Source organism: Colius striatus, chromosome 12 (assembly GCF_028858725.1).
Source record: "Colius striatus isolate bColStr4 chromosome 12, bColStr4.1.hap1, whole genome shotgun sequence".
NCBI lineage: Eukaryota > Metazoa > Chordata > Aves > Coliiformes > Coliidae > Colius > Colius striatus.
This window is the reverse complement of record NC_084770.1, coordinates 13,801,514-14,042,572: the sequence shown is the minus strand read 5'-3', so window position 1 is coordinate 14,042,572 and position 241,059 is coordinate 13,801,514. Positions and strand designations below refer to the sequence as shown.

General features: G+C 40.5%; 3 protein-coding genes across 9 annotated transcripts; 1 reads left to right on the top strand and 2 right to left on the bottom strand.

The window, feature by feature from the left end:
* Positions 1–19,504: 19,504 nt before the first annotated feature.
* Positions 19,505–36,726, top strand: LOC104551335 (guanylate cyclase soluble subunit beta-2). Its single transcript, XM_062006047.1, is given in 18 exon segments — positions 19,505–19,648; positions 20,327–20,408; positions 20,411–20,469; positions 21,170–21,243; positions 22,100–22,194; positions 22,388–22,548; positions 22,985–23,084; positions 24,207–24,430; positions 24,518–24,623; positions 25,972–26,075; positions 27,528–27,744; positions 29,902–30,222; positions 30,920–31,068; positions 33,270–33,416; positions 33,693–33,847; positions 35,371–35,585; positions 35,674–35,796; positions 36,563–36,726. Coding segments are annotated over 18 exon segments (2,640 nt in total).
* Positions 36,727–41,954: 5,228 nt separating this feature from the next.
* CCDC195 (coiled-coil domain containing 195) lies at positions 41,955–47,995 on the bottom strand. Its single transcript, XM_062006046.1, has 3 exons — positions 47,848–47,995; positions 45,503–45,764; positions 41,955–42,087 (listed from the first exon to the last, which is right to left on the bottom strand). Exons 1-3 carry the CDS (start codon positions 47,993–47,995, stop codon positions 41,955–41,957), a joined length of 543 nt encoding a protein of 180 aa, XP_061862030.1.
* A 10,627-nt stretch (positions 47,996–58,622) lies between these two features.
* On the bottom strand, positions 58,623–215,309 carry DOCK10 (dedicator of cytokinesis 10). 7 transcript variants are annotated; one of them, XM_062005368.1, is made up of 56 exons: positions 215,199–215,309; positions 155,959–156,078; positions 147,890–147,979; positions 138,237–138,319; positions 133,427–133,499; positions 132,976–133,113; positions 132,573–132,707; positions 127,872–128,055; positions 126,401–126,486; positions 124,174–124,257; positions 122,903–123,058; positions 121,267–121,488; positions 120,317–120,439; positions 119,625–119,707; positions 113,478–113,600; positions 112,321–112,400; positions 109,178–109,365; positions 108,553–108,618; positions 107,601–107,693; positions 105,740–105,863; positions 105,467–105,588; positions 104,711–104,797; positions 104,049–104,141; positions 102,188–102,306; positions 99,379–99,448; positions 96,158–96,271; positions 94,928–94,999; positions 94,149–94,295; positions 92,152–92,235; positions 89,557–89,653; positions 89,252–89,296; positions 88,399–88,574; positions 88,150–88,266; positions 87,565–87,676; positions 86,744–86,865; positions 86,544–86,658; positions 86,310–86,376; positions 85,477–85,524; positions 84,703–84,804; positions 82,605–82,729; positions 81,826–81,938; positions 80,970–81,107; positions 79,708–79,890; positions 79,032–79,142; positions 77,426–77,641; positions 76,720–76,777; positions 76,289–76,387; positions 74,439–74,545; positions 73,698–73,820; positions 72,689–72,802; positions 66,713–66,859; positions 65,997–66,207; positions 63,605–63,795; positions 62,862–62,962; positions 62,402–62,540; positions 58,623–59,305 (listed from the first exon to the last, which is right to left on the bottom strand). In XM_062005368.1, the coding sequence occupies exons 1-56, from the start codon at positions 215,307–215,309 to the stop codon at positions 59,186–59,188; spliced, it is 6,567 nt and encodes a 2,188-aa protein (XP_061861352.1). In that variant the 3' UTR covers positions 58,623–59,185. The 7 variants fall into 7 exon arrangements, with proteins under 7 accessions (XP_061861352.1, XP_061861353.1, XP_061861348.1 ...); XM_062005369.1 differs by lacking the exon at positions 215,199–215,309 and adding an exon at positions 209,664–209,804; XM_062005364.1 differs by lacking the exon at positions 215,199–215,309 and adding an exon at positions 187,906–188,070.
* Positions 215,310–241,059: the final 25,750 nt, after the last annotated feature.

Sequence of the window (241,059 nt, the reverse complement as noted above, 5' to 3'; positions counted from 1 at the left end):
TGCCGCTAGTAGGCGTATCCCTCCGCGGCGCCTCGCGGCCCGGCCTGATGTAAGGGCGGTTGTTATTGTTTTGTGTTTTCGTCGCAGTGCATGTCTGAGAAATTAGGGTGGCACCTGAGGCAGCGCTCATGTGAGCCCAGAGTTTCCCCATTCAGGACAGGGCAGTTGCTTTAAAAGTGTTTCACAAAAGGGTAAGTAAGTTAGTGGCAGGGTAGTACCTGTGCAAGGCTTCTGGGCTAGAAAACAAGCTAGGTCCCAGGAGGCCAACCGAAAAGTTACTGGCTAGAATTGAAATCTGGGTCAAAACCCAGATCCCCCAGAGGAAGTACATGGCATAGCTGGGAAAAGAATTTCTTCTAGGTGACCTAAACTGGACTTTGAATACCAGGGCATCTTGTAATGTGTATTTTGCGTCCAGTTCCGCTTGCCTCTATCATTATTGTTTCCCCACAGGTTTCCTGTGTAGCACGTGCCCTCAGGGAACAGAAGCAACATACCTGCTCTGAGCTAGTTTACCTTCTGTAGCAAAAATTTCACCATTTTCATCCCTTTGAATTTGTTACAACCACTGCCCATTGGGACTATGCGTGTTCGGAGATGACATTTTTTAATCTGATCAGAATTAACTATCCATGCCTAGAGATGTTATATAATAGCAATACAGTAAACAATGATTGCAACATGACTGCAATATGAACCAGTCTTTTTAAAACTCAGTATAGTCAAAAAACAGATGAAGCAAAGATGAGATTAGAAGGGAAAGACGTGCCTTCCACATTGTTTCAATACCATCTCAGTCTTGTTTCACCTCCCAAGTGCTTCCTTTGTCAAATCAGGATAACCTCTTCTGTTAATATGGGTTTTTTTTCCTATTCCTTAACAGCTAAGATCAAGTAATTTGAAATTATTTAGTTTTGGCTTTTGTGACAACAGTTTCCAAAACTGAAAAGTAAAATTGTACTGAAACACAGAATCTCCGTTTAGAAAATATTACAAGCATTTTTCAACATATTTTGTGCTGTTTTCAAAACCCAAACCTTTCCCCACAAACAGTTTTTGAGGAACTGACATTTCTTCTTTCAAGAAAGAAGAAAAAACCCCTAGTTTTACTGTCTCTATTATTGCAAAATGCTGTAGGTTAACTTCTCTAATTATTGCTTTTATGCTTCCCCTGATACTGGCTTTATGCCTCTGGCAGCCCCGGACCACCAGACTCGTGTTGTCTCTTCATGTAAGTTGCTACCAATGCATACTTCTATCTAAAAGTTGGAAAAGTGCTGGCTCACCCTTAGACACTGTTCAGTCCAGCACAGTACACTCAACAAAAAGTAAAATTACTCTCCAAGTGATCTCAATTCTCCTGTCAAGCAGATTTATTTTACAATGTGAGCTTATAGCATGAGTATACTACTAATTCCATTACTAAAAGTCAAATTTGACATCTGAGCCTTTTTTTTGTGCACATTTGTGAGCCAATGGGGATATCTGCTATATAAAAACCCACCTGTAGCTCCCCCTTTCATGGCTGAGGTCTGTCTTGTTACAATCCAAGGTGGAGACAATTGCTATTTTTTTAGTGCAATTTTTCTATTCCATGCATAACGTAAAAAAAGTATTTTTTGCTAAAAATCAGCCTTTGAGCTTCCACAAAGAACTAATTTAGAGGTTTGTGAAGTGCTTATAATGTTAATCCTAGGTGGGTCCAAGCCAGAAGGAAGACAAGAAGGTGGAGAAGGATAGATTAGCATAGGAACAATTATCTACCCTATAGCTTAACTGGGTCATCTCAGCTATCTCACATATCTATCATATGTATCTTCTGTTAGTCTGGCAGTGAAGTAACAGTTCTTGTGCAGGAGAGTGGTCACCCTTGTTGGAAAGTTCACATCTGTGTGTTGCAGCAGCCTTAAACGCTTCTTACACCAACCACAACAAGGTGCAGGGGTGTGAAGGCCCCCAAAATAACTTATGCTGTGCAGAGAAGGGCTCAGCATTATCCAAAGCAGTCATTTGCTGGTATTTTTTTTTCTGAGGTCTGATTAGTTCTCATTTTAGATACTGATGATATTACTAAGTAATAGTGGAAGTGGTTCAGGTGTCTGCTAATTCGTACAGAGTATTTCCAAGTGAATGATACGCCACCATCTTTCTGTCAGCACAAGAAGGATGACTTTTTCATTGACCTGTGTACATTGAAGGTGGCAACAAATCTTTAGTTATTTAAACATTGTGTTCATCATCTGATTTAGCAACTTAATCATTTGAAGGGCAGCAGAAATGTTATGAGAATGTGAAGAGCACAGTACATTAGAATCAATCCAAATTCACATTTTTATAATCAGCCCTTTAAAAGCAGAACATGACTCGTGTTTAACTTACAAAAAACATTCTCTGTATGCCTATGGGTATATGATTTCTTGCTTTCAAATGGTGACTTTTCTTTTGTAAGTCTTGATTGTGCTCCAGCAAAGCCAGGAACCAAGATTTTATTTTTTTAAAGTAAATATCACTTTGAGGAATCATAAATATGTGTTTTCAGGTTCTTCCTTATATATTTCCTCACCTCTGCAGCCATCAGTGCTTTTTGACCATTGAAATACCCAAGGATAAAGACAAATAAAAGTACTTCTGTGGCAGGAGGAAGAAGAATGACCACATCCTGAGCTGCAGAGCACCTAAATGCCTGACTACAAACACAGAGGTAAGCATTTCAGGGCTTGACCTCACTGTAAGGTCCTGCTGCAGAGAAAAAGAAACAAAATGGCATTTGCATATTGTGGTGGGAAGACCAGTGAGTTCTTTACTTTTAAAGGGCAGAATCAAGGGGAGGGCTTCTTTTTCATCTTCTTTTTTTTTTTCCAGTAAGTGCCTGCATCACTTTGCAACTGATGGTTGCTTTCAGATTTGCATGAATTATATGTGACACAGTAACCATATGTATAAGACAGTTCTTTCACTTTCCCATGTTATATGTAATAAATATTTTTATAAACAAAATAAACAAATCGTTCTTGTCACCACAATTTCTACAACTTGAGGGGAAAAAGAAATGTATTTTTTGTAACAACACAGAGAAATGCACCAGCAAAACAAGCACCCAGTGAATGAACCAGAGGGTGTTTTGGAATAGATCGTACTGAGGATTCTGCCAAAAGTAGTTCTCCCCAAAGCATATCTCCCAAATCACTGAAAGAATCACAAAGCTTAGGAAAAACAGATAAACATACACTTTTAATGCCTAAATCCCTCCCCTGCAAAAATCAAAACAGTAACTGAATGATTTATGTAGAAGTTACATAGATGATGGTAGGGACAACAGGGTCCTGTGAAAACATGATAAATACCCAGAAACATGATTTACAAGGGCACTACTATATTTCTCTTCAAAGAAACAGAACAATTTTAAGGCATGCGGTTTCACATCTACTTTGAGACTTTCTCTTTTCTTTTGTGCATGTTCTGGATGAAGAAAAAGCTTATTTTTATTTTCCTCCATCACTGCTTCAGAGAGAGGTATAATTCAACTTGATAAACATCTACCAGCTTATTGGGTGGATCTGTAATTTTACAGTGTGGTTTTTTTTCCTCTCCTAGCTGCCTTCCATGGAAATAATGTAGAGACTGTTTTATTTTCTTTAAAAAGGAGCACAGGTGGGTTTTATTGTTTGGTTGGTTTGGCAGGGGTTGACATGGTGGGGGCAGTGGGGGTGTCTGAGAGGCTTGGGAGTGCCGTGAAAGACCGCGGAGTGGCGAGGCAAGAAGGAGAACCGGCCGTGTAAAGTTTGTTGCTTGTTCTCTCATGGAAGCTTGTTGCTTAGAACATTTGACTGGGCTGTGTTTAAATTTAATTTTTGCAGCATTTAAATGCCACCACAAATAGAGTAAATGCTAAAAGGTGACAGTCTAAACAGCCCAACAATTTCAGAATTAAAACAGACTAAAGTACTTTCAAATATTCTTGCAAGCATCTCAACCCTATTTGTTCTATCACTGACCTGACTTAAAATCCTTGCTGATGGTCACAGCATAAGCCCTGCTCTCCCTTAGATCTCTCTGTATCTCCTTCCATCCACCAGCCAACACAACAGCAGACTCTACCACCAACTTGTTGCACAAGATCTGCCCCTAGTGCCGGCAGACTCAGAGCAGGCTGTTTACAGGCAGCGTGCTGAGGACTGGCAGGAGAGATGATGAGGTTGCTGCAATGAGTGCATCATGTAGTGGCACATTTTAAAAACAGGTCTAACCAGACAATGCACATAATAACCAAAATTAATGCTGTCCAACCAGCACCAGCTTCCCTTTCAGTACCTGACCCACTTCAAATAATAGATGGAATAATAATGAGGTCCTTAACAGACTAAGTCTCAGTACAAGTGTTAACTCACATCTCTGTTGCATGCCTTTGACAGTTGTCTTGCACAATATGGCTGGAAAATACACCAGCAAACTGATGGCCTGTAATTCACCAGCACCACAGCTCCTCTAGTGACAGCAAATGCTGTAACTACTGTACTGTCGGCTTGGTCTCTGTCAAACAAGGACTATAGCAGTACAGTGTAACCACTACAGTGTCCTCACTACACTCCTCTTGCTAGAAGAGAGGATGCTGTCACATTGAGAAAAGGCAGACTTATGTTACTGCCCCGTTTTCCAGCTGTGAGAGCACAGCCTCACTGTTAAGTGGAGAGTTTTTACACGCTGTCAGCAGTGGGACACGAGATTTGGTTGGAGCAAATTTTCTGTGCAACACTTAACCAAAAAATGTAAAAATTCATGCTACAGCAACCAACAGTGAAAGTTTCAACGGTGTGGTTAGACAAATAGTTCAGGTTCGGCAATGTTTCCTACCGCATCACAACATCATCTGCTCTTAGATGTGAGCATTTGTCTGAAGATGACCTGAAAGAGCCAGATGTTTCAAAACCCTCAAGACAAATCTTCAGAAAAAAAGAGAAAAAGTTTCCCTTACAAACCACAGAAGAAAATATTATGCACAAACTCAAGTGAAAGTTGAAAGTCTGTGCCAGTACCATCATACTCCACAAACACCTACCAAAAGGTTAGGGGTAATCTGATTTGGTGTATAAAGCGATTTGAGTAATGCCATTTGAATTAAGTAGGAAAAGACAGCTCAATAAAATGTTTGGAAAGTGAAGCAAGATAAAAACATGCAACACCAAAGGTAATTGTTCTTTAAAACTTTTTCTCTACAGGTGCAACAGATGCTTCATTATTTAACCTGTCAGATGAAGCTCAGTAACATGCTAAACACCAAGTCAGAGGCCAAAAGGGGTGAGTTTTGTCAGGACTAGCTAATGACACTGTCTTTGAAAACAGAAGCTCCAGATTTATTGAGTCACTCATTTCAGCAGTAATAGCATCAGCAGCTCTTGGTACTGTGGGCAGATGCAGGTGGGTCATGTAGCTGTTTGGTAGCATTCGGCCCCTGCTTTGCCGTGGCACACGTGGTGCTGGTGGAGAACGTGTGCTCTGAGATGGCTGGACAAATTTTTATTCTTATGACATCTAGTTTCTCGGTACCAGTTCAGTTTCTTTGAGACTGGAGGAAGTTGCTTTGAAAGTTGAGGGGAAACATGTTTCAAAGTTTTCACAGTTCCACTCACCAGAGATGATTTGTGGCGGTTACTGACTTTCATGCCTCAGCTATTTTGACGTTTCCTGTTAGCTAAGTGACAGAGAACTGTTTGCCTTGCATACATAAAATGCCTGTACATTTGTCACCTTTCCACACTCAGGTGAAAAGCTCTAGGTTTCCCTCATGGGAATTTCCTCCTCCTAAGATATATGCCTTTGTTTTAGAAGTTTCTTCTGCACAGGATAAATCTCTAGCCAGCTATAGTTTGCATCTTTCCAGGTCCTTTATGCTGCCATAGAAAGCCTTGTGCAGCAAAGTGATCTTCAGTCGCGGGTCAGGTATTTACTGGAGAAGCAGCTGTGCCAGTTTAAGATGTGACTGGCATCCAGGTGTTTGTCATCACTCTGCAGCAGCTGTACAGTCAGCCCTATTGCACAGTGTAAAAGACTGTATAAAAAAATTGGTATTTACATTCCATCAGAAAGTCAGGTGGGTAAACTCACATCACTGCTACCAGCACTTACTAGCCTGCTGCCTTTGCGCTGAAACATATGAGGAGTGCCCAGATGATTTATTCTGGCATCTGAGCTGTACCAGGAAGAGGGCAATTTCCAGTTTACAGGTGGGAATGAATGTCTTCAAGTGCCACAAAGCCATTTCTACAAGGGCCACGTGACTGAAGCCTCAGAAAACTGTCATTATTTTGAGAGGCTGCTGGTAAACATCCTCTTCCAGACCTGGCTCTGCAGGTTAAAGATGCCAGGCATCTGGAATGGATATTCCCAGAAATCAGGGCTCTTCCCGTAGCTCCATAAATTGGAATTGTGGTGGTGTTGTTTTCCTAAGACAAAGCATATTGGTTAGTGGAAGCCTGTCTTTGTCAGCTATTTGATCTAACCCAGTGGAACTTGCCTGAAGCAGAGCAGCATGCATTTAATCCCCTGGATGCACCTTTTTGGCAGAGTTGTGCCAGTGGTAACTCCTGGCTGTGGTGAAAATGCAAAACTGGAGACAGAGGGAGCAAGACTTTCATCAACAAAAGGTGTGAAATGGTAGTGGTACATGACCACCATGGAGTTAAGCACATTGGGTAGTACAATTGTGTGTTTTTTAAGTTCTGGGTAAAAAACATGAAACATCCATGAAAAACTGTTGTTTAGCCACTAAACAGCTCTCAACTCACAGGGCTGAGTTCAATGCAAAAAGCAATCTTTCAATAAGTGTTCTACCATGACAATAAATTCAGACAAGATGACTTTTTAAACCATAAGATTATTGCTACTATCTTTACTACACTGTTGTCTAAGGGCCAACAAACAGAACTCGTATCCAGCACCAGACAAGCACAAAAAACAGTCTCCCATGGAAAAGCTCGCAAATGATGTAGAGGAGGCAGGCTATGGGGAAAGTGTGGTGGGAAGGAAGATGGGTTTCCAGGAATGGGATTGTGGTTCAGGGACTTTCAGTGTGAAAGGAAGCCTAAAGCAAATGAGAAAAAAACTTGGCATGCTACATATCTTAAGTCTGCTGTGAACATGTGTCTCTTGCAGAGTGTGCTGAACCTGTGCTGAACAGCCATGACATGGATGTAAGGTCAGGATAAGCTTGTGATAACAGTAAGTTATTTGCTTTACCTTCAGGAAATACCTGAATAAATAATATCCTGGTGAGAGGTCATGGTATGTGAATCCTTGGTGGCAGTGTCCCACTCCCATGAAATGGCTGCAGTTTCTCAAGACATTCAAAGACCAAAATGCAGGAAAAACATGATCATAATGGGTGGAGAGCTGCATACACTAGAACAAAAATCTCTATGCAAGACTAATTTCCCAGGATGGATGTATCAGATGTAGGTCAAAATCTTCATAATATAAATGTAGTGTATATTTACAACTCTTCATTCTTACTCATGTACTTTACACAAGCCTGCTGTGCTGAAAAAAAATAAAGAAAGATATTTGAACACAGTAATTGCTTTTCCAGGTGATACTCAGGTTGGCAATCACATTTCATAGTTTCTCTTCCTGACTCAAATTCTTTCTAGGGATTGAAATCAGTTGTGGCCAGATCTCAAGGCTCATTTGGCTCCTGGCTAGGGGATGTTTTATTCATGTAATTATAAAAATCACTTTGATTTAAAATGCTGTTAGAGAGTCTACAGATTCTGCTCATATAGTATAAGCCAAGCAGTATTCCTTGAATGAGCTACATTGCAGTTACCACTCTTGAAAATCATTTTCTAATGCACATAGCCATGATATTCCTTAATTTGAGAAAACAGGAAGTCTGACGCCACTATAAAGAAAATGTAAATCTGCAAAACACTTCTGTTTCTGTAGGGAGAGAGAATACTAGTACTAAATTTAAGACAGACAATAAGAAGTATTTCTGGAATATAATTTTTATCTTCTCAGTTTGATGGGATGCTGCCATGTCCAGCTAAGAGTGGAGGAATGAACAAAACCCTGCACATTGCTTAACTACAATCTCCCTCACCTACTTCTCTGATTCTTCTAATTGAGACGTTGTAACAATTAGGGGCAGACACATGCTATCATCAGAAACCTTTTTCAACCAATAATATGGATTCAGTTATATGCTTCATTATTTTCTATTGCTTTCAGAACTGTAATATAAATAAATAGGAGGAGAAAACACAAAGCAATCACAATATTCTGGCATTTTCAAAATGGTACCATTTAATTTTTTGTCCAGTGTTACTTAACATTTCCTTCAATTTAAAGGCCTTTGTAAAGGCTATTTCTGTTTCCAGTGTGCAGGACAGCTGTATATAGACACTTATATCGGAAACACTTCCCATCTCTTTGTCCATGAGGAGAGTTTTATTGTTGAAGCTCCAGCCCCTGCACCCTGAGTCCCTGAGCCAATGTTCCAGAGGTGCAGCAGCAGAGCTGGTCCCCTCCCAGGAGGGCTGTTAGAGGAGTACCAGATGGCAGCACCCATGATTGCTGCCTCTCCTGAAACCCACCTTCTCCTGGAGCCTTGAGTCCTCCCAGCCAGGTGCAAGGGAAGCTGGCGACCCCTGTGTGGAGGGGTCCAGCTCCCCCATCTCTCAGCAGCAGGGTAGCAGAGGAAAGGTCACCTCCATGCAAGGCCAAGGTATGCCAATGCCTCATGAGTCTGCTACTGCCTCTGAGCTCTCAGGGGTCCGGCTAAGACCAGGCTCACCTACAAGTCTGGTAGTCAGGTCTCTGACCTGACCATTTCTGAGCATAGGCAGAGACAGATCCAGGCACTAAGTGCTTTCCAGGTGCACACAGGTATTAGGCAGGGTTTCCTTTTTTTTTGTTCATTTTCTAGAACATAATCTTTGATCTACTCACCCAGAGTGCCCTCCAAGAAAGCCAGTGTCCTTTTGCGACATTGGCATTGATCCATCTGCTTTTAAGAAGGCTCTTAATTAATTTGCAAATGTTCAGGTTCACCTTAGCTAAAGACCTTTGAAGAATTCTCCTCAAAGATTTCCAGTTTTATTTATTTTCTAAACCAAGTAGGCATCTTAGCAGAACGGGAGTTTAATAAATTTGTGCATTAATGAAAACAGTGTGGGATGAATCTTGCTTGCCTCTAGTACTGGTTTGTTTGGGAAAAATAAAAGCAGGTAAAATCTAGGATGGTCCTGAGGTGGTTTAGAAATAACAGGAGCAACTCTTCTGCTATTTTAGCCATTTCGTTGTCGAAATGCTGTTGCAGTTTAGCAACTCCTAGACATCAGGCAACAGTTCAGCAAACCTGGCTTAGTTTGCAGATTTCTTAAAACCAGGAATGCCAAAGTATTTTCTTTTCCTGTCAAATTAGGCAAAGTCAGCCAAATGCAAAGGTGTAAATCCTGTCCTCTTGGGCAGTCAGTGCCTGTAGTTGTTCTCAGAACCTGGCAGAGATTGAAGTTGCCTGCTATTAGCAACTAGAAAATGCATGAGGCAGAATGTCAGCTCTTAAATTAAACAAACAAAAATCCTTTTCTAGTTAAATTTTAAAGACACGTATATTTCTTTCACACCTAGTGCTCAATACATAGTCAAGTTTAAGTGAGAGGCTGGAAAAATCCCAAAGATATATATACTTAGATTGATAAAAGAATGACTACGTTTTTGAATGCATCCCAAAGATCTGTGAAGACATCTCTTGCTCCATCTCTGGGCCAGACAGACTATTAGGAGTTGGGAATACTTTTTGATCAGACTGGAAAGTTCTAAAGATCATTTCAGCAGCTGTATCAATCAGCCTAATTCTGGCTCAGCTGCTGTAGGAGAAACATGTCTAAAGAATTTTGCAATTAGTTAAAAGGGTGGCTCATTTAATTGTAGATTTTCACTCAGGGAGAGTGGCATGGGTTGTTTGTTGGGTTGTTTTGTTGGGTTTCTTTTTTATTTAGTGCTCCTTTCACATTTCAGAACTGCCCTGACATGTCCCAATGAAGAGTCAGACATCCAAAAAAGCCGTTATTCAAATAAATCTGTTGCCCTTACTGACACGTTCTAAACACTCCTTCACTGTAAGAGAACAACACATTTATAAATGGATTTCTGAAAGGGAGAGAAATGATTAAAAGTGACTTGTTTGTGGAAGCTTTGTTTAATGTATAGCTGGTACATCATATCCAGGAGCTGTGGTGTTCTTTACCACATAAACTCAGATCTCAGTAAATAGACTATCAGGCTGTTTAAAGTGTGACATATGGTGGTTATTAACAAGAAAACATATATAGATACCCATAAAATGCTATGATATTCCAGAGTTGGTTTTAAGTATTTGCAGGAAAGCATCCAGAAAGAAGAGAAGCACCAAAGTCCAGCTCTGCATACCTTCTGCCCAACTCCTAAAAGACACATTAGGAAGCCAGTGTGTTCTGAAGAGGGCAAAATAGCTGAAAAAAACCCCAACAACAAAAAAGAGATGAAATAGGTGCATGTTTTTTCCATAGGGAAAATTAATTTTCTAGTCATATCTCTCCAGAGTCCAAGCCATTCACATTCTCTGTGTCCTCTTTTACTTTCCCTTGCTTTCCTAGATATGCACCACCAAAAAAAGAAATCTAGGCCAGCCTTCCCTACATAGAAATTTGTACCAACAAGTCCTTTGCTCTGCCAAGCTCTTTCCACATGTGTCAGCATTAGCTTATGACATTATTTTCAGGATTTTCACTTCTGATTGAAGCTCTTTGCATTGATGTCTGACTTTCTCCTCCTGTGCACATCTGCCCAGCCATCAAGGTCTTTGGAAGTGCCACAGTGCTGAATACAAACCAGGGCAAGGCAGGAGGCTCTCATCACTGCTAAGACATTACTTGTACCAGATGTCTCTCTTTTAGAATATTCTTATATATATATATATATATATACACACACACAGACACACACATATATACACAAGCATATATATATGTTTATCCTCAACAGAGAGTTCTAGTTTGCTTACCAACAAAACATAGCTTAAGATTTAGCTCCTCATTCATAGGAGCATACATATTACTGACATATATCTTAAGGAGGCCTTCTTAACTTGAAACTTCAACATTTAATTAAAAATTACTATGCCTTTCAGGCCTGCTTGCATATGAGAGCCATTGGAGCTCAGGTGCTGCATGTGGCAAGGGGGTGCTAAGCTGGCTGTCAGATGCACATGGCGCTTGATCAGACTCACGGCTGACAGGAGCTCCATCCAAGGTCTCATTTCTGCATCCATAAGGACAAAAGACATCTATCTACTTTGGGTTGGCAAAAATGCAACCGTTAGATCAGGTTTTTTACAGGCAGTGTTTTCGCCTTGATATTAAGCGATGGGTGGAATGCAGAGGATTCTGCTCTGTGTTTTAATGAAGAGCTGTGGCAATGACAGAAACTGTCATTCAAGGATTTCCCAGCCCTATGAGAAGTACTCGGCTTGAAGGACTGTGCATCCAAACACAGATTACCCAATGAAATCTATTACTTTCCTAGTGCTCATCACTCCTAGTTCTATGAGTCAAGTGCTCAGTTTGGTAATCCTGTGTCTTAATTACATTTTGGTGACATGAGTGGACTCTTCAGGATTACTTTGACCACAAAGTGCTGCGTTGCTAGATGGCTGTTCAAACAGCTCTGCCTCATTTTCCCTTTGTTTAAGCGTTGTGCAAGGAAATATTTCCAGTGCACAGGAAGATTAAGGGGTCATAGGAACAATCCTGGACATGAGAGACAGATTTTTAGATAGTTATGCCATAAGCAGTATGTGTCATAAGAGCTCAAAGCCCAAGCCGCGTGCATTACAGCAGTGACCTTGTTGCTTAGGCCCAGGCACTGTTTTTGCATCAGGACATTCCACTTCTATTCCCAATTCTTACCCCAAAGCGTGGGAGCCAAAGCATATAACTGGGGATATTTGCCTATATTAGAAAAGCAACCTCAAAAGGTAGTCTAGTACTACTTACTCAATTAAGAATTCTCTCACTTTAGGTGTAGAAGCAGGCAATGATATATTCTCTTTAACTCCTATACTTACAAGTGAGGCAAGAGAAGACGTATTGCCCCAGAAGCGCCAGCAAGTTACATGTGTGGAATTGCATTACAATTGTCATTAGCTGGATGTTGCCGCAGAGCACAACGAGGAATGAAGCTGTTGGCCTTAGGAGCAGTAGATGGAAAGCTGGTAAGCACCAGAAGCCAATGTAACTTAGAGCCTGTCACCTCAACAGCCAGTCGTTTGAAAGACTTGTTGCTATAGATTTAGGTTGGCTTTAGCTGTTATATTCCTTCCTTGCATCTCTGCTTTTAGCTGTAGTTAGGATTATAGTAACTAGCCTATACATGTTAGTGGACAGCAGGATTGCTGTTGTTTTTAACATGTTACACCATCAGGCGAGCTGTTGGGACAGAACAGCTGGACAAGTTGGAGCTAGCCTCCTCCCAATTAGTTGCTTGGTGGTTCTGCTTCTTGGTTAGAAACTCACATCTCTCCAATTTTACATTTGTATTTGCTCATTTCAGCTAACAAAAAAAAGGTCCACTGTATAGATCTAGTGGCCAGCAGCTCTGCAGTTATATGCTGGATCATCTTCCCTATACCCTGTTGCATCTTGCACTGCTTTTCTCTTTTCCCTTAGAAAAATGTGGACAGCACCATTCACCTGCATGATGAGTATCACTTATACGTGGCTTTGAAGAGGTGGTACCGCTTTCTCTGGTAATTGATGCTTACTTCATACAGTGTATAGGCCCATCAAGCAAAAAGAAATTAACATTTTAAAACTAATTTACAAATTAATTTTAATCTATTGCTCACAAGCACTGTTACTGGCAAAGGACTGTGAGGATGCCTGGTCCCTTGGGCTCCTCACCAGCCTTGGCAGCCTTTTCTAGCAGCTTGCACATACTCTACATCACATGCTGTGATGGCTATACTGTGTGGCACAGATCTTCCCAGTCAAGTTTTATTTGGAGCTGGTTTGTTTGCATTGCAGTATTTCAGAAATACAGAGCTTTTCCTTTCCCAGAAGGCTATTCTGTCTAAGTAGGAAAAAGAAGGGGGAAAAGGAGAAACAAGCCAAGCAGCAACAAAGGAGATGAGAAAAGCCCCAGCACACCCCTTGGGGGGCTGCTGGCACTCCTATGTGTGCCACAGAGAGGACAAATTACTCCAACAGCAGTGTGATCTTGCACACTTGGAAACAGTTCAATTAACATAAACAAATTACAGTGGGCTTGCTGGCCACACAAACAAAATACAGTGTGTTTGCTGTCTCCATATTGTTCCATGCAGCCAAAGTTAGCATTGCACCTCTGAGCTCTAATTCTTACTACAGTACAGCTCCTGTTTCACAGGTGCATATACACATCATCCCACGTGACTAATTCCACAGCCATAGCCCTCACTAGCTCTTGTCCCCTGCCCTCAAGAAAGACCAGGACTTGGATTTCCCTTGCTTTCAGCAGTGAATTCAGCAGTCTTGGTTAGGAAAGAGAGGAGCAACTTTGGCACACACACAAAGCAGTAAGGAGTTTGCTGCAGTTGCAAACAATTTTTTAAGAGGCTGTTGACATATCCAGATTTGGGCAGCTTTCTGCTCCATCCATTGTGAGGACAATGCCAGTTTCCAACAGTATGACAAATCTACGCTGGAGCCTGGGACACATGTGCACTAACTGGCCCGTTCTGATCTTACTAGTGTCCTAGAGCTGAGCTTAAGCGATTTATTCTGCTTCTTGAACAGCTTTTCCTGTCTTTGTCTAGTTCTTTGTAGCTATAACTAAACTGCTTCATCACCTGGGGCACGACTAGTTCAAGCGAACTAGAGTGGGGTGCAGATACGTGTTCTTATTCTAAACAAAATAGCCTCTCAACAAAATAATTCATGTTAAAAAAAGAGAGGGATGTTTATTCCCTAGCCTCACTCAAATACACACTATCTAAAACCATTTTTGAAGAAACCAAGATGGTCCAAATCAAGAATGAAACATACTGCGTTTGGCAAAACAAATTATCAGAGACAAAAAATCAGTCTCAAGGGGAATTGCTGGAGATCTCAAATATAAGTAGTTCCACATTTAATACTGAAAACATCAAAATCTCAGCAGTATTACATCTAGTATTCATATCAACCAAGCTCAAATCCAAAACTAGAACAAAGAGTGCTATTGTCTCTGAATTAGCCTGTTAAGAGTTACTGGATAGCAACAGTAGGGTATAAACAGACCAATGCAGTGCACTTCATCAGCTAGCCTGGGCTAGGAACACCTTTATTATTTTTCCTTTTTTTCCTATGGCTGGTTTATAGAAAGGTACTTTCTGTTCCTCGGGCTTCCTGTAATCAGCCACAGCAGGAGTCAGATCAAGAATTCAAACTTTGTGGTGAATCTTTAAAAATATTAGCTTTTGTAGTTATATCATTCTGATTTTTGGGGAGGGACTTTCCTATATTACAATATAAATGCATTGTATAGAGATACACAGGGAAGACAGAATGCACAATAAACATCACAAAGTGCATCAGAAGGATTGTTCCTCAGATTTTCTTGGTAATGCAGAACTCAGTGCAGAACTTTGCTGTGCTCTGCACATCATCTCAACAGACTGCGCCTTTCAAGTTTGTTCATCGTGGATTGGATGGAGGGGGTGGTTTCAGGCTGAAAGGAAAGTTATGGAGATTTTTTAGCAATTCTGTGAAGGGATTTAGCCAGGGTGACAGCCACTCCCCCATCACATGATACAGATGCCCTCGTCCCTACCCAGCCCTCCAAGGACAAATGGCTGGTGAGTCAGGTGCTGGTTAGATCACCACCAACACCTACAGTTTCGAAAGAAGAGATCAAAAAGGAGATTATAGTTGTAGGTGGAGACGCACTAAACACAAGTCTACCTTCAATTACCTCTTACTGTTTGCTATCAGCTGGTCTGTATCTGAGTTTCTTATCCCATCAATCCACCCTACCATGGACAGGTGGGCCGGTTTAATTCTTCAGTTAAGCCCTTACCCCTTGTAGAGCCCATTACAAAAGGTAAAGGAGCTGTAACCACCAGCCAGCACCTTCCTTACCCTTGTTGATGGCATTTCTCCCTGAGCAAGAATAGAAGCCTTCATCCCACTGTGCCTCTAAAGACTAATGGGCGCACACTGGGCACGAAGGCAAGCACTTCATTCTTTCAGTCTTCCTTTTCCTTCCACTTCACTATAATCTAAGTTTCTTCCTTAGAATGTACGTTCTTTTAACTTGGCAGCCATCCTTGCTTGGACATTTAAAACCTCTGGTTAACAGCCCTTCTACTTGACAAATCTACTGAGTTTCCTTAGAGCTCCTCACTGGCCTCTCTCAGCCCTTTGGACCTCTCTATTTTCCACCTAGATTTTCCATGACAGGTTGCTACTCCCTAATTACTTACAAACTTTACTTCTCTTGCTTAAGCAAGTTTTTTTGATACCTTCTCCTTTTCCCAAAGTGCATTGTGGTCAAAGCCCAGGTCCAGTTCTTCTTGGGAAACACGGGAGCTGTAGTCTCTGGAAACTGAGGCTCTGCTGGGCTTGTGCCCCTCCTGAAACTGTAGGACAGTTTGTCCCTATCAACAACAACAACAAAAAGGATGTTAGACTTCACCTTTGCACAGAATGGATCCAATTATTTTTCAGTCAAAGATATCACATGGGATATGGCTCACAGGTTCAGTTCAAACAGGGAAAGCCAGGGTAAACATGTATTTGCTACTAATGGTATGAGAAATCTAAGCACACTGTATAATTAGTACTATTGCAAAACATTACTTGGAGGAGTAAAAGCAGCAAAGAAGCTGAATGTTACAACTAAAGCACCATGAGAGCATCTGTGGTAGGTGGTTTGGTGGGAAACGGCAGCCAAGGAGAGAATTCACTAGAAAAAAAGAACTGTTTGGTTTTAACAATGCTGGATGTAATGGAGGCTTGACAGACAAGAGGAAAGTAAACCCATCAGTATATTCAGTAAGATTTGTGATTTAATAGTTATAGGTCTAATTAAGACCTGCAGCCACAGAAATCCTGAGTCCACCTCTTTTTAAAAACCAAACCCCAGGTATTTAATATGCCACAATAGAGGACAGATGGATTATCGCTTCCAAAAGCAAAGCAGCAATTTCTCACGATATTAAAGCCAGATAAATTTAGTGCCAGCATTTACCAGTTACTGGTTTGACATTATTGGAGATGTTATGCTGAGTTGCTTTGGGTTCTTGGAGTTTTTTGAGTTACATAGCAGATGATAGGTGACACGAGTAATAGCTGAAAGGCTCTCTTTTTAACGAACAGAGAAGGGATGCTGGTGGGAAGGAAGAGAAATATACCATACACCCCTCAGATACAGCCTTGTTTAACAGTATAGCCTGCACAGACTGATGTTACACTATTTCTTTCTTTAACACAGACACCTTAAAATTTATAGATACTTTTCAAAAAGGAAGATGACACCAGAAAGCGACCAAACAGCTCCATATGCTAATGTGTTCGAGCTATGTGGCTCAGAGTACAATGCAGATGTAATAGCACAGCATCAAAGATTGATGAGCCTTAGCTTTTACCCATTTTTGCATTATTCTTGGCTCCATTCTTCCAGTCTCCTGGATAACTGTGCTGTCTGTGAGCTGCAGCAGAACCTAGCCCAGGCCAGGCAACTGAGACAAATGATTCTTTGTGGCTCGTTGCAGTGATGTTAAAGCTAAAACAAATGTCATTAACTAGCAATCAGAGGCAAAAGTACAAGTAATGAACTACTTTCTATTTAGAAACAAAGATGTTAGATGCTAGCTCTTAAATGTAAGTAGTGATACAAGAAGCAGGCTAAAGAAAATGTACAGAGAAACATGTATAAAGAATCAGAAAGTTTCACACACCAGTTGTAGCCACAGGGCCTATCTCTCCTTTGCATGACACCTGTTTTCAGTTATGGAGCCCTGACTTCCTCAGTACAGGAGTGCCCAGAAAGGGAAGCACCAGGGAGGGTCATGCACAGGGAGAGGGGAACTCCATGGCAGCACATGTGGAAATCTGGGGAGGAGGGAACAATGCCAAAGGGCATCCAGCTCATGGAACAAATCATTAATTTCTTCAGTTCCCTCCCCGTCAGTGTGGTGAAGGGCACTTGTGAATAGGTTTTAAACCCAAGACAGTTTTGTATAGCTAAATAATTGCCCTAGCCTTCCACCTGTAGCTCAGCAAACAGATAACAAGAGGAGTTGGGGTTTTGGAAGCTTGTCTTGAGGGTAAAGCCTGCACAAATATAATTTCACTGTTGTTGAGTTAGTCTACATTAGCAACATTTAAATTTTGCCCAGAGTCTTTAATAAAAATTCAAATATAACTGTTGGGGTTTTAAAATACATAATTCAAAAACTAGAGCCATCCAAACTATGCAGGGCAGCACATCTTCTGAGTCTGAGTTTATTTTTATTCCTAATCTAGACTCTACATCAGCTGTCCTCATGGTTTGGTAGCGTGAAGTACTGGAAGCCTACCAACACATATATATATAAAACTTCCTTTTGGGTTCCCATTGGTAGAAGAACAGATTCTTTTCCTCTTTGAGTCACTAAAAAGTCACTGTGCAGCCTAATTCAAGACAAATGTGAACACATGATATCTGAACAATGGATGCATGGCTACGTTTGAAGGAAGTATGCTAAAAAGGACGGGGTCCTAGGGGTCTTCAGTAGCAGAGAGTGCTGGCAACCACTTGGAGAAAGGATTCTGTTACTGCTGAGGTATTTTGGGCTCCAGACTGCAATGTTTAGAATGTGCTCTGCTCAGACAGTTATGGGAGCAGCCCCTCCACCATGGCAACTAACATATGGCTTTGCATTGTTGCTAATAATCATAACAAAAAGAAATAGAAATAAAAAGGAGGATGCCCTTGTGTATACAGATGATGAAAGTCTATGACTGCATTCTCCAAGGCTGTGACCAGAGGTTATAAATTGCTGTATTGCATATTTTCACTTCTTGTCTAATTGAAAAAACAGCATATCCAGTTTTTGCAGCTAGCCCGTTTATTGTGCTGAACTGCCTGAAGCTCAAGGATGCTGTTTAGTACTAGCTGGGTACAAGCACAACAAAAGGCCAGGGGAAATTGTCTCTCAATATAACTATTTTTGTCAGGTATGGATGAGTATCCTTTTGTTTTTGCAAGGCCACAGCACCCCATTTCTAAATTAATGGTTCTTTTGACAAGAAGGCAGAAGAAATATAAGACACACTTTCTCACCAACTGTCAGGAAGGTTGTGGAATTTTACAGAGCCAGCAGCACAGTCCTTAGGCTGCTGCTTGGTTCCAGACACATCACTTTCAGGAAATTATAGGGGACCAATGCACTTGATCAGTAGTTGACTCCATCCTCAGCACTGCACACCGAGCTGGCTATGGGAGGAAGGACAGGCTGTGCAGAGGGGATGACCTTTCATACACACTTTAACCAAGGTTATCCTCTGCCCTCACAACGAGGCTCAGCTCACAGGATGGAGACCAGGAGAATACCAGTGCACAGTTCTGTCTGAACTGATTGTTATCCGTCCTGTGTGTTCTGGGAAGTAAGAAACTAAAAACAACCTGCTCCAGTCTCTCCTTTACATACCCAAATACACCTGCTCCACTGCCCCTGCAGCAGGTGGCAATTTGTGTCAATGCCAGACCATTGAAACAGGTCCAGCATAGACCTGAACATGCTGCACCAAGAGAGAACATAATCACTGGAGCACAACAACAGATTGGGAAGGGGAGTATTGTTGTCTTCATTTCACACAGAGTGGGCTGAGATACAGAAACACGTAGGGTGTTCTGCCTTTGATTAAAGACCGGAGTTTATACATAGAAATAGCTGCTGATCAAATTCTAGGAAGCACTGATTACATTGTGCAGAGGAATAAAGACAGTTTTAAAAGAGTCATATCAGAAGCAGATTTTACATCTTTCCCTCTTGCTTTATGTTCTCTTACTTGAAGGCTTCTGTTTATGCAGCTAGACATGACAGAGGTGGCCAAGGGTACATCGTGGGCTGTGGATGGCAAAGGGTGAGCAGCCCAATGGCCGGCACAGAGGCAATCCTGACTTAAAGATTCTTTATCCATTCATATTGCATTCACATCAACAGCAGAATTAGACAAAAAAAAAGCAGTACCCTCCTAGTAAGCTGCATTTATATTGATGGCACTGACAAACTCCTAAACCGATTCATTTTAATTACTTTGCAGGCTGCAATAAAGCAGCGAGCCCGTCTGTGCAACAGACAGGCTATTTTTAAGGTAACTAAAATAAGGGTGTCTTCACCATTTTTGAGGAGAGACGTATGTCTGCGGGGACAGCAGCTCCGCCACAAACGGCTCCGGCGGGGAGAGGCCCCCCTCTATGGGCCGCAGGGTGGGCTGCAGGGCGGGTGCGGGACGGGGCTGCGGGAATGGGGCCAGAGGAGCTGGCGGCTTTGGGGATAGTGACTGCGGACCTGGGAGCTGCGGGGCTGAGGTTGCGGGTCTGCTGGGATGATGACTGCAGAAACGAAGTCTGCGGGGCTGGGGGCTACAGATCTGCAGGAATGGAGGCTGTGGGGCTGCAGGAAGGGGGTCTATGGGGCTATGAGGCTGAGGGCTGCAGATCTGTTGTCTACAGGGCTGGTGGCTGCAGAGCTGGGGACGGCAGGGCTGAGCACTGCGGGTCTTTGGGGGTAGGAACTGAAGGAATAGGGTCTGCAATGCTAGAGTTGCACCATGAGTCCAACCATTAACCTCACACTGCTAAGCCCAACACTAAACCATGTCCCTCAGCACCTCATCTATGTGTCTTAAATATCTCCAGGGATGGTGACTCCGCTACCTCCCTGGGCAGCCTGTGCCAAGGTCTGACAACCCTTTCAGTGGAAAAAGTTCTTCCTAGTCTCCAATCTAAACCTTCCCTGGTGCAACTTGAGGCCATTTCTTCTTGTCCTTTCATTCATTACTGGGGAGAAGACACTGACCTGCACCTCACTACAATCTCCTTTCAGGTAGCTGTAGAGGGTGATGATGTCTCCCCTCAAACTCCTCTCCTCCATACTAAATACCCCCAGCTCCCTCAACCGGTCCTCGTAACACTTGTGCTCCAGACCCCTCCCCAGCCTTATTGCCCGTCTCTGGACACGCTCCAGCACTTCAGTGTCTTCCTTGTAGCGAGGGGCTCACCGACACGCTCTTCGGCATCACGCAGTATTCTGGCAACTGCAGAAAACGCACGTTTTCTACTGAAGAGCGGGCCGGGCGGGCGAGGGCAGCTCCCGGTGCGCCGGCACCGCGGCGAGCGCAGCGGGGCCGGGCCTGGCCGTGCCACCGCCCCCGGGCCGGCAGCGGGGCGGGCGCGGCGGGAGCGGGAGCCCGGGGCGGCGGCACGATGGTGAGCGGCGCGGCGGAGCGGGGCGGGACGGGGCGCCCGGGGGCGGGACGCGGGGACCCGCCGGGTCAGGACGGCGCCGGGCAGCCCCCGCAGCGCCGGGAGGGCAGCGCCGGGCCGGGCCGGGCGGACGGCTCGTCTCGGGGACCGACAGACAGCTCCTGGCCCGAGAGCCTCCTGCCAGCCGCGCCGGGGGCAGGATGCTGACCCGCGTTGCTTTGGGGAACATGGTCCCCGCCATCCTCGGGCTGTCGCAGCTGTGGTAGTGCTACTTGTGGTTATCCTTTCTACATTTCCCCCGCCTCATCTCCGGTGTACGGTTTGTCGGTATCAACGCAAAAAAATACCAGTCATGTCAAAGCCAAACTTACCTCCTGATGCTGCAGCCGTGCATGGCTGCTGTTGCAGCCGCCGCAGGGGACGTGCTCCAGGCTGCATGCGACGCACGACACATCCCTGACCCGCTGTCCTCGGGTCCTCATCTATAAAACAGGATGGAATGTGTTTGCTCTGTTTTGCCGAATGCCTGTGAAATGCTCAGGTAAAGGCTGTGCTGTTTACAGAAAGACGTAAGGGCTGCCAAACATTATGACTTAATGTTTTGCAATATAATATTAGCAATGGAATCTGAAATACAAAAAGGTGGCACATTTGGGCTGCATTTTGAAAATGTATGTTTTTTTCAATATATTTGCTTTTGCAGTATGGATTCATAAACACATGCCTGAAGTCTTTGGTGGTTGAGAAGTATGGTGAAGAAACGTGGGAAAAATTAAGGTAATGTGTTCCAAATAAACACAGTGTATTGAAAGAAAAGCTCAGGAATTTAGCTGCAGAGGACTGTAATTTCTCACTGGTAAATGGCAGCTGATTTTTATCTCGAATAACTGTTAGGAGTAACTTATCAGGGCAAAAGCACAAGTTTCTTACCTTGTAACACTTCATACTCTGATACTAAATCGTCCCAATTAATTTTTTATATCAGATAATTAAGGATGACAGTCTTAGAGACAATTGTGCAACCAACTCGCTAGCTCACTGTGACAATATCAAGAAGTAATTACACCGAAAAGATGTCGTCCTTGATGCGAAAGCAGTTTAATTCTAGTACTTTCAGAAAAGCAGCTACATATACCACCTCTTCTGTTTTTTCCTTTACTTTATGAACTATACAGTATTTTCCAAGATATAAAGATATAGAAATGATACTTAGATACAGCCATTAAAGACAATGTAAAAAATAACAATGTTTTTGTCAAGTCTATGAAGACCCAAGGGCTTTATATTGTGGCCATACTGAACAACAAGCCAGTAGACCAGAAGACAAACCAAGACTCCACTTGCTCTAGCACCCCACAGTATGGTGCCCTAATCCTAGAAAGAGTTTACCATGAAACCATAACATGAAACAGCAGAAATGGAGAGGAGGACACTGCCATTTGGCTGTGTTAAAGCAACACTCAGAGCAGCAGTTTTAAACCATTAGGGGAAGTAGTGTTTTCCAGTGTAATGTTTGAAGGAGGTGAAGGAGTAGGTTAACAGCAAACAGTGCTTAATGAGTGCCAGTTGAGTCACCCAAGGATGTTATGTTTACAGCACTGCTGAGACACAAATATTGTCTTCTCTGTTGCAGACTGCAGGCTGGAGTCCAAGACTCTTTCTTGACTTTTGAGGTTTACAAAGATGAGATCACAATGCAGCTCATTGACAAAGCCTGCAAAATGTTAGGTATGTGTCAAGGTGTCTCAAAAATAAACCATCCTGGGTCAAGCCTGAGACTGCAGCCCAGCTTTTAATCCCCTGTGCTCTTTGGAATGCCCTCCTTGTGTTGAAAATTTTCTGCTTCACTCTTAATCCACCTGACAGCATGTCAAGAACTTCTAAGCCTTTCTTCTTCATTAAGATATCTTTATTTTGTCAGGTATTCCTGCTGACATGGTCCTGAGAGAGTTTGGAGAGTATTTCTTTGAGTTCTGTAAACGCTCAGGCTATGACCACATGCTGAGGACACTGGGTGGAAATCTCTACGAGTTCATAGAAAACCTGGATGCATTGCATAGCTACCTGTCCCTTTCTTACCAGGTGAGTAAGGTATGGAGTGGACTCTGCCAGAGTCTGCAACACAAGGAACAGCATCTCATAGGTGTGAATGGATGATGAAAGATACTATAACAGGTATTTAACACGATGCTGCTCTAACAGGCATATAACTCTAACTTATATGTGCTATAACACATCAACTGTGTTCTGAAACTGATTACTTCAAAATGCTAGGACAATATTTTGAAATACTTTTTTTTCTGAATAGTCCTCAGCATTAGATATTATTTAGCACATTGGCTCTAATGTGTGGTAGATTTTCCTTCCCAGGTGAGCATATTTAGTTTTCTGTTTCTCAGCTTATTCATATTACTGCCTATTTTATTAAGACACGAGATGCTTTGGTATAAGTGGAATTCACCAGTAGCCTTTACTAGAAAAAGAGAATGAGCTTTTGGTTTTGTTTGTTTTTCCTCAGGAGATGAATGCACCATCTTTTAGAGTAGAAAAGAATGAAGATGGGTCAATGCATTTACATTACTACTCCGACAGAAGAGGTCTCTGCCATATTGTGCCAGGTAATCTGATAAAATGCAGAGTGCAATACATGTGCAAAGAAATCACATATTTGCAGTTATACTTTGCTCAGATTTCAGAATCTTTTTTTCCAATGAGGACTGACAGTGGAACTGAAGCCTGGTAGAATTTAGTCACCAGACAGCTGACCTCAGGGTTTCCCTACTACCTGATCACTCTTAGCTACCAGTAACTTCCATCAAGATTCATACTATGACCATGCAGGCCACAGGTGTCCGTTTCTGTTATTGAACTACAAAATTCCCTTCCCGGAAGAAAAGTTCATGGTGTGTATTGTCTCTAACTGTTCATTACTTCTCAGTGATTTGTGGTCCTTAAATTACAGCAAAGTTGAAATGATACCTGATTTGAAGATGTCCATCCATGCTGTAATACTCCTGTAATACTGCTGTGTACATGCTATTTGTAAAACTATTATTCAACCCTACTTAAAGAATGTGTTACTAGTATTTATAGGAATCCTCACAGTTGTACTTGTACAAGGGTTAGACAGCTGTAAATCTGTAAGAGATTATCACATTCCTTTCTTTCATAGATGGTGATGAATTTAGGAATTTATCAAAACTTCCACCTTCGTCAAAACTTATTTCATATTCCCATCAAAGCACAGAACTATTTGGAATTTCAGACAGAGCTCTTCATGTCCTTGTCCAGTATTTAGCCTAACAGCTAAGCAGAAATGAGAGGACTGATTGTGCATTTACAGGAAAGAGATTTCCTTCCTTTAAAAAGTAAATATTCTGCAACAACTAAAATAGATTGTTATAGCAGAATCTCCATAGACTCCCTGCAGTTTTTGGCTTGATGGAAATTCGTATAATTGCTGTGTATGACTGTTTGGACACATCCTGCTGAGCTTCTTCTAGTGAAAATGAACATTTATGATCAGACAAGACAAAAGAAACAGTAACTTTAAAGCTTATGTCCTATGCACATATTCTTAGCATGTCAACAATAGTAGGAATGACATAGGCTGCTTTCTTATTCCAGAGTCCTTTAGAAAAGTGATTTCTGAAACACTGAAATTCCACTGTGGGCCCTCTAAAACGGAAAATGGAAAGGGTTTGTTCTTGGCAATATTTTGTCTTTTTTTTCTCCTTCAGGAATCATCAGTGCAGCAGCCCTGGATTTTTTTAACATTGAGATTTCAATGAAAATAATCAATCAAACAGAAGAAGAAGAAGAAAGAACTGGGAAAAAAGAACATACCATTTTTCTCGTCACTCAAAACCCTGTATTTTCATACAAGGAAAGAGATGAATTTTCTTCCTCATCTCAATGTCTTGCTGACACTGAAAAACAAATTGAGAACCAACTGAATAAAGAGGTATTTTAATATGAATTATTGATATGTTATTAAAATATGATTAAAATGAAAACATCCTTGAATTTCCCTTTGGATTAATTTCAACAGGACCTTGAAAAAGCCAAGAATACAATTAGAGACAGAGCAAGCTCTGTTTGTCCTGTGAAGAAAAGTCACTGGAAAACAATAAGAGGAATAATCACATTAGGAAAAGGTGAGAGATTGTTCAGAGGGAGCTTGTCATCATTTCTGAGTCTCTTCAGTAAGAAAGTCAATAAGCCTCCCTCTCCACCCACCCATCCATTTTGAAGTTACCATTCATATTTTGTCTGCATCTTTTCAAAATGTTTGGTTAGACATTGATAATCAAAGAAGAATTGCAGATAATAAGTATGTTTAGTGATGACAGATGCTTAAATAGAGTATGACCTGTCACTCTTACCTCTTCAACAGTTTTCTTCTGAAAAGTATGCTTCTGTAAAATGTCATTGTGTGGTACATTTGATATTTCCTTCTCATGGCACTTGGTCTAAGATGATGAATTTAAAACAGTGTTTTGTATCTTGGTAGCTGCTACTCCATTCCAAAGTTATCAACTGTAAATGGTGAAAACCAAACTATACTCTCTGCTACCAAAAATCTACTGCTAATCTAGTAAACTCTGTTTGTACCTTTAGATATTATGTTTATCAAACAGAAGGATTTGTTCAGTTAGGATCTTCTGATTCTCCAAGAGGAATGAGAATCCAGCTCAGTATTGTCAAGCTGTCTGGATTCTGTGAGGAGAGAAAAATTGAACCTGATATGACGTGGTGCAATGCCACATGATACTGAGTAGGAAGTTAATAGATATTCAAAATAAGACTATTTTATAACAATGAAATCCTTTAACAATAAATTCAAAAGCTATCAAGAGCCAGACTTTGAAAAATAAAAAATTGACTTCCCTTGAAGCAGTAAGAGGTCTAAAGGTTGAATCCGTTCATTGGCAAGCACAACTTGCTCTGTACATTTGCGACCATTCTGAAAAAACTAAGTAAACTAAAAGTAAGTAAGATAGACATCAAACAGAAATTTAGTCTTTGTGCTACGGACTAGAGTTTTTTGTATAGGAGACTGAAACACAGATCATGCTGAGTTTTTTCTCCGTAAGTGTTCCTTAGTAACTAGCAAAGCATGTAAAATCCACTTCTGTGTACAGTTTTTTTTGGTGGGCTATAGCTGTGTCATATTGCTGTGGCATCTGCAAATTCATAGAGCAGCAACATCTACAATTTTTCATTGATTCTTATTGTTTCCACACAATTTCATGCACCCAATAGTCTGTGCTTTTTGTGTGGTTAAGTTTTAAACTCTCAGCCTACTCACATTAGTTGCTAATCAAATGTGTATCAGCCTGCAGAGCATTTAGCACAGATGTGCACACATTTCTGGACCCACACACTATTTACTTTGGTTTTACTCATTATGATATAGGGTCTTGTCTCAATAAGTTCTAGATGGCAATGCTGAGTGGTTATGAGGTGCAACCTAATTAAAAACTTCATATTTATCTGCCACAGGTAAGCTCCTGAGAGGATTTGATCCTGTTTATCCCAAGAGCCTCTGGATTGACACGAAAACATTTTGCAATGGACTTCCATTTCATATGGTTTTTGACAAAGAGGTAGGACAAGCATGTGGTAAGGACCTTTAGTGGCATAAGCCATGGAGTAATTTTCTTCTGGTTTGACTGTCCAACATCCCACTGCTGCTTGTGCTCTGTATGTAGTGCACATTCCTTTTCAGGAGTTGCAGAAGTGCTCTGTACAGAGACATGCAATAAATGGCACTTATAACAACTGGATCTGGATCATTTCAGATAGGAATCTCCTTTGGATGTATTGAGATTACTATGTCTGAAGCAGCTGCAGATATGCCAACCAGGTTTATTGCAGCAGTCTATCTGTAACCAATGGGCCAGAGACATGAGCTGTCCTTTAAACTGGCTTTATACTTAGCTAGTCACTCTCTCTTCTCAGTTACTATCTATCCAAGGGCACTTTTGCAAGCTTTGCTGACAACTGAGGCTCTGCATGCTTCCTGAGTTTACTCCCACACGCTTCTGCCAGGAAAACATAGCTACTAAATTGGGTAGCATTCAACTCCATCTAGTAGGAACTGGACCCAAAAATCTCTTTATCTTCCGGGAGAGGATTGAGTCTTGTCCCCAGTACACTTGTACTCTACAGCCAAAGAATTCTCCTTCCCTCGGCAGGGACTGCTTGATTGGTTTCCATCTACCCTGGGTTCTCACCAAGCTACAATTCCTCTTGCTCCCACTTCCATGCAGACAATATTAGCTTAGACAGGAGCAAAGAAAGGAGAAGCTGAGACTAGGATGGCAGAAGAAAGCTGAATACAGCCTCTCAGGAAATAGGCTTTGTATCATGCTGATAGAGATTCCAGAGCACATTGTCTGCTTTATACTACTGTCCACGTTAGCCAAAGTTCAGAGTTTTAAACCTTTCAAGGCATCCAGTCTGCATAATTTGATAAAATTACTAGTGTGGAAAAAAACAGGGCAAGTCCTGCACCCATTATTGGTAGCTAGGTCAGAGCTTCAATAACTCTGCTGACAAGCAGTGGACACTTCTGCAGGAGTTAAGAGCTCATATATAGTCATCAGGCTGAAAGAATGACCAGACACAGCAATAGTGAAAAGAATGTAAACCAAGTCATCCATTAGAAAGTATTTGACAAGATGTTTTATGCCACAGTTATTTTCTTTTTGGAATGCAGGATGTGCTCTAATATCTCTTGCAGCTACCTGTAAGGCTCTTTGTTAGGCCTACACAAATGCAAGCAAGGATAATAGCAGATTGTTTTGTTTTGAACAATTGATAGGGCAGAATATTTGGATAATAGCATTCCTTTCTGGGAGCACTGTCTTGCTATGAAGGACACTTTCAGAGCTCTGCAGTAGCACACTAATAAGAGAGAAACATTGCTCAGAAATAAGCCATGTAGTGTAGTAAGGCTAAGTCTGTGTACATGTATAAAGAGTGCTCAGCTATAGCTTGGCCTGAGCCCAAAGAGGATATGAATTATAACACATTGTCTGAATTTTCCTTTTCAGCTCAGAGTGAAGCAAGCTGGGGTGAGCATTCAAAAGATTGTACCTGGCCTTCAGACCATGGGCACCTGCTTGGATCACTATTTCAGTATTGTTCACCCAGAAGTACCCTTCACCATCTCCAGCATTCAGAAATTCATCAACAGCCAATTTGTTTTCCAGACTAGAAGAGAGATGATGCCAGAGTCATGGAAACAACGACCAATGCTAGAGCTGAGAGGTACTTCACTGTTTTCAATAGCATAAATGTTCATGTTAAATTAGGAATTAGACTGGAGTTGAACTAATGCCATTCTCTGGACTCCTGGCTTCACAAGTCCTATAAATGGCCTTGTCTTTGTTCTGTGAGGAGAGGATTAGATGGTTCTGTTTAGAGAAATAGTACTTTAAGGTGCTTGTAGTCAAATTCTGCTATTACCTCACCAGGTTTTGAAAGCTTTAAGTCAGAATTAACAACTGTGTTCCCATTTGAAAGGCTCAGAAAGACAGTGTTTTTCTAATTCTACAAACCCCACATCTTTGCAGTTTCTGGAGTAACAGTGTCAAGGCCAAGGGAGGATTAGATTGTTTTCTGAACCACCTCTAATCTCAAGTTATTCACAGAGTTGCAAAATTGGCTCAATACCACCTGAGTTTGGAAAGGACCTCTGGAGATAGTCTGGTCTATCCCCACTTAGAACGAGGTCAACTAGAGCATGTTACTCAGCCATGTCTAGTTAAGTTTTGAATATATTCAAGGAAGAACTTTTTCACTGAGAAGATTATTAAGCATTGGAACAAGCTGCCCAGGGAGGTGGTGGAGTCACCATCCCTAGAGATATTTCAAAGACATGCAGAAGAGATGCTGAGGGACATAGTTTGGTGATGGGCTTGACAGCGTGAGGTTAGTGGTTGGACTTGATGATCTTAAAGGTCTTTTCCAAGCAAAATTATTCTATGATTCATTCCTACAATAATAGATCACAGACATGGTTCCTGCCAGTGCCTGGCTCCCATCTGCCAGGCAAGGGGTGGGAAGGGGCAGAGAATGAGTGAAGGTCTTAGAGACAAAGTCCCGATAACGTTGCTACAGCTGGAGGAAAGAAACGGCTTCCCCTGTGCCTCCACACATTTTGATTCCTAAAATGTTAATACTTGATTCATGCTTAATTTATGCCTTTGAGGGGAGTTATTTGCTACTGGCTGGGTTTCAAATGTAGATAAAAATAAATTAGTTCTGCTTTTACTTTTTGTAGTTGCATTTTCATGTTCTGATTTTTGCCTCCAACCTCCCCTCACTCCCAGTGTTACATAAGAGTTTCCCAGTTAAAATTATTGTAGGCAAGAAAATACATTTAATTTGCTTTATTTTTACTGATAGGAATGAGTAAAGAATTATTCTTTGCTTTGTGTAATTAACTGTAATGACTTCTAGTTTAAGTGTTCTGTGATCTCAATTTTGCTTCTCTGAACTATATTATATGACCTAGTTTTCCTTTCTCTCCTTTTGCCTTTACATCAAATCTGGTATTGCTGAGATTCAGAAGAAAACCAAGAATTTAGGGAGACATTGATAAAAGTAATGTTACCAAAACAAGGAGCTTTAACTAGTCATAGGCACAATTCTACTTCCTCTTATGCTGTCAGGGTTAATTTACATAGTATCTCTGATGTTCCAATCCTGTTAGTTTTCAAGCTGTTCATGCAGTTGCCCTGGGGATGGGATGAGAGTGAAAGAAAGAAATAGGAACTCCTAGATTGCTGTTCAGGAACTTGGGAAGCAAATAAAGAATATTAATGAAATATTAAAAAATCAAACCCATGACCAAATCTAAACAAAGAAAACTCAAACTCAATCCCCAGTCAAAAATCCCTTCTAACTTTCAGGCAGTTTTGTACCTGCTGGTTTAGGTCATCGTAGTGACTGAAAGGTCCAGCTTGCAGGGAAGATTCTGTTGATTTCACTGAGGCCACATATTACCCACTGTGAAATTAAACTTTAAATGTTTCACATAATCATTGTGAGTCTTAGTTCCCCTGTGCATGATGCCGATTGGCTTCAGAAACAGCCCAAGAAGTAGTAGCAGAGGAGAGGAGAGATGCTACGAGCACTGTGGTTCCTCATGAAGAGGAGGGGCCTGGGGCACGGTTGGGCTCTGCCTACCAGTTGCAATGTGTAACTGACTGCTTTCTGGGTCCTGATTATTTTTTGTTTTCCTGGTATACCTCCTCCACACAAGTCCACCTTTAATTCTAGGAAACAGTAATGCCTGGGGTGACCCAGATCCTAAAACCCCCACTGTCTTTAGAGCTCATCTCCTAAAACTAACATCAGTAATACTAAGCATCACATGAATGTCCAAGGTGCTGAAAACTTACCAATGCTTGTTTCAAACAGGTCAGATGATGTGGATGGAGTCCCTGCAGTGCATGCTCTATCTCTGCTCACCTTTGCTTCGCACTTTGCATGAACTGGAGGAGCGACAGATGCATATTGCAGACATTGCGCCTCATGATGTGACCAGGGATTTGATTCTGCTCAATCAGCAGCGACTGGCAGAGATGGAACTCTCTAACCAGCTGGAGAGGAAGAAGGAAGAACTGCGGATACTGTCAAAACATCTGGAGGAAGAGAAGAAAAAGACTGAAGCTTTGCTCTATGCCATGCTTCCTCAGCATGTGGCCAACCAGCTGAAAGAAGGGAAGCGAGTTGAGGCAGGTGAATGAACAGGATGCATTTGTGATGCATGATTCGTGCACCAGGTGATGGTGATAGAGGGACTGGGGTGCTGGGACAGCTCCCTTGCCACCATCACGTAGTACATTCTCTACTTGGTGGCATTCCTGGGTAGGAGGATGACCACAGACCCTTAATCTTGCTGATGATAGGAATTAGACTGTTCTTTCAAGCAAAGCTTGAGATGCAGTTTGCCAAAATTGTTCCTTAGAAGGTGAGAGGTGGCAGCAGCTGCCCATTCAGGGAATAAAAGTCAGTGTTTCAACACTGATTATGGTTTTAACGTGGGTATATAGGGAAATGAGGGCTTAAAAATGAAAGGAATAAAAAATTTGTTCTTTCCTAGAAAATTCTCTTAGTTCCTCTATGCTATCTATAAACATCACGATTCCCAGTGTTATTAACAATAGCAAACAAGAATATGCCTACATTCCTTTTAGTAAGCACATATATGAACTTAGGGGTAAAGAGGACAAAGGGATTTATTCAGATATTTGCATTGTTTGTGATGTGCTATGGTCAACATCTCTCATATCAGCACCTGCATTTGGGCATTACAACTGGTAGATCATATGTCCAAAAAGAATGCTGGGAAAGTAATCTTTGCAAAGAGATCTCAAGCAGATGTCACGATTGTCCAGCCTTTACAAGTACTTACTAGTGGTCTTTCTGCTCACAGGAGAGTTCAAGGAGTGTACTATATTGTTCAGCGATGTTGTGACCTTTACCAACATTTGTGCCCAGTGTGAGCCTATTCAGATAGTTCTCATGTTAAATTCAATGTACCTGCGCTTTGACAGACTGACCACGGTGCATGATGTGTACAAGGTATGTCCTGATCGATAAAGGCTGTAGAAATAGTCTGAAAAAAGGAATTTGTTGTTGTTGTTTTGAGTTTTTTCTTTGTTTTTAAATCCACTTAAATCCTCTTTCACCCAGCATGATCTTTGATAAACCATAAAGGATTGCACATTTGTAGTGGCCACACAGAGAAACTGAAAACCAGGCAAATGTAAGATCTGTTAAGGGTTAGCGTCGCTTTCCACAATGCTAACAACAGAATGGCTGTTTTGTCCATAATCTCTCTCTCCTTCTTCTCCCAAATGCCTATCTAATATGGCAGGATATCCTAGTTTATGGACTAATGTGAATAATTTTACTGGTTCTTTTAGTCCAACCTGTTGTAAATGCGTCACCATGTCATTAATGTCTCCTTTAGTGGGAAATAACATTATAAACAATATCTAGATATTTCCTAGACTTTGGTTTGCTTCGTGGAGATCTTAGGCAATAATCCAGATTACCTGCTGCCCTCAAAAAGCATTAATTAGATCTAGATTGTAATGTAGGTGTTGTCTTGAAACTGTGCTGAAAGCATCAGAACCTTGGCTGACATGTAATAATAGCGTTATTAACATCTCTAGAGCTACCCAGATTTGATGAGCTAAGAGCAAGTCTGTCCCCAGCACATTAAATATTTAGGAGGGCAGAAATAGTAAAGGGTGAAATCCAAATCTCATTCATTCCTCGCTCAGGCAAGGGATGCAGTTCAGCCCCCAGTAGATTGTACTGGGAAATCAGAAGCATTTCTGCCTTGGCAAGGAAACTGTATTCAATAATTGAAGCATCCAGGATATGGCCCACAGATTTTAGGACAAATTAGCATCATATTCTATCTAAATCATCCATCATGAGTAAATTATCTGTCACTATAATAATCTCCTTCTGATGCCTGTATATAACTCCTATTAATATTGAAGGAGGTTACTGGGGCACAGAGAGAGAGGATGAGATTACTCTTTCAGGAAATTGAGAAAATATTGAAATTGATCAAAGAAATTTAGCCCAGGCTTGTAAACATTTGAAGCCATAAATAAATCTTGTTAAATTAAATCTCCTACCACAGCAGAAAAATAATTAGGGTATCTGTCTGCATTAGTAGCTTTTTACAGATGTTTTTAATTTGTTACAGAAAATTACTGGCATTACTATGGGTTTGGCTATCTGACAGGAGGCACGTACAGGAATGTATTTTTCGAGACTAATGTGCTGAACAGTTTTAAGTCATTATGTTAATGAACAAACCCAAAGATGAAATTATGTTCCCACTCTCCTATTGGTTTTCATTATTAAGAAATCCAATTAATCTAGTTTAATCTCATCTTTTATTTACTGAAGGCAAATGTAACAATGAAGTCTCACAAGAGCAGTTTAGAAAATTTCCTTACTGTGTGACAGTGTTTTGCAGTAAATTTTAAACGTTTGAGAATTCTCTGTTTCAAATAGGTCTGTTCTATTGCCAGTGAAATCTCCGGTGTGGAGACAAACCCCAAAGCATTTCTCAGGTGCCTTATCATGCACTTTAAGGAGACTGGATGCCTGAAGGAGGACAAACACTTGGCATTTGTCTTACAGGCTGCAGCGTGTTGTGGGAAAGCAGGTGATTGTAAGGAAGGATGCTCCCAAACTGCTTAATTCACATTTGCGTTATCTGACGTCCTGGAGATTGGAGGTTTCTTAATTTCATGTGAACAGTGTAATAATAACAACCAGTGAACAGATTCCTTTACTTTATTGTGATTTTTTAAAAAAAGAACTGTCTTTTGAGAAAGCAATCTGCTTTTACCAGCAGTTGTGAATTGGAGTTAATTAATAGCATTCAGCTAACAGATAACCTCCTGGCTCGGGAGTCTGTGCCTGGGGATAGCTCTTTGCATATAGGTCTGCCCTGGGCAAGAGGAATGCAATAAGCCTGATGCTTTCACAGAAACATTTGCTCCTTAGGGTCTCCCTTGTCTAAAATGGGTCAAGTAAGCAGGAGCAGAATGCACTGAAATTTGTATTGTGGGGTCAAGAAAAGGATCCCCATCTCAAGGAAACTCACATGTGCTAGAGATTTTTAGTGAATGGAAGTATCTTTTAGAAGAAAAGGAGAGTTGGTGCAGGTAGGAAGAGCCCCAAACAGCAAAGCACTAACATGAGCAAAGTATCATATGGCATGCTCATATGCTTGTCCCTCTCAATTATAGGTGGAGACAATTGGAGATGCCTATATGGTGGTAGGTGGGGTCCCTGTGCCTGTACCCACTCATGCTGAACGAGTTGCCAACTTTGCCTTGGGGATGATAATGGCAGCTAAAGGAGTACAGAACCCAGTTTCTGGGAATCCTATCCAAGTAAGTCGGTAATGCAAAGATGCATGTGCATCTCTCTGTTGCTTGGGTTTGGTTCTGGTTAACTTACTGCAGCAGGACATCAAAGAGTTTCTTCTGACTCCTCTGTGACTTTTGGCAAGGCCCAGACAGGTACATTTTTGCACAAAGAGCCTTTCCCTGTGGATATTTGATATTTTACTAGTGTGTTAGGATGAACTTTTAGGCGGCTAGATAGCATTAAGAAAGATGTTAAATAACAAATGACATTTTTGTGGGGTGTTTTATGTCTTTGTAAAGATTAGAGTTGGGATCCATACAGGTCCTGTCTTGGCTGGAGTTGTTGGAGAAAAGATGCCTCGTTACTGCTTGTTTGGAGACACGGTGAATATTGCTTCCCGGATGGAGAGTCATGGTGTCCCAAGTAAAATTCATCTCAGCTCCAGTGCTTATCAGTGAGTAACTATGATGGAAACTTTGACTGTTAAAAGCTGTGCTAAAAAAACATGGCCTCGACAGCTAGAGCTGTCAATGTAGATGGTGCTGTCTTTAGTCACTAATTTATGCAGCTTACTTATAAAGAAAAATCACTGCTTGCACAGAGTTTTATTCATTCTGATTGTTTCAAGTGCACTTGTTTATGACAGACAGAAGTTTGAAAGTCCTGATCCTAGAGCAAAATATGGGGAAAAAGTGATTGCGATAGCTGTTTTGGAAGTACTGCTGGAGTCATGTAGATGCTAGAAAGATGCTCAGAACGTTTATTTTTACATCCTGGCTAACAAAGGTTTTAAAATCTCTCTGTTTGAGCACAATAATTTGTGGTGAAACAGTTTTATTTCCACTTACTGAGGATTAACTACCTATACCACTGTTCTATTCGTGCAGCACATAATTTACTTTCCTAAAACTCATGTCACTGAAAATTAAATACTGCATTTTAAAGATTTTTTTGTATGCATAAAATATGTATGCAAGAGGTGGAAGTGAAGACAAGCTACAAAGGAGGAGTACAAAAATATTGTCTGGGCAAACAAGAATGTTCTTAGGAAAGTGAAAGCTCAACTAGCATTGAAGTGGGCAAGGAAGCTTCAAAGACAGTAAGAGCAGCTGCTTCTGTGTTAGCAGAAAAGTATAAATGGAAACATGGACCTGCTGCAGATGGTAATTTAGTGACAGTGTCCTGAGTTACTCAAGGCTTCTCTTGCCTCAGTCTTCACCAGCAAGGTCTTCAAAGTTCCTGCACCTAGACTCAGGGTTCAAGGAGTAGGTGAAGTACCGGTGTTGGAAGAAGATGAGAGCAGGGGTCTTTTGATAAATCTCAATCTGTTGAAGTGTGTGGGAGCAAATGGTTTGCCTCCAATGGTAATGAGAGAGGTAGGTGAGGGCATTACAGTGCTGCTGACTGTTATCTTTGGAAAGTCATGGAGATCAGCATTGTACCAAGTGAAGAAAGTAATTTGTTAATGCTTATATTGAAAAATGGCAAGGAGCACAGGCTGTGAAACTATAGGCTGATCAGCCTCATGTCAGTCCCATTTAAAATCAAGTCCTTTTGAAAGCCATTTTTGGATGCATGTAGAAGAAAATTGGAAATAGCCAGTCTGGATTTACCAGGAGTAAATCATGCTTGACAAACCTGTCTGCCTTCATTGAGCAAATAACTGAAGATGATTCTGTCTAACTGATACTGGCTGCCTTAGTTCTTAATTTCTGTTTACTGGTCAGTAAAAGCTTTCTAAAGACTATTTGACTATGCAATCCATCAGTTTTTGATCAGACTATATGGGTAAAGCTATAAAAGCACAGGAGGCTTAAATAAACAGTTGAAACAAGCCCTCAGCTGTTGAAGGATCAACCCTGTTTGTCCTGGACCATTCTGATTTGATTACCTATATTACTATAGCTCTTCCAAAATGTCAGGGTCGTTTTTGCTAATCCTGAATTTTCATGCGTCATTTTTCTTCTGATATTTTAGATGCCTAAGGTACAAGAATTTTGAGATGACTGAAAGAGGAGAAATAGAAGTAAAAGGCAAAGGGAAAATGCACACATACTTCCTCATTAGAAATACAACTGCAACTGAGAATGAGATTATGGGAAGGCCAGTGAAAGACTTAGATTCTGGCCATGAATCTGTTCAGTCCTTTCACGAAGGCAGGATTGAAGCAATACCAGGTTGTTATCAGCCAGGTAGAGTCAAGTCAACATATCTTTCCCTCCTTGAACAAATGAATGTTGATATAACTCAATTAAATATCCTTTTCTGTTTTTCTTTTAGTTGCTCAGACCCAGCCAGAAAAGGATCAGACCCCAGCCATTACAATGAAGTATGCTGATGGCCTCACAGATGCACAAAACAGCCTCAAAAGAAGAAATCAAGCGAAAATTGCAGATTTAACAGGTAGTTATTTAGTTATCATCTAGCAAAGACAACAGAACTAGGAAGTAACTGAGGCTTAATCTTGCAGCTTCATTATATTCTCCTTCTGAACAACCATTGTTTTATTCAAGCCAGAAATTCATGCCAACATTTCCATGTTGGTGAAGCCAGCCATTCTTCATAATGTTTAGGGCCAAATATTCACCTTCAGAGCAATCCCAGGTGTTAATTGGGCGTTAGGGAGAGGAAGCTGCATAGCTGTCAAACCTCAGAGTCCTTCTGGCAGTGCAAACAGAACAGATATGTGTTAGCTCTTCACATGGACAGACTCAATGTTAATGTATACACCATCTCCTACGAAAGCTGTCCCTGTTTGTAGTTGTGGGGAAGCCCTCATTGACTCAAGCCTGAGAAAGAGACACCTCACTGGCTGCGCAGCCTGGCAGTCCTCAAGCCAGTCCCCTGCAGGAGTCAGAGGATTTATAGCCATGACCATGCTTTGCGGCCAAAGTTGTCCCTTTGAAGTACCTGGTACTGAAAGAGACATATTGGATTTGATGCTGTAACGGCCTGACCTAATGCAGCAACTCTTGTAGTTCTATTTATGTGTTTTTTTGGATTTTATATAGACTAATCAATGATATGTTGTCACTGATTATTAGGAAATATTTAACTCCCTTCCCTCCCACCTGCTTAGACACAGTAGTTAATTTAGTATATGATGTTCTGACAAACAGAAACCTTTACGGTCATTAAAAACTCACGCTGAAGGAGTGTTTCCTTTCAGGCAAAACTTACGATTCCAAAAGTGATGGGAGTCTCCATGGCAACCAGCATGCAGATGATGGTCCTTGTCCTCTAAACCAGGGAAGAGTCAGGGGAAGAGTCAAACCTGTGACTGAAGAGCCACAGATTAGAAACGTTCGCTCTAATTTTTGTACTTTACTCTAAGTTTCTTACTTTTTACATTAAACAGAGCAATCTTATGATTTCGTGCATTTTGCTGTTGTGGGACTGATTTTGTATACTGAGTGGCACATGATTTTTAAAAAAAAATATTAAAAAGCAAGAAAAAATAAGAAAAAAAGATATTTCATCACAGTTTTGAGCAAAAAGAAGCCAACAGAGGATTTTTTCGTTTAATCAAACTACACATGCCATATAATACTCCCACTGGAGAAAGAAACCACCACAAGATGCTTTGAAGATGTATTTTTCATCCTTGGCCATGTCTTTGAACATCACTATGTGAAAAATCGCTTTTTGGTATCTCATGCAGCAGTTGAGAAAGAGGTGACTCATCCTGCTAGAAATGTTCCTACTCAAACAAGCACTCGCCATAAAAGAAATATTCCCTGAAGTGACCATCTGTCCTGACTTCAGCACAGCCAACAACTTTGCTGTGCAAGAGTAGCAGAGTTTGATCTACATTTTAACTGCGATGACAGTTTCATCTCTTAACAGGTCTTTTGTTGGGTAAAGGCTTTATGCAGTAAAACTGCAGAATAAATCTAACACAACCTGTATTTTTCCATCCTGAAGAGAAAATGTTGTGTACTTTATAGCACTCAGCAGTAAAAGGAAAAAAACAGTGAAATTTAAACCAGCTGTCCATGCTGTGCTTACGTGATCGTAGAAGGACAGAGTGGAGCTACACAGTACTGAATTCACCACAACACTGAAGAAGTACTCAAGGCCTGTGAATTATTTGATGCCTTCAAACAAGTTGCAAGGTTTTTTTCTCACTTTCTCACCCCAGCTAAACAAAAATAAAGTTTCAGGACTACAGAGAGAGCCTGTCAGTGCTGGAATTATTAATGTCATTGAAAGTAACAGTGCTAAAGATCAACATCACTTACCTGGTGTCACAGGCTCCTCAGCTGAATTAATTCCATGCTGATATATTCTTAGATTACACCTGATCAGAAATGGCAGAGAAAAACTGAAGTTTAGCTGTCAGGCATTTAGGATGTAGGAGTGAAAACAGAATGACTACAAAATTTGTGGACAAGTCAGCACATCATAAATTGTGCTCTCACTCCTACAAAAGGAGCTTGGAGTAGGTGGAATGTGCTGGTACTGGTGACTGACAGGAAATGTGCCTCACACATGAATTTACTACCTTTGGGCATGGATTTGTTGTCTAAGGATGCAAGCATGAGAACCAACTGAACTTCTAACAGGGACCCACTGGAGAGGATGATAATGTTACTCCCCTTTTGCAGTCTGAAGCATCACATTTCCACCTCTGTGTCTGCAGCAAGAGTGAGGCTCTTTGAACACCAGACAGAGAGGTAAGACTGATGAAAGGCATCTTCTCTCTATAGCATAATGATGAAATTTCATCTAGTTAGATTTTCTTATTAAATCTATGAGACAGTAGCTCTCTTTTCTGGGTGCTCTACAGCTTTTGTCTGTGATGGCAGCTAGTGCAGACCAGTAGAGGAGGATGTGTAGAGTGAAGCTGTCAGTGCTGTTGTCCACACTATGTGTGTTTCAGATGAGTTACTTATGTAGTCCTATGCACTGATAGCGTTAGCTTTGGAGGTACCCGATAAACACATCTCCGACTTAGTTTCATCCAGAAGAGATCCACTGGTGAGCTTTGAGACCACTCTACAATGTGAAACAAAGCATAGTAAGTGGATTTCACCAGGACGTTCACTCAGGAGGGCACTCCTGGCTCTGACCAAAATGGTGACGTAGATGCAGCCATTAACATTAGCACTTCCCAGGTGCAGCTGAGCAGCACCTTTCTGGGAGTTTTATGAATGCCAGTGTTTATTTATTGTTTTTAATATATATAATATGTAAGGAATTTGCTATCTAGGCACTGTCTATTATTTTGTCAAGGGCAAGATTGACTGTAGGTTGAAGGTGCATCTAAGGATTGTTATTAAGTTGGGTATCAGGATTTTAAATGTTTGACTATGTGCTAGCTGCAGACATGCAATGTCTAAACTTTCACCTTTGTCCTTTGTAACTCCTCCCCACTGGCCCAGTGCTCATGGCTTGGCATTTCTGTATCATGACCATACCTTTAAAAAGACTTTCTTAAAGAAAGATAATACCTGATTTCTCTCTCCCTTACAATGATATCTACGGGAAGTAGTGGTTAAATCGGCACTATCTCTCTGGTTTAAGTTGAGAATCAACCCTGACAACACTTTTTGTCTCTAACCTAGAGACACGTTTCACTCCTCTTGACTAGTCATGCTGATGGAAGGGAGTACACACCATTTAACAAATGCCAGTGGTGGACCTCATCATTATCGGCATTCACTATGGAGATATAAAGCCACTTAGCCCCAAGCACAAGTGTGTCACAGGAGTGTACATTTCTCTGGGGCCAGTGCTAGTGCAGGAGGGAACCTCTTGCTGTCTCAGCTGCTCTTGTCCTGTACCTGCGTGGCTGAAACACCACATAACAGCTCTCTGAAAGGAAGAATTTACAGTTGGAAGTTGTCCATCAAGCCTGGCCAACAGTGAATAGGGTGCAATGCACGTTCCAAGGTTTAGTATAGATATATTCCAAAGTGGCTTTAGGCAGAAGCCCAGAGCTCCTCTGAACCTATATGGATCCTCTTGGGAAAAAGAAAGAAAAGGACCATGGCTTAATTACTGCCTGTGTATCTCTGTCCAAATTTTAACACTTGCTCTGCTTATATCTGCCTTTTTTTTTCACTGAACAACCTATCAATGTTTGATAGTGGAACATTTTAATTGCTAATAAGTGCTCCATGGTAAGTTACATCATGCTGTACTGTGGTAAAACTGGTGTGCTCAGCGGTTTCTATGTGGCCTCTTCTACAATCTGGTTCTCCTGGAGATACAGAGCTAGGTCAAATCTGCACAACTGCTTTTAAAAATTAATGTTCCTGTGCATATTCCTGTGTTCTTAAATCTGTGGGCACTGCTAAAGACTGCAAAAGTATAATTCAAAAATAAATCTTTCTGTTAATATACTGTCATTTGTCAATGACTACTTTGATTCCTTTCTCCCTTTTCCCTTCCACCTTTTTTGTACTTTTCTCCTGTAAGTATACAAAAGTTTAAGACAATTACACCTCTAATAATGTCCAGCGAGTTTAATTTCTTGACCATACACAAAGTTAGACACATTAGTTTGACATCAGAATCAGCAGCCCAATATAACTAACATTGGCATATGCTTACCAATATGTAGTCTCAGTGTCAGTGACTTGTCAACATCGAATTGACGCAAAAACGGTGGGAGAAGAGAATTTCCACTGCTGTTTCATGGATGCTGAGGCTAGGAAACTTAAAAGTTTCCTTTTAAGACTTTTGAAAGCTGTCTAAAAGTGTATAGGTTCCCAAATCCCATTAAATCTGGTGTTCAAACATAAATTGTCCAAAGCTTGCATACCTTAAAGGTCTAAGGCCAGACTTTCAAAGACATTTGTTATTGCTTTGCCAGGTGAAGTCAACTGGATTTAGGTACTTAAATGAACACATATGCAGTTTCTAGTTTCTGACAATGAAGCTTTCTTTAAAACACTTTAAAAGCACTGCCCTGTAAATGCTTTATAAAAGGAGCTGCTCAATAAACTTTCCAAACTGTAGCTTCATTTGTCCCAAATCATTGATTCATTACTTCTTACATTACAATACAGCCCTGTATGGACCCAAACTGAACAGAAAAATCCGCAAATAAAATAGCAGAGAACCTGAAATTCTTACTTCATTGGTGAGGATCTATTAAAAATGTACTTGAATATACAAAACATGCTGAATTTTAAAATGAAGGAAAAGGAGCACAGATTTTTATACAAGTATACAACATGACAGAAAATGCAGAAGGGATTTTTCTCCACCCGATCTCTGCTTTCACTTTTGAAATCTCAAGAGTTTAAGAGGAGACAAGAAGATGAAAGTCTTTCTTAAAGTTACGGGAACAAACATCTACTCTTCATGCATTCTCTGCACAACAGTCAGTGCTGCCTGTACATAAAGGAATGCCAATATGCAGTATTTTGGTTCCATAAATACTTGCAATCAGAATAAACATGTGGGACACTATCTTTGCTCATAGGACTAGAACTAACAAGCACTCTTCATTTTTTACAAGCTGTTTGTAGTTCTTTCTCACATTTATTTTGCTCCTGTTTGCTGAATTTCTGCTAATGATTTTTTAACCAAGCTGCTCTGTGAAGCCATTCTTGAAAAACACTCACAATTATTTCTGTTTTGTCTTAGTGTACAGCCTTAAGTCCCTGGTTGGATCAACACACCATGTCAGAAACAGATTTGTAGTCATGTTTCATATTGATTAGTACTTGCTCTCCCCCACACTCCCTTAGAGGTGAACACCAACTAGATATAAACAGTCACACCCAAAAATCACACATAATCACAGAATGATAGGAGTTAGAAGGGACCTCTGGAGATCATCTAGTCCAATCCTCCTGCCAAAGCAGGTCCATCTAGATCAGATCACACAGGAATGTGTCGAGGTGGATTTTGAAGACCTCCAGAGAAGGAGACTCCACACCCTCCCTGGGCAGCCTGTGCCAGGGCTCCCTCACCTCAACAGTAAAACAGTTTTTCCTTATGTTTAAATGGAACTTTTTGTGTTACAGGTTTTTTTCCATTACCCCTTTTCCTGTCACTGGATACAACAGAAAAAAGTGTCATTACCAAGCCTTGCAGAAATTCAGAGTGACATTAACTGGCTCTGTAATGCCCTCTTAACTCTGCTGTATTAGTACTGTGAAGTTTAAAGTTTTTCAGAGCAAACCTCCCAAGCTCTTTAATAGCTCTTTTTTTGTCATTTGCATCGAATACCTTTCTGGCAAGGGAATCAGCAAACGCAAGTGGTGACATGGGTTCCGCTTTTTGGGACAAACACATCCAAACCAGCTTCAACACCGTTTGCAGCAGTCCTAAGGCAAGAGATCCTCGAGATATGTTGTGCAGAAGCAACTTTGTGGAGATACCTTCGCTATCGTGTGGCTTCATCATAGTGTATGGGCTTCCAGACGGCTTTGTTGTGGCTTCCATTTCCATGCTGAACACTGGGCCAGTGACCTGAAACACAGGCTGGGTGACTGTCTGCAGGCATCTTGCCAAAGTGTTTTGCAGGAAAGGAATCTGACACACAGCTGTCATTCAAGTCCAATTTATCTCGAGAATCAACAGGCCTTTAAAAATTCAGCGTCTCACATATCCTTTTCAGCGATGGTGGTTGCCTGCTTTGTGCTCTGATTTCGTGGGCTTTGAAGGGAACTGTGCATTTCAGCATATGCTGACGTGTCCATTGGTAAGAGGAAACTAACGGCCTTTACTTTACCCCTGGACAAAGATGAGAAAGCTTTATGAGGATTACAAGTGTATGAAATGTGCAAAGAAAGTAAAAAACCCACCAAACCAAACACCCAGAAAACAAAAGGAAAATGCTTCCAGTGCTTCCAGGATGCATGGAGGCAGGATTTGATGCCCTGCTGGGACAGGGTTCACATGGTCTTCCCAGAGGACCAAGCATGGTGTTGTCTGCCTGTCTGTCCATCTGCTGGAAGCATCTCCCTGTTTCCATTGAGATTCCCATCTCTGTCAGCACCTGATGGGGCCATAGAAAGCTATGCACATACAGAACCCTTAGGGTGCACATGCACCCACGTGGACCTAGGATCCTTCAGAAGCTTCATGTTTATATGCATCAGTACCCAGATATGGTCAGAGGGTGTTGCAGCAGTGGCTTCCAAGTGGTGAATGTGTGCATGGTAAACTACACCCGCTCTGAAAGCAGAGGGAGAAACATATTCCTTCATGTGTCCCAAAACTGCTTGGTTTTGGGACATGTCGATTAGGTTTTACAGAGCTTTGGTTTTCATTCTGACTGTCCTCTGCACTTGCTGTCAGCTCTGAGGAGCATGAGAAAGGAAAACCATAAAACTATGAAAGTATTTATTGATGATTACTAAAGGGTGCCCTGTAGGGCAGAGGTCTTCTGTGATTTCCTTGCCTCTTCGCACCTGCCACTTGGACCTGTCCCACTGGAAGTTAAAACCATTGAGCCTGAACACCTCAATGGTGACATTCACACCAAACAGGCCTTTTGTAATTTTTGCTCTAGTAGTCTTGTAAACAGTTCTCAGCTTCTCTTATCCTGCCTAATGTATTCAAATATTTAGCCTTTTTAAAAAAAACAGTACAAAACCCCTTAGGAACCATGTAGTGTAAATCATGCTTTAGCATTTATATGAATGAAGATGTTGTAGACAGGCAAGTTATCAATGATTTTTTTAGCAAGGCACTTATTACCTGGGTGCAACTACACTCTAGATATATCCAAAGTGATACTTTCACAGAGCTAATTATTGAGCATCACATATAGGATTATAGCTTTGGAGCAAAATGTTTAGAGCAAAACTACAATAAACAAAGAATAGGAAAACCTGACATAGACCAGCATGCTGGGAAGCAAGTGTGTCATCACTGTAAAAAAAATTAAACCTAATTAGCTTGCTGAACTCATTTAAAAGCCTACTAAGGTTGCTATGTTAGACCTTTATTGTATATAATGGAAACAACTACCCTTATGACCAGAAAACATTATAAGCCTTTTTTGGTATAAGAAACACAAAGCTTCATGCTTTCAGATCTCACTCAGTCTACTGAGAGGATTAGGTAAAAAACTCTTTCCATAGGCATTTCTTCTCCTAAAGCAGCCAACACTGAATGGTCACGAGTCATGGTGCTTGCTGCCCTTCAGGGACGACAAGGCAGCTCTAAAGACAGCAATAAAATAATCAGCACTGTTCCTTTGGCCGCTGGGTAATCGGCGCTTTGAAACCTGTTGGTCCCAAGGCATTAGTTGTAATAGATCTGTGTTGCTATTTTAATTGCTTTGAAAGCTCTCTTTCCCCTTATGAGAATGCAGCAGCCATTGCCATTCCTGTGCCTGCACACTGACCCTGTGTTTCCTCACAAGGCAAACCTCTCGTAAGAGTTTATGTGCACCGAGTCTTCAGTTTCCCTGAACCCAGTGGAGCATATGCTGAAATCCAGAGTTGCAGGGTCAGGGTGCTTTTGCAAACGATACGAAATCCCTGCCAGGGATTAATTTTAGGTGTTTAAATCTTGTAAACCATCTGAACCTCAAGTGTCCTTACAAGAAAATCTAGGTGCCTAGGAAAACTTTACCATGTTGTCCCCTTCAGCCTCTCAGTGAGGAGCTGGGCTCGTCACTGCCTTAGCGTGAGGAGTGCGAAGGGCTGTGCGATGCTCTGCTCTGAGCTTGTGGTGTTAGTTTTCTTCCTAGTAGCTTCTCCAGGGCTGTATTTTGGGTTTATGCTAAAGAGAATGCTGATAACACAGGGATGTTTTGGTTATTGCTGAGCAGTGCTTGCACACCATCAAGGCTGTTTCTGCTTCTCACCCTGCCCTGCTAGTGAGTAGGCTGGGCTTGGGGGGAGGCCAGTGTGTGCATAAGAAGCTGTGAGGGAGCATGGCCAGGACAGCTGCCTGGAACTAGCCAGAGGGCTATTTCATGCCCAGTATATGAATCTGGGGGGTTGGCTGGGAGGGGCGAATTGCTGGCTGGGCATCAGTCTGTGGGAGATGACTAATTGCATTGGTCAGCATTTGCCTTTTCCTTGGGTTTTGTTTCTCCCAATTACTATTATCATTCTTTCTTTCTTCTTACTGGTATTATATTTTATTTTAGTTCAGTTATTATACTTGTTCTTATCTTACCTCACGAGTTCTCATTGTCTTTTCTGATTCCCTTCCCCATCCCACTGGAGCTGTGGGGAGGGGAAGGGAGCAAGCAGCTGTGTGGGGCTTCATTGCCAGATAGGCTTGGCCCGTGACAGGGTGGTAGAGAGCAAAAGCTGACAGGATGTGCCATGCAGCCGAGTACATCAGCACAGGAGGCGCAACTCACTGCAGCCCCTGAGCTGAGGCCTCTGGAGTCCTGCCCTGGGAGGGACATGTGAGGGCAGGCAGACCTATGGGCTTCTCCCTGTTCGAACTACATACTTTGAGGCCATTTGATTTTTTGAGCATGGCATAATCAGCACTAAAACCAGCAATCTATATAGATTCTACATGCTGTATATATTAGTACCAGGAAGTGAGTGGGGCCACTGTATATCACAGTCTAACTACTGATGCTTCTGCCTCTGCTGCCTTATGTTGGAAACCTTCTCATCAATGAGCGGAGACACTCAGGGCTTCTTCAGCAGCCATTTCACTTAATTTAAAAGCTGTCTTGAGAATATTTTTCTGAAAGCTGAAAGCATTCATTGCAAAGCTTCAATTACAGGGGAAATATGACACAGTACATCTAAATCCATGAACCATATACTACTCACACTTTCAAAAGCAAAGTTCAGAGTTCCTTGATATTACCATGCTTTTTGTTCAAAGTTTAAAAATCCTTTTCAAGTTTAGATTGTAAAACACATCAATCTGCAAAACTCTGCCTGGCTTTAAAAGAGAGAAGATTTTAACTCCCTTCCCTCTCCCTTCAGCCCCTCTTTTCTATAGTAAATTTAACCTGATAACAGTGTCAATCTTCATGCATTGCAAGGAGGAGCAGAACAACTTACCCAAAAGAGGTCTCTTCTCTGCCCATTGCCCATATACATTCAACCAGAGATTTGCTGATAACGAGCTAAACCCCAAACCAATGTCCATATATGCTATGAGGTGAAACCTGTAGCCAGCCCAGGCAAGTGATGCTGTGAAGGCAAACTGAACCTACCTGCACTTACAGACATGCTCCTGAAACAGCTTCATTTTGCTGGGATGACTGTAGGACAGAGAGCTATCCGGTGTTTCCCCAAGCCCTTTCCCCTGCCCAGGGGTGAGCTGTGCCATGGGCCAAGGGCCTGGTGACTGGGCACTGCCCGGTGCAGCCACAGGCCCATTGCCCGGGGGGCTCTTGGTGGCCCGGCGAGCCCTCGCGCTGCACCGAGCAGGTGCTGGCCAAGCGGTGCAGTAACGCCGCACTGTCATGCTGCTGTCTGAGGAGCAGAGACACAAGCACAGTCAAGAACAACAATAATGAGAAGCCAGATAGCCACGATGTATTTTTAATTACTTTCTTTTGGCTCAAGAAGGCTGAAAGGTAGAAGCAGCCAAACAGCCTCTTTGGATTCCATCCTTTCCCCTAGAAGGCAGCTGGAGACCAAACGCCACAAGGATGGAAAGCACTTTGCTTACCTTTCAGGCTTATGGAAAGCACTTTGCTTACCTTTCAGGCTTGCCAAAAGCCCAGTCAGCTAAACATGAGCCAGCAGCGTGCCCTCGTGGCCAAGAAGGCATCCTGGGGTGTGTTAAGAAGAGGGGGGGCAGCAGGTCGAGGGAGTTTCTCCTCCCCCTCTACTCTGCCCTAGTGAGGCCTCATCTGGAGTCCTGTGTCCAGTTCTGGGCTCCCCAGTTCAAGACTGACAGAGAACTTCTGGAGAGAGTCCAGTGGAGGGCCACCAAGATGATCAAGGGACTGGAACATCTTTCTGACAAGGAAGGGTTAAAGGGCCTGGGGCTGTTTAGCCTGGAGACTGAGGGGGAATCTCATCAACACTTACAAATACCTGAAGGGTGGATGTCAAGAGGATTGGGTGATACCTTTTTCTGTAGTGTCCAGCGACAGGACAAGGGATAATGGACAAAAGCTGAAGCATAAAAAGTTCCACTTAAACACAAGGAAAAACTTCTTTGCTGTTCAGGTGAGGGAGCCCTGGCACGGGCTGCCCAGAGAGGGTGTGGAGTTTCCTTCTCTGGAGGTTTTAAAAACCTGTCAGGATGTGTTCCTGAGCCCCCTGATTGAGGAGGCTGGACTGGATGATCTCTAAAGGTCCCTTCCAACCCCCACCATTCTATGATTCCCAAGCAGATGACATGCTTAGCCAACAGCAGCCCCAGGTTAAGAGGTTGTCAGGTTTGTAGCCTGACCACTGGGCTCATTGGACTTGGCAGCACTCATCTATCTTCATGCACATCCACTAATACTGTTCAGCCTCTCATCTCATTTGTTTTCATGGATTTGTCTCTGACAAAACTTGTGGGTGTTTTTCTCCACAGCCTGGACCTCTCCAGGAAGCTGGTTGAGAGCTGAGGCTGTCAGCCACCACACCTGCGGAGCATAGGGACTGTAATGGCAGCTGCAACTTGTAACACACACCACACTGCTGCCAAAAAGTTTCGTTAGTGCAGCAGTTTTCCAGTGGACTGGACGTGACAGACACCAGACACAGAGGTAGCAACAGACATCAAGCACATATGATCTCTAACAGCCTGACTATGCCAATAGTGGCATCCAATTCTACATAACTACTTAGCAAACAACATTTAGCTCTAATTCCTGCTTCATTAAGTGCTACAGAAGTCCCAGCCAGACTTCTGCAACTATTTCCATTTTTTTCTTCTGATAAAGCTATGAGGAGAGTGTGTTTGTATCTATTCCCTCTCTCCTTCAGCCCAAACCAGCTGCATTACCTGCAAGAAGTAACTACACATCTTGCACGATATATGCAACTCATCACTATTTGTTACTGTTCTTAGTTTTTCTCATCTTTTTACTAAGGCAAGAGAGGCTATGGAACAATTACAACTGTGGGTCCTTTTCTGTCTGGAACAGACAGGGAACAGGCATGGGCAAAGTAGTCCATGCCCATGAAAACTCAGAGCAGTAAGTCAGATGCTGCTTAAACAAACTGAGCTCTTTGAGTTGAGCTCTGTGCTTAATCAGCAGCAAAATACTCCACTAAGCTCAGCTTGGGGGGTGCAAGTACCCCCTAAAAAGATCACAGAGTTTAACACCCAGTTAAAGGGGGTTTGGGTGTGGGCACTGAAGGAGGCCAGAGTGCTGAGTTAACTAGACAGAGAGCTAGTGGCTCATCTCCCATTCCCCGCAGACATATAATGGCCAAGCTGGGAGATCCTGCACCAGCAGCACGATTGCCATGGACAGCCCTGGCTCTTCAGTACCTGTCTGCTCCTTTGGTGCCAGAGCAGGACTAGCCACGATGCTTCCACGCAGGGCTGCTGCAGAGCCAGTTGGTCCTTTCCCAGCACTGGTGAGGCTCCTCATGTCGCCGTTCCCACCTCCTCTTGCTGCATCTCTCTCCTGTAGCACTGTTCTCTGCTCACAGACCTGCAGCTCTCCCCTCAGGGCCCTGTTTTCCCTCTCCAGCTTGTTGATTTGGGAGCGCATGGTGCGGACGAGCTGCAGGAGGTGTGTGTTCCCCTCCATGGCCCACGCTGGACTGTAGGGGCTGCCTGTCGCCTGCCAAGCAGCTCCTGAGGCTGACAGCAGACCCTGTCCTTAAAAGCCTCCAGATAACAGCAGTTCCTCGCCGCTGGCAGGGCTCGGGCCAGCTCCCACCACCAGCAGGGACAGACAGAGATGTCAAGTTACTAAGAGAGGGCCAATGATTTATTCATTCAGGGGCTCGTTTTTCAGAGCAGAGCTGGCCTCTGACACACTGCACAAATCACTGTCAACACAGTAACGCTGCATCATCGCAGAGCCCTCCTGCCCCCTCGCTTGCCTCAAGCTTTGGGTTTCTACGAAAGGACCAAGGAGGATGGAGCCCATTTCCTTTACCCCAAAAGGTCAGTGATTGCCTCCTTTGCTGTGTAGCAATTCATCTTTCCCCTGACACTCGGTGAATTACTCATTTTCACTCTGTGCTGCTGGAAAAGGATTAGCAATTTCTCAGGGAAATTGAATTTCCAAAGGAAAGCTGATACATTGCAAGACCCCCAGTATTAACACCACCTGCCAATAGCTCTGATGGCTGAGCACATAAACTAAAGCTCTCCTGAAAGGCTGCAGCAGAGCCCACTGCCCCTTACTGGGAGCCCAGGGAGGCTTGCTGGAGTAGACTGCCTGCACCAGCAAAAGTGTAAGGAGAGACAGACCAAGCATGCATTAGGAAGGGAAACACAATCCTCTGTGCTGCTCTCATCACCTAGTCCCTAAAATGATCTTTCTGCTGGCAGTAAAATGTGAAAACCTGTGGAAAACCAGCTGACTTCAAAACACAGAGCTAAGAATACCAGAAAGCTCGAGAAAATAATTTAACCCAACTTTTGCTTTGAGATCATTCACTTTCCAGTAGCTCTGCAGCGATTCAGACATACATGAAAAGAAAACCACCCTCTGGCTATGCACATTTCATTCTTTTGCTGCCTGAGCCTGGGGGAAGAAGGGAAAGCTGGTGTGAGATGCTCAAAGCAAGAGATGACTAGGTTTTATTTTTTCTAGACGGTGTTAGAGGAGGGTTATTGTGAGGAAGTCATTGGGTGTGCCAGGAGGTGATGCCACCTAGCAGCTACTGGGAAGTAACCTCACACTGCCAAGCCCACCACCAAAACATGACTCTCAGCACATCCTCCTTGGGCAGCCTGTGCCAGTGTCTGACAACCCTCTTGGTGGAAAAAGTCTTTCCTAATCTTCAATCTAAACCTCCCCTGGCACAGCTTGTGGCCATTTCCTCTTGTCCTATCATTCATTACTTGTGAGAAGAGATTGACCCCTACCTCACTACAACCTCCTTTCAGGTAGAGAGGGATCATGTCTCCCCTCAGCTTTCTCTTCTCCAGGCTAAACACCCCCAGCTCCCTCAGCCACTCCTCATCAGACTTGTTCTAAATGAGAAAGGAGTGTGCAAACCTAGGCTCAGACATGGGCTTGAGCCCAGGCTTAAATGATGGTGCAAATGCCTCTGTGGGGAACAGTGTGTGGAGAGGAAAACTGATGGACCTAAAATGCAAGTCCTCTCCATTTTGGAGTCATCCATGAACTTAAAACATAGCAGCAACCCTACAATGCTGGGTCCAAATTTATGTTTCTCTAGCAAGTGGATCAAGTACTGGAGCAGTGACAAGACTCTATAATATGTAATTATAATATGTTGCTGCTGGTCGCACAACTGGCAGGTTCAGATGGACAGGGCACACAGGCCAGCTCAGCAGTTAGCCTGCCCTGATTGCAACTGAAGACATCTGCTCCATGGGAACCAGGCTGGAGCAGGCATGGACCTTTTGTTGTACCAGAGGCTTCTGCATAAATGGTTTTTTCTTGTAACCTCATCCTGCTGCTCAGGCTGCAATTCCTGCCCAGGAGTCGATGGGTGGGAGTGGGGTGTGGGGGCAGACCAGTCAGGATGATGAATACCTGGCAAAGCTGAAATTGCCACTGGGCTGGTCAGTATGTTCTCTGTAAGCAGACAGAGCTCCATGCACACATCTTCTAAATTTCTCATAGGCTGCAGCTTTTGCCTGGCTGTATATTCAGTGTACCCTCCTGCTCCAAACACCTACAGCTGTGTGGTTTTCTCTGTGAAACACTTCAAGTTGGTTCACAGAAAGGGCAGAGTTTCTCACACCTGAGCTGCTTTGGCAAGCTGTGCTTGGTAGGACATGGACTTGGGTAAAACTGTATTCACCTTCAGTCATATCCAAAGCACTTCATGAGGAACAATAACCAAATGCAGAGCTGGAGTTTCTGGCAGCTGCTGGAGTCAGTCCCACAGCAATACCCGTGTGTGGCTGCCGGAGCATGTGCTGTGTTTCAGTGGACTGTATGAACTGCATACCAAGTAATGGTGCAACAGGAAGCCTGTGAGCAAAATGCAGAAAAGCCTTGCAGAACAGCTTCATCCAAACCTGGGAGGAGCTCAGCTCTTTATTCTGCCACTACTTAATATTCTGCAGCTCCCCTTGCCCCTGCCCTGCCTGGCAACACAGGATGCTTATGCCTGTATGCAGCTTCTGCAAGGAGTCCCTAGGGAAGGGGCCGTGCTGTGAGCAGAGAAGGTATGTTGTGAAACCTGCTGTCAGCAGAAAATGGTACCTGCACAGCTACTGCCACTGCTGAACAGTTTTTTTCCTAGCTATCTTACTTGTCAACGCTACTCTCTTGCTCCCCTGAAGCTTAGAGAGATTAAAAACCAAAAAGGACTCATTGCTACTCTAGTAAAAGACTTTTTTTTTTTTCTATTTTGCAAATCACAACATTTTTCCTTAAAAATCCCTCAGCAGTGAGTGTGTGGCTGTTTCCTGCAACACACTGCAGCTGGAGGGGTGTCATGTCTCCCAGGGGCACAGGAGCCCCTGTGTATAAGCACAGAGTCTCCCCTCCCTGGGGCTAAACTCAACTGGCAGAGCACAAGAAGTGGGCTTCAGCATCCCATGAATGTGCACAAAAGCAGCACTGTAATGCCTGCACCAGCACAGCAGGCACTGCTGACTGAGCTGAGGCTTCCCCTTCCCACCACGTGTGCTGGTCAAATTGTCTGGGCTGCCATAGATTGCAGTTTTCAGGAAATGAAAGCCAAGAACCAAGACTGAACAGGCTAGAGTTGGAAAGTCTCTTTCTGTTACTACTCAGCAACAAACATCCTCCCTCTCACTCCCCTTTTTGCCAGCCATCATACTCCTCCTAACCTCTAGATTTCCACCCTCATGGCACTGCTCCTTCTCTGCTGCACCTGCTCCCTCTTCCCCCTTCTCCATCTGGTACAAGGCACCATATTCCCCTGCTGCCCTGGCACTCTGCCCAAGGGCCAGCAACAGTGCAGCACATCTCCTGCCCGGCTGGGATGGGCTGGGGGAGCAGCACAGCCACTTGCCCACCCCATGGGTACCTCACAGAAAGCCTGGGGAAGAGAGCAACTCGCAGCTCCACAACCCTGCACTTAGCATGAAGCCCAGACCCCCAGCAAGGTGCCAGTCTTCAGGAGAGGTTTGCTATTAGCAGCCATCAATGTCAGCAGTGATGGAGTTAGTCATCCTGCAAAAAAATAACAAAGCAAAAATGTAAGAGCAACACTGGTCTGAGTCAATGACAGATTCTTCCCATTGCTACTGTGCAAGTGCATCACAATGCCTCAAGTCCTTGCTTGTTTTCTGACATTGACAATATTTTATGCTTCATTGTGGTGCAGAAGAGACTAACTCTCTTCTGAATCTGTGCAACTTAAGGAAGAAAAAAAAGGAATATTTGAAAGGATTTAAAAAGGAATACAAAAATAAATGTTTTTTAGTGTGTTGATTCTGTTTTTACACTTTCAATCATTTTGCTCTTGTACATCTGAAGGGACTGAATAGGTGTAATGTCAGAATTTAAGCCCACCTTGGCCTTCTTGTCTAATTCTCAGTGGCTGCCCCATTTTAATCAAGAGGTGATTTCTATTTTTTCCTGTTTTCTACTTTTATTTCTCCACTTTCACTCTTCTCAAAGTTTAGACATTTAGACCTTTAGATATCTAAATTATCCCCACGCTTTACTTAGCCGGTCCTTCTGCTTGAAGCTCAGCAGAAGGTTTGAGATTGATGCTGTACTCAAAAGTAGTTTTTTCCAAGGACTTGAATAATAGCTCAGCTATGGTGGGACATGTGATGGTCTACAAAGCCCTTGCTCACAGACTTTGCAGCACAAATCAAAAAAGTTCTAATAATTAGACAAAGCAGCTCAGCCTCCAAAGCCTGCTGATCACATCTGTATTTAACACAATTTCAAAGGTGCCCTGGCCATGCACTCCCTGGGAAGGACACTGCTCTTGGCCTCATATCCCCAGCTCACGTGCCTCCACCAAGAGCTACATCCCCGTGGAGTAACCTCAGGCCAGCCTCAGCTCCTGATTGGGGCTGAGTTTTCATGGCAAAGGCAGGCCCAAGAACTCGTAACAATTTCCACAGCAGTGCCTCAGGCTTTCATGGCAGCATTTGGCTGATTATTCACTGGCTAAATTCGTTGTGGGGCTGTTTTGGAGTGCTCCAGCTTTAGCCATGGGAATACCTCCCCCTCCTCCAAGGTGGTATCATGCTGCAGCTGAGCACACGAACTCCGAGGCCCGTTTTGGTGCACTCCCACAGCTACAAACACTGAAAAAATTCCATATTTATTCTGAAAACTTTGAATTTTAGCTCCAAGCTATGGCACAGTTGAAATCTGCTAGTCCTAAGCTCCTTCTGAAGGTCAAGTGCAAGGTATGCCACTGTTGGGGCACCGGTGTGAGTGGGGTGCCAGAGCTACCACACCAGCAGGCAGCTGGCAGCCCACCCTGCTTCAGGGTAGTCCTCAGAACTGGAGCCCACCTGTGCTGTGAAGGAAAGCCCTTTTTCACCTGTGCAAAGGGGCAGAGACAGTGCCTTTGCACACCCAGCTCTGTGAGGGCACAGCAGCAGCATCCATAAAGGTGCCCAAGCCAAGGGTCAGTCACTGCTGTGCCTTCCAGCACACCGGTGGCTGCAGCAGCCGTCTGGGAGCCATAAGTCTGGTACTCACGTCTGCTCAGATCTGAACTGCACCTGGCACAGGGCTCTTCTGGACAAAGCTTTTCCTGAGCGGGCTTGGGCAGAGAGTCCCCAGCAGGATGAAAATTACCCAGCAGGCTGGCAGGACGAGCCCCAGAGTGACTGCAAGCCTGCATCCATGCTCTTCTCTTGACACTGAAGTGGGGAGAAGTGATGTGTCAGCAAACTGAGTGGGAGAGGGACATGGACTGCCTTTGGGGCCCTGACCCAGGCTGCTTTTGGAACACAGACCCCGAGCTGCCTTCAGGGCACTGACATGGCCCCACAGCGTGTGGGGAGGAAGCAGGGAGCAGCAAGGGCAGACCCTGTGGAACTCTTCACCAGCATCACGTGTAGCTGGGCATGAGAGAGTATGAAGCTAGTTGCTTTTTATGCTTGAATGAGATCTTGCCTTCCACTCATGATTAATTAAAGGTTCCCTTTTACCCATGTCTGAGCCGTGACTTTGGCTCATGCTGGGTGCAGTGAGGCAGTTGTGGGGAGCGAGCTGCACAGCCTCTCAGAAAGAAAACAAGATGGCAAATATCAATTAATGTTTAGAGCATTCTCAGGTTTCACAATCTAATTAGGTAACAATGGCACAAAGACTGTTATTTGATTAGACTATTTAACAGATAATTGTTTGATCTGTTAACATCCATTAAGCATTCTTTTTCTTTTGCAAGGACCATTTTCCTGTCTCTTGCCTTAATCCCCACACTTATACAGAAAATCCCCCCAAAGCCTTGTTAAAAGAAATCCCCACGTGCACCCCACTGGCTCCAGTGCCTGCCGGGAGCCAAGTACCTGTGCAACATGCTGAACCTCTAGCTTGCTGTACACAGACCAATAATCTTATTAGTGTTGCTTTGATTTGGAGTATTTGAGGTTTCTGAAAGGGGTCTGGTTTCCAGCAGGGGATGCTCGATGCCTTCAAAACCCGAGGTTAAACCTGAACTTAGAAAATAGACTCTGAGTTACATGAGTCACATATGAAATCCTTGGCTATGGTTTAGGACTGGGCTGGCACCGAAGTGAGGCTACAGAAACGTTTCAAACTTTTCAGAGAGCACTTCAGGCCTCCACATTGTATTTCCAAGCCTCTGGGTCTCTCTCTCTTTAAATGTATCCTCAAGTTAGCCTGAAATAGTCACAATTAATCTGTTTTATGCCGGCTCCCTGCAAGCACAACATATGCTACAGAGTACAAAACCGTGCCTCATGCAAGAAAATCTATATGCTCTGCTGGAGATTTTCCTAGTTAGGAAGCTCATAGTTACCTGCATAGTGCTTGCAATAGCTTTCAAATTAAAACAAGCCATCACTCATGGGAGAGAGCCTCATGACTATGGAGCAGCTCCAAGCAGAACATCCATCCTAAAATCCAAAAGAATAATTATTTCTTACTCAGTTTTCTCAGACAAAACATACGACACAAAATGTTTGTAAGGATATTTGTAGCTCTGTAGCTATAAGATTTCAAACCAAATGTCACCTGAACAAATACATCTCAAACGTGACTCAGAGCTATAGCAAATACCATGTGGTGTTTGCAGGACACGAGAACATATTGGAGGGCAAGTAACATCCCTTAGTGGGCAAGTAACACCCTCACAGCTGTTGTTCAACAAAAGTGAATTATTACAGCTCACTGAAACAGCATATGGGGAGCTCAGCTTAAAAAGCACATAGAAAACACATCTTCTGTAAAGCTGGGGGTAGTTAATCAGATGAAAGGGAAATGTGCATTTCTCTGTGACTGCTCAGGGGGAAAGGTTTGTGCTGAGAACGTCAAGATACTTGCTTTAGTGAGTAATTAAAAATCATGTGAACAATCTAGACAGAAAAGTCAGTAATTAGGACTGCAGTTTTGCTTTACTGAGAATTCTCAATAAATACCTGTACACAGTCAACTTAATGAAGTTTAACAAGCAACCACACACATGTCCCAGGGGGACCGTGACTCCTGGCCTGAAGGACACTCGCTACTCTAACTCGCATCTCCCTGGGCCCCAGGGATGCTCTCGAGGCTGTGGGACATGAGTGGCTGCCCAAGATTGATCTCAAACCTCTGTTAGGCATGACCTTCCTGCTGGGGCAGCAGCACCTCCTGCAGAGCCACAAGTCAGAACTGCTTAGGTGCCAACATTTTTGAATCTTGAGGCTATGTATGTAAAAGAGACATATGGTCTAACTAGAAGGCTCTCCCAAATTGGTTTTTAACCATTCTGCCTTAAAACACTCCTTTGCTCTGATAATCTAGTCACTGTGACAACCTTCCTCTAACCCTGCTGCTTTCACTGCACTTTTTTATTTTTTCCTATCACCAGATACTCCAACATGTGCCTGGGGGGTAGGAAAGTTACTTGATATTTTCCATAGCTAATATTTCACCAAGGAACAGTGCTGGACTTCTCTTGAAAAGAATAATAATGTTCTCATTTCCTCCCTGAGCTGCCCTGTGAGTCGATGGCCACCCAGAGCTGCTCTCTGCAGACTGCAAGCAAAAATGTGCTGGAAGGTCCCAGTGCAGGGGGGAACCACGGGCACCTGGGCTGGGGCTGTGTGCCCTGCCCACAAGCCCACCTTGCCATGGAGGCTGCCTGGACCCCATCAGGCAGGGCTGGACCTTGGCCTCTCACTGCCCCTGCTCCAATAGAGGCTTTGAGTGTTTTCCATCTGATGTACCTATGTTGGGTCTCCAGGGATGGGCAACAAAGCCGGTGAAGGGTCTAGAGCACAAGTCTGATGAGAAGCAGCTGAGGGAGCTGGAGGTGTTTATTCTGGAAAAAAGGAAGCTAAGGGGAGATATCACTCTCTACAAATACCTCAAAGGAAGTTGAATGAGGATGAATCCCTGTTCAGATCAACATTACATGGCCAATGTAACATCTCTCCAGTGAATGTTAAGATATAATTACCCTGTAAGGAATGACTCCTATTAAACATTTAATACATCTCCCCCTAATTGAAATTTAAGCCTTTGGTTGTGGTTGAGTGTCACTAAAGATGTGATTAAACATCAAATATGTATAATGCTTATCTCTTTTTTGGGTGTTGGGATAGCTTCCACTAAGCAGCAAATAGTCTCTTTTGCACTCTAAAAGGTTCTTAAAGTACCTTGATTTGAGCCTGATGCTGGAAAACCTCTTTCCTCAGACAAAGGGGGATCTTTCAGTAGCTTTGTGGTGAGAGCCTCCTCAAGCTCAGCATTACCCACAGTCTTTCTGCCCCTTGTATCCTGCTCCCTCACAGGGCTTTGTGCTGCTACAAGCCTTCCCCACTAAGAGGAACAGGCTATTGAGAAAACAATCCAGGGATTTCCTTACCTCTGCTTTACAGACCACAGCTTGGCTTCAGACCAGCCTGACGTCAGCTTGCAATGTTCCCTCAGTGCAAACCCTGCTTTTGCAATCCAGCCATTCCCAAAGCCACCCAACAGATTTAGTTGCACAGTTCTTGTGAACGTTAATTAGAAACAGTCTGTCTCCAAATCAGCTTGATGGGTTCTGAAGTTTCCATCCATAAACACAAATCATAGTAAATGCAAAATTAGTCCAGTGAGACCAACAAACCAAGGGACAAGTGAGATCAGTGCTCATTTACCTCCTCTGTACTGCAGACTCCTGCTGTCGCCATTGAGGACTAGTTCCTCCCATATATATATAAACAGGCAGGTAACTTCATCTACCACTATGTACACAGTATGAAGCAGGTTAAAATTTGGGCAAAAAAACATTTCCTTCAGCAGACTATTGGTTTCAAATAGTACAGCATCCAAAGAACAGAGCTGGGCTTTCCAAGGTGAGGATGAGGAAGGCTCCTGGCTCTCCATTCAGCCACTCCATCAATCACAGGATGGGAAGAGATGGAAAGGACCTCTAGAGCTCATCTAGCCCAACCTCCCTGCTAAAGTAGATTCCCCTTAATCAGGGAGCACAGGAACATGTCCAAGTGGGTTTTGAAAACCTTCAGAGGAGCCTCCACACCCTGCCTGGGCAGCTTGTGCCAAGGCTTCCTCACCTGAATAGCAAAGAAGTTTCTCCTCATGTCCCAGGGGAACTTTCTGTGTTCCAGTTTGTGCCCATTACCCCTTATCCTGTCACTGGGCACCACTGGTCCCATCCTCTTGACACTCACCCTTTAGGTATCGGTAAGTGTTGATAAGGTCCTCTCTGAGTCTTCTCCAGGTTAAACAGGTCCAGGTCTCTCAGCCTTTCCTTGTAAGAGAGATGTTCCAGTCCCCTGATCATCTTGGTGGCCCTCTACTGGACTCTCTCCAGAAGTCCTCTGTCAGTCTTGAGCTGGGGAGCCCAGAACTAGACACAGGACTCCAGATGAGGCCTCACTAGGGCAGAGTAGAGGAGGAGCAGAACCTCCCTTGACCTGCTGCCCACACTCTTGATGCACTCCAGCATGCCACTGGCCTTGGCCAGGAGGGCACATTGCTGGCTCATGGTTAGTTTGTTGCACACCAGGACTCCAGGTCACTCCCAGCCTTCTGAAGCTGCTGTCCAGTGCACAGACAAGAGCTCCGGCTGCTATTGAGGCGCAGGCGTGGGCTTACACTGCCCCAGCACTGGAGCACGGCCCATACAACCGCTCCCCTCCATCCCATCCCCACCAGGTAAGAACACTGTGGGTTTCAACCCTTCTCAAAGATTTCTTCTGAAAAATCCCAGGTCTGCCAATAGCAAGACACAGCAGCAAGTGCTGGCAGGGTGTGCAGCACCTGCAAGCAGGCAAAGATTAGATAATGGCAATTTTATCTTGTATATACCAATGGAGTGAATTTGGAGACTGCCCCTGGTTCCTGCCTGCAGGACCAGGCTACGACTGGAGCTGAGACTCATCAGTTGTGAACTGGAGGTGCCACAGGAAAAGATACAGGGAAAGGAGACAGTATGGCAGAATGAGGCAACACACTGGGAAAACGTATCCCCATGTAGCAGGACATGACACTGGCCTCTGACCTGAACGCTCATGAGGCTCTGGAGGCCAGAGCTTCTCCAGGGAAAATGAGCCACAGCTTAACAGAACTGTGAGGACTGCATGTGTAGAAAGGAGAGATCCTAACACAACCAGTGGGGATCCCGGAAAGTTGGGGTTTTCTACTGGCATAGCAATGGACATGAAGGAGTCTCTGAGGGATGAGGTTAAAGGCAACTCACAAGAGCTGACAGGACTGCTCCACCTCATCCCAGCATGACTCAGAAACTGAAACAAACATCTCACTAGAGGCACACAGCTTCCCAGTGGTCTCCAGGCAAAATCTGGAACTCTAAACTTGAAAGGAAGAACAGAGCTTTCCTTGGCCTCAAGCAGAATGACTATACCGAGCCCATGTTTCCCAAGGTGTTCTCAAATCAGTGTCCATGGAGAAAGTCTGATGCCCCATTCTGCAGATGGTCGTAGTGAGTGTCCCTATCAGCAACGGCAACACAAGAGCAGCTTGGGTGCAGGAGACACCCCGATCTCCATCGCCCTGGAAAGTGCTGACAGGGGAATGAACCACTGCACAGACGTTCAAAGAGAAGATTTTATGGATGCTTTTGTACACATACACAAATATTTGAATGTAACGGTAACTGAAATGTTATCCATGTTCTTAGTACTGTCATCAGTAACTAAAAAGAAATGTTTTTAAATTTTGTAAAAATGACATATTTTACACATCTTCTATTTACAACTGCAATATACTTAAATGTTATAAAACATCCACTCTGACCTTTAAAATATATGTATACTAGGACTTAGTATTAGATATATTATAATTTATAGCAAACTTAGGGTTTGCTGTGTACCTATCTCTTCAATGGGAATTTCATAATCAGCCTGGCTTAATAAAGGCTGCTCAAAACAAAAGAAAAGGACAATAACAAAAAGATAGGGAATGTGCAAATATGGGGGCAGGCGAAAAAAATAACAGTAAAAAAAAAATCAAACTGACAGCTTTAAAAAAACACAGTGAAGACTTCCAATAAATTAAAATCATGACCCCCAAAACCTGGCATTGTCCGTAATCAGATTAACTTTCAGTACTATTAATCTAAAAGGAAAAAAAAAACGAACAAAGGAAGAAAAAAAACCACTCCAGCCACTCCAGGTCTTTTCAATCTCTGTATTCCCCACACTGCAGTCAAGCCTCAGGATTTGCCAGGGTGGCTACTGCTGGCACAGACGAGCTGGTTCTACTGATGACTCGTGAGTAAGTGCGCTCCATTCCTTGCTGTTTTGCTGAGTCCTCCTTGTATGCAATCTTCTCATAAAGAAAGGAAGAAAAGGCAACAGTGAGAGAGATACAAATAGTTTGGCTGAAGTGTTTGTTGTATAGCCAAGGATTTCCCAGTTTTCATTTATTACACAATGCTGCTAAGGATCTAACAGAGGGAAAGGACTTTTGCCTGGAGACCCAGAAGTGAGTGGAGGCTGCAGTGAGAGGGAGAATGTATTCTGAACTGAGTGATAAATGGGGCTGGGGGTTGCTTCACAGGGTTCCCTGTGTTACTCTAACAACTCTCACACAAACACAACTGACAAGTCACTTAGATTTTCTAACCTCAGTAGACACCTGCACTAACACCTACTGACTGTGGCACAGGCTGGCCCCAGCTCTGCCCACACAAGCATCCAGGGCATGCAGCCTCCCCACTGAGCTTCACACACAGAGTAGCTGAAAAGATATGCCCATTAACAGGGCCTGGACCAATTGCCAGGTTGAGGCTGCAGGCAGAGCTGTGCTCCTGGGGAGGAGCAGTGGCAAAAGCTTGCTCTGCCCTGTGCTATATCCAGGCTTTAGCAAGAGGAAAGATATTTTTCTGTTTTCTGAAGAAGTTCTTTTTAGCCTTGGTAACAGCTATTCTTCCTACTTCTATAAATCCAGACTGAACACTTGCCCTTCTCCCTGGGGCTTGGGGCAGCTGCTGTTGCAGTGGGCTGTACCAGCCCTTCTGAACACCCGACACCTGGGCTTGCCCACTGCTCCACAGCGCAGCCTCTGCCTGCATTCTACCTGTGGGCATCAGCACCAAGGTGGGCAGAGCTGTGAGATGGGCACCATGCTCACAGGACAGGAGGGGCCTTGGCCTAATTCATACCTTTCTGTGTCATTGTCCTTGGCCACTCTTGTTACTACTGGCCCATGCTTTTGCATTGCGAGGCTCTTGTCAAGCTGCCTCACTGACCTCTGCAAGTTCACAGTTAGGATCCTAAAGAACGTGTGTCTCAACAATGCTCATAGCCAATACATCACACATATACCTTGCCTTTTTTCTGTGTTTGCTTTTGGTTTGGTGTTTTTTTTAATTCCCTGAGCAAGGGAGTCATTAGACATGGAACAAACATACCAAGTAGAAAAATCAGCAAGTGAGGAAAGTACACGACACTAAAAGAAAAAATAGATGTAAGAAAAATGAACATACCACTTTTGGCTATAGTATTGAGGGAAATGTTAGACAAGGAAGAAGAGAAGCTGTATAAGCAAGGACCATGACAGAGCTGTCAGAAAAGAAAAACAGAACAAAACAAAAAAAAAGAGAAAAACATATGGTGATGAAAGAGTCACTGTCAGTGGGTGAGCAAACAAAACCCTCTTGAATACGACAATGGGAAAGATGGCAAAGCATACCAGTGTAAAGCACACAGCAGAGTCACAAGAGAGCCTCAAGCTTTCTGACTGCAAGTTAAGTATTTCAGCTACAGTTTACAGCATGTGATTTCTCCGAGGCAACATTATGCTCAGAAGTAAAGAGTTCATGCATTCATTGAAATTTTTCCCCCAAAGCCATGCTGTCTGGAGAACTGGGCTGCTGATTATAAGGCTGCCCACAGGGCTGCAAGTGGGAGACTGGTTTTCAGTGTAGACTGTCAAATTCAGATGATTTTGGTTAAATAAAGGATGATTTTTACTTTTGTTGGATGAACTCGTAACTTTACATATTAACATTGTTATGTGCAAGTAATTTTGTATTATTTAGTCTTTTCATTTACATGAAGAAAACTCAGAGCTCACTGATGTAAATACAGGTGTGAGTATTTAACAGAATTCAACAAATATATTCTCAATGTGGAAACTGATGGGCTGCTCATGCCTCATTTAAGTTGCCCATACATTGTACATTCTTGTGGGGAACAGTAGTTCACACAAGATATATAGTACTGCCTATGCACATTGACTAGATGGCCAAAATAACTTCCATGGTAGAGGCATGAACACTGAGACACAAATGATACCCTTAATACCTACATCCTTAACAGAACAAAGAGTGATAAATGTTAATTATGATGCAATTACTGGAATACTTCAGGTTCTCAAATCTTTATGCATGTAAGCAGGAAAGAAGCACAAGTGACAACAGTAACCACTGAGCTCAATCCCACCTGGCATGCACTGAGTCCTCAAGGCAGTTACACAGCTTTACACCCTGTGAAAAACCAGCTCAGTTCCACAGTAATACAATGGGCCAAAATTTCTGGTAAATCCTCATTGTCCTCACAGGTGAAGATGAGTAACACAGCATGGTCTAATGTGGTACCAATCAGACACTTCTGTGAGGTGTCACCACTGACACAGATGGTTAAAAAAGTAACTGCACACAAACAGTGCTTATGTGTACTATAGGCACATGGAAATGCAGTGCAACTGCTAGAGAATATGTATTTCTCAGATGCAATCTAAAGTGGCCTGCACACAAGCATGCAGAGAAGTAATTAAGTGTGATTTCATTTGTATGAAGAATCACTCAACGTTTAAATTAAAAGATAAAAAAATATCTGCACAGACTCAGCAATGGAATAGCTGCAAGTGTGCACTCAAGTCTGGCTCAGGATTTTGGGATGCATTGTGTACAATGTAGCCATGCATGCTCATCCTTCTGAAGGTGCTCACAGACAAAATCCATGCCATGTATTTTGACAGTGCACTTATACATTTTCTTTTTTTTAAAGAAAGAATTCTTGGCTCTGAAAGCTGAATAGGAATAGAAACTATAACAATACCTCCTCCAGTTATAAGCTAGGTCTTAAAAACCATTTACACTTTTAGTTAAATATATCACAGTAGGATAAAGGAAGCAAAACATAAAATACTAGTTTGATTATCTTTGAACACCTCTAGACCTCGGTGTTCACTTAGCCTCACAAACACTCAGCTTTCCAATATGCAGCAAGACAAGTAGAAGACAAATCTTTGTTGATCAATGAGATTCATTAGATATAGTACAACTGGATTAAAAAAAAGTAAAGGGAAAAGAAGAGTAAACTATGTTTCTCAGTGACTGTTTTCCTACACAGACTTCATTTGTCACAATTAACCACCCCCATTCAGCCCAACCAGCACTAAAATAGATGATCTTACCTGTTCATTCATAACTGCAGAGAGCTCGCTGAGCATATCCTTATAATGAGACTTCATTTCTCCCTGATATTCAAATTGGTCCTCCTTAATAAGGCGTTCATTGACATCAAGAGCATGTCCACATGCTTCTGCGAATTGCCTACATGCACAAAACCACAACGAACAACCAGACAATGCTTTGTAGTGTTGAAAATAGACTGTCTATATACACACACACTACTGTACCTCTCCCCTCCCTTGCAAATTACACCTTGTTAGAAATGAATTTCAGAACTCATCTGCATATCCAGAGGAACAAAGGCTATGAGGACAGCCCAAAACTTCAATCAATGTTTTCCTGGGAATGATTTGTAAGAGATGGTAAAGGCAGATGTAAATTACTCTGGCTCAGTTCAGACTGATTTCAAGTCACACCTACTCATACTATACAGAGAGTAGAAAGTCTAAACAAGATGTTTACCTGAAGATTTCCTTCAGAAGCTTAACTTGATTATCAGGATATCTCTTAGCATTTGTCTCTTCAAGAAAAGCTCGAGCATAGGCCATTGGTCCAGCATTTACCTGGTGGAAAAATACACAGTTTAAGTGCAGAGAACAAGCAGTTTAGTGCCATTTTCTTTTATGCTCCAAGGCTTGAGGAGTGGCGTCAGGCAATCACGCCTGCGTGAAAAACATCACCCCACTCCTCTTGTCACCTGGATGAAATCTGAAGAGTTTTATTGAAGAAAAGGAAGCTGGTCAGCTTTGCACAAACTGCAAATCTCTGCTGGCCCTTGAAAGTCCACAGCTAGTTAACTGTCTAGAAAGCTCTATGGTTGAAGACATTTTAACGAGGGCACCAGAAATACACATTTTCAAAGTAGGAAATGACAAACCCAGTCCTAACAAAATTCCCTTAAGAACAGCTGCATCCTTGGCTGTGTGATGGGCTGTATCCTCATTATGGTCTTGTTTGAAAGGTTTATTTGTTTCAAGCAGATTTGACTGAAATATTTGTATTTGCACACAAATCCAGCAGTCATCATTGTCAGTGGAAACCTTTCTATTCTCTTACATTTTTAAAGCAAGATTCAACAGCACTGCAATACGAGATATGACCAGAAATACAAACTAGACAAAATGTGTCTGGGACAATGAAAATCAGAAGAAAAATGTAGGCATATATAATAAAAAAAAGGTAAAAAAAAGGCAAATTGTGCTTACCTTGACACTGACACTTCCTTGGAGTTTGAGCTGCAGTCGGATCATGTCCACTTCTTCCATTGTGCAAAGCTGATTGAGCTCTGAGACTTTTTTGGACATCTCATCAATTGCTACTTCGATAGGGTTCAGCTCTGTGCTTGTTTGGCTTATGACTTGAATACGCTTCTTCACGTAGGGAAACAAGTGACTGGCTACTCGAAAGCAAGAAATTTATCAGAGACACTCACAAGAGAGTATTTAAGTGAAACAATTAAGTCAAATTAGAAACTTTTAACTCTGTCAATCTCTTTATCAGTCCACACAAGTGAAGTTTTATTCATTAAAGGTACAAAAGTGACACAGTAGGTCCAAACTGAATTTTGATGTCCCTGGCACGGGAATAGTGTTCCCTTTTGGATTCACCACTGGTTGCCACTGAGCTCTGTCACATCCATGTGGTGAAAAGCTCCCACCGCTCAGGTTTTAAGATCCACAAATTTCTTCTTCCGAGTTAAAGCACCAAATGCTAAGCCTGTACCAACTCCAAACCATTCAAACCATCCCATCAAATATTTCAAGTTAAGGGCAAGAGCCTCTAGTTTAGCTGAATTGGGTATTGCTCACCCACAGATGAACTGCTATTAAAACATCATCCTTAAAGAAGTGAGGAGTTATTTTAGTATTTAATATAAATACTTCTGTGGGAGCTGAGAGAGGAACAATTCATCATTAAAACCCCTTTCTTCCAGTCAAGACCTTTCAGGGATCCTGGGGAGTCTGGCAAAGGAGTGCTTATGGCACACTAAATCTTATCTCAGCCAAATATTTTTTCCCAATTGCCCCACATACTTTGGAAGGCTCCCAAACTCCATGTACACCCTGACCTAAATGAGCTCTCGGTTAAAGGATGGCTGTCTCCTTGGAGCGCAGGAAACCCAGGACTTCCAGAGCTGGAAGCAAAAGTCACAACCAGGCATGGCAGAGAGCTAGCAATCCACAGATCACAGCCAGACTGCTCTTGGCCAATGCAGACAGCAGGCTGTGAGACAGAGATGCTCAGCAGGTACCATTCCAGCTGCCAAGTACCTCTGTGCAAGTCCAGTTGACTTCCACTGCTCCCTCAGTCATACCAGTAAGCCTTGCTTTCTTCTTACACTAAAACCATTTCTTTTTATGTAGGAAGCAAATGAAAATGTATTGCTTCATTACAGGTGGGTTGGGGGAGGAAGATGTTTCCTATAGAGAGAAGCACTGAAGTGAGGCAGGTGTCACAGGGAAAAGCAGAAAAGAGATCACCAAATTCCCACCTAATGTGAAGCTGGAGCCAGGCTGAGAGTGGTGGGAGCTGACCACAGAATGTAATAACCTAGGGAAAATGTTCTGCTGCAAAAACAACCCTCTTTGGTTTTGCCAAGCATACTGTATCAGCTGCACCTTCAAGTTGGTGAATTTACTTGCTTCAGTACAGATCTCAAAACACCCACTGCTGCTCAAGCATTTAAACTAACCACAGACAAGCTACTCCTTTCCTCTTACAAGCAAAGCTGTGTCACATATCAAGATGCTCTCAGACATCAGTGCCTCCTTCCTGGACTTGCCAGAACAAAACTTTAAGGCAACTACACCTGTAATATAAGCAGCTTTCTTCACTTTGCCCTTCGGGGAAAGTAGGTGCACTGAAGTCAGCAGGGAACTGGACTTTGTGTCACTCAGGAGCCTTTGCTATGAACACCAGACTCTATGCCCATGTCTGCACAGGAGAACACCACTTTCATCTCAGAGATTCTCATACTCTCAGCCAAAATTCAGACAGGGCAAGTTTCGGTAACAATTTCACACAGGATGTCTCTTTAAAAAGATATTTCAATCATGATAAGAAACTAAGCATTTTCTGCCTAATATGGCTCAGTAAGAACAGACATATCTAGTTCTCCCAATATTCCTGTCTTAAAACACTGTGCCCAATGAGATGAAATCCTACCTCTCACTTAAAAAAATTCTATATAATGTATCTTATTCCCATTTACAACAAAGGTTGTTTTACTCTTCTTAGCAGAATAGGCACCCTACTTTGCCTTTTCTTTGGCCTGTTTTTCAGTGAAAGAACAATGGTTCTGAGTGCTAAGCTGCCTCCAGCAGAACCTCTCCCAGCTTACATCAGTGCAGGAACGATAAATAAGTCAACAATAAGGAAAAAAGCCACATCTGATGACTCCACAAATGAAAATAACTTTCCCTAGGAGAGTCAGTGGGATTGTAAAGAAAGCACATACTTTGCCAAAGGACATACTGAAAAGATTACTTATCATTCTGCACCACACTGTGCCCACTGACTGCAGAAAACCTGGCGGGTGAAACGCTCCGCGGGCTGTCGGTGGTGCAGTGGGGTGTGGGAGGATGGGGGCAAACGTACTTGTCAGGATGGTGCGCCTCTTGCACTGCTCTTCCACCCCTCCGTGCTTTTTTCCTGAGAGCGTGAACGGCGTTTCGAAGACAAAGCGGTTGATGTTGTGATGCATTTCAAAGTCGGTCTTTCGATCTTCGGCTTCCTTCTCTTCAAAGAAAGGCGTGACGTATGTCACCTGGATATAGGCGTATTTTGGATCCAGGTCCTTGGGGTTCACCTGTGTAACAGTGGCAAACACCAGAAAATTCTGCTGCGACAAGCTTTCAAGGCATTCATTGTATTGCTGATGCTTTTATCTATCATAGCAATAGTGACTAAAACTGACACTTCCAAACGTAATATTATGACCATAGATTAATGCAGAGATATTTAACCAAGAGGCCCCTAAGAACAATGGGATTTTTTAATATAGCCATTGGCAAAAGTGCATGAGAGCAAAAATGACCTGTGTCTGCATTGCAGTAAACACCTGCATGCTTTCTGCAGGCTTGTGCTGAAATATCCCCTCTTCCCACTGACTGTGATGCCTTGCTATAATGCTGATGCTCCCATACAACACCTGTGACACTATGAGGTCGGGATCTTTTCTTTTTCTGGTTGTAAGACTTTGTCATAGTTGTTTGCACACAAACTCAGTTCACATTTATTTGAAACACAGCTCTCAAAACATAGACTGTGTACCCGGTTGTCCTCCTTGTGCAAAAAATGCACATCTTTTGTACCTTGTTGGAATCCTGGATGATCTTCACATTATCTACTCCAAACTTGTCTGCATACAGTTTCATCAGCCTTTGAGAGATCTCAGATAAGCCAGTTAATTTGGGTTCTTTATAGATATACTCTTTACCTTCCTCTTCTTCAAAAAAACCCTGTTTGGAAAGAAATGGGAGGAGAGACTAAGCAAGGTGCTTACATCAGGAATCAAGGTTGCTGCATATACTCATCAGAGCATCTGGTACATCATTTCTAGCGCCAAGTTAAAAGCTTACTGCTCTCCACTCCTAGCAGACACATATCTAGAGGTCTGTGTTTACACTGTCCTGGTACCTCCAAAGTTACCCAGGCAATAACTCATACGCATTTACTCATGTAAGAGACCTAGTTGTCTAAAGAGTTAAAGTGCTTTCTCGAGAATGCTGATATGTGTATGATGAAAAAACCCTAACAAATTGAAAATTGGACATGAAAGTCTTTAAATTTTAATAATTTGGTGAAGGGAACTACTTCAGAAGTGCTATTCTAATGGAACACGAGTGTGACAGGAGTTTGCTGGATGTCTTGCCCAGCTGGAGTGCGTGCAGCATGCCACCTCCAGCAGATCCCGTCTGGGAGCCACGTGTGCAGGCAAAGGCTGGGCACCGCATGAGGCACTGCTGCCAGTGGCGATGTGCAGGGCCACAGCATGGGGAGCACCTGGGAGCTGGGCTGTATCGTGTCACAGTAGCTGGAGAGGAGCTTTGGTGGCATCTTGAAAGGCCATATGGAATTGCAGTATTTTCAGAGGCAAGTAGTAAACGATTTACAATTGAAAACAAAAGAAAAAAAAAAGACAGTCAGACTGTGGTTCTGTGCCAAAAAGCCCCATCCTGTTAAAGTCATTCAGTTATTACAATGGATGGACTTGGCAGAGCTTTAATAAAAGTCTCCACTGAGGAACTGAACAAGAACCCATCAGGCTTCAGGGAGAAATGTGGACTTCCAAAAATCAACACAACATTGCACCAGGTGCAGGTGAGACTCTCCACTGCTACGTGATGAACACGTACATCAACGCTCTGGGAGAAGCTCTCCCAGCTGAGTGGAAAGCAGCAGATGTCCCATTAACAAGGACTGGATTTATCCCAGCCCTATAAGCAGTACCAGCCTTACTGGATTTCATCTGCTGCTGCTAAAATCTGGCAGTGTTAACCATTGCAGCTGCACCCAAAGCCTCTTCCTTTTGCCTTAACGCAGAGTGACCCAGCAGAAAATACCTGAAGCTGCAGGGATAAAGGGGAAAGGCAGATAGCATCAGTGATGTCAGGCCCAGGGCCCTTAAACTTAACATGATGCAGCTTGGACAGCTAATTCTACAATATGCATAGGCAACTTTCCAGCTGTTGAAAAATAGAGAAGCACAAACAAATGAAGTCAAGAGATACCCTCAAAATCTCTTTGAAGGTACTCAAGTGAAATTCAGCCTTTTCATGTTGAAGAATATTTCAACTTTGGCTACTGAAATTACTAGGCAAAATCTTCACCAAAAATATACAGAATTAAAATACATTAAAATACAAACTTCAATGTTTGTTTAGGAAAAAACCTCAATCCCTAAGCTTTATTTCAATAGGAATTCACAAATACATGCATCTCTGGCTTCTCCTTCAGCAAGGACAAGGGGCAAAAAAATTGTCTTTTAATTTGGCAAGTGCCAAGAGCACTGTGGGCATTACTGGAAACCAATGACTAATAGCAACAACAGCAGCTTGCCTGGTAGTGTCTTAATCAGTCTTCTGTGACCTTCTAACATGGCACAATTTTTAACAATGTTATCAATTAAACTCCATAGGCATATGAAGAATTTGACAGGTAATTAGAAAACAAATCTAAAACTCAAAAACTGACACCTTGTAAACATTTACTGAGATGGGGAGGCAACTGCCTTTCAGTTGATCTCACTGAGAAAGTATCTGCAAGATCATAACCTGGTTTCTGATCTTGTTTCCACTAAAGCAAAACTGCTTTTTTCTGGGAAAACCTCATTAGTATACTTAACCATACTTAAACACGCTACTCAGGATTGCTTCTTTTCCAACATCTGTTTTCTGTTACTAGTCAGTATTTTCAACAAAAAACCCCATGTTTTCCAAGTTAATCACATAGCAAGCTATAATGTAGTTTATGCTCTTAAACACTGACTCTGTGTGTTTGCATGCTGGAACGCAGTGTTTATACTCAAGTGCCAAATCTCTGCTGATGCTGTATGTGCATGGTACACTGATATCTGTATCAATGGTTTTGCTTAAAAAAAATAATCTTAAACAACTAACAGATTTAGTCTTGTCTCTAATGCAAGAGGCATCATTTCAGTACATATTCCCTACAGTATTTCGGCTGACAAGTGACATGCAGAAGTTAATTGTGAGCTATAAATAATTGTGTCTGCCATATGCTATATGTCTGGCAAAGACTACTGAAAGTAAGATTAAATACTTTTCAAGAGCCAAATATCCTCCAATTTTGGGACTGTAAAATATTAAGCAGCCAAGGTTATATAATCTAGGGGATATGCATTGATAACTTTCATACTGGCTGATTTTGTCCTGCAAGGACAATGCAGCCTTACAAGTAAAAATTATTACACAGAGCAGCTGAACATAATGGAAGGGAGACTACCTCCTAGGCAATAGGTTATTGGTTTCCACTGAGCTCTGATGTGTCGAGAGTCAAATTCTGACCCAAGATTATCACTGTAAGAGTGCTGAAAAAGCCCTTCTTCCTTCCCATAAGCCCTCAGACACAGCCCTTGGAGCTCACAGCAAATCAGACTCTTCTCTGCTTTTTGCTGGAAGAAAACACACCACTCCCACTGATAATGTGCTGAGGTAAAGCCTTCTGCTTTACCTGCCAAGATTTAGCATCTAATGGATCCTTGCCTGTATCAAGTAAGCATCTCCTCCTGCAGTAGGTGAGCATGTTGTACTGTTTGGTAAGGAGCCTACAGCTGTTTTATCACATTCAGAAAAAGGGACACATCTGCTCTTCAAACATAAACCTGCATTCAGCTTACCACTGTGAAAATCTGCCCTTCAACCTCTATGGCTTCTTGCACAGGTAGGAGAGCAAAACCTCAGCTCTACCGTTACCTAACACTGCTCTGAAAACAAGTCTTGATTGTCTTTACTTATCAGCACAACGTGAGATTTCAGATGTTCAAGATAATTAATAGCTTTTTTGAGGTTTTATTTCAAGAAATATATTGACTTCTCAAAGCATCCATATATGAATAAAATCCTAAGTGCTGTGTGGCCACTTGGTGGTGCAACGAGATATTGTCACCAGAGGCCCTGAACAGAACTAGCAGCCTGAACAGCAGCTGCCATGAGATGGGCTCTCCAGTGAAAACAACACACTATATCTTCCCTAACGACTACATTCATTCAAACCATGCTTCCAGAGGGTCTCTGCAGTAATACAGTGACCAAATCCTGTCTCTGCCTTTTCATGAGGAACAGTTTTCAGGTGCAGCTGCATATTTTTCCCTAAGAACCCCCAAAATCCTCCCGTGTCCTTCAATTTGCTTTCTCTACAGTTCTGGTTTCAGTCAAGGAACAGCAGTGTTCCATTTTCACAGACTATATATGTACATGCTTATCATTACTACAACTGATAAAAATGTTTAATGAATAAATGCATGTGTAATGCATTTTTCATAAGTGTGTGCTTACATATGCATCTACCCACAGGTATTTTACAGAACAATGCATGTGTGAGGCTGAAAAGGAATCCCATACCTGCATGCTGAGTTTCCTTCTGTGGCATTTCCTTTGTAGTGGCCCAAGCAGAGCAATTCATATTGCTTTACACTGGTTTGACTGTGTAATACTATTAAAACCTGCAACCACTAGCTTTTGGGAGGAAGTGTGTAAAGTCTGCCAGAAGCACAAAAAAAGGGAATTGCTTTTAATGTCTGAAATAGACTGGGCACTGAGACTGCTTTCAGCACAGAGGCCTGCAATACTCTTGGCACCAGAAGGACCAAACGGCCCCATACCTTTCCATTTGCACAGCCAAAATGGAAACAAGTGGCACACAGGAAAAAAGGACTGACAGAAATACAGAAAGGAAACCTTCCAAAGGGAAAAAAACATGCAAGCGCAACTGGTCTATGGGAACAGACTGTTCTCTCTGTCTCTCCTTCCAGGTCCAGCTTTGCTTGTAGCTCCCACACCTGCTGGTAAGTCCTCCTTAATCAGTTCTGCGCACCCACTCCCATTTCCCTAGGTAAATGAGGCACAAGTAACACTGATAGGAATTATCTACCTTTAATTATTTGCACTGTGCCATACTTTTTTGTTACTATGACTCTGCAAGGGGTAATACAGAGCAGTCCTGCTTGCTACCACACAACATCTCTCCTGGAAAAGGAAAGGAGAGAAGTTGTGCTTGTTTGCATTTTGAGCTCAGTGTCCGGGGCACCAGGGAACTGAGTAATACACAGCTATGAGAAAGCCATATGCTTTAGAGCACTAAAGCTGTTTAAATGAAGTTGCCCTTGTGGCACTGGCAGCTGAAAAGCCATTTCACTGAGATTTTAACCCACTTCAGCAGAACTGCTGCAGCTAAATTATCCCTTTACAAGGAGCTGCCTCTGGGAGAGCCCCTGCAAGAAGCAGCAAGTAGCAGAGTCTTGTTTCCTCCTCTGCTGCACTCATTTTGAGAAGGGTCAGGCATAAGCAAAACTCTACCCTTTCTCAGGTGCAGCTTGCTTTCTGTTTGGATCTGGCAAGTTCAGCTTTGCTAATCTGTACAAAGAGCCAGGACTTGCCATTTCCCCCTGACTTCCAATTTGCTTGCTCCTACAAGGGCCTAACCAGGAATAGGGCTGCATCCTGCCCAGGGTGCTCCGGTGACTATGCCACGATCACAGACTGATGCAACAGCCATCCTCTATGGGCTGCTGCACAGGCCAGGAAAACAGGCTTGCATTCAAACAGCATTAATGCTACACCAAATTTTTTGTCAGAGGAAGAAGGAGTCCAGTCCTGTTCCCAGTGAAGTGGAGAAAAACTTCCACTGAGATGCAGCACTGGGCCCCACGGTGCACACACAACATGGTAACAGATATAGTTTGGTCATTTAGGTAACTGAACAGACAAAAGTTAGTGTGCAGGATGCAACAATGAACGAAATGACATTATTTCATCTGCCATGAACCAAAGAACTGAGAGCACAGGAAAATTAATGTTAAGTAACAGTACAGGGAAGGATGGAGGATGTGTGAGGAGAATTAAACAAAACATGCAAAAGAACTAGACTTACCACAGCCTTGAATAAGATCAAAAGGAGAAAAGAGCAAATTTCTGCATTAAAATCTAATTAGCAAACAGAATGATTCACATCAATCTGTTGTTTACACACTGTATTATTTTTGAGTAAAGGAAATTGTAGGTTTGCCAAAACCAGGTCTTAAAGGAACATGCTGGATTTATACACTGGTTTGTTGTGGAAGAAAGCACAAAATAATGCTTTGAGGGTGCTGAAGCACAGCAGAGGGAACTACTCTACAGTGTATTGCACAGAGTCAGAGGTGGCCTGAAAGCAGAAGTCAGAGTCAATGAGAAACACAATGATTCATCTACTGCATACTGCTCTGCTTTAAGCTCTATTAGAGGAGAGCACCATTTAGCAAATGTCTTACCCAGTTTTATTTACTTTTTACTCTGAAAAAACCTGCCCTGCCTCAATTTCAGTTTTGCTTCATGAACTCAAGAACTAAAGCCAATGTACAAATCCGTTCTCCATTACAACAGTTTACATAGATGCAACTGAGTGCTCTCTCTGACAAGGAAAATCCTGCTTGGAGCCTGAACCACGAGGCACTTTCCACCCCCTGATTCACTGCCAAGTGTTTCCTCATTTTACCTTTCCCGAGATATACTAGGATTGGAAGTACATGGCTGAAAACTGTGAAGATGGAAGGATGCAAGTTGCCTTACCTGCCCATAAAACGCAACACGGTAATATCGCCCGAAGAGACGTTTCTCAGAGTTGACGACTTCTGCGACCTTCAGGTACGAGCGGTGGATGTCGTAGTACAAATCAGATAGTCTCTACATTAAGAAGCAGGGAGAGGGAGGGGAAGTGAGACCATGCAAGTACTTTGGGAAATGCCACTACAGCTCTGCACAGGCATGGCTTACCTTAAGTGGTCTCCCAAACCTTTGCAAAAATGGCTGTACACACTAAGGGAATAGTGTATCCTTGTTAGCAGTCACTAAGGATTCATTTCAAGGTTTCTGTCATCATCTGAGCAGTTTTGTGGCAGTGGTCACACAGGCAGACAAACATCCCACCACCAGACAGTGCTAGGGACTACTAAGAGGTCAGAGAACTCAAATGTCCTACATGTAGAAGAGAGCAGGCTGCCAGCAACTCCAGTCAGGTCCCAACCCCATGCAATGATACACTATCCACAATTACAATTAAAAGACACTTTCTTGGGACAGTGTACCAAAATTTCAGTTAAAATCTGAGGACCTGCTTCATCAGCATAGAGCTTATTGCGACCTACTGCTTTTCATTTAAAACCAGAAAAATCGGTGAGATTGTCATCTGGTTATCCCCTAAGTGTTGAAATCTCCAATTAAATGAGACAGGAAGAAACCCTGCAATTGTGAAATCACACAATTTATCATCAGCTGCTAAACAAATACAATACAAACATGCTTTTGGTTTGAAAACACAGGTAAATGTTCACATCCAACTGGCTAATACAAGAGGTTTTAAAAAAAATTAGTTCATTTATTGTTGTGTTGATGGTGAAAAGAGGAAGGTAAGACATCAGAGTTTTTTATTTACTAACAACACAAAGCATTAAAGTGAAAATGACAGACAAGAAGAAAAAAATCCCATCCCTTTTAAACAAAGCACTTCCCCCTCTCCCCTTAAAAATATTGATCTTTACTATTTTCTTAAAAAAACCCCAACCCAAACAAACCAACTTACTTTGAAGTCCCTCTGCTTCTCAAAAACAGCAATGATAGGCTTGTTAACCTCAGCAATAAGCTCATATCTCTCAGACTTCCACAGGTATTCAACACACAACTCCAGCTGCTCCACAAGAATATTCTGCAATTCCACAAATACAACTAGCTCAGTGACTTGACAGCTGGTGGCATTTAATTAATATCAATGCAGCAAAAGCATACACCCACCATTTCAGTTTTATTTTCTGTCTTCCACATTGTTTACTTCAATGACACAATATTTAATAGGTATTGGTGACCTAGCTCTTCTTCAGGTAAGAAACCTGAGATTATGGTAACATGAAAATGCTTAAAACCTGACAGTCATTCAGAAGAGGAGGTTTGCTTCATGGGCTTCCCCCTGCCCTAACTTCCAGCTCTGGTACTTAATGTCCTGGGTTAGCTAAACACCTGTCCCTGCTGTGTCACAGAACCACAAAATCATTAGAGTTGGAAAAGACCTTTAAGATCACCAAGTCCAAATACTAACCTCACACTTCCAGGCCCATCACTAAACAAAACTGTATCCCTCAGCACCTCATCTATGCATCTTTTGAACATTTAAAACAGGAGCTGTGACATTTCACTCAAAAGCTGAGTGCCTTCTCACACTGTGTGAAGTACACTCTCATTATCATTTGTTGTAACATGCACAGGCATCCATTAGAAATAACACTCTCTGTGACTATGGAACAAGCACATAAATGATTATGCTGCTGACCTCATTATAGGGAGTATCTTGCATCCCAGAGTCCTCTTTCATAGCACCTTCTTCTTTAATGTTGGGGGTAATGCTCAGGAAAGCAGGCCATCCCATGGAAAATAAGCCTTCAAGTGCAAGTCATAACAGTGTCAACTAATGATCAAACAACCAGATAACTAAAAAAGTTATTTGATACCATTAAAACAGAGCTGATTTTATTTGACTGGATTACTTTTTGTTTTCACAGTCCAAGTGATGAGAAGCACAAATGGAAATGACTGAATTGATGAGACTATAACACATTTTCTCTATGATATAAATCCACTACTCCAGGCAAAGAGTAACCACAACATTTTGCTGATGCAATCTTATTCCTCTCTGGCATTTCTGCTCCTCAGCTGTACAGTGCTGGCAGGCTTTGCAAAACTACATGTGCAACACTCTTTTACACAGGAATTGCCTTCGCAAGCTGAGGCAGGACAATTTAAACTCACGAAGGCTGCACTGTGAGTGCTGCTCTGACCTACAGGCACTGAATGTGACATGCTGGGACCTGTAATTGTCCCACTTCTCATGTTTCCCGGGTAAGACTGGCACACTTGCCCTGGGCTTACTGCAGCCCATGGGGAGATGACTGTTCTGGAACATGTGACACCTTTGCTGGGGCTGGAGATGCTCTGGCAGCAGCTCTCCTTCTCCTGCCCAGGGTCAGTAGTGTGACTGCAGCCCTCATCAAGGAACTCTTTGATAGAAAACTCAGGCTGGTGGCAGAACCTGCCTATGGGAAGGCTCACAAGGATTAAGACTGAGTTTATGCCTAGTACTTGCTAAGCTGGGGCCTTAGCAAAATGATTGCAGAAGGAACGACTTACACAGGCATTGCACATCACAGATCAGGCAGAGTTTGACCCACAAAGATTTTACTTTTCCTCCTGAATGGGGAAGGTCAATCTGCCAGTGCAGGTGATGAACTCCTGACACAGTTTGTGTTCAATTTACAAGTAAGAAAATGCTACTAAGGCACAATTAAGAAGCTAACCTTTACACACTGAGACAGAGGGGCTCCATCTCCTCTGTCAAGTTTTGAAAATCATTAAACAAAGGTTTAAAATGACCCACAAGTTCTTCACCCACTGCGATCTTTGTCATTCAAAGTATTTTACCACTAGTGAAGCAACTTTGAAATACTGCTCTTCATACAGAAAACATCCATCTGAAAGGATGTATTTTTTAATCTCATACACAGACATTTTCAAGTGTATTGGAGAATGATGTTTTTTCCAAAACTAAGTTTTAATTCCTCAGATATTTGCCCTTATCCACAGAAATTGCTCTCTGGGAAAACTGCTAAAATATCTTGTGCTAGGAATTGCTTTGAAATACACGTTTTGTAAACTAAATAAATAACCATTGGCACAGAAGCATTTAAAAAGATAAGCCTGCACTTTTTTTTCTCTAATAAGCAACACAGATGAAAAAAAAAAAGATTATCTATACTAAGTTACATATGGATAACCAGATATTAGTTCCATCCCCCTTCCCTCCCAGCTATGGATAGTGAAGGAATTGGACATGGATTTCTGTGCTAAACACCAATTGACCTAAGAGGGCTTTCTGTTGCCAGTGAAGAGCAAATTTCTCTCTTGGTGAAAAAGCTCTTATCTGTACACATTCTGCAAACCAGCCAGAGAGTACCAGGAAAGTAACATACAACACTTCCAACATTATTTGCTTGCTATTACAGCCATCAACATGCACTAAAAATATTTTTGCTATGGTAAATATTTTTCCAGGTCAGTTGGAGAACAGTAATTTGATTCCCTAATTATGTTATCTGACCCATAAACAAGCACGGTTAGAGCACTCACTTCCTCCATTGTGAGTTGTTAGTAACACATTACTATCAGAGACTTGACCATCTTCCAGGAGCATACGTGAGGTACAAATCTTTTCCATTTTCCAGTAACCTATGATAGTGTAAGATGGTATTAGTATACTGCTATTGGTATGTGTTAATACATGCATATTTAATAATGAAAGACTAACAAGTGAAGCATTCTCTTTTAGCACTAGATTACTAAACATTTAAGTAAGCCTTTTTACACAAAACACACACTTGCACTGTTCCAGTGGTAAGACTGGCATTTATGATACGATTTTAAAAGTAACACATTTATGAAGAATTCAAGCAGCTTTAAGAATATTTTATATATATGAAATAAAAACAGGACAGCCAAGAAATTATTTTCAACAATACTGTTTATAGATATACAATTGGTTTTGAATATGTTGATCTTACCCTTTCTTTTCAGGTACTCCGCAATGAGAGCAGCAATATGAATATAGCACATAGCAGCCTGTAGTGAAAGACCAAGATACATATCTACATTAAAGTACACTGTATGAATTACAGCATACATGTAGTAAGCAGCACATACTTTCATTGCTGTCAAGTCATGCTGCAGAAAAAGGAAGACAAAATTAATGTAACCATTTAAGAAAATAAAGGATTAAATGATGAAATCTTTCTCGAGTGATAATTTCACTAGGAACCTCGGGTGAAAGCATAGATTTGCTCAAGAAAACCATGCCAACTACTTGGAAAATAAGATACTCCTGAATAATGCACTGGATTTTTGCATCACCAATTTAGTCTGTGATGAAAAGGAAAAAAGAAGAAAATCCCTTAAGTTATGCACTGCTCATAACCTCATCTACACTACAGCTACTGGTTCTGTTAGGGTTAAGCAGCAGAGATGTTAACCTGACACTGACCAGAGCTTCCTCATCAGACATTTTCAAGTCTTGTTCAAGCACGTATCAAGTACAATGAGCACATCACATCTCAAGGTGTTTTTCAAACCTGTCTTTCTCAGTTTTAAAGTAGAGGAGAGACACTGTATGATTCCATTAAACTGCTACTGTTGTCTGTCTTTCAGAGTCCTTTTCATCAGAACATCTCAGCCTAAAGACAAATGCATTTCCCATTAATTTCTTGCCATTACCTCTGATAAATCTCCGTTTCTTGCATGAATCTTGGCCATGCTTTCAAGCCATGTCCTACGTAATTCAGGTGTGCTGGCATATGAATTTGCTAGGCTGTACTGCAGGTCCACAAGCATCTCGGGGTCTTTCTCATGCTCCTTCATCTGAGCTGTAGCCATCAAAACTGTTCTGATGCGTTTGGTCAGATCCTTCACCTCTGCTGGGAAATTAACGTTCTTTGGGAAAGATAAGCAACACATCACTAAAACCATCCAAAGAGTCACATTCAGCACCTCTGAATGACATACTGTCCTGCTTATGGAAGACCTTCCTTTTCCCTAATTCAGTAGGCTTTGAAGCAGAGACACAGTCTCACAGTATGTACACATTGTACACAAATCCTTGACTGTTTTTTACCGAAGTGTCACAGCATCTACTAGATATCCCAGTCACTCGGCAATGCCACCGTCTGTGTGCAACAACTCTGCGGAAGTCATCAGACTGAAACATTTGTTCCTCAGTTGTTTGCTGGATCCAGAACTGAATTCTTGTATGCTTTCAGCTGATGAAGAGCACCATGTGCTGCAGATAGTGCTACTTAACTACACTCACAGTGTGTCCCACTGCAGTGAATGAAGCACAAGTCTGGCTCCTGCCCTCCTCGTACCATGCAAGATTAAAACAGACTCCTTCTATTACTCATATCAGCTGCTCTCAACACATTTAACTCAGCTCTGTAGTTTCTGTTTTTCAGATGGGCAATGAAATATATTTCTATTTTCAGACTTTTTTACCCTTGTTCCCTCTGTTTAAAAGTAAAAACACTCAGAAAAGTAAAATAAAATGAAATGTTCTCTTTGTTACATGTCACAGAGATGAGCACGCTACAGAAGCAATGTGACTGACTGCAGTGCTGGCAAACTAAAGCTGGACTTGCAAAACAAATACAATTGCAACAGCATCTTATATAATAAGACACCATATTACTTATGCTAATAATCAACTGATTTTCTTATAATAACTTTATTATTAACCTCAGTGGAGATGTCCTAAAATCACCTTCAGAGAAGAAAAATCTCCTCCAAAGTATAAAATTCAAAATGCATGTTGACAAATATCTGGACAGGAGTTGTAAAAATTAAAATCTGGAACCCTCTTCCAGCACCTTTTGTATAGACAATGAGCATAACAGCAATGGTAACTAATCTAAGAGTTAGATAAGTAGCAAGCTGTTACAAAACCCAACTGTTGTGTATGTTTTTGCTACACATTGACTGAATGGACTAAAGAAAGAGTTTGTAGACTAAAAATTGTTTGTCAACTACAATTTTGTTAGTTACAATGCATGATATTCTCTGACATCAGGCAAATGAACAAAATAAGCAGTGAAAAATAACTGAATTTTCAAATAAAACATGCTGTTTTCTGGTTTAACAATTATTTTCAGTTATTGAGCTTCTGAGTCACAAACATTTTGATGAATTCCAGACTGCCTTCAAAAGGCGCACTATGAATGCATAAGGCTTTGTTTAATAAAAGCCAGCAATCTTATTCACCCAAATGCTTGCTCCTCTGAAACTACTGACCTTTGGCAAGAGGTAGTGATTGACAAAAAATGCTTCTTACTTTCATCTGCTTATCTCCATTTGCAAAATTATTAATGATGGCAAGCGAATGTTGGAAACGAGACCCGCCAATCCCCGCGTCCGCTATCAGCTGACTCACTGCTTTGATGAGCTGTATTGGGGAGCAAACACAGGGTGCAATTAGCAAAGACAATCAAAGTTTCTGAATAGTTTTTAATCTCTATTTTAGCATGACTTGGTGTACCAGGCTAGCAAAGTGCACTTTTATTCTTGCCTTAAGATAACCATATATCAATGCAAGGACTGTGGGTGATCTTTCCAATGTTTGTAATTGCTCACATTTTGCAGTGTAAGTGCACTGTCACGAGACTTTACATTTATTTTACTAGACTATCAGATTCAGTTGCTTCTTCAGCTATGTTCTCACTGCTGCAAGCAATGCACGTTAATCAAGAATAGCCATTTATCTGGCTATTTATTGGCTATGCAGTTACATGCACAGCTGTTGTCTCTCCCTGGAACAGAGTTGAGCAGCCCAGGAATAGCAGAGAATTCAGCTCAGTATCTTCAGACTTGGCAGGAAAATCAAGCTGCCACAGAGAATTGTCTGTCTGGGAAATCCAGAAGAATTTCAGTGCTACAATGCATAAACATGATAATGATAAAAAAACCCAGCGTGCATCAGGTAAATACTGATGATCTCACACTTCACTTACCTGTAGATGGGATCTGACTATTGATTTCTGCTTGTTGAATTCAAAGTTCTTTCTCATGAAAAAATAAAGAAGAGCAGATGCCTCTGTCTGAGTTGAACGTGACCTATGGTTACAACACTTCAGGATTTCATAGCACAGTGAACCGCAGAGATCTGCTTGTCCTTGGAAGAATGCTGATGGGAACTGTTGAAAAAAAGACGTGAATATGTTTAGCACTGCTCTCAGATCTTGACACAGTTATTCTGAGTCAACACTTTTTTCTTTTAAGCTTTCAGTATAAACAACTCTCCTGTATTCATTCTCACCAAGGCTTAGCAAAAAAATTAGCCACTGACTAAGCACAATCCCATGAGCAAATTAAGATTAAGTAAAAACTGCACGTAGGTTTTCACACAAACACTGTATGCAATGCATCAGTCAAACTGTCCTCCAGGAGGTCCAGATAGCAGCTGGCACACAGCAAGCACAGAAGCAAAGCAGCCTATCTGCAGGGAATGCAGAAGTGTGGGGTTCTGCATTACTATAAAAGCTGCTCAGGAGAAAAACATACTTTGAGTAGCAAAGTTAGTGAACTTCTGGTGGTCAAAGATCTGAACAAAAGAGAGTGAAGGATGGCTCCCCAAACCATATCTGCAATTTTTTAGCAAGGTGCATATAACAGAGGACAGACTGAGGAGAGGTGGAAGGTGTACATATTTGCTACAGGTCTCAAGTATTGCCAAAGAGGTCCTGCAGCAGAAACCAGGATTCATCTTTGTTCCCACACAACTATGAAGAGGGAAATCAATCCTGAGATCTACAGGATGAAAAGTGTGATCCTGGATGTTTATTCATCCTCCTCTTTGCACAGAGCAGTTCTGTTCCTGCCTCTGGTATGTAACTTGAAGCTGTCTGTGGATGTTTCACTTGCTATTTCCCCCTTGTCCTCAAGCTGTGGAAGAATGATTTCCTCCTCCTTTCCCCTAAAACAACCAGAAGGAGACCACGTGTTTTAAACTGATCTATGGTGTTGCATTTTATGGACATGTCTGGGAGATCAGAACAGTCTTTCTTCTTCTTACTTCCCCATAGCAATTGTTATCTGTGTCCTACATTCTGGTCAGTTTTAAGAGGATCTCATCTGAGTTCGAAATTGTGCAGCCTTTGCTCTGGCTTGGCACAAAGTGACTAATTAATACAGTGAAGTTCAGAACTCTTTCAAAGAACCCAACTGTCCTCAAGATGCACTTGAGGTCAGACTAACAGAATGAAACCATAGTTACCTTGCCTACAAACAGCCGTAGGGCAGCAAAGACGTGCTTGAGAGCTGCTGCTGACTGGTTGATTTGCAAAAAGAGCATGTGTGTGTCAAAGACTTTCTTCATCAGTGCATTCTGGCAATCAGATTGCTGGAGCTGCCTCTGAAAAGTTCACAGAAAGACAGAACATTTGGATTATTAAAGTGAATAAAGAGCAGAAGAATCTGCAGGACTTTACATCAGAGTGTTCCTAGGGAGATGCTTTTTTCAATGTAGAATTGCAGCAGATGTTCCCAGCTTGCTGCAGGCTCTTTTTACTCATAGTTTTTCAAGGACAGCACTTTCCTATGTCTGTACTCCTTCTTGGATGGTATACACTAGATTTAAGGGCTATGGAGGAAGAGACATTACCTCTAAAAGGAGCTGCCTACTGTATTGTAGTTGTGAGACTCTCAGCAAGTCATCTGGGACAGTATTTGTAGAACAGCTTTTAAAGAGGAGAAGATCAAGCTGCTGACTTGAGATACAGATGATAAGCAATTTGGAAATCTTTTGTCTAAAATCTAGTGGGATAGGCATGATTCAGGTAAGGTGATGTCATAGCAGATGCACAACACACTCATGCAGAGCAGGGTTGTGTATAGCCCTGGATACATAGGATGCTCTTCTTCCACATCTTTCTAGTTTGTACCTTTTAGCTTGGGTACTACAAAGCAATTCCTTCATCAAATACCTTCACTGAGGACTGGCACATCTTATTCCCCTATCCTGCTGTCTCAAGCATTTCAAGTTATCTGTGTGCCTGCTGCCCCAGGCCTTTCTTCTGCCACATATACCACATAGCAGCAGTTCAAGCAGAAAATGAAAGAGCAAAACATACCTGGTGATTCAGAGTGTAAAGACACAACAAGTCAAGGATTGTAAGGGAAACTTCTGTAGCAATGTTTGCCTCTGTGTCTACATACTGTACAATGTCTGTTTCATTGGAGTTGCCTGCAACATAGAAAAAGCAAGAGGACAATCAATCATCTGAGTGTGGTTAAAGATGATTCAATTCTGCAATCTGGTCATTAAGTCTCTGCATGGTAAAGATGGGGCCCTAACTGTACATTTAACCAAAAGGGCATTGTGAAGAAAACTCCTCTCAGGAGATGAAAGAGGAGGGAATTTCAATCAACTTCTACCAGCTGCACCAGCGATGTAAGTAAATTCTTTCATTGTTTCTGTTCATCCTCAAAGGAGGAGTGAAAGCTAATTGAGAACTGAGATAGATGACTTAGATCTCATAATTTAAAGAACCTTCTGTCATGAAAGGTCAGTTTTATTGCTAGATCTAACAGAAGTAATATTTCAGACAGTGTATGTACAGCAAAGTACATATCCAAAAGATGCTGGGAATGGGAGAGTAAGTTGTCATTAAGAATACTTAAATATGTCAGGTTAATATAATTAATTTTGTTTCTAAATGAACTTAGACCAAATTTAAGCTCACATTTCTTAGTCTCCTGGAAAAAAAGCAAAAAGCAGAGTCAGCAGCTCTATTTATATTTAGGCTCTTCAGGCCATTTTTCACTATTACTCATGACAACAGATTTAATTGTATAGAGCCTGATCTAAATCCCATAGAATTCCAGAGAGAAGTAAATGTTTTGTACTTACTGGCAGTGCTGCTGTCTATCATCTGCAAGAGTTTGGGATTAGAAAGTGCATTTTTGCCACGGATTATCGGTAATGTTTGAGATCTGTGATGCTTGTGGCCATCATGACTAGAAGTAGAATGCATCCTAAAGTTAAAAAGTACTATTAATAAACAGAAACAAACAAGAAACCATTATGTCTATACAGAATTTTTCCATGTCAGTTGGAATTTTAGGCCAAGTTAAACAAACTGATGAAAATTTTTTAAAAGAAACAAAGATAAAGAAGAAAGGCAGTGAGGTGGTCAAAACAAACAGATGTGCTGTGATTTCTTGAGATCACAGGAGAAAAAACACTCACTGAACACTGAAAAAAGCATCAGCTGTAATAGTGGCTGATATTTAGAAAACTGCCTTTGGGTGAAGAGAAAATGAGGTGACTTCTGCCAACTCAGAACACAAGAAAAATGTATCCTGCTCGTGAAAGAATTGACAGCTTCTATAAGGGGAAGAAAACAATGACAAACTGACAGTGACAGTAAAAATATACATGTGCATATGTGAGTTCTTTTAACCCTCTTTGATGCTGACAAAAACAATCTTAACTTATGATGAGAAGTATAGAACTAAAATAAGTATGCTTATCATAATTTTGTAACCACTACAGAACTCAACAAGATTTAATGTTTCTCAAAATTCAAGTCCCTTGTCAAAATATACTTTTATTTACTGTCTTTAAAACATGTAGCTACTTAATTTTTCATAATTTAAAAATATTCTAGGACACAACTGCTTCCTGCACCTTGCTAAACCCTCTTTCATATATAAATTTAGAAAATTAACATTTCAGATTTTACAAAAGTTCTCACACAGGTACAGAACTGATGGACAGACTTATGCCAATCAATGTGATAAACTCTTCCATTAATGGCCACAGTGGCAGGATTTGGGTGCACATCCTGGCAAACTAATGGATCTAGAACAGGTGGAAATCTGATCTGAAAGATTTTTGTGGGTTTTTTGGGGAGGAGGTTGTGGGTGGAATAGGGCAGAGCAGAAGGTCTGGTTTCATACGAACAAGTGTAAGTTAGAGCTCATCAACAGCAATACTTTAACTCTCATCACCAAAACGTATCTTGTGTTCCAACAGACCAAACAGGCATTTGGACAACAAATTCTGATCTGTGAGAGGGTAAAGTATGAAGGCCCCAGAGACAGCAAAAATGTGACTTATTTTCTGGATTGCCACCATGTTTGTTTCTCTGCAATTGTGCAACAAAACACCAGTGTCCTAAAGGCTGCTTGCCAGTTCCAGTTGGGGTAATGAACTCAGTGCTGCTTCTTGAAAACTGCCAATAGAGGAACAAAGACTTGTGGCAGAGACAGCATTTCCCCCCTTTTTTCTATTCCAAGATGCATGCTTATAATGGGGAATATCAAAATGAAAAGTCACTGATCAAAGCTCATGAGGAAGGATGACTTTCTCACCATTCTCTTAGATACCATGATTAAATCTTGCAATGTTTAGAGTAGGAAGATGGAAGAAAGGCAGAATAGCGAAGAAATGTTCTCTAGCTGGCAATGTGGACATAGCAGGATATTACGTAGCATAGTAGGACTATGTGCACTTAGCAAGATGGAAGTAAAAAGATGGGTGTGGAGCAAACCTATTCTTAAGTTTTGCATTGCTAGATACTTTCTCCCCCAAAACCCTGCATTACTGAGGAGAAATTAATCCCCTGATACTGTAAGTACATCCATAGATATTTATCCTTAAAGCAGTAAGATTGCAGACCTATGAATTCCTTTGGATTGGGAAAAACTGGATTATCTTTCCAATAAGGATCTGAAATGAGAATAACAGCTACTGTTTCTGCAATACTTCGAAATATTGACAGTAACTAAGGATGCTTCTGAAGATAACATTTCAAACAATGGCTTACATCAACTTGAAGTTAAAGGGACCCAACTCTTCTGTTGTTTACAGCTTTGGGGTCTCTGAAGTGTGTTACATCTTGTGTCAACCTCTTTTCAAGCAACACTGTGACAACGTAGGAGAGTGGGAGGATGACAGCAAAGGTTGGGGTTTTACAGGAGTTAATAATACAATATGTCATTACCATTGGGAGAGCAGACCTGATGCCTGTCCAGAGGAGTTTGAACCTTTAAGAGTTCCATTATTTTGGGTGGCCTGAACAAACTTAAAAGCAGCAGCAATTTTCCTGTTAAGAGAAAATAGCAGTTAATCTGTTATGGAATGTGACACCAATTTTGCTATGCCTCTGAAGAATAAATAGAAGCCTGACAAAACCTGCCATGAAGCATGAACTGGTTTATCTGGTGACCTTTCATTTTTTCCACTGTATGACGTATAGACAAGTTCACAGCGGTAACATTCAATTAAAATTGAAACATTAGCTGAGGCAAAGTGTGCACTTCACGTTTCACAGTTGCAACACAATCTCGTGCTTCTTCAGAGAATAGGCAGAGTCAGAATGGGTTTTCTTTTTTACTTGTGGTGGAACATTTATCCATGTTCATTAAAACTATTCTTTTCATTTCATGTATGGAAAATACAGCACTCAAGTTCCTGTGTTTGGCATATGCACAGAGATATGGTTGAGACTAGCCCAGAATTCTGGGTTATAAATGCAGTAGTGGTTATCACAGAACCACACACAATTCACCTATTACACTAAGTGTGTACTCAGATGCCTAGAACATCCTAATAAAATTGTTTGCATAAAAGACATAATGAAGTTCACATTGGCTTCAGTCTGTCAGACATGCTTGCAGGAAAAAAAATGATAGATACCCTGTTAACTTCATTTAAGCCCATTGTAATGCAGCAGTATTGAAATACCATAACGCACAGTCTATAACTAGAGAATTACCTCACAATGTTGCGTTTTCCTAGATATCTGAAGTTTTGCAGACAGACCCTGAAAGACAAAACAACACATTCAATGTCTATAATGGTTTCTTAATGATGAAAACCAATTCTGAGTCTTAGTGCCTTGAACAGACCTAATGCACATGCATCTGCTACTAAGCAAACAGAATAGAATGCAGCAGTTGGCAGACTAGGGTTGCACAAGATATGGCATCGGTTTCCACACCCTTGCTCTCTTTCTCTGTGGTTGAAGATTCCTGCTTGGTGAAGAGGCAAAGGCAAAAGCTGAAGACTTGTCTGAAGAAAGATTGCCTCTTCACCAGCTGAAGTTAAACTTTGACTTATGAGATGATGAGCAAACCTCTTCACCAGTTGAAGTTAAACTTTGACTTATGAGATGATGAGCAAATTCTGAAAAGAGCTAACTGCATCAATACTGCATAGATTTCAGTGAGGAAATCACCTTGGAGACGTGAAAAGCAGGGAATCCTACAATACACGGCTTTTCTTACAGTTTGAAGTTTTGGGGAGCTAAAATTTTTCATCTTCTTGAAGGAAGAACAGAATCTCAACTCCAAAAGGGGAACCTACTATGAAAATCTCTTTCAAGAGGAACACCCAAAGCATTATGCCTCCAGTTCAATGTGTTAGAAGATACAGATTTTATTAGTAATGTCTCAAGAGGGCTTCAGAAAATTATGGTAAAATAATCTAAGATACAAGAGCTACCTCAGCCTATTCCATCAGGGGCACAAATCCAAAGAGAAATTAGTTGCAGTCACTTTAGAACATTACCATTTAACATAAAATTAACCAACCACAAAGTGAACTTACTCTAAAATGCTGAAAAAGTCTGATATTTCTGAGAATGGTGCTCGTAACCAGTAGGAAATCAGTGCATCTAAACAGAGATATTAAAATATATTACTTATCTGTTACAGGGCATTAAACTTGACCCAAAGCCTGTAAAATACACTGATAATTATTCTAATTTAATGCTTGTTTGGATTCAGTATTCCCAATATTTTACAACAACATAAGTTAGGTAACGGGTGAACATTTTCTTACCTTCTGAAATGGTTTTCATAATGTGAAGGAAACACATAAGAAGGCTTCTAGTTTCAGCTTGATCCAACTTGTCAAAACGAAGAGTTGAGCCAATTAAAGACAAAGGTCTCGTGATCTGTTGAATTGGCAGCAAAGGGCCTTGTTAAGTATAATGACAGGTTTACATCCCTAGTAATCGATTTTAACATTTGCACATGTACCTTTTCACACGTGTCAGTTCTCTCACTGTTTTTTTCATTGGTACTTGGGTTAGATTCAAGACTTGCTAAGGAAGCTCTGGAGTCAGCATGGTTTGCTGCAGAGATAGCTATTGATGAAAAAGCTGTAAATGAAAGTCATAGCAAACATGCTAAACGAAAACATTTATGGATACAAAAACCAACAAGAAAAATGGAAAACTTAAAATGTGTCACACGCTAGATTGACATCTGTGCTTTGAACTTCCAACAACAAAGGTATTGATGGATATGTTTAGTACTGAAAACATGCAACACGTCAAAGTGATTCAGTTTGCCCTTTTTCATGGCATGAAAATGGCCTGTTCCGTTCTTTAAGGCCTGACCTAAAGCCACAAAAATCAGAGGAAAGATGCCCATGCACTTCCCTGAATTCTGAGATGAGGTTTGGATTAAGTGAACAAAGTTAATTTGTGTTTCTATCCTTCCATTAAGCCTGGAAAAACTAAGAATACTTGCCTAAAAGAGACTTCAGGAGTTTTCAGGAGAAACCTTGGAACTGTTCTTAGTTCAGGTAGAGACTACAAGAATGAACTCAAGCATTGGGATTTGTGAGCCTGAATACTGGCATCATTCCAAAGAAGGAGAGTAAGTGAAGCAGAGGAAGAACAGTGACTTCACAAGAGAAATAACATCCAAAAGGATGAGAAACATTGCATATTATGTTTCCTTGAATATCATATGAAATGGGTTAATGATATCCTCCATGAGTACTAAGCAGAAAGCACGATGGATTGAGATACAAAGAAATCTACCTGTACATGTATTCAATCTGTCACTTATACCTGCTATAGAGTTCAGAACATCTTTGGAAAAGGATGTGTCCACAGAGTTTGCATGTTTCATTGCTGTCTGGCTCTGAAATCCTCCAGCTGTGCTCAAGTCATCCCGAGATCCCTGTATTTGAAAGAAACAGAACAAACTCCAGCAAATGGTATCACTCAACTTTCATAATGGCACCACACCTGATAGGCTTTTTTTAGATACTGAGCTTGAAAACCTTTCAGTTCTTCAGACATGACAGCCATAAAAGCTCAAGACTTGCCATAGTGTGCTGAAGAGTTGCCTGCAGCAGGAAACCCTCTCATAACTGAAGTTGTAAAGGACAGATTAAGTATAGCTATGCTTGCTTCTTAAACACTGGCACAGCACTGGGAAAGGAGCATTAACTGCTGGTAGCAATCATCAGATAAAAAAGGCTCATTTGCTGGAAGGACTGAAGGAAGTAATACCCCTGCAGATGTCTGCTTCTAGTTTTTAAAGCAGTAACTAATTTGTGGCCAGCATGGACTTGAAACTCTTCCTACTAGATTGACTGGGTCAGACTGTAGTTTGATTGTTTTAGTGTTCAGAAAAATCACATGAATTACCTGATTTGAGGTATTGATGTTGAAAAGGAACATATCCTTCATGTAAATCCTTGGCATATTGTCCAAAAGCATTCCATAGAGTGGCATGTAAAGGTTTGCTATTTGTGCCTGTTTTGCCTAGAAAATAAAAGATTCAAGATAATTCTGAAGGAACTAATTAACACATACTGGTGGCTAAGGAAGTTTCAGACATGTTTAGCTACTGTAGGAACAAGCAAGTGAAACAGAGAAACCAAACAGTTCCTTTACCGGGTCTGTGTATCGATCATCAAACGAATGCTTTGCCATTAAGTTCTTCAGCACAGCCAAAGCTAAGTGCCTAATATCCTGGTCTTGTTGCAAGGCAAACCCAACCTCCCGCAGCAGGACTCCAATTAGAAAATGTTTACGGCAAAATTCATTGGTCAATGTGTACTCTGGAATATCTTAGAACAGAATGGACAAGAATGCTTACATTAATAGATGGGATACATAACCCTACCTCCTCATTTCCCAACGTTTCAATAACTGTTATTGATTTAATCCACTGTTTAAACTTGATTTCCTGATCTGACTGTCACAACCTGCCCCTTCTTGAAAGCATGCAGTTTGTACAATTCCACAATAAAATTCGATCTAAATACACATTCCCATATGAGAATTGCAGACAATTCACTTCCTTGAGGCACTGAATCTAAACTGTTGTTCCCATATTCTAGCTAGAAGAATTCCAAAACAGAGATCCACACTACTTCCATTTTGAAAATGGTAAATAATATTTCAGAGAATCATAGAATCCCAGGATGGTGGGGGTGGAAGGGACCTCTAGAGATCATCCAGTCCAACCTGCTAAAGCAAGTTCACCGCCATCAGGTCACACAGGAACTTCCAGAGAAGGAGCCTCCAAACCCTCCCTGGGCAGCTTGTTCCAAGGCTCCCTCACCCTTACAGTAAAGAGGTTTTTCCTTTTGTTTAAGTGGAACTTATGTTCCAGTTTCTGCCCATTACTTAAATTTGCCTATTTGCCTAAATTTGCCCCAGTTCAGTGGCAGCAGATAAATTAAATCTTAAAGCTCTTGATGCCCAATTCTGCTTACTTCTTCTGCAGTCATTTTGTTCATACCTGATGTTCGATATTCCTCTGTTGATTCTGATGGTGTCACAGGATCTTCATTTTTCAGAAAATAAAACAAAACAATAGGCAAAATCATGCATTTTTTTACTTATTAAGTGTAAAAAATATATTTACTTTGTATCTTTTTTCTTTAAAAAAAAAAAATGACTCAAACATGACTTGAACAGTTGAAAAGCCATTTGGGGCTTCTGTACCTGATGTGCACACATCATACTTCAGACAATTGTTACCTGCCCTTTGAACCACCCAATAATTCATTGCTGTATAGAAAGCCTTTTAGGGTGGCACCTTACCAGGGATGTTTGAAGACCGTATGGGCAGGCAGAGAGGGATAAAGTGCTCATGGTGACAGACTTCTTGGAGAAAGTCAAATTTGAACTGATGTAAAATCTGAAAAATCAAAACCAGCAATGGCTCAGTTCACATTAAACAAGCAAAATGGTAAGACAGAGCTGCACCTCTTGTTGTCTGTCCCTCAAAATTCATACTCACACCCAGCAACGAAACCTTATGACTTGTTATGCCAAGATACATGAATAATAAACAGTAGATTTTCATCTCTGTTATCAAACAAATTTGTCACAGTCAAATAAGCTTTTAGAATTCCTCAACTATGATTTTTCATTGAAGATGTACAGATAAGCCTTATCCAAGTGAAATATTTAAGGTTTATTTAAAGCAACACTGGGTTTTTTTGATGGCATATACTATAGCATGCAATCATAGCTACGTATCTTCTCTAGCTTGCTAAATTTGAGAACATCATAAAATTAACATACCTTTCTTCTCTCCCCTACCCAGTCCTTTCTTTTTTTCATCAATCAATTACAAAGTTTCACACTCAAAACTTACTGATAGTGGGGAAAACTTCCTCTATTGGGTATTAAATAATTTTAGTATTGTTTCTTTAATATCTGTCTCCCAACAAGCCATCCATTTGCCCTTTCATTAGAAGGTACTTGCAAAGGTCTTTTGTTTGCCCTGTGTTTAAGTCTGTGAGTCTCTAAAATCAATTGTAGCATTTCTACTGCCACCATCAGGCTAGGATACCTGGAACCTGCACTTTTCAGAGTCTACCAAGTAGTTAACATTGGGGAATTTTTCCCTGAAATGTTTTATTGCAGTGTAGTACCTCATCAGGAATACAACTGAAGATACAATTCAGCATCTAATGGCAAATAAGGAAATGGAGCACCTGAAATGCATTTCCCAATAGGAACTCTGACATTTTGAAGGAACACAACAATGAGATGAATTCTAATGTGGTATTTCAATTTTTGAATAAATATTTCACAAATAATGATTAAATGTCAAAATATGAAGTGCATTCTGTGGAATTCAAATCATGGCATTTCATTCACAATTACAAAAAAATCTAACTGTGAAATTACAGACTGATATGCTCACAAGCTATTTATTCAAGCAGCAATACATACTGTTACATTTTCTGAAGAGAGAGGTCAGATTGCAGTATCATCTTTTTGATACATAAACAATTCATTTAAAGCAGCAAAAGACACAGACAGAAATAAGGAAGCACATTTAAATGACCAACTCTTGATGAAGTGTCTGATTGAGAATGAAAACAATGCAAAGCTTCTCTCTCTCTGAAGTCAGAAATCTCTGATTTTATTTTGTGGCTATTGTTTTCAAGTGCTGCAAAGCCTTTTCCAGTAGTACATCTGTTTCAGGTCCACGGTGATTCTGCTTCCACGAATCCTGGCAGATGGCTCTGGAGTCGTGCTGCGTGGCTGGCAATGGGCACAGACTGCCTGCCAAGGAGGTGTTAAGTTCTGCTCTGCACACTGACTAATGCTTTTCTGTTGGCCATTTGTTTTTTTTTAATTAAACATTTGTTTCTGTAGTTGATGTATTTAGGGAAGCTTTAAATGTGGAAATAGTTTTTAGATTGCATAATATTATTTACAGAATTCTAGGCCTCAGGCTATGACATTAATATTGAGAGACAACTGTTCCAGAGATTAGGTGAAAGAACCAAGTGCAACATGAAGTTGGTTTTAGTAAAATGCAAAACAGACCTAGAGTAAGTCAGTTGTAATTACTTACAAATGCCCAGATCAGCACAAGTGAATTATAAAAAAGTCAGTGACAAAAGTTTGGTCAGTTTTTTTGGGGAAAGACAAGTAATTCACAGTATACCCTGTGAATACACTGTTATCCATTATCTTATATGCTCTTGATATGATAGCTCAGAAAGTCATGGAAGAGAAAAAGCCTGTGACCCCTCCTGATGGATGAAAATTAATGGAGTCAAGCTGAGTAATTTGGGGACCTTTTGCAGTTTGACATTTATTGTTCAAACTATACCACTGTCCATTATAGGTACCATAGAATAAATTTAGGGAACAGGGAATTTCCCTCATTGCAAACATAAGGCAATGTGGAGATTTGCTTTCTTGTATCATCATTAGTGACAGAAGAGAATAACATTCATTCAAAGTAACTAAGATGCTACATTCTCACTTGAGTTTACACTATGTTAACTTCTTTATATGCTCTTTAATCTCCTCGAAGAAAATTGCTACTGATAATTACAGACCAAACCACAAATGTAGTCTCCAAAGAACCAAAGCTTAAATTCAGCCTTTTGCATGCTTTGGTCTGAGCAGTCTTTGCATACTCTGCTCTCACAAGGCAGAGTGAGTTGTTGTTTGGACACGACTAATTACTCCCCGAAAAGGAGACTGGTGGCTCAAAACCAAGAGGTTTTAATACATATTTACAGTAAACATTTTTGCTGAGGTCAGGTTCTGAGCATAGTGAAGTCATGGAGCAGATCATCAACAGTTTCAATTTAAGAAATATTTTGCTAGCAAATCATTTCAGAAAAAAACAAAAACCAACCAAACAAAACATGAAATTCATACCTTGCTGTCTCCTGTTCCAAAATTACTTATATAATTGTTGACCATCTTGAACACAAATCCACGATCCATAAACGTAAAACAGCGCTAAGAATGGAGGGAAAAAAAGAATGGTTATTTTATAGCCAAGAAGGCAATACAAAGTCTCACTTCCCTGACTATTTCTCTCGTGTCACCTGTCAACGTGAATCATTTGTGCAGGTGAAGCTGGCCCTATAGCAGGCCAAGGAAAAGTAGGGAACTGGTGAATCTGGCTTGATTTTTTTAAATTCATTTTCAGTAATAATAAATTGATGTAACTTAGTTATTGTAGACTGTTGACAGAGTGAAAATGAATCACAGTGCACAGCGCACAGGAGAAAGCTTATCTAATGGAAGTCATTCAGGTACTGCATCACTCAGTCGCTAGAGATGCTACGTGATGGGACTTGACCTGAATATCTCCTTCACTGAAAGAGCATGACTCTTGAGGAGTCAATCCAGCCATAATATTCACTGTCTATCAGCTACAGGATTTCTTTCTGGGAGCAAATATGCTACTATATGATGAGAGAACATCTTTATGATGAAAGAGCACCGCCCCTGCTGTCTGATGAGGCTAAATAGCCAGAAGGGGTAGAGGTTTTTGAGGGTATTGGAGTTACAGTTAACTGACATTTTTTCCTTGCAGAGAGCCTACCAGATAGGGAATGCAATCTTGAATTCCCCTTTCTCTGTTGTTTTGCTGCAAACCAGTGAAGCCCTGAGCTTTCTGCTACACGACATTCAAATAAGGCTGCTGCAATCCATAAGGCTGCAGCGAGCCATATCATCTCTCACCTATGTAATTCTTTCTGGGAGACCAGATTCCTTCCAAAATTAAGAATACAGCCATGTGCCATGTCATAAATCACAACATTACTGACTTCCCAGTTCAGCTGAGTAACACATAAAAATTGCAGGCAAATCTGCAACAACTCCCCAGGTTGATCAGCACACAACTACTGACTAAGCTCCTCCATCAAACCAGCATCCTCTTCCCAAGTGATGTAAAACTATGGAAAGATACAGCTTAACGTCAGGATGCCAACAGCAACTGGGGCTTCTATATGGTATCAGCATCAGAGGCCAAGACAACAGACAGAAGGTTTATCATTTATTTAATCTATACATAAAAGGAGAAAAATCCATCTTCAGAATGTGGCTGTTTTTCTTAAAACTTCACAGGAACATTTTATTGCTGGAATATTGCTCTCTCCTAATGCTGTGCTTCAATTTGTCCTAAAAGGTTTGAGCCGGGGTTTCAGTGTGTAGTATATACAATGCTCTGCACATCGTATCAATCCATTAATGGAAAAGTATGTGTCCAGTTTAAACCTAGATTAAGTATTTAGCCACACAACTTATTGAATGGCAGTTTTCCAGTGCTCCACAGCTAATTCGATGCTGAGAAAATTGAAATGACTGAGACATATTAGGACAAAACCATAAAATGTAACCCTTTTCAGTGACTTTTTCAAAGCACAACATAAATTAAAGGGCATTACAGAGTTAAAAAGGTGGGGTAAAGTAGTTCATGTAATTTTTGCCATTTGCTTATTCTGGTTTGCAAAAGCTGCCCACTCTGGTTGTGATTAGGAAATATTAATCCAGCCACAGTCATTCAGAATTCTAGTATTTAAAAAAACCCAAAACCAGTTCAGCTGTAACTATGATTTCATTCCTTACCAAACTTTTTTTTCCTTTGCATGTAATGTAAGAATCTGCACAATTTTAAACCTTGGGCCCTTTCAGAGAATAGATATAACTCAATCAGAATTGTTTTAAAGCAGACTTAGATAAAGCTCTTGCATTCTCCAAGACCCAAGGGCACAGAGAAAATGAGCTATAGGTCAACAATAAAGTTGCAAATCAAGCCATCACTCAGACTGTTTTTTCTTTCCTTTAACTAGACTACAATAGTCTCCAGTTTGCATTAAATATGGGGAAAAAAGTGTGTGTGTAATGACAAAAAATCTCACCTTGAGAAATTTGGCAGTGCTGTAGTTTGCATTCCTGGTTTCTTCAAGTGAATCTTTGTACTTCCAATCAACATGGTCTGCTAAGATCATCACAAGTGTATCCAGCTGAGTTTGAAATGATTCAGGAAACCTATGAGTTCGAGGAACCTAAGCAGAGAACAGATCATCACTTGAGAGTGTGCAATGTTACGCATTAAACCCAAAAATACATTCAGGTCATGAATAAAGATAATAAACCACAGGTCATTCAATATAAAATAAGAATATTTCTAGAGTTCCATAGATTTATTTTGAGTATAAACACCAAAAGGAAGAATCTGGTCCATAGGAAAGCAGGAAATCTCATTCTCAGATTCCAACACCTTTGATAATCAAGCAGACAAGAGGTCAAAGCACTCATCTCCAGCTATGAAAGGTTTCTTAAAAGCAGAGTTTCTAGATGTATTTGATGTCTGGCATAATCACCTGTTGGCAACCAGCAGAAATTAAAGAATTCTCATTTCATTCTAGTCTACCTATTGCAATGTATTTCTGTATTTTGTATTTTTGGTCCACTAGTACTGTACAAGTAAGAATAGGTTTGAGCCCAACAGATAATATAATGTTTTTGTCAGTAATTTACAAAATTTTAACTTTTTTTAAACAAATATTTTACAAAGTTTCTTTCTTTGACCAGTCAAAATGAAAATCCTGAGACTCTGTACTTCTCAGGATTTTGCATTTTATATGTTCCCTAAGAGACTGATTTCTTACTTAATTAAGATCATGTATGTAATTACCTTTGTTTTGTTTGTATCAACCAAGTGCTGTGCCATTGATTTTAAGATCACTGCAAAGAAGAACCAGGAATGCTGTTCAAAAGAAGGCAAAAAAAGAATGAGGATAAATCATTAGCCAATAAATACTTTGCAATACATTACCATTCCTTGTAGATGAATTATATTCCTCAGTAATGCACAATGATAAACTTTATGTGACAAATAAAGAGCTGAAGTGCCACGTATTTGAGTAACATTGGACCACATCCTTAAGAAAGCTGAAGCCATACCAGGCACTTTGGCACTGTGCTTTGTGCAATAGCAGCCCCCAAACATCACCCCAACCACCTTTCCATTCTTGCTTTCCATTCAGGTAACTGACAGAAATGCATGATGCAGAGAACCTCAGAGAATAGAAGCTGAGAAGAAACTGTTTTGTTAGTTCCAACAGACTGATGATTTGACCCAGAATAAGGTGATACCTGCTCTTCTTGGAATAGTGAACAAGTGGGATACAGATATGTGAAACCAATACACTCAAGAAGTTCACAAATTGCAAAAAATAAAAAGCAACCCACAACAAACCCAACCACTAGTGCTTTTAATGGCCCAAGTTTCCTGCAGAAGAGTTTTCCTGCCTTTTTTAGCCTATTTTGGCTATTCCAGTGGCTCAGCACAGGAAATTGAAACTCCTTCACTGTAAACAATTGAATATATTTTTGTCACTGGGAACTCCTGAGCTGTACTGGCCAGCTCTTACACCATAACCAATACACTCAGTGATGGGGTTTGCATGTATATCAACTTCTTGCAACTGGTTTGAAAGGAGAGACCTCATGAAAACTCAGTTCTCATTTTGGTCACTGTCAATCAAAGGCAACAGCAGTCAAAATCAGATATAAATGTCCTGCTTACAGATGAATGTTCTCCCTGCATCTACCAAAATGAAAATTAACACAGTGTATCCTAGAAATAATTGCTCACATCGTAATGTGTAAGAATTAGGTTTCTGACTCAGATTGATCTGTTACAGATAGAGTAATTGTATTACGCAAACCATGGCATTCTGAGAAATGTGTTACTGTGAAAAACTGCACCAAGTCTGGTAACTACCTGTTGAATCACTGCAGGATGTGACTTGTGCAAAGCTCAAATAGGCAAAGAGGAGAGAAGAAAGAGATGCAACAAGTGAGTTTCAGGCAGAAAATCAGTAGCAGAACTACAAATGTGCTAATTCAAGCTATCATTCACCTTTAAAACCTGTTTCACTGTTACTTGGTCATTTGATTTCAGAAGATCAATCATATTCTTGGCCAGCTCCTCATGAACAGTCCTTTCTTCAAATGATTTGGTCCTGAATACGTACTGAAGAAGAAAGGAAAAAAAAAATTATCAAAATTTATGTTAAAACGAATCTAAAAACCTTGAGTAGGAGCAGATACATTTTTTTATACACCACTAACAGTTGGCAATCTTTGTTACCAAAATATTGTAACTGAACAACACACTCACATAAAGTTGTATTCCCCTGGCAGCAATGGCAAAACACTGCTCCCCTGTAAAATTCCAAAGCTAAACATCAGTTCCTGTAGGTTTCAGCCTAACGTGAATCAAGAGGAATTTCTGCACTACGATTTATTTTTTCAATAGGGCAAAGGATCCTGACACCTCTAAACTGCCCTTCAAGTCATGTCACCAGGCAAATAATTTGAATAAGCAAGTACAGGAAGTATGGAGGGTTTTTCACCCACCTAAGTCAAAGTCACTTTTCACTTGCACCTGTCTTCCAGCGGCAAAAGCTAGTCAGAGCTGGCAACAACTCTTCATCCTGAAGGCGTAGAATTCCCACTGGAGCTGATAGAAGGGGAAAACTATACTATTCCTCAAGGGAGGAATTTATCTACCAAATTGCTCAGAACTCCTAAATCTAGCCTGAGACTTATTCCAATGTTTTAAGCAAATAATTGATTTGGGGATCCATCCACTCTTCACCTAAACCAAGAGCTTTGAGAGTGCATCAGTTGGGATGAAAAACCTTTTCAATTCAGCTAGGTAGATTAAAGAAAGGAATAGCCTTGAAAACATCTTACTAATATTCAGCCTTGTTTCCAGAGCAGATGCTGTAAGCTTCTCCCCATGCAGTTTCACACTTCTGAGCCCAGTTATTTAAATCAGTGCAATCTCACATGATTATTGCATCTGAACGATTCACAATTCTCAACTAACTTATTCCCAAAACATTTCTAAAGTAGGTATTCATTTCCTTACAGATGGATAAAAAGAGATTAACAGCTATTGGTTTCTGACCACTGCTGGAAAGGGGAAAATGGGCCAAATGGACTTTTGGTGTGGCCTACTAGTTATTTATTTTGGAGTCTGAACAGCACTGATGGATGGCAGCAGAGTTCCTCGGCACTTCAGAGTACTTGACACTAAAATTTGCCTACTAAGATGCTGAGATGCATCACCTGCAAATGCATACTTGCCCAAAGTATGAAAGTGAATCTGTACCATGGAAACATCAACCAACAGCTATCAGTACTGAAATTAAGAGTTTTCACATTTAGTAACCTAACTCCCACCATTTTTCATTATTCTACCCATTATTCATATTCTGTGAACATGTTGAAGTTTCAGAGTTCATCAGCAAGGTATTTACTTTTGCTTTATTCCTAAAGTTAATTTAAAACAAATAATCCCCAACTCTCTAACTGCAGCCTCTCCTCAAAATCATAATGTACAGATGAAATGTATGTTATGAAAACAACTTCCTACACTGTGAATCGGAATATCATTACAGCCAGAAGTCCATATGGACATTTGTCACCTATGGCTTCTTTCCACGACTGTGGAGGATCTGTCACTGCTATCATGGCCTCCATTAATTCTGTCACCACTGAACCAGAGCAGGCCAAGAGACAAAGTGATGGCAATATCTATCTCAGTCCTCCTAACAACCTGCAATTCTGCTCTATGCTCCTATTTGAAATACACAAATAGGTGAATAAATATAACACTCAATGATACTTCAAAATACTCATTTTTGATTCCTCTAATAAGATCCTTACAAAATTTCCCAGTCCTCTCTCCCACAGCTAAAAGGGAGGGGAAAAAAAACATAAAGACAAGAGAAACAAAAAAACCCCTTAATTGAGGCTCATTTGTCTATTACTTTTTCTGCCCATGCTGGTATCACCAGTTAATGTATTCTTTTACTTAAAAACACACTTCTTCATAAAATTCTCAGCATATAAATGTCACCTGAATACACCATTGATGAGATACTTGCTGGCCAATAGCATTATTCATCCTCATTTAATGGATATTCAACTGACACAGATAACAAGGAGGTCGTCTTTAAAGAGGCCACTCTTGATTTTTAAGTAATGCACAGCTTGCCTGAAATCAAACTCCATACATAGAACATATCCATATATATTCTATATAATCCTTCTTGTGCAAGACAATAATGGATGAAAAAAGCTGAGTAAACAGGAATATGAACTCCACAGATGAGAAAAGAATCTATGTACAATGGCATATGACCTTGAAACTAAAAGAATGACTTAAGAAAATAATCAAAAGCTTAGTTTAAAAGCTATAGCTTCCTAAGAAACATGCAGCCATCTGGCAACCATGAAGAACACCCAAGAGTAGCTCCTCCATAAATATCACCACTTGTGGATCCTTTTCAACTACAAGGAGAGCAATCCTGTAAATGGATAATAGAGATGGTTGGGTAGTTTAAAGGATAAATCTCATCACAGCCAAGAGGAAGGCTGCAAACTGCAAATAAATGATATTAAATGTCTCTCCTGGTATCTATCTAGCTGAAGTTTCATGATCTTTCATGTGTTTATTTCCCACTTTCCTCCTCTCAAATGCTACAAAGTGAGAAATTCTCAGTTGAAGACTATTTCACAAAGACTGATGCTAAGCCTACTCTCCTCGAAGCTCAGTAGAAGTGTATGTGCACTAGGTCTTGCTTCTAAAATGTAAGCTCTAGCCATCAGTCAAATATGGGGAACTGTCTGTCCAATATTCTATAACTCTTTAAGAGCACACTGCAGCATCCTCCTCCTCTGCTTGCTCAGCTTGGTTTCCTATGGAAAAAAAGCTGCACCACACAGAGGAAACAGCCCTTTGTCCTCCTCAATGGAGTAAGGCTGCAAGCCAGGATGCAGCTGAGCTTGGTGGAGGACACTCCATGGAGTGTCCCTGCTCTACAGGATGCCCTTAAAGCACAGAGAGCACTGTAATTTGTTCAAGAGGACACAAGAAAGGACTTGGAACTTACAGCAGAGAAGATTTGACTCAGCCTCTTCCAGATGTTAGTTTCCTAACCAGAGGTACTCAGCATACTAGTGGCAGAAAGCTATGATGCAAATGCAGAGAAAGCTGCATTTGTACAACTAAGAGTAAACAGGACCACCTTCCCCCCCCAGTAGTTAACAGTATAACAGCAATTGTACCGTCACATAAGATTGGATGCAGTTGTCTAGTTGTTCTTCATGGCATTTAGCAACAATGTTAGTAAGAACTCTGCAAGATAAAAGAAAAAAAGTATTAAATTGTGGTGTTTTGTATGGTAAGGCAGAGAAAGTCTATCTGCTGCATCATGTTTGTTACTGTCACTTCATTTAAAACAATCCATGAGAGATGTGATGCAGATGATGAATAGTGCATACAGAAATTGTCCCAGTGGGAAAAAACAGGCACTCCTTGAGCCCTCTACTTGCGTGGATTGTACTGTTATAGATGCATTCCTCTAATGATTGTAACTGTACTGACATTACAACAAAAGAAAACTATTAACTAACTAAAGCTTACAGAGACCTTGGATGATTAGGAATAAGGAAAATAAGAGTATGTTAATGAAACAGAGAGGTGAGGGCCTTTTCCCCTGGGTATGCCACTTGTCAGGTTCTCTCAGATCTTGGTTAATTCTGTAGAGCTCTGACACTTTGCTTATGATGACACAGGTAATCAAAGGCAGCTACAAGCCTAGGCTCAAGCCCAAGAATGGCCCTCTCCTCAACTCTTTGCCCATAAGCTTGGACTCAGCTCCAGCCTGAGTCCCCAAGCACTCAGGAACACACTTGGTGCAACCATAGATGCTTTGAGCTTCTACAGATCAGCTTGATGGAGAAAACTGTGTAGGTCATGCTGGTACTCTCTCACTATCTGAGCTTCTACTAACAGCAGAGATGGCACTACTTGAGACCAAGTGTTTCAGCAAAATTTTCTCTTCAATTTGTACCTAAGTCTGAGAAAGAAGTCTTCTTCAATTTAAGCATGACATTTCCTCTTGATTATTTGTTCAGGATACTTTATGAAAAAAAAGTCCAATTTTATAATCTTTTTATGTTAAAAGAATGTGCAAGAAACAGTTCATGATTCTCAAATGCCAAAACCTAGTGAACTGTATCTCAAATTCAGGAGTATGCATAACAACAATGTGACTAAAATGGATCATTAATATGCCCGGCTCTGGTTCACATACAAGTAGTCATTTTGACTAGCTTGGCAATTTGAGTGTTTACTGACAATTCTTATTATGGGATTCAAGAGCTCTGTAATCCTTTTAAGTCAGTATTTTTCAGATATCACATTTCTTGCTTTTTAGGAGAAGTAAAACTTGTAGCAAAACACAAGAGCTATGACAAAATGAGTTGGACCCATTTTGATCCTTCAGTCTTTATTCTGATTTGAAATTGAAATGAGTTCTAGCAAAGATGAGACAGAGAAATGACGACATGACTGGGTCCCCAGACAAGTAAATAACCACGACAGAGTATAAAAGGAATAATGTTTTCTCCCCAGTACATAAGCCAATCTATGCTCTCATTCTGTTATTGTTGGTTTTAATATGTTCAACACAAGCTGCTTCAAGCTATTCAGAACAAACTACAATGTGTGTATATATAGGACACATCAATGAATGGCACACAGAGCAGACGTGCATATTCCCATTGACATCAACCCTACCAGCACAAAAGCTACCACACACACACAAGGAAAACACTGAGAATCCTTTTTATCCTTTTTTAAACTTTTTTTTTGGCTGGTGGGTGTATAGACAAAATCTGAAGCATGACAAAAATAACACCTCTTCCATTTTTTCATCTAATCATTACAATATTTTTTTGAACATTTGCTTTTGCTATAGCATTTCTTTTCCAATTCTAGGCTGAGACACAATTCTTCCTTCTCTCTCTGTGGCCTTAACATCAGTTGGCTTACTGGCCATAAAAGGGTCCTGAACAGAGGTCTGACTACCTCTGTCCCTTTGACAGAAGCATACACTGATGAAATCACACATGTTTACAAGGAAAGGATCTTCTAATCCTAGAGCCTAGGTGTGCTAGAACTGGACTTTGCTCTGCAAGGTGCCATCATCCTTTGATTATGGGTTCTGAAACTCTAGTTTTCCAAGGCTAATTCTGCTTCCCTGCTCCTTTAAGGTTTTCCTAATTAATGTTTCTTCAGGAACCAATTCTGAGGAACAATTTTTGGAAAAGAAGAAAATATACTGACAGTACATTTGTCTAACAGGGCTGCTGAGGACAGTTGTCAGTTTTTCCTCTTAGTTGCACTGTAGTCCCCATGTTTAGTTACTGGCAGAAGTATAACAAAAACAGCACTATGGCCAAAAGAAAACGCAATGCAACTTTCTGCTCTCCTGCAGGGACCAATAATAATCTCTCTGGATTGTTTTTTTTTTTCCTGCTGCCCTGATTAACAGCATCAATAAAGACAATTTCATTATGTGAGGGGTGAGAGACTCAGCAAATCATTCCAGTTATTTGCCTGCTCACTGGAAAATTATTCCATTGCTCTTCAGTTATTGCTGATACACTCTAATTAAAAAAATGTCCTGTAACAATGTGACCTGGTTGACTCTTCATTGGATGCAGCAAGATTCTAAGCTCTTCCTATGCTGAACTCCACATCCTCAGACCCAAGCCTAAACTAAAATTCACATTCAGCTTTGTCAGGAAGCACTTGGCTCCCTAAGAAAGAGACCTTTACCTTTGATTACCTCAGAGATACGTCCACCAGGGTCAATGATTTCCTGGATGGTACCAGAGTCAGCACATAATACTATACTCTTCCATGCATTATTTGCAGATCCTTGTGTTAAGGGGAAAGCAGGCACTCTTACCTACTAAAGTCTAAAGGTCATAGTCAGTCTTTGTAAGAGCAGCTATAATTAGACTAATACCTACATTTTGCACTCTAGAGTGAATTCTTTTCATCATACAGAAAATATCCAGATACCTGGTCACTGCTGTTGTAACTTCATCATCACTGTTTTGCACCAAAACCCAGAAGAGTTGATTGAGGACTACAGGAAGAAAATTCATAATTACATGGATCTTCTCAATCCTCAGCAAATTCTGTAACAGATGTAAGAAAGAATATGAGAGATTTCTACTAGGAGCAATGAAAGCTGTCCTGCTTCAGCAGGTAAAACCCAGTGCAGCCACTGGTGTAATAGTAGGAAAACAGAACATCTAAGCAGAGGACTGGTTCCCTATGGAGTTTGTTTGAAATATCACTATCAACACAACAGTAGGTACTGACCAAATTTCAGAATTCCAGTGTTTTGCTCTACCCTGACTAAAGGAAAAGAGAAACCATCTGAAACTAAGAGAAATCAAATCTTTATATCTCACTAAAGGTAAGTACTTAAGAGCAACAATTTAACTTAATTATTGTTTTCAAGACACGCCTTTCCTAATGAGTTTAGGGAAACTCACTCTTTATGCAGATATTTAATAAACTGAACTTGTTGTGGCTAAAATACTTATGTTAAAAGCAGATGGATAAAAAGTAGTATTAATACTCTGACTGGACTAACACGAGATTATCTTCTCTGATCAAGGAATTTTTAATTTTTAAAAAAGCAAAATCTACTTTGAATTCTTTGTTTTACATTTCAGTCATTTCTAAATCATTCTAAATCATAATACTTTTTCTTCAAAAGTATTAGGGATTTCTAAATAAATGTAAAATGCTCTGAGGATGCAACCATCCCTTAATAATTTCTTTAAATCAAGACAGTATTTAAAAACAAAGCATCCCCTTTCAGGTCTGCTCGCATCTATCAACAAAAGTAATCACTGTCTTTACAGATATGCCAAAGAACTGCCATGATTTGCTCTAACTTAAAACTTAGTGCTTGCTTATTAAAGCAAAATTCTCTTCCCAGAAAGTTTCATAGAATCTGATTAAGGTACATTCAAACAGGACAACATTACCAGCAAAAGAAAGGGAGAAAGCAACTCCATGAGGGTAACATCTAAACTCCAAAAGATCTACTATATTTTACGGACTGCTAAAAGGAAAAATAGTAATAGAAGTCATAGCTCATGTATAAAGAGCTAGTACTGTGGAACAACTAGAACTAGTGCTATGGCACAGTGTCACATGTACCCTTCAGGTCTTCTTGGTTACCTTTCTGTTAAGGGTCAGTAAGCAGATTGCAAAACAAGAACTCTGAATTTCCCCATTCACAAAGAGGTGAAGAATTATGGTCCTGCATCTATCTGCTGCTCTTCTAATTTGCATGTTATATTCCTCCTTTCTCACAGTTTTTAACCTCTACTGAAGTCACATTTAATGCAGTTCTTGCTTGTTTCATCTCTGCAGAAAGGGTATTTGCTTTCTGATTTCAGAACTTGACAAGCAACAATCACTCTTGATTTATACATGCAAAATATCCTAAACAGCCCTTTTGATAGCATCCAGTTTTTTAGAGTAAAAGTATGAAGAGCCAAGTAAGCATGCAGTGAACCTAAGGCAAGAGTGGACTAGCAGCTCTACTGGCCACAGCTCCTTCTCCTGGACATTCCTAGAGAAACAGAACAACATTCTGTAACAGGATGTGAGGCTTGACACAGCTGGATTACCAAAAGTTGCTGGGGCAAAAGCAGCCACACTCAAATGAGAAGGGACAGGAGACAGCTCTGTGACCAGCAACAGATCTGTCACATCAAGAAAGTATAACTGGAGTTGTCATGGGCCCACTGCCTCCTGCAAAGTCTATGACACATTTAGAATTGTGCAGTGAAGGATCAGTTGAGAGAAAGCCCTAAATGCCATTTTATAGCACTTTTCATGCTGTAGGTGACTTTACCTTACAAGAATTGATGAAGTTTGAGGTAGGAGGCTGGGATAGATCCTTTTCCCTTTCTTGGCACTGATGGAAAAAATTATTCAGGTATGGGTCCTAAAATGATAAACATTCACATTAATGCACACTACAGAAAAAAAAGTAGAGTTTAGCTCCATAAAGTGATTAAAGCACTCACCTGTGATACCAAACACCCTTAGTTGCTGTCACTTTACACGTAAGATATAGAAAGACAGATCAACTTGTTTAGCTCAACCCACTGACCAACAAAGTGCTATACTGTGCTATATAAGGTGTGCTATACACACCTCATTTCTAGGTCCTTTGACCACTAATTTTTTCAGTGTTGTGAGGAATTAATTTGTTCCTTACAGCCTAAGAGATTTCATTAGTCAGAAGGCATTTTTGCTTCCTAGAGGTCACAACTTTTTTTCTTGCTGTCTAAACAGATATTCTATGATATTTGTCTTGATATAATGTTAAATGATTTATATTTTTCCTTAAAATGTGTATTCCATCATCATCACCTTGTTCTTCTACATTTAAAGAATTTTTTTAATGTTAGAGAAACAAATTCACACAAGATTTTAAAACATCTTTCAGACATTCCTGGACACTTTTTTGTTTGTAAGCAGATAACAGAGATAAGAGGAGATTTGGCTTACCTGAGTGTTTACTGTCGATACAACAAAAGTAGAGACTTTGAAAAGCGGTTTCCCACCATCTACCCATTTTACATCACAGCCCATCTGCTATTGAAACAAGAACAAAAAGAAACAAACATTTTTCCACTTATTTCCTACTTATCCAAGTCTGCATGAAATTTTCACTGCATAATTCTGGACATGTGTGTGCTGGCTACCGTGCTTTCACAACCACGGGATTATTGAAACACAAGTCCACTTTTCAGCACAAGACCATGAATGTTATCTTTCAAGGAACCAGATCACTGCCCCACCCTGTCCTTATGACAACAGTAAAACAAACATAAGTAGGCAGAAATAATCCGAACTGGACAGGATCAGTGAAAAAATATGATATCACACTACAAAATTGAAGAAGAAATGATGATCATGGATCATGTCAGCTGGAGAATGAAAGTCACATGGCTCGAGTTTGTGTAAAGAGTTCTTTTTGACCATTCTCATTCATGTTTTGGAGAAGTATAACACTGCAGAACACAAAGTAATAAAATACACTTTTTCCATATGCACCTGTGAATCAGCAACATATGACTCCCAGTCCACTGCAACACATATTAGTTTATATACTCAATGATATGCACATGATTATTCTCAATCAGATACCCTATTTATTGTTTACCCTTCCAGATAAGTGCAAATGCAAATCTGATCCCATGTAAAACATCTACAAATCAATGCTCTGCATCACCTGAATAACATGAAAGTATGAATTAATACCTTTCCACTAGTTGGTTCATGAAGGCTCAAGTAATTGGGAGGCAGACTGCTTGCCACTGGCACGTTGTGCTCTTGGGAAGCTAACTGAGCATCTTTCAACAGAGGAAGCCACGCGTATCCCACTGTGCATAAGAACAAATCAAAATAATTCTTTGGAAAAACAAGCTTCTGAAGTTCAAAGGAAGACAATAATATCCAGCTAGAAAATCTACAATCCTTATTTGAAGGTATATCATTTATATTTATAATTGAAAGTAATTCTACTACAGGTACCTGGTGTTTCCAGAGCCTCTTTCTTTTTGGCATTAGCTTTTGCATTTATGTCACAGGTGACATGATAAAATGAAAACAGAATGTGGTGTTTCTTATGGAGTTGAGTGGGAAGTTCAATTTTCACCTGAAATGTAAAATGGTACACCTCACTTTAGTTCAAAAATTGATTCAACCAGGCAGCAGAGATGGTCTAAATGAGTGACATCTCTCTCTACACAGAGGTCCAAGTACAACCTCCCTTTACTGGCTAATGTTTCTCTGCATAGGTAACAGATGCTCTCTTAAGGAAACTGTTTAGGATGATCATCCATTGCTTTTACTTAAAGCATCATTTTCCTCTCTGTCTTGTGGATGAATATTTGTATTTTTGACGAAAAAGCGGAAGATGAAAGAGAACAGAACTAAAGAGTGATGGATCCTGCTTAGAAGTGATCACCAGCCCTCTAGAAGCCTTAAATAGCCACCACTATTCTCGTATTTTCAGGATGACCAAATGAAAAACTAAAATGACATCTCTCTGCTCTCTTTGATTACAAAGTAATCAAAATATGTTACCATAGGAACTAATAAAAAAAAGATCCCTTGCCCTTGTGAGCTATTATAAAGATTATCCAAGCTAATCCTATGCTTAAAGTCAGGTTTAGAAACCGTTGATAAATGCTTCCAGTGTCAAATCAACTTATGGGTAAGAGTCCAATATCAAACACAGATATGAAATGGGCATTCAGACATGGAAACTAAGACAACTTTTTTGATAGCACACTACATTCTTTTGAAGACTGCACTTGCTGTACTATCAACATTCAGGACAGGTGCACACCTCTTCCAGCCAAATCAGCTCTTAAGATCTGAATTCAGCTCTTTGTTCAAGTTGAAAATAAATTGCCCAAACCAGATGGCTGACTAACCTCACATGGAAGACATTTCCAGATGCTCTAAAACCCAAAACACTGCTAGCAAAAGAGTTGATAGTTAGGGGTTCAAGAACTCCAAATATGTAATGCTTTAACTTCCATTTCAATTCCTAAATGTGAGTCTTAAAATTGGTACTTCACATGTAGTTGCATATTATCTGCTGCTCTTGCCCCTGCCATTTTATCACAGTAAATTTTAACTGGAAAAGGAAGTTTTTCCAAACTCAAGCCAACAGTTTGGAAAATGCTGAAAATGCTGTTTGCCAGCCTTATCACTATGCACAAAGGAGTAGTGGAAAATCTAGATCAGACGTGTGACATTTACAGGCCATCAAACACACGAGCCACTGAAAAGGTGAAATTAAATTCACCTGCGGAAAGATTGGGCAATGAATACTTGGTGATGGTGAAAAATAAAAATGCATGTGCAACTAACATTTGGCAAAGGTCAATGTATGAACTGTATTCTACAGCTACATCCTCAAAAGAACCAGCTAAATGACTTGCTGCAGCTACTACACGTCACTGTACATTCTGTTCAAACCACTGGATCAGCATAAAATGCCCCAATGCTCTTTTTTCTCAGAGAAGGATTTGTTCTGACAGTTGGCTCCACCCTTCACCACAGTGTTTACTGTTTCCATTAAATTCAGAGATGCAGCTGGATCCTTAACGTAATCCAGACATGCATTTTATAGAGCTAGACTGTTCCTAATTAATTCTACAGCATCTTAACTGTACTCAGAACACCTCACAAAAGGAAGGATTCACTGAGTTGACTTAAGGAAAATAAAACCAAAATGTGAGACTGTACATAAATCTACGTAACACAGTCTCACCCAGATACACAAGCAGTTGTAACAGAAGTATTCTTTATACACATTTTTCTGCCTTACTGGCAAATATGTGGGAATGGCAGAGATTTAATGAAAGAAAAGCAGACTGACCTCATCGTAGAAATCGGGATTCTGGGAATGATGTAGCACAGCAGTGTAGGCTGCCCTTGTAAATAATGGTCCACCTGGCTTCCCATAAATACACTGACAGAAGTAACATAGTTTAATTACACCGTGAAATTCTGCTGATGATACTAGTCTTGGTATATCTAATATGCATGTACATTGAAAACGGTATCATGAAAGATTGATAATTACTTTGATCAAATATTAAAATAAATATTTTAAGTGCCCAAACCTGCAATTTTTTATACACACTTCCAGTAAAAGTCCATTGATCCTGTGAAAATTAGATTGCAGTCTGCTAAGCAATGCAGACTCCTTAGACTTCTTCCTTGCTGTTAGCAATTTCAGAGTTTTCTGCACAAAGCTTTACAAAAGCTATTTCACTTTTATGCAGTTCAGTGCACACTATAATGCCTTTACTGACTTTTAATGTTACAAAAGCTGAACTGGTTAACAGCCTCCTTGCTGGCAGAGTACAGTCTCTTGACTATCGAGTGACAGCAACCTATTTACTGGTGGAGAAACAACAGTGTGACTATACTATGCCATAGCACTTGGCCATAGCCAAGTTAAGAATTAATTCTAAGGCTTTTCTAATTTTGTGCCTCACTCCTTTCAATCAAGTGTCCTGAGTTCAGTGAGAAATGTAGGGTAAATGATAAAGTTTAGAATAAGCAAGTTCCACTGTAAAAAATTGTTTTCTAATATTGTCTTCTTTCCCTTCCACCAGTCAGAAAGTTGGCACTGCAAAATGACACTCTGAGGTGGAATCGTGATGACCAGCTGGGATCAAACAGAACCAAAGCAGAAATGAAGAAGGATGCATGACAACCTTTACTATTTAATTGTTCTGGGTTAAAATAGCCCTGGTTCCTGGGTTTCACAAGTAGCATCCTCAGAAACACTGCTGTCTCAGTATACTTTTGTTGTGACTTACCTTCAGTGGCTTCGCTCCTTCTTCATCAGAGCTTCTAAATTCAATGCACACTGTTATATTCCGTGCCTGAAAAGACAGGAATGTACTAATGGGGTAACCATAAAGACACAGGCAAACTATCAGGGCTGAAACAAGCACTTTTCGAAATCTAGAAGAAACATGCAGACAGTGTATAAACATTTAAATTGCCTTTAAGTCACAGTGATATCACTAGAAATAATATTTCCAAAAACTGGCAAAACACAAGCCAGGCCTCAAATTGACTGTATAGAAGCAGGTCATAAAATGATCAGCACTTACCTGTGCCTTTTCCTTAATTAATTGTCAGTCACTGCAAAAATGTAAGTAGTGCTCAAGTTTCATTTAAGAACTACAAATATCATCCAGAATAATTTTATCTGCATATATCATGCCATTAAAATATAGTCCTGAAAACTGGAAAAAAGCTATTACCACATTATCTCTTTTTGAATCACTGATACAACTTAAAATTAAATGTAAAAACTGAAAAAGATCGAAATCCAAGTCAGTGACTTGCAGCATCACTTTCCCCTCCTTCATTTCAATGACAGCTCATGAGGTACACTACTACCCAATGTTGGCCTGAATCGCTCACGTAATGTACCTTGTTGAAGAATTTTTGGCTATCATACTTGAGGTGTTTGGGATATATATATATTTGGTTCTTGTACACTCTGTAAGGTCGAGAATATTTTGTTGATTCCTGTACAAACTCCTCAACTTCCATTGTAGGCTGATGCTCCTTTATGTCATTAAATGGCTTGATTGGAATAAAAGACGAAGTTACACAGTCTTCAAAAGAAAAGAAGAGAAAATCATCACATATTATGTTTTCTTCTACAGTCTTTCTACTAAGAACAAATAATACTGGATGGAACAAGTAAAATCCTGCCATAACTTGCAAAGAATAAGCATTGCGATGCAACAGGTCAAATCTGGCCTTAAATTGCATCCATGTTACCTCAGAATAATTACAATATATCATCCTTAAATGGTTCACCTCACTTGATTTAAACAGTGCAGCACTGAAACCCTTTTTGACATTTGCTGGCATAACAGCACCATTGGTATATGGACAGTTTCAAAGGAATATACTGAAGTGATGCTGTTTCTAATTAATTTTACAGCTCAATATCTCATTTAAGTTTTTCTGTTATCTAATAATACAGTAAATGAAATGAACCAAGTGCAGAACTAGATTAAATATATGATGCAATTTGAATAACTGAAATCAGATCAAGAAACAGAAGATGAAAATAAGTACCGTCACTCAAACAGAGATTAAAAATGGATAGAATATACTGTCTGCCCATTCCATTAAATCAGTGAGACATTTAACTTCAGCATGGGGAACTTAAGGGCTGTTTGCACAAAAGCAGCTGAGAAAGGTCACCAGCTACTTCTGAAAAAAGCAATTTCAAGGTCTTGCATACAAACTAACTCCTCAAACCCTAGAATAACCCACTGGAAGAGCCTACCAATTTGTGGTGAGGAACCTGACAAAAGCTGGTGATCTCTCGTATACACTATGCCCAATTTTGCCTCCTTCTAAAGTAGCACAAGTGGAAACTGCCAGTTTGAGGATAGTGCAGGTGCCCTGCAGCCTAAGTAGGTGGGGGAGAAGCAGCTTTAGTCAGCTATAGCAGGGTGGATTCTCTTTTTTTTCAAATAAATACCGAAAACTTCCCTCCCAGCCTGCTTTGCATCAATGATTGACTTGTACACCTATCCAACAGATACAGCTCCTGAATTTCAGTTGGAAACATCCATATATTAAAGTTTTTGTCTTTCCTAATCAAAGTTAGCAGCATTATAAAGGAGCAGCTATAATATATCATTTGCATTTGTCAGCCAGAAACGACTACCACCTGTTGTAGAGAAAGCTTGAGAAGACATAATCTCTCCAGCACCAGCAATAGTACCCTGTAGATGATCACTCAAATTCCTCTGTTGGCCAGCGAAGATACCCAGGGTCACATACAAACTTCTGAACATTTGCTCTTCTGCTACTAACATTCCCAGTACCTGAGAGACTCTGCTCCCTGCTCTTGGCATACAAAGCCAAGGAGGGCAAATCTCAGGAAACACGTCTTAGAATATAGGATGCACTGTGTCTTATAATTTGGCCAGCTGCCTCTCAAACTTGATTTATAAGCATTTTGATTATGTCCATTTTTGAACATAATTAACCTTGTTTTTCATTTGAAAAGTCCAGAGACCAACCCAAGGACTAGAACACAGTGCTAAGGCCTCTCTGCAGTAGTCTTTCTGTGCCTTCCACACACTGCACTTCCAGTAGCCCACTGAAAATCCACAGGGAACTAGAAATACCATTGAACTGAATACAAGAAGATGAGAGTAAGCAATAAACCAAGGTTTTCAATACCAGTAGCTCAGATAGGACAGCAGTGATAGCCTGTAGTGTTAAAAGAGGCATTAACAACTGGAAGAAGCCATCTGGAAAATGAAAGCTCCTGCAGCCAGTTGGGAAGGTCTGGTCTTCTTGCATGTCACTTCCATTGCACAGACATGAACATGGAGCCAACTGCCTGGCTTGCTGCCAGCTGGGTGGCTCTCAGCTACAAGCTACTCTCCATGACTGCCCTCCACAAGAATGGAGCCCCACAGTTTCAGAATTTAATGAGTATTTTAGGGGGGAAAGCAGGGGATATAGCAGCAGCAGTACTTCTTGCCTTGTTGTCAGTTTTGAGGTCCTGACCTTCCAGTGCAAAGGACAACAAGCAGGGACTGTGCAGCACAGGTGGAAGTTTTAGGAAGCTTTTTCTCTCTTTTCATTTGCTGGAGCTACATGTGCATGGCTTCCTCCCATGCAGCAGAAAAGACAGAAGGTTTGTTTCAGGTTAAACACCGTCAGACATCATTCCCCAAGGCACCACTGGTTCCAGCTCTTGTAGCTATGGTAAATTAAGTCATATAAAATCAAAGAACTACATCTGTTGTCTAATGCAAATCAATACTAATGTGAAGCAGGGTAGAGTTGGTCCCTAAAAACACTGTGATGGCAAATTCTTGACAAGATCTTTGGCCAGCTTTCTTTTCAGTGGCTTTTCTTGGCAATAAAGGAGGTATATAACAGAACTGGTTAACTGCTGTCCCAAGGATATGACTGTCACTGCCCATCAAGAGTGTAAGGCTATTAACCTCAAGCTAACACAAGTCCACTCTTTGGCATAATCCCTTAGACACTAAAAAGTGCTCCTTGGACTTTCAACACATGTGGATTCAGCATGTTGTGTTCTGTGCTGCTGGGGTATACCTGACCAGGTACACAATAAAACAAAGAATGGTGCAATGAAATGAAAACAAATCAAGAACACTCCTGTGCACACATCTTTCTATACAACAACAGGCATTTCTACCAGAACTGTCCTAAGGCAGAAATTATGGCTGGGAAGTCTATGACAATCACAGAACCATAGAATGGTAGGGGTTGGAAGGGACCTTTAGAGATCATCCTCCTCATCCTCCTGACATCCACCCTTTAGATATTTATAAATGTTAATAAGATCTCCCCTCAGTTTCCTCTTCTCCAGACTAAACAGTCCCAGTTCCTGCAGCCTTTCCTTGTATGAAAGATGCTCCAATCCTCTGATCATCTTGGTGGCCCTGCGCTGGATCCTATCCAGCACTTCCCTGTCCCTCTTGAGCTGAGGAGCCCAGAACTGGACACAGTACTCCAGATGAGGCTATATAATCATAATAATTAATGATAAAGTGGAATCATACTTGGATGTTCCAAAGGAACATAGTCAACTGCAATGTCCAAGCAGCCAGGTATAGTCTGTATTTTGCTAATCTTCTCTGCTCTGCAATGACAGAAATGAAAATATTTTAGAAAATTAGAACAAGGGAGATGAGACCCATCATAAGAATTAATCTATAACAAAAAACAGATCCTGACTTATGACACAAATATATATTAAATGCACTTAGCACACACACCTATTGGCTACTAAACTCAAACCAAATGCAACAGTAGGAAAGAAACGTGGTTTGTTTTGTTTTGGCTTTTTCGGTTTTTTTTCCTCCCTCCTTTCTTGGTTTTCATTCCTGTCTTCTCTTTGCAAGCAATACTGCAGCATATTTTGTAAAAGAGAGAGAAACTGATAAATCAAACCTTATGAGAATTAACCTACCCACTTTTCCTTTCTAAAATCTGAATAACCTAACCCTCTTTTCCTGACCAGTAAGATGGAACGAGATTAAGAACCTGATCCAGCCTTGTAGCTGACATTCAATCTTTCTGTGATCTTATTGCAGAAGTCAATCAGATTAATTCATTTCTAGGCATATTTAAAGCAGAAGAGAGAGGAAGAAATTAATGGTCCAATTCTTATCTGACTTATCCAGTATAAACAAAGACTGCTCTAGAATGAACCTGATTTACACCTGTGTGGAAGACAATCCAACCAAACAGCTATTCAGTAACTTACACACTGTCAGACACTTGGAGAAATTTTTTCCTTCCAACAACCACTCTGCAGTTTGTCATGGAGACCCAAACAAACAAAAGCAAGGAGTGGGGAAACCATTACAGAATGATTTTTATTTTGTATCTCTATTTTTTTCTTTTTTTTCCCCCTGAGATAATGTTCTCTTGTTGGTTACTTCACTTGCATCTCCCCTGATGGAAGTTATTTTAAGAAATCATTAGATTTAGGTTATAACAACATTTATTTTTGTGCCAAATTACATTTCACTTTTCCTGGAAAGTCCAACCTAAAGCTCTTTTGGCAAGTAATAGGCTAATGTGAAAACCACTAATTTAATATGGCCACTTTGGCACATGACGTTCAATTAAGAGAAAAAGCTGTGAAAATTCTTCTGCACAGCTTTATAAAGCTTCTATTCCTTCTCATACCAAATTAAAAGCTCTTCCTTACCTTCTGTATTCTGCTATTAGTTTAATCAAGTCTTCCATGGAAATCTTATTACTTTCTTGCCTGAATAAGGGTGAGAATCGTGAGTCTCTGTCAACATTTCCCTGATTATCTTTAAACACTGGTCTGTAAAGAAAGAAAAATGACATGTTTAGAAAAATTCATATATATATATATTTGAACATTTAAAACTGTCATGTAATCTTTTAACAGGATTATGATAAGAATTCCTACACAAATTCCAGGGCTCCCTGCAGAGCTTCACACAAGAAAGCTTGTCCAAGCTGTGCATTTACAGGAGCATAGGTAATTTCAGCATACTTGCATGTGCAAACCTAGTCCTGCAAAGACTTAAAACCTTATCCAATCTTTCATGACACAGACAGTCCCTACTGTCCTCAGATTCAGTGTGCCTGCTCACAGTTTAGAGTTGCTGGGGTTTAATGCCAGAGCAGATCACCATCTGGTTCAGGATTCATCATTTTTTCCTCCTCTTCTGTAGCTAAGTCTCACTTGCGAAAGCTGGAAGTGTGCAGCACCTCACCAGAGCCAGCTCTCTGCTCCCATCAACCCCTACATTGCTGAGGCTGCCTTCTCCAGCCTGTTGGCAAGCTCTTGGGACAGCCCCAGAGAGCCCATTCCTGGCTGAGATGGGACTCATTTACCACCTTGCTGACTTCACAACTCCTCACTTCAACAAAAGAGACTGACCTCTTATTTCAAGGAAGCCTTTTTTAGTATTTGTTACCTCAGAGACTATTTTAATTCAAGAAGTTATTATCTGATGAAAATCATGACAACCAGAAATCACAGCACGACACCAAATCCCAGTCACTACATCTCACTATGCAAAGAAACGTATGCTTCTGCAGAACCAGATTAGAGATCTCTACTGAATCCTCCTATCTATTAAATCTCTTCTGCATCCTTCAGGAGCATGACATCAACTCACTAGGGCTTAGCTCTCCTTCACAAAACAAGTTTGTGGAGCATTGACTGAATTTTTGGTGGACCAGCTACAAAGTGCCAAATGAGATGGGAAAAAAAAAAGGTTTCTGTCTATAACTGGGAACAATAAGTATCAGCTGTTGTGCGCACAGGAAAACATTCTCAGATATTTCCATTCCTGCTCATCGACACTTGCAAGATTTAATGAAGACGTTCCAGTGCCCTTTGTATATCCCCAAGGGCCACACACACTGGCTGGACTGGATAATGTATCAGCTATCCAAATTAATGAACCTTGGATTCGACTGTAGTATGTAAAAACATTGCTTAACAAAAGTAAAATGTTCTTGACACTAACTGTTGTTCTGTGAATCATTTGGCCAATCTTGCTTCCTTAATTTCCTTCTCTGTTTCTCTGCCAGTGAGGAAAAGAATTGATGCCAGCACAAATTGTTGCCAGACGCAAAATAACAGAGTAAACCCTTGGAAGAGGATCTCAAGGATAAATATAAATGCACCGTGTCTTAACTTAATTAACTGAGAGAAGCATCATAATTTCATTTCTTTTTAACTGTAGAGAATAAAAAACTCTCTATCAGATTTTTGACTCCAGCAGTTAGAGGGAGTAAGGTCCATCCAAACATACGATGTCAAAAGTTAAGTTAATTTCTGGCAGCCACCACTTACTTCCAAATCCTATTCAACCGCTGTTGAAAAAAAAACAAACAAATCAACAGAAAGAAAAAAAGATAAGATTTAATAGTTCTCACAGTGCTGGTGACACTGATATTTACTTGGGCTCAGCACTGTTTCATTCTCTAGACTAACAGAGAGGAATAAAACATTTAGCGAGTGATTTCTGCTGTGCTGCTGGGCTCTGCTGAAGCTTAGTAACTAACTCCAGTGCAGGCTCCAACACCAGGCAAAACACTGCTCAGCACAACAGGGTGTAGGGACACTTATCATAAAACAAGGCTGAGGATGTTTACAGTGTAGAAGGAAAAAGAACAAGGTCTGTGCTCTAAGTAGCTCACTCCAGATGAGTGGTGCTGAGCACTGAGCACTGTCTCCTTACTGCTGGTTACTTATTAGTATAGGTTTTAATAAGAAAACATTGACAGTACTAAAATCTTGAAGAGATTCTAAAGGTGTCACTTTTGGGGAAAACAAGTTAACAGATTTCACTATAGAAACTGAAACATCACCTCAGTCCTTAAAGTGTTTCTATGATTTTACTGTTCTGACACTGTTAGCTGATACTCTGCAATCACAAAAAAGTTCTTTAAGTGAGGAAAACCTACACAATTGTTCACAATTTAACCCTGAAAAAGCTACTTTTTGAATAGTGGCTTATGTTTTATGGAAAAATTGCTCCAGGGTTAGAGATTCAGTGTGAGACCTGCAGCTACTGTAAATCAGTGCAGCCTCACTACCTCCAGCTATATCAAACTATGCCAGCTGAGAACTGAACCAGCAGTTGCATTAAGCTGTTGAAGGATTCAAAAATTAGTCTCTAAAATGTGGAGTTTATGAGCTTGGAGAAGGTTTGAAGGAATAGCAGAGTGTAAAGACTAATCTCTATGAGTGATGTTTCCTCACATCTACAATACGTAGCTCAGGCATGTATTTGCAAACTTTGGCAGTTCTGTCAGGAGTATGAGAATGGCAGATAGATTTGACACACTGTAATTCTAACACATACTGTAATTATACCTGTGAGAATCTACAGACACCAGATCCTACCAACACCAAGTCAGGGAGGAACCCTGAGTCATGCTTTTGAATGATGCTACAGGATGCCACAGGAGCTAATTAAGAGTTTCAGTCACATGCACAATACCCAACTGTCAACATTTTGGCATGCTGAATATATATAAAAATTGCACTGTGGCCATCTGCTTTAAAGAGGGAGGAAAGTTTCCACGTAAAAAACAGGAGTGTGGTTAGTGCCAGAATGAAATAACTGGAACACACATTTCCAAACCTAGGCTTCTGCTATTTCTCATAGCCAAACCATTTTTTCCCCTGTAGTGTGATAGTCTCCTGTGGAAACTTCTATTTTCAAGCTGTGAAAATAGGAATAGATTTTATAGGGCCAAATTATACTTTGCTTTTACCAAAGAGAGTCTTGAGTAAAGTTAATACACAAACACATGAAAATGAGTGCAGAATCTGATCCAATGAACTAAATAAATTCCTCGTGCAGCATCAGTGATACCACAAGTTCATACACATGGTGTATTTGGTCAATGATTTTAAAACTATGTTATTTCATAATGTCATTTATATTGAAAAAGTTTAAGAGCTGATAAACACACCCAAGTATATTTTCTATAATTAGTTGTACAGATGGGAGGAAAGCTTTCTAAGCACTGAAACAGGATGCCAGCCAATAATGCAGCCTGCTGGAACTGAAGGATGTCCACAAACCTCGGCTATGACTTCTGCCCATGTGCAGGCCATCTGTGTAATACAAACAGAATGTCTGCAAAATGTTGAACCTGCTGAACATTTGTTAGCACTGCAAGCATATACTCATGTTTTTGAAATCACATCCAAAAATATCAGCTAGATAAACATATTTAGGAATTATTTGAACCTGTCCTAGGGAAGCAAAAATGTAGTATGGTGCAGAGGTCTTTTTGATCATATTTTCTAAGACTGGATGGCACATTTAAGAAGGAGCTTGTAATTTCAGAGAGAATACTCAGCTAAACAAGTCATTGCCATCTCTGAAATGGAAAAACCTATGGGACTAGACTCAGGGGTTTCCATTGACAAAAAGTCTCAAAAAAAAAGCCAGACTCCCAGGTATTCCTGTCCACTGTACTGAGTATCACACAAGCGAGCTCCTATCAAATGAAGATCTATTGCTCTTATCCTGCCTTATGTCCTTTGCCACATTCCAGTCTATGTCAATTAGCCATTCTGTATGGAATTCTACAGACAACATCTCTGTTTACATACTGGTGGTTGTGGCAGCACAAGCTGCTGTGCTCTCCTTAGTTGAATGGCAGTTAAGTAGAGCAATCATCTATAGAAAATGCTTCTGCTCACTTGGCTGCAGTGAATGGAGGCTGCTGCTATCATATACCACGTTACTCAAAGAACTCACAGGCAAGTTTACATGTGGTGGAGCACTATTTATCTGTCAAGCTTGATCTAATCTGGACTTATTCCTTACTCCACATCAATATGGCCTGTTATTAAAAAATAAATTAATGCATTTATAATACTAAGTCTGAGAAAACCAAGGAGTTCCCAACTGGCATTTTTAATGATAAGGTACCTGAAAAACCACAGAAAGGAGAGGATAAATCTTCTGAAAAGTAGTGTCTTTTCAGTGCACCCTAGTCCAAGGTGCTGGTCAGCTTACCGGGATACAAGTAAAATTTCACTCGTCTGTTAGGCACACTTCTGAGCTGACACACAGTACTGGGTCAGGAACTGGAGCAGTACACCTATGTCACATCCACAGCTACAGCTCATCCACAGTACAGCCATAGCACATCCACTGCCATGGCTCATTCACATTAAAACTCCTGCCTGCCAGTATAGTACAGCATGACCTCAACCCTGCTTCTACCTACTCCTGCTCACTCAGGGGCAAGTTGGGGCTGTCACTTGGGCAATTCTACAAAAGGGAAATGCACTTCTTCAAAACAGAGAACTTTGCAGTATTTTTTTTTCTTGGTAAGAAACACTGACATAAGATTTGCTGAAGATGCAGAAGAATGTTTTAGCCTTCTGCAATGCATGAGTGACTAGACAGACCCTGAACTAGTTAAAATCATCATGCCACCTAAAAATAGCAACAGCAATGACTGAGGTGCAGGACATATCATTAATGGTATTGCCACAGACAGACAGGCCAGAGCTAAGAAAAAGCCTCAAGCCAGTCTGAGGCCAAGCCTGCAGCTCTTGCTACTGTATAGTCCATTACACACTAAAAGTAGTTCTGTCAACCCAAGAGACACCCATCAATATAATTTTGATGAATGGTCCTTTGGCTACACAGAGGATTAAATATTAATAAGCATCCTTGAGCTTGCGATGACAGATCAGAATACATTATCTGTCTTTCTCTTGAGCACACACATAGTTCTGTTTCTACTGAATGCTGACAAAAATATGTCAATAAAAAAATAAATGAACTCTTCAGCTATATCTTACTGTGTTTTTTCTCCTTTGTCATCTAAGTACCATACTCAAAATCATACGCTTTTCCCTACATGCACCTCTGGTGCTCAGTATGTCCACACCAGAAATGCACAGCCATCCCTCATGGTCATGGGCTGTGACTTTTTCACCTAGCACTTGCTCCTCCTCCCTCCCTACAGCTTCAGGGAGCTCTCCACCTGTTCTGAAGCTGCAAAGGTGAAGGAATGCTTTCACTCAACAATCAATAACTTTCTTTCTTATAGAGAACACAAAATTTTACATTCTCTGTTCTATCCATGGCAGAAAGAAGGCAGAGCCTCAATTTAAAGGGTGAGACTAGCAAGGAATTATCCAGGAGGAGAGAGAGAAGAACAAGAATCCAACACTGCCACTGTACAGATCTGCAATAAAAGCCAAATAACATGCCAAACAAGAAAAAAAACCAGCTGTTTCCTACCACCTATTAAAAACACAAGAGCACCTGAAGCACAATCCTTCACCTGCACAATCCCTTGTCACCTGCAAGACACAGTTTTAGGGGCACTATAACCTCCAAATCCCTGCTTAGATTTTCCCTAAAACCTGACAAATATCATAACAAGAATAGAGCTTCAAATTTGTGCATCTGTATTTTAGGTGGCCACTGCAACTCTATTTCAGACTGTAATCATCTTTGTAGGAAATTCTCATGAGACTTGTGACTTTGAAATCTCGTGGTAATTTTTAGCACCAAAACACTGTTGGAGATCATGACAAACTGACATTCTGACAGTCAGTTTTGCTACTCCCTGACAACTCCCTACATACCTGAAGAAAAGATTCCACCATAGTAACATTTAATGAGAAAGTAACCAATGTTCAGCTGTGTGTAAAATAAGGCAATGAAATAACAAAGCTTCAGGATCTTCTGGGGTCATGGACCATGCAGAAAGCTCTGCTTAGCTTCAGGCACAAAAAGTGGAAAAGAATAAAAGGATACAAACTCAAGAGCAGAATAAGCTGTAAGATGTTTATAAAATGATAAAAATAATGAATACATACCTCACTGACCAAGCAAATGGCATACGGTATTTGCCCAGCTTGCTGCAGAACTGTTTATTGGATTTTAACACTTTCTGTGCACACTATAAAAAAGAAAATATGAATTATTTTGTCAATATTATTATAATATCTGAAATGCAGCACAGAGTATATTCAAGTACTCCTCTGCTGAAAAGGCTAATATAACTTATCCTGACACTGTCTGTAAACAGAATGTTCTGGGTGGACAGCAAAGACATCACAGATGAGTTGGATGTCACTGGTGAATGAGCCCCTTCACCATCCCTTCAGTCAGAACTGCATTAGTTACAGTCATTACTCCAGTTTTCTGTAACATACCCAACGCAGATGCACTGCTTCCTCTCTGAGACAAACAGGTGCCCACCCAGACTCTGCTCATATACCAAGTGTACGAACTCATGATTTCTGAAAGATTGCTGAAAGAAAATTTCACTCAGCTCAGACATAATTAGCATAGGAATGCCACGAATAGATTTGTATGTTGCAGACAAAATGGTACTTCATTCATTCTGTCAATGGAACTTGGACATTTGCCTTCTTAGGCGTGGGCCTCCAGTGAGCCTGTCCTGTTCAGTAACCACACACTGGTGAGGATTGCGAGCACAGTTTGCAATGTCTTCAGCTTCCAACAGACTGAAGTTGACAAGAAAATGATGTTCCTGTTGCATTACCTTAAAAGAATCAGGATTCTTAATGTAAGGTTCAGCACTGCTGGCAATGTTTCCCGTAAGCACCTTTTCTATTTTTGCCACTAATACAATTTCAGAATGAGGATTACTGATGGAGAAAACAGCCTATGGATAAAAGGGAGAACAGTTAAAAAGTATACAGCAATACTGGAGACACAAAATACTGCCAGGGCATTCTGTAGATGGAAACAGGAAAAAAAATCACATTCATACAGGATTACTGAGGATTATTATCTCTATATATTCAATATAGTCAGATGGAAAATAAAATCTTTGTGCTAGTGCTGAAGTAAACTTGTGCTCATGCAGCACCTTGCAAACTGACTGACTCAAATCCAGAAGCAGTATGACCATGTCAGCATCACCTGACCTAACTGTTCCTTTTGGACAGTACTGAAAGTTGGCATAAATCAATCATACCTCAAGGGAATGACAGGGAGAAGAACAGGTAATGTACGGGGTTTTGGGGTGTGGCTTACAGCAACAGTAAGAATGTGGAAGTACTTTGAGATTAACTCAGTAACCAGGCATCTCTTTAAGTTGCAGTTTCATTTGGCTGGTTTGGGAGAGGTCAGCAAATGGACCCAAAGAGCATAGGAAACATGGATGTTTTCTCAAAATAACAGACAGTTAATAACAGTTATAATATAATAATATATTATTCTACTATATAATAATATATATTATGTATTATATAATATATAATAAACAGTTTTTTCAAAGTTTTTATTGTAAATGGTTTTAAAGTCTATACAGGGAGCTCAAAAATCATGCATCTACATTACAAGTACTGTTGATATGCAACAAAAGCCTGTTCTTGAGAACAAGAACCACTGGTAGTACAGATAAATTCTCTCTGATGAAAATGAATATTATTATTGAATTAAAGTAAGTCACATGAGTCAAAGTCATGAAAGTCACATGTGGAATACCTGTTTTGGGTATTTCAGCCATTCCTCTGGGAAGCCCCTGATTTGTGGTTCTTCCATTTCATGTGAGTCTGTATTTTCAACAGTGCCATTTTCTACTGAAAATGAGGAACCTGAAATCATCTGTCTAACGAGTGTGTGGTTCAAATCCACATGAAAATCAGCAGAGATCTTCCTGCCATCCCTGACATCATACAGTGCCACACTCACAAAGAAAGGCTCTACCTAGAGAAAACACCAGAAACATAATATAGCAGTAAAAGCACAAGGGTAAACTCTGTCTATTAATAGATTCCTGCAGCTAGGAAAAAAAAAAAACCAGACAAATACTATTTATGAATTAGGAGATCCACTAAAAACACACGTTCACACACATCACTGTCAATGTTAGTTTCCAACCAGGTATTTTAGGGGCAGTTATTGACAGCTAATTTAGAAACTTGTGGAATAAAAATCATTTGTCACAGGTAATTATTCGAATAAATAATTACTCACAGAGAAACATGTAATAGGATTAAAAAATGTAGATTCATAGTCATTATAAAAGAAAGAAGATTGAGAGTGGGCTTTCCAGGGATCATCAGCACAAAGACGACAAATGTAAGTAGACGAAAAATGTTTACTGGTACAAACACAAATGCGTGGGGGCATTATTCTGTGGGAAACACATGTTCCATTTTGCTATGAAACTGAGAGCATTCAAACCCCTCTGACAATACCCACTTATTCTATCATGTAGTACCAGGGAATTAAATCCTATGACTGTAAGTAACCTCCAAAGCGCCTCCATAGCTCTGATGAAAAAAATCAGTCTTGGAACAATGCTTTTTGAACTGTCCAGAAATCAGAATCTTCAACTTTGAGGATAAGGAACAACACATGGTAGATACAATGTTCTATGATTTTTCAGCTACTGTAGTGAATTATGGCATGCCCTTGGTATAGTTATCACGAGTTCAACTTAAACAGTTATTTCAGCCTGCCAAAAAAAGTATCGACTCCATCATGCTGAATATGCACTCACTGCAGAGGTCATCCTCAAATGAAAAAAGAAAAAAACCCAAATCAATGTCTCATATGTAATGTATGAAAGTTGAGTTGCCAGGACATTAATTTATCTAAACCTTCCTGCTTCACAGGAGAACTAAGTAAAAGCTACGGCCTGACAGTTACATCTCACTTTTCCCCACCCTTTTTTTCTTAAAGTAAGAATGAGCAACATTTTCTGTTTTGTCCTGGTTTTAGCTGGGCTTTTCCACTTGATGAAGCATACAGTCCTTTCTATTTTGCCTTCTCTTCTGTAATATAGTCTGCTTGGTTTCTGGTCTCTCTCGGAAAGTTATTAACTGGTATTCAGGTGCCTCCCTGCATAGGTCTTGGCAGTTAAAACTTACAGCAATTGTTTCTAATTCCCCATTGAACTGTAGCTAAAAGCCTGCAATATAAATCAGCTTCAAAATTTTTATTGAAAAGTTTATCAGTTTCATTACTCAATCCAAAGGGATGGGCAGAGGAGGAGGAATTAATGCCGTATGTGTGCGTGATACAGCTTTCTTTTCACCTTCTCCTTCCAAAGTGCACAGGAAGAGAGAAAAAAGAAAAAGGAAAGAAAAATCATAGGGAAATAAGTAAAGCTTACATTGGTTGAAGGATCATTTTCATTTTCAGTAACACAGGCCTGGAGATTCAGATTCAGTGATTTGCAAGTTACCAGGATCCTCTTCGCAGGCTTTTCTTCAAATGGCTTGACCACTGAGTTTGTTCCTGGAAACTCCTTTTTCTGAGGGTTCGATGACTGGAATAAGTTGGGTGATTTGTTATACATGGGAAAAGCATGGCATTCCAGGACTAAGTAAGCTTTTTAAAGATCTTCACAATGACCAAAGGACCTGAAAACCTCACAAAATTCACTGCTAGTATCTACACATTACCATAGTAAATGAATGTTATTCCTAATTTACAGACTAGGAAGCAAAGCAAAAAGATTGCCTGAGGACAGATATACAACGGCAGAGGTGGAATTAGGGATCCAAGTTCAATTTCTTATATTAGAAGTTCTAATTTTTTTTACTTACTGCTTCTGAAACTTACTCTTATTTTCCTCATAAGAATGAAACAGCTTCATATTTTCAGCCTATAACACTACATTTTAGGAGTAGATTTCAGACTTTTAACTTCCTTTACCCTTACTTACACACCACATCACTATTTCAATGTGCTTACCATTCTTAATAACGGCACTGCAGTTGACTGACAACAGGTATGAGTTCAATCATATACTGATTCTGATTTTACTTAAGTCTTCATTTTTTACTTAAGTCTTCTTTTTAACCATAATCAAATTTCCACTTCAATCACTGACAAAAATATATTCAGTGCAAAGAATAACATTCTTTGAATCATGAGCAATGGCACCAAATGGTAAGTATGCTGAAGATAAAAAGAAAGGCAACCTGCATTTCCAACATTTCCAGTTGAACTTTGTCACATATATAGCCTTTTGGACCTCCAACTGTACCTTCCCACTGCATTTTATATGCATTCACATTTTTGCATTCAAATTAACAAATAACAATAAAAACACTGTTCTTGTAACATTCCCAGATCAAGAGGTTTTGCTCCTGTAGTATTTTCAGTTTGTTTTAATGGTTCAAACCATAGTTAGGCTGGACTACATCACCTCCAGAGGCCACTTTCATCCTCAAATGTTCTCTGATCAGATATGGGTAGAGTCTATATAGAAACCTCCACAGACTAGAGATAGGTTCCCTCCCCCTTACAAGCTGAAGCCTCAGGTATACCCAGTTGCTTGTTGACATGCAGTCCACTCTGGTGGCACAGTTAACCCAGTTAGCTCAGTGCATATGTACAGTAAAACTTTTAAGAACTTGAAATAAACCCCTCACTTACTGCTATATCAGGATCCAAAGAGAAAAGGTTTAGTCGCTCTGTGTTTCGAGAAGCTTTCACTGTTTCTTCTGTTTCTGTGATGTACTATGGTGAGAGATAACAAATTAGTTTTCTGCACAAGAACAGAAATCCATAGAATTGTTAGACTTCTAAATGCATGATTGGTGTTTCACTTGTGACAATACTTTCCATTTCTGCAGTAGTTATCCCAAAGCACCTTAAAGCACTTTGAAGGTTGTAGGCTAGTGAAGCAGGAATGTTTAGGCCATGATATACTTTGAAGGAACTTCAAAATAGATCAATTAAGTAATTCAAGTTCAAATGTTACTGAAGAATCCATGGTGTAAGATGTCAGAACAGTGGATCACTGCACTAAAATCACTTTAAGGATTCCCAAGTTGAGGGAAAAAAAAAACCCAAATGGAACAGCCCCACAGAAAAGCACTTGTATAAGGGAGAGGGCAGAAAGGGGAGGAAAAAAGTGCAGCTCAGCCTTACAGGCAGGCATATAAACAGACTGCAGTGTATCACCCAAAGGTATGGCTGAGCATCCACTCCCCATCCATCACAAATTCCACAAGGCCTTGCCACAAGACAGGATAAGTTGCATTCATTTTATTTCTGAAGGACATACATCTAAATTAATAATAAGCTCTCTTATAAAACCAACTTGATAACCTCCTGAAGCCACCTGTTGTTCTCCAACCCTGCCTTTTAGAAGTTTATCCTTATGTCTGATATATTTTTCCCCACTATTTAAGCCCATTAATATAACACGAGGTATGCCCTACACATTCTATTCTCTTTATAGATCCCTCATGATATCTTTGAAACCTTTTTTTGTGAGTCTAAACATGCTCACTTCCTTCACTCTTTCTTTGCACTTTGTTTCTCCATTTTTCATTTTATTTTAATCTGTGAATTATTAATGGAGTCCAAAACCTTTCTGCTTGCCCAAGACAGTACAAACCTCAGCTGACATGGCAGAGGCTATGCGTTTGTTCAGGTCCCATTCAATGTTTTGTGCTTCTCACAATAGCATGGCATTGCTGACACATATTAAGTAATAAGCAGAAGCAGCACAGAAAGACCAAGAGATCTGTGTTCACTTTCTAACTTGTCCCTCACCATAAGCTGACTTGTAGAAGCAGGTCTAGATGTGTCCCTTCTATACTGGTTTAGGCATCATGGGATCAGCAGATTTACCTGCCAAGGACTAGGGGCAAGCCACAGATCACTAGAGAGCCAGGGGTGGGGAACAGGGTAATACAGGTATCACACAACACAGTAACCACGTATTTCAGTCTTTCAGATCATCAGGGGTCTTTGAGATATCTTTAAGATACCTTGTAGATATCTGCATTAACTAAACCACAGAGGAAGAGGATCAGATACTACTGTTATTCTTTATATATAAGCTCAGTTACATTTCATCTCATTGGATGGTTGGTTGGGTTTTCTTTGGGTGTTTTTTTTCTGATTTTAAACTCTAAGTGACCACTTCATACAATGAAAACAACCTATAGTGAAATGTAGACCATATTCTATCCTCATTTGCATATACAGCTTTCACTTCAAATCTGTAGGAGTAACATCCCAAAAAGCATTTGGCTGTGTAGACATATAGTATCTATAGGAGCTCCCTAATAGAAGATTATGTACAGATCATACATTCAGTAAAGAAAAAGCAGTGAAATATATCCAATCTTAACATTTCATCAAAAAGCTGCATAGCACCATCTTCAATCATCTTATTCATATGAAGCAGTTTATGAGATCTAGAGGACAAAATGCCTCCCCTGATATTACATGCATCTTTCAATGAAATTACAGAAGGGGATGAGCAGTTCACAGCTCGCTTCCCTGCAAGTCACACAGGAAATCTTGGCTCTTCAAAAGCCAAACTCTCGGAAATGCAGTTAAAAAGAGTAAATTTTTCACAGATAACTGGAGGGACCAGATCCTTACTGACTTCACCGGCCTAAATCAAACCATTCTAGGGAGCACCTACTTTCTTTACATCCAGTGGAGTTTTTCTCATTTAAACGAAGTCATCAGCTGTTAAAAATACAATTATTCCTGTCATTTGTCATGGCTCTAACAATCACAACAATCTGTCCTTTATTTTCAAACCTTTCAAAATACTATTAATCAACCACTGATAGGTGTTTTTCACCTAGGTAGCACTTTCAACTAAACCTGTAAAGATAAAAGCAACATCCATTACTTTTGCAAAGTCTGGGTGCAGGGTATTCTCTGAAGAATCAGTCTCCTCTTGAGAGCAATCACAATTCACCAAAACCTCCGGAGAGTCTTGAAAAAAACAAACAAAAGAGCAAATATATTTATTATACTTGCTATTACCATTGGTTTGGGGTTTTTTTTTCTAAAAAGAGAAATCTATCCCCATGCTCTTTCTTTTTATTCCCTTGGTTCTCAGTCCCTTCTGAGGCAACATCAAGGACTGAAATCAACCAAGAGATTTTGGACTCTCAGTAAAGGGAGTCTTCAGTGAGGCAGGCAGGACCTTACCTGCTCTTTGGGAAAGGCCAGGTTGCAGTCTAGATTCCATGAGGTGCAAATCTATAATTCCAGAGAATGGCATTATACAGCCAACTCTTTGTTTTACTCACCTCACCAGGGACTATTCTGCTCTTACTAGGTAATTCAGCACAATGTGAAATAATTCATTACAGCCATTTAAGGCTCTTCTGCCAAGAAAGCATCATGCTTTTTGACAAGTTAACTCCATAGAACACTCCTCTGCTTGTTATCAGGGATTTTACCAGTAGAGACTTCTGTTTTCTGTTAGCCTTATATCTTTGACCTTCTATGCATGTATTTCTTCCTGTTTTATTAATATCCCTTATGGGTTGGATTTTCAAAAGTACTTCTCTGATTCTGAAGTGGAAGTTTCTTGTGCCTCCAAATTGTGAAAACATCTTTGGCTATGTGAAGAACTCTCCAAAATCAAATTTTACTTCCCCAAGATTCACATTCATGTGGATTCAAAGCTTTGCTTCAACTCAGAGCACATACAGTTCAAATCATGTTTTCAGTCTTAGAATTTCAGCTGGGATTCGTCCAAACTGAACATGGATTTATTATGTGGAAGAATGAGTTACTGCCACATGAAGACAGCAGTATAACAGAGCATCCAGTTCATTCTTCCACAGTGAAAGTATGTTAATATGCAAACTCACAAAAGCAAGAAATGAGAAGTCAACATGCTTCTGGGGAAAGAGCAATACACCACAGTTGGCTTTTTTTTCATTATTAGCTCCAGATTTTTAAAGAAAGCAAAACACTGGAAAAGAACTGATCTAACCTCTCTCTAGCACAAAACTCTTTAAAACCTTCTGACTCCCAAGACAGTAAAACACAAAGTACTAACAAGATAACTGACACAGAGGACTATATTTGAAAAAGAGCTGCACGTGCAAAGCAGAGCTACGTTGCTTCTGCTGACTTTGTGGGGAGCAGCTTTACCTCCCCCTCTGCCTTTGAAAATGATCTATGGGGACTTAGCTGACATTGTTCAGGGATTGCCAAAAGACTGGTGCTGCTTCATCAGAAATCAATAGGTGCAGAATCCATTACAGACTCAGGCAGTTAAAATGATTCAATAGTGATAGCTAAAAGTTTAATCTTTTGCATTTGATTAAAAAAAAATAAGGCAAGAGGCTGTTCACTCTTACCAATTTTCAGATCAGTGAGATCTGCACTTTTCCTCTCCTGAATGGTTCCCTCTGGACTTATTTGCAGGATTTTGTTGAGAGTGAAAATCCAGTCATCCATATCCTGCTCATTTTCAGCTGCCAGCACAAAGTATGTGAGGTCATTCATTTTCAACTCAAAGGCATGTTTCCTAAGCCTGTTATTCTGTTGAAACAAAAGGAAAAGAAAAATAAGCACTAGAACTAATTATAGAAAGGTACTAGAAGAGGCATCCATAAGATAGAGTTGTATACGGTCATTCCTTAAAAATAACAGTCAAGCAAAAATCAGTGGCTTTAATGAAAATCCAAATGCTGCGATATTAACACAAATTTCTGTCTGTTTATTGTAGGGTTGCCTCTGAGATGTTCTATGGCCAAATATATGCCTTCTATTTGCCCGTAGAAATCTAAGACTGTGGACAACACCACTTTAAACTGCAGTAGGAAATACCTCTTGTGAAGATCTCTGATGGCAAACTACAGCCTTGTTACACACGTCATAGCTGTCTGCAGAGACCACATCGAAAGTCCATCTCCTACATCTTATCAGCCCACCAGATGCTCAGAAAGATACTAGGTAGTGCTAATTTACACAAGTATTTTCTCAGTGTGAGTAGAACTGAGTTCTCTAAATTCAAACTAGCAAGCAAGCAAAGCCAGCACGTGATCAAAGACTATTTCATCCCTGACTGCTCAGGGAGGATTCAAATAGGTCAGAGATAATTGTGAACAATTTATAAAATCTTCTGTTTCAAGATATTTACAGATGATGCTAATGAGCTACATAAATGTAACAATTTCTCTGCATCCAATGAAGATAGAAACACTGTGTTTAGGATAAGAACATTTCTACAAAATTTTATTATTTTCATATTTTTCTTAAAGGGCTTCTGGGTGTCATGATCTAAACTTGGACTAGAGATTAACCAATAAATCTTTCAATAAGATTGCAATAGAATGAATACTTCCATGGGAAAAGATAACAATGACTATTTGCCACTGATGCCTTTGTGTTAGAAGGGTTTCTAAAATGACTCCGGTGATTTCAACAATTCTTTGCAGGAGGCAAATGGTGACCTATAGTGCTGTTCAGTCATTTCAATTCTATGCATTTAAGGTACAGAATATGGACCAATGCCCAGTACACTAGCCATAGATTGAGTTCTGAGAGCTGTTCTGTATCACCAGGTTTTACCTGCAGTAGATGGCTAATCCATCAATTTCTGTCATAAAAATTAACAGGTGCTTCATTCCACAAATGTACCAAATTAGTGAGGCTTTTACCTCTTAATCTTATGGAAGCAGTTGCATCAATTGTCACTCCTCCTTGCTTAAATCTGAAAGATCACTGGCCTGTCCTACCCCCGATTTTTCTTCCAACTTTTACAACTGTTAACTATGGTCATTGGTGGTACTATTTTGTTTTCAATAGTCCAGAAGATTGCCATCACTTTGTTGACACAGCTAACCTTGGAGCAATGCTGGCAAACAAAACCCAGTTCATCCACCTCTTAACTGTCTGTTTCACTCAAACTTATTTTTCTTCATTAACAGTCTCAAATACCACAACAGTAATCTGTTGTTCTACATACTACAGCTATTTCTCAGTATGGTCCCATGTCAACAAACTACTAATAATAGCTTCCAAGCAAGATGGTGAGATAATAGTGATATTTTTATTTAAGAGGAAGAGAGGCAAAATTTGACACTGATTAGCAAAGGAGAGACTGAGAACCCAAAACATTGAGAAGAAAGTTCCATTGACTGTGTTTTGGTTTTTTTTGTTCCAGTAGCAGAGATGATTTAGAAGATTCCTATCCAATCTGTTGTTAATCACTTGCTCCAGTCCTAGTATTACATGTCATGACCTAGTTCAGGAATCAGTTAAGACTGAACAACTACTTCTGGAGCTACTTGGGTCAATAGTCAGTAAAATGTTGGCTTTTCAAACTGACTTGGGATTGTGTGTGTGTGTGTATGTGCACATGTGTGTTATTTTTCAGTTCTGCTACTGGAAATTCTCTTGGTAGGAAATAGTTTTCCACTCAAAGACTTTAATTGAGGTAAAAATTCTTTCAGAGATACAAATTTTAGTTCACCCAACATAAGGTAAGAGTAGAATTGGGTTCTGTAGCAATTGGTTCTTCTGTATCCAATATTTTTCTTGATCTTGAAATCATTCTAATCCTCCAATCACTGCATACTTTCAATTTCATGTAAAATGAAGACTAAAATGTCACTGAAATCTGTTTTTAACTGATATAACATGAGGGCTTGACCAAGAGCTAGAAGTCAAACTAAACTACACCAACAATCTTAGACAGTGGCCATTCAAAATTTTAAAGATAGATTATTTGCATAAGTGGATTATGTAACCAATTTATGTACAATCTATAAAGTAAAATGCAATTCCAATTTAACTTCAGAAAGTACAAAGAGTATTAGAAGGAATGCATTTCTTCTCCATATTAAGTACTCCTTACAAGCTTGGTCAAGATCTTTAAATCAGGTACTGTAACACTCTTAGACATTATCCTACAGAGCAATACATCTCACATGCTGAATCTTAAGAACATTAGGGCAGGAAAACGTCAATATCCACTTTTCCATCTGCACTTCAGACTTCTGGCAAGCAGATGCGATCTACAGCAAAGTCTTTGTTTCAAATATAAGCCAACTATTTTCCTCCTGAACAATTAATAGGAAAAAAAGAAAGAAAAAAAAAAGAAAAAGCACCATTTTACAGTTTGCTTCTCTTTAAGTCCTTCCATATGGTATGTGGACCTTGAGGTTGACTTGTAATCTTTAACACTTAATTTCAAGTTTAAAATTTCTTCCAGAAGGAAATAATACAAGATTCAAAAAGAAACTATAGATGAACTATAAATGAAAAATCAGGCAAAGTCTAATGCCCACAGAGTCAGTCTTCCAAAAGAACAGAACTGTTTTGGAAATATTTAGTATTTCATCTGGAGGTGATTTCTCCAGGATCTTTACTACAATTCAGATATTCAACCTCTATCAAACAGGAACTCTGTCATTAAGAGAGTTAAATGTTCTGTAATGGTATTAACACTTTCAAATAACAATTTTCCTCTAAATCTTCCATATTTCTCCACATTCTATGGTCTCCCTGTTTATGGCAACTGAAGGCTAACACTCTCACTTCTTGCTAAAATCTAGTGTCTGGGATAGGTGAGAGAAGAACTTACAGTTCAAAGTTTGGGACAATCTGCAGGAACACTGTAGATTTCAGAGTTCAGGAGGAGGATTGCAAAGGTTTCTTGAGATTTTTTTTGTCAGAGGTTTGTCAAAAAGGATAGAAATCTTGCAGTCAAGACATTTGTGCTATCATGGAGTATCAGCAGAGACAAACCAGCAGAATAGGCACCCTCAGGGAAAGCATTAAACCTGTACCTACAGCCACACTACAGGGATATTCAGGGCTTGGCTAGAGCTCTGGCTGAGACCTGTATTAAAAGTAAGCACATGCTGCCAGCAAGCAGGAGCAAGCAGTAATTTCTGAACAGGATTTCTACACACGAATCTCCTCTATGGCTTTTGTTGCACTTCCAAACTACCTCTTAGAGCCTTTCAAGCTAACGGAGTGACACAGACAAACATCAGTGTCCTTCTACTTATTTATCTCCATCCTCAGCTACACTTGTTTGAAAAAAAGAAACATCTTTTTGAACTACACATGGGAATCCAATTCCTTATAGATCTGGGTGCTTTCCTGAGGGCAGGAATGAGGTTCTGCATTGTCTGACAGGAAAAAACTTCCTACGATGAATTACTCACTGATTCTTTTTCTTGCTCCAAAGGGCCTGTTTATGAGCAAAAGAAAGACTTCCCGGTGAACAAACCCTTGTCTTTATTAGGCACCTTCCCTTGCATTACCTGAAATGTTTCCTTCAAAGTAACCCTCCAATCAGTCTGCAGTAGCACTGTTACCAGCCTTTACTGGTTGGGTAATAAAGAATAAAATATTGCCAAAAAGAAGAATTTCCTTATTTAGTGACAAATGGGTGTAGATCAGTAACATACTATTCAAGATCACGTTTTGTTTAGACAGGAAAAAAAAGAAGGAAATAGTTATAATAGAGCTGTAAAAGTAATAGAGTTAGAGGAAAGGGAGGGTGAAAAAACCTAAGGACTCAGAGGGGTAACAAAAAAAATAAAAGTGCTGTCAGGCATTTCTGTCTACTTATTTTTCCAAGACACAATAAACAATAAGGATCTATTCTACCTGCTGCTATTAAGACTCTCTATCACCTCCAAAAGTGATGAGCTTCACAAGGAGGCTCAGGATACAGGATTAATTTACTACTTGCACACCAGCTGATGCTTTGTAATCTGAGCCTCTTTAACCCACGACAAGCAAGCATGCTCTTAGTAAGCAAAAGGTAAAATATGAAAGCTAAGAAGATAATTCCAGTGAAAAGAAACATCTTATGATATTTCTTCTCATAGGTGCCTTGGGCAAAGAGCATATGCATGATCTGTTACCATAAGTCAACTTTGGTTTTTGTAACCTGCACCGATTTAAAGAGAAAAACTAATGGTGTTTTCATTTCACAGAACTGCTAGTGAGACCACTAGAACATCATACATATCTTCCTCTACTTGTCTTTTTAAATTTATCACACAAACAATACAATGAAATAAACTGAATCTTACCTGTATGACTCCTGTACAAGAATCCAAGAAAATACATCCCTTTGGCTCCTTTGATATTTTTTCATCTTTATAAAAATTCATAATATAGGAGTTATCTGACAGCTGTGTCAGCTGGAAGTAGCGCTTTTTGAATGACTGAAGTTAGGGGGGGAAAAAAAAGAATGACAAATTTTGTACTGCAAATTAGTTTCACTGATACTTTATTCAGAGGGTTTAAACAACAGGCAATTCCTGACTTCTCCAATCACACTATTTTGGAGACAACTGCAGTATTACTTCACTCTCATTTAAAGCAAGGTAATCAAATCTGAGATATAAAAAGCTAAATAACAATGGCAAACCAGTGTGCCTCTGTGGGGGATATAAATCCAAATGAAAAGAAAGAATATTGCTATCCCCTTACCCGAACAGTAATGCTATTGTTTACAGTGCTGTTGAAATTCCCTTTATAAAGCCATCCAGACTTGTAAACTCCTGCTGCTAATCCTCCACCTCCTCCTCCTCCTCCACCACCTTTTGAAGATGAGTGAGAAGTTGTATCCTGTATGAAAGACATGATTAATATTGCATGGACTTGCTTTTTGAGTAATAAGGCAAAAGAAAACTGTGGTTCATGAATATGTGCTTGATAACAACCATCCCTTCATTCCTTTTATAATAAGATAATATTAATATGCCTGCTGTGCACATGATGACATAAGAGACAAAGCTGTTCTACTAACTTCAGAGTTATTTAAAATATGAAATATTTTATAGGAGATAATGAGCTTCCATTATCATTTTTTATTTGATATTGAAGCAATAAATAACTTTCCCAGGGGAAAAAAAATAACACCAAAACCCAATATACATACTTCATCCTTGTCCACATCTTCATGATCGATTTCAAAGGAATGTGATCGCAGTTTCTCTGGTCTACATTCATTTCTGAGAGGAGAGGAAAAATGTCTTTAATTTTTAAAAAAAATATTTTAAAAAGATAACTCTTATATCTGCTGTTTCAGGGAGGCAGCCCAGCCACCCTGAGCGCTCAGAGCATCTTCAGTACACCTATTACTGTGATCCTATTACCTCTTTTAAAAATCCTTAGTTTCAAAATACAGCTTTTCTTAACCCTCATATATCTTTTTTTTCCCCAACACCTTTACATTGCTACAGTTCTATACATATGATGAAGTACTACTTCTTATTCTCTTCACTGCTCTTTCACCACAAGCAACAAAACCCAAACAATTTCCATTTAAGGCTGTTAAATGAACAAGAATGAACGATTTAACAGCTTTTTCTAACCAAGAAGAACATCAGAACATTCAGCTTAAAGCTTCTACAGTTCTTCAATATTTCAAGATATTTTTTATTCTTCAAGATGATGAGTGCAGCCTTAAAGTAATTTTTTTAAAACACACAGGTGTCCTTTTGATGTAGTGCCATTTAAGATCTTCATATTGTGGACTTAAAAAACAAAACTGAATATGAAACCACAAAGCACTTAGGTCTTGCTTAATTTAAAGCATATAAGTTACTGTACTTAGGCCCAGAGTACTTGGCATAGAATCAAAGAATGGTAGGGTTGGAAGTGACCTTTAGAGATCATCTAGTCCAATCCCTCATGTTGCAGAATTAAACCAGCCAAATACACATGATAAATATTGAAAGATATTTTTAAATTGAGAAGAAATAAATTTTTCTGTACCCTGAGAAATACCAACACTGTCTTCAAATATCTTAACAGTTCAATTTTCCCCTTGGAAATCTTCAATTATCAAACAAAAACCTACGTAAGTTGTTGTGCTAAAAGCCATTAATGATCAGGAAGACTGGCTTTTCCACAACCTACTTTTGTCTATCCAGCCTGAGAATGAGAACAGAGCAACACTACCACCATGTACGGAAGAAAATCTAAACAGAAGCTGAAAAACCACATACACTCCTAAGCTAGTTTCCACTCTCCACTTCATGAACTTCAGCCCACACCAGCACATAATGTTAAATGTCACTAACTTAACAGAAAAAAGAAAGGAAAAAAAAAAAGTAGTAACTTTGACCCTTTTCTTTCTCTATCAATTCACAGACAAGTTACAGATTAGGAAGACTAGAGTAATGACCAGTTCCTAAATATCTCTCTCCACTTCCCCCATTTCAAAGTCAGTGTTCTCCTAATGTGAATACCTCACTGCAACCCGAGTCAGGACTTCAGTAGAGCCAGAAGAAACAAGTGCACACAGAACATAGGAGTGGTTTATCCTCTCTTTTAGTTTGTTCCAGTTTTAGTGTTTATTTAATGTAAATGGCTCATCAATATTTTGAATAAAAGGAACATTTGCAATCCATGGACATCTTTCACATCTGTAAAAGTATAAATATTCAGAATATTTGTGATGGAAATCCATCGCAGATTTTCTATTACAACCAAGGGCAGCCATTAAGAATTCTTATACAAACACTCCCTCCCACTCAAAAGAAAATCAAACCAAAAATCTCAAGCCAAATCCCACCTTTTACAAAAAGTACCATTCGGGCCTTCATGTTTTTAGACAAAAGCCCTACTGGTTTATTAACTATTCAGATCTAAAAGTGCATCACAGTGGTCATGGGGTGATGTGTAGGCAGGCTGAATGATGCTCTCTGGTCCTGCATGGAGAGATAAAAGCAGTGCAGACATTTGCTTGAGGATCTGTACCAGTAACAGGACAAGTAAACCAGCCACTGGAAAAAAAAACCTCGAAAACCTCAACACTAATGCTCTTGATGCTACCTAGGAGGTGAAGAAGTCACCAGGAATCTGCTGGATTAGCAGAGTGCTGACTCCCTACACGCAACACAACACCTCTGCCTCACTCTGCCACATCACTGTCACAGAGAGCCACACAGCCCTTCCACAAGTCTGGGTACAAGGTCAGTTTCTTAGAAAGGAGAAAATCCTGTTCTCTCAATAGAGCTATAAATGAGGTAGAAAAGGACAAACAACTATTGCTTCAGGTGTCAGATCTCACTGATCACTGGTGAAACACTCATCCACTCAGATCTCTGTGTCATTCTCCACAGAAGTTTTTTCCTTCCTTGGATGGGAACCCTTTTGGGTATGCTCCTTATCATTCTCAGACAGGCAGATAGAGTGTGGTAAGGACATGCTCCTGTTTGATATACCCTCTTCTTCTCTGCCTACTGCCTCTCCAGACCCATAATAAGATGCAGCATCTGAAGGGACCAGACCTGAAATAGCTATCAAATGTTCCAGATTTTCTGCAAACAAAAAAAGCTTTGCTAATGACTATTTCTGCTCCCAGACACATTGTCACCACAGCACACGCTAAGCAACCCCTCTTCTTCCTCTCCCTTTCCACTTGCTCAAGAAGCAAGAACACACCAGTAGAAAGCATAAAAAATGGTGTAAAAAGAGGTAGTGAGAGCTCACAGAGAGGAATTTCAGGAGTAGAAAGACCTGAGAAAAATCTCAAAGGAGGAACACTCTCAGAGAAAAACTAAAGCAATTGCTAAACGCTTTGGTCATGTTATTGAGCACATGTCACTAAGCTCTTCCCTGGTGTCATAGCACTACTTCAATGGAACTGCACCACAGACATGTTGAGTCCCCACTGCCTGCCCCAGATGGTTGCCACCACATTGCAGCTGCTTCCCAGTTAGAAAGGGTCAGTGTTCAGAAAGAATAACTTCAACATCTGATAAAGATCTGCTACACCACGCAGCTGTTACTTGACATGTCGTTTGACTGTGTGAAACAGCACAGCATGGCCTCACGTACAAATAAGTATCAAGTCCTTCAGCCCTGCTGAAGGCTGCTGAGTCCCACTTGATGTGGTTCTAAATGGGAAAGCCCATGGGAAGGTTCAGCACACCTGCAGTGAATGGAAGTACTTCAGTCACAGCTAGATCTGGTATTTTAAATGATATTCCTTCCTCATGATGCAAAGGTAAAAGCTTAACACTCACCAGTCTTCCCTGATAAAATGATTTCCTATGAAGGAATTGATACAACAACATGCTCAGATTTCTAGTAGTGTGACAGTAGTTTGGCATAAATTAAACAAATAACTGTGGAAACAGAGCATCCAGATCTATGAAGAGTGAGACACAATACTACAGCAAGGACATATCAGGCCACTTTATTTTTAAGGAGGAGAGTTAGCCTACACATTGAACTTTGTAACATGCATGTGTAAATTGAAGTCCATTGATGCTGAAGAGGCTGCAAATAGTATGAAATAAGGTAGATGCCAAAACAAGTCCGTTTAAGGTGTGTTCAGCTCAAAAGCCACACCAACTTTCAGCAGACACTCCTGCTATAACTTTCCTTCTGAAACACCAGCCAGTGCCTCATCCAAACCATGCTTGACTGCTACGTTGTGATACAAGGTAAAAGAAGACCTGTTTTGCTTTAATTCTCTATGCAAAGGGGAAAAAAAGTAAGATGTGAGACATCATAATGTCCCTGGAGCATGAACTCCTGAAAGTAAATCATATTAAGCACCATACTAAAATAATCTTCACAGAAGAGGATGTATGTAATCAGCTAAAATGTATTTTTGTGCAGTAACTATGTCTGTCTAATGCATAATTCATAAGAATGAAGATGCTTAAGGTTAAATGGAAAATTGCTGTGCTGCAAACATTTTTCTTGAGCACTAAATGTATTAATCTTCTAAAACAATCAGTACGTTGGGTACTTAAGAAAAAGTATGTTTTATCATCTCTGATTAGTAGAACTGCTCTAAATGGCTTTTTGTACTACTACATTCGGTGTTCATAGAAGTACCAACATACAAGCGCAAAACTCTCTGAACACAGCATTTAAAGGGACCATAAGAATCAGTTTACCAGTTCCTGCAACAATATACTCAGTTAGTAGTAGTTTCCATTCAGCCCAAGCCTGGAACACCCATTCCTGTGTTATGTGCATGTAACAACCTTTTACATCCAGCACCATTTCATGCCTCATATTCCAGGAAAGGAGGCTGTAACACAGTTCGTTTGGTTTGGTTTCATTAACTACTCCCCAAGTCAGTCCTCAGGGCACATGATATAAATCTGCCAGAAAAAAGGAGTATGAGTAGAAACCCTCACATGAAGGAATGAGTACCAAATTCTTAATTTCTTTCCACTCAAGGAACTTGTTCCTTCTCCTCCCAGCATAGATATTAACACACTGCCTCGAAGCAGAGAAGGGATGCCCACTTACCCAGAGACCTGCACACTCCTGCATCCTTGTATCCCCAGTGCTGCACACATTGCACTCTGTTCTTCTGTACAGTGCAGCTATAAAGCACTAAGTGAAATCCTACTCCTCTGTTACACAGGGTAACTACAAGGAGAATTAATCCCAGTTAAAGGTGAGTGACTTTTATGTATTATTAAAGAAAAGGGAAAACCAGCTTTCCTGTATCAACTGTGCTTTGAATATGCAAATACACTGCTAAGGGTTTGAATCAGCACTAATAGAGTTTGTTGATGCTAGTGAATTCTGCAGAGTCTTGAACTTTTGCTAAAGGATCTTTTCTTCCCCCTTTTAAAAATGCAAAGCACTATAAATACAGTGAACCAAGCAGAGCACATAAGACAAAGTGCAAATATGGACAAAGCTCAGCAAAATGACACAAAGCTAATAGGAAGAAAATACAGAAAAGAAGAACTTATGCTAGATCTTACTGTGGTAAGTGTCGAAAGTCTTCTGAATACTGCTCATATTTGTAGTTCACAACATGCCACTGGGAACTGTAGTATTTACAAGCCTAAAGGGAAAAAAACACAAACATCAACAATAGAATTGCTACAACTGTTTAGACTCAAATAGGCTAGAGAACTAAGAAACATCTGAGGGAGTCCTTTGTACTAGAAAACATTTTCTTCTCCTTTATAGCTAGGTGCACAGTTCTTAAAGTCAGAGTCATATGTTTCCACATTTTGAAGAACAATTTCCCTTTTAAATCAAATGCACTGAATCATACAAGATGGAGGAGGGGAATGACAGCAATTTAACACGCTTTACTGTTTCTCATCTACTCTGTAGGGAGCATTATTAAATTATATTGCTACTGCCTCACGAGACACTACCTAGTTTAAGTCTGACTTTCTCCATGGACATTAATTATATACTTTTTATCTGCACTCTGTTTTGCTAACTAAGCCTTCCATTGTAAAATACATTTTCCCTATTCCTTTTATTCACCCTGGTTGCAGCACAAGCCCTCTACTTGTTCTTCCTGTAAGGACTGATCTTTAACCTCTTACCAACATTCAGGAGTCTATTAATAGGCTCATCATTTCCCAACAGAGTCTGATTTTCCCTTCCACACTGAATTTGTGCAGTCATCTCATCCTCTCCTTGAAGTTTTTATTTTCTAAAAAAACCTTCTTATTGGTTTTACTCTAATATTTTGAAATTGTTCTTAATATATTAATCTCCTTTAAACAAGGGAACCAGACATGGACAAAGACTATATGGAAGGGCTTTGCTATGCTGTCAAATAGAGCAATAACTGTGTGGTTTACTTGATGTACAACTTCTTTCAAAGTTAATACAATTAAACACAACATGACATTTTTAAAGGCAACGAGATGCATGAAGTGCATGAAATATGTACAGTTATTGATAAGGTACACATCTGCTACAAGGTAAGTGACACACTGCCAGAATTTCCAGTGATTTTTGCTACAGAGTGTAAAAGGCAGCTGATATCTGTACAGTATGCTGAAGAACTTACCCCAGTATTCTTCTCTCCTCACACTCCATTTGAACATTTGCTCTAGCTCATGTAAGATGGACAGAAAGAAAGAGAGGGATCAAGCCTAAAAACCTAACAGTAGAAGTTGGTGTCCAATACCATAAGAAAAAGAAGGCACTTCAGGAAGGAAAATAGTGGAAACCTACGGCAAAGAAAGATGTAGCAAAATTGAAAGGAATCTCAAGTGGGAAGAGGAAAGAGTCTCACAGAAAGGTACAGGAAGGATGATACTCCAGGAGACAAAGAGAGCAGAATAAAGGATAGATCAAGGATATTTAAAACTTAAAACCTAAAACCTAAGCAGAGAAAGTGGAAGAAAACAGAGGGAATGGGGTAAGTTAGTACTCCTCTGACCAGGAGTATCCTCTCTCTTCCCTGCCAGCCTATTCTGAAGCTCTCATGGAAGTCAGTAGTAGCTTGCACAGTAGTCTCTGCCTCAGAGAGAAAGAGAGGGGATTATCAGACTGATGAAGCCAAAACTGAGATGGGCTGAAAACTTAAAGGAAGTGCTTTCTAAATTAGTCATCACTGTCTTAACAAATCTCCTTTTTAAATCTTGTGTAAAATATGCAGAGTATGTAGCTACAAATTAATTTAGGAAGTCATCTTTGGTGTGGTCATAAGTCTTCTGTGTCTGCTTTATTTGTATGGGACAAGTGGCAAGGAAATGGATGCACATTTATAGGCGTCTCTCCCCTACCCTGACAGTCAACTGAGTGGTTGAGCACAATCAAAGGCAGTTTGAAGGAAACACATTCCATATGGATCTAGCATTCACTTTCTGGTCTGACATAAACCCTCAACTTACAGAATGCAGAATAAACTGTGACTGCTAGACAATATAAAATAACCACATGTACAAAAGTCAACCCTGACAGCCATGTTCCTACACTACTCCAACATTGTTTGCACTTAGCATAGAGAAAAAAACCCAAACAACCACCACCAAACTGGGAGGACTGGCTGATTCCCCAGAAGGCTGTGCTGCCATTCAGCGGGATTTCAACCAGCTTGAGAGTTGGGAAGAGAGGAACTTCATGAGGTTCACCAAGGGCAACTGCAGAGTCCTGCATCTGTGGAGAAAAAACCTCATGCACCAGTACAAGCTGGGGATTTACCTGCTGGAGAGCGGCTCTGCAGAGAAAGACCTGGGAGTCCTGATTGATAATAAACTAAACATGAGCCAGCAATGTCCAAGAAGGCCAATGGCATCCTGGGATGCATCAAGAAGAGTGTGGCCAGCAGGTCAAGCAAGGTTCTGCTTCCCCTCTCCTCTGTCCTGGTGAAGCTTCATCTGGAGTACTGTGTCCAGTTCTGGGCTCCCCAGCTCAAGAGGGACAGGGAACTTCTGGAGAGGGTCCAATGCAGTGTCATCAAGATGATCAGGGGACTGGAGCATCTTCCTTATGAGGAAAGACTGTGGGAACTGGGGCTGTTTAGTCTGGAGGAGACTGAGGGGGGATTTTATTAATATTTACAAATATCTAAATGGTGGGTGTCAGGAGGTCGGGACATAATTTTTTTTTTCTATTTTATCTGGCAACTGGACAAGGGGTGATGGAATGAAGCTGGAACACAAAAAGTTCCATTTAAACATAAGAAAAAACTATTTTACTATTGAGGTGAGGTAGCCCTGGCACAGGCTGCCCGGGGAGGGTGTGGAGTCTCCATCCTTGGAGGTCTCCAAGACCCATCTGGACATGTTCCTGTGTGACCTGATCTAGATGGACCTGCTTTTGCAGGGGGCTTGGGCTAGATGATCTCTAAAGGTCCTTTCCAATCCCACCATTCTGTGATTCTATGAAATAACCTTTTTTTTTTTGGTGAAACTTCATAAAATTACTTAGTCACTCCTGCATTTGTGTGATCTAAGTTTCAGTTAAAATTATCTGATAGTCACCTGGACTACAAAAATACTCTTGTAAGAGCACATATACTCTGTTCTATATTACTCAATGAAAAGCTCATTCATTGAATGTTGGGAGAACAAGCACAGACCCCCCAATTCACCCTTCATTCACTTTCTACTTGGCAAACATAAACCAACTGAATCTTCTACAAAAGCACAACTTCTTCCCTGTGGTACTTTCATTACTAAGTATTCTACTAAACAGATGTGATGAAAACCACAGAGAATTGTCAATGCAAGCTTTATTGCTAACATTATAGGATGATGTGTTCAAAAAAGCCAGTTGTGAATAATATATAGAGCAAGTCACAGTATTTTAGCTTATAACTATAAAGGTTTATTGTTCTCCAAGAAAAAGCTAATCAAAAGAAAAAAAAATCAAAGGGGACAAGCAGCACATTCAAGTATCATTCAGTAAATTCACAAAAGGCAAGCTAATTCAGTGCAACAGCTAGCACTATTCTTGAACTAGGTTGTTGCAGCTATCCATTGTAAACTAGGTCTAGTTTAAATAATTACAAAATCACAGCATTTCCTCTTCAGAGTATCCCAACTGAAAATCAGCTGCTTCTGCTGACTGTATTGACTTCTAATATTTTTGTTTCTTTTTTTTTAATTAGAAATTGAATTTTAGCAATTAGGAAAAATACCTGTGAACACGATTTGAGCAGCAAGAAAAAACCTTTCTAGAGGCTGACATTTATTGAAGAAACCAGAGCTGGATTCTACTGTTCCTGGCAAAGAGCAGAGGCACCAGTGCAGGGGCTGTTGAGCTCAAGTGGATTGTGGGGGAGGAAAAATATAGGCAGAGAAATGGAAGCTTTGGGCTGTGGGAGGATTGGCACAGATTTGTATGAACTTTCCTACTGCACTGTTGACCAGGCAGGCTGCACAGCCCATTCCCAAGGGCCCTATCAAATTCAGGTCATTTTTTTTTCTCTTGTTGCCCAGCTGGCCTAATTTTTCCTTAGAGAGACAGACAATCCTGCAAGTTTTTTTCCATCTGTAACTTCTTAGCACTGGCTCTGGTGATGACAGCATGCTGGCTACCACAGTGAAGGAGGCACTTAAAGATTTACCCTGTAATTCAAATGAACCTTTTTGATTAAGAAAAAAAGAAAAAGAAAATGGGAAGTGAGAGAACACAAATGAAGGAAACACCTTAAAACACTTAAAAGCAATTGCCCTGCTCATATTCTCTTTAAGATAGTACTTGGTGTATGGTCTTCATGCATACAGATGTACATATGATAAAAGTCAGTATTGTAACAACTGTGCTTCTTGTAGAGAAACTGCATGCACAGAGCAATCCTGCCTCACCCTTGAAGAGTGTGTAATTCTCAGCTGGAAAACAGGAGATGTTGAATAGGGAAGGGCAAGTGCATGGAAGAGATTGGAAACAGAAAACAAAGCCCTTCAGAGCTGGATGTGGCCATAGTGCAAAAGGTGAAGCTGCAGAGATGGCTCAGTGCTCTGTTCCGTGCCTAGAGACATGCATGGCACTCCTCCTAAGTGCTTCTCGACCCCTTTTCCATCCTGTGACCTCTCCTACAACAACCAAAAGCAGGGACTGGGGAAGGCAGAAAGCAGTGCAATTGTCCTGGCTTGAAATTGAGCCCTCCACCCCAGGCCTACCACTGCTCCCTTATGTCTGCAACAAGCACGGCAGCATCACAAACAGCTGCTAGTAACCTGGACCGTCATTCTGGGACTTCAATGCTGTTCCCAAATTAACACAGCTCACAGTCTAGTAAAATGCAGTGATGTAGCAGTGTCACAAAACAAAACACCGAAGCACACTATTAGCTTAAATTATTAAACATTTAACAAAATTGTTTACCTCTTGTACTGTCTTTCAACAACATTTGTCACTGTCCTGACTTTCCAACTCTTTAAAGCACTGAAAGCACTTAGATTTTGAAGTTGGAGAAATTTACACTGTGATGAGCAATAATAAATCTTTCTTTGTGACATTTATCAAACAGGAATTCCCGTTTTAGTCTGGCTTTGAAATACATAAGAGCAATGCAGATTAAGCTGTAAATAAAAAAGCTTCAGAAAGCAGCTGTGTGAACACACAACCATTTTTCAGTAGTTATACAGAAGGCTGTGGCTCTTTTACCATTGTGATTAATAAAAATCATGTTTAATAATTACTTACAGATCCTGTAGACACAACCTGCAAAAATCACAGAATCACAAAATGGTAGGGGTTGGAAGGGATCTCTAAAGATCGCCTCATCCAACCCTCCTGCTCAAGCAGGTCCATCCAGATCTCAAATAAAAAGCCCCCCAGATGAACAGCAAGGGGTCCAAAATCTCAATACAAGTGACAACTCCAACTTTTGTATCTAGAAAATCTACACAGGAAAGTTAAAAGGCATCCACAGGAATACTGTACTATAGCAGACACAATGAACTCCATCACCCAAGCATACCTTTCACAGTCACAGTACATGTGCAACAAGTTGCTTTGTCCTCTTTCTGCCTCTACACAGCTCCCACCACACCCCTCCTCAGCCATAGGCCAGTCCCTCTTCAAACATGTTTCTCCAAAACACACCCAAGTAGCACCTATCATTTCTGGATGACCATCTAGCTTAAACTCATTTAAGAAAATATTGACAGATAAGATTTATTTACTTTCTGAGGATTTTTTCTGTGTTTTTTTTTTCCCCCATATACACCTAAACTTCCACTCATATAGTTGCAGGCACATAACACTGTGGGTGTGTATCTGCATGCATGCTTTCTGAAGATGCTGACTTGATACGAATACATATGGGATTAAGTATGTTGCAATTAGAGGGTTTAAGTTCTCCAATCTAAACATAACTTTGAATTCCACTGTCCCCTTATATTTCTGAATGTGGGAAAAATCCCCAGGGTTGCCATTTGATCTGCATATTCATAAATAGTTGGGAAAGGTGATATTGGGAATGTTCTTACTGTCTAAAAGGAAAATTTATTTGTTTCTTGTGGAGTGAACATTTCTATTTGCAAAAATTATGGACCACAAGGACAATGCAGACAGGTATATAGAGCAGACTCTGTGAGGAGTGAGAAAATTAAAGGAAACAGGATGGCACAGTACAATATTCAAGGAAGCCAGGAATACTTACAAAATATAAACACTGAAGACAATTTAATTCTGGCTTTAAGTTTCTGGAAACTTCGCTTTTCTTGGAACCTAACTTGAGTACTCAAGCTCCTTCTGCCTGAGAAAAGTTAAGGTGGAAAAATCCACGAGGAAAATACCCTAGAGATGACTACAGGTTTAGGAATGATTGATTCACAAAGTATTACCATTAGAATATACCTAATAATTAGTTTATTAGTTAATAATAAAATGTAAAATATTTATTCTCTTTGCATGCTACAGAAAACAATTGTCAATGGATGATTATTTATTCAAGTGGCCTTAATTTTATTTCTTTAAATTTTTATTGTACAGTTTCAGCAGAAACCCATTACCATAATATCTAACCAACAGCAATAGTGAAAGTTTTTGGTTACTGAGGGATCTAAAAGCAGTATTAAGATCACTGAATTATACAACTAGAGGCACAAACATTCCACTACAGGTGGGCACCATCAAATGCTGTCCATACTGAAAAGATAAGGAAAAACTATTTTACTGTTGAGGTGAGGGAGCCCTGGCACAGGCTGCCCAGGGAGGGTGTGGAGTCTCTTTCTCTGGAGGTTTTCAAAACCTGCCTGGATACGTTCCTGTGTGACCTGATCTAGGTGGACCTGCTTTAGCATGGAGGTTGAACTAGATGATCTCTAAAGGTCCCTTCCAATCCCTTCCATTCTATGATTTGCTCAGCAACATCAACCTCATCTTTCTTCATCTGGCTTGTCAGCTCTTTTGCATCTATAAACTGATATTGCACAGGCAATTGAGTCATCCTGGAATGCCTCTAAGTACTGATTATGGTTGCTTGACCAAAGGGAATCTGATCAAATCCCCAAACTGTCATATGTAAGGATTTTTGTAGGGCAAGGGGAAAAAACCTGATCCTTAAAGGATTCTAGCAAAGAGCTAGAGGTAGATGTAAAGCCTTCCTATTGTCACCAGTAGGAAACAAACACACAAGAAGAGGCAGTCAGGGTTTTAAAGCATTATCACAGACTTGTGACAACACTTTTAAATGACCCAGCAGTACCTTATAGACAAGAACATTTAAATATCATCAAATGATAAAAGAATGAGGCAGGAGACCATGGATCTGAGTTCTTGAAATAGTTTAAGTATCATGTGCTCATACTGTATCATATGAAGACAATAAGTTTCACCTTTGACAGCAGATCCTTCATTTGTAGTTAACTGTATTGCTCTGTGTCATAACTTGCAAAACTACTGAGGGTAATATATACTGATGGTCAGAGGTAGCCCTTACCATTTATAAGTAACATCAAAATGGCCTCAGGGACATGAAGCTCTACATTACTTTTGTACAGCTTCCCCAACAGTCTGATCAAGAATTGGGCATTTGATCCTGGGTTGTATAAAGTCCAGTTGATTAACAGATAGTCAAGTATATACAAGATGGATGCTTTAACGATTCATGATATCACTGTATATTTGAAGAAAGAGAAGATGCCTTCATGGAGTCCAGTGTTGGCTTTTTCACAGTTCCAAAAAAGAAGTGAAAGTCACAAACTCCACTCCTGAACATCTACCCAGAAGTGCTGAACACCAGCCTAGAACACAACAGACTGCTTCGGGATCAGTACGGTTTGCTGAAGTGGATGACAATCGCAGATCTTCACAGCACCCCATGCTTAGTTTTAGTGAATTCTGGACTAGAAACCATACTCTTCCTGAAGCTTAGTTTATTTTATATGTAACTTTTGGCTTTGTGGTAAAGTGGAACATATGTATTATTACTTTAAAAGAGTGTCGTAACCTGCTACTATTCAATATACAGGCTTAATTCTGTAGTACTGTTTGTTTTCCACTGCTTTGCTCATCTCTCCGTCTGCTTGGCTCACTGGTATTACAGACAAAGCAAATAGATGTGCTCAATATGTATTTTACCAGGTTCCCATTAGCATCCCCTTGGAGTACTCAGCTGTAATGATTCCCAGACACTGTGTACTATGTTCCATTTTTAGACCCACCACTTTCTCTGTTAAGCCATAAGCACAGTGCTGGCCTTGCAGCTTGTGGAACCTTAAAATAAAAAGCAGATCCCTAAGTGCTGAAAGGGCAGCAAAGCTTCTGGGAAGGTAGAAAATTCCACAAGCTATGTTATCTTTTAACCCTACTGTCAGATTAAGAAAGATGGTAAAGCTCAGGCAATTTAAACTGGCAGTAAGCTGTTATTGCTCTTTCTAGACCTGTTGGAGAGATATATGGCCAGCCTATAAAATGTCACGTTGCATACAATTCAACAGCTACATTTCCACCTATTCTTGGATTTTATTTTTTCTAATCTTAGTGTTTGTCTGCAGCTGACTTTCCCTCCAAAAATTAACATGTGATATAGTGCATATGAATTAACCCACAGTCATTCAAACGGGTGGGTGTCAGGAGGTTGGGACATCCCTTTTTTCTATAGTAGCTAGCAACAGAACAAGGGGTAATGGGATGAAGCTGGAACACAAAAAGTTCCACTTAAACATAAGAAAAAACTATTTCACTGTGAGGTGAGGGAGCCCTGGCACAGGCTGCCCAGAGGGGTTGTGGAGTCTCCTTCCTTGGAGGTCTTCAAGACGCGCCTGTACACGTTCCTATGTGACCTGATCTAGGTGAACCTGCTTCTGCAGCGGGGGTGGAGTAGATGATCTCTAAAGGTCCCTTCCAACCCCTACCATTCTATGATTCTATGAAACCAAGAAGCCAGGTATGAAAAATCCCAATCTGTGAAAAAAAAGGTCAGAGAACCGACACATTACAGTTTAATTGGAATTAAATCCCTTAAAGAAGCTAGCTGAAAATTTGGTTTAATAACTCTATTTTGTTAATGCAAATGAGCACCTATACCTTACATCTCTAGTGAAAGATGCTAAAGGTTCATCTAAACCAAATTCCATTGAGCAGTGCAGCCAGCACCTCCAATGTTCTTCAAAGTGATAAAAACAGGGACAATCTAAAATCTCTCTGAGGTAGCAGGAAGAACAACCTCTTCTTACAATCTGAGATCAGGTATGCAACAGTACAATTTTTTTAAAAGCTAGAACAATTACTCACTCCTGATGGGGCTCTAACTGCCATGGAAAATCATTGCTTGACTTTTTACTATGAAGGTAAAATAGACTCTAAATAAATACAAACACCTGAACAAACTTCACAATACAACTACTCCTCAGATAGCTATCCAAATAAGACAAATATCTTGCAGTAAGTCTAACAGTCTAAAGCCACTGTCAGTTATCTTTTTTTGAAAGATACCAATATTTTCTACGTGCATTCAGATCACCAATGATTAGCACTGCTGTAAAAATACCAACATCAATATCAGTGGACTAGTAGGGATGTGGAAGGCAGTTGGAAAACAATAGAATGAGAGGCTGGTTCAGTGCATTTGCACTTTTTCTATATAGACACATCTCAGAATAGGCCCAATATGCTGTTAACCCTCCCCCTGTTCATTAGAATTATAGCAAGCCTCCCCTAAGCCTTTGTTGTTATTTAAAATTAAGATACACACGATATTTACCTCTTTGACAAATAAGTTTTCTGCTTTTTCTTCTGCATCTTCAGGCACAGAGGGATACAGCGTCCTGATTTCCAGTGAAATTGTGCCTGTCTGACAAGGAACGAAAGAAAGGCAAATTAGTCAGTGTGACAGAACAGCAGTTTTGTCTCACAAAGAGGTTAAGAACCTTATTATTATGGCTTGCTTTTTTCAATTTGTCTTGCAGCCAATACACATTCATACCAAAAGCTACAACCCAGCTCCTCTCCACACATGCTATTCAATACCAGCAGCTAAGACACTAATTACAGGCAAGAGCAGTGGTCGAAAAGATTCTGGGAACAAAATTGTTCCAAACAAATTTGTCTCTGAGGTTTCTGATAAAAAAAAGTTATCAAGTCTTCCTTGTATCCTTTTATCCTCACTCAGAAACATATGCCAAATCCAACTTGCTTCCTCCAATTTCCTTCTGTATCTCATGCCTTTTCTGGAAGGAATGTGGAAATGGAACTAAAATCTTTGACTCTCTTGGGAAGAGAAAAGAGAAGGCAGAGAGTCCTCCCATAATGCTGTAAAATGACTACCACAGAACAGTTCGTTGGTCAGAAAGCAAGTGGAACCAAGCAATGGCTTCTCAGTGGGGCCTCTCCATTCATGGGTGCAGACAGCAGAGCAAGATTGACGTGAGGCTAATGATGCTTCCTGCAACCTCCTTTGAGACTCAACAAGCTGCAAAAATTAAGTCCTTTTTTTTGCTGTTGTTGAAAGCAGTTCATGACTGAGCTGGCTTGTCAGACCTCACAGCAGGAAACCACAAAAATAAATGGATCTCCAGAAGATCTCGACAAGGTGCCAAGCTTTCCTTAGTTCCTACCAGGCCAAAGAGGCCAAGGCCACCAGCAGTGCTCTGGGTGACCCAGGGCCTCCATGCTGAGGTCAGGCAAGGCAACCACTTTGCAAAAGTCACACCAGAAGAAGCTTTGGGGTATTTTGAGTTAACCCACAGCTCTGTCCCACTCCTTTTCTCTGCCATAAGACAGGAAAAAACCCAAAACCAAGCCCCAGCAGACCAGATTATGCTGTTAGTTACAAAGGTGTAACTTCACCACTCAAGATAACGAAGTCCTGAACCCAAGATGAATTTGATCTCCCAGGTTCATTTTGTCTTCCATTACAGAAAAGAACATGATGTCTGGAGAGAGGCCCATGGCAGGTGACCAGTTTAGTATGAAGAACCACTACTTGATAATACCATGAAGCAGCCTGTAGTATCAAGTGTTCCCCTGGAGGATGTTCCTCAAACCCCAGACTCAGACTAATAAGTGATGCTTATTCTGTACAATTTGAAGCACTCAGACTCTACATGGCAATTGCCTGGATATTGGCAATTGCAATTTTCCTTACAGCTTACACAGACCTCTCTGATTGTCCCCATAACTTTCCACATGAATAATTATGAAAGACATCTATCACTTAGGCAGATGCAAACGTCACGGGATTCCCCAGACTTTTTCTGTTTCATCTGGATACTTCAGGATATGACATGATTTAAAACACTTTGGCTCCCTAAAATAACAATGGTGCCTGTTAGATATCACAAAGTAAGAAAACCCAAAACAAATCTAAACAGCTCTGAGAAGCTAAGTGCAGTTTCCTAAATGTGGGTTCTTGGGCTTTAACCAGCTATAGTACCAAAGCCCACATGCAGTGGAGATTTACACAATCATTTAGTCTATGAGTGAGAGAGATAGCAGATAGAGAAGTCTGAATTTTCATGCCACATTTAGTAACAGTGAAGATGTCTGAATCCTTGGTTGTTTAGGGACTTCAGAGAGTACCCACAGTCTCTGCAACGTGCTTCATTAATTTTATTTCACACATATATAACATGTTAAGTCCCCCTTTTTAAGTGGTCCTGAAAAGATGCAATCCCCAAGCACAGCTGAAAACTCATGGGTGCCCCTGAAGTCCATCCTGTGGAGCTCTTCCCAGGGCAGCGGCAGCCACAAAGCATGCACACTGTCCTTACATGATATCACCACTGCTGAAGATCAGTTGCTGTTTCCAGACTAAGGATGCCACAAAAGAGCCAAGATGTGTCATGCACTCTATACTTGCACTGAACATGTCAGGATGGTGACTAAGCTACAAGAGAGACCAATGACCTCTTCTGCTTGCCTATAACAAAACTTATCTGCCTTATCTGTATGTATTACACATAAGATAGTTTCCAGTATTTTTTTTTTTAGTTAAGACATGTAGCAAGTAAATTTTTTTACCTAATACAATGTTTCTTGCCAATTCATAGCAACACATTGACCAAAAGAGCTAACTTGCCTTAATGGGGTCATTATGCCTCCCTTCCCTTATACAGACTGTAGCTGAACAAGACATGTAACTCAGCCTGTGATACACTCCTTCACTTTCCTTCTCAAGAAGATTGCACTTGAAAGGAAGAAACATTGCCATGTAGAACAGAGAAAGTAGGTAACATTGCATTTGTGGCACTTGTAGACATTGCCAAAAAATATTACACGTTTATTCACATAGAATGGGGACATAGAAAATCTTGTGTATTGTTATGCTTAAACTTGTTTTAAAACTACAAAGTACTTCCCTTCTGAGAATTAGTTTTGTTCAACCGCTTCGCTGCAAAAGCCTTGCCACAAAAAACACTTCCTGTTCGTAGCTGATTACTGCCAAAGTTCTATGCTCTTAAAGGTTGATCAGGCATGGCAGGTATTCACCAAAACCTTTTTATTTCAGAAAAAAACCCCTTAAATTTCAAAACCAGACTAAGTGCTTCTGAAAGAGTCATAAAAAAAGGGAAATGTTTTATTTATAGAGTTCAGCTCTGAATGCAGACTAATTTTCTAATGTTTAGTCAATCATCACAATTGTCAGTTCAAATCAGAGGCCAACTACCTTCTCATTTGTGCATGCAAACTGTGATAATCAAATGATGCAGGTATGAGCCTAAAATATTAAATGTCATAATTCTTCTAAATCATATTTTAATCTATTTTATATAAATATCCTATATTCAACAATGATTTCTGGCATTCAGACAGGCTGTCTCATTTGCATGAACTGTCAGCCCCAGGTGTTTGATTAGTTATAATGTGCAATTTAATTATGCACTCTCTTGCTACATCCACTTTCTACAGTGAAAGCCACAAGTTAATATTGCTCCTTACCAACAACTGATTAGGAAGAATGTTTTCAGACAGTGTCTACTTCCCATTGATATGGCGAGTTTAGTACTTGAAAATGGAGTTCAAACTCCATTAGCCATTTCAAACATTTTCAGTCTAAATCTATTCTAATAGCTTTTAGTCTGAAAGCATGTTACTGGTGGTTAAATCTTTAGACGGATGCATCAAAAATGATTATATTTACTTCCTGAAAAGGCAGCTCTTCTAAGAGAGCTAACCGCACACAGGCAGAAGCGTTTCTGTATGTTACTGCTTAGATTCAATCTCTCTAAAGAAAAGCTGCTCAGCCCTACTTTAATCCAAGTAAATAGATTTACTTAACATTATCAAAATCTGCCATGAGTTAGTCCATCAAACTAAAAAGCAGGAGGAAATGCAGCTTCCCTGGACAAATATCACCAATGCAGATGCTGGTGCTATATGAGGCTCCCAACAGGCTGCTGGCCCAGCACAGACCTCAATGAGGAGGTATGTGTGTGGGGACAGAGAGCAAGCAGACAACACATGTACAGGACAGACTTTGCACCATCATTCCCTGAATCATGTTCAGTGTGAGACGCTATGCTTTGCCCACCCAGTATTTGCTCTGCTGACTGTATTAGCTCTCTCTATTTAAATAGTTGGAGTGTATCCTCTCACTGTCCCAGCTGATGTGAACTTGTATGTCAAGGATACCCATATCCCATTAGGCATGAGACTACTGGACTCGATTTCTGCTCTTCCAAGGATAAGCACTTACTGCTTGTCACATGGGAAAGTGGGAGATAATTCATGTGCTATTGAAAATAACTCATGATCTCACCACTCTAACCCTACTGATCTCAGAAATAACAATCAGGTTTACAGGGTTATTTCCAAGGAAGCCCTAAGTCCTGTGCTTAGAGCTGCCTCTATGGCCCACATGACCTGTTTCAAGTGAAGACGTGTTCTTGTTGCCTGCTCTTGCCCTCTCCCTCTAAAGATGCATCTGGTTCTATTGTGAACTTGTGTAACCAAACAAACAACTTCTGTCTCTCTAAATAGCACAGGTTTCACAACCTGAAAAACAGGGAGATTTTGGCTTTTCCTTCTTCAGAGCTAAAAAAAGAAGCCTGGAAATAGTCATACCAGCAGTGACGGAGATATCAGTGCTGCATGACTCAGTCCCTCTTCTAAGATCTCTGTGATACTTGAAGGGCACCTGGATGGGCTTTCAAAAGCCCAGAAGAGCCAGGAGCGCATGTCAGACTGAACTTTAACAGGTTTTGCATTACACAGGTAAGATTCGCCATCTTAGACCTGTCCTAAATTTCTGCAATGAAGTATTACTTCTACTGCAGGTTCTAATTCAGCCATATTTATACAGTTAGTTTAAGAAAGTCTGAGTTCCACTTTTCAAATAGAGGTTTTAAAAATAGTACATGGGAAGAGAAGGAGGAACAAATGTTCATGGACCCAGACAGTTGAACATACTTTTATACCATTTCAAATTGAAGTACCTATTGAATACTTTCAGCTACCTTTTTTTTAATGATTAACTTATAGTCATCAATATATTGCTAACATTATGTAGTTACTGCACCTCTACACAAGCCAAGGTATTAGCACAACAGTGCTCAGCCTGTCGCTACTAAGGGAAGGCATCAGGGACTCTACGCAAGACCTAAGAAAAGATGTAAAAAAAAAGGGTTCAGTGAATTTTCTAAGGATGGTGACACTAAGAAAGGATGAAAAAACACTTATGAAAGGATACAGCAAACATTTTGCTTGGATACATGAAGGCACTTATGAGCAGAAGTGCAAATGTACGACAGGAAATCCGTGAAAGACTAGGATGGGAATGGTTAAAGGTGAGAGGGAGACCAATCTGAGTGAATGTTTGTTTCATGGCCTTCTTTCTGGTAAACATGTAGGAGAAAAGTGAGAAATAGGAATGCCAGAAGAAATGGTTCCAGTTGTCGAGGGAGATTGTGGCCAGGTCTGGTTAACAGAAGATGAATGGAGCACAGTAACCCAATGGTGAGGAAGAAAACCTACCAGCATCTCCACCAAAGACACATTTTTATTAGTGCAACAGGAAGCTCATCATCTCCCATCTACTATCACAAAGAAGTATAGTGCAAGCTTGTATTCATGTGACAGTGAAGATCTGCAGATCCTTCCTCCACACAGTTGCTCTACTGTTGCAGAAATTTCCCTTGGCTGTTATTTCATAGTATAATAACACGAAAAGAATTTGTTCATGTGATCTAGCAGCAGGTGAAAAATGAAGCTGAGCTGACATGCTTTTTCTCCATGGGAAATGGGACTTTGGGCAGGCAGAGGGAGAGTTAGCAAGCAAGGCATTGCTAGGAAAATTAAAAGTGGAACTGATGTGAATTAATGATTTAAAAAAACCCAATATTATGAAGCACAGTTACCAAAAAGTGAAGCATCTTTTCCCTGGTTGGAATAAAAGCAGAGAGTGCACCTGTGTAATGTATACATCTTGTATTCTCCTGTTGAAATACAGAGAAATGGAGGAACAAAGTCTATTGGATTGAGATTGAAATCAAGAGCTCTTGCCTGTTCCACAGACTTCTCGTAAGATGTTGGACGTGACCAACAAAAGTCTTGTGAGAACAGAAATTTCTATCAATTCTGAGAGAAAACAGAAGTCCAGACAGTACAGCAGCTATGATTGTAATCCACCCATATCTGATGCATGCAGTCAATACTACACATCCAGAAATGAGAAATCATTATTAAAAGCAGAGTTTTCTCTCATGCTCACGGCCTCAGCTCATTCTTTTGGCAGGGTTTAACTGTGAAGTGGCTTTTGTCCATAGGATGTGCTAACATAAAGGCCCAAACTGGGGCTGCATCAACACTGAGTCACATAGTCTGAAGCAATTGCAATCATTAGGAGTTAAAAAGTAACATTGCCCATTTCCTGGGGCATTATCACATTAAATAACACTCAGAGCCAGCCTGAGCATCTCTTAATTCAGTCAGACATGGCTCTCTTTCTACTCAAATGGCTGAGCAAGACTTTTGGGCACAGGTGATATTTCAGCAGGAAGAAGCTGGGCTATAAATAGAAACTCTGCAGCTGAAAACCATGTCTGCTACGAAAGCTGGGCAGTCCTGTCTGGTGGCATAGACTCTTGTTACTGCAGCTGACTTCATAGGAAGATAACAATAAAGAGACAGGTTTTGCAGTAATATTGTATTGATAAACTTGAGTGTCTCCAACCCAAATGTAGTAAACTTTGCAAGCATTTTACTCATCCATGTTGTGCAAATGAATAGCTAAAAGAGGTTACTCTGTCAGCAAGTACTTTGACCCTACTTACCACTGCCTCTAGTCTTCTATGAGTATAGGCCACCTCTGCTATGCAAGTACCTCTCTCATCTGTCTTTTCTTCTTTTTTTTTTCTTATTTTTATTTAAATTGATTATGCAGAATAGTTGGAATCATAACACAGTGGAAACAAAACAGAAGTAGCTACCCAAAGCCAGACAGCAACTGCTCAAAATTAAATGAAAATAAGGATATGAAAACTCAGTTTGTCAGGGAGAAGTCTTAAGCAATAGGACGTGATTCTTCTTTCACCAAGAGAGTTTGCTCCACTGACTTGAGCCCAGTTGCTTTAAATCAAGGGGCTCGAGGGCCTTGTAACAGCACATGGTATGTCTAGTCAGCTTTGTAATGCTAAATTTCAATTTCATAAATTCACTAATGAGCAAAATGAATAAAGGAATTAACGACGATGAGGAAATCTGCTCTGCTCAGTTTCCTCTCAATCCCATGAGCACATTAACTCAGTTAATGCCACCAAGGAAATAGAGCCATTTAGTAAAACAAAGCAGTCGATTAGATTAATCTGGCCCCACAGGACAGCAGCACTGCCATGGGCCGACGGGAAGGGTCCTTGCACAGCAGTTACAACTGGTGACAAAAGGAAACGGATTTCCATTAGAGAATGCCTAGCCATCAAAATCTAAAACTTACAGAAATTGGTTGATATTGAAGAAGTTGCTAGAAGATGCAGGCAATCTGCCAGCTTACTTGCCTGGTAGCACACCTCTCCAGCTGCCCTGCAGGCAGCCTCTGCCCTCTTAAGATTCCCCATCATTGCTGCAGAGACGGCTGTCCAGGTTCTCCATTTCTTTGTATTTTGCCAGGATAAGCAATGGGGAACCTGGGATGAGGTCAGGCAGCTTCCACAGCTGTGGGCTCCAGTATCCACTGCCTGTGAGCATCCCTCCATGGGAGCCTGCCTCAGCACTGGGGACTCTGCACCCCTCCCATTACTCAGGATGCCAGATCTCAAACTCCACTGGAGAAGAATTTAAGACCACCCAAAAAATCCCAAAGATCAAGTCCATTTGGATTTATCTTTCTTTTGCAGTCTAATGTCAGCAATGGCATAGCTTGGAAACATGTCACAGCCACCATCTGAACAGTCTGCTTTTCAGTAGAAGGCTGGGAATCATGGGCTGTCTGATTCTAGCGGTCCAACAAATTAAACAGAATAGAATCAGAAAGACTAGATGTAAATCATGGAAGTGTGATTAAATTAGGTTATAACAGTAGAGAGACATTCCAGCACTGGCCAAGCTAGCACTGTGCTGAGAAAACGGACAAGCATTCTTTCAGAGTTCCTGAAATTTGGGAGTAACCAAGGCTTCCAACTTTACCTAATCCTGAACAGTAAACTCATTCATATACAAACATCAGAGAAAAAAAAAGAGAGTAAATTTGGTAGGAGGGAACTAAGGCATTGTGCATAAATTAAAAAAAATCCTAGAGAGCCCTTGGGCATCTTCTGGCTCTGCATCTAGCAATGAAGATTAAATAAATGAAGAGACAACCCTAAGAGAAAGAATAATACTTATTTGCCTTGTACTTACTGAAAAGTCATCATCAGGGAATAATATCAGATCCTTAAACTGGTTATCTCCAATATTTTTTTCAATCTCTGTAATAACAGCTTCATAATCCAAAGGCTCCAAGAGTTTGGGTTTTTCCTGCTGTGGAAAAGAAAGAAAACACCAGGTAATCTCTCACATTTGCCTTCCTTCCCCTTCATAAACTGAAATCTGCTGCATTTTTCCTTTCTTACACCAAAGCGTGAATAACTTCTTCCTCCTCCATGTTCCCAGCTTGTTGCAGTTGAGCTTATTCAAGAACAGTGGGCCAGCTGTAACAGTCAGCTCAGAGACCAAAACCACCACATTAACTTACCTGTTATTCTCAGGAACACTCTTCCTCCATAGATACATGTAGACAGATAGATAGAAAGACACAACTTGAACTGAACATAGCTATAACTTTGAGCTAAAATGTTTTAGAATCAGTAACCTATTAATGCTTTCACTCTGTTACATAGTCCCACCTCTTGAACTGCTGGTAGTCTGTGAGTGCCACCACATTGTTTTACTTGGTAATAATCCAGTTACTCTCCTGTAATAAAGAGTCTGGCATCAGTCCTTATAGTTTCCTCTTGTCAGAACATGGATTAGCATCATCGTAATACTACTATTATTGACTAAAACTGCTGTAAAGTTAGAAACTATGATGGGAATGGCCAAACAAATGTAAAACCACACTGTCTTGAAATACAACCCAAAAACAGAAAAAAGAGAAGCCCATCTGACATGCTAGAATACACTAAACAAATGCAGAGTCATGTGGTAAAATGACATTTGCTTAATTCAAAGACTTAAGCATCAGAAAGGATAAGTGAAAAAAGGCAAGAGAATTGCTAGAAAGGATGGAAAAGCAGGTGATGAGAGAAAAAAAGGACAGTAGTGGAAAGTAAATACAGAAACACTTTTGCACAGGAATTTTGCAGTTTGCTGCAATGGTGTACATTAAGCTGTATTTTACCCATTTCTCTTGCACTGTGCAAGAACATCAGCCAGAATAATACAAAATTTCCCTCTCTCTTCCCTACACCAAGACCACGGTCTATTGAAAAAGAAAGCTTTCACATGTCCATAAAACATATTTCTCCAATGGACAATCTCATGATTCTCCATTGTATTTGATTATATATATCTCATTAATTTTTGGTCCATTATACATATAATAGTCCAAATAAACAAATACCTCTCTCTTTTCACTTCATTCAAGAGAGTTTCTGTTTTTTTAGTAATTACAGTCATCTCAAGATTTTTCCCCCACTATAGTGAACACTGTTTCCTTTTTATATTAAGCTTAAGACTCTCTTTGGTATCAAATGCATCTATGAACAGTTTAATTATCAGCAACACAGTCATCCAAAACAGATTAAAAAACTGGGATGTTCCTAGGATGTTATTCAATTGCTGAACAGCTTATGATAAAATCACGCAATAACTCTGGACTTCCACAGGTCTTCAACTCCCTGCTGAAAGCAGGACAAGTTGGATCAGGTAGCTTAGGAACTTGTCCAATTGATTAAAATACCTAATCTGTGCTTACACATTTACAGTCTTTATTTACCACACTGTCGTATTATTCATAACCCCCATGACTTAGAGGGCACACGATATTTTTGGTGCAGTAGATTTCAAAAGCTCATAGGAATGAGCAATATAATGACAACCTGTCAAAAGTTATTCTTTGCAGGACATTCTGCGTATGAAAACATTGGTACTGTTTTACAGAGGTTATTGCAGAGTGTGCCACAGTAATGGCTGTACTTTAAGAAGTACTGGCATCACACATGTATTAAATGACCCCTTGAGAAGTGAGACTGGGACTGTAACATCAGTGTTTAAATCTGTCTGTTGTGGCAAAGCAGCCATTGTTTGCTCTCAGTATTTCTTTTCACTATCTGTGAAATGTAATGTATGTTCACTACAAGAAGGACATTCAGGTGCTGGAGCATATCCAGAGATGGGCAATGAAGCTGGTGAAGAGTCTGGAGAGCTGGCCTTATGAGGAACAGCTGGGGATGTTTAGCCTAGAGAAGAGGAGGCTGAGAGGAGACACGATCACTCTTCTGCAGCTACTGAAAGGGGAGTTGTGGTGAGGTGGGCGTTGATCTTTTCTCACTAGTAATGAATTATAGGACATGAAGAAATGAGTTCAAATTGTGCCAGGGGAGGTTTAGATTGGATGTTACGAAGAGCTTTTTCACTGAGAGGGTTATTAAGTATTGAATGGGCTGCCCAGGTGGAGTCACTATCCCTAGAGATATTCAAAAGACTCATAGCTGAGGTGCTGAGGGATATGGTTTAGTTTAGTGATGGGCCTGGTAGTGTGAGGTTAGTGGTTGGACTTGATAATCTTGTCTTTTGCAACCATAATGATTCTGTGAGTCCTGAAAACCTCCAAGGACAGAGATGCAATTTTAAAAGTTGGAGCTGCTCCTTCAGCAGATCAGTCTAACTCTCTTCTCAATCTATTAGCTCTCTCAGTCCTATTTGCTGGCTTGAGAATTAGTAAAAGTGATTTGTATTTAGCAATCACAAAGCAAAAACACTATCTACTGATGCTGAGACACTAAAGACTTGTGAAAGATAGACAAGATCAACACATAACAGTAATAAATAGAACTTTTTTAAAAGATCTTTTCCAAGGAAACTAGTTTGTGAATGCTGCTGTGGGATGTGAGAGAGAGGAAGGAAAGGGAAGCAGTATTTGCGGTATTTGTTCTTACCTAAATACGATATATCTTCAACTACCAACTCACAGGAAACCTCTGAAATATCTGACTGTATGAATAAAATAAAAAGGGATTCTGACACACAAATACTGTTGTAGACTCTTTCCTAGATGAATCTGGAGATGTACAAGGTCAGTTGTCCATCTTACCTCAGAAATATGAGGGACAGATCTACTTAGAAATAAAACTCAGGACTCTTAACAAAAAAAACAAAACAAAACAAAAAAAGAAACTAGCAGAAGGCCACTGTAAAATACAAAAGGTCCAAATAGGAAGAAACAGATTTGAAGTTTAACTAAGATTCTGTGACAGGACTGCATACCAGTGTGTGATGTTCATGTAAGACAAGGCACCCCACTAGGATACAGGAGACTTTGTATTAACCCACTCATGTTACATTAAGACTATCTGAAGCTGGTACAAAGCCCTGTCCTATACCAGTTGATACATTAAAAACCAATCCTGCTCAAAAAATACTTGAGCTGTGAAGCAGTATTAATCTGTAGTGAAGTTTCAGTCTGCCATTTACAGACAGCAGTTCCCTACAGGAACGTACAGCCTCATCCAATCATCTCACAATGTGCTCATTCTCATTTCTTTTCAAGTTACCTTGAGTCACCACAGTATCCTTTATCCACAAGTTTTAGACTCTCCTTCATTACATCTACCATTGTATCTAGTTATTAAATATTCCTATATAGACATCAGTTTCAAGGAGCTTAAAACATGAAACATCAGCACACACTGAGTGTGCCATCTCAGCGGTACCACTCATTTTGGGAATGACGTCCAGGTCTGAACAAATTCACTCAATCCAAGTTCAGTAGAAAGCAATCTTGTAGTAGTGTAACTGTTACCTTCAGTGGGAAACCTTAGAGCAACCACTTGCAAGAAAATTCAAAGTAAAAAAAAAAATACATGCACTGACATTTATGAGGCACAAGTGTTTGATGCAGACATTTTTCCTGTGAAGCAGTTTCACTAAACCATGGATTTTTTCTGCAGAAAGTTTGTGACATTGACTATACTGAAAACCTCCCCTTCCTAGAGCAGATACTGTTAGGCTAATGGCTTTGCAACACATTCAACTTTTTATGTCAGACATGCCATCAAATCTATAAATGTCTACTCTTCAAAACCAGAGACACAGTACAAATCTTGGTCGGATGCTCCTTGGAAACCAAGAATGTTAGCTTTCAAAAACTCATGAAACCCCCATAAGTGGCTCACCTTCCTATTGAAGTCATAGGAAGAATGAAATGGGGAATGCCACAAATCTTGGGACTTCTCTTGAAATTTGGGGGAATCCCATAAAAATGTGCAGGACTCACAGGTTCTCCACACCAGTGGGAACTACCCTTTTTGCTGGGGCTGGCAGAATGAAGAGGTATTCCTTCTTCCCCCTGGAAATCCCTGCGAGGTTGTGGTAAGCGTAGCTATATCTCCTTCAAAATTAACATCAAACAGATGCTCAGCGGCAGGTGGAGGCAGGGTAAGCTATGTCATATTGGCTTCTCTTTTCTCTTCAGAAACTAGCAGCACTCAGAAAGCCACTTCTTATAGCTGTCTGAAACACTGCAGTGGAAAACTTGTCCTTGACAGCTGCAAAGTCATTTACATGAGACAAGGATGCAAGTAGAGAAAACCCTGAAGCAAAGAAACTGAGCAAGTCTGTGAACACCACTGTTCCCATAGCACTAATTCTCTTGCTCTGAAGTGCTGCAAAGTTCATGATCTGATGGAAACATTTTGATAGATATTAACAGAGAAGTCTTACCAGAAAGTTTACACATCCATAATATACCTGTTAGTAGGTGTGAAGTTATCTGAATTACTGCAAACTTTTTCAGGGAAGCACTGCAATATTTATGGTGATGTTTTCCTATTTCAATACATTGACTGCAGAGATAATTTAGTGTATTCTGTGCCAGCATCAAGCATGACAGTGTAACAGAAATGATGCCTCTTTATCAATTTTTGTTCTTACAAAAAGACTATACAACATAGACGCCAATTCCATCATTTGTAGAGGCACTACTTTGAATTTAGCAAACCTTAGCACTGCAATGCTTAGTACTGCAGTTGTGATGGGAAGTGGCAGCTGGTTTAGTTTATCTCTAGAAGGCGTGGAATGACTGCTCAGTTTTCTCATAGTGAGCAGACAGAAGTGGTGATGCTGGGATTAGCCAACTTTTCCCTGTGAGCACTAACAGAGAGTTGTAAATGAGTAGGGCTGATTTAAAGCTAATTTAATAACCGTAGCGCTGTCTCTTCTCAATTTAACTTGTCTGTTCTTTTTGGACACATACCAACCTAGCAATCTGTGCCAAGACTGAATTATGCTGGCTTGAATTTTTATAATGCTTTTTATATTCTCTACCTCAAGTGAGTAATGAATTACATTTAGTTGTACTGAAATGGCTGTGAATACATCTAGTAAAAAGGCACTCTCCGACTCCTCACCTGCTACAACAATCACAGCAGTACCATTTATTTCACACCCTGGCAGTATTTTGGAGCACATTTCTGTATGTTGTTGACTCAACTCTTCCAAACTCTTTTTGAATTATGAAGAGATCTTTAATGAGTGCTTGAGCCAATACCACAGAGGGATAATCACATGGGTGAAACGGCCCAGATTCCATCAGTGACGTACAGCTTGATCACCATCATCAGGTACAAAAGCATTATTTTTCCCAGTAATAATAACCTAAAATATCTACATAAATGATTTTACAGAAACAGAGATGGTACCTGGCTTGTCTCCAGCTACACAGATACTGTGCATTGATGCTAGTACCTGTCTCCTCTTCATAATTATATGGTAAAATGACTTACATATCATCCTCCTGAAGTTCTATTTCTGTGAACACTCACTAAAGGAGGAAATGATGCAACTGAGACCAATAGTCTCTGGATAGTCATCCCAAGAACTTCCCCTTTTGAAAATAAACTAGACCAAATGCCATGATTTTCTAATGCTTTAATGACGTATTATTCACAAACACCAAAACCCGAGCATCTAAAATTTACTCAACTTAATACAGATGTTTAAATTAATTTCTTCTCTTCCCTATGCCAGAAAGAAGAAAACTAAAGAATCTGATATAAAGAAAGAATTTAATCTGATGGACTTGTTACTTGGACTAAAATACCTTCATGACATGTATGTTCATAAAATATAGTGAAAAGAATTGCAATGGCCAAATTGGTCATCAAGAGGGACTCTTATTTTATATTTCATCCAAGCTGTGGCTTGTCTAAAAGTACAATTCCTTCTAGTATGTATTTGAAATACTGACACGGGCAGACTTACAAGAGAAAGAGACACTTGCTGAATTAACAGCATTACCTTCCTTCATTTTTTTATAGACTTCTGGATGATACTATTAACCAAGCCCAATCCTACTAAAACTCTCAACAGCAAAAGAAATTACTTTCCAAGATGACATCAATGTGAAGTGCTTCTCACGCTTCTCATTCTTCCTCTCCTTTCCCTAGTTAAATACTCTCTTTGGCATAATACATGACTATTTTTTTATATATATATCATTAATGTATGTAGTTAATTTTATTCCACCAGGGTGGGCCAATTTAATTTAGCTATATCTTTGCCAAGCCTGTCCAAACTGAAGCTCTGCAGAGCTCTGCAACTTTTGGAGGAAGTGTAGTGAAACGGCTGAATTTAACCCTATCTTTAGATGTCCTAGTGATGCAAACTGCTCAGCAGTTCTGAGGCACACTAGCCTAATGAAGGAGCTGAGGCTAGAAAACCATTCACTTTTTCTGAAGTCAGCAAAACTTCTGCTTTTTTTGTAGGTCTAATGCAGTACAGCAGTTTGACACCTGGGCTGACGTCCCTGGGAAGTGCACCGTTTTCCCCCAGCAGCTGAGATTACCAGTGAGCAGCCACATGACCCATCGTGCTCCTGGCAGCATTAGTAACCAGTGAGCAGAGATAGAGCAGCCACAAGGGGATTATGTTGTCCCCAACACTTGCAAACTGCTGAGCTGGGAGTAACAAGTCTCATCAACTCAAAATGCTCTCACCCCACAGGCCTGTCGTCTCTCTGCTCCTAACACACTCCATCATTGTGTTACAGACTTTCTTAAAGGAAAGTAAGTTCTGCATTTCATGCACTGGGGAGGAAATTCAGCATCTGTAAAAGGCATTTGGGGAAAGGACAGGGACACACAGCCAAAATCAGCAGGCAGATGGTCCTTCCTGGCATCTATGGTCAACAAACTTTCCGGCCATGTTACAAAGGCTGCACTTGGCTCAGTATGTGATCCACAGCAAACAAATTTATTAAAATTAGTGGTACAAAGAAAATTTTCTGCAACACTCCCTTTCTACCCTAGAACACATTCACTTGTTGGGTCCAAATGTTTAATTTGTTACATCTTTCAGTAAACCTTGGAGAGCTGTGCTTGGAATGAATCCAGCCAGTCTTTCAGGGCTGCACAGTACAACTGATACGCTCTTCGGTGTCAGCGTTGCAGACAACATGCCAATAAATTTCATTAAGGCGATTGCCAGTTCCCACAAGACACTCATACAGAATAAATTGCAAACGATTACAAAAGGATTCAACCCCCCAAATTCCTAGCTATTCAGAAATCAGTTTCCAAAATGCTGCAGTGCCTATCAGCTTAAACAGTGTAAAAGCAGGGAAACCCGGGGAAGATCCTCCTGGGAATCAAGAAAGTGAAAAGCTATTTTCTTTCATTAAAGTCTCTTTATTCAAAGAAAATTCTAATTTAACACCAGTAAGGGATTTGTTTGACTAAATGAGATTTATTCTGTATTAACAGCTGGGAGGGGTTGATACCTGATTGCTTACATTGGAAATTTGTTTTGTGGAGCAAAGTCTACAGAGTCTTCCCACTTTAAAAGTTACCATAAGAGCATTCAGTGTGCTAAATATTTGGCAAAATTGAAACAACTTTGATCTGGATGAGCTAACTCAGATCAATTTTGTTTTAACTGATAGGCCAGCTGCAGCCATCAGAAACTGGAGTGGTGCAGACATGTAACTTCTCCAGCAAGCTAACTGACAAGTGACCAGGGTTAAGACTGCTCAAACCACAGAGACACATTCTCAGGCAACTGGAAGTAACCCACTCTTTCTAGTACCTTCTGTTTATCAAGTTAGAATTTATCATCACTTTCATTATGAATTTTGAAAGCAACAACTCTTATAAAACTATCTCACTCATTGTTAGATGTACAAGCCACACAGGACTGTTGGTTTAGCAAAGCATCCATGCTGGAGGCTGAGAGGGGATGCTTCATGATGTCTTCAACTTAGTTGCAAATGTTTCCTGACTTATTGTTCTCAACCATTATAGACCCAGCATTGTATCCTCACTGTGTTGCATTCAATGACTGGCACTTGCCATTTCAGACATTAGATAAAATTACGAATATAGTCTACAAAATATTCCAGGTAACAAAAAAAACAACTAACTTGTCCTCTGTGTTTATGCAGTAGCTGAAAACCCTTTTTAGGAAGGAGATAAGCAAACTTAGTTCAATCAGCAAATTAGTAAAATCAGCATTATCATGCCACTGACAAGATGATCTCTACAGAAACTGCAAACTTTTTAAATTAGATTCCACGATTGGCTTTTCAAAATGTCAAAACCAATAGTTTCTAAATAGGGAGTATTTCTGAAGTCTAGACTAAATATTTGCCCATAGGTCACTTTAGGGGAAAAAAACAAGAAAGTCTTGTAAAGTATCTTAAGGTGTTTTTTAAGTTTAATTTACCCAGACCTCTAACCTGGCAACACTCAGTCACTCAAATCTCCTTATCTGACCTTAGCCAGAAAAAACAAAAACACGGTCATAGCAACAAAAGGTTTTCTTTAAAGACCATACTGAATCTCACAGCAAGCAAAGACAAATATGCAATTCATTCATCTTCACACTGACAGATACATGAACAGGCAGGCAGGATGTGCTGGAAGGGGCTTGGGAAGAAAGGGTGGGAGCTGTGGGGCAGCACTTCACCCAGCCACTTGCTTCGCTACTGATTACTTCATCCCAGGAAAGGAGAAGTTAATTGTCCTGCCCTGGGCACCACAAAGGGGATGCTGGATTGCATCTAGTTCAACTACTCTGTAAACACTCTTTGCTTCATGTTCACCTTTCTAGCACAGTTTCAAGTGGGCAGATTCATAGTAGAAAACAGATATGTTAATAAAAACACTACATGCAGATTGCAGGATGCATTTGACCAAAGCTTTTAAACTCACAGTACAAAGTTAATGTAAATAGCGCTTTTGACTGTGTGTATAAACACACGTGTATGTATACAACCAGAATACAGAGAGAGTCATTGTAGCTTAAGGAAAATCTGCATTTCAAAAAAGGCTCCCAATTTTTGCCCTGAAGTGGCACTCAGATGACATTTATAGCAAAAGCAAAAACCCTGCTCTGACAACTACAGTATCTATAAAGCAATATTAGAACTGATTACGGTAACAATATCAGACCAAACCCATCCTCTCCATTTGTACAAACTCAATGAGTAAGGGAGTTGGAGCAATCTACCCATGGCCACCTATGCGTAGGCTCAGGGGCAGGAGAGAAGGAAGGCTATGCCAGATGGGCTAGATGAGCCACTGCCCCATCAAGCTCACTTAGCATTATCCTGCTGCTCAAGCAGGCTGATTTTGCATAGCACAGGCCCAACACAAAACTGTCTTTAAAAAATATTTTCATTTACTTTGAAAAAAAGAAGCTTTATTTTTAGTAGACTTTGTTTTTACAGTACAGAGGAGCCTCTTTTTTTTTTCAAGGACTGAAGGGAAAACTCTAATGTCCATTCATTACATGCTAAAGACTATTTTAAGTCTTATGATGAATTTGCAACACAATGCACAAATAAACTACGTTGCCTATTTTCACTTAAATACTAAAATTTAGATGTATGAAGTCCTAGATCTGTAGACAGACCAAAAAAGCCTTCCAGCTTTACCTGGAAGATGTAGTATCATCTATACATGACCACTATAAACTCAGCTCTCACAATGACGTTGAAATTACAATTGTTTCCTTGACATCAACTACTCTCCCAATCAAATATCTAGCCATTGAGTTATTTACACACAGAACAGAAATGAGAGCACAATCTGGTCAACCACCCTGAGCTCAATTAACAATCTACAATCAATTAAAACTAATCAGATGATAATTAGTCTTACAAAAAAAGGAGTTTCCAGCAAATAATATCAGACAATACAGGTCTAAACATACTATACTAAGAAATGCACTCATTGAATAAGGTCCCCATATACAAAAGCATTTATAGCCGCAGCTAACATCACTTTGAAATCTCCAGCATCAGAGGTGCAGAGGACTGATGCATAAAGGAGAGATTGGCTCCTGGTTGGTAGCAATAAGTGCCCACAGGCCAAAGATTTAACATGCTCCAATTATGAAATATTGGGTAGAAAGACACAGGTCACAAGCCACAAAAGTAAAGGCAAGTGTGTCAGCATTTCCTAAGGGCTAAACAAACTATTGAGAAATATGGTCGCAGAATAACACGACACAGTGACCTCATCTTAATCTATCTTGTGTCTGAAAGGAACAGAAATCAGAATAGAGAGATTCCCCTGAAAATCCGAGTTTTGCCCCGACATTACAGCAGCCAGTCACTTTGTGGGCAGTGCAGTGTGAACCACAAGCCTCCAATGAAAAAGGCACATCACCTATTTCCAATTAAAGGCAAAAGGCACATACTTACAAGTGCTCCAAGTTTTATGTCAAGAGTATGACATGTTACTGACTTTTAGAAATCAAAACTTAAAGGTTCCTTGGAACCACAAAACTGAACATATCTCCCAACTTTTGTTATCTGAGGATAAGGGCAAAAATGAATGAACATACTCCTCTATTTTCAGGCAGGCTACTCATTTATTTTTTTATTTGAGCTTTGGTTTCATTTCCAGCCATACTTTCCCATAAGACTTCAATCTCTTCTGACTACATGTGAATTGTGCTCATAAGGATTTGTGTGATAATGACAAAAATCCCTCCTAACCAGGATTTAAGAGGATCAAGTCCAGCAGGAGTGCCTACTGCCTACCAAAGGCTTGTAAAGTGCCAGGGTTAGATGCTTTCAGCAGCACCACCAGCATTCATTCTTGGGACAGAAAGCCATGAATCTTAAACTTGGTGTCTTTGACTGTGTAAAAGCTCAGGGCAGCAGGAACTATGCTGTAATGTTGCCTTGTCAGAAAGGTCTATTTCCATATAAATCATCTATCAAAAACGGCAGTTGGTCTGACACCCTACTAGGTGAGCCACAGACCATCTTAACCAATCTGTGACCAAGTATTAGAACTGCAAAGATATTTTCTTCTTATTTAAAAAAGTTAAATAGGAATAATCTTGATTGTATTATCATTGATTCTTTTATTACACTGGACTTGCACAGTAGCCTCAAAAGAGCCTTCAGCATGTACACACAAAGACAGCGTGTAATTAGATACACAAAACTACACAGAAAAACCAAACACCTTTTGCCATGATGAAAACAATTCATTGTCTACAAATCATTCCTAGGGAAGCCACTAAATGTTTGACATCTAAAGTACTCTCTCAAGAGAATACTCTGAAAACCAGTACTGGCCTAAGGCTTAACAGAAGCCTCTAAATATTTTACCTAAATTGTCTGCCATTACAATTTCAGTCAAGAAAACCCAGGCACGATGCAGTAAATGTCAGCTGCCCAGTGTCACACAGCAGAGTTTTGGGAGGTGCAGCCATCCATCTGTCCAGCCCAAAGCCATAACTGGTAAAGCTGTTGTCTACCTCTCAGGACTGAACCTCACTCCAGCTTTCCACTGAGAGCTCTGGAGCTTTCTCTATTTGCTCCCTACACTGCAGAAGGACACTGGCTTTCTCCTTCCTTTCCTGGCCTCGAGAGGCACAAATGGCCCACAGCAGATTGTAAGATATGAAATAGCACAGAGTAACTTTTTTCCCCAGAACCAGCACCATGGATTTGTATGGATCTACCAAGCACATGTTACCAGGCACCAGAGAGACTGTAGCACAGTGTTGCTATCAGTATGTTTCTGACCGACAACATAATTCTATAAAACAGTTTCCATAATGCTCTTGAGTTGTGTAAACTCCTGAACTCCCTGTGCTTCAGCCTAAGACTTCAATAATCACTCTCCAGTGTTCAACACTCTCTCCTGCATGTAGTCTGAAGAGTACGTAACCTATAACTTCTTTGCAATTTTGCAGAAGAGATGGAAGATGAGGTGCATACTCACACAGCTTAATCTCTGAATTTCTCCTTGATTCACTCGCCTAATGGTCCTTCTCTTCCTCCGCAGTTCACTGGGCTCCCTTTTGAATCTCCCACGAAAGCTCATTGTATCCGTAGGAATTCAAACAGTAAACAAATCTCTCTCAAAAATATGCTCCTTTAACCTCTTTCCTTCAGTAGCTTCAGTGTAACAACTGGAAGCTGCGTGTACTGTTCAAGGGGAAGTATGTCTAAAACTTACATGCTGTATCCACAGTAACTGAACAGAAAGAAGAAGAAAACCAGCAATAACTCATTTCTTCCTGTGAATAATATTCTGCTATTAAGGCAAGAGCGTCTCATTAAACCCAGACCCCGCCTCTAATGCAAATCAAAATAAGAAGTTGTACAAAAAAGCTTGCAACTGAACATCCATCTTGGTCTCAAAAACCATTAGGTCCTTTCTCCTCGTCATCCTCCCTGATATGAAAGCAAAACCAGCTGCACTCTTACTTCATGGGCACGTATGCCTGCAAGCTCAAAAAAGGCAATCACAGGAAAACCACCTCCTACCCAGCCCCTGAGCAGCAGCCTTCAACCATGGAGCACACAGCAACAAGTTCATGCTGCTAGGACCCAGAATCATTTCTGCTTTTGGAACAAGGTAACAGTTCTCCTTTCAAAGTGGTGTGAAACACTAGTAAGAGGAAGCACCCTGCAAAGTCCTAAATCTGCAAACAGTTAAAAAAAAAGGGAAAAAGAGGGAAATTTATATGCCAATTTATCAGCTATTGTCAACTAAGAAAAATCACTGCTTGCTTCAATCCTGCTCCCACCTCAGGTGAGCGTAACTCTTCCAAACAGAGCTTGTTTCCCAAATGCCCCACAAAGAGGCAACTGCAGGAGCTCCTTCACCCCACAACAGGGGCAATGACAAGCAGCACTCCGAGAAGTTAGGAGCCCCTCACTTGGGGCTGAAGAAGCAACAGAAGCAGTGACATGGGTAATCAAAGTATGCTTTACTAAGGTAGGAGACTCGCTCAATGCTCAGCTATCTGAAGGCTGGTAGGGCACAAAGGTCTTTTAAAGCTCAACAAACCCCCTCAGTGCCCACACACGTGCGCACACACACACACAGACCCTTTTCTTCTCCTTTGTTCCAGCTGAGGGTTCATCCTGCTGTAGCAGAAAAGCTGCATTCCCCTAGTCACACAGTCTTTATATGGTATGCATTCATTTTTTAATTGTTACTTTGTATCAGTGTGCATAACACAAAATAATAGTTTTTTCCGCTTATTTCCATGCCAGGAGAACAGTCTCTCAGAGCCCAGAATGTCTGACCTGAGCACCACAAAACAACTCACTGGTCTGATTAGTTTGCTTTGGTCTTCCACAGTTAAAACATGGTGAAACTTCATGAATAAAAAAATCTTCATTGTTTAGCTTTGGGAAGATCATCTCCCTTATACTGAGTGTTAGCAGCCTGCTATGCAACTGCTAAAGGCAGATTTCATTGTACTCAGTGAAAAGCACCTGTGCCTGGCAGTAGAAAACAGAAAAGACAACAACCCTTTGCTGAGGTACACAAACATTTCAAGTGGCTACCAATATAGGGCTGCAACAGTAACCAAATTGTAACCACTTTTGTTTTCTCTCAAAGAACCACACTATCTACACAGAGTCCCGAGTGCCTTTCACATAACATAGTAAACGCAGCTGCCAAGGCAAAAAGTCCTTGCCAGAAGTTAATGCTGGATCTATCAGCACTGCTGGCTTAACTTAAAGCACGTGTCTATTCCTCTCAGAGGCTTCTTCACCTATTGACTCTATTCTATAACTGCCACACAAAATAAGCTGATTTCCACCTTTCTTTTCCTTGGGAAGGCTCTTTCCCAGCTTCTTGCCTCCAGCAGCACTGAGGAGCCCTTCCAGCACATTATTTCCAACAAGATAAAGGGCAGCACCACTTCCTGGAATTTTGATGAAATTGTGTTGCTCCCAAATAATACAAAAGAAGAACTTAGCTTGATGTTTCCAGCTGGTCCTTATCCAATTTACTCCACTATCTTCTATCCAAAGGATTTTTATTCCTAATGTTATTAAATTTCATCTATTTCCGTATCCCTGTCAGCCAGCTTTTCACACTCAATAATAAAGGCACTGAACATTGTATCTTCTCAACACTAAGGCGTTAAAAGGTTGAAGCAATGAAAGAACAAACAAGTTGCAGCACTCACACAGATATAAATAGAACTAATGGTAAATAACTGCAAATACAGATTCCACTTAAATCTATTTTGAATGCAAATCCCTCTACACTTGCAATGAGGAATAACAGCAGCAGTCAAATGTGTAATAATGCTTTATCCTGTAGCAGAAGTATGAAACAAACTTAATTAGCTTCACTGTGACTGTACAAGATTTCCTAATTTTTCCTCGCAGACTTCTCCACGGCTTCAATTGAAGATATCAGGTACTTAAAGACAATCATAAAATCCATTACGTTAATGTGAATAAAGCTCCTGTGCTGCTTTTACATTTGGAACTATGTAAAAGTGAGAAATATTACCCATACCTTAAGCTGTCCCACAAAAAGAGGTATTTAGTCACAGGAAATCCACATGCCTTGGTTTATATTTGTGCACTGCTGTATCACACTGATACAGTTAAAACAAACATGTTGAAACACTTAAAAAAATGATAAAATAGGTAGTCAATTCAGTATTTAATTGTCCTCTGTTCTGCCATCTTTGCTGAGCATTCTCATCTGTTCTTAGTATTGGGAAGAAACATACCTAATTTCTACATGAGAAAAATAACATTTGATATCTCTACCCCTGTTAAGGAACAGCTTTGCACTCCCTTGCTTCAGAGCCCCTAGCATTCACTTTGCTGATTGGGGTCATGAGTTCTTTAATAAGATTTTTATTCTCTTTTCTTACATTTCTTCTGTCCAACTTAATTTATTTCCCTCTTAGATCCATTCACTGTCATGCTTCATTGTCTTCAGTCTGAATCCATGATACAGAGCAATATGTAAAACTGCTGGACCAAATGATTCCACTGCTATAATGTGTTGTGTAGTCATTGGAAAATGAATTTTAGTAGTGCTTTGCTAGCAGCCACAATAAGATACAAACATTCAGTCCCTAAAGTGTGTATCTTCAACTGACATGAAAGACACTCCAAAACTGGCTAAATGTTTGAGTTGCTGTGTAGCAAATCCTGAATTCACCATACTGTCCTTCTGAAGTAATACAAACTACCACCTTCTACCAAGAAGGATCAAGAAATTAAGCTTCAGTTAGACACACTGGCCTTCTTCCTCCCTGACCTCAAATTTAGAAGGTTGGTGGAAATCACGTGCAAAGATCAAATTCATACGAAGTTTCAGGGAACGGATGCTTCACTTGAGCTCAGTACTTTCTGGGAGCAATGCTGACATGTACAAATAGAGAGAAAGTCAAAACACAGCCTTGACTCATGTCCACATATGTATAAATAATTACACATCCATAGCCATCGTGCACCTACATCTGACTCAGACCTTTTCTTTAACAGATTTGAAAAAGATAATGTAATTAACATGTAAACTCCTTTTGTTGAAAGAAGCAGCATACTACACCTATTCTGAGATTAAACTCTGAAATGAAAGACAAGCCTCTCATATGAAAACTTTCTTCATTTAGAAACTATAACCACTGCAATGACAGTTGACACTAGCATTCAGGCAGTCTCTGCAGCACAGAGCAGTACTGAGAAATAGGGCTGGCAAACAGTGCTTCATCACTTGGCAAGGGCAAATAGATACCTGCATATCTCCCTTCAGTGGTTTGTGGCATTTCCCACCTGTCAGAGTTCCTGTTAGAACCACAGCAATAAAGTTTTTGAAGAAAACCCAAAAGATGGCAGCGACACCAAACACCCAGGCCCCTTGCAGCATAACAGAAACCATTCTACACATTCCAACCATGACTTAAGCACATGGCCAGCAGGCAACTATCAGCTCAGGTAGTGGAGAGAAGAAAACAAATATGGTACCCCTGAGAGGGTCACAAAGGGCAATCCTTTTTTAAAAATATTTTCTTTTTTCATTATTTTTATAGTTAAAAAAAAAACCCAAACTTACTCCACATACATAGCCTTCCAACTTTCTCTGTCCCCAAGTATCATGGATGTAGGATGCACATGTCACAAAGCCTGGAGACATTGCTAGACATCAACACGGTTAATGTCCCACAATATGCAGGCAGTGTCAGGAGAAAAGTTACATCAATACATACTGATGCTGTTTTGCATATATTCCTGTATTGGCCTTCAATTTCAGTCCCCCTGCAAGCCCACCATTCTTGTCATGCCCTGAGCAGTGCAGCAGAGTAATGCTGCTAGAAGTCAGAAACGTGTTTGGACAAAGCAAACCCCATAATTTGCTATCCTTTCTGTGCTCAGGAGGCTTGCCAGGAAATTGATGGTAGTGAGTGGCAACACAATCCACGTCTTTTCAGATAGGGTTGCCAAAAATCTACTAATGAGGCTGTGAGCCTAAAATTGAGGTGACAATGAGTGTACACCACATGTTTGTATTTGCATCTTCCAAGTGTCAGAAATAATGGGTGTTCTGTAGTGGTTTGTGAATGCATATGAAAACCTCACTTCCTAAAACCTGTGTGCTGGATAGGGAAAGCAGAAACAGAGGAAACACTGGGATCAGAAACAGAGCAGGTACCCAATCCCTTTGTCATCAAAGACAGGGGCGGGGGGGTTGGAAGGAGATCAAGAAGACATAGTCTTTTGAAAATGAATGCTATGTATTGGTTTATGCTTTTAAAATGTTTGGTCTTTTTTTGCTTGTTTGTTTTTTTAAGAGAGAGTAAAAATGCAAAAGCAAAACCATTTAAACAGAAAGGTAAAACAATTTAGTTAGGAAAAGCTACATATGAATCAACCTTTTGCAAAGTCACTCTGGAAGAGAATTACACTGGGTTTTGAGAAACATGACTCCACTTATGGTGTACCAACACTGAAACATTATTGTTTGCATACAGATCCTATGTGAGGTCATTAGAATAGCTGATACTTGCCTTCTGACTGTAAACCCATACAGTTGGCTGTGACCAGGCAAAGGGCTGGGAATCCACCACAGGAAAAATGACATCAGCATACAAGGTGAGCTCTTCAAGGCAGGACACTAAAGTTCCTGCACAAATGCCCATGAAAAGAAGTCCCTTATATGTCATAGCTCTGCTAACAGATCTTTCCAGACAACAGTCCTCAGTGTCAGTGACTCCACCTATGTCAATCCATTATTTTCCTTCCCAGCCTGAGAGAATGCTGATCTCAGCGATTCCCTCCTCCGTGCCTTCACCTTTGCTTCATGCCCCAGATATTAGTGCACTCATGCAGAACAAAGTTGAGAGGCTGCTGTATTTCTTCACCCTGCCTGAAAGGCTGCAACACACCCTCTGGCTGAACTGGTGGTGTCAGGAGCCCTCCACGGGCTGCACTTGCCAGGTCCTATGTGCAGTGCCAGAGCTGGTAAGATTAACCTGTGGCCGAAAGCGTCCCCTGAGAGGGTGTGAGGACAAGGCCTCAGGGAGAGCACTTTGGCAGTTCCCAGTTTGATCTCACATACAGTGCTCAAGGGGCCTTAACAGCACATACATTTCATCACCTCAAAATGGCTTTGTAAGCACTCACAAGAGTTTGCTGATGTTTATGCTCCAAAAGCCATTTATTACTCCTTTGCTGATTTCACAGCTCCTAAAAAGTGCCTTGCTGTTCTCCCATTTGGGAAGCAGGCTCAGCTGAGCCAGCAGCAGTCCTTCCCTCCCTCTCCCACAGCCTGGGAATGCTGCTTCCCATGCACACATCCTGCCAAAGTAACGTTTCTATCAGCTAATCCCAGCTGGTAGAAACCCCAGAACACAGACACAACATCAGCAGCATCTCAGCAGCTTTCTAAGCTGGAAACCCACCCATGCCTAGCACAAATATAATACATTCCTTTGCTAGTAGACAGAGAAGAGCCTTGGAAAACCTGTTGATGCAACCCCTGTTGATGTAGCCTACAGTTACGGCCACAGTATCACTTACAGAAAAGCAGTATCACAGATCTCATGCTTGCATCTACCCTATCAACCCTCTGGAGACAGCAGCCACTGAGAAAGCCAGAAGAGATGGGGTATGGATGCTCTATAACAGCACAGTGTTACCAACTCATCGTCTTTGCACACGAGAGGGCTCTTGTTGCACCACAGAGCTGCAGACTCGCACATGGCACAAAGCACAGTCATCATGGGCTTCTGTTCTGGGTATCTTTGCATAGGTTGGATAAATAGACCTATACTTACTCTCTTAAACAAGCAAAATGCTGCTTCTTACATCAGCAATCAGGTTGGAAGAATAAACTTTCCATTAGCAATGTTGTCCTGCTGATGTGTACAAAAGGAAAAGATGCAATTACTTTAATTTCTTCTTTAGTTTGATCCATTGGGAAATTTCAAACAAACATTACCATTTTGTTTTCATCTACTTGGACAGGAATCAGCCCTTGACAACAAAACACATAGCGATGAAGAGCCATAAAAGGTAATTAAATAATTTAATTGTCTAAACTTACTATCTCCAGACATATTGATGCTGCTGTGATTTTGGCTTCCACTGCATGCTTTGCTGATTGTAACACTAATACTTGTACTCAAGTCTATGCTACATTGCAGAGATTATTTTTCTTTACCAATAAAAGCTCAGAATAGACGCTATCTGGTTTATAAAGAGAATCCTCATTTTCACCCAATTTTCCACTTGGAATAACTGAAGCAAAAGGAGGTCAGGCACTCACTCATCTACTCAAGGTCACAATCAACATCTGCAATGCTGTAATATTGATACAAAATACTCTGGGATCCTCTTGGTTTTTTTTTTTAAAGTACTAAAATACACTCCCCTCCATATGTGTGCAATGGACTGGACTGCAGGACCATTACTGTGTTTGGTATCATATACTTGTAGTGTATGCTCAATGCTACAAATTTCTGTACACTCTCCTCTAGTACTTGTGCATATCTTAAGCAATTAGGTAATTGTATATAATATTTCATCATTTGGATTGTATGATTGAAAGCTAAATGACAGCATTTTGGAAGAGAGAAAAAGCACACATTTCAAAAGAAGGTAAGCAAGACTGTTATTTTAACAAAAAGGGAGTGAAACGTGGAATTCTGCAAGTCAGAGTTACATTAGTTAAATTTGGTGTGTGGGAAAGAGAAAAAGACAATTTGCATCCTTTTGACATTCTCTCTTATTCTAGGAAAGTACCAAAGTGGCAGTAGTTAGAACCCCTGAGTGAGCCTTACAGTCTGTGAAAGTCTGTGTAAAGTTTTCAAAGCTAAATATAACCTCAACCTTGGTGAAAAGAAAGGAAATACAATCTATCAAGATCTGCTCTATCAGTTACCCCAGTCTCACAGGAAGGAATACGCAGTGTCCTGATGTGCAGACAAAGATCACAGTGTGCATGACTCACAATGCAGACCCGTGCACAGCAACCAGAACCTGCCCCAAATGTAAAGTAACTCGTGGGAGCTCAGTCAATCAAGTTGATATACTTGCACGTGTAAGAGCCAAGGCAATGCCAAGTACAATACTAACACAGTAGCAAACAAAGTACTGAATATGCACCTGGATGCCATGCTAAATTCCAGTTTATGTGAGCATGGTCATACTGGGTAGGATGAAAGCTCATTTAAACCAGATTTCTGCACCTGTGAGAATCTACAGATGCTTAGGGTAAAGAACAAAAACACCTAGTTAGTTTAATAATATTTCTCCTGACTACTCTTCCAATTTCCACTCACGCAGGTTCCCAGTCTGAGATGGCATCTGCATATTTACTACTTCTCAAAGACTTTTCTCTCATAAATTTTTCCATTCATATCAAACCTACACAAACACTATAGACTCCAAACATTTAGTGGCAGAGAAATCCAGTTTCAATATTCATCCCATGACCTTTTTTTTCCTCTACATTTGCCCTCCATTAGTTTCATCGGACTATCCCTGTTTCTCTTGTTGAGAGAAAAAACTGCAAGCAAAGCCTGTCTATGATCATTCTTGATATTTATGACTTCCATTGTATGCCCCCATAGTTACGTCTTAGGCCAGTTTAGGTCCTGTCTTTGTCTACATACAGAGTCATAGAGTAACATTGCTGATTCTCCTCACCCTCCCTCTGTGACTTTCCAGTCCCAGTAAGTCTGTTTTTGTTTGTACCAGGTATTAAAGCCCTCCCAAGAAGCTGTGATGGAATTCTGCTATCCAAGGGCAGATCAAAAAGAGAGATTTATTCATGATGTTTCAATGAGTTGCAAAGTGGTACCAAAACTATGACATTCTTAACACAGTAAAGCTGCTCTGAGCTTCCAGGTCCCAGCCTCTGTGGGTGGAGAGCTGAATCATAGTAATTCCTCTTCCTTCACCTTCCCCTGATGACTTTCTCTGATGGGATGATTGTAAACCAGTATTTCTTCCCTTGCATTTCTACCCACTCCCATGTCTTGCTCTTTGTATCCAACATGCAAAGCCAAGCCCTTGCACCTTTACTCTTGCCCTATTATCAAAACTAGTCATCAATTTTATACCAAAAGTATTTTTTTTTCTTAATCTGGAAATTCTGCTGTTTGGAGTTTCTGTGATTTGGAAATTCTGGAAAGTCCAGAAAATTTCCTCTTACTGTAGAAACAGCTGGAACATCCTGACTCTTCTTTCTATTCAATGCTACTTGAGCTGGATACAAAAGAATTGGCCTGGAAATCTGAAGCTAAGAGGTTAACTTCTGATTTCCTACAAATACACACTACAGCCAGGCATAAACAAGTGCCAGAAAAGGATGTGGATGGGAAATAAAGCAGAGTTTGCAGCAGTTTCTCCTCACTCAGCTCCTTGTTCTGCCTGAAACGCTGCATACGCAGTCTGACTCACGGAGCAAATCCTTTTGTGACAATATTTCCATGAAATACAGTTGCCTTTTGAATACATTTTACAAAAAGCAATGTTTAGCCACCAATTCAGATTCCTTTTGCAGGCTCATGTAACTTAAAGTTGCCTTTGATTTTGTTTAAAAAAGGAAAATTGGCAAGCACTTAGTATGTGCAACAGCCTTTGGCAGCTTAAAAATACTGTGTAAAGAGACCTCTCAGTGGGAGCTGGTACAAACTTCTATGTCAACTCATCTCTCAAACATTTCATCTGGGCGCGTCCTTTTTTTGGTGCATTCTTCAAGAGTTGTATTTTTTATACAGTGAAAACATTTCAGAATTATATTTCCTTAGCTGATATTTACAGTTTCAATTAGATTCAGAGAAGTAAAGCAAAATCATATTGGTACAATTCCAGGCTTGAATTCACTTTTATCTTTTATACAAAAAAACAGGACTAAGCATCTATGAGTGAATATTTCCATTATTTCCAAACAGCTCTTCAGTTCAAACTGTGTTCAGGGGTTTTCTCTATTCTTTCAAACATCCTGCTAAAATATTTTGTATTTACACACGTGTTTGAGGAATGAGTGTGCTCTCTGCCAGAGCTGCTTGGTTGGAAGGTTTCTGAACAAAAGCAGGTGACTGATGCACAACTACTACAATCACAACTCCTTCTCCAGCTGACATTTTTGCTACATTGTCAGCAGAAACACAATCAGGTATTACAAGGGGGAATGGTCAACATGAAGAATCAGATGAATCGTAAGAAACAAAATTTGTATCTTAAATACTGGAAAATGTATTCATTAAAAGTCTGCAGAGAAACAGTAAATGTTTTCTACTAGATGTACTACATTCAAGGTGAGGATTACATTCCCTATATTTTCCACACATCTGCTGCTCACATTCATCTGAAGGATGTGTTATGGAGCACATATATAACACATGGGAGCAGAGAACCAACGAGGGACTTGGCTTCTTTCATAACAGGCCAGTTAGAGATAAAAGGAGAGTCAACTGTAAGGTTGCAAGGCCAAAGAGACTGGACATTCCTGGCAACAAGCAAGCTTTTAGATAACCACTGAGATCATTGCACCTCCTAAAGGGCTGTGCCCTTGCTTAAAACCAAAGAGCTAACAGTGCTCAATAGTTGGAGGAACTCAAGCACTGCAAAAGCCAAAAACACAGCCACAGCCTGAATAAGCAAATTCAGGCAGAGGCGCCAGCTGGCAGGTGGAGAGACCGATCAGGCAAACGGATGCTCTGTGCCTGCTTGCTTTTTCTAGGAAGCTCTAAGGAGATGAGAAAAGGCTCCTCAAACACGTGGGAGAACAGGTTAAAGACAGGAAAAGAGCTAACACACTGAAAAGAAAGAGTAGATCAGACATGTGAACACATTTATTCTTTAGGTTCCAGCCACAAGTATTCAAAAGTAATTAAAAAATGGGCCCATTTCCTAGCTCCATGTCTCCCAAGAACTTCTCCTCCTCTCTAACCCCATTAAGATCAGATCTCCTATAGAGATAGCTGCAATGCATGTTTGCACATAATTTACTAATGGAAGAAACATCTCAAAAAGGACAGTGGAGCATCTGGTTCCAGGAATCTACATTTCGGTAATTAATCTCTTTACTGTTAAGGCTTAGCCTCAAGGAGTTAATTTTATCACAGAAGTCACAACTTGTGGATGACATCAAGGTAACACCAAACCGTTATTGAAACACCAAAGAAAATGATGAGAAATCGATGACCTGTTGTTCAAGTTCTAGGACCCTAGTTTCATAGCTAATCACCGATTGCTCCAGCAAGGCCACACACATTTTCCACTCTAACTTCATGATTTTTTGTTTTTTGAGAGAGATAGAAACATGGAAGCAGCACAGAATTACACTTCTGATCCATTTACAAGTCAAACTTTTATTCTGCTGGATTTGCGTATGTATAACTGAAAACTGATTCTGACAGTCTCATCTTCAAGTCAGTATCAATACTAATGAAATGAAAATGAGCACAGCAGTTGACAGAAGAGAAATGAGGAAAAACAAACACCAAAGGCATGATGTGTTCAATTCAATTGGTTCCACACACTGTATTCAGAGTGATCCCTGAGGCAGAAAGAAGCCTGACAAACATTACAATGCCTATTTTTCATCGAAAACCACACACAGAGGTTCTATTATGTTTTAAGCTAACCACAAATTGGCAATAATTATTAACAGACTGCAACTGTAGAGTAAGATATTGCATACAAATTCTTTCTATTTAGACAGAACATAACATTTTGTTCTGAAGAGGCACCAAATCAACAGGATGAAAAAAGCAAATTTTCTACATTATATATTTATTTACAGAATTCCCTAAGTTTAAAGTAAGAGTCCTGGCAAAACTGAAATAACTGAGCCCTAGAATGACAAAGGAATTGATTTCTTCCTGACTGGAAATGTGTCCATGTATGTACAGCTGCCACACCTCAACGCAGGAGATCACGGTCCCCAGTCTGAGCCAGCTTCAGCTAGACTAGACTTGGAATAACGTCTGAAATTATGTCAGACCCTTGTCACCCAAAACTTCCTGAAGTATTCACGTGACATGCTTTTTGGTGCTGAATCCTAATCCTTTTTCCATTGTGGTGTTCCTCACTCTAATCACTAATTCAGGCTAGAAGGCTTAATTATTCAAGGAAGTGATTCAAAAGCTGAAAGACCAGGAATTGCTCATACATTTCCTAGACTCTGTATCCTCCCTCATCTCCCTTATCTTCAAACACTCTGAAGATTCCACACCTGTTTCTGTACTCCTGAAACAACAGTACTCTCATAAAGAAGAGTTAAGTTACTTGAGTACTTTGGGGGAGAATGATTTCCTTGTTTCATTTACAAAACCAAACCTGCCAGTTATTACTAGCTGACAGTCTCAAATACGCTGAAATGCTTCTTACCCTTAGAAATTAAATCCTCTGTTTTGCTTTTACTAAGCTTTCCTTGGTTAAGAGAACATCAAAACCATTTGCTTGTGTTTGTCCAGTTCCTTTTAAGCCATAGGAGGCTTAGCAATCTGGAACTAGTCTGAATTCACCCACACATTGGCTGTAGTCATCTAGTAGTCATGAAGGGGTGAGGTCTTTTGTCAAAAGCCAGGAAATGTAATCTAGAAGACAGAATCTCTTGAGAGTTTTTAGAAATCAGGTGGCAACCCCCGTGGGAGGCACAGAAAAAGATGAGATCACCTATGCTAGCCACACTGGGTTCTACAGCACACAGTAATCACAGTTCGGTTTACACTACAGACGTACTCACAATACCTACTGCACAATTTAGCTTTCTGTCACTGCTGATGGTGGAATAGTTCAGCAGCTGCTATTAAGTGAAACAACTCCTGTTGCACTGTGCCATGTTACTCCAGTTTGCTGGCCAGAGATTGTTGAGAGGCTGCTGATCAACAAAAACTTTCCATATGTATTACAACCAAGTAATTCAGATAGACAGAAGAGTATGAAGCATGGAGATAAAATGCTCAGAGATCCATCTCTCATGAGCAAATTGCATAAGGCTTTTATCTGAAATGTGCTGAACTGGAATTCTGATTTATTTAAACTGTGTTTAGATCAACTGTATTAAGACTACCGTTGTAAATAAGAAACTTCATGGAACTAAGAAATATCACAAACAGTTGTGCCACACTTCATTCAGATTCAGTCCACTCAGGAGAAAAATGGACTGGATTTATCCTGAAGTCAAAAGCAGAGTTGGTTTTCCACTTTGGGAAGGAAAGGAAGGGAGGTTAACATCAGTAGGAAGAAGCACACTCATTGTGAAGGAAAAAACCCAAAGCTTTTGATAAGGCCAAGGAAGGAGGAAAAAGCAGTATGAGACTGTCCTCACATGTCAACATAGAACAGTGGTGACTTGTCCTCAAAAATAAAATCTTCCCAAATTTTAGCAGCATTATGTATAATTAATTTCAGATGAGATGAAATGAGGTTTTTCACTTGGCTTGTCTCTTTTCCATATCTGAACTCTTCCTCTCTCCCAGACTGTTTTTGCCTCGACAGGTCTCCCTCCCCTCTGTGCCTCTCCCAGCAGCTTTTACTTTGGCAGCACTTCTAGTTGGCCGGCATTCTCAGCGGGCCCCAATTTCTTTATGGCTCCTTTCCTCGCTCAGCGTACCTCTCACAGGGCATAGATGTTTCCAAGTGAAATCAATATCCCCACGTTTGTAGCCAAAGGCCTGAAATGGACTCTGGACTCAGATACATGCATTTAAATCCAGATCAGCTCTTGGAGGATAGCGTACCTACAACAGTACAAGAAATGAAGTCCAGCCCGGCTCTAAGTGCTTCAGCCAGCAGTGAGTTAATGGCAGTGAGGCAAGGGCTGAGGACTGGCACTGACAGCATTTCCTGAAAGCATGAGTTTAATTTACTATTCCTTTGTACGCTTCTCGAACCAGCTGCAGCTCACCATACTTGGCAGAACACAACTGGTCTGTGAGAGCCTGGGCCAAGGACAGTGCATACATGTGAAGACAACGAGTGCTGCTGCCACGGCTTCTCAGCCAAGGTGTGGTAACATGCAGCATCACTGCTTCCAGTCCATTTCTGTAGATATTAACTGTCAGCCCAATCCACCTATACAACCTGGGTAGCAGAGTGCCATGAGCAGTCACACACATCCCATTACCACAACACCTCACTGTGGGAGGTAAAAGACCAAATGATTTGAACTGAGTTACAAGTTTGGAACTACTTGCACCACCCAAGATGCACATAAAAACCAGAATGTCTCTGAAAACAGACCTAGAGGTTGTTGGTCAGGAATATATGTACGTGTATATATAAGTGTTTCACATTTCTGCCCAATGCTACATTGTCTACTTAGAGCATTAAACCAAATACCTCTACTAAATTCTGTGCTTCTGAATAAGAAATCACTTTCAAAGCATTTTCTGGAAGTTTCCAGAACTTCAAAAACACTATTGTGGTTATTCTAGATGGTTCATCCTGTGCCTAGCACTTGGCATTTAAACTTATGTTCACCTCTTTCTTACTACCCAGCATTTATATTTCCCTTATAATTTATTCAAGTATTTAATATTGTGATAAACACAGGAAAGCAGAAAAATGTAAACGCAAGATGTGCCCTGATTGCTCATTTGGTACATGAAGACACCACACTATGTTAATACCTTAAGGTTCCTATAAAAATAGCTCAGCCAATTTAAAAATCCCAGAGCAGTTGGATCATTGGGATACATTTTTTTCACTCTTCAACCTTTCTCTGTTGGACTGGAATACTCTGACACACACATACAAAAAGCATGGAGGAAAGATCAATGAACAAATTGATGAAGGGAAGGGTGGAAAGCTGGTGTTTGTTACAGCTCAGAGCTAGAGTCAAGCAGATCTGTAGACAGAGCATCACAGAAACAAATCAAGCATGTGTGTGCATATATTTGCTTATAAATGTGCTTATTACACAGAGCGATGTGGCTGCAGATGGCTGAAGCTTGAAAAAAGTGGTTTGTTTGGGTTTGGTTTTTGTGTGTGTGTGTTTTTCTCTCTCTTTGCCTTCTTGGCTTTAGTTAAGTTACTTTGCCTTTCTATAGGTCCATTTTCTTCTCTCCCAATAAGCATTTTGAAAGCACATCTTAAATTGTGACTTTTGTCAAATGCCTAAAACCACAAAGCCTTCCCAAAGCACTCCCAAGGGCTGCTACTTACAGAGACTTTTCTGTGGCCCTTTAATTTATACCCTAACTCTTTCAGGTATGCATTGCTTGCAAACAAATAGTTTGCTGCTATTTAAAATAAATAAATAAATAATTCCTCTTATGTAAGAAGATGTTTTCATCACTTTAATACGTTGAGTCAACACTCTTCATAAGCTGTCATAAGAATCTGGTTAACAAATTCGTAATCATTTAATTCCACATACTGTCAAGCTATACATATAGCTGCAACACTAATAAGAAGTGAAAGTGATACAAAATGTTGTTGCACAGAATACTCAAGTCAGGTGGAGAAGATTGCTCAGTGGAAAAAAGCCCGTTCTTAACGTCATCTCTTTTTCAACCATATGCATACTTTCAATGTTACTACAACACTGAAGCATGAAAACAGACCCACATCTTGGGCTCATTCTCCTCTGTACCTAAGAAACTACACCCAAGAGACATAGCTGCTGCCTAAAACCCAAACCAACCATGTTTCAAGCACAGAACAAGCACTCTTGTGAGGAAGACGGATGCTGTCCTTCCTATGCTGCTCTGCCAACGATGGTGCCAAAGGAAAAAGTCAAAGGTAACAAAAACAGTTGCAAAAATGGCTCTGAAGTAGAACTGTGCTTTGTGCATCACTTACTACTTTTCCTCTTTACACTCTAATGTTATTAATTTATTCAAATACAGTCCTGTTTCTGTTCCTGCTGAGGTTAAGTGCCAAAGTGGGAGTTGATTAAGGTCAAATAAAGTTACATATGTTTATTATTGCTTAAAAATGTATTACACATTGAAGCTTCAGACTTGAGCTAAAAAAACCGAATATTTTGAATATTTCTTTTGAACTTTAGAGCTCTGAGTTGTCTGGCTTTCAAAAGACAATCCCTCCTCCACGACATCAGAGAAAGAGAACACCCTTCTCTTCCCATAGTTGTGCCTTATGCTGGCCTCCAAAAGCTGCTGCAAGCACTCCCCATTTGGGCACACAGACACATTCCCACCTACAAAAATCCCAAATCAGACATCAGAGATCTTGCAATTCTTAGAGTTTGCCATCTATTGATAGCATTGACTATGCCTATGGTAGGAATTTCTGGTAAATAAATGCCTTTAAATGAGGAGATGAGTGCACTGAATTATTTCAGTTAGAAACACAAAATTAACTCAGATTGTGCAACAAAGCTTAAGGACCACAACTCGTGATGTAAACTTCAATATTAGACTCTCAAAGACATATTTTATTATTTCTACTGCTTTTAAAAGACTAAAATTCATTTATAAACTAAGCAAGCTGATAAGCAGCTCAGGCCCAGCCCCAACTGCACACCTGAGCACAGCAACAATCCTGCATCTGTGCAACAGGGGACGCTCTCTTATTTCTTCTGTAACTGGAAAGAGTAGAGAAAACCTCTGCAAGTCATCTCCAGCAATGAAAAACTGAGTAAGGAGAGTAGTATCATCACCTTGCTGTTGCTACATTCAAGCTAACACATCAGTTCAAGTCACTGCATTTTATTCAGAATGCAAAACACTTTACCACATTTTTGCGCAGTTGGTTACCAAGGGCAGGGAGGTGGAGGGCTGGAGGATCATATCCTCAAATATCACACTTCCACAAAAAGCTCAGCTGCTGCAGCTCATAATAAATCATATGAAAACCAAAGAATGCCCCAATAGACAAAGATCAGCTTCTTTTCAAGTCACAAGTTGCAAACGCAAAGCATCATCCTAAATGCTAGTGCCCCCACTCCCAACATCAAACAGTTCCACACAACTCCACATACTAAATTTTCTTCCTTCAGGCATCTTCCTCTTCTGCTTTTTTCTTGCAGAAATAGCATGTATGGTCATTTGCATATACTCCACATAGGTTTTTAGCATCTTAAACCTCACCATCTCATGGATTTATTTTGAAAATAAGCTCCTACAGACATAGTCTTAAAGACACAGAAAACAACAAAATCAACTATTAAATGCAGTCACTGAACACATTGATTCTATTTCTACATCTAATTCAAGGTTGTTGGGTACTTATTTTGCATGTCTCAAGCAACTCCCAGGACTGTGCCCATGAGAAGATGATACACAATAGTCACTGACAAAGAATTTAAACTTTTGTCTTTCTGACATCTCTCACTGCCCTGTGGATCTAACACTGATTATTGATCTGCCTTCCCCAAGCACAAAACCCAATTTCTAAACCAACATGCTGAAGAGAAAAAAAAAAGTTACGTGAATAAAGACATCAATCTTCACTTTCTGCAAGGACTAGAATGCTAGAAATACCTGCTGTGATGACTAAAGATTTCCTATAGTGACTAGGAGGTGGCCGTTAAGCAATAGCTGGAGGCTGTACTCAGCCTTCTCCCTTTCATTTCTCCTCTGGTGCACCCACAGCATCTCCTGCTTGGACTGCCATTGGCAAAGGCACAATTGCTAGAAGAGTATCCTACAAGGACGTTCCCCTTCAGGGATTAACAAAGGAAAATGAGGCACATCTATAGAGCTATACACTTACTGGAAGCATTTTAGTGTAGACTGCTGTTCTCTCTGCCTCAGGATTGCTTTCCATATCAAAGCAACACTGAGATTTTACTTTTGGTTCACTCAGGACAAGCAAACTTACAAGACCACACAGTAAAGCCTGGGGGCTTAAAAAAGTCATTCAAAAACAAGGCATAGTTTATTTCCCGAAGTCAATACGAAATACTAACACCCTCAGTAGGGAGCATACAGCCAGTGGCCAGGAAATACATTTCAGATATTCTGCATCTTAGGATTTCCTTGCCTCTCTTCTCAGAGCATCCCAACTACCCACTGCCCTCAGACACAAAAACTCAGTAATCTTGTTGGGATCCATTTAGCTCCTGGCATTTGCACTATGTGCGTAATGACACTGTGAACTAAACACTCTTTCGCTAGTCTGCATGGTTGTCTCCACTATGTTATCCAGACATAAACTTCAATGATCTACAAGGGGAAAAACATGATCTGTTAGGACCATAACATGTTTTATGAAGGTCCAGTAGCTTCCAGCCCTCTTTATCATTCTGCTCTTTCAAGTAACATGAATTGTGGTGGAAACAGGACCATCTATTTTTGCCACAGAAGTACTCTGAAGCAGCACTTTCTTCTCAACTCGACAGGTCTCCACATCATCAGCAAGCCTAACTGCAAAGCTCAGTGGTAAATTATTTTAGATAACTACATAATGAACTGCTTCTAAAGGTAAAACACACATATCCTCAAGAGAAAGAAAGAGGTGCTAAGAACCCAAGGTGTCCTCTGCCTGGCAGCTTTCCGCTGAAGCACCTGACTGCACCTACATAAGCCTCTTGACAGGACTGAACTACTCATCATCCTTTTGCCAAAGGGACTGGGCAGGAGAAAATGTCCCCACAGATCTCCTGGTGAAAGGCAGCCTTTTATCAGGACAAACACCAGTGCCTTAACTGTTGCTGCAGGAAAAAAAGCCCCTGTTACTGTAATGGGCAGATGTGGTTGAGACTGGGAGGGGATCCCTGAAAGCTCACATCCCGCAGCAGGTAACACATCACCTGACCAGGGAGGCCTCAGCTCTGCAGGGTGGTGGGTAGCTTACACAGCTCCCTCCATGCTGCAGCAAAGTCTCACTTCTCTGACAGCCCAGAGACCTTTGCTGTAGCTCTTGCAGCCCCACTCTCCCGGGATTTACTACACAAAGAACTGCAACTTGTGTTGCTGATTGACCAGGTCTTGCTGTGGGGAGACTGGTACACTTTGCTGTCAGGACACCCAAGACTATCCTATTCCTCCAAGTAATGAAGCAAGTCACATTGATGATCCATACTCAGGCAAGCTACAATTTCCTCCAAGTCCTTTTCACTTCATGATGTTTGAAATTACTACCAAGAAGGACATAGTTATTTGTTTAAATGCTGTTGAGGTCATTCAACCAATAAGTGGAAAAAACATCTGGGAAAAAAAAAGTTTGTTTTCTAGGTACTGGATTTTAAAGTAAGAGAAGCTTAAACATTAGCTTCATGATGATTGAAATCCACTCTTTTACTCCTTACGACCATTAGCCTCCCCCACGCACTTGATAATACCCTTAGTTGATACATAAAGCTCTGCTTGGATTTGGTCCTAGCTGCTATAGTTGCCATGACTGCACCACACACCTCCATGGGCAGCAATGCTAAGATCTCATGACAGCTAGTAAATTTCCTAATGTTACTATGACCCAGTTAAAACTAAGTTACTGCCCTGTATGATACAGAGTGGTATCAGAGGGATGCACTTTGGACTTCATCATAACATACATTATATATAAAACCCAACATCTACCACTCAAATGATATTCACAAGCACCCTGACAAACTGGCAAGAATACTATCTGCAGTGTCTTGGTAATATTTTTAATCACATGAGAGTCACACAATACCAAATCATTGCCACCTCAGACCCAAAGCACTCCAGGGCTCTGAAAACACCATACGTGTATTTGGCAAGGAAGAGCAGAAATTAAGCAGTAAGTGTATTCCTCATTCTGAAACAGTGATTTATAATGAGCAACAACCCTATCACTTATTCCTAATAAACCTATGGCACTTATTTTATTCCCACCACAAAATAAAAGTAATTTAATTCAGAAAGAAAATGCTCTTGAAGATCAAGAGCCTTTCAAGTCTCCCCCCCGCCACCCCCTTAAAGAACCAAGGCAACTCACTAAACCGGAAAGCAGTGATCCAGCAAACATTTTACTGCTGCAAACAGTTTGCAGCAAAGATATATGGGAGTTTATTTGCATATAACTACATATAAATTCCAGCTGCATCCTGGGTGAAAGTAAAGACTTTTTGTTTTGTTTGGCTTTTGGGTTTGTTTTTGTTTTTATGATGAACAGACTTAGTAAACATTTCCTAAGCTGTCTGCTGTTTGGAATTCCAAGTCTGAAATAAAACATAATCACAGCACCGGCTCCAGTGCTGCTTATCTCACAGTGACAAAACCAACATTTACTAACAGAACATTTACTTTAAATAGAATTTATTTGTAGCTCAAAGCTTCACCTATAAAGTAAAATTTCAGCTCTGTTTGACAACAGAGACAGCAAATCTGCCAGCAAACTAATCTAGTGACTAATAGCCTGTCCATGCTCATTCTCTATAAATACATAGCTAAAGGAAAAAAATAAATCATGTAACATCTGTAATAATAACTCTGTCACTTCTCTCTGCTGATTAAAGTATACCATACCATTATGATGAGAGTCCTGGGTCTGCTCATTTCATCATCACTATCCAGCGGCAGAATTTCATGTGACAACTCCTCTCGTCGCCGTCGCCTGCAGATATGTGGACAGTTCCTCTGTACCACAGAACGAAAGGCTTGGAGCAGAACAATGCTGGCAGCACAACCCATATCTGCATCCTGAAGCCTACAAAATAACTTCTATGTTTATGCTATGTTTGAAAAACAGTGGCTCCTTGTCCCTGAAAACAGCCTACAGTGCAGCTGCAGCCAGCTCACTCTCCAATCGCTTCCTTGAGCTCTGATCATCTGATCACAACCAAATAGCTTGGATGCAGATAGAGGAAAGACTTGATCCACTGACACTGAAACACATGCAATATTACGATGCTTTTTTTCTCTCTCCCTCCCTCTCTGCTTCTGAATTCAGATGAGAATATGTGGTCCCTCTCTTGTACAATCAGTTTTCCCCTCTGATTCCAGTTTCATGGAATTTAACATATTAAAATTCCTAGTTCAAAAGAGCCAGCTGTTCATTAAGCACACACACAGAGACATCCACAACAACTGGCAGGATCAGTTTAAATACCTTTTTTAAAAAGTCATATGTAGCATAATAGCAAACATCTGGAAAGTTATTAGCTCTCATTATCAGCACTGCTGTTTGTAAAATACTTTGCCTTAGGGTGTTTTGCCACACGCACCAAAAAGGGAGACATTTAAGCTTACTGAGGCACTGGGGCTGTAATCTTTTCACTTGCAATTTTTCTGAAGCTCAGCAAGCTCATTTGAGTTGTAATTGTAACAAGTGGTAAAAAACCCCACAGAAATCTGGATTGCTTCATCCAGCTCACGCTAAAATAGCCATGGCTCAATGAGAAACAGCAGTGTGCTGCTCTGAAATGCCTTTCAATAGTGCAGTTGCTGTGTGTTCCCACACAAGTGTGCCTTCTGTAGACTAATACATTTTTACATCTACATGGGAGGCTTGTGTTGAGGAGGGTCTCTGCTGACTATAACAAACACTGACGACTTTCCAAGAAGAGCAAGAGCAAAGCATTTTAGTGTTTTATCATTTGGGATCCAGGCAGGGAGAAGCAGCTGCCGGCAGTCAGCAGTAACAACTTGCCTTCCTGGCTCCTGCCTGACAAGTCATTCAAAAAGCAGGCAGGGATCCTTAGCCATCACATGACTGACCTGGAAACACAGCAAGTGCTAATGGTAGAGAGCGTAAGATAATAGCACTTCAGAGGAAGTTAGCACTAAAAATATCTACAGAAAATGGATTTCTCTTACACATTAGGAAAACTAAGAATTTCCAGTAGGGTTTCCAGAGGAGCTGCTTTTAGTATAATCTGTATAACTTCATTATATCTGCACCCAAACCCATATTTACCTTGCATCAAAAGGCTTTGATTTCTAATGAAGGCCATGAGAGTTTTGTCATCAATTCCCATAGGGACACAAGCAATCTTATAATGTCTGTTAATGAGATCTTTGTAAACAATACTCCTCCTCCCAGTCTCAGTCAGGAACTGCACTGAAAACATGCAGTGGAAATACTTTCTTCTGGGCTTGATTAGAATTGTTCAGCGGTCTGGCAAAAGACATCATCATTTTAATTAAAGGACTTGCAGAAAAATGAAATCCTTTAAATGTTGTCTTTTAAAAGCAACAAACCCATTGCCATTATTTCTTGCCTTTGTCTTTTTGAGCAAACTGCTTTGAGTGCATATGGAAAACAGTCAGCAGCACTCAGACACTGCACAAACCCTCAGCTCTGCCAATGCACCCACCCAACTCTTTCCCCTTGGAACTCTCTAGGCACAGCCTTCATATGTTCACATGCTGTGCCTGCCGAGCCACCAGCATACCCTACAGAGGAGCCTCGCATCATGCTTATTACTTTGACTAATCACTAATGCGATTACAAAAAGCGCAGTGGCACAGCTGGGTAATTTCTGCACCCAATCAGCAATCCTGCCTACTGGCATTGCTAGTTTTCACATTTTCATCAGTACTCCTGATTTATTCCAGAACCGCAACTGACACCTTGGCCACACAAAAAGTACCCTTAGCAGCCTGAGAGTCCTACAGTCCACCTCAAATTCCAGCAGCAGCAATATAGGCCTGGATAAGACCTGTTGTTGGCTGTTACAGCAACTGCCCTGCTGTGTGGGGGCTGCTCACACATCTCCTCTCTGCCTGCCCAGCATCTTCTTTTACTCGCCAGTGTTCAGCTAGGAGAGCTGGCAGGGATTTTTAGGAAATTTGGTTTCCATAGCACAGCCCAACACTGTTGTGAATACACACATGAGCGTGTGTGCATACATGGAACAGCACCCTAGGGCTTGACCCAAAGCTTTGCTTCACTCTCAGTAAAGAATCCCATTCACTTCAGCAGTCTTTGGATCAAATTATCCTCTGCCAGAGGTGCAAGTGACTTCATTACAATTATCTGTGGATTAAGCTATTATTAGATACAAGTAGGAATGACACAATCTTGGCATTTTGTCTCCTAGGAGAGAAAAGCGACACTCAGTCCGAAAACAGGCAAACTGACAAGCCAAAGCCAGCTAAAAGTAGCCTTCAGGCCTTGATCAATATTCAAGAACTCAAGAAACAGCTAATGCCCAGGGGAAAAGAAACCACTGAAGAGCTAAAAAAGTCCTTCTGTTTTAAGGAAATCTCACAGAAGTGTAAAATATCATTGGAAAGGAAACCTCCCAGCCTAGTAAAAATGCCTGGACACACACACAGTATGAATAGCTTTGTTTTTCAAATGTAGGGATCTTATTAGCATACATTATGCTTATACACCAACTATCAACAGTGTGAGTTACTCTTACAGTGAAGCACCAAGCACAATTTTGTGTTAATTAGCACTTTAATCCAGAAGCTGAATTTAGTGAAATCTCCTGGGAAGCAAAATAGTCCTTTGTGCAAGCATCTCCTTAATTCCCCCTTAGGAAGACTTTGGCAACAACACTGGGCTAAGGATCCACACTGGAAGGCATCCACTGCCCACTCTTACACCATTCTTAACCACCACTTATTTCAGCTATGCTAAGTAGCTGTGTAACACCAACATGACGGTTTACAGGAATAGGCTGGGAAGTAGACTACTAAAGGTACCTCAACGAAAAATAAAAAGAAAAAAGAACTGGAGAGGCAAGACAGTTGCTTTAACTCAGATGACGTCAGTGACCCAGTCCTTGACAACTCTAAAGGCTGGATCTGTGCCACAGCAAAGCTGTGCAAGAGCGGGAGTGGGTCACACTTGCCATATCCTATAAAGTCCATGACAAGAAAGCAAAGTTCAAAGGCATCTGGATCCTTGAGCTAACAGCTATATGTCATCCAGCCTCAGCTTCCACATGAAAGGGATGCCAGCTCTACAAATGGGCAGCCAGAGTCTGAAGAGGTAAACTGTCTCTGGCAGGAGGTCTGCAGCAGAGTGTAAACCTCTCATCTTCCAAGTACTGGGTTATTTCTCTTCTGCAAGATTCCTGAAATTCTGTTTCTGCAGGCTGCAAGACTTTCTAAAGATGCTACCAAGCATTTTCTAACACTCCTATTTCATACCTATTTAGCATACCACATTTAAGGTTTGTAGTCTTTCCATAGCTTTTGTTATTCCATTAATTTTCCTTTCTCTTTCTGTCATTTGAATACATGCCATCTTAATAAACAGGATATAACTTATTAGTATGCTGGTTTCAGCTGAAGGCTTTAAACAGGAAGAAAGGCAGCTCTTGGGGCAGATCCTTTAGTGGGAGTATGATTTTCCAAATGAAACACTGATCCTTCCTTCAAATACCAGAGCAGGTTGTGTTCTCCTCAGGCAAGGAGGATGGCTGTAGGTTAGAAGAACTCTTTGCCCACATTTGCTCAGCTGTTAAGATGGCATGCACTGTTTTGGTTATTTCTTTCTATTAACTGGAAAACAAGCCCTCCTCTCCGATATGTGTTTGCATGACATGCACTGAGAAGTTGCAGAAACTCTTTAAGCATGACAATCCTCAAGATATTTACCTTTCACAGCTTGATCAGAGACAGCTTGGAATGGTTCTGGTCAAGGTGATGTACTGGTACATATTGATATGCATGACACTGGGCTGAGAACATCTGAAAACTTCTGGAGTCAGGCTCTCCTGAAAATCCTGACCATTTTAAAGCATAATTTGTTCTCTTGGAAAGAGTAAAGCAAGTCTTTCAGTTTTTCATGGCTATCCTACATGACTTACTATTCCAAATCCATCAACCTGATACAGATGATAAGCAGCTCCTCTTGGAAGGACCACATAACCAACGTGGTCAGTGGCTGTCACATGTCCACACATAGACCCACAGTTACAGCACCTTATAATTTATCACTTGCATCACCCTTCCAAAACAAAAAGAGCTGATACACATTATCTTCTTAGCAAAGGGAATTTTCCTGAGAGACAACAAATGTCCTTGTCTCCAGTATTTGTTTTCATAAAGGCTTGGAAGTACTTGCAAGGAAAGCAGAGAGAAAAAAACCCACCATGGCAAAATATGAAAGTCTTTCTCTTCATGCTCTGCTACTTCAAAACAAATAGTGGAATTCTAATCAGCCTCCAAGGAACCAGCATAAAGTCCGAGGTCGTACAGGTTAAATATTCCAAGAGATAGTCTTATGACAGTTTGCTTGATGATTGAAGCCCTCATTAATGTGCCTCCCTCCTTCCTCGCAAATTTCATGCCCAAGGAACAGTATAAGCTCAGATCTTTCAGTGCACTTTTTCTAACAGCCATTTGCTTAGGGCAAGATGGTGGACCACATCATAGTGGCATCTCTCTGCCAGAAGCAGCATTGACAGTATCAACTCCTGTCCTCTCTCTGCTACCAGGTTGCTACTGGAGGCCTGGGGGACTATGACGATCCATCTTCAGGAGCTGCCCTATCTTCTCTTCCAACAGAGTCATGTCTCACAGCTTTCACATCCAACCCAATCGCCTACAAGAGGTTGGCAGTGCTGGGCTGAGCCACTGCCATCTTGTGTTTTGGTTTCAAAGCATCAATGGTGATCAGACACTTATTTCGAAGAAAGCTTATGCACTCATAGTTGCTGAAAGCTGTAAATAGCATCCATGCCTTCCACTCATAACATACCCTCTTACAGTCATTTAAACACATTCATGCACTACTGTATTTCAAAGCTTTGCTTCAAAACAGTTAAGTATCAGCAACACTGAGGTCTCAAACAGCAGAGCAGGCCCAATGGTCACCCAAAGGTCACTAAGAGCATCAGACATATACAGGCTTTGTATTTCATTAGTTTCCACCAGCTACTCCTTAGTGACCTGGAAAGCAGGCATTTACTGTAGTAACTGGTCAGTACAGCTCCTGAATGACACACTTTTTCATCTTGAGATTGTAGTTCTTTCTCATGAAGCTATCCTAGACCAACACAATCTTAACCATACAAAGTTATGGTCAGTAAAAACTCCTCAATTAGTAGTATAGTGTTATAATTATACAAGAGGGGTTTAAATCCTTCAGCCACCTTGCTGCACTTCATCATCCCTTACAGCAGCAAGCAATGCTTACGGTGGTGCAACATTCAGGAGATGCATGCCCAGTGCTGCCACAATACGATTGCAATGTCACCTGCCTACAAACAGACAGGCTACAGAAAGTAAGTGTATGGCACCCTCTAGGGAGTAGTACATGAAAGACAAATTCACCACCAGACTTGGCTCTCCTTGCCGGGCATGATGAGTAATGGAGATTAAATTACTGTATTTATAAAATCTTCTCTGAATTAAACAAAAAGAAAAAAATAAAAAGAATTGCATTATTCAAAGCCTTTAAAAACAAGACAGGTATTCTCCATCACAGCTGGGGAGGCTGCCCAAAGGAAGGGCTGCAGGATTAGGATGACTCTTTCTACCTAACCTTTTTGGAATATTGCATGGTTCAAATTGAATTACGGGTTACGCACAGGCTTACCTTTAGAAACAACAAGGTCCTCACCTGAAGGCTGCCTATGTGGTACAGTGCTACATGTGGCACAGAAGGATGGAGCAGGCTACGAGAACTTGTGTCTGCTCCAAGAGCAGCCTTGTGCAAACGACACGGCAGCACGCTACCCAAACCATGGGCTGCTCGACTGGGGACTCACGCTCCGAGCAGGGAGCATGGCAAGGGCTGCTGGGTGACCAGCACGCTCATGGCAGTTCATGCTGCACAACACACATACAACTCTGCTCTTTCTTGACTTTACCTGCTGAAAACAGAAACTATCATGTACAGATACGGGGAAAAAAAAATCAACCACAGAAACAGGCTCCCCATGAGGTCATGTGCTAATGCTGCCTTTCTCTTCTCAGTATTGCTTTTCTCTTTCATGTTGATGTCTACTGAAAAGTATTATACAGAAGTTGTGTGGAGTAATCTTAATTACCACCACAGTGCACGTGCCAAAAATACAGAGGTTTCCCCCTTTTAGACCCCACAGCAGCTTACTAACGGCATCAACATATTGCAGTCATTTAACAAATAGAAACTATGACAAAGTGATAAAAGACTGAAGTATCAATCTGGGCTAGAACCCACATCAATGGAGCTTTGACCCCTAAAGGAATTTCTCAGAATATTATCTTTATGCAAAATGTGAAATAAATTTGTAACTTGAATGCAAATAGTTGCCACATGCTTAATTCCAATTCAGGTGGAGCACTCTGCTGACTTTCAAGTAATTTCTCACTTTGACAGGTAGTTTTCTACAATTACAGCTCCTGTGAGATCCACTGAATTATTCTTGGGTCTTAGATTAAGTAAAATGGGAGAACTGTAGTCAATAGGTAATGATGCAAACCGCTTTCCTTCAATGCCCTTCAGTAGCTTCTGCATTGAGCACTGAATATTCTAAAGAGCAGCTAAGAGTGTTGTTGTGGCTTTCTTAAACTTGTAGCAAGAAAACAAAATATTTAACTTCATATCAGGAAAAATAAATACTTAACTTATAAAGTAAATATATGTTTGTATGTTTTTAGAGGAATTCTATTATCCCATAAAACTGGAGGAGAATCAGTTGGAGCTACCAAAGCTCACCCTTTCTCTGGTCTAGCATTAAATAAAAACATGTGTTAAGATGAACTTGGGGAAGAATTTTCACCAGAAGTTACAACTAACGCTGGGTTCATGCTTTTGAAATAAGTCACAGTAAAAAACAACAGGCACTAATCCATTGGTTCTCAAGAATTGGTAACAAGTTATCACCCTCTTTGAGAATGTCCAACATGCACAAAACACCTCAAATGCCATTATCAGCAGCTGGTCTTGCTTCCAGAAAACTTCCATTTCACTAACCTAATGGGAGAGGGTCTGAAAACCAAAACTAGCTTAGAGCAAAAAAAACCCCACACCAGAAACCCACCACACTAGCCTATTTTCACTCTTAACATATCTTTTGTTGTGTGACAGATTTTACAGCTGTAACAGGTTTGTTACGTTGTCAAGGTCCAAGATTTCCATGACGCGTAAAAACTCCAAAGACTACTGTCTAGATATTTCACAAATCAATTTTAAGGAATGAATTTTAAGGAACATCCAGCTACAGAGAAGGTCACTGTTCCCACACAAAAGGAAATCCATTCTCCATTAGCTGCCCTGGCTCCAGTCCTACCATTTAAAGAAATACTTGGAAGTGAGATGAGCAACTCCAGAGAGCACGTGGGTTTGGATGAGGTGCCATTTGCACAGCAACTTTCTGTGTTAAATGGCCTGAATATGGGTTGAATAGCACAGTGGTTTAAGGAACTATCTCTCCTTTAAAATATGATCAAAGGCCTATCAAAGCACTGAAAACACTCTCACATCAAAAAACATCACAAAACTTTGGAGAAGAGTCATAAAACCTGTATTGTGGATATCTCATCTTCAGGATGTGCAACCTAGTCTCTATTTCTTTAACAGTCACAGCTTGCCACAATCTAAAATTAGGACTTCTGTTCAAATACAGGCTAGAAATACAAAGCAAGAAGAAATACAGAGAAACCAGAGTTACTTTCAAAAAAAGGCCACCCAAATCTGGAGCAGAATTTTAGGACAGTGATATCTTGTTAGAAAATGCACTTCTTATTCCAATTTGCCTCCAGTCCAAGCTAATGACATCTTTTTACTTACAACCCAGCTAGGAACAGATAACAAAAAATATAACTGCTCCATAACCAGAGCTCTGTCAGCCTGTAGTTCTTTGAAAAGATATCTCTTTTTCAGCTCACAAGCGAGCTTGCAAGGGGAAGTATCTCTTGGCCTGCTCCTATCTACTCATACACTCCTTTCCTTTTCAAACAATTCACTGAAGTAGGAAAAAACACACATCTCTTAAAATTTAAAGTAGGCATTTAAATGAGATAAATGAATTCTTTCTTTTAATGTGTCTTCTATATTTAAACAAAGAAAAACATTAACTGTTTAGCATGAAGAAAAAATGGAATCAGATACTAAATGAATGGGTCAGGTTTCATACACAAATTCTAGCTGCTCACACAAGACAGGTACAAACACAGGCCTTATCAGATAAGCTAGAGAAGCAAGACTATGGATTGCAAATGCACAGAGGGTAGAAGTATTTAGAGAACTGGAGCATGGCACTCAATGGCAGCCTGCATGGCACCTGGCAAGGAACGACCACAAGCAAGACAGAGAGGACACATGACTTTGCTCTGCTCTGTGTCCTTCACTGAGATCCTGAAGTCCACACACACACAATTTCACCAGCTCTGCAGACCTGCACTCTCAGTCTCTGCCTGGGATTGCAATAACTTTTTTCCCAGCACATCACTGCATCTTATGCAGAGATAGTTAACTTTAACATCATGTCCACCTAGGTCACAGTTTTCCAGCACAGCCTCCCACTCTTTAGCATAGCAGCATTTAGAATAACAACCTGGGAGCAAAGCACATTTTGTTTTATTTCTCCACATTAAAAATGCAAAAAAATCAAACCCCACCATTTTTTTCTGCATATGAAGTCAGGCCAATGAGATTCAACTGGTTCGTCTCCTCCCTCTCAGTTTTGGTGTCCTTCCTATTCCTTCTTACTCTCTCTCTCTCAGAAGCCATATTGAAAGGATGAGAGTTGTATCCAACACCTTCTGTCTCTGAGTCAGATTCCACATGTGATAGAGATCAGCAGAATTTCCCACCTGACTCTGTGCATGCTCTTCACAGGAGGCTTTTCGATTTTCAAGCCCAAAAAACCCCTTTTAAACTCCCTTACATGAACTTTCTCCCTGTCCAAGTGAGACAGGAGTTTAACTGCCTAAAGCATTCCAGGTTAATTGAATAAAATTTTGATTCAAAGAATCAAATATCTTGAAGAGAAGAATTTTTTTTGCATGCTGGGAGTTCAGTAGATGAAAATAAAGAAGGAAGAGCTGGAAGCAGTGACCAGTGCCAAAATGATCACCAACTACTGATACGAACTTGGCATAAGCTGAGTTCAGTGTAGTCCTGGATATATAGGTGCTGCAGCATGTTCAAAGAAGGGCAAGGGTCTGAAGCACAAGTCTGATGAGAGGCAGCTGGGGATGTTTAGTATGGAGAAGAGGGCAGACATGATCACTCTCTACAACTACCTGAAAGGAGGTTGTGGCGATGTGTGGGTCAGTCTCTTCTCCCAAATAACAAGTGATAAGACAAGAGGAAATAGCCTCAAGTTGCACCAGGGGAGGTTTAGATTGGATAGTAGGAAAAGGGTTACTAAACATTGGAACAGGCTGCCCAGGGATGTGGTGGAGTCCCCATCCCCAGAGATATTTAAAAGATGTGTAGACGTGGCACATGGAGACATGGTTCAGTGGCAGGCTGGCAGTGCTGGGTTAATGGTTGGACTCGATGGATGATCTTAAAGGTCTTTTCCAACCTAAATTACTCTGTGACTCTACAATGCAAGGTATCTCCAAGCAAAGGAAGTACTTACACTGTCTTACTATCTAATGGTAATGACATGGATAACTCAGGTGACACTTCACTGAGAATGTGTGAACAGTTGTAGCCACCCTGAAAAGTGAAACAGTTGCAGAATAGATGTGATAGTGTGACCAGGGAATGAATGTGCTGATGAGAGTATCTGAGTTGATATGTTCAGTTCTCAGATACTCAATACAAGTCTATTGACACACTTGAGTCCTGCGGAAAGTCATCAAGATAGACTGAGGCTGGAGGCCACAGTGGATGAGGAAATGGTAAGAAAAATACTGTTGTTCACTCTTAAGAAATGAAAGCTGATGGGTAATCTTGCTGGTGTATACCCTACTTAGCAGTGGGGTACAGAGAAGACAGACTCTCCTTGGAGATACACTGACAAGTTGTTGTGATAAGACACAACAAACAGAACCTGTGAGAAGGGAAATTGTAGTTACATACAGTAAAACAGGTTTTTCACCATGAAGGGTGGTCAAACACTTGAATAGGGCACCATAGAGACTTTGGGATCTCCATTCTTGGAAAATCTCAACACTTGACCAGACAAAGGCCTAAGCAACCTTATTTAGTTGGACTTGCTGTGAGCAAAGAGCTGGACTTGACAACCTCCAGAAGTTTCTTCCAAACAAAGTTATTTCATGACTATGTAAGAACACTGTTTTTTCACCCTAGCAATCCAGAGCCTGAATTTGTGCCCCTTCCAGGAGAGTCCTAAACACAACCAAAGCATAAGAACTAATTAAGCCAAAGGCTACTAACACAAAGACAAAAACAAGAGGCTATACACTGGCCATTTTGGCCATACAATTTCACTTTGCAGAAGACTGTTTCTAATCTAACACAGAAATGAGCAAAAAAGGCTCTCACTCAGGCTGCTTTTGATTGTACTTCAGCTGTACAATTCTTGCTTATTATTTCAACGTAATTTCACTTTGAGGCAGGCTCCATGGAGTTCAGCCAGGAGAAAGGAACCAAAAGGGGTTGTGTAGCATCAGCTACTATCATATAGCAGAAGTTAACCTCTTGATTACAATGAGGGGTTTATTAACCCCAAATCTTTTTCCTTTCTTAGTAGATCTAGAACCTCAGGGAGGCTTGTATTCCCTCCTCCTTTTACACTAGCCAGAAAGTTCAAGCTGCATAATGGAGCAGTGGGACCACCCATATAACAGCATGCAAAAATCACAAGGTCCCTCAGACCAACAGTCCTCAGTGGGATTTCATACCTCTTTCAGAAAGACTATACCCAGAGCAACTTATACACAGCTCCTTTGCCATCCCTTATGGCCCACAAGAAAGTGTCTGAAAAAACACAGTTTTGCCCTTATCACCGTGGAAAGGAAAACACACCTCAAAAGGTAAAACAAAACAAGACCAAAAAAACCCTTCCTGCACATTTTTTGAAATTATCTTGCTTTGCTCAATATATCAAACTGAGTAACAACTACTTTAGCACCTAATGAGTGACACTGTGGTGTTCTGTCTCCTGGACAGCTTTTCTGTGCAACATGTGTTTTTCATTTCATGTCTCTTGTCAGGGTTTCACTCCCTTTCTTGTCCTTAAACTCCAGAAGAGATAAAAATTGTACAAACCCTAAAACTAGTGAACCTGTGTTGCTGCTGCCAATTAACATTCACATCCACAAGGCTCTTTAGTCAACTAAATACAAAATTAGGAAAATCAGGTCAACTGTAAGTTGTTTGGTCTACATTTGTTAAGCTGTAATACAGTCTCTAAAAACATATATCCTCTGGTTGATATGTCAGGCAAAAATCTTTAAAAGAATAATATTTTGATTAGTAACATGTGCATTTCAATAGATTAAAACTGAACTCCAAGGAGATTAAAATATGAGTAGAAATGATGAGCTAAATACACATATGCAAAGAGTTTTCATTCTCACTGACTGAAATGTCTGGTTACAAGTCATTTGTTTTTATTGTTGAAATTTTAATCATATCTGCTGCTGACTTTGTTATTAACTGATACTTATAAAGTGTATTTCAGAGCATTACTAAAAAAAAATATGATCTAGTAGATAAGTTGATGTCATTTTCTATTTCATGATAACACATCTTAAATGAATTTCCAAGGAATCCTATGAATTTTAGGTAGTGCCCAAACATTGACCTCTTCTCTATTTGGCCTTCCATGACTTCTCACTCCAGTAGGAAATAAAGAACAAAGCAGCCAGACAGAGCTTTTTGAGCTATCTATCTAGTTAAGCGTAACTATTTATGCTTAAAAATGTATTGATTTATTTCAGGGAAGCAATCTGTTCTCTAACCATGCTAAACATACAATTAGATTTTTAAATAGATGACCAGCTTCCTGGACCAACCACTCATTCAGCTACCAGTTGGGCAATCAATGAGCTTATGCTCTTAAGCAACTCCAGCTGAAGAAGTGCAAATGCATAAGTAAATAATTTAAATGTTACAGACTACACACTGGAGCTTTAACTCTAAAGACTTTTATAGTTGCTTTTTAAGCAAGTAAACACTCTGGTTGTCTACACTGCCAAAGCGTTCATTAGAACATGTGATATCCAAGTGAGCATATGATGATACTTACAGATTCCCTTTAACGATACTCCTTTTCACACCAAGGAAAAATATTCTCAACTTTCTCTTAAAATTTTGATAGAAAATAAGATACAGAGATAACAATTGTTCATTTCTGCTGAAATTTACTCCAAAATATAATCAGTGCTCTAGTTAGATCATTTATCACTTTACATGTAATGTTACAATGATTTAATGATAACACAGAGCTGTTGCCAACAGAAGAGCTCTCACCTTGCTGTCATTTATGCTTTTGTCAAGCAGCTAAGCAAATTAGGAACAGTTACATCTAAATAAAGGCATATACACACAATTAAACAGACACTGTCGGGCATAAGGACAGACTTGGTTACAATTACTCACTCTCAGTATCATTGTCTTTCGCTTGATGTAGTGATGCTAAATTCAACATGACTACTCTTCACAAAAGATCAGCTTGGTGATTTACTGAGGAGAGTACTGGGGCAGGTTGTTGGTGGTATACAGAAGCACTGGGAAATGGAAGCCACAGTATTACAAGTGAAACACCTAGAGAACATATCCTCCACCCAGCACAAGCTTATCAGCAGATCTCACCACCCTGTGAGCACCTTTTAGGCTTTCAAATCTCATCTATCAGCATCTGATTTGAAAAAAACATAAGCTTGAATGCCAGCCATAAAAGACTGCTGCACTCTGGTAGGAGGTACTGCCCTAAGTAGGTAAAGACATCCTGTTCAGCCAGCATTCACATGACTGTCAGCCAAGAGAAACAGGCACAGTGAAAGATTAAGGGAGGTTCACCTCTATCTTGGTCCTGCTGCTGATTGTGGATAGCACTTGCTTGGGGTTTAAGAGATGAAAAGACAATTAATCTCAAGAAAGTGATGAAGATGGATCCATCATCCTACTCCACATACAGATTTATCTAGTGATCCAGGATGTACATCAGCAAATGGCACTGCAATTATCTGACTTAGGAGTGCTGAAGAGTGCAGCACCTGCCCATGACACAACTTCTGGAGGCTCTAACCATATCCAGAAGAGCAAACCACAGCAGTATGAGCTCACACTTTAAAGGTAATTCTAATCCTGCTTTCTAACTAGGCTATGCAGCTAGAAATCTGAAGAAATTACACTGGAATCAAAAGAATTAATGGGCAAATCTGTACTTTTCAGCCAGTCTAAAGTAAAAAAAAGTCACTCAGTCTAGTGAAAAAGACATTGAAATTTGTCTGTTACTGACATTGTCCATCCCACTGTAGCAACAAGGGTGTAAGCCCCAGATGGGTTCATATTTATGAGAAATTTGAGAGTACATCAAACAGAACAGGAAATGGTGTTTCCTGCCAAACTGTCTAAAAGCAGTTGCACTGTTAGCACTTCACTAACTTTTGCTATTGTTATCTTACAGACAGATACAAAAACCCTAAAACACCTCCTGCATTAAGCCCATGATAACAGCAACAAGAAAGTATTGTTCCTCAGTGACTGGGCAATTTTCTTTTTTACTCCTAAGACAGAGAAAAGTATTTTAAAATTGACTTTATTAGCTAATGACAGCAGAATCTGTCTGGCATATGGGTTACAGGGAACACCTAGAACTCTGGCACAGGCAAAAAGAATCAGACCACTGCCACTCAGCCCTACCATTTTTGCCCTGTATATGTTAGCTACAATTAACTGAATGAAATGATATGCTCCCTATAACTTCTATTTATTTCTCTTCAAGAAAGGAAAAAAAATCTTCATAAACTGGAACATGCTAATGTACTAGGCTTTTGGTACTAAAGGCACTCATCTCAATGCTCATCCCCTTGAGGCATGGGTACATTAAATTGTTAAATCCAAACGTTACATTTAACTGGACTGACGCTCCAAAACATCACATCCACACATCCTCACCCCTCTCTCCCAAAGAGCACCAAAACACAAACAGGCAGATTTCTAGGCAGCTCCAGACATGGGTGACCCCAAAGGCTCACCCTTAACAACTGAAAGACAAGGAAAAAGACGATCTTCTAAATATTCCCATTCAGTATCACGTAAGTACTGTAGCATCACATGAAAATATATCTAGTTCCACTGATACAAGCCTCCAAGTAAATAGAGAGGGAGGAGGTGGGAGAGAGAGAAGAAAAAAAAACCAGGAAGGAAACACGTGAGAGGGAAGGTTCAGATTTCATTTCTTTAGTTTTAATTCCTGTAATTCTTGTATCTTAAACTATTAATAGCCACACAGATTCTTGTTTTTAAACTTTCATCCTTTTAACTGTCAGCAGTCCGTTGATGTGTCCTTTTTCAGTACCTGCAGCTGTTTTTCTCAGGACAAAATGGCAAGGTCCACTTTTGCTGCTGTTCCTTGACAGTGGTCTTCCTCTTATCACCACTCTTAAAGTAGATTGGCCCTCACCACCACACTGGTAACACAACTGAAGCTTACCAGATGCAATGTAAACTATACAAACTGATTAAGGAGGTCTAACATCACCCCAGTAGCACTCAGTCACATCAGTTAAAGCCATAGGTGAGCAGCCACATTAAGAAGTAACTCCTCCTTGCTGCAGCATACAGGTTTTATCCCTCAGCTTTTCAAGCTTCAATTATAAGCAATTTGCTGACTTCTATCTTTATCACACACATCCCTCCCCAAAATAAACTCACATTTTCAAATCTGAATCCTTAACAGATCCTTTAGAATTGAGAATCGGATCTTCTGAAAACCGCCCTCAAAAACAGTAGTACAAAACAGAAACGCAGAGATCTCAGGCACAGGGCCAAGTATATTGGCCCTTACAGCTTGTTCCAGTATATCTCAGTATCCATCAGCATGGAATTTAAGTGCCAAGTATGCCTGCTTAAAACCAAAAAACATGCATACCACATATCTCTTTCCTTGGAGTAATCAGCCCTGGCAGCTACCTATTTACTTAAGTCTATTTAAATAACGTATAAATCAATGAAAACATTCACACATCAAGGGATTGCATTGTCTTCCACACTGTCCTGAACAGGGAATCACTGACACACAAATTCTTCAAGGAAGCAGACGTAGCAGAAACATGGCTCTTTCAAGAAGAGTCACTACCTCTTACTTGAATTATATTTTATTTAACGAACGTTAATTAAAGTAGCAATTATCTAAACAAAACCATTTATTTCATATAAAAGTTTATACTAAAGATGGGAAAGAGGCATATTACCAAGGCCAAAGATTTTGCATTGACAGTATGTGGGTGAGAGGCATGGCTAGACAGAGCCCCACAGGATAGCTGCTCAGTGGAGAGAAGGACCAGAGCAATTACGAGTTTGAAGAACTGGCAAGGAGAATTCCTAGAAGAAGTGGGTTTTAACATGGTGTGGATGGCAAGCAGAGATAGGATGCCTGACAGACAACTGACATACTGTTCCCTGCAGACAGAGGGGCATTAATGGTGGCTCAGACACAAGTGGGAGAAAGACACAAAGAGCACCATGAACTGAGGAGTGGAAAGGGCGAGGGCAGCAAAGCAGGGCGTGGGTAGATAAGAGAATGAAGAAATAAGAGTAAGATAATGTTTAAGTGCCATGTACAGGCCATGCATAGTCAATTTGAAGGGTTTTCATTGCAAGACCAATTTGGAAAAAAAAAAGAGCTAAACCTCATAGAAACTCATATCAGTTATCATGGCCTCATGTACTGCTCCCTATCCTGCTTATTATAATACAAATAATTTAACTTCCACATGATGCCAGTCTGCAAACAGTTACTCCCTTACCCTTTCAGCAGAAAGGATACACAGAAAGCAAAAAGTGTTTTATTACCAACATCCACAGCAAGCTGGACCTATCATTTCTACATTAAAAAAAACCCCATCCCATCTTCTTCCATTTCCAAAATGAACAGACTTAAACCACTTTGACTTGCTGTGTTTTAGGAGCTCCAATTTTTTTTCCAAAGTTCACATGTGACCACTTGGGCAGATATTTGAAATGCAGAAAGAAGGAGCAAGATGTTTCTGAAAGACACCCAAAGGAAAGTGATCATCTGCCTGGACTGCAACTCTTCTGTGTGTATATTAGGGCTTTCCTAACATTGCCATTAAACCACAGGTTATTATTTCACCAGGAAAGAGGATAAGCTAAACTTCTGCTCATGAATCTCCAGAATTTCCACATAGTAAGTTCTCCCAAATAACCTCCAAAACAGTTCTCACCGATTCTAGGGAAGCTATGAGGATAAATTAATTCAGTACTGAAGAGACCAATATCATTCAATTCTACTTAATGTACTGTGACTTACGTTTCCCCTGGCATTTGCAATTTTAGCTGTTTAATGAATGGTGTCAGCAGCACAAAAGCACCACACAATCACACAGCTCAAAGAGAAAAGCCACCATTACATGTGTAAGAGGCAAGTGATGCTTAGAGTTGTGAGCTTTGAAAGAGGCAGATGCTTTTTAGTAGCTTGCTTTCAGAGGAGAGTTCTGTATGATATTTCACACTTCTGCACTGTTACTGTAATTGCTCTTTACCTGCTGCTGGAAGTCCACCTGCCACACATGAATGGAAGGAAGAAAAGTGTGCCTATATGCTGAAAATGGAGATATGACAGCTCAGCACGTATTTTAGTATGCATTGCAAATACGTGAATACAAAATATATGGATCATATGATATTCTGGAATAAATATCAAAGTCTCATTAATGGTTTCAATACTTACTCATCACTCCCTTTCTCTCTGCATGCAGAATCAGAGGTGCAACCCAGGACTTGTTTTCCTAAGGTCTCTTGCTGTCAATGCACAACTGCTCTGTACCACGCACTTTCCTGTGTTTTGTTCAGTGCAGCTTAAAAGTTCAAAGACATGAAATAGATCCATCCCAAGGATGACCAAGTTTTGTCCCTTGAACCACTTTTGAGCCTTGAGAACACTTCTGAGGCTCTTCTAACTAACAAAAGGAAAAAAAAAAATCCACAAGAAAACAGTAAAAAGGCTGGACACTTCTATCTTCAAAGAGAGACTGAGACTGCTACAAATATCACTAGTTAATTTATGGCCAGTGAAATGCAATAGAGGTATTCCTAACAAAAGACATCAAGCCTGGCATGTGCCATAGTACTTGCACAGCAATGGAGAAAGCTCTTTCATGGGACAATCTCCAAAGATTGTACAGTCCAACTAATAGCCCACTTCAGCCCATCACTTTCACTCTAAATGGGCTCAACAGGCTCTGAATATCTTCCCCAGCTCCTACATGGCATGCAAAGGAGTGCTGTATTTGCTTCCAGAGGAGAGAGAAGGGAGATATGGAGTTCTGGCATCCTTCCCTCAAACTGCACATACATTTTACACAACATCTGGACAAAAGAAGCCTTTCCTTTCTCTGTTCTGCTGCCTTTTTGGGTTGACTGTCCACTGAGGCTGCCAGAGCTTGCACAAGGCTAAAAGCACAAGAAAGCAGAGGGTGGAGTGAGAATAAGAAGGAAGCAGCAAGTGTCTCACAGCAGAAGAAAAGGATAGAAAAAATAGTTTCAGGGTTAGAAGCCGCTGACAGTCTTTTATATGCAACTATTGCCAAAAGACATAACTGTCCTCCTCCCGCCTTTCCTCATCTTCCTTCTGCCAGAATACTTGCTCAGTCCTGCATCATCTGCAGATCAGAGCACCCCAATGTGCTCTTTCCTCACCTGCAGCTGCAGCAGTACAAGCACAACCCACTGTGAGGAATCAGGATGAAGACATTTGCGTCTGCTCAGATACCCTGCAAGGGAGCAGAATGTCCCAAATTTCTTCTCCCACCCCACTCCCTGGCAAGTACTTGAACAAGTTGCAAAGCAGTATAAACATTCTACAAACACATTTGATACCAAATGATGCCATGGTAGATGCCAATGATGAAGTAAATGCAGTATTCCCCATGGACACTAACGTCTCAGGAACAGATATGCATTGTGCCTATATCAAAGCTGAGAGGAAGTAAGGGAAGGTTGCACTTAAAATAGACATGACACTTGTTTACAGTTTCAAACCATCCACACAGTGGACAGGTCTGAAAACCCAACATAAACTAGACATAAGAGGGAAGGGAGAGAGGATCTGGGGCAGAAAGGGAACAGCAGGACAACAGCTGATGGGCAGGAGGAAGGGGGACCAGAGCAACAAATAAGGAGGTATAAGAAAAACAGGGCTTGTGCCCAGCATCACAGGCACACAGTGACAACAGCCTATGTTCATCCCAACTAGGCTGTAATTCAGAGCTTTCAAGCGATAAACTTTCTACTGGTCCTGTTCTGCATTCATTCTAGTTACAGAGTAAATGCTCTGAGCAAATGGACTGAGAGAGAGAAAAGTGGAAGGAATTAATCATCACATCAAGAAATACAAAGAAATTGACAAAGGTGCCACACAAAAACTGACAGTACTCATCCACAGCTTTTAAAGAATTCCTCTAATTCATGCAAAATATGAAACTCTGGTTTGAATTTTAATCATTTTTTTGGAAGTCATAGGAATTTAGGTGGGGAGGGCAGGGGTTTGTAAACTTTACCTGTTTGTAAAGTTTACAAACCCCTGAAAATTTTCCCAGAGCCTGGCAAAAGCTCAAATCACGGAAGCTTCTCACACTCCAACCTCTCCCCCTCTCCCAAAATAAGAAAATCTGCTCTAGAACAGAGATCACTGAGGAACTTGCATCAAAACACAGACACATTTAACACAGTTGAAGTGTTCCAGGTATTTTTGGATAAAAGATGTTTATAGGTCTTGTTTCGACAGAGCTGTTGTGCCCCCCACATGATGAGCCTTTTACTTAGTCCTAGGAAAAGCAGAGGTATATGTGTAAGAAGACTCTTAGGAGTCCAGAATTTCATTCCTGTATACTTAGATGTACATTCCTCAAAATCAGCTGACTTACATCAGCTTACTGACAGTTGTAAAGCAGGTACATCTAACAGAAAACAGACATGGGAAAACAATGCATTTAAATTACACTAGTTTAAAAATTAAAAACCAGTATGGTTAACCAAAACCAAAGATAATAAACAAAGGCTTTATTTTTTATTTTTTGCTGTGCCAAACATATCTAGTCAGAGAACATTTCTGTACTGCTCTTGTTGATAAACAGTAACACTTGAAAAAGGAAGCTTTTTTCCTTCTCCCTCTCTCATATCCAACTCGATTGCATTCATTAAATTTCATTATATCTACATCATTTAATTTAGGTCAACATGTCAAAGTAACCTAGAATCATGTTTGCTTTAAGTCAGCCAACATTACTCTCAAAGCTGAGAAGCCCATTTCAGACGCAAAGAGAGAACTGCTTTGTACTTCCTCCACACAACATGAAACCAGAAGCAGACAACTACACTCAGAATTAACCAACCCACTACAGTGCTGACAGCTTACTAAATTTCTGTACAATGCATATGATATCAACTGCACAACATCAATAGTGGGAAGGAACTCTAGTAGTAAGTTAATTGATAATTAATAATGAACGGATTAGTAATTTAAAATGTAGTAGTGTATTTTTTCCCCATTTTTAAGGGTTTTTTTGCATGGGTTTTTGTTTGTTTAAGGGTTTTTTTGACTCTGCAGAAATAAAACCTTGTTTCACAAAGGCAGCAGAAGACTCCTGTTGGAGGAAGGCATCCACCTCCATTTCCCTCTATTTGCCCAGGATCTTAATAGCAGTATCTGCAGCTCACACTGCTGTCTGCACAGTGTGAACTCATGCGTGTCACAAATGTATGCAGACTCCCTCATCTGATGCATTTTTATACAAGCTTAACATACATCTACATTATGTCATCTCAAAACATTACACTGCATTCCAAAACACATAGCATTTGGGTTCCAGCTGAAAATTAGAGTTACAGTACTCAAGCAAAGAGGCTGAATGGTAATTCCCAGAGTGGGTAGAACCATCCCCAGTGCTCTACGGGAACATTCTCCCTGTATTTGTAAAGCACTCTGCAAAATTAAGAATGAAAGAGCCGAATATCAACCTCTTGTCTGTGTGTATGGGGTGGGCAGTTGGGGGGAAATGGTACTGGAGATGACAAGTAATTACTAAAAATATATTTAAGCATTGTATTTAGGTTGTAATTATGTATCATTTATGGGGAGGGGAAAAAAAATAAGAGACCATTGCATTGTCAGTGCAATCTCAAACACAAAGGAGAGGGATGGGGTAGGAAATAAAAAGAAGAAAAGAACTCGTGGAACGCTCCTCTAACACACATTACCATTTAGCACTAATGTGGCTTGGTGCCCTCTTATTACACTGCTATTTGAGCCTGTTTGCATTCTGCCCAGAAGAGAACAATGTGAGCAGAAGTCATTTACACCGAGCAAGCACACAAAAGGCAGGCAGCTCTTAGTTCTCTTACATTTTATGGGAGAGGGAAAAAATTGTCCATGTCAGCAATGACAATAGTGGGGCAAACTATGAATGGCCTTAATATCCAGGCAAATTATTCAGCTATAGGGGGCAGGACAGCCCATGATGGGGATGAACTTGGAGACAATTGTTCTAAGGTTCTTTGAACAAATTTAAGGCTCTTTGAACAATTCTAAGGCTCTCTATAAAACCATAGATTTATTGCATGATCCTGGGCAGTAAGCTCCCAGTGTTCCATTTTTCTTATCAGGAAAAACAGGGGTAAAGTTGGCATTTGCTAATATAAGAACATATAGTTTGTATAAAGCAGACTGCAAATATAATCTAGCTTCATTGTTGAGTTCTGTGAAATGCAGGCAATCCTAAACTGGAATCATTATACATACTGCAAGAAAGTCTTTGTTACTTGTGTAATATCACATCTGTGTCATGTCTTTTGACCTTGTGCTAGAAAAGTTACAAACATGTTTTGGCTTCTGGAAGTGACACACGCACTGCAGAACTGCCTGTTATGAACCACAACAACATTAAATCTTCTCTCTGTGCAACTATCCTTCTCCAAAGCCAATATAAGGCTAATTTTCCAGATTCTCCTCTTTTCTACTGCTGTTCTTTCTCTCCCTCCCCAGATCCCTTATTTAAACCTTGTAAGCAAGCAAAAAAAGTTAATGCAGCTTCTATAAACTGAGAACATTTTGAGTTACTCAAGCTGACTCACTTCCCATGAATTTAAAACAAAGCATTAGTCAAATGAGATTCAAGACAACAGTAAAAACTCTGCATTTAAATCCCAGTGTCTAGGTCTCCCTACCTACTAAATACCTGCCTGGGGTTGCATATTAAGGGCTTATTTGCGCCAGTTATTCACCAACCTGACGAATCTTTCTTGCAGCTCTCTTCGTTTCTTTCCTTCGTTTTACTGTCTTCTTCAGCCTCTCTTTCCCCACAAAGTCTTTTCTCTTTTCCCCCATTTTCTCCAATACTTTAAACTTCTTTCTAAACCATTTTCTTCCCTTCTCTGTCTCCACCTCTCTGAAGCGCTCTTCCCTTATCTCTTTTTCCTCATTTCTGCATGAATTTAATTCTCAGTGCCAGTCCCAGATAAGTTCCTAGTATTGCTCAGAAGAAGACTTTGGCCCTTTTGTCTGCCTGCAGAGGAGGAAGCCTAGCAGCTGGAGAATGTGCAAGCAGTACATTCTTGTCTGTGCCCTTTGCTTGGTTTGCCCTTACATCTGGGCTCCAGCAGCCAGCTGAAAACTATCAGATCCTTAAGGGTCAGGATCACACTACTGCAAGTGTCCTTTAGGTATCCCAACTTAAGAACAAAATTAGTCATCAGACACTTCCAAACAAATAAAAATGCCAATGAGACTATTTGCAAATAATGTGGGTCCTGCCTTGTGCAAAGGATGTTGCACAGGATACTAATTAAAGATAAAATTTGGAATATAGATCCATTAACAAGGTTCCCAGATAAAACACAAATATAAATAAGTTCAATACTTCAATATTGCACTGCATTCACAGATTGCTGACATCCTAAATATATCTAACAAGTTGTTCACTCTGAGCAAACTGTAACTGATCCCAAACCCAAAGGCTCACAAAAGCAGAACCACCAGCCCTAGACCACTGATAATATTCTCTTATGCATTTGCCATGAATAAACTCTCATAAACCATCAAAATGGGGTGAGGCATTCATTCTATGCATGCGTTTTTGTGATTATTTCACATGTTTAGACCTCAGAAGCAAAAATAAAACAAGAAAGAGACAATGCACTAAGAAGTCTGCAGGGAATAGACAGGTCTAGTAGCTGGCCTGTGAAGACTCTGCATAGACATGAACATACAACCACACAGGCTACTTTTATACAGCACCATGATATATCCACTGTCTGTATAAATGCCTTTGTTTCAGCCTGGACAAATGTAGATATCAACATATTCTCAGAAGAAAGAAGCCTTTTACAGTTCAGTTTGTGTCTTCAGAATAGCTCAGGTAACACTCACTGTATCTTTTCAACAGATTAAGTTTTCAGTGTCATTTTATTGATCGTCCTGATTCTCAATATGGAAGTCCAATTCAAGCATGGCCATGCCATGAGAGAAGGACATATAGCATGACTCTACAATATAAGCAGAGTCAAAGCTCTGTTATTATGACCCAGGGCTGTAAACAATATACATTACTTTTCTTGAGAAACTACAACATGCCACTAGGACCACAAAAAAACCAAACCCCTACCAGCAGTTCATTGCCTACCTCAAACTAGAAATACACAATATAAATAGAGACTTAATTACTTGTAAAGAACATACCACATAAAATATACACTGGAAACAAATGAAATCTATTCTTTCAGGGAGGAATAACAGCTGCCCCAGGTAAAATAACACAAGAAACTCATTTTGTCAGGAAGAGAGTGCCATGTAATCCAGCCTTTCACTCGAGAGAGACAGACAGTATGAGGTTCATTGGACACCACAACTCTCTGTGCTTGGCTGCAGTGTGATGGAAAGAAACCTCTGCCAAAAAAAAGACACATGGAGCCCAATTCCAAACTGCTATTAACTTGTTTAAGTACTGAAGAGAGATGAAGAGCAAGACCTCCCGCAGCTCTTTTATAAAAAAAGTATCACAATACTTTATGTAAAGGATGAGTACTGCAGCCAGCAGTACTTAGCAAAATTAATTGAGATCTGGAAATAATAGTGTAACATGAAGTTTAGCATTAGCTAAGCAGTTAGCAAGTACTGACTAGCCTGTCCCTATTTTAAAAACTTCCAGTGAAACATTGTTGCAGCTACAGACACAAACAAAGCAACAGACATTAATTTCCATTTCTTGTGCAAAGCTATTCAGCTTTTCTGGGCAGGGAGAGTGAGTGTTCCTAAAGCAACTTTTAAACAAGTCTTTTCTATTGGAAGAGGCAAAGAATTTCACAACAAAGATGCTGATCTATTTCACTGACCAATCTGGTCAATTGCCTTTTCTACATGAAAGCTCAACTAAGCACTTAAGGAAACAACCTGAAGTACTGCTATACATCATTGACACCTGACAACAGCACTCCCTCCACCTGCGGAAGAGCTGGGTAATTAATGTAGAATGTGTTACCTGTGCTGAAACATTGCAGCTACTACCTCCTCCCAACACCATGTATTCCTCCCTCAACCCTCCTTTCCACTTTCTTACTTTCCAAGGTACAACAGAAGTTCATCTCATACAATACTACACCAAATGATAAACATCCTTAGTTCTGCCACGCCCTTTCCCCTGGTTACACTGACACATTTATTTCTATGAACAATTTCTGTGCTGTTAGCAAATGTTTTTCCTGTATTAAATTATAAGCAAAAAGAAAGATAAAGTACACAAAAGAAAAAATAATGTATTTGAAGACAGAAAAGAGCCTCCACTTTCCTCTAAGACAGTCAAACAGGCATTTGATCCTTCAGCTCTTACCAAATTGCTAAGACAGGAACGACCCCTACTTGCAGGTGCTGTTACAAATCCTGCTGACAGAGGCCCAGCTGCAATTCAATACAGGACATGCGCAAAAGCAGTACCAGAAAGCTTAATTCATTACACTTTACATCTTCCCTACTTTGTATCAGCCAGTTATTTGCAGACTCTCGACAGCAGCTGTGCCAACGTCCAGGACACTCAAACATGTGAGGTTTGGCATAGCTGGAAAATAAGGTGCTGATACCTCCAGAGCAAGATGTGATGAGAACCAATGCACCTCACTGAACATACGAGATTTTTCTCTGCAAGAACGTTCATTTCTGGTACAAAAGAGTCAGTACAAGTTTAGCCAGAAATATCAGGTCCCATGGGACTTTTCTTAACACAACAGCCTTACCACAATGGCTGTGCCACTCCAGCATCTCCTGTGCTAAGCACGCAGGCCAGAGGAGCTTCCCTGGCAAACTGACCTGGCAGCACTAGCACTCTGTGGTAGGCAACGGTCACTGTCCAGCACAGAGCATCAAAGCTCCACGAAGCAGCCTCAAACCTGGCTACACAAAACCAGCTACACCACTGACGGCTGCTGAGGGATCTTCTGCCTGGTAGTCAAGATACAATGGTTAATTCTGCTCATTCTTAGTTGATGGAGCTAGAAAAGATTTAAGCCTGAACATGACAGCTTTGCACCCCAGCACGAGTCCTTGGCATAAGGTATTGTAGAAAAATTTGCCTTTCACAGACAACATTACTGGCAATCCAAAAAAGTATGCTAACAAGATAGTAACTTCATTAAGTTTTCCAGAGCCACACATATTCAACACAGCAAGCAATCCAGGCTTCAGAACCATTGTGCCTCCTGGTGAATAAAATGGAACATCTGGAAGTCCCTAAGTACTCCCACTGAGCAGTATAACTAAAACCAGAATTTGGCCTGACTTCTTCAAATCTGAACTTCGGTATCTTGAAAAGGCCATCTTTGCAGATCTGACTGCATTTGCCTCAGATATGGAACCAGAAGCCCTGATGAAATCCAGCACCAGTATGTTTCGTCAGTCAACAGGAAGTCAGACTCACAGCAGTGGTAGGCTATTTTTGCTGCCCCACAGCTGAAGCCTTGATGTTTTCAAGATAGATTGAATACAACTCAAATGCATGAACAGTAATTAAACACCGTATTCCTAACTTTGTGGTATAAGATCTGTTAGTAACACCATGAAAACCCACTCTCCTCAAGGGTGCCAGACCATCAAATTCAGATTTACTTCATCAGCCTCATTCTCGCATTCCTGCAGCAGAGACATAGCAGAGTAAAAAAATATCTCTACTAGAACTTAGAGTACTTTGATATGTATTTAGACAATACAATAATTTAGGTGGTATATGGATTTATAAACACTCTCTTAGGGGACAACTATACAACACAGTATCTAGGCAGAGCCTAAACCAGCTGTGATGGTTCCTAGAAGCCTTTCATCAAAACTTTATCAGCATAGCATAGCCTGTTTGACAAGGAGACAAATTCTGACCTCTATGTGCCCAGAGGGCAGGCCTCTGCAACTCAGAGTGGCAGTGCAGAGCTGTAGAGACACTTGAGGGTTTGATAAGGGCCGATTGCACTTACAGCCTTTGTGGGAAATCACGAGAGACAAGGAAGCTTTCACATGTCAGAGGCTTGGAAATGCTTTATGAAGACCTTCAGAGCTGACTCCAAATCTATTAAGGTAAAGGGAACAACTCCTGTTTGATGTACAGATAGCTAGGAAGCATGGAGTGGCTGCTGCCTGCAAGCAGAGGGGCTGTTTCAGCACTGCTCTCCATTTCTAACAGGCAAGAGCCCCCAGAAGATGGAAGTGGCCTATTGATTTTAGAAACATAGCTTCAGGAACACAGCTTCAGGACTATTTCTTGTTTTATGCAGAGAAAGTGCACTGCATTTAGATGCTGGCATGAGGTAAAGTTTGATGAGTGATGAAATTTCACTTAGTACTTTCTCTTTTTCAGCTTTTTAGTCTACTTCACAAACTGTGTTGCCTGAAAAACCAGAAAAGGATACTATTTATCTGAATAACATGATTCACATCAATGACATCCTTAATCATCTAAGGAGTCATCTATCTCTCATAACACATAGTTTTAAGTCCAAAGGGATCTTAATACAAAGATGGCTAACAAATGACTCATAAATGGCTAGTGATAGGAAAAGGAGCGCAGACATTTGTCTGAATCCCTAACAATTTTCAGTCTGTGACTGTTACCTAAGGTCTCACATACAACCACATAAACATATGAGAAAATACTGGTAAAGTACCATGGTAAGTTTACAGCCCTTTTGTGCAACTCCACTGAGACACATGCAGATTGAAGCCTCGTACAACACATTTCACAAGCAAATGCTACTGGAAAGACCAGAGGCTGTACTTCTCCAGCACTTTAGGCCCCCTTCCATGGGGTTTCCAGTGGAAATCACCAAGAGCGCACAGGCATCTCAGCGGGGACAGCTAAACACTAGCATAAAGGCTGTGAAGTACCTAAACCACACTGAGGGCTGCTTGGAAAGCCGGGGCGTCCAGGTTCAGCCCCCCCTCCCCGAGCTCGCCGGGCTCGCTCTTGCACCGACAGCGAGGGCTTCGCGTTTCACTCCATCTGCCCGCGCAAAGCTCATTCAGAAAAGCAAACTGGTGCAGTTCTGGAGAGGAAGGCAGCCAGCTCCCTCCCGTCCCGAGAGGGACACCAGTAGCCGCCTGTAGCACTGAATGGAGAAGGAGCGGCAGTACCAGCAGCGACCGGCGACTCTCTCGAAGGCTGCTCCGCGCGGGCCAGAGCTCCCCGGGCGCTGTCTACCCGGGGGCTGCCGGTTAGTTAGCGCGCCTCGCACCTGGGTCGCCGCTGGCCCCGCTCCGCTCGCCCCGCTCCGCTCGCCGCGCCGCACTCACCCGCTGCTGTAGCCGCCCGCTGGCGGCGGTGGCCGCGCTGTGCCGCAGCTCCGCCGCCTGCCCGGGCCGCAGAAGGCTCCGCGTGAAGCGCCGCGTCCGCTCGCCGGCCATGGGCGCCGGCAGCCCCGCGCTCCGGCCGCCGCACCGCGCCCGGGTCCCGGCTCCGGCGCTGTCAGGAAGCGGAACTGGGGGTTTCCCTCCCGCTCCCCCCGCGCGGGGGAGGTGTGCGGGGCGGGGGCCGCCCGCCGCCGGCGAGATCGTACCCTCTCCCCGGTGGAGCGTCGCGCCCCCGCCGCCTTCCTTGGCCATGAGCGACCGAGCACCGGCCCCTAGACGGCCTCGCGGGGATGGCCCCGCTCCCACCGCGGCGGCTCCGAGGCGGCTGCGCGCCGAAGGGGCGATGGAGAGAGCGTCCCGGAGGGGCCGGAGTACCGGGATGCAAGAGGGAGCCCGAGTGGGGCCCGTACACGCACCACTCTTCACGCTCACCCAAGGATGCGCGCCCGGGAAGGCTGCTGCGCTGGGCTCGGCAGAACTACTCTTCGGGTTAGCCACACGCTAGGGTGGGAACGTCGTCTCCCCGGACGAACGCAGAGCCTGGCCACCAGGTTTCATGAGAAGTCAACTCTCTGGTCAGCCCTACCTCCCTCAGAGCTGTCGGGAAGTTTGCCAAGCAGCAAGTGCTGCAGTGGTCCCTGTACTGACTGTAGCTGGATGTTTTCCAGTCCTTCTACCAGTTGGCGTGACATCCCTGTATCTTCACTATAGAAAACTGTGCTTATACACGACTAAGTTGAGCCTTTTAAGCCCAGAGAAGTTGAAGAATATACACAGCACTCCCCCCCCGCCCCAGCATAACGATCATATCTTTTGTGACTAGGAATGTGGCTTCATGTCTTAATACCAAGCTCTAATGTGGAGAATTCAGGACTGCTGTAAGGCATGTCTAAATTTCTTCACACAAGAACACTTACATTCTCCTCTGTGATGCATAATTTTTAATAATTCAGTCACACTTGTAGGTGTGGGAAAGGAGGCAACCATGAATGATCACACATTTGAGTGCATGGCAATCCCTCTAAAACTGAATTGAAATAAAACCCAAGGAACTTCAGGTGTAATCCCTGACAGGGCAGTGATGCTGCACAAGTATGAGGGCAATATTTGAAGCTGCAAAGGCGCTGAGGCACAAAACCCAACACAGTCAGCTGATATTTAGTCAGACCATTATATTAGGGAATTAAATGTTGCAAGAACTCCTGCCTTACATCCTCATCAAAGAGCATGTTGTCTGTTTTGAGGTAGCTGGCTCTAAGTCACTGTAGGTACCAGCGTGCTTTGAATTCACTGCAGTCTCAGCGTAACTCCCAGTTCTCTCCTCCAGGCTTAATAAAGATACCAAGGGTAGCAATTATCACAGGACATTATAGTCCAAAGTTTAGCTCTCCCTCTGCCAGGGAAGCATTTCCCTGTAAGATGAATTATGTGAGGTGTATTAAGTGCCCCAGAATTGTTTTAAAGCAATTAAAGATTCTAATCTAGATATTTGTACCATTCAACGGGTGTTACTTTGTAATATCTTGAAGATACTTGTCTGAAGCTAAAGCTCAGTAAGGAAGTACTACTGAATTGGAAAGTTTTATTGCTTTTGAGAAATTTGAGACAAAAAGCCACTGAGAAATGGAAAAAGGAGGCTATTCGCTTTGGAAGCAATTCAGATAAGGCTCATTATAGAAAACTGCAGGCTGATCCTGCAAAGGAAAAAAAATAAGAAGAGTGAGTAGCCAAAAGAAGAGTGAGTAGCCTCAATGACTCTAAGGAAGCAGTCTGCCTCAACACAAAGATGTAATTAATGATAAATTTGACTGCCATTTGTTGCAAGCAGCAACATTGTATCTGCAAAAAAGAATCATTAAACTCAACGTTTTCTTCCAATCAGTAGGTGCATGGACATTCTGGAAAACTATTTCAAGAAAATAATCACCATAATCTAGGCCAGGAACCTGCAGCCACCCCTGGCTTTGGGCACATTACTGCTGCTCCTGCTGCAGATGTGGTCAGGCAATAAAAGCTTGTGTTCCACATTGTTTCTCCCTTTGTAACATACATGGGCAACATAGGGGTTGAGTAAATATCCAGATACTTGTCAGCGAGCAGCTGGCTCAAGTAGACATCAAGAAATAACAGAACCAGCTGTTTCTGTGCCACAAACATTTTCAAGCCTCCAGGAAAGCAAGAAATATCAGCAAATACTGAAATAATGAGAAAGAAGGCAGTTGGAATAAATATCAGACATATTTTTTAATCATCATCTTCCTCTCAAGTAAATGTTCAGCAACCATCTGGGCAAGTAGCTTTGTCAAAGATGAGCCTAGTTTACTGCCTATGAAACTGTCATGCTTAGTGCAAAGCACAAATGTCCCAGCTTTTACAAGCATATAGTTATTTACCAAATAATTCTTACACAAAATTAATTATTTTGATTGTGCTCAGAGTTCTGTATTTCAGAAGTTTTTTAGTTTTTAGATTTCAGTCAGCTGTTGCACAGGATCACTCTGTGTGTAACTTGTAAGAGTAAAAGGTTTCCCCAGTAAAAGGTTTCAATACTTTCCCCTTCAGTATAGTAGAAATGGAAGATCAATATATTTATGAGGTGTTCAGACACTACTTCAAGAATGCATTATAAATATCTAGTTAGAACACAAAAGTGCTTTTCACTTCAGCTGTGCAAAAGTAAAACCTTGGAAACCTTGTAGTAGCCTCTTAGGAGAAGATTCACACATGTATTCATGCACCCTTATGGAGAAAAAGCATTACTCAGTGATTCACAAAACATTTGTGTTAACTTGTAAGAGCTCTGGTACCCACAGGACTACGTGGATTTTAAACGCAGAGCACCTTTCTTAGATACTCAGAAAATAACAAGTTTGGTGTTCATACCTTTCACTCTGCAAAGCTGCACTGAGCAGCATGGCCCTTCTCATCATGTCCTCTCTCTACCATATCATTAAGTCCAATTTAGAAATTCTCATAAAATTAAAAAATGGAAAATCATGTCAAATCAATTTCAAGTTTATTTTCATCACGGGATGACTGATGTGCTCTCAATTTCAAAGTATTTCTCCATTATCAACTACAATTAAATATACATTGCTGAGAGACTCCATTTGACTGACACAATTTTGTTCATAATTTAACTGCAAACCCAAGCCACTTGTAAACAGACTGGGGTGAGTTGTCGTGACAAGTGCACATCCATGGTGCATTTTGCATCAGTGAAATTGTGTATAATCACACACACACAAAGCTGTAGGTCAAGCAGGCTTTGCCTTTTAAAGTACAAATTCTACCCATTCCTCATAGCGCTTGAGGAATTTGCATCATTAGATCAAGCTCTCTGGTTTGAAAAACAGGCAGAAAAGTTACCTATAAAATAACAGAAGCTTAAGGTAATGCCATGTGATCACAGACCTAATTTAGGACTATACAGACCACCTGGAAACTTCTAGTGAGAACTCCATCTGCTATTTTTTCACTGTACTTATAGATGATACTAAAGGCAAGATTAATTGTCTCTATGCTACTAATTCTCACTTTCATGTCTTGTACCTCCATGGCACATATTCTCCTTCCACAGTAAGCATATTTTACCATTTGTGGAAGTCAATCAGGTCAAGATCCTGACCTTTCCATTTTTACATGCTGTTTTTCCATGGTACTCTATACAAAGTGTACTTGGCATTGGGGATTGCATTCCAGAAGACTTCTTTTTCTTTTCTAAACACACAGTCCGCTTGATTTTTGTACTACTTGAAGTGATGAGTAGGGTGGGTCTCATGACCTCTAAATTTTATTTTTAAATGCGTTTAGCTTGCTACCTCACAGGTACAAATTCCCAAAGGAGATGAACTGAGATGAGTGATGAATGCAACCATAATGGAATCCTCTTCGGTGACAGCTGGAGGCTTTGCAGTATTTTGCTTTTTACAAGCAGGGTTTGCACAAATCTCTTTCACTTCATGAAAGTGCAGGGCACATAGACTATAAGGTTTATGGTGTAAAAATAAACAGCAAAACCAGTCAACCTCTCTCTACCTCTGCCAAATATCTTGGGCACTGCACATACACAAATGCAGTCAATTCCTTTGAAAAGGGAGACAATAGCTATAATCATAGAATGAACCAGATAATACAAGCAAGGCAGAAGGACCAGTATGTAGTTCAGTCACTTTAAAAAAGGTGGAAGCAAGATTTAATAGAGCGCAAGTCCATCTCAAAGCAGCAGGAAGGAAAGCCCAAACTTACCACTGCCCACTTCATGTGGTGGTTGGTTGGGGTGCAGAAAGATGCCTGTAAAGATGTACTGCTGCCAGGGCCAGGAGCAGTGGTGGGAAACGGCTACCCTGGAGTCTGCAAATTCTGCATGGCAGAACATAAGTGAAAAGGATAAATCTATAGGACATGATTCTATACCTTCTTTAGAGAAGGAAATTATGGGTTTTTGCTCAATTTAGACAAAACAAATCAAGAGTTGATGCAAATCTCCCTGCAGGAGTTTGCAATCAAAGCACTGCACCTGTGGAAAACAATTGAACAGGGAATGCATCCCAGCAGCTTGTGTCTCCCTAAATACAGCCAGGCACAGAACTGAATGGCCTCTCCCCTTACATTTGCCTTTCTCCCACAATCTCCCATTGGTAAATTCTGCTTGTGCAGGTAGAGGAATTGTTCTCTAACGTCACAGGAAAAGTAGAGGCCTTTGCTCTGTTTCATCTGAGGCTACTGTTCTGCCACCAAGCCTGAAATGTGATTGGGACCCACTGCACCAGCCCAAGCCCTCCCAGCTGTCGGTCTGTGCTGCAGCAGGTATCTCTGGCTGCAGTACGTGGTCTGGTCCCTACCACAAACACACACATGCCAGCTATCAAAGCCCACTTCTCAAAGTGGAAATGTGGCCACATCATGTGGTTTTGGGGTAAGTTTGTTCTCTATTTCTCCTCCTGCTTCTCACACAAAATGAAATCACTTTTGGGTTTTACAACATGCACAAACCGGCTGTTAGACCAAGTATCCCCACTTAATTTGCCACCAAAAAGCAGAAAGATTTAAAGAGCTTCCCACAGCCTTTTGTCTGGAATCTTGCCTGGACACTGCAAAAACACCACTGCCAGAGATGATTAATTTCTGACAAACACTCAGAACAGTTTTGAAGAGCAAATTGACGTAATCTTACACTCTGTAAAACATGCCGAGACCTATATGTTCTAAGCTAGAAGGCTCTTGGGCCCAGCCCCCTTGAACAAAATCCTACACCATAAACATGTGTCAGAAAAGAAATGTAAGCAGGCATTCTGAAATTTACTTCCTAGAGGTTTATTTTGCCAAAAGTTGCTGATTTGTTCTTCCCTTACAGGAGAGCTTGTGGAATAAAAAGAGAAATAATCAACTTGTCTTCCCTGTCTCCCTCATACACAGTCACAGAGGAGTCAAAAATAAAAACACCTCAATAACTAACAAGGATGAATTGGCAGGAGGAAGAGGGGAAAAGGTCCTCATTGAAATATAAACTATGTGCCTAGCAGCTGATTATAACTAATTTATATAAGTAAAAATCTGGAGTTTAGTCTAACTTCTGTGAGCTGAGAAGCTGCCTGTGTCCCATTTGCTTGTGTCATGTAAGTATTTAAAGTTTGTATACCTTTGAGCAATCACTTGCAATTTACAAACAGCAACAGTAGAATGACAAAAGGCTTACTTTTACTTTAGATACATAATAAATTGAAATGATTGACTGTATTTTAAACAAAAATCCTTTTCACCTATCCAGCAAGAGTATCATTTTGAGGTCAAGTTCAGACTGTAACTCATATGATGTAAATTAAAACAGCAGGCAGTATGAGCATGTTACACACTGGAGAATCAAATATCTTTTTTCTAATGGATTTCTTGACTCTTTGGGGGTGTATGATCACATCTATAAATAGAAGTACTAATATCATAACAGAACAAAAATACTCATGACACTAGGAAGTGATTTGTTAGAAATGGAAGCGTGGATGCTTATAGTAAGTGTCTGATTTGTGACAGAGACAGCTATCCAAAGAGACCAACTGCAAATCTGAACAGGAACTTTTGCCAGTATCAATCAATGTAAAATAATTCTGGCCCACTAACTGTAACAATGGCAGGTGCCAACATCTCTCTCCTTCTTCCACACTCATAAATAAAAACATTGAACAACATGGAATAAGTACTCTGCTTAGGGTAACTCTATGCACTGAATGTAACTGGAGAATGGTGTTAAAACACTGTCTTGCAACTGTACTCTGAAGCTGTTATCAGATTCTTGATTTTAGTTGATAGTAATGGTTCATAACATTATTGAGACAGATCGAATCTCACTAAAGTTAATGTGACTAAATCTACTAATTCCATGGAGCTTTGGCACTCTGCCTTGTATAAGGAAAAACATTCCAACTTACTCCTGAGGTATATTTTTAATATGAGGGACAAAGTGTACTCCTGAAGTATACACAAGTATTCTCATTCAACTTCCACGGAAGTTAAATTAATGTGGCAGGTGTGAAAGTTGAGAATGTACCATTTAGGAGAAGATTTTTAATAGAATTACCATCTCCTATCTGTATGCTACCTTTTACCTTACATCTGTACAATGGAACATAGAGCCCCTCATTTCCCCCACTGCAGAAAACAAGGTAAGTTTAAAAGATGGCCTTCACCGTCACCTCCTACAGTGAAAACAGTCACGTTGAGTGTTTTTGGTCCAGCTTTTGCCTTCAGCACTCACGACAACAAACCACTTGTTTTTTAACATTTACTTATTGCAACATTTATTATCAAATGTGACAGATATTTCCAGCAGGTCTCATCACTGTAGCATCCAGATCTAAATGAAATTCCACTACAGTCCCAGTCTCTCAGCAGTTTATAAGACAAAAATCAACAGGGAATGACTCATAGATGGATCAGAGACAAGGGAACAGAATCCCTCCTATCAACATCTGGAGAGCTGATGGCATAGGGAAACTGAAGATGCTCTGGTACTGCAAGCAGCAGGTGGAAGTCACAGAAGTGTAAAAAGCAGAATTAGATGCTGCGAAGTTGCCCTTTTCACAAACAATTGTTCTTAAAAGATGACTTACATTTGCAAAAGCTGAAAAAAGATGCTACTTCAAGCACGTGATGCTGAAAGAGCACGGAAACTATCATAAACCATGAGTATTACCTGGGATTTGATACTACACATGCATCTAGGCATATACCATGTATGTTTCTGTCCTAGATGGGCTGAGTAGCCAGATATCAAACTCTTAATAAAAAGTCTCTAGCACCAGCATCACCCACTATGGTAAATTGCCCAGCAGGATTTGGCTCTGCCTCTGGGCTCATCACAATTAGACTGCTGCTCTGTTTTTTTGAGATCCTTGGTCTTCCTTAAGGCCATTTCTTTACCTTTTGGTGTAAGACATTTTCTACTTACTTGGCCGTAAGATGACGTGGATCTATGACACTTAATAGCTCCTTTGAGAGATAATAGCCAAAACATCAAGGGCTAACATCAAGATTACTTTTATGACTAGAATGTAATTCTTTATCACTAATGGCACATTAATAATTCTAGTCCTCTGAATTCCCAGTTTAACATGCAGGGAGTACCTGACTGTGTCCTTAAATGTTAGTCTTATGTGGACCCCCACAGCTTAAAACTTCTAGGCTCAATTCCTCATCACATCACACTTAGATAGAAGCGGAATGATGTATGCAAATCAGTTATAACACATGCTGTAAACAAAAGCATGGATATTACCAGCCTCTCCCTTCTCCATAGGTTCAAGCTGTAATCTCCTCTTTAAAGCTCTATCCCTACCCAGGTTTCGCTTGGGGTGGTGACACTTCAGATTTTGCCAGATGATTAGTCACAGGTGGGAGATAAGTTCTGCCCCTGTAAATGGTTTCCCACCTATAGTGCTAAGTTACAATTAGATGATTAAGCCAGAAAGAATATTAATAATCCACTAAGACTTAAAACCCAGCTCTTCATTATTTAATCCATTTTACATTCTCTCTTTTTCTCCAACTTGCCTCAGGTTCAGTCACAAAATATTTACATAGAAAAAGCCACATCTGGACATAGGGATCTAAGAGTTCATCTAGCTTACCTTTATTTTTGGAGGTAGGGTCAAAGATATCTCCAAGACTTGGTATTATGACCATTCTCTCCACATTCCCTCTTTCCTCCTCTAGTTTTTCTCATCACTAAGAGATTTGCCTTTACAGTAACATCACCATCCTGGTGTTCCTATCTAGGTGCCAGACTCCTGCATCTTTCTGCTGCTTGTCTAGTTACTTTCCCATTTCATATTTGTGCATCTGATGTCTCTGAAATGCAATGCTTTGGACCTGGACTGATTGTCAAGTGGTAAATTTCAGACCATTTCTTAAATTTCTGAATATTGTTATCTTCTGTGTAAAAGCATTTGAAACTCTTCCCTACAAAGCATCATTTTTGTTCACAAAGATCATCTTTGTTCTTCTCTGATGTCACTAGAGAAAATATTAATTACAGTTAGGCTGAGGACAGTTCTGTTGAAATTTCCTCTTGTTTTAGCAAACCAACTGATACCAAACCTTCAGACACTTTTCAACTGCTTGTGTACTCAGCTAATGATGATTTCATCTCCACCATGCTGCCTTAGTCTGTTTATGAGAATGTCATGTGGGAATGTGTTATGATTATGATACATACTGGATATAGCACAACTCTACTTTAGAAGGCCAGTTCGTCTGTTAAAGAATAAAATTTCACCATAGGAATGCCAATATTTTGACAAATCTATTGCTTAGGCAATGTGGGCTACAGCATATACAGGAAGAAATAAGATGCACGCCCCCCCCCGGATTTGTCTGCCTCTCCTCTTCTGGGTAATTGCCAGTAGCTATGTTTTTTCATAACCTCTCTGCCTCAATTCTTATTTGATTGCTGCACAAATTAAAAAGGCAATAGCATTCCAACTTTCTATTGTAACAGTGAAATAAAGAGACTTGAGGTTCTATGCTCCCATCTTTCCCATGTCCTATGACCAGCCTTACTGCCCATACCTGCGTGCAGTACCAGAAGCCCCCTGCTTTAAAGTGACAGACACACAGTCACACAGTAAAAACAGACTGAAGAATTTGCAGGAAAAGTGGAAGAGTGCTGTAGACTGGCTGTGATGTCTTGGTGTGCTGCAGACAACCCACTCTGTAGGCTGGGTACCTCAACCTCATAGCCAGAGATTAAGAGCATTATCTTAGCAGAAATGGATTCAGACGAGCACACCTAAACAGTAAGCTGATCCAAGAATTCCAGCACTTCAGAGGAGTGCCCTAGCCACTGAACTGCTGGAGGAAGGTATCAGACTGTGGTTTGCAGCTGAAGAAGAAGGATGCAGACTGTGAATCCTAAAAAGGTTTAAGCGTTACTTCTGTGCGCTGGTACTGTCTAGAATGAGATACTGTGATGACTTAGGGCACTGGTATAAGGTCAGATAGCAACATGAGAACAGCAGGAACAGCAGAGTCAAACTCTTCTGAATTTGAATACTGTAGGGAAGTACTAGCCATGTACTTGAGCTTTAAATGGTGTCAAATCCCATAGTCAGTCGGTGACGTTTTTATGTTGTGCCTTCTTTGTCTCATTTGGTGGGAGCACACAGTGCCTTTTGGTAGAGATTTCAATATACCAGCATTTTGACACAAAGTGAGGAATTTCAGGTAACCATGAAAGCCAGTCTGATCCATATCCTCCCCAACAGCATGCAGGGTAAATGTTCAAAGTGGAAGCAGAGGCCTAGAGGGGGAACAGAGTTAGGCACAGGCTCAAAGTAGTAAAATGGGCAGAAACATCTAATCGTTGATGTACCTATTCAAAGCAGCTAATGAAGGAGATACAGTAATAGACACAATTTCTGTAGAATTGTTTTAAGGAATAGCATCAAGGAATAAATTATACAACTCTGTTATGCTCCTGTTAAGGTCAAAGTCTGTCTATTTTACAATGAAAATTGAACATGTCTCCTACTGAGACCATTGCATACTCTTTTTTTCCAGACAGTTTGTAGCTAGTACTGGATTTGCCCAAAAGTGGGAGTAACACAGAAAGGCTGAAAGAAGTCTAATATAGCCCAGGTACTCAAGAGTTAAAGCATCAATTATAAAAACACTTAAAGTTAATAGGTGTTTAGGTTCCTAGACACACTACATTTCTGTGTCTGGAAAACAATGTGATGTAATATGTTGGCTGAGGATTTCTATAATAATAATAATAATAATAATAATAATAGTTCTGTTGAGCAATGAGGGCAATAGGACAACAAAAGGCCTGGAGTGAGGCAACCTCTATTGACAATGGAGAATTCAGAATTGGAAAGATACCAAATACAGAACTCTTGCACACTTAAATGCAAGGGTGAGATCCTGTACTGCACCACCAGGAGAATGTGGCTTGTTTCCCAAAGATTTTCTACCCTATGATTTATATACCCGTGCAGTTACCCTGACAGAGAACTACATCCAGTTTGCAGATACATGCTAGAGATCAGTGTTTATACATGTGTTTATACATTTAGTTTAAGCCATAGCCTGAAAAATATACTCCCTCACACAAACATTGTCTTTACGTATATATACAACAATAACTTTCAAGAGTTGTCCAGGCAACACAGACAAAGAGAATAAGGTAAAATAAAATATACTGAAAGTAAAGAAAAGTTTAAAAGCTCTTCTCAGTGGAAGCTTTTCAAATAAAAATATCATGCACTTTAAACTTTTACATTGCTTTCATTCAATACCAGAGGGAGAACAATTGGTTAGAATACGGAACATTCTGCAGTTCTTCATTTCACTTATCATTGGGTAAGTTGGCACTATTTGACACCGTTTTGCTGGTGAGAACATGACATGTTTCATGTCTACTTTTGTACTAGATACCACGTATTGTTCATGGTAACCCACTTCCTCCCAGCCTTTGCTTACTTATGGTTCTAATGGACTAATTTTATTCTATATTTACCTGCTATATTGTTCATTATAGTATTTAAACTGGCTGTCCATTATATGGATACAACAGTTTGCCTTCTCAGTTTTTCATCTGGCTTTTTCAAACTTTTTCTAAAGTTCTGAAGCTACACACACACAAGCACAAATACCACATGCACACACATGCAGAGACATCAGTATTAAACCTGAAAATAACATTAGCAAGGAGGAAAACAAGTGCATCTTGCTCTTCAGTGGGACATCTCCTCTTAACAGTGATTTGTATGAAAAGAAAATAAGCAGGAAATTAGTTTCCCAAATGGTCAATATCAGAATGTAGTATTTTCAGGTATGAAAGGAAGACACAAAGGAAAGTTGTTTAGGGGTTCTAGGCTTGGCATGGATTTTTATTGCGAATTCTAGTGAACGACTTTGTATCAGAACAAAACTCCAGCTAACAAACATAGCTGTACTACTTGACATGGCATACCTCTGTATTCTTGCAGAATATCAAACTGCAAGGATATGTTAGCTCATTTTTGGTATGTTCTCTTTCTGTATTTCTGCAGATAGCTGAAATATTTTTGTACAGTGGTAAAGCTTCACTGAGAGAGAGGAGTTCCTGCTGCTTATGGTATTGGCAAAGGAGTGGGAAACATGGGTTTGAGACCTCTCAATAAGGGGAAAAAATGTTCCAATTTTCTACACATTCAGTCCAAATGCAAAATACTCAAAGGCAAAGTGTTTAAAGAGGACAGTTTAGAACAAGGAATTCCTGCACATCTTTTGCTTAAGAAATGTGTCTTAAAATACATAACCACAACTGACCCTGCTCCATGCACCGTGAATGATGTGTGCTCTGAGAAACACACTATTAGACACATGGGACATTATCAAATTGAGAAGTGCTGTCTGTGTTGTTTAGATACTAAGGTAGCAGCTTGGCAGGGTCTCCATGGTCACAACTTTGCACTTAAATCACCTGAGCTTCACCTGGTTGTGTGCTGGGTGACAAATACTCTTTTTGGGAACTAGTTTTAAATTCTCATGGTGTTCAAACACAGCTGATGGTTAGCAGCCCCTCCGGGAAAGAGCCCACCGGATTGGATTTTAACAGGCACAGTGGTGCCATCTCCTGTTAACTATTAGTAGCCCCAAACAGCCAGAGATTTTTAACTACTTGGCACACTGTTTTCAACATAAAAGATGGGAAAAAAACAACGGTGTCTGCTATCACAACTGCTTTTTCAGAATGGCAAATATTAGAACTTTTATCAGTGGCCTAGAAAAACGCATACATCATCTTCTGTGCCATAAACTATTACCAAGCAATCTTCCTTCAAGCTTTTCATTTACAGGACATCTTTGCCTCCTATGCACCGTGTCAAGGTATTCTTTTCTTTCATAGACTTTATTTCTACCTATTTCCAAAGTTATATTCTATCTATCTCTCAGCTCTTTGGTAGAAGTCAAAGTAATACATAATATTGCTAGCAAAATACACAGATCCCACTGGCTGAGAAAACTGGGCTGAATGCAGGTCTGCCACAGTGGAAAGAGAAGTCCAACTGCCTTCAGAAGTAGGAAAGAAGGGACACTTGGCTCCGCTGCAATTGGGGCTGGCATTACTCTCTGTCTGGTTGCAAACTGCGGGTTCCCATAAGAACATTTATTTTACAAGGAAGTGAAGAAAGGAAGAAAAGAACAAAGGCAAAACTCTCTGACTTTTAAGGTCTCTCTTTAGCTTCAAAACTTGCATGCTTCACAGAGTACATTTCTTATTTCAGATTCCAGCAATTTTCCCCCTTCACAGTCTCAAAAATGCTTTCCATATGTTTTGCATTCTTCCAGTATATTTTCCATCTATAGCATACATTGTCTATCCTATTTCTATTCAGCCATTTTCTCTAATCAGCAGGACATTCCCTCTGATCCAATCATTAATGTGCCAGCATCAAAGTCCTCTGTTATCTAGAACTACTCCTATTACTAAGCGCAATTTGCTAATACACTAAAGGTAGCACTGCAGATGCTGGTGTCTTTGCTTTTGCAATATTAATTAGTAAGAATCATATTCCACAATGCTCTAGGTTACAACTGCCCCAAAACATATGCTTATAATTTCCTCCTGGGTTGAAACTTCTCCAGCATAAATTACTTTCTTGTGATTCCAATCTGTGTAAGTGTTCTGGTGCCCAGGACAGTCTGAAGTATATTGGATTGCATTTGTTTCAATTTAGCAGTCCTTGTTGATTAATAGCTTTTAACTCATCTCCTCAAACAATTTCCTCCAAGTATTCAGATAATCCATCCTCCACTGCCAGTGTTAAATAAAAACATCATCTTCTCTTTAGAGAATATCATGGAGAGGTTCCCATTCCCCAGAACTAATACGATATTTCATATCTCTGTCTCTTAGCTGTCCTTACCCAAGCCATCCACAGCCTAATAACGAACTTCTGGTCTGAGATCATTCCCTTTCAGAAACTTTTCATCCTCTAGACCATTTTGTACAGAACAAACAGAGATCCTAATAGGGAAATAACTGGTGTACTCTGTTTTGGTTATTGGTACGCAATCTAAAAGAGAACATCTCAAGCTCAGATGCAGAAGCAGGTGTCAGGGCACGAAGGAACAGAGAGAACAGGACATTTGGAGTATATCCTGCCATTCCCTGGCTACCTTCCAGACCCACAGCAATTCTACAGCTACAGTCATATGAGGAGCACTTGGTCCATGAACCACTTCCTTTATGTTACCTTGCAGCTTACTGCTTTCCACACTTAACATAGTGCCAGACAGACTTTTTAATACAACTTCTTAATATAACCTCCCATCAGGTACAAGCTGCTGGCTTCGGTTACTTGAAGGCAGTCTTCAGAGAAGCAGTAAGGGTATATAATACATCTTGAGTTGGGTCAGTGTGTGGGCTGAGGCAAATGGCAAATGTGAACTTACCACGTAGGGCTCTCATTGAGAAATCAGTGCTAGACTGGCAGTGAGGTCTGATGAGTGTGAGGTGACTGGTAAGTCACAAGTGTGAGCACTAAGTCTTGAGATGGTGAGTTTGGCCTGTAGGAAATGCTGAACACCCTCACCATTGATGGATCCAAGATCAGTGGAAACTAGTGCAGGTAAGGATCAGTGAAGTACCTGTTTCCTCTTTTGTGTGGAGGCTGACTCTAGAATTCTCCTTTCAAGCTACAAAAGGCTTCTTCCTCTTTTACTTTCTAATTATAAGAAATGCAGAAGCACATTTGTATTCTCTGGTTAATGCTGCAGTGTGTAGGAAAATAATTCAGCTTCAGATATGGCTCTGCTATTCCAAAGGTCTTCACACAAAGGCAGGCATTACTCACTAGCACTGTGGTGGATTTAGCATGTAAAAATTAGGCACAGGGCAATGGCCTACTGTTCAGATTACTGATCTGTGCCCCTAAAATGAGGATTTTTTTAAAAAAAGTTCAAATATAAAGGACATAATAAGTAATCAGAGTACTTATGAGTTACCTCTTGAGGTCTGAGGCTTGAACTTGGAGGTGACTTAAGTAAGCTGGTGAAGTCAGAACACCAAAGTGAGAGCAACACTTATCTTTCAATTTTTTTTTTACACCATTTTTTTTTCTCCCACAGCTCTTGGCTCAAGTACACTGAAGTAAAAAGCATCACACCCTCTGGAATCAATTTCTTAGTGTAATTTGAATGCTAAAAACCACAAAGAAGTACACTAGGACAGCTTCTGAGAGACTGAGCCTCCCCAAATCCTTTGACTAACACTGATCTCATTTTGAACAGTAACTGGTATTCTAGGCTGATTCCAGCAATGTGTGATTAGCCTCCACTAGCAATGAGGATGAAGACCAACTTGTTGACCTGCAGACTGGCATCTAATGACATTTGTAGAAACACTGGCCCTGAATCACTGCTTCCTGTCAGGCCCTACCCCTCCCACGGGGCTTTGTGAATGTGGTCCCAAGAACTTTCCAAGTGTGGCCATAACCCACAGCTCATGACCAATTAACAGCAACCTCTCCAGAATCTGCTCTTATCAGGCACATTTCTCCCTGCTAGGGAGAGTCATGACTCAGGGACAGACTCCAGCCAAGTGCCATGTGCAGACAGGTTGTAAAGAAGGATGCACTTGACTGCTGGTCTAGTCATTCAAAGGTACACCATAAAGTACAACTACTTGGGTGTCTAGATCCAAAATGCCAAGCCCACAGTTCCCCTTTTGACTTATTTAGTCACTCTTCTACACATTTTCCTTATAATCATACACTCAAACTCCTACTAATCCTGGACCTATCAGCACATATAGTATCATTTCAAAAGCTGAATTTGGACATTTCCCCATCTATCTATCATCTTTGTACAGGTGTCTGTGTTAGATCTTTGCTAGACATCCCCCCTATTAGTCCTACCCTAACATTTACTAGTCATACTCTCAAGCACCTATCATTTCATCTGAACAGCTATAAGGGTCATCTTGCCCCTCAGGCCAGCTCAGCTCTGGGTTCCCCATTTCTACTAAAGTTAACAAGACTTAGCAGCTACGTGCCTTTGAGAATCCTAGTTTATCTTTGCACTGCCTTTTGAAGACAAACTGCTAACAGGGCTACATAGCAATTACCATGCTAGAATGACTAAATATCCCAGCACTCTGGTATTAAGTCATATTATTAGAGGAAAACTCTGCTACCTTCTATGCATATTATCATTCTCAGTAGCTTAACACAGCAAGTTGCTCCTGAATAGTGAGTTGCTTACTAACTGTTATCAAAGCTGATTTTATTAATCATTCTGCATAAATTCAGACAACATAGTGAAGTTCTGAAAAGAATGTAACAGTGAAGAAAACAATTTGTCATGCTAGTGACTTTACAATCTGCTCACCCTGCTGTGCTCATCAAACTTGACAGCCATTTTCAGAACCTGAAACTCATTTTCAGTTTGCATTATAGGAAACTTTCAAATATAGAAATGCCAAAATAGAAGAGCATTCCCCTCTAAACAAAGATGCCATAAGTGCTGAAAATGGAGTGTGTAATAAATTATTTTAGACCTTATACTTGGGTGGGGCTGAGGAGGGAAGAAGCTTAGCATGGATTGCCTAATATGTAGTTCCTCAGAGCATCAGTAGGTTGCAGCAGAGTGTTAAATACAACCTGAAATGAGGGCGTTAAAGGACAGGAGCACCTCAAGATACTGTTGTGACAAAATGTGTGTGAAGTCAACATGGCGATATAGAGGCATCTGGGAGAATTTTGCTGAACAGACTTGAACAATGAGAAGGTGGGCTTAGAATAACCATACACTCAGAGTCTCTCTTTTTTTTTTTTTTTTCCTTAGGTTGCCAATGTTAGTCTTTGAGCCTCTTTACCAGCCAGTTGACATGATGGAGAGACATCGAAGACTGGGAAAGTGTGGTTTCCTTTCATTTCTGTGGTACCAGCTCTACAGTTTGGTTCTGATTCCTTAAGGAAGAGAGATGCTTGGTTTGGATTCTTTTCTCCTTAGAGTACCACAGGGGAATCCAGAAAGAAAAGCAATAGATTCATGTGAGACAGTTGTATAAAACAGTGAACAACGTAGATAAAGAGTAAATTTTGGCAAGAAAAAAACAACATAATTTTGTACTCCAGTATAGAGAACTGACAACATAGAGAACTGTTTCTCTCTTGATGATACATTTGGATATAAGAAAAAACCCAGTATTTCAATCAAAGCTTCCAGTAGTTATTAGTGGGGGGTCTCTGTTCCCTTCAATTGTTCTTTTTCTCTAATTTGATTGTAAATAATAACTCCACAGCTGTGTCTTCTGTAACCAATTGCATCTCTATAGGTTCCTATATTTAGATTGCACACAAGCATGCGCAAAAAGTAACAAAGACATAAAGAATACTGCTTAGCCCTTAGCAAAATCATACAAAAGAGCTAATGAAGCTCACTCTAATAAGCTTTACTGAATGACCAGCTGTAAACCTTCATTTGTATTCGACAACAGGACTACTCAACGCTGGAGAGAATGTTACCCTTCCTCTAAAGGTATCGAGTTACTCCCTTTCCAAAGTGTCATGCTTCAATGGGCAGCACAGATTCCTTCCAAACTGACAGCAATGTCACAGCAAGAAATGATCATGTGCAACTGGTCAAAGGTCAGTTTTTTCCTTACATATATTTCAGGTTATAAAAATTTTCTGTTATTTCCCATTTAAGCCAACCAGCAGGGCTTCTAAAATAATAAACATAGCCATGCTGGTACTGATAACAGCATCTTTCTTTTCACATTTTCTTCTCTGCCTACACCATATTCTCCTCTAGTGTCACCAAAGCTGAGCTGCTGCCAGTGGTCAGAAGAAATTCCAGTTGCAAGGTAAAAGGTCAAGACTAGTGGCTCATGCTTTGCTACTATCAAAATACAGAGCCTCTGGCCAACATCGTTTTGTAGGAACTTTGGCACATTCCCCATCCCAATAAACAAATGCTATCCAGAGCATCTGTGCACCATGCTATTCAAGAGTTTACACAGCAGTATTATCGCACTGACACTTGCCTGAAAGCAACACAAACACAGAAAGATACAAGCTCTTCTAAGCAGCAGGTGAATTACACCTGTGTTTTATCAGTATTGCCTGTTCCTGAAAAAGCATGGGACCAGAGCACATTAAAGGAACGAAGCTGATGGTTGCCCTTCTTCCAACTGCTTGACGGAGAAACTGCCAGATACAGACAGCTGTTACTAACAAATATATGACAATATTAGGGCACATTTATATTGTGGCATGGAGAGCAGACATGTCACAGTTAGCTAGCACTGTTATGTGCAGCTGAATGGTTAAGGTGTTATCACAGCAAATTAAATATACTGGTAGAATTAAATAAATTCTGTAGAGGCCATTGAAATGGTCAGGGGGCTGCTGTATTTTCTTCCTGGACATCCTGGGACTAAACATAGACTGTGTTGTGGAGCAACAGGAGGGCTGTAATTGTGGGATATTTGCACAGACTAATCTTCTTGAGTGAGGAAGTTATGAGTCCTAAGTTAATACACTTCTGTTTGCTAGTTAGTAATGTATTTTGCAGGGGACAACACTGGCCAGGAGCCTACCGAGACATGTGGGGCATATTAAATGCGGAGGCAACATGGGGAACATAAGGAACAAACCTCTTAAATAAGGCAGCTACATTCAGATGGTAGGACTTGTATTATTATCCTCCTCTGGGAGTTATTCCAATTGTGCATAACATGAGTTGGAAAAGAGTCTATACAGAGTGGGGAATATAAGAATTCAAAATACAACATTCTTCTCTGGAAGTTTCACGAGCATCTATAGCAAAAAGGTGAAAACTCATATCCAAAGAGGCTTGGATCAGTGGTTGAATGGAAAGCATCAGTAAACTTCCACCCATGTAGGTAACCTACCAAGTAAAAATATCTTGATGAAAGTATCTTAACACTCTCTTCTAAATCCATAAAATGCTTTTATTAGGCCTTCTAGGCTAACTGCTAAGAGAATTGATGTGAAATTTCTTTTTATAATGGAACTTTTTTCCTCTGGAAAACACAAACCCTTCAACAGTAGAATTTTCCCCTTAAATAATGGCCTGGTAGAGAGGAACTATCAGACCTTTGTGAGTCATAGTCAAGCATATTTTAATACCAGAATTGTAAGTTAAATACATTTTTGTAAAAGGAAGCTATAATATTAACAGACTTTATAGAGTCTGTCTGTCCTGCTGGAATGATTTCATTTTGGTTAGATAATTCAATGTTCTCAGAGCCAGAGGGCTACAAAGAAAGAAAGCGTGGTAAATAGGAAAACCAAGGCAGGAAAACAAAACACATTAAAAGAGTCAGTTTCACTCCCATGCAAAATTATTACAACAAGTAATTTAATTTAATTTAAAACCTAAAGGTTATCCTGGCAGTGAAGTCCTCATCTCAAATCTTCATTCTTGAAATTCAACATTCACAAAGAAGGTAAAGAAACGAGAGGAGCAATATAAACTCAGTCTTGGTAGAGTACTCAGTTCCAGTTACTGTAGTAGTATCTGTGTTATTTTTGTGGATTTAAAGTAGACAGAGAAGGATCAGATAACTTCACTTTTATTTTATATAGATCTTCAATAAAGCTGGACTTATTAACATGGTTTCATTGTGAATGTTCCCTACACCACATTTCAAAGAAGAATAGAATTGTCCTCAATTTGCAGGGTAAATCAAATACAATGTAAAGATAAAAACCCACTCCCTTTCATTAAGAAGGGCAAAAAAATAGCAATATTAATAAAATGACTACAAGTGAAGAAATAGAGTTTCATTCCAGCTCTTTCAAAAATAAATGATTTTTTCAAGATGTGCAGATTTTAAAATTACATAGTTTCCCTTGATGAATATTCTAGTATGTTTCTTAAAGTCCTGGTTTAGTGAGTATGACAAGATGTTCACATGATTTTATGGTAAGGAAGAATGCCAAGAATGTAGCTGAAGAGGTCAGATTTGTAATATAGTATGAACAGTCTGGGAATTTCTAATTTTTGTATTATTTGTTGGAAGACAATACAAGTTTTCCAGTAGAAAGAACCTTTCATCCAAAATTAAAACAATTCTCCCACAGCATCATACTGAGAATATATTTGTGGCCAATAGAGGCAAATGGTAACTCTTCAAAGACTCCTTGGTACCCACATAGACCCTTGAGAAACTTAAGCTCACTGATGTTGAAGAACTACATTAAATTAATGTTACAAGGAGGACAGCCACCAAAGTCTGGGGGCCTGTGCCTTTCAGCAGAGACACAAAGCTCTTCTAGATCAAGAAGAAAGCTTGCATGGTGTCTGACTAGAAAATGAAACAGGAGAGTCAGATACAGAACAGTGTAGGTCAGAAGGGGAGGCTCCAGAAATGTAAACCAGACATTTCCCACTAAAATACCAAATAGGAGAGAGTGAGTGAAAGCCAATGAACCTCATTTTACTCTTAACTCAGTAATCATCTGAAGTCATAGCAGTTCATTTACCCTGGCAGCTTGCTCCCAGTAATAGCAACATCTCACTTAAGATACCTACTGCTGAAATGTGCCAAGTGCTTTGCAGGGCACATTAATATCCCTGTAGCTACTTTCAAAACTAGGAAAGTGCAGCCTGGGACATAGGAATGCTCTGCCTTACATATTGGGCAAGTTACTATAGCTGGAGTTCAAGTTTCCCCAGGTGAACCTAGAGTTCTCCTCCCTTTAACTACATGCTCTGTGTACAGAATTGCTTTGCACGTAGGGTAAGAAAAAAAATTTGGGCAATGAGTTCAGCTTCACTCCCTGCATCTGTATCGACCTCTGTGGAACTGGAAGATACCTTAAGGGGCTACCTTCAGGTTCAAAAGTTAGACAAGTGGTCTTTTATCTGGCACCTAATCCCCTCCCTGCCCATGCAGGATCAGTGTAATCTAAACCCCTGTCTGCTGAACTCCCTTGGGGTAAGATGTTGTCCTTCAGAAACTGGACAGTTCAAAGATCCCACAAATCAGTCCATGGGTGGCCCAAGTGTTTTTTCCCATTTGTAAGCCTAAGGCCTCCATACAAGCACATACTTAAACCAAGCTTGAAGAGAAGCAAACCAAGGATTTAAATACTACACTACACTTCTTGGACTGTGGAATACCAAAATAAATCACAAATGCCTCTAAGCAAAACAAATCAAAAGAAGACGCTACAGTCTTTCAGTCATAGATCCCTTTTACCCATGCACTGATGCAAAGTTTCTCTCAAGGAGGTGTTCACTGCAAAGATTACCTTCAGAAAGAAGCAGAATAAAAATTACAGAACAATTAACAAGTCAGACACTGTTCTATGCATAGTAAAAACCCTGTCAAAAAGTTTTTTGGAGAAACACATTTTTCCAGAAACAGCAGGAAAATTACTAAACACTGGTACTGTGACTGTCGTAGGCTCCAGATAAGGCAGTATCTGCAATCCATACTCTAGAAAATCAGACGTGCAAGCAGCTGCATGTCACAGATCCTGTTCTAATAGTTGCATGCACATCAAATATATACTGGAAGCTGTCATAAAAATCTTGCTCAAATAATTGATAAAATATACATCAAACTTCCAATATATTTTGCCAAATTCACTCTGAGTTTAACTCTATTTCAATACCTTGTTCAAAACAATAGGGAGGTAAGTTAGAGAGCTGTTACACTGCATGCCATAGGCATATGTGCAGACAGGCTGAGTGACAAGGAACAGGATTTGAAAATTATAAACTTTCAGGAGCAAAATGTGAACTGAAAGAAACATACTGACAAATGCAGAAGTGAAATGCATCACCTCCATAAGCGGTGCTTTCTCATTTTGAGAGCAATTTGCGCTATTCTTACCATGGGTATTGGCTTGACAATCCAGAGTGGTAATGGTAAAAAACTGAAGTAGAATAGAATAAAGAAGTTAAGAGAATTGGCAGCAAAATTAAATCAACTTTAAAACTATAGGAAATAAACCAACACCAAATACTTGTTAGGCTCACGTGTTCCTCTGCTTGGGAGTGCTTTTGTAGGCTTTCCTAGGTGAAACACAATTTACCTGATTTCATCTTCAAAAATGCTGTTGTGGGAGAGTATAGGTGGGATTACCACACACAGATCTTCTATGCCCAGCAGGATAATTTTAGCTTCACTTTTCTATCCTTGAAATAGTTTGCATGAAATAAGTGTGTATTGGGAACTGAGGTCTCTAGACTAAGACTTTTGTTGACAGTACTCTCTTCTGATAGTTTATTTTTGTTATTCAGATTACACTGAGTTAATAATGACCATAATCCGGCAGTAGCCCCGACGTCAAGTACTCGAGACCCTTGAAGTTATGAGTTTTTCTGAAGTTTCTTTACAAAAAGCTTTATAAAGGGCTGCTTTTTTTTTTTTTTTTTTAGTTTTTTTTAAAAATATCTTAGAACTGTGCACAATGGCAGAAAGGAAATTATTAACTTCTCAAGTTATTCTTTTATTAGCATTTCTTTACAATTGCTGAGCTTTCTGTCTGCTCCTCAAGTTCCCATTGAAGTTGGCAAGAGCTGCAGCCTCCAGCTGACTGGGAAACAGACCCTTAAATAATGCAAAGATCAAGAGTGGAACAGGAAAGAGGAGCAAAAGAGAAGCATTAGGATCCTGTTTTGGCTCAAAAGGCACTTTGAAAGGATGCTATGGATGCTAAATACCTGTGTGGATATACAGAGACAGGACAAGAAGACAAGTTCAGAGCAGAAAAACCTATTAACTGAAGATATGGAAACCACTTTGCCTCAGGAAACTCCTAAGCTGCAGTCTGGAATAGGTGGAACTTTGGTTTGGCTCTGTGTATCTGTTTTTGGGCTCATTTTTAGTAAATGCTGGCAAGATCATGTATTTAATTTCAGCCAAGTCTTTTCCTGGAGTAATTAAAGATCTGCCTGCTTCTTTCCAACTTTTGTTTTAAAGTACCCATTTGATGTGTTCTACTTCTCTCTGTTTATCTACCTTCTCTCCCTCTCCTACTCTCATAAATTTAAAAAAAAGCAAATGCTTTATGTTTGAGGACAGCAAAGTGAGAGACTATGCTGGGTTAGTTTCTAAAAGGTGAATACCAGTGTAAGACGATGAAAGGAGTCATACAAGGAAAGGATGCTGAAGGAAGAGCAGGGGAAAATTAAGTCAGAAGCACCAGAGGAATGAAAAGGAAGGAAGGAAACAGTCAACCTAATGCTACATCAAGTTGGATGAGAAAGAATTAAAACAAAAGAACAAAAAAAGCTGAGACAGAGCCTGTCCTGTGTGCCCCCTGCCTGTGGGCAGCCCAGCTGCCCTATGTCTGTACTGAAAACAAACTGGTTTCTCCAGACTCCTCCTCGTCCTCCAGTCAGATATGGACACTACCTCACAAGCCAGCTCTCCTCTCTTACCTCTCATCCTCCAAAAGGCAGGCTCCTAGGAGCAGGCACCTTTGCCTGCACCATTAGACCAAGACACAGAAGCAGCAAGGTCTTAAAAGTTTTAACTTCTAGCATTTCTCTACACATTCTTTGCATATTTGTCATTTCTTTGAAGAGTCTTACTTGATTACGGCAAGAAAACTAGCCTCTATAATTAAAATTGGAAAATGGCATCAGCAATAGATAGAGCAGTTTGCTGAGCACACTGAGATCGACACTGTCTGTATTTCCCTGGATCAGTGACCCTGTGTGGTCTGAAGAGACTGATTACTGCCTTCTAACCACTTGCCCTAAGACAGAATGAATTTTAATACTTTCCAAACTACATTCCCACTCTTCCTCCTCTAGAGACAACCAAATACGAAGAGATGTTTTCCAGAAAATGTCTATTAGTAAACCAGTGACTAATGATCACCTTGTCCCAAATCCTGCCTTTTACAAACCATCTTGATTTACTTTGGCAAGTTTCAGTCAAGTATCTTTGTAAACCTCTCTAGTTTGTTTTCTTTTTGTCATGCATTTTGAATTACAGATGCCTGTCAGGATTTTTTGAAGAAAGACAATATTTGGTGGAACTGACAGAACAGATCTCATCACGATGCACATTTGCTTCACAAAATGGGGCTGCAGCAAGCACAAAGGTCAAATTGTAACAAGAAAAATGAGGAAGGAAAATGTATTTTTCTTTCTCATTCTGCCTTCCCAAAAACACAGTCTGCAGTTATCACATCTACCTGCTCTTTTTTGGTTTGATAGTTGAAAGAAAAAAATCCTAGAACTCTGAAAGAAATTTGATTCAATGTTAAATATTTCAGGTGCTCTCAATAAAGGGAAGAAAGTAAAAACAGTTAATTTGCTCAAAATTAGATATTTTCCCTATCAATTTAGAGGCTCATTAACCTACTGATCTTATTTAAATTACACATTCAAATGACATCTCAAATGATAAAATAAATTTTTTTGTGAGCTCCAAAATGAAATATTAAGTCTAACACTTGAAAATTTCCACTTCTTTTTCTTGAGGAAAATATTTGTCAAATTTGACAAATGTAGATTTGGTTTCCTAGAATTCATTAATATTTATTTTAAAATTATTCCTGTTATGACAACAAACAACTTTTCAGCCAGTGACATCATGCCATGTGAATGCAAATAACTGCAATCAGACCAAACAAAAACCATGAAAGAAAAAAAAGATTTAAAATTCCGATCTACCTCAATCTTTGAGTTTTGCTCCTGCCTACAGATCAATCAAACAGCAAAGTATAAAGGACAGGAGCACATGCACCTGAAGGCAGTAAAGCTGGTACAGAGTTTGCAGACACATTCTGTGTCTGTAAATCTAAACAACCACTTTAGAAAACATGAGCCGAACTTTAAATTGGTAATGAAGTTTAAGAGGGGTGATAGTAAGAGAGAAGATATGGTCTTTAAAGCACAGTGAATATTTTTCTAAACATGGCCTTGGTTTCAGGATGATAAAAATCGGAGAGAAGATAAATTTCAGGTAAAATTTCAGTTGGCATCAAAAATAAGTTTCCCCCTAGCTATAAGCTTTTTGTCCATGACAACTGAGATACTATCTATAAATTTAAGTCTATTAATTAATTAAAATAGCATAATATTACCCAGAATAGAACAAAACTTAACATAAGAATATCCAATGAAACCCCATCTGTTCAACAAGAGAATGAAAAGGAAGACTGAAAAAGGCAATTGCACTTTTATTTTATTGTTAGTTGCTCTTTTCATTTATTCATAAGCTGTAAATGAGAGAACTATAATAAACTGTCAGTGTATTACACTAGCATCTAAGACCTCCAAGCCAACTATCCCACTTCTCTCAATGGGTCTTTCCAGCTTTTAGGAGAACGCTCCTATTCCCACACTAGCACACTAATACTTTGCAATTTGGCTTCTGTCTCTCAGCTCCATCTCTCAAGCTGTTAATTTGGAAATAAGAGGGCAGATTCACAACTGCTGTGGAGTTGGTTCAGGGTACATTGCCTATCCCATCATACTTGATCATTTGAAGATATGCAGTGAGCAGCAGCAGGTTTGGCAGCAGTATGTGCTAGTTCTCCTTCATATTCTTTATTTACATTGTCTACTTAAACTACGAGCTGTGCCTATCAGGAGCTCTCTCTTCCAAGCAGCTCTTAGGCCCAGCATATTGGATTCCAGTCTTGGGTAAAATTTTCTAGAGCTTGCTATAACTCAGACTACAATAATAATGCACCACATTCACAAGATTTTATGTTAATGAAATGGAAAAAATTAGGTGCCTGTCTTGAGTTTAGCCCATGGCTTTGCCTCAAGCTAAAATACATGCTAAGTGAGCTTGAACTAATAATGTCATCTCTGTGATTGCTAATGATTTAACTAAATGACTATAGTTACATTCAAATAAATATCTGAATCTCATTTTGTGAAGTACAAAAAATTGTTCTAATTAAACCTGATTACAGATGTCATCCAAGGAAGCATTCTCTTTAGTACTTATGCACTGAAATGGAATCTATTAATCACTTTGATCTCCACATTTGAAATACTACAAAAATAAATGCCTGTAAAATGAACTGTTGTCCTGTTCTATAGAAATACAGTGGTACAAACTGCTATCTTAGGAAAATATAGATGAGAAATTAGACTACTGAAGCTCTAAATTCAATAGTACTGTTCCTTCAAAAGTATACGACTCTATGCATGTGAGATTGCTCAGATTTTTATACACAACGGTAGATTTTCAGTTTTAGAAGAAAATGCAAGAATATTGTTGCATGTTCTACAGTGGAACTACAGTTACTGTGGGAACCATCTCACAAGCTTCATACAGCTATGTTTAAATCCTCAGTTATGTAGT

Excerpts from the sequence above, each read along its gene's own strand:
- CCDC195 (XM_062006046.1), bottom strand. The coding sequence starts at position 47,995 with ATGGAGGGGAACACACACCTCCTGCAGCTCGTCCGCACCATGCGCTCC. Across the intron at positions 45,765-47,847 it reads GAGAGATGCAGCAAGAGGAG|ACAGCAGCATGACAGTGCGG; the intron begins GTGGGAACGGCG and ends TCTGCTCCTCAG. Across the intron at positions 42,088-45,502 it reads GAGCATGTCTGTAAGTGCAG|GGGTAAAGTAAAGGCCGTTA; the intron begins GTAGGTTCAGTT and ends ATCTTTGTCCAG.
- DOCK10 (XM_062005364.1), bottom strand. The coding sequence starts at position 188,070 with ATGGGTTGTGCTGCCAGCATTGTTCTGCTCCAAGCCTTTCGTTCTGTG. Across the intron at positions 133,114-133,426 it reads AAGATGTGGACAAGGATGAA|GATACAACTTCTCACTCATC; the intron begins GTATGTATATTG and ends TCTTTCATACAG. Across the intron at positions 120,440-121,266 it reads GGCTGAAATACCCAAAACAG|GCTGTTTTCTCCATCAGTAA; the intron begins GTATTCCACATG and ends TTTTATCCATAG.